Source organism: Anthonomus grandis, chromosome 3, assembly GCF_022605725.1.
Source record: "Anthonomus grandis grandis chromosome 3, icAntGran1.3, whole genome shotgun sequence".
NCBI lineage: Eukaryota > Metazoa > Arthropoda > Insecta > Coleoptera > Curculionidae > Anthonomus > Anthonomus grandis.
The window spans coordinates 21,294,133-21,582,490 of NC_065548.1; the positions used below are offsets into that span (position 1 = coordinate 21,294,133).

Consider the following 288,358-nt stretch of genomic DNA (forward strand, 5'->3'; position numbering starts at 1 on the left):
GGCCGAAAGTTTCAAACGAAAAGCATTTTTTATAGCAAACGTCAGCAATACTACTTTTCTTCATTAAATACTAAAAGCCAAGTCAAGTCAATTGTCAATAATTTCCGGCTGACTCTTATATTAAGTTATAAATATTAATGTTATTTCCGATCAAAAAATTAATAGAGCTCATACTTGGTTGTGTAGAGATATCGCGGATTTGGTTACGTTCATAATAACCAAAACTAAACGAAATAGAATATTGGATATTTCTCTACTGAATATTAGCCATGACTTAAGTTAATAGAAATCATTAGGGAAACGTCAAATCACGTACAATTATACTCGGCTTTTTTGAATTTGTCAGCTTTTAGTGATTGCCAGATACCAGAATTTTGCCTTTATTATTGGGTACCAAAACTTACGTCTTACGTATGCTTTCCTAACGACCCACTTTTTCAACTCAATGCAAGATATAAATGGCGACATCGTGGTATTATAGAAATGTCATAACTGCAATAGTTATTTCTGTTAGGCTTTTAGTTAGAGGGATTTCATATATTATCCCACTTGGGCTGATTTATCAATATAATATATAACGACGAATCGACGTCAAGTTTTGTAAAAATCAACTATTTTATATAACTTATCTGAATTGGGCTATGTGTATAACTACATATATATAACTCTTATATTTCGTGCAACTTGTATCATATTAATTTAAATACTCACGTGGTATGAACATATTATAAAACGGTAAAAAATTATAATATATGTCCGATAAAAAAAGTATTAAAAGGAGACTCTGAGAGGAAACCGTTGACCGTGATCGCGCGTGTCCGACTTGATGAAAGTTGCGTCCAAAGAGGTTGGCGCCAGTGGCCGCCAACGCACGAAATCCGCCGCTATAGAGTGGTATTACCAACAGAACCTTGGTATATTGTTTAGATTTTTCTTTACTCAATGAAATGAAGTGACAATAAACTTTGTTAATTACTGATTGGGAAATTATTAAAAGTTTGGTAATAGCGAAGTTATAATTAATATGTGGGTGGTTATACATGAGGTGGTAAATAGTAGGAACTATAGTCTAGTAAAAATAAAGAAATTCAAGTTTCAAGTCGTATGATTTGGTTCAGTTTTTATATATTTTTGTGTGTCATTAATGATGATGTAAACATTATATTTGATCACGTTGCTTTAAATAGATAGAGTCTTTATTATTATACAAATGCAGGGCTTGTTAAATTTATCAGTACCATCTAATGTTATGTAACATAAACGATACTTAGATAATTATTCGGTTGCCTTGATCCTGGCAGATTATTCATAATTAGTTGATAATCTCAAGCTTTTGACGACCAAAACAGATTAACAGGTACAGGTTGGCTGCAGGGTCCAGCTCGTCTGGATACCTGGCCACGCAGGCCATGCAGGTAATGAGGAAGCGGACTCTCTTGCCAGATTGGGATCCGCGAATGTGCCGATGGGGCCGGAACCCATAGTTGGTATCGCCAAATGCGTTGCGGTCGCGTCAATGAAGGGTCTGCTGGACAAGTGGACCCACCGAAGATGGACTGACTCGGGGAGTGTCCAGCACTCACGCGCGCCAGGTTCAAATACTTGGGTAACACTTTTAGTGTACCGAGTGACTTTAAGTCCTTCAGACCAGAGAGCCTTATCGGTTTCTCTAAGGCCGTTGGGCTCTGTTAAACCCCGGTGGGGCATGACGGGTCCATCAGGAGACCTATATGCACAACTGCCTTGGCAGCCCACTGTTCGACAATTCAATTCACAATTCAATAGATTAACTAACCACCTATTTAATGGTTTATTTTAATAGGATGGCTGAAATAGTAAAAAAAGACCATTAGCAAATTGGCAAAAGCATTTTCTTTTTAAAAGTAAGCTTTTTCTTTACCACGTCGTAATTTCCCTTATTCGTAGTTTACTAAATAGATTTTTTTTAAAAATATTACCCTTATTACTTTGCAAATTGAGCTTTTTTATCAGCTTTTTGATTTTACTTCATGTTCGATGTCTCAACATCCAAAATTCTAACTTCGGACATATTTTACCACCCACTAGACATTAGAGTAATTTACAATTTTATTAAAGGCATTTAAAGCTATTAACATTATTACCTGGCATTTATAAAGCTGGCAGATAAAATTGTAGTTTTTTTTTAAGTTTTATATATTTTAAGTTCTTGCCAAAATTTTTTCCATTTTATCATCCTATAGGCATTTAAAACCATTTTAGTTTTTTGGTCTGGTATTAAGTTTTTTTTAAATTTGTTCAAGGCTTTTTGTGCAGCATCTAGCTGCTAGAGCACTTGCACTACACAGAGTTACTTAGCATTTAGTCTAGTTTGTTCCACCTCAGGCTAGATCTCAATTTATGTGCTTATTTCCCTCGTTTTCGGAGCATTTTTGATAGGTTGGGTTTGCGTTTTTTACTTTTCTTCCATTTACAAAATACGTTCACATTAATTTTTATAACCATTGGTCCGAAGATAAAGATGATGTCTATTGAATTAAAGTGTAAATCATAGAGAAACATGAGCAAAAAGTGTGCGAGTAATTGACTTGGCAAGGATGTACGGGCATAGCGCATTAATGATATGTACTATGCTTAAAAAGAAGAAAAAAAAACTTCAAGAAGAAGAAAAGTCCACATACTTCCGAACGAATAAGCGGTTCGAATATCAAGACAGCTAAAACTTACATCGAAACCATTTCCGAACTGATTGAAGGATACATCTCCCAGCAAGTCTTTAACCGTGACGAGAGAAGGCTTTTCTGGAAAAGGATGCCGAATAGGACTTACATAACGACCGAGGAGAAGATGATGATAGGTTACAAACCCATGAAGGATAGATTTACTGAATAGGCGACTGTAAGATCAAGCCTCTGCTAGTATATCATTCGAAAAATCCTAGAACCTTCAAGTTTTAAAAAAACTGCAAGTTATGTCAAGACCAAATCGGAAGGCGTGAGTCACCAGGAAATTCTTTGCGAAGTGGATAAACCTGGTGTTTGGCCCTGCTGTTAAAAATATCCATAGGGAAATAATCTACCTATGCAAACCCTTCTCATCCTTGACAATGCTCCTGCTTACCCACCAAATATCAAAGAGGATTTACTCGAAGAGTTTAAGTTTATAATAGTATCTTACCTACCACTCAACAGCACTACTATCCTGCAGCCCATGGATCAGCAGATGATTTTAAATTTTATGATCTTATATACCAACAGAAACCTTATCCTTGGAGAATTTTGGAACGACCACTTCACTTAATTAAGCTTTACGTTTTTCAGCTACTTGGAAACATTTAAATATTATTCTTGATATTTGAGCCAACACAAACATCATCATCGATGTGCTACAGAATAAACTAAATTACGCCGACAGAAAGGGCCTATGAATGTCAAAAATTACCTGGACCAATAAGTTGCTAATCTATAGATCGTGCAATTTCTCAAGCCGATCATCTTTGCTGTTAAGATAACAGGAAGTACGTGTATAACTGACCAAGTAAAAATCCAAACGTGGCTGAAAAATCGCTGCATAAATAGCTAGACTAAAACATTCGAAATTCATCAAGCCATATGTGAAATAGACGACTCAATACCGCATAAGCTTCGAGAGCTGCAGGTAACAGTAACGAGTAAGATTTTATGGTAAAGCCGCTACATGAAATACGACTGGAATCCAATGGAGTACCACTATCGTCAATGAGGTTAAATGGGAGTACGTTGACACAGCAGCCTTGAACTACTAGTTCACCTCAGGGCAGCTTCTTCATATATTTCAACAAGAACTTATCTAAAATTTGTTCTAAATATGAGAAGCAATAGAGTGTCACAAATAAAATGTATGAATGTAAAACATCAAATCGGTCTGACAACCTTCAGCATATTACAGGAGGTTATCAGACTTAATAGAATACTCCATTAATACATAGCAAGAAAACTTGACATTTGCCAATGGATAAAGTAAATTATTATGAATATTTAATATTGGATATTTGACCCTTCTAGATATATTCCGAAGTTTTGATCCAGTTTTTATATTTTCCAACAAACAAAAATAATTTTTCACGGCTTCTAGGCATTTTAATATATTTAGATATCCCAAATCATCATCATCATCATCGGCTTTACTTGCCAGTGAGTTACTAGCAAAGACACATTTTGTTAGTACACAACCGGATATTTTAATCTCGTGGCTAAAGTACCATCGGGGATCCGGCAGTACGAATAGCAAACCCAATTGGCTGGAAGATACTTTGGTCTTTTAATTTTCTGAAATTCCACTTTTAATTTCCTTTATCGTCCTTCTTCAAAGATCCGAGAACCCTCCTTCACGTGCTGACACCATAAAAAATGGTTGAGGGCCATTGTTTCGCAGTGAGAGTTGTGAATTTGACATTTTTCAGATAATTGTTGAGTATATCATAAAAACGTTATATTTGTGTACTATGACTTCCTTGTTCTTTTATTTGGCAGTAGAAAAATTTTTTTGGCATTGGTGTATCCGGCATGCGGACTACGTGGTACTGCTGCAATTTTATTTCCAATATCCATTTAAATGACGTTGGTGATATTTCTCAAGGACTTTACTTTATTATGTCTACTTTATTATGTCTTCTATAGGTTGTCACTAAGACCATAGTTATCGAAATTATTTTCAGCAATCAGCAAATCGCACAACTCAGTTGATGTTCAGCATCATAATTTGCGTAGACATGACCGAAGTACCGAGGTTCTGTAGGATTTGGCTATTAATAGTTATCATGGGAGTGTTCTCTTACCGTGATATTTGCGAATGTTATAATTTCTATCCCAGGAGGTAATCGCCTTTAAACGAGTTTGATAACAATACCCATAAAGAGTGAGAAAAGTGTTGGTGCTATTATGCGGATCTTCTTGACCCTTGCTGTAATCTAAAAGACCTCCCTGCAGATATCTCGATAGGATTAAGATTTTCCAAGAAGTTTCAACTATGAGTTTATTACGATGTGGTTTTATCTGATTTTTCTAAGTTTCTAGTTTTTCTAGAATTTGTAGCAATTGCTTTGATGCAGTTAAAGTTATAATTATTTCATCCACATATAATTTTAGTCCTTTCTTAGTTAATTTTCAATTTGTTCCTTATAAATCACTTTTTTATCCTAGCGTTTTCCCAGTATTCTTTTTATTTTTCAGTTACTTTAACTACTACTTTTACTACTTACTTTTATTTTAGGTCTGGTATCATATTTTTTTTGAGTAAGGGAGAAAACAATGCATTTACTGGTTTAATGCAAATAAAGTTTTAGCTAAGATAAATGTAATATTTTTGTATGTCAGCCAATAAAAGAGATATATTTTTTTTTATATATGATTCAGTAACACACTTTTGAGTTTTTAGTAGTTTAAGGGTACAGTTTTTTATTGTTTTTTTGTACAAGGTGTCTCAAATCCGAGGTTTACATAATTTAATGCTTATTAAAATTCCGTTTCATAAAAACTCAAAATAAGTCTGGAGATAACCAGAAATCACTAAGATATAAAAGACTTATTTTTGGTGCCCACTTTTTTGGTGGTAATACGACGTTTCGTCTTTTTTTCTTACTCATGATGAATTATACCAAATGTCAAAGAAAATTAATTTTTATTTCTTTTAAGTATAGTTTATTTCTTTTATTTCTTTTAAATATATCATTGGAAAAGAGCACGTTTCTTTATCGCTCGTATTGCTAACAATACCAATTAACAATGTTTTATTTCATACCCCCGTACAATAATAATTTACACTTCTATCAGCATCGTTACCGGCGCAAAAAAGCCATCAATGGACAATTTGTTGAATGAATTGTGTAATTCGATCCCGGCCTACACGTAGATACATATAGATTTATAGACACGTTGTTATATACCCCAGACTTATTAAGTTTTATTTATGCAATTTACGGCATATTCGCCTAAAATTATTACAGTATATTTTTATCTTGGCGCACCTTTCCCTTCTTTTCCCCCCGTGCAGGTCCGCCCACGTATGGTTTTCATTCATAAAACCTACGCGCTGACCTTATTTTCAAACTTTTACTACAACAATATTACGCTTATTAACGAAATTCAAAACTTGCATTTAATGTGATACGTATATTTACGTACTTTTATGGTGCTTCTGGGAGATTTTCATTTTAATGAGTTTGAACTTTGAACATGAAAAATTGTAGTGAGTAGTTTAACTTACTTTTTTGCTCTCTCAGCTTTTGTCAAACGTTGGTAACTCGTTATCGCCATCGCCAAACAAGAAATTTGTAATAAAACTCTTTTATAAGCAAGTGTAATATTACTGTTGGTCTCATTGGCTAAATATTGTTGAGTGTTATATTATTATAAACTTATTGTTGAGTGTAATATTATTAATAAACTTTTTGCTTAACTCTGAACCTGATACTGCTACTAATTTTTCTTTAAAGGAATATCTTTACACTCTAATTTCCCCAACAATTATTGAAGCCTTTTGTTTTTTTTCTAAATCTTAAAAGACAGATATGTTTTATTAGTTTTTATAAGTAGTCAAAAAACCCATTAAAATTTATAGAGTGTGTCTTTTCAGTCAGCCATTCTCAAATTGAAAGAACTCGTCCATTATCTCAAAGGGACCTACGTAAGTAGAGAAAAAATAGTCTCGGTCTCAAAACATCCTTTATAAATTAATTTAGTTAAAAATCTGGCTTATGTCGATATGACAAACAGAATGACTTTCTTAAAAATTAATTATTTAGGCAAGTTGGTTGTTTTGCTTTGTCTCATTTAAAATTAGTAAATAAAAGTCCATATTTATGTCAATTGACCGATGTTTCGGCAAATTGTGTTCTTTTTCATAAATCCAGGAGGTTTAATTTCCACACACAGTTAAAATATTTTTAGAATACTCTTTTGTACATCAGAAACATGAGAAGTGATTTGCGTGCTCTATCCTTCTTTAAATTAGTGGTTAGTGAAGTATCATTAGTAATATAAAATAGGCAATCACTTTCTGTTAACTTTACTTTGCTATTAAAAATAACTAGAAAGGAAATAGAAAAATCTGCTAGTCTTGAAATAAGAAACCTTTTTAAAGTCAACCAAAAGTTATCATGCCAGAAGTGGGTGATTTTTAAATAATTTTACTTGGAAATAGATGTAAGGCGATCATAAAATGTAGTCCTATTCCTCCATGGCTAGATAGATCAGGGAAAATAATATACCAACAGAATATTAAGATAATTATCTTTCTGTAGCTAAACTTACGGGAAAAATACAAAAAAATATAATAAATACTATGGGGTAACAAACTATAAGGTGCAAATTTAAAATTTTTGAAGCAAATTAAGTAAAAAATTACAAAATTAAATCAGGCAGAATATTAAAATAGAAAAAATATAAAATATACTGAAACATATAATAGATATATAAAAATGAAATTCATCTAATATTTATGTATATATATATATATATATATATATATATATATATATATATATATATATACAATATTTGTTTTTTTATTCATCTTTCTTATTAATTTTAATTTAATTCGGTTTTGATATCGACTCTGTAAAAGTTGCAGATACTTAGAATATTATGTACATGCTTTATGTAAGCAAGCTATCACCTACATAATAATAATAAATATCACATCATATCGTCCAAATAGAATAAGTTTGATTAGCAATTCCAATAACATTCTTGAGATATGACATTTGGGTATTCATCAACTACAAATAAGCTAGTAGAATATCATAAGATTTCAAATAATTTTTTTTCAAAAATCATAGAATTTAGAACATTACTAATATATATTTTTGTGTTTGCTAGGATATCTTATACTTGAGTAAACTGTAAATCAATTGCAGGGGAAGGAATATAACCTCCAAAATTTAAATTTTTTAATTAACCAGCAAAAAAATCAGGAAAATTTAAAACAGAAATCAAAAGAGTTTTTAAACATTAGAGTTGTGATGTAACATTCTAACGTTATATTTATGTCGTCTGACCTCTTGGTCACCATTCTACCTTTCTATCTTCCATCGCACATAAAATAAATTTCGAGAGACCGGAAACATTTATCATCTCGTTGTATACATTCACCCAAAAAAAGAAGAACTAAAACGCAAGATTATGAAAATCACCTTTTTGGCCTTGATTGTTTTAGCTCTTCGTCGTTGTGTGCCATACCTAAACCGGAATTTTGCTCGTTTTTTCCTCATGAATGAACCTCCAGCCTTTTATTAATGTTTGTTTCACGAGCTCGAATTGGTATACCAGGTGTTTGCCTTTTATGTTTTTGAATAAATTGTAATAATTTAGCCAAGTTATTTTATGTGATTGCCATGCTGTTTTTCATTAATTTTTTACTTTAAATTAAAAAACTTCTTTACGTGTTCACATAATCAGTTTAAAAATAAATCAAAACTTTTAAGGTTAATGGCGAAATGTCGCGTTAATTTGCAGTAGATTAATGAATTAAGAGATCGGCCCACGGGCTTTACCAGTTGTGTATTAAAATACTGAAGGCCAACAGCAATATTGTAAACAATTATTTGTTAATGAAATATTTAAGTAAGCTAATAATGAATGGATAATTTTTCTTTGTGTAAGTTACAGCATTCATTATAATTCCGTATTTTAAACCCACGAGATGTTGAATGAAAAACCCCGGAAAACAACAAGTTTCGTAATATTTTAATGGTTAGAAATATCAATTTGCTAATACTATATATATGTAGAATCAAAATGTAATGTATTGAGAAAATTTTCTAATTTTTTACTCTGGGAGCAAAGTAAATTAAAAATCTTAATAGAAAATATATTGGCTTATGGATCGATTATTATGTATAAATGCCAGGCAGTCCTTATTTGTCATATTTTTACTAATATCTGACTTTAACTCTGTATTTTAAGGGCAAATAGAAATGTTTTGAATTTAATAGAATCGCATACACACTGAGGACTGAGGCACTCGAAATATTTATTGAACTTTTAGCATCACTAAAAGGGCGCTATGATTAGGCCAATTCCTGATAACGCACATCGTATCGCCTAAATTGAATAATTTAAATTTTATTGGGAATAATCTTAAAATTCTTAAAATGTTAAGTACTGATGTTTTTTAATTAGTCCAGGAATGTTTTTTTTTAAATATATCATACACACATTCAGAAAACCTGGTGCCATTTTATTGTACTGGGGTAGACAAAGGTTAAGAGAGAACAATATGGGATAAAGCATTTCTTTGAAATTTATGTAATTTATTTTGGCACTTGCTGGTATCTTAGGTATCAATCATTGCCAGATCTACAAACTTAAATATCAGCAATTTGACAAATTTAGTGATCCCAAATTTCCACAAATTTTCAGAAAGAGAGCATGAAAGTCCTTTGATATATCTATAATAATAACCAAATATTAACATAGAATAGGTAATCGGAATAGAACGTTTGTATGATAATAGAAATTTCCAAATTGCTAAACAGGTTCCTGGATTGTACACTTTGGAACGCTTATAGTAAATTATTAAGTTTTCATAATTATTCAATGAATGCTTATGTAATATTTTTTGCTGCAAATATAATATAAATCGAAAGTTTGTAACAAAGCAATTAAAATTTTAAATGATTTTATACCATAAAAATTAGAATTTAAAACTGACATAAGGGCTGGTCCAAAACCTAATTTACACAGTTGGAAAAGAACTAAGAAAGGTTTGTATATTTATATAATTATCTCTTTTCTGTATATATAACCTTAGTAATTAATTAAGCATTTTTAAAATAAATAATAGAGTTTTAGCACTTAGCACACCGGTTCGCTAGTCATCTTCAGAAAAAGATTAAAACTAATAGGTATGCCTAAAAATTCAAATAAAAGGTTAGCGAAGCACTTGTAGAGATTTAAATCAAAGGTTTAATCGCAAAACAATGTTAATTTAAATTTCACAACTAAGGTTCCAGTCATATGGGGATTTTCACTTTATGATTAATAAAGTATTCTTAATTAAACCTTTAAGTCATAAATTTGTAGAAAATCTATGGAAAACGCCATAGATCAATGAACGAATTTATCAGTATCCATTAATGTTGCAAATTTTATGGAATATATAAAGCAATTTGTATAAGCGATTCAGTTGTAAAAAAAAAAACTGGAAATACTACGAACATAACATACATAACACTGTAATTTTGTTTGTTAACTATCTGGAAAAATGATTTAAAGGCCATGTACAAAATGGCAAAAAGAAGATATCAAAACTAATTTTTTTAATGCAGGATATTTTATACAGGTTCTTAAATAGTAAAAATATAATTCCCAAACTTATATATTGTATATTGGAGATGTGGTCATGCATGAAGTGCATTAGATCTTACAGTGACAGTAGAAGTCTCAAAATATTGGGAATACCCGGCTGGCTAAAGATTCATTGGTTTGGCGTGATATAAGTTGCTTTTAGGAATGTTTTTTATTTGCAATGTTGCCCCTTGTACAAAATCTTTGCTTTAGTCCAATGTTTATAACCATTGAATCAAGCGTCTTCTGCTATTCCAGATCTTGAAATATCTCCTTTTTGGATCGACTTTCAATATTTTTTTGTCATGACTTCTACTGGTCGCTTTTTCTCATCTATGTATGATAAAAACGTATCTGATAACTGATTTAAAGGAACCTTAAGCACTTATATTTGGTGTATTTCTTTTGACTATTATTATACACTAAAATAAACAACAAAATAACTAAATGTGACTAATGCAGACAAAATAGACAAAAAATCCACTTTTCGTACGTCTTAATTTTTTATATTCAGAGTTTTCTAAATAAATATTACATAAAACGAAACTTTTTTTTTTAATTATAACAAATGTCTAGAACTCACTTGATGATTGCATATTATTATTCAAAGTTATTATTTTAAATTTTTCTTTGGTTTTTACTTTTCAGCTGTATTTATCATTTTCATTCATTCTCAATTATTTTATACTAGTATAGATTCCTCATTATAATTTTATGTCTCTTTCCTGTATTTGAAGCCATTTTGTAATTTCTCTTGGTTGTTAAAAAACTTCTATTAAGCATTTAAAGTCATTTTCTAATTTATTCTAGGCCTTAAGGTGGGTTAATTTTTTATGCAATATATTCTTATCTGTCGGGCATTTTGAGCCATTTGTGATCATTTTTCGCTCTTTTTTTAAGATTGATGAAATTATGATTTAGTACTTCCATATTTAAAGCTATTTCTATTTTAGAATGAGCAATTTTCCTTTTTCTGCATTTTCTCTCCCTCTCTCTTTTATTTTCACAATTACTGCCTTAAATAGATCAGGTAACCTGAAAGTGTAACCATTGTCTTAAGTATTTTAACTAGGATATTTTTTCTTGGATTATGACGTAGAATTTCATACTTTTCAGATGATTGATATTGCACTTTTTTTGCAGTCACTTCATACAGCATCTTCATGCTTCATTCCTAGTAATTTTTCTCATTTCGTGGACAAAACAGGTAGCGTCCATGTTTAGAAAAGCATGTTTTGTCCATGAAATCCATAACTTCCTACAAATATAATTTAATATCTGGAAAACTTCTAGTTTTCGCTCGCAATGTACGTTAAAATACAAATTCCTAAACAGTTTCATCTCAATTCAGAATTTAGTAAATTTATAAGAATACATGTTGTAATAAAATCTGAACTAAGATCAAATGGCTGATATAAATTTGATATAATAGTAGAAACATTTTACAAATGAAGAAACAATATTTTTAAAATTTTTAACTTTAACAGATTTTGTCTAACAAAATGTAAGGATTAATTCGTATATAATGGGCAATAAATTTTAATTAAAACTCCCAAATTAGAATAATCTTCGTTCTTGCGTCGCTTGTTACAAACCATTTTCTCTCCTTTTCAGAAATACAGTGACAGGGCACACATGCTAATAACACTTAAGAACCGGTATTTTTCTAACAGGCCATCTAACCATCAATGGTAATAGCCAAGACTTTTTGACAGATACGACTCTTTGGCACGCGTTTTACTTAATTGACGACGCGGTTCTACCTTATCTCCAGTAATCTTCACCATAAGAGGGATTTTTCGTTAATTAAACAGCGACTAAAATATTTTTAATTCCTTAACTGTGCTTGGCATCGAGGTTGTTGGACTTTTTAGGGGCCTTTTATAAGAAGATTAGTTACATATCTATGAAGAACAACGTGTTTCTGGAATGACAAAAATCATTCTTTTTTTTGTTAACTACTAGCAGGTATGTTTTCTTTCATTGAATAAAATTATTTATATGAAAAATTTTTATGAGTAGTTGCCTTATGCCAAGTAAGCTTTTCCATTAAAAGTACAAGAATACCTTATACATAAAAAGGGCACGTAACTGTAGTTTGGTAAAAAAGGATATTCAAGATGTAGCAAGAATATCGCAAAGTATGTTTAATCCTAATTTTAGAAAAGCGTATATACAAACTACACAAATTATATAGTATATAAATAGTATATTCTAAGTGTAGAATTTTGAAATTGGCACATGTTAGTGCTTTTTTATGACTATCGATTTAGTGTTGTTTTAAGTTTCTTTTAAATTCAGATTTGTTTGCACAGTTCAATTTTTCGGTGCCAGGTACCTTAATTCGGATTTTAAAGCTTTACTGTTTGATAGCACCACCGGACATTTAATAAAATGTTTTACTTTTTCATTTCCGGTGACCTTAAATCATGTTTTGAAATATGACTTTTAGATTGCGCCACATATACTCGTTCCGAAACAATGGATAACTACATTTTGTTTAATCAGTTCGACGATGAGAATCTTCATTCTCGCACTGATTACGAAGTGAAGCTATTCTTATCAAAATTCCCTATCAAAAACGATACCGAAATCGAACAAAAAGGCTGTCTGAAATCCTAACTGAGATGCTAACTAAAATGCAATCCAGTGGTAAATCAATTTAAATTAAATTCAATCAAAAATTTTATAAAAAGCAAAAGCCCTAATTTTATTTAAAATGTAATTTAACAATACTAGACAAAATAAATTTAACAATGAACAAAAAATGTATTTAAGGCATTAAGCCGAAAAAAAAAATTACGTAGATTAAGTAGGATTTGGAAATCATTTGTTTTTTTAAGGATTTGCTTAAATGCCTAATGGTCAGTGTAGTCTTCAGCAATTAGGAAATAAAATTGAAGTAGAAGTGCAGTAATTATAGAAAGATGATAATATTTTTTACTGTTGTATAATATTGACCGCTGAACTATTGAACTTTTAGGTCTAATTAAAAAAAAATCATTTACTTCTTCATCTGGTTCTTGTCTGCGGGTAAACAATATTTACAGTATGTCAACTTTTAAAAATTAATGACGAAGTCTTTAGTATGAATGTAAGGAGAATAAAGGGTTAATAGATTTAACTAAATTATTGCTGCAATCACTTAAATTTAAAAATGGGTTATTGGGGATAGGTTCTATTTACAGATGGGTCTAGATTTAGAATGAACCACATTGATGCACGTATGCATGTTTGATTCCATTTTGTAACAAGGAATACCCAGAATTCATTTTATAAAATTCCAGTGGGAGAGTCCATATAATCAGGTAGTTACCGAATTTATTCAGGAGTAAAATATTGAGATTTTAGCATGTTCAATAAATTCTCCGAATCTAGATGCTTTGGAATGGAGTCGACAAGCTCTTCCAAAATTTGAAGCAATAAGTTTTTATCCAGATTATTAATAAATTAATTGAATATATGCACCATATGCCCAGGCTCTATTTCCATTTCACCTTTCCTATACATTTGCACTTTGGTAGAAATAACTCACATCTAAGTAATATTTCTTATTTTCACCTGATAATTTCACAGGAAGTTAAAGCATTTTAAGAGTGTTTACTGGTATTTTGTATATAACGGATATTTTATCCAAAAAAAAGTTATGGGATTGGAGTCCGGTTACGTGACAGCCCATTCTCCCGTCCAAATAATCCATCTGTTTTAAATGCGCTTAATATGTTATCCGCTTACTTGAATTGAAAAATGTGATGCAGCGCCATTTTGCAGTTTTTTGAATCGGCATATCTTTAAAGGTACAATACGATGCTAGAAAGCCGATTGGGGAAAAAATCCAATTAAAAGCAATATCAGACACTGAGAAGAAAAAAGTAATATTGTTTTTCTATAATATTATGTCTCATAGAGTGAGTTTATATATCTGCAAAAACTTGTTGCGTAACATTTTTTCGTAAGAATTAGTCATTCTAAGCCCCGTAGAAATGCCACTAGTGCAAATTAAAAAACTTCTTAACATGAAAAAATATATATACAAAATCACATGAACTCAATGGTAACAAAATCTTCAACAATGAGGTAAGGCATTTTCAGAATGCTTCTCCTAATCAAATTATCGAAGTCCTAACGAGGGCAGTCCTGATTGGAGAAGTATAAACACCTAGGAGTGAGCCGCAATAAGCCTATGATCGCAGTGGAGGAATACAAGATGCCCCACTCACAACAAACCTAACAAAGTCTATAAATTTTAACTTTAAAAATATATATAATTTTTGCTTAGAGGATTGCCAGAAAAGTGAAGATAATAGAGAAATAGAGATACAGAGAAATAGTTATATTAAAGGAGCATTTTATATTAGCAAAAGCTGCAACATTATTTAGTATAGTAATAATTTAGTATCATGGAAGATGGGGAATGACCAGCCAATAGATATTGTGTGCATTGCTTAGTTTTCCACTATGAGATATATGGACTTGATAGATGCCAAATATACATTATGATTTTTTTTGGTTCAAAATTTACCTACACTCCTTATGAGAGATTATAAGTTGACTTGAGTTTGTAAGTTATGAGTTTTGTAAGTTTTAAATGTTTTTGTAAATAGTAAATACCTGTGAATTGTCAACTAGGAAAATGTAACTCCAATGCTAGTTTAGTGGCTAGACGCTACGCCCAGACATTCCCAAACCGATTTCATCCCAAAAGAAAATATTTGGTGTGACGGGGAGAAACACTCGAAAAAACTAAAAAAAAACGATTTTATATTTCTCATTTTGACTCCCTGTATATTGAATACCGAACACCCAATTAAAAAATGGCATAACGAAAGTCGCATTATTTTGGTCCACCCTATATGTGGCCGGCGGATTTCCTTTTTCCGGATACCTTGTATATAAAGTAGTATAGTAATATATGTATAAAGTAGTAGGCGTAAAAGAAGAAAGCAAAAAGGAACACAGGATAAATGCAGGATGAACAGGGACACACTTCACGTTCAAGGGTCTCTCAAAACGACTTTAATTTAATACTCAGAGAAAAGAAAATCCACGGTTTATACGAAAGGGATTTTCATATTTTTACTATCATCGCAGTCTAAGTAACTCGAGTTAAAATTGTGTCAACAAAATATAATATATTATGTGATTCAAGCTTTGAGATATATTTTAGTTCCTAGTACTTCTGGTAAAAATCTAATACTATTACTTTGCCTTAAATCATAATGTATTTACAAATTAAAAGAAGAAATTTTAATTCAAACTGTATAAAAAAATTTTTCATCTTATTTAAAATGTTTAAATCAAAACACTGACACAGTAATTAAAAACTTATTAGACTAAAAGAAATTTTACATAACAAATAAAAAAAAGACAAATACAACTAAAAAAATCACAAAATATTGTTTTGCCGCATTAAACAGTAACCTGGATCATCTTAATTCCTTTTTATTCGCCAGTACGCTAGTATCACATGATTCCGATTTTGGGTTTGGTGATCATATTATATCATACTAAGAGAAGAAAGTTCACTTTACTGGAAGGTTTTTTCCAATATGTATAAAAAGCACTCTAATATACAGCGTGACCGGCGATGTAAGGATCAGACATGTAAGAGTCGAAAATGTCTTATGAACACGGGTCCGCAAATGCTTCCTTACCAAGACATGATTTTTTAAAATTTAATAGTTATTGTGCCGAAAACTACAATGCTATAATAATTATCTCTAGTATCAAGTGCTTTCAACATCAATTAGGCTGAGTGCCATGGATACCTGTTTTTTTTTTGTTTTTATGAATACTTCTTTCATTTTCTACTCTGTTATAAGAAGACACAGACATGCTGTTAGCATATAAATATTGTAAGTGCTAGAGAAGCAGTGCTTGAATACCGCCTGAGCAACCAGTCCATGCTCTGCAGCTCTAATCTGGGACCTCGTATGCAGTTTTATTATTGGCTCATTGCATGTCGTAATTTGGTTAATAACATTTTGTGTCATGATCGGTGCCGATGATTTCCGTTTTTCGATTAATGTTTGGTGTGGTTTGTTAGAAAGAACATCGGTTAGTCGGCTCTTATATGTTTGACGGTGGTTTGATATCTGCAATTTACCCTCAATTCCTACGAGAAGAACTGCTGTGTTGTTAGAGGATATTCCGGTTCAAAGAAAAGAACAAATGTGGTCAGCATGAGGATGATCCGCCTTACAGTAGCAGAAAGGTGACTAAATAACTAAATAGCACTTTTTCTGGATGTTGGATTAGACGCGGGGACGCAGTTTCCTGACCCGCCATTCACCGGATTTAAATCCTTTGCACTATTACTTCTAGAAACATATGAATAATTTAGTGTACATCGAGAAATCACATACCAGAGCGAAACTGCCTCGTAAGATTAATAATATTTTAATTTATAACCAACGTTTTAGTGGGAAAGTTATTTTTACAGTAGTGTTAGTTTTCTTTAAAATTAAATTAAATTATTTTTCGACATTATTATAGTTTTCCACACAATAACACTATTAAATTAAAAAAAAATCGCCCCAATATGTAAAAAAACACGCAGGCACACCACAAGACAGTTATGCATGAAGAACGGTTCAAGCATTCAATTAAAAGTTCAGAAAGTTAAACAATATATCATACAAAGTTCTAAAGGTTCTTAAGTTGCTATAACGTAAAGATTACTATAAGGTTATAGTGTTCACATATATATTCCCTTAAACTCGGGCGGGCTCTTAGCTTTTAAACACTTGATCCCTTTTATGAAATCTGTATTTGATATACTTTTGAAGACACACTAGTTAAACAAACTGGTAAAAAGAAATACGGGCGAATTTAATTGCTTGAATTGAGCCGTTGTAGCAGAGTCGAGTCGTAGATGCGATCGACATGGGAAGTTGCTTATGAAATATCCTTATTGCCCATTACACCATAAATATCCCATTTTCCAAACTTGTTTCCAATGCAGATCCAAGAGTTGCAGTACAAATTTCAGAGTTCAAGAGTTCAGTCGCTCATGCCGAGATGTAGTGCATCAGTTGTAGTCGCGGTCGACATGCTCACGAAATACTTCTGTTACCTATATGCTCCCTAAAGATGAATATGAATATATTATCTTGGTGACCAATTGCAGATCCAATAGTTGAGTTGCAGTAAAGCCAAGTTGTAGTCATAAAGGTAAGTCAAATAGAAAAAGTTGTTCGCAGATTATCTCTACGTCCAATATCTCAAGACGGGTTTCTCTCTTTGCCTACATATTTGGCGACCAATATCAGGTTCATAAAGCCTAATAATATCCCAAGAAGAGACTCTCTCTCTTTACAGTATTAGTGAAGTAAAGGTCTATAAATGCCTTTTTATTCTAAAACTAAGTTCAAAATCTAACCTTACAAACAAAAATGTCCAAAGTGTTGAGTAAGGATGAATTACTTAACTCATTGTTAATAAACTAAAGTATCGTCGTACATACTACTTGTAAGAAGGGAATGAAGCTGTTCACAAGAGAAGATGATTGTAAATATGGTTAGAATAACCATCCATAAAGACAGCAAAAACAAGCTATATTTTACATCTGCCAAACACAAGTTTGTTTCATTTATCGTTCTAATACCGGTTCAGTCTGTAGTGTTTCGATCTATGTAAAATATTCTGATATAGTGCACTAGTGTCTCTCTCTACCCTTATAATTATCTAAAGGGATTAGCTGCAAACAGAGTTAATAATTGAAACACACTGTAGAGCAGATATGACTCGAATAACGAATTCAGGGTTGTCATAAACCCCAGAGGGACCCTTAGGAAGAGGAAGTCAATTTATTGTTAAATGACAAACGGAATTTTCTATAGAAAAGTAACCAAAAAATATGACACTATATAATAAAATATGTATGTTTTGGAAACTTAAATCAGATGTTTAAAAAGTTTTCTTAAATAAGAATGTATATATAAAGTCATCAGAATCAATCCAGTAATCACTTTAGTCACAGGCTTAGCATAAAATAAAAATTTCATACTAATGCATTAATTTCATACTATACATTACATATTTCATATAATACAGAATAAGATGCTGTACCTTAAGGGTATTAATCCTTTAGTAATTTTAAGATAAAAAGTTTAAATAAAGCTGTATGTCCTAAGCCCTTTAACTTTTGAGCTAGAGGGCGTGAAAATCTTAGGAAAAAAACGTTTTTTCATCATAACTTTAATAACTTCCTAGATATGTTTATGACGTTTAGTACACACTCTCTGAGTATCAACCTTCAAGTTTAACTAGTGACGGCCGTACAGGAACAAAGACTTAATATTTTTGAAAAATATAATGTGCGCCACTGCTTTTCCAAAAAATAAAACTATTTTTATAATCCCTATTTGATTTGATGACTTTTGATTTGATGACAATTTATTAGTAAAAAAAATTAAATTAATTTATTCTAAAAAAAATATGTAGGTACCTACATTATTTTACTATTAAATTACAAGAGCTATATGTAAATCAAAAAGGAAAATATTATAGATTTAGCTGGTGAAAGTGGCCATTACAACACTTTAACACTCTGAGGTTTTTTTAATACTCTGTAGCTCAAAAGTTAAGGAGTTTAGTTCAGTTTTATTTTAACTTTTTTTCTTAAAATCGCCTAAGGATTAATATCTTTAAGAATCAGCATCTTATTCTGTAGCACCCTGTATACATATGTATAAGTGAGAATAAATATTCAAAAAATATCTGAAAAATCAATTATAAGCAATTCCACAAGCACCTAATGGAATCATAGATAGAAGTATACATTATTTTAAATAAACATATTTAATATAGAGAGAGATTTATACTCGAAGTAATAAAAGTAAATCTAGAATAAATATTGATTTTAACTTCGTTCCAATTAATAGAAAATAATCTTGAAAAACCTTTGATTCATCTGAAGGAATTTTCCCTTTAGGAGTTTTTTTTTAATTTTGTCTAACGATGTTCTCCTTAAGCCCAAGATAAAAAGGGAAAATATTTATGCAGTACGTTATTCCTTATAGCAAATTAAACTGAATTTATCATGAATCAGAAAGAAAAAACTTTTCAAATGTCAAAAGTCATCGTTTTCGACAAGAAAACCATGAATAAATAAAAAAATATATTTTCCAACAAAGATTTTTTTCTTTTAATTTAGAAAGTCGTTACAAAAATTCAAATAAAATATGAGATTATTTAAGAGAATATTTGAGATGAGATTAGTATTAACCTTAAAATATGTCAAGTATATGCGTAAGATCATTTGTCTCGCTAAAATTACCTAGAATATTTTTTGAACCTAGAAAATATTACAAGATATATGTTTAAAAATAAAATATTTACTTTTATACAAATGTGTCTTATAATATTTAAAAATTTTTAAAGACATTATAAGTGTATGATAAGATTATTTGAGTCAAAAAATGTACAAATGTAGTGCTCATTTCACAGAGATTGATTTCAGTATAGCTATATAATGAAAAGTTGAATAATACTGATTGACATGAAGGTGAAAAGAGTATTCTAAAAATATGTGAGAAGGCTTATAATAATAAGCATATTGAGACACATATTGGCACGATAAATTAGTTTGGTGTGAAGAAATTGAAGGTTTGCCCCTTAACTTCCATTACAAAATTAAAATTCCGCCCAAAACACATGCACAGAAATTATATCAGCATTTGCTAAGGATATTTTCAAAGGTTACATACAAGTGTTACATAAAAGTAAATTTTACATTACAAATCAAAGACTGGTATTCTTACTGAGTACCCTAAGAAAAATATTTAATAAAATTTAAAAAGTTTTAATACACAATATGGATTTGAAGAAGTAAAATTAAAAGAGAAGTAGAAAAAGTATAATTTGATTTGGTAACGGTTATCAGTTACTAAGTCAGGCTTACAATTAACTTTTAAATATTAATGCCATTTGGTTCTTCTTTAACTTCAATGCGCTTGCAAAGCTGTACTTTCTGATCAATCAATACATATTAAAATTTGAAATAAAATAAAGTATTTAGGTTTAAATTAAAAATGACATAATCAAATTCGATATGTTGTAAATAAATTAAGATTATAACATATTTTCAGTTGGCCTATTTAAAAATCCTTTCTTACAAATATTTACATTTTCTTTTATAGTTTCCTTGACCGCAACGACGAGTTTCAAATTTGGACACTGTGTAGATATGATACAGAATGGTTCGTTTAAGCTTAAAATTAATTTGAAAGAATACATCCAATATCAAATAAATCTTCAATTTGAACCAGACATTATCAAAGTTTCGAGATAGATAAAATTTTAAAAAAGCCTTAAAACTTAATAAAACGGCACGTTAATTATAATAATGAGCACATCAGTTGGACATCTCTCTCGCCCTCTCTTAAGCAGACAACTTTAAACTTTTAAACTGATACCTCTTCGGTTCCTCCCCCCTGCCCTTCCTTCACTCCGGGGTGGTATACTTGAGTCCAAGTCGTGACAACCAGAAAAGACAAGCGAATTTAATTGTTCCCATCTTCGGATTTGCTAACTCGATGCGATGTGACGTTGATGAGAAATTATAAAGTTAATCGGCTTTCGGCGCTTTTGGTCTTCACATTTGTACGACGCGCCGGGAGAAGGTTTAAAACAAAAGGCGAAATTAGTACCCTAACAACTGACAAACTGTGACGTTAAAACGGCGCAACGATGAACCGCAAGACGATAGTGGTTGATGTATTATTTTTCTTACGACCAAGTAGGAAAGGAATAAAAAAAATTGTTTTGTAGCTATAAAATAAGGGCCTAATAACACACTTGTGATTTTTTACAAATTAACAGAACAATGACTATGCAGAGTATATGGCGAGTTAGTATGGGGATCTAAGTTACCGCAAAACTACCAGCAAATATGCGGTTTTTTAATCTTAAAATTTTGATGACCATTAAGCTAATTTGAGCTTAGTAATCTTGAGCTTTCATTGGCTAGGGCAAACGGCCTTACTATGATGTACATCTAATCGAGAGCTTCTACCATTTCTGCACCAAACACCGCATTTTCCTCGTCTTCAGCTCTAACATGATGCTTTATTAAAAGTTCATAAATCTTGGGTAGTTACTAGTTGTTCGCCTGCCATTTAAGAAAAACGCATGATGTCTTAGACTGGGCTTTCGCAAATTTATCAAACGATGATATAGACTGAAAAACAAGATGTTTTACTCTTCTCCAATAGTAAGAATCTAAAACGGTCAAGTCAGGTGATCTGTCTGTCTAGGGAAACAAGCTTTTACTTCCTATCCATGAATCTGTGTATATACCGCATTTAGGTGTTCTCACACATCTATTGCGAAATACGTTGGATTGCGCCTAAGTTCCAGATTTACATTTTCTAATATTGGCAATGTGTTTCTGAGCAACTCTAAGAAGACGTTACCCATTAGTGCCTGGTCATAGAAATATGGTCCTAAAATTGTGCCAACTTTTATCATACGTTTACAATCCAGTGTCCTTCCTTGATGCTAAACTTCTTGCATCCAATGGATCAATAATGCATCCCCCGGGGAGGGCCGGGGTAGAATAGCCCTCCGGTACGCTCTGCCTGTCGTAAAAGGCGACTAAAAGAGCAACCCCTTTGGTGGTAGATGTTGTCCACTTGCATCGCCCGGTTCAATACCACCACATAGGACTTAGGTGGCGTGAAGTGGTTCCATGGAACTCACGTTTCGCCGCCATGTCGATGTGTCCGGTTTCCAAAGGGGAAATGGAGAAGAAAAGTAAATGCATGATATCGCCCTCACGACCAAAACTTTCCGGAGGTAATTCGCCTTCCATTCGGATTTCCGGGCGGAGGCTGGTCGGGGGGGTCCATCAGGCGGATCAAAAAGCCTAAAAATCAATTTCTGCAACATCAGAGACCTAAACACCAATATTAATGCAGTACACCAACACCTGCAATCAAATAAGCCTCACATTCTGGCATTGGCAGAAACAAAGGTGAAACCTTCAACAACAAATGTTCACCTCATTTATCCTGGATACGACCTACACACCCGATTTCGACTAAACTTTGGATTGGCAGTATTTGTCAAGAATGATTTGAGTTGCCAGCGGGAGGAAACGCTTGAACCTGCGGACTTCGATGTCATGTGGTTCAAAATAATAGCCAGTGGTGCCACGAAATTTATCTGCTGTATCTACAGACCACCAAGCGACACCCAATATAGACGGCTCTTTTTGAACCTGGTTGATTGCATTAACATTTGCAGAATTTTATCGCTCATTCCCTTGGAAAGAAGTCTGCTTTAGAACCAATAACATCTCAGAATGTGCAAACCAAATTACAGAGACGATCTTGGCAGGAATGGAAGCTTATATCCCTTTTTCTACTAAATGCGGATCAAACAACAAGCAATGGTTCAACCTGAATTGCAAAAAGGCAGTAAACACTAAAAACGCAGCATATCGTAAATGGCGTCAACACCCTTCCATCGAAAATCGGAGGAACTTTTTAGCCTCCAGAAATAGCTGCAAGCGAATTATTGATGAATGCAAAGAGAGTCACAACAACAGGATCAAAAACAAACTGCTAAACTGCCCAAATGGAACAAGATCCTTCTGGTCGGTATCGAAAGCCGTTAGTCAAGGATTTGCTAAGTTGGCCTTGCCAGCCCTAACAGCAGATGATGGTTCTATCGCGGTAACAGCAAGGGAAAAAGCCAACTTGCTGGGTAAACTCTTCGCGTCCAATTCTACTCTGCACTCGCAAGGCAAAACACCGCCATATTTGCCAAAGGTGAATTCATCGATCGGAGAAATTTCGTTTCCCCAACGAATTATAAATAAAATTATTAAAAGCGTAGACACCAACAAAGCTACTGGACCCGATGGAATTCCAGCCCTAATACTAAAACGTTGTGCAGACGAATTGACTCCTCCCTTATGTAGACTGTTCACGGCATCGTATAAGCAGGGCCAATTTCCAACAAGCTGGAAAACTGCTCGAGTGCAAGCTGTACCCAAAAAGGGTAAGAAGACGATGCCCTATAATTACCGCCCGATTGCAATAGTTCCAGTAATATCGAAGATTATGGAGAAAGCAGTCAACCAACAACTGTTAAGATACCTGGAATCATCTGGACTAATCAGCGATTATCAATACGGCTACCGAAAGCTTAGATCCACCGGCGATCTTCTGACCTACGTCACACACTTGTGGACGGAGGCCATGGATAAGCACGGCGAGTCCCGCTCAGTCGCTCTTGACATTTCCAAGGCATTTGACAGAGTGTGGCATGAGGGACTACTAACCAAGCTCTCCTCAATCGGCATACAAAACTCATTATTGAATTGGATCAAAAGTTTTCTTGAACAACGAACAATCTAAGTAGCCGTCGATGGATACCTCTCTGACAAATTTAACATTAACGCTGGAGTCCCTCAAGGATGCATTCTATCCCCCACCCTTTTCTTGGTATATATCAACGATTTGCTAGGAACCACTGTCAATCCAATCTACAGCTTTGCGGATGATAGCACACTTATTTCCACATTTAAGTCCGCCAAACCAACGACAACCGCAAGTTCTCAGAATCTTAGGCAGCAACAAGTAGCTTCAACCAACAACGATATTAGAGCAATCTTGGAGTGGGGCGATAACAATTTGGTCAATTTTAACGCTAAAAAAACGCAGGCTGCAGTATTTACGATGAAGACTAACCTTGGTGACCCGGAGCTGGTTATGGCAGGGAAAACATTACCAATGAAATCATCTTTACATCTTTCTTCTAGGAGTCGAGGTCGCCAACAGTGTGTCTTGGCATGACCACGTTGCCGAGGTCGCCAGGGCGGCTTCCAAAAAACTCGGAGTGCTTTTCAAAACGAAAAAACTGTATACACCAGAACAGCTGCTGACTCTTTATAAGGCTCAAATACGCCCTTCCCTCGAGTATTGCTCGCATGTCTGGAGCTCTGCACCCAAGCATAGTTTAAACCTGCTGGATTCTATACAGAAGAGAGCTATTCGTCTTATCGACAAACCAGAACTGACAAAGAGTCTGGATAGTCTGGAGCACAGGAGAAAGGTGGCTGATCTCTGTTTATTCTACGGTTATTATCACGGTAAGTGCTCCTCTGAGCTGGCAGGCCTGATTCCACCCAGGGCTGTTCCGGCAAGAAGGACGCGTCTAGCAGTTGCGGCTCATCAACATCAAGTCCACCTGCCTACCCCAAGGACGTCGCTGTATCGGGACTCATTCATCTGGAGAACATCTTCTTTGTGGAACGGGCTTCCACCTCACATATTTCCCGACGCATACAACCTACAGCGATTCAAGATAAATGCCCACAAATATCTTCGCGCAAGCACCACTCCAAGAGTGACATAGGACTTTCCTCTTGTGCATGTGTTTACCATAAAAAAAAAATATTATCGCAATCCATCCCATCATTGCTATTAAAAGCAACCTTGTCTGAATTTTGGATAGAAATTGAGGATTTTCGTTAACCCTGACCAAAAACCAATGGCAATAATCAACTCCCCTATCGAAATCCATATCCGTCAAGGCTTGGTGCAAAACGATATGATAAGGATGTAGTCTGAGAGTAAAACAAATTTGCATCAATATGAAAAGCACATATTTGGTTAACTTCTAAATTCTTTAAGGATCATTTTTAAATAAATACAACAAAAATATACCGACCTAAACTCTTTTAAAATGTTTGAACTGATGTGATTCGGGTTACGAATAACTCCAAAGACAAAGTTCTTGTGCTAACGTGAGGATAAAATTATAAACTTGTTGTTCTTGCTCTGTTCAATTGATGGCTCTGCTACAAGGCAATTTGCCAGCACGATTTGGAGATTCGGGAAAACGGTCGGGTATGTACCCTGTTTCCCGAATTGTCACTTTCACTATATTAAATTATCAATCACAATCGAAACTTTTCAATGCACGATGTCGCCTCCCCCACGATGCATCCAGCCTGGTTACCGGCGTGAATAGGATCAGCTACCACCGGCAAGGGGTTGGGAAGGGTCTGGGAAAGGGATTTAAAGGATAAGAAGGACGAACAACCACGTGTTGACTGGGTGAAGGATGACGCGGAAGTGAAAAAAAAAATTATAATTATAAAATATGCTAGAACATCGCTTATATTTTCTTAGGTTAGGGTACATTAATACTTCTAGTAGCACGTAGACGTTTCACTAAGCGCAAATTGCTGCCTTTTAAACATTAAAAGTATACAGCTCACAAATTAACAGCTTATGTTTGAATCAAATTAAATTACATTCAAAATGCATCAAAGTGATCGTTTTGACGTTTCAACTTAATATTACGTTACAAAAAAATTTTGTTTCTAAAGCCTGCTTCTTACAATCCCGATACAGCTGCAAGACTCTAGTTATTATTAATATAAGTCAGTTGATATCCACTTCGGCCATTACCGAAGTGTTTTAACTATCTAAATACTTTTCTGGTGTGTCCTCTAATGACGTTGCAATGTGCCAAATATTGAAAATTTTCTTGCGCATATTTTTCCTATAGTAGATCGATTTGATGGTTCACGGAGAAAGCCCTGTATAAATAAATGTATAAAAAACGCCAAATCGCGGATTTTCAGAAAAAATTGAATTTTAAGTTTTTTGAAGTAGGTGCTACGTCCTCTACCGGCTGACCAATGAACTTAAAAATATTTTACAGCATTTTTTGGGATACTTTTTTTAAAATTTCTTTTTTGAAGGTTTTACGATTATTAGTTTATGAGATACAGCCGCTTACATCGCTTAAGTAACAACCCGATACAAACATAAAATGGTTTAGTGGTGTCCTCTATACGGTGATGTTAAAACTAAAACTGGCTACTTTAGCTTCATTACAGTTTTCTTCTATTCGGTACAAATTAATTTTTTAACTAGAATTCAAAAAATATGCAAATAAGAAAATATACTAATGTTGATCTATACTTCCCATAACAAAAATAATAAAAAAATACAACAGGAAAAAATCACAAGGCAAACAATAAAATATTAATTAAAATATAATTATTTTTAAGGCGGACTCAAGCATATCTACCGTTATGTCTGTCAAAGTCAAAATAGTAATCAGAATATAAATGTAGTTAAAACTATGGATCGCTTGAAAGACGCGACAATGCTTGGTGGTGGTAAATAATCGCATGCCAGTGGTTATAAAATATGCTTAACGGTCTCAAATAATTCTTTGAATTTATCTTCTTTCAATGTTTTTTTAGTTGTAATTGATGAACTAGTGACTGAAAAAATACAGCGTATTTATTTATACACTTTCAAGGACAGAAAACTAACATAGACTGTTGGGAATCAATCACTAACCCCAATTATTATCACTAATAGTCGTGGACTTTATTAAATCAAAATTACAAGACTGTAAACCATAAAATTATAAATAGAAAAAATAAACTGAATTGTTCTTGGTAACATCTCTCGTCTGTCTCTTCAGGTTGACTACGACGTTCGGCTCTCGCGTCCGGTTGCGCGGGGCGAAGAAAGCGCAGTTGCCACTGTGACCAAAAAATATATGCACGTTCGACATTTAAAGTTCAAACATACCGCCCCCCTTGAAACACGGTGATTAGACGGTTTCAAAAAATTTCAAAGTTCAGAGCACCCAAAATCGCGAAAATAGTCTTTACACAAAATGGCGATTAAGAGCTACTCAACTAGGGCACTCATTGAATGTCAATGGGAAGTGGACACACATTAGCAAAAGACCTTTTATAAGTTCCCTTTGCAGTCTTCACATCAATTACGCGCACTTCACCGTCCTTGCCAGGATGGATGCCGATAATTCTTCCAATGCTCCATTGATATGGAGGCGCGTTGTCGTCCTTCAATAAAACCATCATGCCGTTTCGCAGGCTGCTTGATGCTTGAGATTTTTTCCACTTCATTCTCTGCTGCAGGCTGCACAAATACTCGGATCGCCATCTGGACCAGAAGTGCTGGATCATCTGCTGTAGCCTGTGGTATTGCGAGGGTCGGTTGGTTTGCATCAAGGAGACATCGGTTTGTGGCAGACTCGTTAATACATCCCCGATGATAAAGTGAGAAGGGGTAAGGGGTTGTAGATCGTTAGGGTCATTTGAAAGGGCAGTTAAAGGACGCGAGTTAAGGATTGCTTCGACCTGAACAATCACTGTGTATAATTGCTCAAACGTTAAATGAGCATCGCCCAAAATTCTTTTTAAGTGATATTTGGCCGATTTCACACAAGCCTCCCATAGGCCACCAAAATGGGGTGATCTTGGAGGTATAAAAACCCATTTAATGTTGTGCTCGTTAAAATAGTGGCGAATGCCTTCTAAATCTTGGTTTTGAATAAATGTACAGATTTTGCGCAACTCATTATCCGCTGCTTTAAAATTGCTACCATTATCCGAGTGTATCTCAGCGGGAACACCCCTTCTGGATACGAACCGCTTTAAAGAGTTTAAAAACGCGTCAAGGGACATATCGCTCACTAACTCGAGATGTGCCGCTCTAGTCGCAAAGCAGACAAATACGCACAAATATGCCTTAACAATAGTTCTTGATCTTGCCTTTCCATCCTTTATTAGAAAAGGACCGGCAAAATCCACGCCGCAAATGGAAAACAGTCTATTTATTGTTACTCGCGACAAGGGGTAAATCGGACATTTTAGGTATTACAAATCGTGGTTTTGCCTTAAAGCAAATTAGACATTTTCGTATGACACCCTTTATAGAATAAATCCAAAATTGAGATCTTAAACTTATTAATACAGCCTGTGGACCAGCGTGCATTAATCGTTTATGCTCATTTTCTATAATTAATTTAGAAAGAGGATTTTTATTATCTAAGATATAACGGTGCTTGTGATCGACTGACAAGCTTGAATTTCTTAATCTGCCTCCAACTCTAAGCAAGTCAGAATCGAGAAAAGGACTCAAAGAGCCCAATCTACTACTTCGAGCAATTGAATTCCTTTTAAGTGCTTGAATGTCACTATAGAAGTCCTGCATTTGCGCAATGTAGATTAAAGTCTTTAGGGATTCTTGAAGTTCCTCCACTGAAAGTGGACCAGTAAGGCCTTCTAACTTATTTTTGGAACAATTATTAATGAATCGCTTACAGTAAGCTACAACATGCTTTAATTTGCTTAAAGAGGAAAATTGATGGAGAATGCTGAAATCATTAAAGGTGTTCAGAAAATTCAAAGTAGTACTAGCTTTTTAGTTCAAGGTTTTCCTTTGGCATGTTAACGTCAATATAGGTTGCATGAGTCCAATTAGATGGCCTGGACTGCAGCCACGTAGGACCAAACCACCAGAGACTAGCATCGACTAATTCGTCTGGGTACATGCCGCGTGATATTATATCAGCGGGGTTTTCAAATGATCTGACGTGATTCCAGTCATCGGGATTAGTCAGAGTAATAATCTCTGAGACACGATTTGAAACAAATGTTTTTAAATTGCTTGGTTCTATGCGAAGCCAATTGAGGACAATAGTTGAATCGGTCCACAAAAATATCCCTTTGATGGAAATGTTACTCAGAGAATGTAGAATTTTTTCTGCCAACTGGGCTGCTACAACTGCGCCGCATAGTTCCAGTCTTGGCAATGAAACGACTTTTAGAGGGGCTATTCGTGACTTAGCGGTAAGGAGATGTGAAGAGTAGTTGCCGTGGGCATCCTCTGAAACCAAATATGCACAAGCCCCGTAAGCCAGCTGAGAAGCGTCGCAAAACATGTGCAAGGTGACGTCAATTGCATTCCTTTTTAAAGAATGCCTCGGTATAGATATATCGTTTAAGTTCACAAGTCGATTGTAAAACTGCATGAACACAGAAAATAGTTGAGGTGGAACTACTTCATCCCATTCTAATTTCTGCTTCCACAATTCCTGCAGGATCAGTTTGGCTCTCATAGTGATGGGGCCTAAAAGACCTAAGGGATCAAAAATTCGAGATAAAACTCCTAGAATAAAGCGTTTTGTTACTCTATTTTCGATTTTTGAGGAAAAATTGACTTGGTATTTCAAAATATCGCTATTAGGGTCCCAAAAAATACCAAGAGTTTTAAGGGTTTTATCGTTACTAATAAAGAAGTTAGGCAGATTGTCAATGCTATTTTTCGAAGTTTCCAAAATTTCTTTGTCATTAGAAGCCCATTTTCTAAGAATAAATCCTGCACTTTCCAGAATTTGAAAAATCTCGTTTTTTATTCGAATAGCTTCAGATCTAGTAGAAGTTCCTGAGATTAGGTCATCTACGTAAAAATCTCTAAGTATAATCTTACACGCGTCAGGAAATTTATCCATATTCTCATAGGCTAAATGTAAAGATGTAAACACCTGATGGTAAGAAATGATGCCGGAGCAGTGCCGTATGTCACGGTGTTAAGAGTGTAGGTTTGGAGCTCTTTCTCGTGACTAAAACGCCAGAGAATTTGTTGAATATTGCGATCTTTGTTTGATACCTCAACCATGCGATACATTTTTTCAATGTCGCTGGTTATTACATAGTTGTGTACTCGAAAACGTAAAATTATGGACAGGAGATCTTCCTGAATCGTAGGGCCAACCTTTAGGATATCGTTTAAAGACACCCCTGAAGTGGTTTTTGCGGAAGCGTCGAATACCACACGATACTTTGTCGTTTGGCTTGTTTCTTTCAAGACACAATGGTGCGGAAGAAAATAAACAATTTCATTGGGATTCGATTCATTTTTTAAAGACATATGACCCAAGGAGATATACTCTATCATAAAAGAGAAATATTGCTCGCGCAATAGCGAGTTTTTATTGAGCCTTTTTTCAAGTCCATAAAAGCGTTTAATGGCAGTTTCCTTTGAGTCTCCCAGAATTGATACATCTTGCTTAAATTGTAAACTCACAACAAAGCGTCCAGTTTCGTCACGCATAAAGGTATTGCAAAAGTGTTCTTCGCATTCGGACTCTTCGCGGGAATACCTTGTGATTTTGTTCGAACAGTTCCCAGAACTTTTCGAGTTGATTTTCAATGTTTTTGTTGGAGACATTTAAATTGCAACTGGTAGATAAAGAATTAACCGAAAGGAGGGAGTTAGTTGTAATTAAAGGCAATGGTCCAGAAACAATCCAGCCTAGATGGGTTTTCTGTAGGATTGGCATATTTTCGCCTAGTCTGATTTGGCCAACACATAATAGGGAGTAAAAAATGCCAGCACCTAACAAAAGCTCGATGGGACCATGCTTATCAAAATTGACATCGGCCAATTTAATATCTTGGGGAATAGATAGGACATTATTTTTGATAGAAATGCTCGGCAAGTTTTCAGTGATCTTTTTTATCACCAAAAAATTAAGATTAGCTGTATAACCGTTGTACACCGATTTTATAGTCGCTGTCAAAGAATGCTTTATATTAATTAGATTTTGACTTATGCCACTGACAGGTAAATTTATTTTGTTTAGCTTCAAGTCTAACTTGTTGGCTAAGTCATAGGTTATGTAGTTGCTTTGCGAGCCAGAATCCAATAAAACACGACATAAAATGGACTCGCCAGCTTGGTTAAAAATACAGACATTGGCTGTGGATAGTAAGACGTGTGAAAATATTTTTCTCGATACGCCAGTCACGATTGAGTCGCTTATAGGTTGCGAATCGCACAATATGGGATCACTAGAGTTTTCAATCGATAAATTGGATTGAGGCACACCAGAAGAGGTTTGTGGCCCAACGTGGTGGGATTCGAAATGTAGCAGGGTGTGATGCCTTTTATTACATTTTCTGCAACTTGACGAACGGCACTCACTCGAAATATGATTGTTTCTTAAGCAATTAAGGCAAAGATGGAGTTTTTTAACTTGGTTTAATCGATTTTGTGGGGAAAGGTCAAGAAAATCTTTGCATTGATTAAGCCAATGCGTGCCTTTACAATAAAAGCATTTGGCCCCTGAGGCATTGGAAACGTGCGAGAAAACCCTTTGCTTAGGCGTAGAACTTGGTGCGGAACATTTCGAGCTATCATGCACAAGTGTTTCCAACATTTGACATTTCCTGTTCAAAAAATCAACAAGTTCTTGAAAATTTGGTAAATTTGGGTCCTTTATGGAACACTCCCACTCTCTTCTGGTGTTGTTGTCGAGTTTAGAATTGATTAAATATATTAAGATTGAATCCCACTTGCTTACGGGTTGTCCGAGAGCTTCAAGGGATCGTACATTTTTTAGCACTGAATCTAGAATATTACGCAATCCATCTTTGGACTCACGGTTTAATGATTGGATGTCAAAAATAGCCTTGATGTGGCTGTTGATAATAATTCGTTGATTCTGATACCTATCACAGAGAAGTTTCCAAGCAATAGAGTAGTTTTGATCACTTATTTGTATTGATTGAATGGTTTGTAAGGCTTCGCCCTTAAGGGAAGATTGTAAGTAATAAAATTTTTGGGTCGGTGCTAGGGTTTTATTGTCATGGATAAGTGTTTTAAACGTGTCAAAAAATTGTAAAAATCGATCAAAGGAACCATCGAATACTGGGAGATTAATAGCGGGTAAACGAACGGCCTGAATGTCTGGTGAGATGTTGGGTTAGACATTCATCATAGTCATAGAGCGTAACCGATTCTACCTTCTCAAGACGAGTAGATAAATCATTTAGGTCATGTTCGGGCTTAAAACTATTTAAATAATTAGAAAATCGCGTAAGCTTTCCCTTTAGATTTTTCGCTTTGATTTTAAAAAGTTTAACGGGATCCTCTGTCATTGTGTATAAATTGTCGGTAAAAATAGAAAAGAAAAGATCAATCAAAAAACATTAGAGTATTAATACATAATAAATATGTCAATAGATTAATAGATACTTACCATATACCTATTCGGCCACAAAACATCTAGTAACTCTTAGCATCAATATAGTAAAACACAGGTAAATATCTTTATTTAGGGTTTAGGGTAAACAAAACACCGCATGAAATAGGTAAATCGATTTATTAGTTTCGGTTCAATAGCTATAAGCAATAAATAAACAACATCTGTGATACAACGAACCACTTACAACGTCAGTCGCATTAATTCATTAATACCTGTACGAGCCTTTAGTAATTTGTATCCATTTATACGCCCATCCCTAGTAATCAGCTGCTTAGAGCGAATATTTGGTTGGTTCTTAGGTGTCGTTATAAATGGCGCACTCATCTAATAATTTTACACACACACACAAAAAATAAGAATATCGGCTTTAGATTTTCACTTTACCGCTGTTTAGTTGGGTAAAATAAAAAAAAGATATAGTTTTTCACTAGTTCACTCAACAAAAAATCGCGAACGCGCTCAGTACGGTAGCAAGTTTAAAGCATAAAAATATAGGATATTGTATAACTCCAAACAATATTAGAGTCCAAGAAAAATCGATAGAATTCGTAAAATCGGTTGAGCAGCAAAATTCGATAATAAATTCGATAGCATAAAAACAGTATCGATATTTGACAAAAGTAAAATACAAGGATCGGTAAACTATCGCAACTCGGTAAATAGGGCCTAGGGCATTCGAAAATCAAACAAAATATCGATCTAAAGTGTTAAATTAATATCGATTTAGAGGATCTACGCATAAATAAGTAGTCGCTTGGCAAGATTCAAAAAACATTCGAGACTAGAGCAGCAAAAAAAAATGTATTTAAACAAATCCCATTCAAGTGCTCTACGTTTAGCTTGTGTAAAAATATCGATTTGATAAGGAATGCAATAATGAATAAATTACTAGATAAATATCGATCAAGAATCGGTAGGTAAACCCTAAATACGAAACAGACAAGAGTAAAAATAGCAATACAAAGTGATTGTTAGCGGTTTTAGCAGGCAAAAAAGGAAAATATTGGTGAAAAGGAACAAACTCACCAAATTGCGCTGTTTGATCTCGAGTCTCGGACTCTCGGCTGGTCGTTTATGCTGCAAGATGGCTACCTAACGACGCTCCAATTTCCGCTTGAAAAAATGCCTTCTTTTTCTTGTATGCGGCGACGAAGGACCATAAAATTGTTGGGAATCAATCACTAACCCCAATTATTATCACTAATAGTCGTGGACTTTATTAAATCAAAATTACAAGACTGTAAACCATAAAATTATAAATAGAAAAAATAAACTGAATTGTTCTGTTCTTGGTAACATCTCTCGTCTGTCTCCATAGATAAACAGTTTATAGGGGTTTATAGAGGTTTATAGGGGTTGTCTGTCTCTTCAGGTTGACGACGACGTTCGGTTCTCGCGTCCGGTTGCGAGGGGCGAAGAAAGCGCAGTTGCCACTGTGACCAAAAAATATATGCACGTTCGACATTTAAAGTTCAAACATAGCCAACTAGAAAATACTACTTATACTTCTTCTGCCTCAGTTTGAATTCAGGAGAGGCATTGGCACTCGTGAAGGTTAGCTTACACATTCTGCCTCAAAAAAGCATGGACCCGCAAAAAAGGCGATGCATATTAGAAATTATTTATTGACTTGGAAAAGGCATTCGACAGAGTTCCACATACAGGCGTCCTAAACTCCCTTGTCAATATGGGAATCGATGAAAGAGATATCCAATGAGTAATGAACCTTTATTGGCATCAAAAAGCAAAAATAAGAACAGAAAATATTACATCTGCAGAAATAAAGACAAAATGCCAACCCAAATATTTAATTTTTGAGGATATTTGTAAATGGATTGTTTCCTATGTAAAAGAGAAGAATATTTAACTAAAAATAAAATATTGTAAATTGAAATTGAAAGAACTCGATCATTATCTCAAAGAGACCTACGTAAGTAGAGACAAAACAAAAACAAGTCTCGGTCTCAAAATATGAGAATGATAATATGAATATGTATATCTTAAGACCGTGACTTTATAGGGTTTTTATGTGTAAAACATTTTCATTTACTTTTTCCATTGGGGTTTCATAAAATTCCATAGAAGTTTCATAGAAGGTATTTGCATTTATGTGAATCTTAAAGATAAAAATTTCAGGCATTTCTCAATACTTGAAGTCACATATAAAACTATTTTTTCGCAAGAAATCGGGTTATTTTTAAATGTAATTCAAAACAAATCCTTATATTGTAGTGCCGAATTTCCTCACAAAACTATTTAAAAATGTGAATTTTTTCGTAAGCAGTATATACAGCCATAATAAGTTAAGTAAGAAAAAAATGGCGCTTTCAAATTTAACAGTGCAGCGTGCATCACAAGGCGAAATAAGGCATCCCGAAATTGTTATTGTTAGTCTGTACAATATAAAAACAGCAAATACCTATACTGAGTGGTGCGTCGCCGAGCGGAACATAGAAAATCCCATGTAAATTTTAAGGGGGTCAATTATTGGCTTCCCTGTATTTTACAGAAAAAATGTAAGATAGCTTTTTGAAGAGACCAATCTGGCAAAACCTCGTGCAAAGTTTCAAAAAATTTTAATAAGCGAATCTTGAATTATTCAATTAAATGTAATTGCAGAATTACCAAATTTTCGGTTCAGGTAAAACCAGACACCAGCAAATAATTTGTTATAAGGGTTTGTCAAATCTGACGTACAGCCGAATACAAGAAATGTTTTTTTTTCGTTTTATCAATCTCACCACCATACATTTAAAGTAAGACACGTTAACATTACTTTTTTATCTCAACTTTTATTTAATTAATAATTTATTAATATATCGATGAAGTTAAACCAATAACAATTATTATTATCGATAATTAAAAAAATAATTTTATCATTTATCAACTTAGAATTTAATTAAACCAATAGCATAGTATCTGAAATATTTTCAATTTATTTTCCCATCAAGCCTATCTGGTCCAGTGGTCCATTTCAACTATTAGCCAGCTATTGTTAGTAAATTCGAGTCCAAAGACATTGCAATAAATAATTGTAAATGTTTAACTCAGAAGATCGAAAATAGATCTAAAAAAAGAGAGAATAGAACTCTTAATATTTTACTAAGTGTGGAAAAATAAAATAAAATAAAATACAATAACTGTTTTATAATGTTTTATAATAAATAAAATAATGGAGAATTACATAAAAACATCAATTAATCAAATGTTCAAACAACCTCCCCCCCCCCACTAACAGCTAAACAATATCTTAACCGATCATAAAATTCATTTCTAACGTTACTAAGTTGATATTGGGAAATTTTATTACATTCTAACAAAATAGCGTTTTGTAATTGGTTTAGATTCTCAAATTTTACACTTTTACAAATGACCCCACAAAAAGAAGTCATTCGGTGAAAGATCAGGTGACCTGGCTGGCCAAAGTATCCGGTACCGTGGACCAATAATATTGCCGTTAAAAGCATTATGGGCCGGGCAACCATCCATTTGGTACCAGATCACTTGATCTTCCTGAACAACTTCTTCCAAGGCGGGTCCAATTTGATTTTGAAATAAGTCCAAATAGGTTTCAGCTGTTATAGTCCATAAAAGAGGATCCAATGATATGGTGTCCGATAATTCCCACAAATACATTTGTTTTTTGGGGATATTGTGTCCGAGTATGAACAAAGCGATGTTAATTTTCTTGGCTCCAATACCGGCAATTCTGAACATTTGGTTCATTGTTGAGGGTAACTGTACATTCATCGGTAAAACAAATATTTCTTAAAAAATGCCTATCATTATTTGCTCTTTCCATCATTTCAAAACAAAATGCCATTCTTCGCTCTTCATCTCCTTGCTGCAGCTCTTGATGTTTTTCGAATTTATACGAATAATATTTGTGTTTTTTTAAAGTGCGCAATACCGTTGTAGGATGTGCCTCTTGCCCAAGAACCCTCATATTAGCCATCTTGTTTTCCTCCGCACTCAGTAGAATATTAAGATCTCTGTTCTCTCTTTCTTTGACTCTATTTTCGATATCCCGAGTTGAACATTTACAATTATTTATTACGGTACCTTTGGACTCGAACTTATTGACAATACGTTTAATAGTTGAAATGGACGGAATGGGCTTGGTAGGGAAATAAACTGAAAACATTTCAGATACTGCTCTAAAACTGTTTTCCGCATAATGCCAATTTGGTCTATCGGTAATTACCGTTCCTAAATGGTATTAACCAAACACTTCCAAGTGGTGATAGTTATAACCCTATTGGGTTACGTGACGTCACCAATTAGCCCTTTATGCGTCATCAATTTGGAACTGTAATTACCCACGTCCGGAGCTGTTTTCTAAACGTAGAATTTTAAACATATTGGGATAAGTGGGAAAACCGGAAAAAATAAAAACAAGGCACCAATTATTTCACGTTATTTCAATTTTCCTCCTAAAACCCAAAAAGTATTATTAATTTTTTTGCAAGTAATACTTGTATGTGCTGACTGCTAGGTACATCTTACAAAATGGACAAGCATCCTGAGCAAGCGAGTTATGAACGACAGGATAATACACTCCAGTCTGATATACATACCGCAAATAATATTACTAAATGGAAGTTTTTAAATAAGAAATTAAAATGAGCTATGAGAACAACACCTGCGGCACCACTAAATATTCTTCTTGGGCTACCGGATCTTCAAGTCTGGATTGAGAGGGAGGCCATGGCGGCGCATAAGAGGATGAAGGATAGCGGAGAGTGTCGCAATATTCACGTAGGACAAGGCCATATGACGATTGCTCTCAGGATGTATAAAAACATTCTGAAATCCAGATGCACTACAGAAAGTGGCAAACTAAGGTTAAAGAAGGGGTTTCAAGTCGAAATCCCGACAAGGGAAGAATGATCGGCGAACCAAATTAAAGAGCCAAGTAGTTTCCAGACCTGGTACACAAATAGATCATGAATGAATAGCACCAATTCAGCCGGAGCCGGAGTGTAAAGGATAGAAACGAACACAGGGGAATTCTTCCCGCTAGGGAAACACCACAGTTTTCCAAGCGGAGGTGTTTGCTATATTCGAAGTAGCAAACAAAGGAGAGGCATTGGAAGGTAACGGGGGGATTTGCATCTACTCCGATAGTCAAGCTGCCCTCAAGGCGATTCAGAAACCCAGGATCAGCTCAGCGCTAGTCCAGGAAGGCAGACGCATTGGAAAGGCTTGCAGCACACAGGGGATACTGAGGTGGGTCCCAGGACACCCAGGTGTCGAGGGCAATGAGCGGGCCGACGAACTGGCAAGACAAGGTTCCGTTAACCCCTTTGTAGGCCCCGAACCTTGTCTCGGTCCTAGCAAAAAACAAATCTTCCAGGCATCTCCCAGGCGCATTAATTCCAAGCAGACACAATAAAAAACACAAAAAACAACACAGACAAAGGTTATGTTATAAAGGGACTGTACAAGATCAACTAAGGGCTTAACCGTGGTTAAAACCTATAGACCGCTTGTAATTGGTTATAAATTGGTTCTGTCTCTTAGGGCCGGTATTATAAAAATGAACGTCAACCCCCGGTTGGCCAACCAACGGTTGAAATCTAACCGGCGGTTCAGAACTCTTCCGTATTATAAACGAATTTTAGGCTTACCTTGGCTAACCTTCGGTTGTACTTTTTTTTTTAAAGTGTTGCCAGATTTATGCAATAATTTAAGCCAATAGCAGTAGTTTATTTTTGATATTGAATAATATGACAATTGTATTATTTCGCGGGTATTTTTGATTTTATTGATATAAAATATTTGGGTGGTTTATAAGTAAATAATTAATATGAGTGGTAAAGAAAAAAGAACCGTTTATACCGATTTGGACTGCCATACTTTAGTAAATTTGGTAATTAAGTTTAAGAATATAGTAGAAAGTAAGAAAACTGGTGCTGTAATCTGGAGGCAAAAGGTAACCACAATTTTTAATATAAAGGATTGGAATGACTATTTATATTAATTTTAGGTTTCTTCTTGGGAAAAAATTACTGAGTGCTACTTATTTAAACCATAATGTTATCTATAATAGTAATAAGGCCCTTTATCGTACTTTTCATGAGAATAATATTAATCTGTGTGGGATTTTGGAGTCTAATCACGCCAGTAACTTTGGTTCAGACTTGGCATCATTATTACATGCACATATTTTCAAATATTTTAAAATAAATATTTCATCGAATAAATTGTCTTTGAATCATCAAATTAATGAGTCTGAACTAGTTACTGATCGTGAGTTGGATTCTTCTTTTTTATAGACGTGTCCACGAAAGTAAATCTCATTCATGTTCATATTCTACTAGTAAAATTTAAATTAGCTCTTCGAAAAACTTAAGTATCTTTATTCTTAATATACAATCCCTAAGAAACAAGATGGATGAGCTTCATCTTTTGCTGGACACATGTAATTTTCCTGATATTGTACTTCTGACTGAGCACTGGTTGAGGCCTAGTGAATGTTTTTTAATATCTGATTATCTTCCTATATCAAATTTTTGTCGTCAACAATCTATACATGGAGGAACCATGATCTTGGCTAGGCAAACAATTGAAACGATGTTTTGTAATATTGATAAGTATGATAATCTTCTGTTAGAGAATGTTTTTAAATTCTCTCTTTCTTTTTGTAAGCGTTTTAATTTATATATTCTTTGTGTTTATAGGCCACCTACAGGAGATATTGTTATGTTTCTGGACAAACTTGATTCTATTTTATCCCAGTTGTCCCTACACTCTAAGGTTATATTGGCTGGTGACTTTAATATCAACTACACTGATGAAACCTTGCCACGTACTTCTCTTTTAAGTATTTTAAATTCTTACGACTTGAAAATGCACGTTCTTTCTCCCACACGAATAACTTCTTCATCTGCAACTACAATTGACTATTTCTGTACAAATTTTGTTGACGTTTTATGCACAGTACTCCCATCTGGTATTTCCGACCATGAAGCTATTCTTGCTAAAATGCCATATAATACTGTATCATCTTCATCTCATTATATGGGAAGAATTTTTAGCAGGAGAAATTTCAATGCTTTTTCTGCTGCTACAGCTTCGGTAAATTGGAATGCACTTGAAACGGCTTCTGACCCACTTACTTTATTTTTTCAAGTTCTGTGTGATAAGATCAATCAGTGCTTTCCTAAAATGAGGCTTAAAACTAAGAAACGAGAACCATGGGTTACAAGAGGCCTTAGAATTTCTGCTAAAAACCTCCGTTTTTTAACTAAATTGTGCAAATATACCACAAATGAAAATATCCTTGTATATCATCAGAAATACCGTAGTCTGTACAGAAAGACAATTAAAGCAGCAAAATCTAATTATTATAGGGATCGCTTAAATATGTCATCAAATAGGCAAAGAGAGTGTTGGTCGATAATTAATGATTTTAGACATTGCCATAGAAAAGTATCGGAACCGGAGTTAACGACTATTATTGTGATATACCTAATATCTTGCTCAAGGGCATTCGTAGTAACATTGATCCCTTACACTATCTTCAACAAGTGTCGGTTGAGCATTCATTTTTCTTTCATCCTGTCGAACTTACCGAAGTAAAAAATGAAATCAAACGCCTAAAAAACCATAAATCATCTGGAGCTGATGGGATATCTTCGAGGTTGTTACTCTTTTTGCCTGATTCAGCCTTAAATGCTTTAGTTTCTGCCATAAACAATTCTTTACATAATGGCATTTTTCCTTCATGTTTAAAAGAGGCAGTGGTTATCCCTCTTCATAAGGGTGGAGAGTTGGATCAGCCTTGTAATTTCCGTCCCATTTCTATTTTGTCTACCCTCTCTAAGATAGTTGAAAAACTTGCAAAAAGCAGAATTTTGTCCTTTTTACATCATAATGGCATTTTGTCTGCAAATCAGTTTGGATTTCAAGCCGGTAAAGGGACTCATGATGCTGTTTTTAGCTTTTTGGAGAGCGTCTATGTGTCCTTGAATTCTGGAGAGTCATCGGCGGCAGTGTTTTGTGATCTATCCAAAGCATTTGACTGTGTGGATCATGGAATACTGTTATCTAAGCTCGATAAATATGGTTTTAGAGGCGTAGCATTGCGATGGCTTGAGTCCTATCTATCAAATCGTACTCAGAAGGTTTCAGTGTCTGGGCGTTTGTCTGCTTCTAGATCCCTAAAATGCGGCGTTCCCCAGGGTTCAGTGTTGGGACCACTGTTATTTTTACTGTATGTGGATGACTTGAGTTCATTGAAACTGCAGGGCAAGGTGGTTCAGTTTGCTGATGATACCACCATACTATGGAGCCATAAAAATTCTGACTATATTAAGACTTGTATCCTTGAAGACCTTCAGATTTTATCAGGGTGGTGTGCTTCCAACAGGCTCGTGTTTAATGTAAGAAAGACGTCTATTATGGGGTTTAAGTGCGATGTTCAGGGTCTGATGTTTGACGAAAATTCCCTCTTGCAGAATAAAGAGTGCTGCAAGTTCCTAGGAATTACCATTGATGGTCGCCTTCGGTTTGAAGATCATATTTTACATTTAGCTGGGAAATTATCTTCTAGATGTTTCGCAGTAAGAATGGCAAAACAAGAGCTGGGAGGGGTGGTTGCACGTTCAGTGTACTTTTCACTTATTGAATCTCATATTCGGTATGGCTTGCCTTTTTGGGGTTTAACCAATAAGGGGCTACTTAACATTATCTTTGTTATTCAAAAAAAAGCAGTTAGATACCTGTGTTCTGCTAAGTTAAGAGATTCTTGCAAATCCCTCTTCATTTCTGAAAAAATCCTAACTCTTTTTTCACTCTTTATCTTAGAAACAGCTGCTCTTATTCACAAAATTCCCAAACTACCCTCTGACACTGGCCATTTGACTCGTCGTGTAAATGATGTTCCCCTACCTATTCCTACGTCTTCCCTTACCAAAAACTCATTAATTTACATAAGTAAAAAAATTTACAATCATGTTCCTCTGTGTGTTAGACATATATCGGATATTAAGAAATTTAAAAGAGAATTAAAGTCGCTTTTATTGTCTAAGGCATATTATAACCTGGATGACTTTTTTAATGATAGGTTTTAACCTTGGACATGTTGGAAAGTTTTCTTTTTTTCCTTTTTTCTTTTAATTAAGTATGTTCAAAAAGTTTTGTCTTTTTGTGTTTAATTTTGTTCATTGTTTTGTCAATTTTTGAAATTGTATTTGTGTTTTGTTTTTTTAGCTTGTAGGATGCTTGTATACAAGATTATTCTTACGTAATATAGCACATTTTCTTTCTTTCTTTATATAATACATCTTCAATGAAGCCTAGAACACAAGAGGAAATAAGGTGCAAATTTGATGATTTGAAAAAAGATGTTCATAAATATGAAAGTCGAACAAGGCAAAGCCTTATGAAGACAGGTGGTGGTTCTCAAGAAACAGAAATTAAGGCAATATTAAAATTGCTGTATGAGAAAATCATTAGTATTATAGGTTTGTCGGTTAAGGGCTTAGATGCATCTGAATTAGCCGATCAACCTTATTTTAAATTCGTTGTCACTCCACCGGGTGAAATGATCCACACGTACTCTAAAGGTTCGTGGAGCTCTTACAGCTTGATTTTGGTTTTCATCACTACTACTAGGTAATTCGTCCTCATCACTGCTAGATTCCAAAAGAAATCTACTTTTTTCAGGTGAAGATCAAGATGACATGTTTACATACAAGCAAAATTAATTTTAATAGTGTCCTTAAGAGAAAAATAAATAAGAATTTTTAACTTTTCTATCCCTTGCCTTGCACCAAAATAAACACTTCACTTAACTGTTGGTTTATAATTTCAGACGGTGGTTCGGGATGCTGTTGAGCGAACAATATATTTATATATTAACTTTTATTTATAATAATATATATATTTATCAAAATATACAAAAATATATTGGGTCCAATATTTTTTAAGAATTGTAAAACCACAAGTGGGTTTTGTTCAAATTCCATCCAAAAGAATAATGTTTTAAGAACAACGTACATGTACACAATACAGTGCCAGAGGATACACATGTAAACAAATAAACCGATTGACCGCAATATTAAAACATCCCATCTAAGCATCTAAGCGATAGCCTTAACCGTGACGTCATTTGACATTCTTGACAGTAACCGTCGGTTCTTACCGCACTAACGGTTGGACAGGCTAATAGTACAACCAGTTATAGCTGAAAATATTGGGATAGTACATTTTAGTATATTTTGGCAAATATATATAATATTATAGTACTTTTTGTTTGTTTATACAATCCGTTTTCGAATTTTTTTATTTGTCAGCTGTCAACCCCTATAATTTTCAACCTAAGCAGGGTTACTGGCGGTTAAACCGATGACGTCATTTGATGTCTCTCGGCAATACCAAATTTCGCTTGTATGAAGCGGTATTTACTTTTGGTTTTAACCACCCCTCGCTTGGACAGGCTATAAATGTCGCTTGTTTGAAGCGGTATTTACTTTTGGTAAGAACCTACGGTTACTGTCAAAATGTGAAATGACGTCACGGTTAAGGCTATCGCTTCGATGGGGATGTTTTAATATTGCGGTCGATCTATTTATTTGTTTACATGTATATTCTGTGGCGCTCTATTGTGTACATGAATGTTGTTTTTAAAACTTCATTATTTTTTTGGATGGAGTTTAAACAAAACTCTCTTGTGGTTTTAAAGTTCTTAAAAAATATTGGGCTTATACATGTTTATATATTTTGGCATATATATAAAATATTATAGTAGTTTTTGTTTGTTTATACAATCCGTTTTCAAATTTTTTTATTTGTCAGCTGTCAACCCCTATAATTTTCAACCTAAGCAGGGTTACTGGCGGTTAAACCGATGACGTCATTTGATGTCTCTCGGTAAATACCAAATTTCGTTTGTATGAAGCGGTATTTACTTTTGGTTTTAACCACCCCTCGCTTGGACAGGCTATAAATGTTGCTTGTTTGAAGCGGTATTTACTTTTGGTTTTAACCACCTCTCGCTTGGACAGGTATTATCCATTGAGACATATTTTAGCGAGTAAGCGGCTATGAGCGTCTTTAAGACATCTCATTCGAGCGATCAAGTCATGACGTAACCGTATAAGGCGCTTTAAGCGTTTATTAACGGTCTTCCGAGACCGCTAATAAACTCGATATATCAAAGTCAAAGGGAAGCTATACAAAAAATAATAAACAATAAATATTGATATCAATTTTTTGATATTTTTTAAAGTCGAGAAGCATTATATTTCTTAGTATTAGTTTAGTATAGACAGTTAAGACTTCCAAACCAAATAAAAATGCAGAAAAGAATAAATTATCAAAAGAGCGAATAGAGTGAGGTTGCACGGATATATTTTTAAATTGATTTTTGATTAGTTTGTGTTTATTTCTGTGGAAAAAAAATATGAGTGAGCTTGTGCTTACGCCAGTAACTTTTTTGTTTATTGTATTTCCTCTGGGGAAATGTCTGCCATTTATAAACGTTGTTAGGGCGAAATTAATTTGTATTTTATTACAATCTAGGTCTGATCCTAAAAATGTATGAGATCGGACTCAAAACGTTTTAAAAACTTAGGCTAAGCGCGCACTAGCGATTTATTATCGCATATAAAATGAAGCATTAACAGTTTAATGAACATGCACGCATTCTGCGACAAAATAATCACTGCGACTAAAAAATAGAATCAGTCCTATTTTAGCAGCGATGCGACTATCGCTGTTTTGAATGAAGCATACCGACTCGTAGGGACGTGCACGCCTTGCGGTTATTTAGCAGTACGATTTTCGTTGGATTGGAACCATCCCTGTTTTCAGTTGTGATTAGTAGTACATATATAATATATTTAATTTTGGGTGTGAAATATTTGATATTATTAAAAAATCATGTCTGACAGTGAAGAAACGACCCACATTATTCTTGATACTGAGAGTATCAAGAATGTTATTATATACAATTATTGTGGAAGTGGAAAAAAGACCAGCGCTGTATAATTAAGAACTGAAAGACTACAGCGATAGAACTACGAAAGAGAAATTATGGACAGAAGTATGCGCAAATGTAATATCAAAATGGCATAAACTATCAGGTGCAGAAAGAAAAGACAGAGGTAGGTAGATTATATTTTTATTACTTTAAATAATACAAATTTTAAAAAATGTGCATTAAATGTCATATTGCCAAGCAACTGAACCTTGCGGAGAGGTAAAATAATTTGCAAAATAGTCTTGTACTTGTATGCCTGATGTATTAGCTCTTGTTCCAGCAGGCCGAATGGACTGTAAAAGGCATTCGTATGATTCATCGTGAAATTTTATACTATCGTGTTTTCTTACAAAATTATGTAAAACGCAGCACGCTTTAATGATTTCGTCAGAAAATTCTATTCCGACATCTAAGGGACGATGGAAAATTCGCCACTTATTGCTTATAATTCCAAATGTACATTCTACCATCCACCGAGCACGGGTTAATCGATAGTTATAAACTCGTTGTTTTGGTGTGAGGTTTCTTCGAGGATATGGTTTGGAAATCTGTTGTGTTAAAGCGAATGCCTCATCCCCGACAATGACAAAAGGCATACACTTTCCTTTTTCATCGTGAGGTAATGTTTGTGGGTTAGGAATGTTTAATTGGTTAATTATTAGTCTTTGGCCAAAATTCGAATTTTTAAATATATTGGAATCACTGTGTCCACCATAGGATCCCACATCTATTGAAATGAAACAATAATCGGCATCAACCACGGCAAGAAGTACTGTTGAGAAAAAATTCTTATAATTGTAAAATTCTGAGCCTGGTTGTCTCTGGTTGCTTCATTCTTATATGTTTACCGTCAACGGCCCCGATATAATTCGGAAAATTAGTACGGTAATAAAATTCCTTGTAAATAGTTATCCAGTCCTCTTCAGATTTTTCGGACATGTAAAAAGGTTGCAAAACTTCCCATAATTGATGACAGGTATCTTTAACAATTTCTCGAACTGTTGTAGCTCCTAACAGGAATTCGAAATACAAAGAGTTAAAGCTATTTTCGGTTGCCAGATACCTAAAATAAAACGTATATAATTAGTTACAATTTTTTTTTTGTTGCAGGGAAAGAAGTTCAAAAAAAGTGGAAGAATCTGAAAGACTGTTTTGAAATACATCTACTTCGACGCATTGCTATTTTCCTCACCAACAACCCAGGACAACAAGTGGCAATGTAGGACCTCCAGGCGGTAAGGACGAACTGTTAGACCATAATAAAGGACCCAGAAACGATGATGGAGAGCTTTCAAACGATTATGGAGGTCCCAGGAACAACAACGAGGAGACTCCACGTTCTTTACCCTCTGCAAAACATGCACAGAGGACACTGGTCTTTCTAGCAAATCTTCTCATCAAATATCCACATATGAGGCTTCGTTATTAGAGATTTTAAAGAACAAACAAACGGAGGAAGTTTCAGAGGATAAAAACTTTGCTCTTATGTTAATTCCTATGTTGGCCAAACTAAACGACGAGCAAAAACATTTTGCCAAAATTGAAATACTAAATGTGATGAGAAATGCAAAATTCTATACACAGCCTGGGCCATCAACACAAACTAACTTCCATCAGTATTTCCATCCAGGCCCACATAATATGCAGCATCAAACCTCTGTACGTTTGCCAGCACTTTCGCCTCAATTTTCCAATACAACATCTGTAAGTTTGCCAGCAAGTTCGCCTCAGTTTTCCAGTCCGATAAAAACTCTTCCCTGCAGATCTACTATTCGGAATTTTCGAATAATTTTGAGTCATCAAGAGAATATGATAGCGAATTATATGACTTGTATTCATAATGTATTAATAAGCTAAAAGGAATAAATTACTTTGCGATTGTTCTTATTTACCTTAATGTTACTGCTAGTCGCTCTTCAGGTGGTATTGCCTGCCTCCATGAAGTATTTTTATACGTTATATTTGGCCCTATTAATTGAAGCAGTGTACTAAAACTGTTCAAACTTAGCCGATAATATTGAAAAAATCTTTTGGGATGCTCTACCAAACTGGAATGTATTTTTAAAATTGTCCTTTAATTAACCTTTGACTAACAATAGGATGCACCCAGTACTTTTTTTTACGTTGTTTTCTGGCGTTATTATGCAACAGCAGAGCTACTACACAAGTTCATTCGAAAATCCATTTCGAAAATACACTAATATTGCGATTTATTAGTCGCTGTGCGCGCTCAAATTTTTTGTATTCGAAAATATTTGCGATTGCGACTAGAAGTCGCACGACAATAAATCGCCAGTGCGCGCTTAGCCTTAGACGAATGGGTGTTTTCATGGTTTAGGTCAGTCTTCAAAACGAATGCAATACCGATATAAGGTATAGTTATATGGCCATTTATGCCTATGTATATTTTTATTCATTCTCTTTCGCTTCATCCAGCTTGTTCAGCATTTATTTTATATATATACCAGTTGCTTTGCAGGCGCAAATTAGTCATTAAACGGTAGTCTTTAAGCAAACTTCATGTTAGTTTGTAAGTTGCTTTAATTGTATTCTTCTTTTTAATTAAACGTATTGTTTTTAAAAAAGGAAGTTTCAATTAATAAAATAAAAGTGGCGCAGTCGGTAGGATCCTTTAAGAGCGAAAAAGTTGATCCATTTCGAGTAACACGAAAATTGAGTACGCGAATACTCAGTGAGTACGTGAGTGCTAGTGTCAGTGCTAAGTGATAGTTATCAGTGCTTACTAGTATCTTATAGTCAGTAGTACTAGATACTTAGTGTATGTGATAGCATCCGATCGATTGAGTTCAACGCTCGTCTGTTTCAACAGTTAAAGAAGGATCTAGAACATCTCAGGCAACAAGACTACATTTTTGGCTCCTGGCAGATCATCTCAATTATTGGTTCGCCATTGTGAGAGGCCAGTAGGACAATTTGGCGTATGCTAGTGTCCACTACAACCATCTACGGCAGCAGCAGCAGACGGTTGATACAAGAACGAAACTGAGAAACTTTCAATTGTAAGTGTTTACAGAATTGTTTCTTATAGATGTACCTCTTGTTAATTAAGATTGAAACACATGTTTTATAAATGAAAAAATTTAATGATCGGTTAAGTGATATAACTTATCCAAGAGTTAGTCGTCGTAGTACTGAAACTACAATTTTTGAAAACGATTCTAGCAATTTAGGTTTAGAACAACAATACGCTGAAATTTCTGCGAATAGCTTAGTAACCCTAGGTCTTGTAAATAACGAAAATTTTGCAGAAAGTTCCACTGTAAATAATTTAGATTTTAATTTGAAATCAGATAATAACAATATGGCTGATGCTTTGCGATCCACTGTAACCCTTTTGAAAACGTTTGACGGTACGCCATCGCGGTTAGATACTTTCATTAACCAAATTAACTTATTTCACACAAGATATTACAATGCAGATCCATCGCAACAGGAATATGTTATTTTAGCCATTAAGAGTAAAATCATAGGAGAAGCGGAAGACTTTTTACTTACTAGAAGCGATTTGAATTCGTGGGATGAAATTAAATTAGCCTTACAACAAAAATTTAGTGACCCTATAACTAGAGCAAATCTACAACAACAATTGATTTTCCTTACTAGAAAGAATGAGTCAAGAAATGACTACATTCAAAGATTAAAAGCTTTAGTAAATAAAATTAATAATAAAATTTGTTCAGAAATAAATAATATAGAAGCCAGAACTATACTTATAAATCAAAACGAGCTAACAGCAACTCAAAATCTTCTTGCTAATATCTCTAGTGAATTAAGAACATTATTGATAGTGCAAAACCCTCAAACTCTAGATCAGGCAATTGACATAATTACTAATTATGAAATATTAATCAGTCAGAACCATTTTAAAAATAACTATTTACAAAATCACAACCCACACAAACAAAATACACAAAAACCTTTAAATCAACCTCAAAATAATATACAAAGAACACAACACAATCACAATCAAAATAAACATTACCCGAGTCAGATTCCAAAACCTCAGAATCAATATAGTAATTATAGACCATTTAATCCCAATTATAGACAACAGAATCAAAACTTTGTTAGACCCCAAGGTCCACAAAATCAAAATTTCTCTCAAAGAAACCCTCAACAAAATAAAAATCAATTTCCACAACCAATGTCAGGTATACAATATACCTCAGCTAAATCTCAATTTCCAAAACCTATGTCCGGAGTGAGTGTTCAACCAAGAAAAATTCCTCAACCTCAAATGAGACACGATTTAGCTCATCTTGAAAATACTGATTTAAATTTCCCTTACCCTCAAGATGATTACTCAATTAATCATGATAACCCTAATTTTTCTGATTTTTGTGACTATGAGCAAGAATATGAAAACCTCGATAATAATCAATTACAATCTTATGAAGAAGATTTAACAGATCAATTCGAAAATTTTCATATCCAAGCCTCGGAAAAACAAAACCATGCCTAACATTAAATAGCTTTCAAGTAAATAGACTACCCTTTATAGAAATCAAGAACCCTGATTTTAAGATTCGTTTATTAATAGATACAGGCTCACATGCTTCACTACTTAGACCCTCCATAGTAGAAATGTTTTTCCCAGAAACCATAAGACCTTATATTAGCACCCTGCAAACATGTACAGGTTCGCAAAAAGCTAAATATAAAGCTCTTATACCCTTATTCGCAAGCTTTGCTATTTCAGAACCCATCGAATTTATTCTATACTCTTTTCATGATTACTTTGACGGAATTTTAGGTATAAAAGATCTTCGTAAATTAAATCTAAATATCGATCTACAAAATCAAACCCTATACAATGATTATTTAACTATTCCATTTAAGTATAGACAGGATTTTGAAAAATTTATTGTCGAAATACCACCAGAGACTATACAAAAAACCCCGATTAAGACAAATTTACCTGAAGATACAACATGGTTTGTTCCATATTACTTTGACGGTGAAATTGAAATTCAACCCACTCTTGTTACAATTAAAGAAAGTTCCTATACTGTAGATATTTATAATCGTTCGAACAGATACATAGCTTTAGAAGGAAATTTAGATAATGGATTTCCAATTGAACCAATTGAACTTAACAACTTTGAAATCTTTAATATACAAATTGGCGAAAATTCTAGTCAATCTAAATGTACAGAACCATTAGATTTAAAAACCTTGTTACGTCATGAACACCTAAATAAAGAGGAACGAGAACAACTCTTTAAATTAATTAACAAATATAGTAGCATTTTACATAAACCTGGAGACATATTAACGTTCTCTAGTCAAGTTAAACACGTTATAAACACCAAAGATGAAATTCCAGTATATACAAAAAATTACAGGTATCCCTATATTCATAAAGAGGAAATAAACAAACAAATAGAACAAATGTTAGACAGCGGAATAATTCAACCATCTAATTCGCCATGGAGTTCACCAGTATGGATAGTACCGAAGAAGTTAGATGCAACAGGACAAAAGAAATGGAGAATGGTAATTGACTATAGAAAAGTAAATGAGAAGACGATCAGTGACAGATATCCAATACCTAACATCACTGATATATTAGACAAATTAGGAAAATGCAACTACTTTACCACATTAGACCTTGCTAGCGGCTTCCATCAAATAGAAATGGACCCTAAAAGCATCCCAAAAACTGCATTCAATGTCGAACATGGACATTATGAGTACACACGCATGCCATTCGGATTAAGAAATGCACCTGCTACATTCCAGCGTACAATGGACAACATATTACGTGGTTTATTAGGAAAAATATGTTTAGTTTACATGGATGATATTATAATTTTCTCTACCAGTTTACAAGAACATATGAATTCCTTAAAATTAGTATTTGAAAGACTTATGTCGCACAACATGAAAATACAACTAGATAAGTCAGAATTCCTACAAAAAACAGTCGAATTCTTAGGACATATAGTAACAGCGGAAGGTGTTAAACCTAACCCTCGCAAAATAGAAGCTGTTAAAAACTTTAAAATACCAAATACACCAAAAGAAATCAAATCCTTCTTAGGTCTCATTGGATATTATAGGAAATTCATAAAAGACTTCGCAAAAATTACAAAACCACTGACAAACTGCTTAAAGAAAAACGCAAAAATAGTCCACGATAAGGCATTTCGTACATCTTTTGAATTATGCAAAAACATTTTAACAAACGATCCAATATTGCAGTACCCCGATTTTAATAAACCTTTCATCTTGACAACCGACGCATCAGAATATGCAATAGGAGCAATTTTATCTCAAGGATCAATCGGATCAGATTTACCTATCTCTTATGCAAGTAGAACGCTAAACACAGCAGAATGTAATTATAGCACAATAGAGAAAGAATTATTGGCAATTGTATGGGCAACAAAATACTTCCGTCCATATTTATTTGGTCGAAAATTTACCATCGTGACAGATCATAAACCACTGCAGTGGCTATTTTCGATTAAGGAACCAAATTCAAAATTGGTAAGATGGCGATTAAAACTCCAAGAATACGAATATACCATCCAATATAAAAAAGGAAAACACAACGTCAATGCCGATGCACTTTCTAGACCACCAAGAGAAATTCATCCTATGGAAATAAGAAAACCATCACCCACGCATATGTCAGCAACTTGTGAAGATAACGAAGATTACGACCAATATACATGGCACGATAAGATAAAACATTTCTTTGATACACAAGAAAACTTATTCGAAAAACCAAAGAAAAAGAAAGAAAAAAAGAAAATAAATATAATCTCTAATGTTTTATTAAGACCAGCTGATCAACCAAAGGTTAATGAACTACCTAACCTACCACAACAAGAATCACCAAAACCTACTACAAGTAAAAAGGAATTAGTAGATATACCAGGAAAAGATAATTCAGAAACAGACACAGCTAGTTCATTGGAAAAATTGACATTAGAACAACTAGAAAAGGATAAATACAAGAAAGACAACTCAGAAACAGATACGGTGCACACGTCACAAGAAGACCCAATCTTAGGAGCACCATATGTAAATAAATCGATAAATACATTTAAAAACCAAATTATTTTTAAATGGACAACTAAAGAAAAGCCATACATACAGAAAGATCGATTATTTGAAACAAAAAAGAGATTTATAATTTTTATAAATAACAACCCTATAACTAATGAAATACAAATCCTATTCAGAGACAACTTACCACCCGATACTTATTGTTTGTTTTTTCAAAACAAAGAATTAGAGCCAGTTGTCATAAGAATATTTCAGGAAACGTTTAAGCATAACGCGTATAAGTTATTAATTTCAAACACCCTATTAGAAGACATTTTAACCCCTGATGAACAAAAGGAAGTTATCGAGAGATACCACACGACGAAAACTTCACATCGAGGAATTACGGAAAATATTAAAAATATCAAACAACGATATTATTGGCCAAGCTTAGAGCGTGATGTAATTAATTTTGTAAATACATGTGAAACTTGTCAAAAGACAAAATATGATCGACATCCATATAAAGTAATTTATAAGCCTACACCAACAGGATCAAAACCTCTTGAACATATTTACATGGATATTTATTCCATATCTGGACAAAAATATTTAACCCTAATCGATAATTTCTCTAAATTCGCAACAGCATATCCTATAAACGAAACCTCTATAGAGATATGTCAATGTTTAATAAAATACTTTTCACATCACGGAACGCCCTGTAAAATAACAACAGATAACGGAACATCCTTTAAGAGTAATTTAATTCAAGATTTATGTAAGACTTATCGAATCGAACTACATTTCACCACCCCTTATAACCCCAACTCGAATTCACCTGTTGAAAGATTCCACTCAACCCTTCAGGAAAGCCTTATTGCTCTTAGAAATGATCATAGAAGTAAAACTATACAAGAATTAGTAGATATAGCAATATTAAATTATAATAATAGCATCCACTCTTCACACGAGTATACTCCGTTTCAAATTCTTAAAGGAAACTTGAACTATCAGTTAAATTTCGAAAAAGATATTAACCAAATGCAAACTGATTACGTATATGAACTTGCCGAAATTTTCAAAGAATTAAATGAAAACATTAATTCAAAATTAAATGCTAAAAAGGCAAATGTTCTATCTAAATTAAACAAGAAACGCGAAAATGACCCAGAAATTCCCGAAGCTACTAATCAATTAATAGGTACCCCGCGGAAATTACCTCAGAAGTTACAACCAAAATATAAAATAACCAAATTTAAAGGTCAAAGACATCCTAAAAATATTAAACGACGTTCGTAATTATTTTTCAGGAACGGAAATGAGGATTGTAATAATCTTATTACTTCCACTACTAATCGGAATAGACGCTCAATATAAAATAGAAGAATTAACCAATCCCTTGCTGCCAGTCTATCAAGGAAATAGTTATATAGTTACCAATTACCATCATGTATACTATCATGTAAATTTAACTAATATGAAGGATTGCCTAGATATAACAAAATCCACCCTATTACAAATCAATAAGACCCTTGGCAATATTAGCGTAACATCACCCTATTATTCCCTATATAAACTACTCTTAACCAGAACAAATAACTTATTCGATCAAATAAAGTCGATTGAATTATTTATTGAACATTATACCACACCCCAAACGAGATTTAAAAGAGGATTATTTAATATTATTGGAAAAGCTCAAAAGTTCTTGTTTGGAACCCTAGACGATGATGATGCAGAACGTTATAATAAATATATTAAAACCCTGCAAGACAATCAAAATATCTTACACCATGATATTTCTTTAACCCAGACCATTGTTAAAAATTTAACCAAAGATATAGACTTGCAGCTGAGTAATATTAAAAACAATCAACAAAAGTTAATGACCCAGGTCAATGATTTGAAACAGCTAACACAATCCGCCACCATAACATCTTATTTTATTCTCTTACTCGACAATGTAAAAAATAATATTCGCATATTATATGAAACGTACAACAATGTACAAACCGCGATAACCTTCGCCGAAATTAACATCATGCACCATAGCATTTTTAAATATCAGCAGTTAAATGACATTATTATGAAACTTGACCCAAAAACCAGAATTCCTTTTGATAATATTATCAAATATTATGAAGTCGCACATGCGGATGTAACCATAAAAAACGACCTAATCATATTTTACGTAGGGATCCCTTTGATATCTAATAATCCCTATATGTTTTATCACATTTATTCAATCCCCATTAATAGGCAAATAGTAAAAATTAACAACCCCTATCTATTAAGATCAAGTAATGATTTTTACAACGTGAAAGAAAGTTGTTATAAAATAGAAGACATGTTTTTATGCCAAAATTACCTATTGAGTCAGAATGAACCTTGTATCATTCAAACTATTAACTTGACAAGCCATTGCCCTATGATACCTGTTAAATACACAGATACATCTGCTACACAATTAAGTGATAATTCTATCATAGTAATTCCAGCTCTAGAACAAAACATTTACCTTACATGTCCAAATCAACACAGCATTGAAACACTTAATAAACCATCCCTTATTATTCCTTCGGAATGCAATGTAAAAATTAAAGACAAGGTTTATGATTCACAAGAACCAGAAACTATTAGTCTAAGACTTAAATTGCCTTCAATAACTATTGACGATCAATTAGTACAAAATATTGAACCTCTAGAACAGAAATCAATCTTGAAAACATAAAAGAAGATTTAGAGAACGCTCAGCGATTATCTGTACACCCTCTGAAAGATTTCGATATTGTAAATTCAGGACTATCAATCACATTATTGATAATTATAATTATTATAATTATTCTTGTAGCATGTATGTATTATTACTATTGTAGGAAACATAGGAATAATGTAAAAATGGACATAGAATTAACATCCCTCAAAAACCAACCCCGGTTTTCTGAGACCTAAAGAGGGGAGGAGTTATATGGCCATTTATGCCTATGTATATTTTTATTCATTCTCTTTCGCTTCATCCAGCTTGTTCAGCATTTATTTTATATATATACCAGTTGCTTTGCAGGCGCAAATTAGTCATTAAACGGTAGTCTTTAAGCAAACTTCATGTTAGTTTGTAAGTTGCTTTAATTGTATTCTTCTTTTTAATTAAACGTATTGTTTTTAAAAAAGGAAGTTTCAATTAATAAAATAAAAGTGTATATAGGTAATATTTACTAATATTTAGACTCTGACAGCTGTTAGACATGACGTCATTCGAGCGCAACCATATGATGACGTAACGTTAAGATATCGTAAGGCAACCGAGTGAGGCGCTTACTCGCTAAAATATGGCTCGATGTCGAATGTCATTCTTGTCATACAGTTGACTTTATGACGTAGCGATGCCATATTTACAAAATCTAAAAATATAAACAAGAAAATCTTGGTTACAATTCCAGAAAATTAAGAAAATGAACGAGAACGACGCCAGGACCGTATGGGTTGGAAACTTAGCTGATCAAGTAAACGAGGAACTTCTTTACGAATTATTTTTGCAAGCCGGGCCCATAGAACGGGTGAAGATTCCTACTGATCGAGGCAGACAATCAAACTTTGGTTTTGTAACGTTTAAGCATGAAGCATCCGTTCCTTACACCCTGGAACTGTTAAAGGGTGTACAATTGTTTGAAAGGGTGTTAAACATAAAGCCGAGAAATGGAGGAGTACAATATAAGCATCAAAGTCCTGTGGTGCAAAGGAGCATTTCATTCCCGAATGACCGGAATCAACATGGAAGGTATGTGCTATTTAACTCAGTTTAGTTCTCTTGAGGCTTGCTCCATTTGCTAGGAACTTATTTATCCAATCAACAAAGTAAATTATATCAAATAATAATTAAAATGTAAAGTAAAAGGACATAAAATTAAAACTACCTATATCTACCTCAAGGAGACTACATTCCAATCTCCTTGATCTGTCCACATTTGTTAATGGCACAATACAAAAGGAGTTGATTTAATATAACCAAAAATATTATGTTTTCTTGTAACTATCCAATAATTTCGTAATCGCAGTAGTTGATTTATCAGGTTTAGGATTCAATAAATAAGTTCAAATGCATTTAAATTGGTCAATGTTTTACCAAATATATTGGCTTCTTTAGGGCCCTAAAATACAATATATATTCTTTAAATTAAAAATGCTACAAATTAAACAAAAGATACAAAGTATAATCAGTTTTAATTTAAAATTATGAGACATAGTAATAGTTTTTTTTAATCCTATTATTAGCCACTTTTACAACATAATTCTATGCCTCTATATGTATTATGTACTAATCTAATGTAAATGTTGCATACTGCAGTGTTGAAGTTTATTTGCCAAATGTTACTGTTAAGTTTTGTTTTTATATAAATATGGTTTTTAAGTTTTAATCAAGACATTCTTATATGTATATGAGAATCTAGAACCAAAATCCGCTAACTCCAAATTTTCAAATTTTTATGCCTAGTCTAGCTATTATTCTTATTTAAAAGTTAGAGCAATGGACTTAGTGGTTTTTGAAAATAATAAAGCATATATAGCAGGTTTTGACCTCGAGTAATAACTAATAATGCAATTAAATGTTTGTATTTAGATATTTTTAAAATGGTTGTAAACAAAAACACAAACATTAATATTTTCTTGTTGTGTTTAAATTTATAATTCAAGGTTCATTTAAATACTTAAATAATTTAAAAATTGACTTTATTTAGTTAACACATTGACTGCCGGGCATATATCAGAACTTGGGTCAGGTGTGCCGGGAGTGTTTTATTAATTTTGTTTTCTAATAAGTAGATTTTAGATCCAAATATAGTAGCAAGAGACACTTTTTTTTGTATTTGACCTTGTTTAGAAGCATGTATAATATGTATACACGCGGCGCAGTATTATTTTTTATCAATCTGCGCAGTGTGTGTAAATACTATACACAACCGCTAAAATTTATACATATGCCTGTTCAGGTAAACCACCAATATGTGTTGAATGTTTTTTTGTAATTCATAAAGCCAAATGAAAGTAATAAAGGGGTTTTCTATATTTTTATCAATTATGCCACTTTTTCCACAATGTTTTAAATATTTGGTGTATTTTTCCATTAGTTTAGAAGTCATTTTTAGTTATCACCTTATATTTTTTTTTAATAAAACGTTTTCCGATTTACTTGTTTTCCTAACCTAAAATGCGGTATTTTCTTACTAAAAAACAAAGAAAATCCTATCCAACTTAGCCCTGCATTATTGGGCACTTTTTTGCAATACAAAATTTAAAACAGCTATATTTTCAAAAAATAGAAAAATATTTTCACACCAATCACATTATATGTTAGTCCTACGCCGGACAAATAAATAACCCATAAGAAATACACGTAATGTGTGCGTAAATCGTGTATACGCGGCCTGCAGTCATCAATAGAACTATGTATATATATTATACACATGGCGTCAGTGACACACACGCTGTGTATAATATATATACACATGGCAGTCAATGTGTTAATGTATTAAAAAAAGCAATAAAAAATAATAATAAATAATAATATCTAGGTCTTAGGTTAAACTTTGAAAAAAAACATTTTTATTTTAATTATTGTAGATCACAAAAAAATATAACAAAAATACATAAATAGTTTTTTTCTTATAAATTAAAATAAAATAGGATAGTTTATCCGCCATACTAAATTCATAGAGAAGGGTCTCAATGAATAGTTCACAGGCATCATTATTTTCATCTTTAATGTCTTCTAAATTATTTTCTCACAATGCCACTCTTATTAACAGATTAGGTTCGTCTATGTATCATCTAGTACCTCATCTTCATTTAGGTACTTGTGCCTTTGGGTGCTTTAATGTAAAACTATCTGATGATGATTGGATGGATAATGATTGGATGAAATGGAGTTGGTGGGTTTTGATAATAACCTCTTGTTGGATTTAGCGGATTTTGAAATTAAGTACACATTTTAATATGCAATGTAGGGGGATTTAGTGGGATCTGATAAGAATGGATTTTACAGATTGGTTCTAAAGAAAATTTAGTATGGGATGCATTTAATATTCCAATTTTATTAAAAAAAGGAGTAAGCAGGTTTTGATTTTAGACCCCTATGTAGACTTAGATTTAATTTAGCTTTGTTCTAGACATTTTTTTTTGTTTTTATTAATAAAAATAATACAAAAATCAAATGAGGCACAATTCAGAACTGTGAACCTAGTACCTAATGAACCTAACAAAAATGACATATAGGTGTATAAGAAAATACATGCATATTATTATTTATTATAAGAGAGAGATATCAACACAAACAACACTCGACTTACTTTTAGGAACTGCAGTGGGCTACTTAATCACATGAAATGTCCAATTTAAATACATTTGGACTTTTATTTATTGATCTGTAAACCTCATGAATCAAGCACTTAAAAAACATGTTATAAGATAGTATTTAAGTTTTATAAGGTACTTATGTGTTCACAAAAATTTTGTTGTGTTAGAGTCCATAAAATGAGAGAATATGCCGGTGACGTAAAATGCGCACAAACCCACTTTAAACCAAAAAATCAATAAAGGGGAGGCCCCATATTTCCCTGATTAGGTTTACTTGACCGTGAATACATCCATCTCTCTCTTTCACATCTGCTAGAATTCTACGCTTAACGATAGCCAGCTTAGATGCGCGAAGTCTGACGTCACCGGCATATTCTCTCATTTTATGGACTCTAAATGATTTATTATTTATACAACTAATAAGCTGGTTAATAAGCAAATTTAATCATAAATGTTTTATTGAAGAAACATAATAACAAATTTACAGAAATTCAAAACAAAATTCAACAAAATCAGTACAAATAAAGAGTATTAAAATATTCTTCCTTTAATTATCAAAAAGCAATTATAAATTCGTCACAATTATTATTAGAAAACAAATAATATTTATCTCAGAATGGAAGACTTATTAAATAATGTCAAAATATTGGTACACCTTGAGAACTGAAAAAATACAATTTGTTCAACTACAAAGTAGAATCCTTTCATAAGGTTTGTATCCAAGTTATTGCTGGTATTTTTAGGTATGATGATTAGAAAGCTTTTAGCACATGTTTATAAACTTAGTAATAAAGTATATTTAGACTATATACAGATGTACAAAAATCGGGAATACATAAAGGATTAACATTAACTTTAACTTCATCATTATAAGAAATTAAAAAAAAAAAATCAACAGTACTTCATGTTATGATTTGTTGTCTTAAAATCAGACAGTTTTTAATAAAATATTGAAGCTAAAAAAATGTGGACACTTGGTGTCCTGTATATATAATATGGTTTGTAAACTGCATCCTGATTATATTTTTTTTATTGGACAAATCCCATAAATAAATAATTTTAGGTTTGATGATTACAACATGGCTCCAAGACCTCATCCTAATGCCCACCTATCTCACACAAGTTTTGATGATCTCATAGGCCAGGGTCACATGCTAAATGTAAACTTTGACTATACAAATGGTCCAAAATACTTTAGGGGTGAGGAAAATGATAGAAGAGATTTTGGCAGACATGGGGATGACCATCATAATAGAGATAGGAGGCATGGGAGAAACCAAGGCAGACATCAGCATAAAAAAAATGACAGGAGAAATAATAACTATGGAAGGAATAGAGACAAAAGGAATCACAGTAATTATTAAGTTAGTCCATTATTTAATGGATTGTAAAAATTTGTAAAAAAATTAGCAGTTTAGACAACTGCTTCCATTATTGATTCTGGATTTTATAAAATTTAAACCAATTACCATAGCAAATGGGTATTGTATAGAAAAACAAAATATAAAGAGCTTTCTTAATAGTTTTAATCTTAATAGTCTTTCTTAATTTTATCCGATGGGGTGATACTATAACATGATTTTAAATACATTTAAATTTACTAGCATAGAACATCTTGAAGTTAGAATTTTTAAAATATACATATATATTTTGAGAAACATTCTGTTAAAATTATAGTCCAACTGCCCTCATTTTTTAAAGGACAAACAAAAATATCTTAAAGAGAAGAAAATATAGACACGATAAAAGAAAATTTAAGAAATTACCATTGACAAGGCAGGAATGCATTTAATTTTAAGGATGCCGAAATTTTATAGTAACAAACGAATTCCAAAAAAAGATTGATATCTGAAATTCATATTAAATAATATAACTAACATTCAAAATTTAAACTAAGCATATTATAAAATGCTTAATTTAATTGCTACATTAAAATAATATTCTGTTGAACCTGTATGCCTGCAGACCTATAAGTCACTTACTTTAGAATTAGTAAGTGACTTATAGGTCTGCAGATATCTGCTTTAGATATCTATCAAATCCTAAAGTTTTAAATACCAAAAAAACAACAACTGAACCTATAAAAGTTATAGATCAACCAAATTAGTTTGCTTTCATTTGCTGCTGCACTTTCAATTAGTACATATACACGCCTTGTTTAAATTAATAATTGTTATCAATGTATTTTTCTGTGAACCTAAATGTCCTCTATTAATGTTACTTCAATGAAGCACTATAATTTTAAATAGAAGTACATAAAAATAAATTAAACATACGAAAATTATTTAATCTAATTTTATGTTTAGATATTTTTGTATATATGGTAAGAAATATATTTTTTTTAAAATGATTCCCTTCCATGTCTAAAAAAATAAAGACATTAACTTGATCTTTGTTGCCGTTTTATATTAAAAACAAGTACTAATTATTACGCTATTATCTCAACATGTGTATGTACAAATACATTATAAGATGACGTCAACTAGTAAACAAGCGAAAGACGACGCTTCTGATAAAATTGCTCTTGACTGTTGCAAAAAAAGGTATTCTAGTGTTATATTGTGTGTAAAGTATGGTGCTTTATTTCACAGTTCATGTGCAAAAAGAGATTGGGATGGAAAAGTCTCTTTCATAGATAAAACTCGAGTGATTTGTTGTGGAGACGATGCGGACGAGAGTGAGGCTACCAGAGAAAATCCTGACAAATTAAGTGAAAAAACAAATATTGTAAAATATCTCCAAAGATTAGTAGATGAGCTTACTGACGAGAATAGTATATTACAAGAAAATGCCAACTTATGGAAGGAAAAATTCTTGGGTGCAACAAAAAAGCCTTAATAGGAACAGAAGTTCCCGCTCGGAAAAAGGTAAACAAACACCTCGCTGCCTCCCGCCCCCTTCCAGCACTTTGTTGCTACACACTCCAGCTACCCAGCGATCCCAACGGCAGTGACCGATGCTTATGCAGAAACTACAGAGGTCAAGGAGGATGAGCCGTTAACAGACACTGGCCCAAGTGCGAATCAACTGCCGCCGCCGATGCTCGTCGAAAGTGGCCAAACGGTGCTGTCGCAGCGCTTCTCATCGGCAAAGATTCAGCCTAAGGCGCAATTCACACAGAACGGGCGTATGGCGGTGGCGTGGGACTGGGATGGAGCTGGAATGGAGCGGACGTGGCGCGCACAATTCACATAGAAAGGGATTCAATGTGATTCTTGTCATTTATTTGTTACGTACATGACTGTGTGTAAAGTTACAATGCTTTCGGATGACGAAGATGATCAAGATATGTTGAACCTTGTAAATTTAGCTAACAGTCAAAGGCAAAGGAGTTACTGAATACATCCCTTGTGGTTAGATAAGGAAAAAACTGGTGGTTCGTTTAATGTTATGCGTGAGCTTAATATGTACCCTGAATGTTTTCAAAGTTTCTATCGAATGTCTGTTCAATGTTTTTATAAAATACTAACTTTAGTAAGGGTTAATATTGAGAAGAAATCTACAAATTGGAGAGAACTTGTCAGTCTAGAGGAAAGATTGTTAATAACGCTGAGGTAAGTTGAAGAAAATATATTTAAGTGAATTTATTTCTGTTTAATCTAAAACAAAAAAAATAACGATAATGTTAGCTTAATATTAATTATTGTAATATATAAATTTACTCAAATGAAATTCATCCGTGTTTCTGTGCGGTACTGAATCTAGATTTCTATTTACCGAATCTTCAATCCAAGATTGAGGACTATCGATTGAGATAGTAGAGGCTTTAGGAATGGTTGAGGATAGTATTTGCTCGGCTAAATTCAAAATTCCAATTTTGAAACGCCCCTTCTGAACAGAATTCATGGACTTAAAAACGCCAGGTCTGGGTCAGGAGGATCGATTGTGGCATTCGTTTTCGTGCTGTTTTGGATATCCAGCAATTGTTGCTGTTTTTCAAAGTACTGGTAAGCTTGCTGGTTGACCTCATTAATAGCGGTTGAAGCTGCCAACTTCTTTTTTTTCTAAAATCGTCTTCTTTCTGTAGTAGTGTTTTAGGTGCTCTTATTTCTATCGGTTGATCATCGATAGACGTACTGGAAGATAGTACAGGTGACCGAGAGGAACGACTGGATAGAATGTTATAAGGTGAGAGTACATTAGCATTGGAGTTGTCTTTAGAATCATTAGATTGTGACCCCGTTTCAGCTGCGTATTGGCTCGATGATGCGTCGGCAGACTCTTGATCCACGTTGCCTTTGCTCTTACAAGACTTCAAGAAAGGATCCAAAAAGGAGAGATGTGGGACCAAATAATATTCTTTGATTCGTTTTGTTCCTTGTCCTGCTTTTGTTTTTAATTTGGCTTTATATTTTGAGTAGCTTCCTCGTATGTTTTTCCAGCGGTCTTTACACTCGGTTACTGAAATAAAAGTACAATTTGTAATGTAAACCCGAGTTTAAACATCTTTTGTTAACAAACACGTACATATACTTACCATTTTCACTGAATTTATTTGATATTTTTTCCTATGCTTGATCTTGTGCACTTCTATTGCAATAATCCGACCTTCTATAGTCGTATAGAACTGCATATTGTTGCACGTCTTCACAGAACTCGGTATTAAATAAATAATCATCCCGCATTTTACCAAATAGACGAAAAGAAGCAATATAAATCGTTGTTTGGTATATGGTATTCACCACTAGTGTAGGCCACTCGTGGCGTCGAAGTGACCTGGTGGTGGCGTGACTTATCACGCCTATGCCACGCCATTTCTATCTGTATTGCCCCATAAGCGAACCTGCAAGTGGCACATGCGTCTACCACGCCACCCCCAGACGCCCGTTCTGTGTGAATTGCGCCTAAGACGGGAACAGAAACAGAAGAAGATGCATATGTTGCTGTTGATGTAGGTAATATAAACAAAAACAATGACTGGCAGACAGTACTTAATAGAAAAAAGGGGAACTGAAAAATGCTGCTACTGTGAGAAGATAATAACTAAGAGGGACAAGTACTGTGCCTTATTTAAGTTGGCCGTACCATTGGAGGACCGACCTCAATACCTGCGTGCTGAATCCTGGCCCGATGGTGCATCTGTAAACCATTTTCTGAACCTACAAAGCCGAGGGAGGGTGTTCAAAAATCCCCAACAAGTTAAGGGTTTTACATGTTAATGTTAGGGCCCTAAGGAAGAAAGTGGATGAGTTGGAGTTATTCATAGCTGATAAAGACATCGATGTTCTATGTTTAACAGAGCATTGGTTAAACAAAGAGATATTTGATAAATATCCAGGGATATAAACTGGCAGCATATTCAACTAGATCTCACTCTATTGCTGGTGGTACATGTAATTTTGTTAAAACTATGTCTGAGTTTTCTATTTTAAATTGTCTTAGTGCCTAATAATTCCTTTTACTAAGCTAATAAATCTTTGTTTTAAACAGAGTACTTTTCTAGAAGTTCTCAAAGTGGCAATTGTACCAATTTTTAAGATGACCCTTTATTGCCAGAAAATTACAGGCCAATATCACTCTTGCCTATAATATCTAAAATAGTAGAAAAGTGCATGGCCATTAAAATTGTTGGGTTTTTTGAGACCAATAGTTTCTTCTCCTGGTGCCAGTTTGGGTTTAGAGAGCATAGGAATACTGTCCAGGGTATCCTACATCTTGTCTCCGATATAATAGAGCCATTTAATAATTTTCAGTACAATTCAGTCTTGCTGTGTGATCTAAGCAAGGCCTTTGACTGTGTCGATCATGGCATCCTTCTTCAAAAACTTTAATACTATAAATTCCATCATAATAGTAAAAAACTCGTCCAGTCATATCTTCAATGTAGATCTCAGGTGGTGAGGGTCGCGGGTGTGATGTCAACAAGGAGGGTTATGAGCATTGGAGTGCCACAAGGATCAGTTCTGGGGCTCATCCTTTTCTTAATATATATAAATTACCTTCCTGAAGGGGAAGCTCTTGCAAAATTCACTCTCTTTGCTGATAACACAACTGCTTCTTATGCTGCAGATTCATATGAGGAATCACTACTTGGATCTATGGCGGCACAGGCGAGGGCTGAAGATTGGTTTTGCGCAAACAGACTGCTTTTAAATAGTGATAAGACACATCGGGTTACATTCCCTATAAGAAATCTGTCAAATGTAGAATGCATCAGAGGTGAGTTTTCTGGGAGTCATTTTGGACCCAAAGCTCCAATGGGGTGAGCATATTGATGGTCTTGCGAGGAAACTCAACAGGGGCCTGTATGTGCTTAGAAATCTCTGCAATTGTATATCTGCTGATATGTTAATAATAGCATACTTTGCCACTTTTCATTCCCATCTTTCATATGCAATTCTTGCCTGGGGCCATGCAGCAGAGGTAAGGAGGATTTTTGCCTTGCAGAGAACGGCGGTTAGAGTGATATCTGGTTTAGGATACAGGGATGATTGCATAAATATTTATGTTAGTCTTGGTCTCTTGACTGTTCCTTGTTTGTATGTGCTAGAGTGTCTGCTGTATGTTAAACAATGTGAGAGTCAGTTTCAAGCTCACAGGGATGTCCATGACTACAACACTCATTCAAGGAACAATTTGGTACCTGCCTATTGGCGTCTGGGGAGGTGTCAGGATGGTCCAGGGTACTGGGCTATTAAGTTTTTTAATGTATTACCAAATATCATTAGGGTTTTACCAATTAAAGATTTTAAGCAAAGGGTGAAGCATTATCTAATAAACAATGCATTCTATTCTTTTGACGAGTATCTTAATTCAGATTTTTACATGTTGTAAGTGCCATTATTCTTAATCTTTTGGTTTCTTTTGTTTTTAGTCCTTTTGTTTTAGTATGTATCTTACGGGAAAAATATTGTTTGTAATTGTTTTAACGAACCCTTTTAAGTAGTTTCTTTTCAATTAATATTATTTTATCTTTTTTGACGCATGTAAACTGTATATGTGATAACATGAATCAATTATTGAGTATTGAGTACATATAAATGTATATCGGTATAATGTTACCTAGTATTTCAGGGTACTGAATAAGCAAATACATTTTTCTAAACGTCGGCTATTAATAAAACTACTGTTGATTTTTTTTCTATAGAGAGTATTAGATAAAAGTTGATCATCTTAGAATAAGTTGAAGTCACCCCTTTCTGCCATAATTATATTATCATAAAAAATAACTTGCCATACCAATATAATAATAATTATATATTTTCACGGCATTTTAAACTGTAAAGGCAGCTTTAAACTGTAAAGGGACAAACCTATTGCTCATTTTTTATGACATTGGCTTTAACAAATTTCTTGACAAGTGTGGGTTGTACAGGGTGGCTCATTGAAAACCGTCCAGTAAAGTTTACGGCTTTGAATTTAAAAAAATTCTCGGACCCATAATCTTTTGTTTTAAAGGAGACATACAGATAAATTTAACACCTTAGCGGAGGTGGCATTCACCTCTATGTTGTCAAATGGCAAGGGGTCAAATATGATAGATATTTTTAAGGACATTATTTTTCTTTAAATTTGAATTTTAAGAATTTACGTTATTTGCTATTTTTAGGTCTGTACTTTGTGCGGGCTAGGCTAAACCTCCCTTAATTTTTAAAGGATGATTATTGAATATTTCAATTCCGTCATATATGATTGAATCCTTAATCAAAGAAATTTTAGGATAACTCCCAAATTATCATTGCCAGATCGCGATTCCATGTTCTATGTTATTATTAACTTTACCTTTATTTGTACTATTCCTTATGGACCAGGTTCACTCTCATTAAATTAAAAATTTCAATGTTAAAATGTTTTCATAAATAAAGATAGGCCTGCAGTACCTTCCAGGGCCAACCGCACATAAGTATCTTATGTTTTTAGATGACAAATATTGCCTGTATTAATTGGTTGCCAATAAATACCCAGAATCGTACCCTATACCTTAACTGGAAATTGAACATTTAAAATTCAATATATTGGTATTTCCAACATAGAATATTAAACTGTTGCTATTGCATCACTCATGATAGAATGTATTCGTTAATATGTTGGTATATATCCGTTCCTAACTATAAAACTGAGATATCATTAAAAAATAGAGTAAATGATCTATCAATGTTAATGTAAGCCAGCTCCGCCAATATATAAAAGAGGTAAAAACGGTCCGGAATTAATCACCAAGCCTTGGGAAACTCCATGTCCAATGCTCTGGCCCGCCGATAGATCACCTAATCCGTTATAAATTGTTGCCGATCAGACAAATATGTTTGTAGACAGTTTAAACTGACCCCTCTAAAACAATAAATGTGGAAAGTAGCAATAGCTTCGATCCACAAAGTCAAAAGCCTTGGAGAAATTACAGTATACTGCTGCAGCTACCTCCATTATTCAAACTGATGAATTGTTTTTCCAAGTAGTTAAATATTGCATCGCAAGTATTTTTATTAGTTTGTTTTTTAGTTAATTTATAATTTTGAAGAAGATCCAGCATTCTTTTTCTACTACTTTTACAAAATTGGGAGAAGTAGAATAGGACTATAACAAGATGGATCTTCCGTATTACCTTCTTTAAATAGGGGTCTCCCCAAAGCTGTCTTTAAGTTCTTTGGGAAAATGCCTTTGTCAACAGATTTTTTTTAGCAGTAGGTAGAACCTTAAATTGCACACCATCGGGCTCGACAGATATTGTTAAGACCTTTATAGAACTATTATCAATATCTGACATTTCGTATCACGAATGAAAAAAGCTGAATAGATCTGGTACAGAAATATTTTTTAAATAAATGATAGGATCAGCAGCGGGTGTGATTTGGTCCGGATAATAATCATTGAAATAATTAATATTAATATCATAGCCCGAATTACTATTGATAACTCTCAAGTTATTAATTGTATGCCGAACCTGTTTGAAAATGTTCAGCCTAAAATCTTTAGATTGGATCAGGCAAAAGGCCTAATAAATTATAGTAGTTCTGCTTGAACTTTTTTTTGTCTTCTATAGATAATTTTTGTGTCTTAAAATAGATACAGATAAATGTTGTAGGTAACACTTTCTGACAGTGTGTGAACATCTTTTACTTTTAGAGGGTACCTTTTATCCCTTGGTTACCCACGGCTTTTTTATTTTTAGGTTTAGCCGATTTTAAAGGATTTTTTAATATACAAACCAATCTATTATTAAACTGTTCCAGAGGATCCGAAGTTACTATTCCCAATCTGTTGTTGACAATTACATTAACGAATCAATTGAAATTTCTATTGTTATTATGTTACGGTTAATGTAATAAAGTGGTTATTATGTATATTCTCCTGCTAATATATATAACCATATTCAAATTTACCACCAAAAACAGTGGTATCTATTACTTTCACTGGTTACATATATACCAAAGGTTATTGGGTTGTGTTGGAAACGACCAGTTCATGTAGCTAATTTATACTAATCCAAACGAATTTATTACATTCGCCAAACTTGCCGGCTATTATGTTAATATTCACCGGTTATTGTATACAATATCCGGATTAATTTACATTAGCCGTAACATATATATTCTTCAAAAACTGGAACTAGGCGTGTATATGCATAGAAGATAGAAATAATAAAGTTTTTTCTTATATATGAGTGGAAATTCAAATTTACCTTCTATCAACAAATTATCAAATTTAGCAGACAGAATTAACAACATTTTAATAATCACACAATTTTTTTTACTACAAACCGATTTTGATGTAAAGAAATGATACCTACATTTCAATTAATAATCTATTTCAAAATTCGCGGCATATCAATTGCACATGAAAAACGCTATTGTAGGCACATTTTTGTATAAACAGCTAGAAATTGCCACTATAACTATATAACAAAGAAAAAGTGCTCTGATTAGGTATGTATATTTGGTACACACCTTTTCATCATTAAGGAGCATTTTTGACGTGAAAGATTTTTAAAAGTTTTTACCCGTGCGTTCGTACCGCGTTTGAACTGGTAATTTTTGGAAAAAAGATGGTACGCCAAAGATTTTTGTAAAAATTTAAACTATTTTTGAAATCCTCTTTTACTTGGAGCAAATTTGGTTTCTGTTCAGATATACTTTCGCTAAACGTCAAAAAATAAAAACCAAAAACATTTTTTTTCTTCAGCACGTACATCGAGACTGTTTTTGATATTTGTAGATATCAAAGCGTTTTTATTATTCATTAAGGTGTGAATTAAAATACGCGATGCACAAAAATAGTAAATGGTAAGTTTTACAAACAGTGAGTTAGCTGACAGATGCAAATGCATATGAAGATGATCGCGTAATAACGATCCGAAAACAATTTCTAGGATTCATAGATGTCTTTATGAGACCGGAACTTTAAAATTAGACCACAGTGCTAAAAGATTCTTTCAAATAATAGGAACTGGAAGAAGGAATTTTATATGAATTTCAGAGTTTCGAAACTAGCACGAGGCAAATCACGACATTATTTAATGGTTTAAATGTACTTATTTGAAAAATTCTGATTGAAAATTTGTTATACCCATATCAGTTAAAGAGTCCAAGCATTAGTCGTCGAGATTTCCTTATTTAACAGGAGCATTCTTTTTACTGATAAAGCTAATTTTTCTGGAAACTCAATAAGAAATTTTCAACATAACCATTTGTGGGCGCATTATAAAACTCTTACGCCATTGTTCAATCAAATCATCAAAAACAGATAAAACATAAACAACAAATTAAATTTTTGTTTTTTCAATTAATGATTATGTGATACGTCCATTTTTTCATCAAAACATTCTATATCAGACCTACGTAAAGATCATTGGTAAAAGTAAATCATAAATTTTTGTCCAAAAAAAAAGTGTTTTCACATAGTAGACGCCTAAATTTTAACAAAATACCGAAAACGAATGGTAAAATGAATGGTACAAAATAACAACTAATAAAAAAATTTGGTAAAAATTCGAAAATAACAATAGCATAACGGACCAAAAATACGGAATGAATTTCGAATTAACCAACTTCTATCCGTGTTGTCCTTCACATAATATATCTTCACAACATATATTTCACAGGGGGGCTCTGTTAGCACTGTTCTGTTTGCTCACGACACAACTTACTATCAAAGTTATCACCCTTCAAATATCATTAATTTAGATCTCCAGACCCCGGAGAATAACCTCTTTCAATGGTTCTTGGCAAATCGTCTTCCTCTCAATAGTTCAAAGTCACAAACACTTAATTTTACTTTGCGGCACAATACATTGACTGAGCATCTTTGACATCAGCAAGTTTGTTGGTGTTCACCTTGATCCAGGATTGACTTGGGAACAACATATAGTCAAACTGTCTAGTAAACTGTCCAGTTTGTTATTCCTCTTTAGAAATCTAGCGGGAATTACTTCCTTGCAGGTCTTACTTACAGCATATCATAGTAGTTTTCACTCACAGCTAACTTATGCCATACTGACATGGGGTCATTCCTGCCATATAGATAAAGTATTTGGGCTGCAGAGAAAGTGTATTCGTATTGTGACTGGTCAGGGTTACCGAGATGACTGTAGGGAATCTTTTCGGAAGCTTAAAATATTAACTTTGCCGTCCGTGTACATTATGCAGTGCCTGTTGCGTGTTCACCAAAATCTGGATCACTATAGAACCCACCTACATTTTCATAATTATAAAACTAGGAACTGTAATGAGCTAGTGCCTGAGTTTAGCCGGCTTGAGAGATCAAGAAATGGAACCAGATACTTTGCACCAAAATTTTATAATTGTCTTCCAACAAACATTAAATCTCTTAGCCTTCCGCAGTTTAAAAAACAAATAATAATGCATCTTTTGAGGGGTGCATTCTACTCATTTGAGGAGTACTTCTCATCCCAATTTTAATTTTAATCTTATGTGTTAATATTGTCTTAATAAGAATGTATGTTAAGTGTTTCAAGTTTAGTGCAAATTGGGCAAAACTTGTTAATTTGTATTTTATCTTTTATCCTTATTTGTAAGTAAGTGACTTGACTTGTAATAATGCATTGTATGTATATATTATTATTAATAAAAATACTACTACTACTACTACATAAGTACGTGAAACCTCATGAGCCTCTTATTGGCTGATAGCAATCACGTGGTCCCAACGGATCCGTAATTACGTATCAATGTGGATTCAGGCTTAGGCTCAAACAATGCCAACGGCGCATGAATGTCAAAATTGTCAAATTTAAATTGTCCCTATAAAAAATTGTTGATGTTTGTTTACATTCAACATTTATGAAGTTTTTTCAATATATTTTATGGTAATCAATAAACCCCGGGTAAATGGTTAGTTTTTGGTATAAAAATACTTAACACAAATTCTAAAAAAAAAATATTTTTCGGTTTAAATCAGCAAAATCATATTAAATGTAACAGGAAGTTCTTGTGATGATTATTTTATTCTGTTTTTTGATTTTGAAGATTTTTTACAGTGATTATGAGTGAAACTGATGACACAGATGATTTATTATTGATTCCACCTGATTTATTTTTAGTGCAATCTGAACCTGAGCCACCTTATTACAGAATTGTTGATAGCCTTATTACACAGGTTAGTGCACTATAATAATAGTCTTAGCCTTTAATCTAATATTTAGAACTTATTACTTATTAGAAAAAATCATATTAAATATACTAGGTATTCAGAGCAGTTTAGAAGCACAAAGTCATATTTAAAATAATTGCTTAAAAAGTTGAAATTTTACAATATGTATTTTTTTACATTCTTTTATACATTTTATCTATTTATGCATTTTTATATTAAAATTTCTCTGTAATGCTAATATCTAGGTACTTAGGAAAATTATTTAATAATTATATTGCTTGACTGAGCTAATGCCATGATTTACACTATAAAATGTAAAGAAAAGATGCATCACTAAACTTGGGGTATAGAGGCTTTTACTGAGAAATAGACTTAATGAAACTTTAATAAAAATTTTAACTTTTACGAAATGTGTGAATAATTATCACAAAACTATTGCTTACTCTTTATTAGTTGTTTTAGTAAAATTTTTTATAGTCAATAGCATGTATTATTGTTAAAATCATAATTTGTCACTAAAATTATTGTATATCTGGGCCTTGGTTCTAAAAGGGCCAAAGTAATTTTTTTTAGATTTGGGCTTAAGTGCATTTTTGAAATCAGCACAGACCAGATTATTACATATAATAAGGGCCAAAGTCTATCTTTCACAGGAAAAAAATTACAAATCCGCTAAAGGCCAATGTCAACATTTCAATTTTATACTCTTTTTTCAATAAAAGGGCCAATGTGAACATAGGCCCCAGAAATCCAATATTATATAACTTCTTATAAGGCCAATATTGATATAAATAATTATGTACAGTGATTGTTGTCCTGGACAAAACACAAACATTTTAATTTCTGCTATGCTGCTAATGATTGTTGAAGAATATTTTAAACAAGAAGGAAGGCATGTCAGCATATATCACAAATTTCTTATTCCGGGACATATTCATATGGAAGCCGCCCAAATTCATGCCATTGAAAAGGGTAGAAAAAATACCACAGTAAAAATAGAAATTCCTAAAGACTGGACCAATTTAATTTGTTTAGTGCCTAGGAAACCCTCAATTTTTGTGCATGAGATGGCTCAGGAAGAATTCTTAAATTTTAAGTCACTTATTTCGGGAAAGTTTCAGCACAAAAAAGTTAATACTTTGGGAAACCCTGTTGTTTGGGCTAAAATAAGAGTCATTCACTATTCTACCGAAAATCCTGGTCTGCTGATATACAAAACCACTTTTGATGAAGACAAGCCATATCAAACTTTAAATTTATTAAGAAAACTGTAATTCCGAAAATGCAATAAAACTTTTCCCTATTAATAAAAAACCGTTAGGCATTCCAAAAAATAAAGTAAAACATTTGAGGGACTTATTACCATTTATTGATAAAAACAGTCAGCCATACTATCTGCAGTTTCTCAATGGAAACTTCTTCTGAGATTGCAATTGATAATCTTAGTGAAAGTGAAGATGATGAAGATTCGCTTTAGGTGCCTATATTTTTATCAAAATGTATGTGCAACAACTTTTACGAAGTTTTTTCTTGTGTTATTAGTTTAATTTATCATTTATTAAAAAAAGGCCAATGTCAATTTTTTTTGAAAAATAAATTTTTTTTATACATTTTTAAGATTTTTTTTTTAAAACCAAAATCCTCTATACCCAAATCAAGCTTAAGAAAAATATAGAAACCTATCTATGTTGTAAAAACCAAACCTAATGCGACCTCATTACCTTTAAAGTCAATTTGTCAAAAATTGCGATTTATGACTTTGGCCCTTTTAGAACCAAGCCCCAGATATGTGTATATATATCTCTATGTTTTAATGACTCTTTTCCTTATCCCATTATACAGTACTTCAAACAAGTTTAAAAACTTCTAAAAAAACTGAAAAAATTGAAAATAATCAATGCAATATGATATGAGAAAAAAAACTTATTTTGAAAATGGTATATTAATATTTAACATCTTGTATAATAATAATAATAATAATAAATGTCTTTTATTTAACAAACAAATAATTTACAGCTATGAATATGATGTTCATATTCATTTCTATAGGGATATAAGAGAGGGAAAGTCTTGCTGTGGCTACTCTTACTTAACGTACCTAATCCCTCATAAGTAAAAATAAAATAATATCATGCAATTTATTAGTGAACAGCTCTTTAAATGTACGCTCATATGGTAGTTAAGGAAAGTTACTTTCTGAATCATTATAATGATATACTGTGCAACAGTTAAACCACTAACCAAAACTCTTTATTTAATTCTCTCATTATTTGAGAGATATCACAATTGTGTGATTAGATTATTTGTTGAAAATTGATATCACATCACATAAGTTTGGAAACAAAAAAAAAATTTTAAATATATATTTTTTTTATATTTAATAGCAAAAGTTTTTGCCTTTACATCTACATCTATTTTGCAGAGAGTCCACTAATTTCGCAGATTTTTCCACAGAAAGTGTCTCTCATTACAATTGCATTTCATTAAATAAATTCCTTCTTTATTTTTGATATTATTCGACCTGATCTATTTGATCTTGGGTTTTCTATTAGGTTGGGATCAGGTGACCATGTGACCAGGTGGCGATTTCATAACATTCACATTATTTTTTTGAAACCTTTCATTCATTTATTTTATTTATTTATTTATTTAGTTAATCAATACACGGGATCAACCCCATTACAAAAAATATAAATCTAGTCATAATAATCTTTCAACATCTGAACAATTAACAATGCAAAATTAGCTAAGAAGAAACAAAATATATTATTATCAATGACAATGATCAAATGTACTTCAAATTACTAATCATAAACCAAAATAATTTCAAAAAACAAAATCCTACCAATTCTTAATAAGACTTCTAAAATGGAATAAGGAAATTTCCAAAACTTCAATTCCAGTAAAGTTTCCTAGCCTCAAGGTTCTTTCGACAGGCGAGTGCATAGCATAGTTGGTAAGATGATGAGGCAAAGAAAACAATCGATTTACCCTCAGATTAGGGTGTGGAATATTAAATTAAATTTTATTAAGTAGTTTGGGACAATTCACAAAGTCATTCAAAATTTTATAAATAAACATTTGTTTATTCATTTGTTTAATCAATACACAGGATCAACCCCATTACAAAAAATATATATATTTCTGAAAAAGAAATAAAAGTTAAACTACCTAACCACTAATTACTAATTAACAATAATTATCAGAGTTAATCTTAATACCACCTTAATTAAACTGTTTTACAAGTAGTAATAATAATCTCTCAAAATCTGAACAATTAACAATGCGAAATTAGCTAAGAAAAAACAAAATAAATTATTATTAATGGAAATGTCAATAACATTAAATCGTTCTCAGTGCGTCTCTTAAGTAAACTTCGCATATTCAGCAAGTTCATTGCTTCATCATAACAATGGTCATTAGGAATTGGAATGTGAAAGTTTATAAAGGCAGAATCGTAAAAAATTATTTTCAACTCTCTCCAGTGCCATACAACTATTCATGTAAAAAGGAGACCAAATTATTGATCCATACTCCAACAAAGAGACAACAAGTGTTATGTACAACCTTTTGCAAGTCTTAACCGACAGATCTTTAAAATTGTGCAGGACAAAACAAAGGACCTTAGATGCTTTAGTTATAATAGTATTCACATGGGTATTAATTGTTCATCAAAAAAGATACCAAGGTCCTTTTAGTGTACCTAAGATTAATATTATTATCAATAGCATAGGAGGAAATTACCTGTTTGTTTCTTTTGTAGAAACTAATGCAACAGCTTGTCTGATGGTTAGAACCTTTGGTGTGATGCTCAAATTATGAGACAGTTTTACCACTAACCAAAACTCTTTATTTTTAATCTCGACACGTGTTTTGCTAACAATGTTAGCATCTTCGGGGAAGAATAAAACTGAGTGACTGAGCTTCGGGAGGAAATTAAAACGAGTTTTAATCTTCTCCCGCAGATGTTAACATCGTTAGCGAAACACGTGTCGAGATTAAAAATAAAGAGTTTTTGTTAGTGGTGAAATTGTCTCGTAATTTTATGTAACTGCATTTACCCACATTCAAAGCCAAACCATTACCAACACACCATTCACACAATCTATTCAGATCATCTTGCAAGAGAACCATGGCTTGTTCTGTACTGATCATCTTATAAAATTTTAAATCGTCGGCAAACAACAAAAAATTACTATTTTCAAAGCAAACCAAAATATCATTAATGAAAATATTGAACAATAGAGGAGAACAATGACCACCCTGTGAAACCCCAGAGGTCACGCTGATAAGGTGTGACCTATCATCACCAATTTGTATCTGCTGAAATCTGTCAAAAAGAAAACTCGCAAACCAGGCCGCCTAACAATCTGAAAAGCGAAAAAGTCTTAATTTTTTTAGTAATAAGCTGTGGTTGACACTGTCAAATGCCTTGGAAAAGTCTGTATATATTACATCCACTTGTTCACCCCTCTCCAAAGCATTCAACAGAGCACCCTAATACAACAACAAATTTGTAATAGCGGACTTGCCACAACTGAAGCCATGAACTTAACAGTTAACGAAGTTCTTTGCAATAAAAATTAATTTGGTCATAAATAAGACTCTCCAGAAGTTTTAGAATGGCAGACTCTACACACACACTCCTGTAATTGATCATTTCATTAGCAGCACCGCATTATAGGAGTAACAAAACTAAGTTTCCACTGGGATGGACAAAATGTCAGGTCTAATGACATACTGAATAAAATAAAGAGGGGATAAGAGAGGGCACATACATATTTTCTCAACAAATATTTGGGTATACCATTGGGGCCAGCACTAAGTCTAAGGGGTAATCGAAAGATCTTATAAAAAATTAATCCAACAGATAATTTAGGATTATTAGAGGCATATTTTCATCATATTTGGCAGCATATAACATCTTAAGATATACAAATAAACATGTTAATCGATTATCTGATATATGTTAACAATTGGACCTAGCCTCGATCTGGAAAACAATCCGCTATCATAATTTCATCTTCTCCATGTTTGACGCCTGGCAACTGGTACTTTGATCACATCGTTTTCTGACAGGGCGTCTTACAAATTTAATCATGTCACTACCAAAAAGCAAAATTGTTATTACTAGATAACACCATATTTCATTATTCAGTGCTACAAGAAAATTGCTGTCTTATAGGAAATTTGATGTGTATTTGTCAATTTGTTGGAGAAATTAAGGGTTTCTTAACAGGGCGATGTCTTCTTCTCAAAATACCTAAAAGCATTCTCAAAACACAACTTAACTCACACCATAAATGATATTGAACTACTTAGTAGTAAAGAATTTTTTCATGTATACAGAATATACATATTTTGTTGATAAATGTTTCAAAACTTTTATGTTCTGTATATCAAGCAGGAAGTCCTTATGCCATAAATAAAAATAAACAACTATTTATACTACAAAATACCATATGAAATATGAAGGAGTAAAATAATGTAATAAACAATGTTTTCCAACTAAAATAATTGTTCATTTAACCTCTGCAGTTGGTAGATGATTAGTTTCACCTTTCATAGTGAAAACCATTATTAACATGCTGAGACTGGAGTAGTGCAAGCTTGAAAGAAAGAGTTTAATGGATAAGATGCAGTCGAATCTGATTCAGTTCATTATTGTGCTTTTTGAAGATAAGTATATATAATGGCATAGAATGAAAAATATAAACTCTGTGAATGATTGGTGTACGGCAAATCATTTTAACATAAATCTAAATAAAATGCAAACATGATTTTCACAATAATATAAACTGACTCTCTAGACAATCCAGAGGAGAGCACTGCGAGTCATTGCTAGAGCTGTCTATACAGATTATAAAACCTGTGTTTCGCCACTTTGGGATACTTACCATTCCATCACAATATATCTTTGAATCAGTTCTATATGCTTTCGAAAATAAGAGTCAATATAGAACTGTTGAGGAGACCCAAAATCACCTCACAAGAAGAGGTACTAATCTTTGTGATTAAGAACCTCTTGGAATGCAACACTCCACTATACACCTCTCTTTACAAACAGATTACTCCTAGAAGACTCTTGTGAAAAGATTTTTAATTGTTAAGTGTTTTTATAGTGTGTGAGAATTTGTAACTTCTGATGTTGTTTTTAATGATTTGAAATTGTAACAATAATTTTTTTGTTTTTCTAAATTTTATACCAATTGTGTGTTTAACATAAACTTTTGAACTGTGTCTGAATTATCTTATATTAAATTTATCTTATGCCAATGCAAGATTTATATTCCCTATTGGTTATTGTAAAAACTATGTTTTTTGTACAGTAATATATTAATTTCATTTCACTTTGTTTTAAATATCCGGTTCTTTACAACCTTTAGTGCATGTGCTGAAGAAACTTTTTTGCACACCACAAACATTGGTCCAACAAATGCACTAATAATATGTGTCAACTTGGACTTGTTGCCAAGTCATTATACTTACCAGCTATTACAAATGAATAAAAAAATATATACAACATCTGCCAGTGTGTAGTCCTTTAATATATAGAAAAATATAAACAGAAAATATACTGACTCTACCAATTGTTCTTACTACAATGCATTGCTCATATTACATCAATACTTAATGTTTTATCAACGCCAAATAAAAATGTTTTTATTTATTATCTATTTCTTTTATAGGTTTCCAACCTTCAAGAACGAATTGAGGGCATAGAATCTATGTCTGATGTCAGCTTAGTAGGTAGTTACATAGACCTTCCATTTGTAGAGACTGAAAACAATTTAAGAATGCTTAGATCAAAAAATAGCACTCCTAGGAGGTATTACAGCCAAGATGACCTTTACCAACCAAGCAGCACTCAAAGTACTCCACAGAAGATGCAAGAAAGAATCCAGATTAATTCATTACCAAATACTCCAAGCATCAATAGATATAGTCCAAAGAAAAGTAATATTAAATTCAGTTCTCCTCAACAAAATTGTGAGTACAAAAACCTATTAATTGCCCATATTTTAAAGTCAACCATTTGGATGTTGTAAATAGTAGAATTACAAATGTCCATTAAATTAAGGCATAGTGGGTCATTCTGATATTAAACATATCTTTATATATAAATATTTTCTGTATTTTTTTGGGCTTGAAAATGCCCATTTTGTCCTAATTTATCCAACAGTATTATCACTTCTCACTAGATGCCAAAGGTTGATTTTAAAAGAGGGACAACAAATATTTTAGTTTATCATTTTAATACATATTTCTTCATATCAGGTCAGTTATCTAAAAAACAAAGTGAAGAAGTTGAAGTTCTTCATGAAATAGATACTTTTATATCAAATGTTAAAACAATCCAGAGAAATGCGGTGAGAAACTTACAAAAAGACTTTGGCAATATAGGATCTAGAAAAGACCCAACTGTTAGTGATAGAACCACTTCACAATCTTGTGACAAAGATGTGAGGGAGACATTGGCACAACTTGATAGACAATCAGAACGATTAGTTGAAAATGGGGAACCATTTCGGAATGAACTTGTTGAAGATAGAATTGAAAAAGTAGCTGCTTGGCAATGTGGGAATAATGTTAATAGTGTACCTGATTATGGAGCAGGTGAATTGTTTTTACTTTATTTTTGATATTTTAATGAAACCATTTTTTAAATGTTATATCTAATTTTTTATACTATATTTTTAACAGGATGGATTCAGTATACACGTTCGGCGGTTGAAAAATTTCGAATATGATTTTTGCGTAATGTGTAAGAAGGAGACGGAGTAGAGCGAGAACACTCTTGGCTGGATCATGTTTACAATTTATTTCAACCTTTGGTACGAAGACGGATACAGTAATAAAATAAAAATGGTTTTCACTGTTGATCAAAAGATTAATATCATTAAATGGTATTGTCATGCGGATAGTGCAGAAGAAGTTGTCGGCCGTTTTATATTTGCATATCCTGATCAACAAGTCCCTACTGCTAAAACAATTTATAATATCTGGCATAAGTTTGAGCAGTCGGGATGTGTAAATCGGTGTGCAAAATGTTCTAGTGGCGATCAGGAACCTCGTCGAACACCTGACGCTAGGATTGAAAAGGAGGTCAAAGTGTGTGCTTTTGTGGAAGTAAGTGAACCTTGTTCTAGCTCCCAAATTTCTGAAGAACTTGATATTCCAAGTCGTACATTGCGTGATATTTTGAAAAGAAATAAGTACAAAGCCTATAAAAATTAAAAACACTTAAGAAATTTTTCCAGAAGATCAAATAAAACGCTTGGAGTTTTGTGAAACCTTAAAAGAAAAAGTTGATCAAAATGACGACTTCACAAGTAATATTTTATTTACAGACGAGTCATCTTTTTCTCTTCTAGGTCGACATAATTCTTCAGTCGTGAAATATTGGTCTCGGGAAAATCTACATTTGAGTGTACCATTACGAACTCAATACCCGCAAAAGGTAAATGTTTGGGCCGGTATTTTAGCCAATCACATTGTAGAGCCTTTTTTATTGATGGTACCTTAAACTCTGAGAGATATTTACTTTTATTGCAACAAGATATTATACCCGCTGTACGAAACTCGGATGTTAATTTTGAGGAAATTTGGTTTCAACAAGACGGATGTCCCTCTCACAACGCTAGACAAGTGCAGGACTATTTAACAAACACTTTTCCTGAACGGCTTATTTCCACAAGAGGTACCATACCATGGCCTCCGCGATCTCCAGATCTGACGCCTTGCGACTAGTTGTTATGGGGCTATTTGACGGAAATTCTTTACCAACACCGACATGAAAGAGCCGTTAATTTGGACGAATTGCGACTTAGAATTATTAATATTTCTAGGTCCATTACACCTGAAATGTTATCCAATATACGTAGAGAATTTTACAACAGGTTGGGAATTCTGTGAAGCCCAACAAGGAGGTGTATTTAAACACCTTATTAAATAATCCATTTAATTAGAATTATTATTTTGTTTAATAGTTATTTTTCATTTTATTTTAGAATATTGTATTTAGTTTTCACCAAAAGTTTTTAAGATTTGAGCATATTAAAGTTATTTTTTTGACTTGCGATTATGAGCACGTTAAAAAACAATATAAATTTTTATCTTTCGTGTGCGCATAAAATTCCAATACTTGATTCGAGGCTAACCTACCCGTCTCTAAGCGCTTGCTAAACATCACTGCGAGCAAGCCGAAATTAAATTCACATTGCGAGCGGTACGGAGAATCGGCGTCGCTATCGGTGGGAGGTTACCGATGCAGTCGTTCTCTGTCTACTCTCTATCTATTAGGTCTAATACATTAAAACTCAATCCTTAAGATTCAACTCGCCAAACGTGTATATTTCAACTAAAATTAATAAAAATATCTTTTTTTTTTAAATACAAATAGTGAGTCATCAAAAGTTTAAGAATTTTCTGCAAAAAGTTGTAAAATTCCAGCAAACTTTATTTATAGGTTTATACACCAGCTGTAATTGTTTTTAAAATGTTAGTGCTTCAAGAACCTCGACTTATCATAAGATGTTTAACTTTTTCATCTTTTACTGTTCGCCTCATAATTCAAACTAAATAATAATTGCTCTTTTTATTAGTTTTATAGATCCGACGCGTTTTAATAGGACTCATAATTTGGCGATTAATAATTTTTAAATTGTTACGGATTTCCTATGGATTCAATAAATAAGCACATTTGAACACTAAACTTTTATTCACTATTTTACTTACAATCAGTTACTATTTTTAATCACTTATTGATTATTTATTGTACTCAAATCACAGATGTAATAGAATATAAATCAATTAGAATAATCCGGCCAAGACAGGGCCGTAGTAAGGCAACAATATTTTAACAATATTTTAATTATAAAGCTTTTTAGGTGTAAGAGATCTTCTATATAAAACTGATCAGCCCAAAAATTTGCCAATCAAGCCAAGTTATAAACAAAGCCATCAACCATCAAGTTCAGTTAGCACTGACTTAAACACTCTCACTAATACTACATTGGATAAATCTACTGATAGTAGTTCAGAGTCTACACAACTTACGGCCTACAATAAATTTAAAAGGCAAGAAGAAGAGTTTAATAATAAAATAAACAAGTTGAGAAACACACACATTGATACAAAACTTCAAGATCATTATGACAATGCACTTAGGGTACATACAAATAATATTGTAAAAGAGACTAGATACTTCATTTTGAATTTTGTTTATAGCAAAACTGTCCGGAATCTGGCGATAAACCTGATAAACAAAGTAATGCGATCAGTATATTAAATATGCATAAAAAACTTACAGAAAATGATGCTTTAAAACCTGCCATACCAAAAAAGAGGTTGTATACCTATTTATTTACTTTACTTATATTTAATGCTATTTGTTTTAGAGGGAAAAATACTTTAAATGATAATTTAAATTTAGGGTTATTAAATTTGGCTGATATTTGGGGAACGCACATTGTCGAAAGTCCTGGAAAGGTCTCCCAGAAATTACAAGAAGAAAGGATGAGAAGACAGGTAGTTGTTCATTTTATCTTCAAAATCAATTATTGCCATTTTTTTCCCTTTTTAGCACTGTGAGCAATTGATTCAAGAACTTCAAAACAGAAACTTGGAACTGCAGCAGAAACTGGTAGTTGCTGTAAAAGTGGATGAAACGAAAAACGACACCATTAGACAATTTAAGGAGACTTTGGATAACATTTCTGATAAATTCGAAAAACTAAATGAAGAAAAAGCCTCTTGGGATAGAGAAGTTGCTCGATTAAAAAGCCAATTTTCTGTTGAGCTTGAATCGGCAAACCAGGTACTATAATAATATATAATTTCTTTATTTATTATTTTTATTCGCTTTTTTAGAAAGCTACTTATTACGAAAAAGAGGCATCTAAATCATTGAATATTGCTCATGCCAACCAAGATAAAATAGCCTCACTGGAAAAAAGATGTTCTGAATTGCAACAGGAATTAACCAAAATTGAACAAAAATTTGGAGACGTTCAGGACAGTTATAATAAGGAGTTTGAGAGGAATAAGCAGTTAGCGGATATTATTAGTCAGAAGGAGTTGGAATTAAGAGAGGTAATAATATAAAAGATTATCAACATCTCTTAAATTTGATTAAATAGTAAAAAATGTGTCAGAAAAGAATATATTAAAAAGGCTTGGATGATCTCAATAATAAAATTCTTGTAGTTGAGATGCAAGCTTTTAAATAATACTTAAAAATTGAATTAAAACGCCTTTAACTTTTAACAAAAATTTTATGTAATTTAAATGATATTTAACTTGCAAGAGTGATTGTGTACACGTAGATCTAATGAAATGCGTGAAAAGATTTGTATAACAAGTATATTTTTTTATGACCTAATGTTTACGGGTCAAAATTCAACAGAAATTTCTCTTTCCAAAGGTGTCAAAACGTAAAATATTATTTAAACAAAGGTACTTCCCAATTTAAAGTTAACAAAATTTATATAATGTAAAAGTTCAAACATAGAAAACAATAACCATCAGTTAAAAGACTATATATAAAGAGACAGAACGGTTAATAAAATTATCTGTTTAAAATGGAATAAAAATGAGTCGTTTTTTTCATGTTGTTCATTTTATGCACTGATCCATTCAGTATGCAAGAATGCCAATAAAACCGATAAAAAGCGTCACCTTACGAGCTTTTTTCATATATTTATTAGCATTTACTTAAAATTTTTTGCTTTTTATGGTGCGTCTTGTTTCTCCTTATTTCTTGTTATTTTTCTTATTGTTTTTTTTCTGCGTCTGTCTTTCAATTCTAAAATTTATCAAAGGCACTTTTAAATAGTAAAGCAATATCTCTTCTAAAAAATCAACATAGATGAACTAGTAGGTCAGGGTAGTAGTAGGTAAATTTTAAACTGCATTTTCTTATAATGAGATAATTGTTTTAATAAAAAAACGTATAGTGTCCAGAAAATCTTGGTATCTTGTCTCCTAGCAGCAACTTTAGGATAATCTTAAAAGCCAAAAATAATAGATCCAGAACTACTTAATTTTCTAAGCCATTAACCCTATATGTCTTATTTGCTTCCTGATACTTATGGTGCACCTGCAGTATTGGTTTTTCCTGGTACTCGTTAGCGCAGTCGGTAGGATGGATGGTCTCTATGAAATGGTCTACTTGTTATATTTTAAGCAAAATGCATAATTTATTTGCCAGTGGAAATCATTGCAAATCTTTAACGATAATCTGATGAATGGTATTCATTATTTGGAATTGTTGTTTTTTTAACCTATAGGAATGGATGGTAAATAAACAAAGTAATCTGTCTGAGGAGCCAACGTGGGCTTGCAAATTTCATGATTAAAGTGAATGAAGTATATTTAGTCTCCTGTGCGAAGGAAGAAAACTTCTTCTTAGTTCAGCTTGTGTATTTAAGCACTTATCATTAGAGGACATCTCCTTATTGATCTCTATTTCTTCCAAGAAATCCAAACGCATAAAATTCATACTCTTGACATTGACCAGCATTTTTGAATCTTTCTTAGAATCAAATTTATGTTTAGAGAATTTTATATGGTCTCCAAATGGGGATTTTTTAGGTGTTCATCAACCCTAATATTTAATAATCTACAAGTTCCCCCAACATACGATGTTTCGCATTTAACACATTTTAACTTGTATGCACCACTTTTATTTAATTTATTAACTTTGTTTTTAGAATTTACTAAAATATTACTTAAATTATTATTTATTTTGTGAGAGAATTTTATACTAGGGACATGGTCTTTAATTGCTACAGAAATATTTTTATTGAGAATATTATTTAAAAATGGGATACAAATATATTTTGTAACTGTTTCTTGTGTTAAATAGACACTTTTTCTGATATTTCTTGTTCTAACTTTTCTAATATTTTTATTAATAAAGTCTGGGTTATAACCATTATTGTAAGCAATTTGTTTGATAATGTTGACTTCTGCGTTGTTTTAGTTAATTTGTGGATAAACGAGTTGAAAATTGCCATGCTGAAAAGGACGATTGGAGTAACAATTAATTGTTTGGTCTGTCTACGTTGGCTTTCTTAAAATACTAAAAGCTACATGATTAACTCTCCTACGAACAGTGAGGTCTAAAAAGTTTAAAGTTTTATTTCCAATTTCTAGAGTGAATCTGATATTAGGATGAATAAAATTTTAATAAATAACATTTTTGAAATAAATCATTTGTCATGTTTGTGTCGCCATCTAATATTAAAAAACAATCATCAGTGTTTCTTATATAAAATTGAATTTCCTTATTTTAGAATATGTAATTACTTTCTAAATCATTGATAAAGACATTTGCAAGGAAAGGAGATAAACAGCTTCCCATGGCAAGGCCTTTGGGTTGTTGGTAAAAAGTTTTATTGAAAGTAAAGAACTCCTGAGCTAGGCATAAATTCAATAAAGATAAAACTTGGCTGACGGTATTATCAGAAACCCACTTGGATTTTAAAATATTACCTACTAGGACGACTGTTTCTTTTTTTTGGGATAGATGTAAACAAATTACAAAAATCCAGTGAGACCATTATAGAGTCAGATGATATAGGAATATCTTAAGTTGGTTTATTAGTTTAGTTCTATTGTATATTTTAATGCAAAATGGGAATTAAACTGCGTTAAAGATTGTATAAGGTTAAGAAGAAATTTTAATAATGGACACTGGAGAAAAAAGTGACTATCGGTCGGATAGGTATGTTTGGTATTTGAATTTTGGGTAACTCGTGTAATCTTAGCATAGAGGTGTTACTAAAAATTAAAGTTTTAGGTGCATTAAATTTTTCAAAAAAAACCTTTGTAAGGAAACAGGTTTTGATTTTGTTAATATTTTTTTAAGAGGTTGTTTTCAATTTTTATAAAATAACTTTCCGACAGAAAATTTTGAACTTTGTGAACATAATCGTCGCCATTCATTCACCAAACACCTCTCCCCCTTGTCTGCTTTTAAAATTAGTAAGCTTTTATTCCCAATTTTTTCTTTAATGTTTTTCAGAGTAAGATTAAACCTTTTTTGTTGTTTGGAACGCAATAAATATTTCTGGTTCCTTAAAAATGTATGCATCCGTTTGATAATTTTAGTGAAGTTCTTCAGGTAGGACAGGCTAGGTATGATGGCTATTTATTAGCCGAAGGCGCTTTGCTGTTGGTTCATAGAAAATACCGGGTGACACAGAAAAAAGGAAACACTTAATAACTTTTTTACTTTTTAAGATAAACTGAAATTTGGTAAATCGATAAGAGCATCTTTTAACATATTCTATTATTTTACATCACTTCCGGTTTAAAAGGAAGTGACACTTTCTTATTTTAAATGGGACACTTGGAATATTATTACGTATTTCGATAAAAAATAATATTGTGAAAAAAATGATACTGTATTTTATATTTTTTGTTTTATACTCATACAAGAAATATTTTTTTTAAATTTTAAAATAGGGGTCATGAATACGTTGAAAGTTTTAATTTTTAATCAAGTAATCACGAAAAAATAGTTTTCATTGCATTTTATGCCTTAAATCTTTTACACGCCTATTTAAAATGTTAAACCATTAATTTTGGCATTTACTTTATTTTTTTAAATAGCACATTATTATTTGAAGAAATGTTGATGAACAAAAAAGTTCATTAGACAAGAACGTGGTCGTTTCGAACAATACATGTAAAAAGTTTTATATTAAAATAATTTATAAACCTCAATTTTTTTCTGTTTGTTTACTGTTTGTGTGTACCTATGTTATGTTGAATACAATATGTAGTATTAAGATGAAAAACATATTGCATTAAAAAATTTGTTCTTTCATTCTCAAATAGTAATACGACGCTTGACAAAATTTGATGTGTTATGACAGTTGAAAAAAACAGACAGGCGTGTCATTACAATGCTTTATTTTTGTGAATTAGTTTGTTTCTTCTTATGGGCTTATTTATCAACCGATTTAAAAAATAATCATATCAAATTATTGGGAAAAAAACCGTATTTCAAAAGTGGTTGTTCCCAATAATGTGCTATTCAAGAAAAGCCAATGCAAAAAAATGGCATAAATGCCAAAAATAATAGTTTAGACATTTTAAATAGGCGTAAGTAATAAAAGATTTAAGTCATAAAATGCAATAAAAACTATTTACCGTGATTACTTGATTAAAAATTAAAACTGTCAACGCATTCATTGCACCCTATGTTAAAATTAAAAAAAAAAAAAATTTTATATGAATATAAAACAAAAAGTAGAAAATAGAAGTCATTGTTTTCAGAGATTTTCTATCGAAATAAATTTTCTATCTATCGAAATTTATTTTATCGAAATAAATTTCTATAAGTTGTTGTCACTTCCTGTTAAACCGGAAGTGATAGAAAACAATAGAATATGCCAAAAAAAAACTCTTATAACTGAGGAGCAGACTTGCAAAATGCGGTTTGTCTAAAATTGTAATTTTTCAGGAAACATCAAAAACTGGTGCTACGAATCGGTCTTACTTACCGAGTTAGGACTTTTACCAAAAAATTAGGAAAATTTAGGATAAGTAAATACTAGAATGGCAGACTAAAAAAAGCCAAAGTAACTTTGGTATTTTAGAAAAACATATGGACAAAATGCTATTTGCATGTCTATAGTGGACAAAATGCCTTTTGATTGTCATTTGGAAAAATCTTTTTGGGTAAAATTACCACCAAAAAATGAAGAACCATTTTCTTTAAACAGTATTTTAATTTTTTAACAAACTCAAATGAAATTAACATCTTCCGTATCGTTACAGTCACAGTCCTCACTTTCTTCAACATTGGTTTCAACCTCACACTGGCCTTCTAAAATTGGAACTAACCATTCCAATTCTGGATACTGATTCCAGTTTTCTCCAGATAATAATGCCAATAATTTTTTTAAACTATCTACTTTTTTCCCTTTATTTTATGACCCAAACCTAATTCCTGTAATTCTCTTTGATCGAATCTTGCTCGTGGTTTTAGGAGTGATTAAAACTTTTTTGTCTCATCTGAATTGCGATATAGTAACTCAGTTTTCAGCAAAATATTATGGGTGGAACTTTTTTTCTTTAACGAAAGTCTTCGACAAGAATGAATGCCAGTCACTTTTTTCAGATGCAGCAAAAGTTTTTTTATGTCAAGTAAATGCCAGTCAGTTCCAAGTTTTTGTACACCACCCACTTTGGTGTAGATATCCCAATATTGATCTGGAGTTTTTATAATACTATGAGACCTTAAGTTTTTTTCAATGCGTCCAAAGATACGATCGGCGGGGAGATAAGAGTGACCTCTAATTGGAAATATAACTTCTATGTTCCTAATCTGCTTACATGAAAACGTTTGAAGCCAAAACATTAAAGCATGCACAGCATGATTATTTTTATTTTGTCCTCCACACCCATCTGCAAAAAAACGGATTTTTGTCGCATTGTCTGGAAATGTAAGTTTTTTCAAAAAACCGATAACAGCAGAAGATATCTCAGTCGCCCTCTACCTGCTTGGTGCTCCATCCACGTATAGAATACTGAGTCTTTGCAATTAAGTTTAGTAATTCAAAAAGAGTGTATTAACAGCTGTTGGGCGTAACATGCCTCCTGAATAGGGACCTTGGGTAATACCTAAACTTGTTACAGATCAAAGCAATATGAAATTGTATTGGGATCTTCAACTTTCAATAATTTATGAAATTGTGATGCACCGAATTTATGCACTTTTAGTTCAGTAGATAACTTTTGTTTTTGTGTAGCAATTCGAGACATACCAATTTTGGTTTGTGTTCTAACGCAGTAGCTACAGACTTCACTAGCGGGACTACCGAATCCTATATTAAAGTATTTACTAAACACCCGGCTGAAATATTTGTAATTTACTTTCAGATTATTTGGTGCTTTTTTGTTATATAATTGCCAAAGTATAGAAATGTTGTATTCTGATGATACATAAATTCGTCGAGACTTTTCTGCCATAGTGGCTTTCCTTTCCTTGTAACTGACTAATAAAAGACCTTACAGCATTCAGTTTATCCACAAACTTAAAAGTGCGTCTATCGCCTCCCCCTTTTTCTGTTAAAACTGTTTCCCCACTTTGCACTTTCCTGCAAATGGTATTCACCCTCCTCTGACCAACATTGTAAATAGCCATTATAAACTTCTGACAAACCTGCATTTTTTGTTGCCTAACGAAAACCTAAAAAAAATTTGGTGAAACATTCAAACTAAAAAAATATTTAATTTTAATAGGTAAAAAAAATTCAAATCCATATTTTTTTTTAATAAAAATAAATGTATACTACAGCGTGGGTATTTGAGCACTTTTAGTTTAACTTACGCAATATTTTACTGCAAAAGAGTGAGGTTTTCCATCAGCCTTGCGACACCTTTTTCGTCTAGGTATATCTAAAGTAATGTAACTGGCTAAAACTCCATCTTGAACGGTTTTATTGGATTTTCTATAAAAAAAAGTTTAATTACATCTTCTCGGCTCACTTGCTGACATTTTAAATTTGAATTATTTTTATGGTTGCAAGCTATATCAAATTGCTCTAAATCGGGATCATGGTTTGAATACCTTAAAATAGTATAAAGTCGTAACAAAAAGAAATAAGTATTAAAAAATGTCTTTCCCTAGTTGTTAAATTAATTTGTCGCTTTCGGCTACCCCGGTCACTATCATCAACAATGTGCTCACCATTTACAGACTCCATTGTGATTTAAACTTCACGAAAAAGTTATGAAACAAACACAAAATACTTGTACATAAACTAAAACCACACCGACAGAAATTAGGTTATGAAACAAACATGTTTACATCTGGACCAAACGCGATTTGTTTGTCTTGTGGACAAAATACTTTTTGTTTGTCTAAAGGTGATGGACTAAATGCATTTTGCATGTCTAGGGGATTTTCGCAATATATTTTAAATGGTACAAAATTCGATTTGAACGTCCAAAGTGATGTGAAATGATAGAAATTCGGTTAAATAATGTTGCGCCACCTTTAGTTCAAAATGTGAAAATTTGGGCAAACTGCGTTTTGCAACTTTGCTCCTCAACTATTCTATCGATATATCAAATGTCATTTGTTTATCTTGAAAAGTAAAAAAGTTATTCAGTGTTCCCTTTTTTCTGTGTCACCCGGTATATACATGTTATAGAAATCTGTTCTCGCATTTTATTAGAAGATAAATATATTAAGATTTACAGTAGAAGATAAAATTAAGTGACTTCAAAGAAAATCTTGCAGTTTTATATGTTATTTATTTTTTATATGTTTGCTAGTCTAACGCCCCCGATTTCCCTATTTTCAACAAATTTTAAAGATAAAGCTTAAAATGTGGGCGTTTATTTAGAAATTTAGCTGTCTCTCGTAACATTACATTCGGAGTTATCAATAACGTATCGAAAAATGTTTTACAGAATACGGAATAAGAGAAATCATAAAAGATAAGTCAGTGAAATGAAAGGAAGATTGCTTTATTTGCTTGATAAAATCGCATTCTAATTATTTTCTCTTGGCTTTTTTGAAAAAAATTGAAATTTTTTCTAACTTTCGATTTCCCTTTAATTGTTATAATTATTATAAGTTTCGGTTTGCAGCAACAAAAACCAGTAACTCAGAGATAAACAGAGATTAAATCGAGTAAAATAGTAAATTACGCATTGTTTTACGGCCTCTATTACTAATTTACATCCCGAAAGACGTTTCCTTACATTGAAAAAATTGTTCATTGTTCTGCCGCTTTACGTCAGAATCCTGTATCTACAGAACATATGCTTTTAAATAATAATAACAAAAGAAAACAGTTAATGTGTCATAACTTTTGAACTAAACGTTGTAAATAAAGGTTTTCGATGCATAATAAAAAAATAACATAGTTCTTGGATGAAACCAAAAAAGTGCCTATCAACATAATAATGTCCTTAACGTCTTGGATTTTTGGTGTGTAAGTGTAGGATGGTATAATGTAGATATTTTTCTGAATTGGCGCGCAGTTTCTTTCCATCCAGAACCATTATTCAATATAAAAACTTAAATTTTTATATTCGCTATTGGCGTCCATGGCTTTAAATTAAACATTTTAAAAAAAGAATAGTGTACATCACTGGTTTTTCTTGTAATTCTTTACATTTTCAGGAAATTGATCATGAAGTAATTATTATTACTTTTTTTTGTTACATGCAGATTTTGCCCTAAGCATGTAACATGGGATTTCATATAAATTCGGGCAAAAGTTTATGGGTTTTGGTATCGGCTTGAAAGGGTTGAGTGATTTACAGTTTTATAAATGGAATTTGGGGTTTGATAGTAATGCAATTTCTTTTTTTTTAAGGCTTTTGGGGTTTGATTATTTTTAGGAATGTATTTACCTACCCTATCCTGTCAGCACACCTCTGCGGAGTTAGTCGTATTATGTTTCCTTAGTCCCTATTCATATACCTGGTGTTGGGAACTTTCTGACCTTTGATTTGTTTGTCAAGAGTTTCTATGAGGCCGGTATATGTCTGGGGTATGGAGGGACTTCTAGAGGGTGCTGTTGTGCCACAGATTGCGCTATGAGTGGAGTAAATAAGACCTTTTAGATGGTGATCCGTTAGTATAGGAAAACTTACAAATACTTTCTTCTATAGCGGAATCATGTTGGGCAAGGTATCCTAATTGATTTGAAATTGGCCTCCCCAGTTTTGCTTGCTATATTTCCCTTCAATTCTTCAAGTTAAGTTTTAGTAAATAAACGTGTCTTGACATCTGGTTTCTAACCCTACTAGCCGATTGACAGTGACTGTGATTGACAGTAATGACTATTGACACACTTGTTGTTGTGGAGGTTTGGCAGCATTGCTGTTTCCCATTAAAGTTTGGTTTCCATTTGGCGGATGACGGAGCGTCATAAATCAGGCAGAGCGACGTAAGAGGAAAATTGGAATTTCGTAGCCCCGTTGGGAAAATTTTGTTAGTTTTCCATGTTTTAGTATTCGAGCAGTATCATTTTGCTGTGGTATTGCGGAATTTCTATTTTGATAGAGTGAGGCTCCGCGAAGTTTGCACCAAGAGGCAGGGTCAGATTGTGTCGAAGAGAGAGAGTGACAAGTTCACTGCCAGTGGCACCTGTCACTGTCTGGTCAGTTGTCAGTTCCTTGTTCAGCCTGTAGCCATCCCGTTATCAGAAAGAACAGTCGACATTTTGTGATTTTAAGGAAATTTTAAGTTCATCTTGCCGGGAATTCGGTTGAATGGAAAAATATTCCTCCCAAGTTTTGGGGTTTAATTTGATGAACGTCTAGTGGGAAGTTGTAGCCGAGAGGATTTCGGATTGACCTGATATTTTTGGATTTGGTCGGCTGCTCCCACACCATTTATGGGATTTTGAAATTTTCTAACCACAAAACGAGACGCTAGGCCTCGCTCACCACCTTAGGTATGTAGCAACATGTTGGTAATTGCCATAGAATTGATTGTGTGTTTATTTTACTGATTTTTTTGTCCTCTATTTTAGAGGCCTCTCCTTTTTCTCATTATCTCCCCTATTCTCTGGTCTCTTCCTATTCTCTGGTTTCTTCTGGTCATCCCAATACTGTTGGAGACCGGCTGAAGTGAGCCTCAACACAGCCTGGACTGAGCATTGTACTGTGGCTCTGCGATTTTGGATTGGAACTTGCCTGAAATCGACTTGCCCATGTGGTCGTTACCCTGGTTGTAGCTGACTGGTTCCAGAGCTGTCGAGTTAAGCTACCTTAGCCAAAATACACAAGAGATTAGAGGACACGCAAGTTTTTGCACATTTTATTTTATTTTTCTCTATTGAACGGTTGATTTAGGGTTGGGGGTTGATTTATTAATTTGAATTTTATGGGTTTATTTTCTTTTATGTAAAACAAAAACGTTAAGGGGTTCTTGCTAAGTCTATTAACATTAACCTGAGGGTCTTCATTTGAGTCGAGCATCGACATAATTGGTTTTGACATTGAGCCTGGATCACCTTGTAAGGGATCGGCTACTTGCTACAAATAACATATTAGTCATAATGTTGGTTGTTGGTTAATAGGTTTTATTGCACCAACATACCATTAATAGGCTTTCAAATTCGAACCTTACTATTTAAAAGTTTTATTTAGATTAATGTGACTTGACTAGAGTTTGTAAACGGTATTTAGGGCCAGTGAGGTATTGTGAATTAGGCTCCAAACATATACTTCTTGTAAACAACACGTGATCACGTTTTGGATTTACCCCTTAAACAGTAGTTCAGTGCGGATTTGTTTTTTTTTCTTACTAATTCCTCGCCTTAAGCATACCTCAAGTAACTCTTAATTCTTTTATCAATTTTTTTTATTTACTTAAAATTACTACAGTATTACATTTTGAATAATTATCTAAATTTAAATATCTCAGTGGAATTTAATTTTTTTTATATAAATGGAAGTGACTATGTAAATTCTTGGATGATTATAACAATCTGGTGGAACTATGGATTGTTATTTGAGTTTTTCCCAAATTATTTTCAGCTTTTAGGGTCTAGGTACAAGCATAAATATAGGTCATCATTTTCTTGATTAAGGGGGGCTTATATTACCTATTTAATTATTAAAAATTAAATGAGGAGTTTAAAAATAATTTTTTTTTAAGAGAAGGCCGTGGCATAGTACTTTTTTCTCAAAAAATATTTAGTGCACAACCCATAATATGGACGCTCCATAATAAAATTACTCACTAATTGATTTAGACCAAAATACTAAATTAATTATTGCTTAAAATAGTGGCTATTTTATGCATGGGGTGTAATTTTATTTAAATATAAGTAAAAACTACGTGGTCTTTGTTATGTACGAACAAGAAATGAACGATCATGTTCTATTTTTGATAATACAATGTTAAAAAATGTAGATATGAAGTTCTACATTTTTTCTAATTTAGGACGGCAGTGTACTATCAAGATTTGGTGATCGTTAATTTTTGGCATGTTTTAGAGCAAAACTATATTAAACAATGCTAAAGAAGAAGTGACTCAAAGCAGAAAAGCTGTAGAATTATGCCAAATCGAGTTTACTTCAGTAAAAAAAGAGTGTGCCAACTTGGAGGCTGATCTTCGCGAGAGTACAAATACTATTATTAACCTAACAGAGCAGAAGAAAAAACTTGGAGCAGAAATACAAATGTACAAAGTCAACGAGGTATATTGTTATATTGTAAATGAAATATAGTAGAAAAATAAAAATCTTTTCTAGAAAAAGTTAACAGAGGACTTGGAGCAAGCTAGGCAAAAAGTCGAAAATACCAAACTAGAGTTGCGAAACTTCTACCAAGGACAATTAGAACTTATTGTGGAAAATAAAAGAAAGGAGATGCAAAGTCAGTTGGATAAAGAAAGACAAAACTGTTTGGAGGAGATTAAGAAAAAGGAACTGTCAATGGCGAAAACGGCGGCCAATCATATTAAAGAAATATCTGACAAGTAAGCAGTTTTATCTCTATGGTAATGGTGTGTTATTTTATTTCTATTATATTTAGGTGTGGATTAGAGATCAAACTATTAGAACAAAAGCATCAAGAAGAAATCAGGCTCTATCAAATGCAGCTCTCTCATGCCAACAAAGAATTGGAAACTCTTCAAAACAAATTGGCACATTTACCCGAAAAGCGGGCAGAAATTGCCAAACAATTACAGAAAGTAATGGAATCTCAGTGGAACGAGGCTCTAAAAATGATCAGTAGTAGTCCCTCTCCACTTAGCAATGACAATGGCGTAAGTATCGCGGAAACAGCAATTAATGTGATGCCCGTTTAACAAAACTTAATCTCAGGTAATACTGGAAATTTGGGCAGCAAGGAAACTCAAATAAATTTGTCCCATTGTCTCAATAAATATCGAAACGTTGCTCTAAACTGAGGTTTTTTGCCGCACAAATTACCACTATTACCCAAACTTATATCATGAAAACTTTCTGTTAATCGATATTTTAATCTCAATTTGTTATAGGCACTTTCAAATATGTTTTCGAGTAAAGCTTACTCGAATAAACCTCACAAAGTTTTAAGAAAGGAATTGGACCATGACTTTGACGTCATGTCTGACTACGATGAAACTCCTGTGTCAAGCCGAGGGCCGAAACAGACTGAGAGTGATATACAAAAATATATTAACATGGTAAGTTTGAGTTTTCTAAATTTGCATTTGTAACTTTTGCATTTTTTCCCAATAAATACCCAAATTTCACTCTTATTCAGTAACACATTATGTTTATTTAATGAATTCCAAGCATCTGTGTTAACTGAGAGAAAAAAATACTTTGAAACGTGAACAATATTTTTAGAGTCGAAATAACATACTTGTTTGGTGCTTGAAAAAATACTTTTAAAAATACGTCTTGTTACTGCCCTTTATTTTATGTTTTATGTGGATTTTTTATTTCTCAAAATTAGAGCCTCTATTGTGAAAGAGTACAGCTATAGTTCAGTTCAGAGATTTATTAAAATCTTTGATGTGCCGCGAATAGTCCGTGTGCCGGTGTTGCTTGTATTATCACATGACATGCATGTTTAAATCGCAAAATTTTATGTGGAAAGAGTCATAAAGTAATATTCTAAGCGATATTTAATCATTTGATTAAATAAATAAATGTTTTAAGTATTTTTTTAAGAATTTATAAATTTGATTCGTAAAATTTGACTACATGCGCCCAGGTACTATTTTGTTAGACGTCTGACCTCAGTCACAGCCGTGCACTCAAGCGTGAAAAGTTGCACAGGTCCGGCCTTAAAATTTATTATTTAAAACCTTATTATTCGGGATTTTTGGGTTTAGTTTTATTAAGTTAGAAATTCAGGATAGTTAATAGCAAGATAATATTTAATTTAACTATAAGATTTAAGTACGTAAAATGAGTACCCAAAAATTTTTAATTGAAAAAATGTAATTTAATAAGTTTAATTTTTAGCGCCATCAGTGGGGTGTTTATAACAAGTGATGAGAGAATAGGTGGTACGAATAACTTAGGCCCATTTATTCTGTTGATTAAGGCATTAAAGATTTACTTTTTGACACAAAAGGGTAAAATGTTATGGTTTGTCTTCAAATTTTATATATTTTCTTTTTTCGGTATTGAGATTTATTTTTACTTGGTGGTGATTATTAATGGGGATTTTGGCTGCCATATTCAATGTCCTTTATTATTGTTTTTTTTTTAATAATACATATGGATATTATTATATTAAAATACTCATGAAAACCCCTATCTCTATAGTAAGTAAGTATACTGGATCCTAAAACTACAGTGAGGATACTAAATACTTTAATAAATTTTATAAAACCACTCTTTTGAATCTGGCCCAAAGAGTTAATACAATTTTCTAAATTCTGTTTTTTTGCCTTTGTTCTTTAGCAGTTTCTTCCATTAAGGAAGGAAACAGTTTCTCTGTTGCCACTATGGATTCCAACTTCATCTCGCACATCAGCATATGGATATTAAAGCATTACATTATATATACTTTATTGTGTTGCTGAAGGACAACCAGGGGTAATAAGCTGAAAAAAACAAAACTTTAAACTTGTTTAATTAATAAAAATAAGATTTTCTTACTATGGCAAAAAGGGACTTCTTCCCAGAGAATGGAAATCATACATCAATCATAAATGTATCAAACCATGTTTCGGCTAAATAATATATGGATCTTTCTTCCTCCCAACATTTTTAAATTTTCTTCAAATATTCTACACACTACCGGACAATTCCATTACAGCAGCTCTTTTTTTAACCATCTTAAGCTTAAATCCAAGTTTTATCAGGTATCTCCGCAAGGTTGAGACTGAGAAATGTTTGTCCCTTGCCGATAAGGTGTCCTTAACCATCTCTATGGTCAGAAATACAAAAACCTAATTGTTTTTGTATTTCGAATACACAACTTTCCTTAGCAATTTGGCAATATCCGTGTCAAGTCCCTTTGATTGTCCTGCATGTTTCCTCTTTATTCTGTCTTTAATCCCTTTTTTACAGGCATATTGTACTATAGGGAACCCCTGTTAAAAACGCTGTTTTTTGCAAAGCACTACAATCATTTGTGAACTGAGGATCATTCCTTAGATTGTTATAGACATTTAGATAAATTTGTTTGGCGTCTGTACTTAAACAATTACGTTTTAAAAGTGACTAAATTTTCCCCTGTAGCTTCTATTTCCCTTGCTTCTTTTTGCTTCCTCAACACTAGAATGAACTATCAGAACTATGTAAGTCTAAATCACTGTCCGGATCACTCTTATTGTTTTCATCACAAATGTTATTGTCTTTCTTGTGCACCCACGGTCTCCATAAGCCCGCACAAACACTTTCCCCTTCATTTGCCAAATTTTCCTGCCTATTTTCCCAGGGTCGGAATATTTTAAGGTCTTTAGGTATAATACCAAAACAAATCCGCAAATACTAATATAAAAAAATACTTCCTCACAGTAAAAACTGCAAAAAATTTAGACGAATACAGGCCAAATTCTAAATTCTCCACATTCATAAACGTGTAAAAAAAAGCAAAACCGGCAAAACCTATCAAATAATAATAACCTCCACATGACCCCCCATGAAGGTGATAGGCCCATCCAACAACTATTTTAAAGGCGATAGACCCATCCTTAAAGATCTCTTTAAAAACAGGTCAAAAGTAATACAAAAACAGCTTAAAATTTATTTGGGTACGGCCCCGTAATTCTCAAAATCAGTGGGACAGAAAGAGATACACAATAACTTGCTCAGCCTAAAGTAGGAATCGCACTAGGTTTGGCTAAAAAGAGGTGACAAGTCTGTGAGTGCTGGAAGTGTTTAAAATATTTTGTAAGATGCTTGGATTTTATGGCGGTCAATTTTTTGATATTATTTTCTTGTGATATTATTTTCTTTCTAAAAATGGACATTTTTGAAAGAAAATAAAAAAATAGATAAAACATGGGGTTTTACGTATATTTAACATGATTTTATAGATAGACAATATAAAATATTGCCATTTAAACATGTATATCATGCGACAATAAATACGACATAGGCACATGGACTAGTTAGTGCGGCATCTGCGACACATCAAAGATTCTAATAGATCTCTGAACTGGACTTGAAACAAATTTTGGATTAAGACTTACTCTCTTGTTGCTTAACATCTGCTCTTGCAACTAACTGTGTATGTTTATCACGAACTTCTACGTTTTGAGTGCATCGACCGTTCTTTAAATCGAGTTCCTTCACATTGAATTGGACACTATTGTGAAATGGCATTTACACTAGCCAATGAAGAGTAGGTCGACATTATCTTCACGTGTGGACGAGCTGACGATTATGGAGCATATTGGAGTTTACCAAACTTAAACTTCTGTGGAGTACAATTATAAAAACCTAATTCAAATAAAATGATCTTAATTTTTTTTTAAATAAAAATCTCACTCTAAAAAATAATCAAAATATGTCGAACAGGGCTTTAATTCAGTGACATCTCGTGAAGGGCGTGCTATATTAATTTAGACTTTATTTTCTTTGTCTTGCGAATTGTGCAAGTAATTTGAAATATCATTAAGGGATATAGTGCGTACTTAAGCGGTTGATTTGTTCGCTAGAGGCTAATGTCTGTCTAAATTTATTTCTAAGATGATCAATTTTGGTGTTAAAAGTTCAAAAGCAGTATTAAATATTAGCAGTTTTTTTTTTTAATTTAGGGTACCCATTTTGTAGTATGCATTGTTAGCAAGATACCCCAAACAGTTCAGAAGATTGCCAGTTTTTACTCTATACATATTCGCGTATTGTAAAATGATTGTAATAAATATAAATATACCTATAAATGTTTCGCATTATTTTCTAAAACGTCGAAATGTTAGTGCAATATGAATGTCGTATTTAAAAAAATTAAGATGTCCAAAATTTTCTTAGTTTTACAATGTTTTTTCAAATTAGAAATTAATCTTTATCTAAAATTTTTATTTTTATTAAAAACATAATAATTTACTATACAGGGTGTCCAGTTTATGTACAAAAAAATATTGGAAACTGTTAAAGATACAGGGTGAACTAAACGAGGAAAAAGATATGCAGTCAAGTCCCTATAAATAATCTCCCATCTACTTCTTTGAACTCGGAATAGTGCCCAACAGAAAAACGAAAGTTGGCTTCGGCCTCATTCGACATAGCAGGCCCAGATTATTTTTTACTTTATTTTCAAATTCAAGCTCATTTCTTACCCCCATTTTGAAAATTTTGGTATTGTATATTTTATAATAAACAAGATATAACAAATTTTATAAAACGCGGTTTTTTATTTTTTTCCTTTTATATTCATTGCTATTCCGAGTTCAAAGAAGTAGATGAGATTATTTATAGGCACTTGATTCAGCAACCTTTTCCTCTTTTGGTCCAGCCTGTATCTTTAACAGTTTAACAAAATATAATTTTAACGCAAGAAAGTTAAATATTTATTAATTATTTTGCAGCTACTTGATAAACCTCCCGGACAGCCTCTGGCTGGCTCTGAAAACCCTGGAGTTGCACAAAACCAGGAAAGAGCCAGCTGGCATCCTGGCGTAAGTATGTAAACATTTTCTATTTACAAAAAAAACATTTGGTTAGAATGTTTTAAATAGAGTGATTATTGAGAAAAAAATCCATAACATACATCCAAGTAGAAAAGACATTTAAGTATACCTTCCAAATAATCTTTTACTGTTTTTTTTATTAATGACACTATCATCAAAACGCCTTTTTTTTAAATTGGATCATTTCAAGTATTAAAAAGATAGCATTGGCAGGACCAAACATTTGGCGGTACTAGATTTTGAGACCGTCAAATGTTAGATGTTGAGATCGATTCTAGACGAAAATATGAAATTAGAGTATCAATCTCTACTATTTTAATACTTTATTTTCTTATTAGGGCTATTTTTCATATTTGCACCTATACTTACGGTGATTACCAGAGTATAGGAAAAAGAGCCTTTAAAAGAAAAGTTGATTCTCTTTGAATATCTTTAAGTCTGTTTAAACAATTTTTAAATAAGGTCGAACTAATACTACTGTTTTTTCTATTTTATTATTCACTATAGAATATATAGAATATCTACCAAAAAAAGAAATATCGGAAGATTTTTTTTTCTCATAATTTTTACACCAAATATATTGACATTCAAATCTTTGATCAAACTTCACCTCTCCAAATGGTCGTCCACTGTTTAAAACATTTTTAAAATTCACTTATCGGGACGTTCTTTAGTCTTTTTAGTGATTTTTCTTTAATCTCCTCCACAGTGACGAAACGCTTTCATTTTATGTTTCTTTTGAATTTAGAAATCCGGTAAGAAGGGCAACCGAATTTAGTCAAAAGCTGCTACAGATAAGGCCGTGTGGATCGACTCCTTGTCATGAAGTGAGAACCAGGCGTAGGTGGGCTGGGATGTGCTCCCTTTTACTATATTCCAGGGATCACAGAATTCGTTCGTTTTCCTTCCTTCTTGACGTTAACAAGCGTTCTGATTAGTCCGGGTTGGTTTTTAATTATAATTTATCCATTTTTAAAACGTCAAAAACCAATCGTAGACTCCGGTTTTACTTAGGGCAGCTTCCCATAAGCAGTATTGTTCTGCGTCCAATTTCCTCAAGACGAAACAAAATTTTTTAGACGAGCGTTGCTCTCGACAATTCTGCGACCACTTTACATATTTTACTGTGGAGATGTCTAAAAGAAAAAGTTTTTATTGATATTCCCTTATGAAATACAGGGTGAGGCGGGATGAACGTGCCAAACTCCAACTTAGTATTGTACTCGTGAAAATAAATATTAAAAACTAATATATGTAGCGCGTAATTAAAATGTTTTAAGTATACCGCTTCTTATCACAAATGCTTTAGCTACCGATTGTTGGGTTAGTTTTGTTGTTCTGACCTGTGTTAGTATCAGTGTTGGTGTGTTTAACGCGTTTATTTTCGAGTTTGTACGATTAAAGTAGTATAAAATATATCTATTCCAATTTAGAATATACAAATATGTAAACAAAAACCTCTCGCAGCTAAAGTAGAATGTGTTTAGAGGTTAATGGTGGTATTTTTGAACATTTGTTAAAACAGCGCCATAATTAAGACCATGTCAATGTAGGAAATTTTATTCGTTTGTATAATTACAGCTTATTTTGAAAACAAATGAGAATGGCATAAGAACATATGGGTTTTTTAAAATTATTTTCACCTGTACAAATTGCACAATACTTACCTGGAGTTTAGTGTGTTCCTCCCGACCCTGTATATTATGGTCTCTACAGATTTGATTTCGAATGCGACTCAGAAAAAAACTATTTAAAGAGTATTATGCTATTGTAATAAATTCTTATTGGAAAGTTAAAGACTTCTCGTTTTAATAAAAAGTATCCAAGAGTCCATTGAAAAAAAGTAAACTTGGTCTTATTTTTCGCTGTGCAAACGGCGAAGAGGATAATCATTTTTTGTTGCAAAAGTCACCCTATAAAAGAAAAAAATGTTAACCTTTTTCACAACCGAAATTAAATGGCTTAAAATCCAAAATCAATGTTTTTTGCAATATACAGGGTGTTTTTTTAATATTGCGACAAAATTGAGGGTGCTTGGACGAAATCAATCAACATCTGTCTTAAACGCCTTAGATTTTTATGAATTTTAGAGACATTGAAACAAGTTGAAAGAAAAAACTTACTTTTTTCGATAAATCTTGATACACCTCTAGGTATTTTTCTGAAAATTGGTACGCACTTTTCAAGCGTATAATCAGTAGTATTTTTCCCATACACAATTTTTATATTCGCCGTTGGTGTTCATGCGAACTTTGAACTAAATATTTTTGTTAAATAAAAGGGTATATGTAGTAAATAACAATAGTAAGGATATAATAATGTGTAGTAAAGAAAATAAGAATGCGAAAAATAAGATTTTAAAAGTATACCATTTTGCTATGGGTAGAAGTAACGACCTAATATTCTAGGACTATAAAGCATTCAGTGGGAGCTTTTAAACGATGTATCGCATGACCTCCTTTTCTATTTAATTTTATTTTTCAAAATGACGTATCGCCGCCATTTTGAAGTTTTCCAAAATGAGCTAGGGACCAAAAAGTAGTATTTAAGTTGCTAATGATGTGTGCAAAATTTCAAATTTATATATAAACGCATTCAAACGATAAAAGGAGGGGGAGAACAATTAAGAGCCGCGCTGTATAGGCCTTTGACGCCATTGAGGTTTGTTGGCTTTCTTCGATAGGATTTCCTTGTGTGACTGGAATATAACTACACTGTCCGACTCTGCGCAAAATGTTAACACACTTTTATGTACATATGCAATATCTACCTTACTCCACTAGATTAAAAGATTTTTTAATTTGACTTATGAGAATACTTTTGTATGTTATCAAGATATGATTTTTTTCTAATATTTATGGTAACACCTATGGCTATAGATGCAAATAAAACAAAAATAAGCCTGTATGCACCAATAATTGATGAATATATCACAAAGTTTCATTGCCCTAAAAATTCTTATTATAATTCATTTCTAGGACCTCGAAAGAACAAATAAATACGAATCATCTACTACTCTTAAGGCAGGAACAAGGGACCCGAAATTTGACAAACCTCCTTGGAAGTGATTAATGCCAAATAGTTATTTGTAAGAATCAATATTTTTATTTATATTTTTACATTTTTAAAGCAATAAAAGTTTTTTTTAGTTTTTTCTTTATTGACTGACAGAAATATCCATAAATTAAAACACTCGTTTTATTTTTTGGTCTTTTATTGAATGCAAAAAGTTGTGTTATTCAACACAGCAGATAAATAAGAACAAAAATGTGTTTTTCAACAAATTCCTAAGAGCACCTGACAAATCTTACTTTACGTAAATGTAAATATTTAAACCGTTACATTATTTACATCAATAAGTCTTACATTTAAAATGAAAAAAATAACCAGTATCAAGTGTTACCTTTTCAGCACTGCAAACTAGAACAAACCTTAAAAATATATATAAATAAAATACATTATATATCTTTAAAACTAAAAACTTACGATTCGAGTAGGCGCAACTTGTGAAAAACTAGAAAGTTAGTCGCGATTTTCCCCTTGTACGTACAATTTCGATTCACTAAAAACACTGAGCAGTCTTGTAATTAATTAATGGACGAATTTACGACACGAGTATAAAAATTTTCTCCGCACTAAAATTTAAATAAAATCAATCTGTTCATCTCTACCGAATTAACTTAAAAGGTGCTAAAAAATAAAAACAAAATTAAGTAATGCCGCTTTGCAATAACACACAGCAAGAGATGAACCCCCTAAACTATCACACAAAACCTCCTAAAATGCGCAAGAAAAAAACTTAATAAGGGTGTCCTAAATTCGCCCCACGATGTAGAAAAATGGCGATTCACAGAACCAAGACAGTCCGTTGTCTCATCTAGGGACGGGCAGATGACCACCCTGTTTTATTTTCACTACTCCGGGAAATTTGTACACGTTAATCTTGGTAGCTGACCGAGAAACAAAATCAAGGAAATTAAATAGTCTTCTTCAGTATATATATCGTTTCCGTATTTGCGCGCCGCCGGGAACAAGTGCTTTTTTTGGTGCAATGGTACAAACATTATTTTAAATTAATTATAATTAATTCAATTTCAATTATAACTTTTAGTTAATCTATTATTTTTTTTTTAACATACTTTTCTCTATTTCAAAGTAATCGGAAAAATCAGAGAGCAGGGTGTTTGCAGCATAGTTGGGTCAAATCACGTATGTCGCATTTTTTTATTTCATAATTGGAGATAACTCAGAATTTTGAATTAAACACAAAAAGTTTTAGGCAGTGCAGAAAAAAGAAGACACGTCCAACCGTTTTTAAGGTTTAGGTTCTTCTTATATGGCAAGTCTTATTTTTATATCAGATTTGAAAAATACGCAAAATCTTACGAAGAAATTGTTTTCAAGTCACAAACTCAAAAGTTGTTGGGCAGAGGTCGTTAACATATTTTTCAAAAAGCCGCGACCTCAATACCGTTTTTAAGGACAAAGTGATTTATGTATATCCGTTATGTTTATACCGGATTCGAAATGAATCCAAAATTTCACTTTTGTCTCACGGTCTCAATGTTTGAGACAAAACTTGTCAGGAACGGAAATTGATAACCTAAACGCAGCCATTTTAATGATAATAGTAATAATAATAAACACTTTTATTTGAATTTAAAACCTTTTTACCACTTTAACTACAAAAAACAAAAGACTCCACAAGAATTGTTTTTTATATAATGCATTATTTAGAAATTCCTACCGTGCGTCATATGAACATTTAAGTGTTAAGATTGAAAAAAACCTTTTTTGAAGAGTATCTTTCTAAAAATCAAACCTCAAATATCACGAAAAATTACTAGGTAAAGAGGTTGCAAACAATGTGTTGCAATGTTTTCGAGAATAAATATATTGAAAGGTCGAGTTAAGTTAAACTAGTAATCATGTCTGGGATAGTTTAATATAAAGGGGACTTTATACAAAGTGCGATGCTCTGGAACTACCCCGTCCCAGAAAACTTATGACCAAAGTATTTTTACTGTTTTTAACCTCCTGTCAGAGCTAATCATACGCGTTCGCAAATTTAATCTTTATGTAATCTTGATACACAATTATGTTTATATAAAATTTTGCGTACCATTCAAATTCGGTATAATAAATTTACCATATAAAAAATCACCTTGAAAACGGCTTTAAGGTCAAAGTAGTTAGACCCATGCTTGGATCTTCTTTGCCTTCGAATTTTTTGTCTAAAACTGACTTTCCTATTATCTCTAAAATTTAAAAAATCGATTAAATAATAAAAACATTATTAAATGAGGTAGTTAGGAGAAAGGGGAAATACTCTAAGTAATCAATAAACAAATTCGCTTTGCCCATCTTAGACTTTTTTACTACGTGAAATCTAAAGTTCAGGGTAAGAAATAATGAACAAATCATTATATAAGAAATAATGATTTGTTAGCAGACGAAAGTACCTTTTAGTGTAAAAAAAGGTCGTAAGGTCGTACACTGTGCAACTTTGTTACAATTTAGTTGACTCTGTACACTTATCGTTCATTAAGTCTTAGCGGGCATACAATTGAATGTGATCTACCTTGTTAGATTTTTTTGCCTTTAACATAAGTCGTACAAAGAAATGTATAAAATAACAAATGAAGATTATTAAACTTTCTACAATTTACCTTCTGGGAGCGAAGCTATATAACAACGGGAGACAATCAGGGCAAAAAAAAATCATGAGTCAAAAGAAAACCAATTATTTGACGCCCTCTAAGTTTCTTCCCATTGTACAGCTTCATTTCCGTAAAGTTAATTGTAGAGCATTTACTTATCATTTTTTGCTTTGTAAATTTTACTGTATTGCTTGTCTCGGTAAATCAAATACAGAATATCATAAAAAACGTCAAGAGAGCAGACACATTTTCGTTTTTTTGGCATAGACCACAAACGGCCAAAAAAACCAACGGCTGCAGGATTTGTTCAAACTTACACACCTTTTTGATGACTACTAATTTATTATTTTGATACATTCGTTATATCTGCCTTGAAAAATAAATAACATATGCGTCAGGCTCTTAACCCAAAACTAAGGCAGTTCTATTCCTATTTTTTTTGATAGTGTGAAAAGATACATTTAACTTAGATGCCACAGAACAAATATAAGCTAGATACATTCACGTACACACTTGCTAAGCTAGTCAAATTAGTAATAAATCAATTTAAAACCATCTTTATACCAATTTGCACCAACTAAACGAGCACCCGTTCCCTTACCTGCTTCAACGGACGCGCATTTTTTGATAAAACTAGTAGAAGTTTAATGATCCAGTGTGGTAGGAGATGGTCTGGCTGGTTCTAGGCAGACGTGCCGTTGACCAGGGGTTCATTGGGTCGGTCGTTGCGTCGCGGTGGTCTGTTGGTTCGGGGTTTTCCATTGCCGTTGGGTGGGGGAGCCGATGCGCCATTTTGCTTGGGGTAACCGTTATTGATTGGCGGCAGGTCTACCGGAGGGTCCGTATGATTGGGTACTGCAACAAAGAATGGTTTTAAGTTGAAATTTGGTAGAGAACGACGGTTTCCTTTTTATGGAAAACGACTTTTGCACTGTTATGTATCGAGGAATGGAATGGACTTATGTTGGCCCATTTTAGCGGCAGCACGCTTTTCTGAGCAGCACCACATTCGTAAATTAGTGTTATTTAAAATCCTCTGTTTTTCTAGGGGAAAGCGGAACAATGAAGCACAGTGAGTTGGAAAAAACAGGACACCATAACAAGAAAGGAAAAATACAGATTGGGCATAGAGTTCAATACTGCACAAGCATCAACTTCATCTCCCGAGAAGAATTCTTTAACAAAGACTACCATTAACTCAATTAGCCTTGTCACATGTAAAGGGGCCATTACAAGTATACCAACAGAATCTCAAAAGATGACCTGAAATTAAGTCAACGAAAGCAAACCTGTTCACTCGATATTCTTCAGGCTCGAAGATTAAATAAAAGATCTGAAAAGCAGGGTAAAGTGGAATACATCGCAACACAATCGATAGTGTTAATCTTCACATGAAAAACAAATATATAGAGCGAAAGTAAATATATGCTGGTCCAGTTCTTTTATGCCGAAATTGCGGAAGATATGGACATGTTAAAAATATATGCAGAAGTAGGGAAAGATGCGGCAAATGTGTAGAAAAACATGAAAAAGAGGAATGTACAGTAGAGTCTGATCTGTGTACTGTCACTTCCATGACACCATCTACCCACAGATAAGGACTTAAAATTCAGCAGCTCATGGCATTTTAAAACCTAACATTTTACGGAGCCAGAAATAGAGTACCTAAGAAATATGACATTGCCAACAGAAAACAACAAAAAACCAACAATCCAAAAAAAAAACAAAATATTTAACGAATTAAATACAAATACAGCCAAGAAAACTACCCAAAACTGATTGATTGCCAACATCCGGAAAACCTGATACTGCACCAAAACAATTGGAAATTTTAAACAAATTAATCAATTAACCAATTTAATCTTAAATAAATACTTTAATTACCGATTACTAAAAAGCGGTTATAAAGAAATAGATGCAACAACAAAAAATATAGAAATGGAGTGAAGAAAACTGAGTTCAATTCCAAGTCCATCCACAAATGAGGAAAACTATTACACACCAACATAACCAATAGAAAACAAAGACTGTAATTTACAATGGAACGCATAATTCTGGAACTAAAAATATTATAATGGAATATTAACAGCCTTCAAACAAAACAAAAAAAAAATATAATAAATGAAAAAATCGAACGAACGAAACACACCTAAAACAAACTGATCATATTAAAATAAAAAACCACACAATACTAAGACAAGATAGAGCAGACGGATAAGAAGAATAAGAGAATACTCCTTAATTTATACTGCCCACCCAACATGACTAATAATTAAGAAACCTGAGAAGAAATCCGTAACAAAAAAATGTAAGTCCTCATTTCAGGAGACTTTAAAGAACAAAGTCATCACAGAAACGCCAAAGTGTAAGAGACTTAAATGAAGCCCTAAATAAATGGTAATATTAAGTGATTCAAGAAACAATATAAATTTTTTAAAGTACCACAATATCCAACCATTTATACTTGCTTGAATGGCAAACTATAATAACAGCTTAATGCACGACGTATATGTACACCTAGAGGCACGGGCTTGGGCGCCCGTAGTATATATAGTATTTTTCTCTATAGTATTTCTCCTTTAAATAGAATTGCGCGTGAATGTAATATTAAACACCACAGTGAAGCAAATAAAGATTTTAAACTATGCCATGTACTCTAGAAAATACAAAAATGCATCCTATTTGTATATTAACATATAATATTCCGATTTCAATCAATTTTTAAAATTAAAATTATTTAAAGGTATGTTAAGTTAGTTATTAGTCTAGATAATTTTTTTTTGGCGAAAATTCGAATGAGATAGTTTTAGAGAGCTCTGTGTTTTAATTTATTTATGTTGGCCTTTTGTGGAAGAAAGAATTCGATTGAAAATTTCAATAACTCCGTTTATGATACCAGTAGGTCTTTATTAAAAAGCATTTAAATTTTTTTTTTATGGATTATACCTCGAAATTGTACTTGTGTTGTTGTTTTGTACAGTTTTGCATGTATTTATTTTGTTTGTATTATATTTATTTATTTTTTTTATTTTGTGTGTTTTGTTTTATTAGCTTTGTCTTTAAAATTTTGTAATTTTTTGACATTAAAGCATATGATTGATTGATTGATTGTAATAACTGTTCACAAAAGTAAAATCTAAAAACTTTCAGGAAAGATTTCGAGTTTATTTTGAATGCGTTAGAATATAATTGCCCATGTAAACACAAAAAAAGACTGATTTTAGGCCGATTACTCTCCACCTTAATAAGAGTGAATTTTAATTTAGTAAAAATAAAATTAAAAAATACGATTTTTACATTGCAGTGACCTCTCTTTGGATTCATTGCTTCAGGGTATTTTAAAAACGTTTTTGTATGTTCCAAAAATTTTAGTTTTAATAAAGACGCTCACTAAATTTATCAATATTTAAAAGTATGGTGACAAAGAACACACGGTGTGCTTTTTTAATTAAAAAAAAGTAGTCTTAAATCAAGAAATATTCAACATAAATTTACAAAACTTTCCAGTTGTGAAGATTTTGCAATTAAAAAACAAAACACACTGCGGCATTAGCATCGTACAGAAAGCTTGGATGAAATTGTAATTATTGATAAAAAAATTGTATTAATAATAAGTAATAAGTATGCAAAAAAGTTATTACAATTTTTTATACTTTTCATTTCTTGTACGGATGGCGCCACTCAATACAATTTTATAGAATAATGCACTTCTCCAATCATTTCATACGATATCTTAAGAGTTTTCCTTTCTTGAAAAATACGAAAATAGATATTTTAGTAAATCCTATATAGTCAAGATCTCTATTACCGTTTTTAAGAAATAACGAATCAGTTAATTAGTAGTAGTATTAAAGTTTATTAGAAATCTTCAACTTATTTATATTCTAAATTTTACTCCTGTCTTGATATGCCGTAGAAATGAGACATTTAAGAGAACAAAAATGGAACTTAAGATAGTAAGACTTGAAGGGACTCCAGACACTGAAAGCCAGGATTAAAAGCATGCATCTTATAAAAGTGAATTTATGTTTGAAAATATATTCGATTATCATTATTATTATAACTATTAAAAGCCTTGTAATAGTACCTAGTATACCTACAATATCATACAATGTTTAAAAAGCATCTAATCAATAAGATGTCTCAGAAAGTTTTAAAAAAATATGAGAAGACATGTTTTCAATAATCCTAGTATTAAATTTTAATACAAAATGGCAGCCTAGTAACCAATACGTGTTTTTGTCTTCTCTCAATTCTGCACATAGAAGAACACCTCGAAAAGTGTACTCAAAAATTAAGTAAACATCGATAGTTATTCAGTTGAACCACATGAGTTGAAACGAGACGAGTTCACTAATTGTGTTTTGGAGAAAATCTCATTTGAAGCTTGATGGACTCAAATCACAAAGTAGTTTTTGGCGTACCCCTATGAAGTAGTAACATTGAAATCAACGATTATTCCAATAAAATTAATAATGAGAGAGATATGAGTTATATCTCATGCAAAATCGCAACCCAAACCTGTCATACCTGTAGTACGATCATCATTGGCAACATCGTATACTGGTTCGTATGGTTCCCTGGAGCCATCCATTGGTTCTCTCTGGTAACCACCCCTGCCTCCTCTTCTACGGCGTCGTCCGGCGGCCGGTCTCCCTCTTCCGCTTTCTGACCACGACCTCTCTTGACTAGAGACTGACTCTATCGTACGATAGATAGATGGTAATATTTGGCAATGAGCATATTTCTTTACGACAAAAAAAGTAAAAAACGATACTTAAAAGTTATAGTTTAAAATTATTATATAGGCAAAGTCCTGCGAATGGAAGTTATTAAATTAATTAAAAAAAAAACTGAATAAAAAAATTAAAATGCAAAAGTTATCATTTAAATGTAATCACCTCTGTCTGCACTAGAAACATCTTGAGTATCCATGACTGTCTCTTCTTCGTCGTGGTTTCTACGACGATCATCTCTTCTACCGTCTCCCCGTCGGCCTCTACCGCCGCGCCTATTCATTCCGTCCCTCGAGTAGTCCCAACGATCTGGCCCTCCTCGTTCTTCTATATCGGGCGTTTGGTGACGAGAACCTGTAGAAAATTGAAAAATTATTTATACTTCGTACACTTAGTCCAGAGGTTTTTTTTTATTAATGTGTATACTTTCTTTAATGTTATTACTTACCTTTCTACCGTCAATCAATAAATGAAAATATATTATAATACTAGAATTATAAAAATTATTTTACGCTTTTAAAGTAATAGATTTGCACCTATACTGGGTTACTAGTACTAGAAGAAAAAAAAACGCACAAGGGGAGGGGGGGGGGGGGTGGCCAGGCTGAATTTGACGGTGTGTCACTCGATATCGTTCTTTATCGAGCCCGTGTTAAGTAAAGCAAAAGTTTAAAATTTCAAATTGGAATCGTCTGTCACTGCTTTTTGGTCATCTGTGAGAAACGACTCCATGCCTTGAATACCTTTGTAAACATTTGCATAGCGATATTCAAATACCAATTTTGTTAGAGTTTGTGCGTGTTTCCAAGGCAGTGTCGAAAAAAAGTGATTCATATCAACAACTAACTTTGTCGTACAAAAACTGCTACTCTGATATCGGCGCCAACATATGTCCGTGAAAAAGCAATGAAATTTAAAACAAGGCAAATATTTTATGAAATATATGTAAGACGTAATCGAGAAGTTGAAACTGGAGGCAACAAAGAAGAACCGGCGCATGTTGACCTTTTTCATGCAGACAAATAGTTCATATGGTGAATAAAGTCCTCAAAAAGGTTAAGTTTTTGTACAAAATTAATAACAAACATTTTTTATTAGCATTTCTAAAACATTTTTCACAGAGCTTTCAAATGAACATAAAACATACTTTTTATGTTCATTTGTTAAAATACTGTTATGTTTTTACCTTTCTACCATAAAAAGAAGTTCAGCACTGAAATTCGGTATATTTACGAACAAAAATAATTTATCAAACTCCTGTTTTCACTAATAAACTGCACAAATAAAATGTATAATATATAATATTCTTGAAAATATTTAAAAATTATAAATGATTATTATAAAATGTGTGAATTTCTAGCATTCTTTGCGTTGTTAGGTTAACATACAGTCAAAACTTTTTTATGTATGTATTATCACGAAAACTGGCTTAAAATCAAATCGTGATGATGCATTTCATGCAACTATGCATATTAATTGCATAGTGTGCATATTAAGTGCATAACACGAAATTGGTGACGAAAACTACAAAAAAAAACTGAGGCTATAAACTAGTTATGATTTTTGCTATGCTAATTTTTTTTAAAATAAGAAGTGTGCAATTAAAGTTAATCTTGAAAATATCTTGTCGAACTTGCATTGTCTTATTTATTTAATGTAACACGACGTTTCGGTTGGTAAGCATCTCCAACCGTTATCAAGTGTAAACTGACAGCAAACTACTATTTAATACTGTACTGTCAGTTTACACTTGATAACGGTTGGAGATACTTACCAACCGAAACGTCGTGTTACATTAAATAAATAAGACAATGCAAGTTCGACAAGATGTTTTCACTGTACCATTGTCTACCACCTTCAAAAATAAAGTTAATCTTAGAATTACAATAAATCATGTACAGGGTGTTTCCCCATATATTGCCTGGCCCTCTTTAGTGGTTAGTTGAAATGTAAACAAAGAATGTATACAAAACTTTTGGGGTTTAACTTTTTAAAGTTTGGAGCCCGATATTTCCAAAATGGTTTAATTTAAAGTTGTTAAACCATATATATATTTGAAATCGGAAAATTCCTCTCTTTTTAACTACGAAGTCATATAAGAAACAACTAACCATCTGTCCAAATTTGACATTTCTAAAAGAGGAAAAAAATTTTACATAGAATTCAAAATTTTTGTATAAAACTTCAAAAGTTTTGTATATTTTTTTTTTCCGAATTTCCAACTTCATAGAGAGGGGGTCAATATATGGGAACAGACCCTGAACATAGGAAAACTAAAGGTACAAGTTTTAAGTAAGGATTCTACACATCAGATTAAATTTATGCATGAGATATTAGAATTATACATTTTTTAGCAGAATCATAAAGCAATTTGTGATTTTCGCACTAAAAATTTTAGTAATTTCTTAGTACCAATTGTTAGAAAATTTTTATCAACAAAATTCAAAAATCAGCGCATTATTAAGTAGACTTTTTGTAATTCTCAAATGAACGCAACTAGTTGCTGCTTGTTTATATCTATATTTAACGCAATTAATGGTAATGATAAAAACAACAATAATGATAATCATAAGAATAACAAAAAATTAAAAATGATAATAATGGAACATCAATATAAAAATGTTATAACAATAAAATAGAACAAGATAAATCGATCCAATGAAAAGGCGAAGAATTATTAATTTTATGGTAATCTTTTCGGTACAGATTCCCACGAAAAAGACTGGCGATCAAACTGCGATACTTAATTAGCAAATCAGATTGTGCAGTTTTACTACAGCTTCAACTTCTTCTTCAACATCTGAAATTCATTCTAAAAAAGTGCAACCAACACCAGCTCAAGATCTACTATAGAACAAACAAAATATACTTCAAGGGATGCATGTCTTTACCATGATATGAACACGAAAGAAATCCGAAACTTGACATCAGAAGAAGAGAAAAGAAACTTAAAAATATAAGTTGATGGTGTTGAACGATCAAGAGAATTTCGAATAAGAGAAAAACTAAAAAAAAATAAAGTATACTCAAGCGGATCGATCTTTTCTAAAGGCTCAAGCCAACCACCTATTGCTGAGAAGTATAAAGCTTTAATGGAAACTATAGTTAACCTCGCGATGCATGGAAGTGCTGCAGATGAGCGACGTCGATCTGATATAAAAAGAAGCTGCTTTTATACATTGGATAAGTTGACCAAAAAACTGGGATTTAACATCTCACGAAGTGGCGTCTACTTGCATTATAACTTCTTACTCAGCTACCGAAGGAAAGCGCCACGTCCGAACAGTTCCTGTGAAACTCATTGATAAATTTTGCACTTCTATAGTAAATCTAGTATCAGTCTGGTATCATCTGGCAGTACTCTTTCCCAAGATTATAAGTCCTGAATCCCTCTGGGATTACCGACTGTAAAAAATCAGTATCGATACTTATACATATGGAGTATCGAGTTGTCGAAGTGCCATAAGCTAGTAGCATCGGTTTATGCTGGAATTTGCATCGAAAAATAAGGCTATGACCAGGAAAAAACTGTTAGCTACAGTGGTTCAACATTCAAAGCAGTCCGAAGCGGTTAACCCCCACATCAACAGCTAACTCACATGCATTTGATTTGGAACGACTTTTTGAGGTACCATCAGTCTCATAGTTTTTAAAAGTAACACAGATGTAGGATTATTAAAGGAAAAGGACATTTATCACTAAATATAAGAAATGCTACTACACACAAAGTGTATTGTCAACATCAACAAATCGTCTTTTAACAACATCGACACTTTAATGAAAAGCAAGGATGTCTTTGAAAGTTATTTTTTGGTCAAATGACTCAAATCGTTAACGAATAGTATATAATAATATGTTCAATTACTGAAATATTTACTAGGATTAGATTTTGTAATATTTTTTTATATTTGTTAACTAACGTACTTTATTCTAAAATATGTTAGGGGAAGACGGAGGATCAAAAATCCCTAAAAAGTACGTTACGTAACAGTTGAATGCGACCTAATATAATTTATATAAAATTTCAGAACTAATGCGAGAAATATAAAATTCAGCGCTTATTCCAAACATTTAACAGAAAATTCTTAGTTTATAGGACTTTCTTACAAATGAAGCAACATTTTCGACGACACATCAACAATGACAATCTAATCTGTCAGCTAATAGCACTGCTTTAAGCCCACCAGAAACTACTTCTAAAAAATAACATTTATTTTAACAGATCTCAAAACGAATGTATTATTTATTTTTGAAATCAGAACAAAAACATTTTTCGTTATGGATAAAAATATAGAAAGTGTCCCAAAAAAAAAGTAAAAAAAAAATGTTTGAAAAAAGTTAACTTGCTATTGTTCTTCGATTTCACTATACGCATATGTTTTTTTTTACCAAAGGAGAAGCCAATCAACTTATAAAAGTCTTTTCTAATATTGATGGTAACCCCTTTAGGTATAGGTGCAAATATAACAAACACTCATGTACTTTTCTCCTTTGCTTTTTCGACCCTTCTAAACCAAAAAACACGTTTCGTCCCGACAAAGTAAAACTATTTCTTAACTAACTAGGGAAAAGATAAAGAATGTTTGGGAGCCAAATTAAAGAAATCATATGATCTAAGCTTTTTTCTTTTGCTCTGCTTTCAGTACGCTTAACTTTTTTATTACACCCTTTAACTTATTTCACGTAACTTCTATGGTAATGATTAAAAAAATGTTAGTATCTGTTAGCGTTAGCTTAATGCCGCAATAAAAATGTTAAATAATGAGGTTAAAACACAAACTGGCAAACATTGGAGATGTGGCAACCCTTCGCTAAAGCACAAATCCATCGGTAACTCATTACAAATCCATAAATGCATGCAAACTTAACAAATATATAAAAAAAAAAGAAACAATAAATTATTGAAAGGGTACCCCAAGTCCAATGTCGTCCAATCAACGCAATAAAACAACGTGAACTCGGTTTTTTAATCAATTTTATATTTCTAAAAAGTCTTTCACAACTTAAAGATACGACACATTTGAGAGCCAGTCTTTTAGCCTAATTCTTGCGAATTGCTTTATATTCGAAATCGCCGTGTTATTGTGTTGCTTTTTCATTTAAGGATATTCTCTGAGTTAGTTGATTACAGATCTCTTCTGTAAGGGTTGTTACGTTAATAATTGAGCAAATATTAATTTTTTAACTAATAAATCATCTAAATTAGAGATAGTATGTCTTTGGTATTAACTTTTTTTTAACAAAGGCAAACTTTTTTAGAAAATATCCTTGGGTATGTTGATTAGCAAGCTCACAACTAGCATATCTTTAACACTGCCTAAAGGTTAGGCAAACTGTGAAACGTGTAAAAATAATGGCAACATCAATTATGTAGAATGCATTTAATTTTAAAAAAAATTAAAATAATCACAAATCGCTCAACCTTACAGAAAAGTAGTGTTAAAGATTCACAACCTGTGACGGGACATGGCCTGGTTACGTACCCTTCCAGCAAGTTTTTCGTATATTTTATTAATGTATTTTATAATGAGAGTTACTTATATAAAGCCTCTTGGGGTTTCACTAACTCTGTTAATGAACAAAACGCGCTTTAACAACATATACACATTTATAATACTTACAGCTTGACAAAAATTAATATCCCATAATGGTGATAGAGAATCGGTACAAAAATAGTTAAATTAACTACATAATAAAACTAACCTAATAAAGTTTGTTGTTAAAGCGCGACTTACCTACATATTTCACGATAAAGATATAGGAGATGCAGATGTCTTGCTCATAACTTCTTGTTTTAAAAGAACGAGCCTAAAAACTGTTATAAGAAATCAAGGAAATGTACAATATTATTTTAAATAAATGCCTTAAGATACTAAAAGACAATATGGTATCTATTGTCCATCATGTTTTAAAATTGTGTAAAATATTTCTTCTTACCTGTTAATGGAAACAACTCTATTAAATCAAGAAGCATTCAATTTAATTCAATTTAATGAATTCAATATTAAAAAAAAACTCATTTGGTAAAATTGAAAAGATTTCCACAAAAAGTCCTATTTAAAAATAAGATGTGACAATGACTTTACATAAAATATTCCTCTTCAAATAAAATAGCATAAAAAGAACCTCATAACCCCCAAATGTCTCACTAATTATTTAAATCAGTAGAGTGAAATTTAAATATTAAAAAAACAATATTAATTCTGGGAGGTACATATACGTCAGGATGGATTTTTCTTCTGTTTAAAATTATTGAAAAAAAAAAAACAGCACGTCAGAGCCTTAGATTTTAAAATATTCACGAAAACAATTTATACAGATTTTCTTACTACACCCATTGGACAGTAAACTTCTTTAGCCATACAAGACTCATTGAAATCATGAACTATTAGTTTACTGACACCCATATTCAGATAAAATAATACCAATAGGATTCTGCAGTAAAAGAATTTAAAAAAAAAAACTGTTTTTCAAACTCGATGCATATTTTGTTATTGTATTTTAAACATTACATTTTAAGCATCACAAAAATATGGAGTATTTCCTCTAAGACATATTACCTGATGCCCCCCTTACATAAATAATGATGAATTCAAGGAATAAATGAAGATATATCATGCCAACAACTCTTTTGCAGAATTGCTTTTATTAACTGTCAGAATCGAATTCTAAATATTGTACTTTCGCTTTTTTCTTTAAAAAAATCTTCAAAGATTTTTTACAAAACTTAAAAGACTTCTGCATCTCCCTGTACAAAAAGCCATGAAAAGTCGACATTATTTTTCTTTTATATCGGTTAAAAGCTCCCAGTAATTTGTGCTGCAAAGTCAAGTAATTACTTCACATCTGAATCTAAATCTCTAATATTGTGCTCTGATTTAAAATTTACTATATGAATAAATTGCACGCTTGGTCCGCAGATTGATTTTGCAGCACAATTTCCCGTAGCAACTAAGTAAAATAGTATATTATATGCTACACTTAATACAGCAATTAAATCAAAAAGACCAAAACGATATTAATACAGGTTTTTGTCGGAAACCTGGTTTTCCGACTAATTCAGAAAGAATCAAATAAACTGAAACCAAATGACACTTTTTTAGAAAGTTCAACTGTTTAGACTAAACATTATTTTTTTTATCATCAAATTAATGTATAAATGGCATAAACCGACAAAAAAATTCTCAGTCATTTGTTTTCAATTTATTTTTAATATAGTCTATACATTTTTTAAAAAAATAACTAAGTGTTGATACTAATATTTGCCTGGAATATAACGTCTTTTACTATTTAAACAACGCAAAATTCCAAAACAAATAAGTACCCACCACACGCTATGAAAATACTAAATATGTGAAAATTACTGACCAGTAAATCCCTTGCAATAATTTATGGATTTGTAATGGTTACAATTTAGATTAGACGCACAAAGAGGAGGGGTTAATACATTTGTTTTTAAAATAAGTCAGCCATTTCCAAGCTGGTTTAGCAAGCTGGTCAGCTTTAAAAGCAAGTTATATGTTAATAAAAGCAAAAGACAAAGTACGTGAAAAGGTAACCCTTGTAATATTTACAACTTCTACTATAGTAGTTGTATTATTTAAACCGTCCCTTTTTGATCGCACAGTTTATATTATAGTAAAAGCAAATTGTTTTATAAGAATTACACGAATTGTTTCATAAATTATATATTTGAAACTAAAAGAAAGTTTAATTTTCCTTGTAAAAAAGATAATTTTTTAGCAAATCTATTAAAATATCAATTAGGGTTACAAGATTTATTGGACAATGTTTTTTTTGGTTCAGAACCTTATTTATTTGAGATTTACGATTACAAAGCCATAGTGATGGCCAAAAAAAAACAACATACAATAATAATAAAAAATGGAAACTAATTTTTTATTATTATTGTAAATCTACAGCGTTGTAAAGAATCCCTAATAAAATAAAAACATGCTCCTTAGCATCATTTAGAGAATTTTCCATAAATATTTTAAAATTATGCATCAATTTAAGCATCGTTACTCTAAACATCTAGTAATTTATCATTGAATATTTCAGTTTAAATATTAAATGCGTCGAATTTAAATAGTTTTAGTTGAGTAAATTGAGTTACACAGAGCAGGAAAAAACAAAATGAAACAATTTTAAATCCCTCATGGTTTAACTGACAAGCGTAAACTTCAAATATTTGGAAGAGATAGCAGAAAGTATCCAAGGAAGCCAAAAGGTCCAAGATATGGTCCATGTCAAATAAGAAATGCTTCTTATACGTATAGCATCTAGATAATGACCTGAAGCACAATTTTTTTTTGTACAAGATTCAACTGATAAAAACTATGTTCCTCTAGTTGAGTAACCTTCCCCCAGTTACCGGATCTGAATCCCATCGAGAATCTGAGACCATTTAGATGTAAAATTTATAACATTATTTAAAATACTCGAAACCGGATGAAAGAGTTTCTAGCAATTTCGTGGATTTAATTCCAAATTCAATTAAATTCCAATAATTAGTCCATAGAGCTATGATATAAAATCTTAATTTTTTGTTAATAACTCAATTTTACTTTTAGTTTCCATACTTGTTTCAAATGTAAAAAAAATAATTATCATTATAAATTACATTTCCTCTAACATTCTTTTATTTTTCCATTTTACTACAATAAAGAAAATTTAAGTTTCCATAGCTTTGGCTAACACTGTGTAAAAATTCGCATTTTTTAAGGAACATGAATTTAATTCCTCTTTCCAAAGTTTTTAATTTTTTTATAATCACTTTTGATCCTAGCTGAATAACACATTTTCCCTGCTTAGACATCGTCTGTGATCGAATTTAAGGCTATTGGAATTGAACTGTTTTAATTCTTATATTTCTAGTTTTATTTTCTAACGCCTTAAAATATGAAATTTTCAAAAACTTTAAGTGAATATTTTGCCGAAAACTAAAATTACTAATAATTTTCGTTTAACTCTTTATATGTACTAGCTAAAATTGACAATATTATGTTGCCAAATCCTTGATTTTCTTTAATATACCAAAGCCATATAGGTTATCAAAGACATATTTAAGGCCTATCAAAAAATTTCCGCAAAAAATAGCGTCCAAAATATTCCTGCATTTAAATTTAAACAGATGTTAACTGGGTAATATTATGAAATTTGTCCCTTATTCCTAGATATATCTTTCAATAAAGAAAAATTAATTTCAAGGCCTCACAAATATGTAATTGAAAGTTAAAGACTAGCTTACATGTGTTTCATTGCACTGCTCATCATCAGATGGCTTAAAATCACAACAACTTAGCTATGTGCAAATTATTGCGTAAAAACAGTTAAGTAAACAAAACACGTATTATGTAACCTTTAACTTTTAATTACATTTATAATTACACCTTAACTTGGAGGTTTGTTTATTGTAACTTAGTAATTTATAAAACAATTTTTTGCTAATATGTTGCTATACGCTCCCAAGTGTTTCAAACATTTCCAAAATGAACTTGCTTACTAAAACGCTGTGCGATCAAAAAATGGGTAACGTCTAACAAAAATAGAGAGTGCAATTTTTAATTATTGGCAACGCCCGGGTATGCTGAAAATCCTAATTCAAACAAAAAGTTTACATCCCTTGAAAAATGCACAAAAATTCCTCGTAAATGGTAAATTGTGTGCGTAAATGGTTTTAAACAGTTTCCCACTATATGATATTGATTAAATAGTGACATCTAAAATACGTGAAAACCAATTCTTAGTAAGTTAACTTGGCACAATTTTATGGCAACACATAATTTAGATTCCCATGTGTTCAAATATTTTTCGATGTAGTGCGTGCCAGCATTATTTTTAAAAAAAAGTGAAACTATCCGTGTCATATCCAATACTATTATAAGGCACATAGTAGACTTGTATTAATTTACTATTCCTATACCTAAATGGACAAGAAACAGAAAAAACCACCAAACTAAAGATTTATAAGTTTATGCTTTTATTATCACTATACTACCTTATTTACGATGGAATGATAACAAAAATATTCACATTAAAAAGTTTACTATCGAGCAAAAAAAAAAAACCGTTTCACTGTCAAAACCATTACGCATGCAATAAAAAGTTCATCAGAGACACGTTAAAAAATGAGTCATCGGCCGGGTCAGTCTATATAAAAGTCGTTTGGAAAATTACACAGTTTGTGTGGCTGTGGTACGGAAAAGCGTAGGTCAAAATTGCTCTGGGGGCTTTATAAAAAATAAGAGCTCAACTGCTTAAAGTAATAAAAATAAACTTAACATCTGAAATTCAAAGAGCTTAAACAAACTATATTGACTATTTTTTATTGTGATTAGATTCACTGATAATGTTAAAGCTCATAAAAGTCGCTATTAATGCTAATAACGACGCCTTCCTTACTAAATTTGAGGATGAGGATTTTGAATGTTTATCATTTTCAAAGTACGAATTGCTGATAGAAAGTTTTTGTGTTCATTTCCTAAATAGTAGAGTACTGAAATGTAAAATATTAATTCCTGTGCCAATCAAAAACGTTTCCAGTTTTGTATTTGGAGTAAAAATTAAATATTATTAAGCAGTGTGTAATAGTTTTTCAGTTTATCTCAAAAAAGCAGGTAAATATATGAAAAAACACTTTTATTACTATTAAGCAGGCCGCACACCTACGATACAAATGTTGCGCCACAAATGCTTTTCCACAAATATATCGGACAGTATTTAACGCGCGCGTGTTATTTAATTTGGATCCACACACCTAAGATGCATTTGCTACCAAACAGCATTTGAAGCCACACCGCATTTGTGTTTACTCCCCGGATAATCAACCTGTCCGATATTTGTTGCGGCGTGTCGTGTCACGTTTTGAAATAAAAATGAAGGACGATAATACACAAATCATTTTATTTATTCAGGAAGTAGAGAAATCTTATATGACCACACTTTGCAGGTAACATTCTATAGTAAGCTTGAAATTCATCATCATGATTTAATAATTGCTTTAATACTTCAAAATTTCCCTTTTTGGAACAACCATTATTATAGAGATGAACCCAGTAACGACGTTTCCTTCGGTTTTGACTTAATAATTGCCACATCATAAAATCATCGTCATCAGAAGGCAGCGACATGGCTACAAATGCGGAACAGAACTAAGCCCTGATGTGTGTGCTTGTGCCGCATTTGTGGCAAATGTACAAAATGTTGAATGAAATTATGTCGAAAGACAAATGTGGCGCCACATTTGTAACTTAGGTGTGCGGCCGGCTTTAGTATATGTGGATCCAAAAGATATATTAAGCTATGCAGTTGTCATTTTGTATGTGTGTAAGAATCGGAAATTTTTAGCAACATTTTGAATTATATAGATTAATACATCACCTGAATCATGCCCACAAATAAATAGACAAATAAATAGTCAGAGTACGAAAAAAGGGGAGACAAATCTCAAAAGAATATACAGGGTGAGTCATTAATGTTGCACGAAAAGAGCGTATTCCTTGGGTCAAAATATTGAAAAAGCTTCCTATAAACCTATGACCGAAAATGCTTTCCTGCCGAGATCCAACGCCCTGTGTTGCAATTTTATTTTTATTTTCAATTTTTCTAAATAATTTTAAAGTAAACGAGAATAATACCTTAGAAAATCTCCCTATACCTAATTTCATACGGTTATTCTCGTTTATTTTCAAATTATTCGGAAAAATTTGAAATGAAACTAAAATTTCAACGCCCTGTATCTCCACAGGGAAGCATTTTCCGACATAGGTTTATAGAAAGTGTTTTCATTATTTTGACCCAAGGAATACGCCCTTAAATTTTCGTGCAATATTAATGACTCACCATGTATATATATTGACATATTAATAAATTGAATACCGCTTTCCGTTTGACTGGAAACGGTATCAACTTTTTTTTTTATTTCAATAATAAAATTTAAAAACTGAGTTTAATTTGACCCCACATCCAATTAACTTAGCAAGAAGAATAAAAGATTTTTGGGTCACAAAATACAACAATTTATATTTGATAACTGTATAAAAAATCTTACGTCCGCTATAACCGGAAATAAATTTTAAACCGATAGTTTAAAAGCAGTGCCTCAAAAACATTCAATACAAACTAGTACAGTACAAGCCACTTAATATTAATAATTTCACTTTAATTATAAATGATTATTATTAAAACTTTTCTTAAATCTTAAGTACTTTCAAGATATTTGCCATTAAAGCAAATACAGAAGACATAGGTGTCACATTAATACACAGTGTCCTTAATAAAAGTATTTAAGTAAAAAAAAACTGGAGAATTATTTTTACGCTATATAGCAAAGTAACCCTTGGCAATCCCACATCAATTACAATTTTACATTAAATTACTCCACATGGATCACCTGAGATTTACTCGCTAAAATATTCCATAAAACAAGTTGCAAAATGTGTGAAAGAGTACTATCATTGCATTTAAAAAGAATAGGTGACTGCCAGCACAAAGGTATGTTTTTGCTTGTGCGTCGGACTGCAGCAGCAGGTGACAACCTACAGATTGAATACGTTTTATCATAACCCTTTTTGTGTATGCATCTCAGCAGTACTGCTAGATGTCCAGTGTCGGCCACTGTGCCCTTGATTTTCTTTTCGTTTTAATTTTTTTCATTGCAATTTATTATATTGTCTGTTGTTGTTTTGAAGCGTGCATGTGAATATTTGAGGTACATTCTATTCTTTAACCATTCATTATATTATTTTTCCGTAAAGAAACTTAATTAATATTAATACTTGTACAATGAACTATTTTAGGTACAGAAGCAAAATATTTTAGGTTAGTTTGGGATGCAGTGGTCCCTACTAATTTGTAGTAATTCTAGCCAGCGTACCCCAGTTAATATTTTTATAATATTATGATGCAGTAGCAAATAATAAACAAGTTCCGCAGAGTTGGCACACAAAAATGAATCTGCCGGCCCGGATTGGTTTTACACTTTTAGGAAACGAAATCCCATTATTACATTACGTAAAATAATAATAAAATCGTAGTTCATAAATGGTAAGATACTTTGTTAAAACTGTATGGAAAATATCCTACTTTAGATGCCAGTCAAATTTATAATGTTAACGAAACTGCTTTAACGGCTGTGTAAGGATCAACTAAAGTTATTGCACAGAAGGGTCAACGACAAGTAGCTCAAGTGACTTCTGCCGAACGAGGCGTTCTAGTTAGTATGTGTGAAACAATCATTGCTCGTGGATATTGTGTACCACCAACACTATTAGTGCTTCTAAAAATACATTTTCGAGATATGGTCAAGAATGCGTCAATAATAACAGTGGGTGCAGCCTCACCCAATGGATGGACCACTTCAAAACTGTTTGTACCTTAGTTACAGCATTTAATAAACATGTCAAACCCTCGAAGAAAGATCCGATATTACTAATCACAAATAACCACGAAAGATACTTATCCTATATAGTGATTTCCTTAACTAAAAAATCAGGAATAACTTATATATATGCTGCTACCGCACACACGCCATAAATTAAAGCGCTTATAGATAAATGTGTATATGGACGGCTGGCTACAAATCCCGGAAAGCGTATCAGTATATACGAAATACTCAAACTTCTTTTACACAAAAAAAATGCATATCTGGTTTTGCTAGTACAGGAATATTTTCCCTGAACAAGTTTGTATATGGAGATGCTGAATATGTAGCAGAAAAAGTAACAGATAAGCCAGAAAAATCAAAGGACAAAACTTCATACATAGAACTCGATGAGACAGTGCGACCAAAAACCCTGTTAAATCAGGAGATCCCGTGAATTATCAGAATTAGCAGATAGCGATGCTTCTGACGGAGAGATTTTGCAGTCAGATGAAGACATTGTGGAACTGGATGAAAATTTGAAAAATATTCTTATTATTTAGCTTTGTGTTAGTTCGGTTTGCAACAAAAAAGGCAATTGCTTCTATGTGGGTCAAGTCGAAGGTATTAGATACGACGAATATAAAGTACATTTCTTAAGGAAGAAAGGTAAAGAGTTTGTTTTTCTCTAAGCGGAAGACAAGGCAACACTACCAGTGTTTGATATTGCTGCGAATTTTACCAGCCCCTTTAAATTATGGTGGTACTTCTAGATTATGTACTTATAAGTTCGGTATTGACTTTATTGGTTACAATATAATGTAATCTTTCCTGAATATAGTAAGTTTTAGCCCATAAGAAATTCTTTGTGAGTAGCCAGTGTGCCCTAATGGTCATGGCCACTCTACCACCCCTGGTGTGGGGTACAGTGGCTAAAAATCAAGGCTGATGAGAATGTTTAATTCTTTTTTTAAGAATTGCGTTTTGGTCTAAAATATATTGTTGTATTATTAGTACACATTAGGTTCTTTATTTCCCTTACAGAAATAATCAAAGACCTCAAATTGGATAGAAAATATGACAACAATAAGTAAAATGTGGCCACTGTGACCCGGTCTCCCTATGTCTCTTCTAGAAAAACTATGAACAAATGTTTTTCAGTCATCATGCCAGATAGAAGTGTAGTACGTAACTACAAAAATTCCTTAGGTAGTGGAGGCATTGGGTAATATGGCCCACAGCCACTAAAACCTGATTTTTTTAAATTTAAGTTTGGTATCCTTGTTGCTGCAAACTAGTGCCAGTATCCCCTCCATTACATATTTTCATATTTAGCAAGCACACACAGAGCAGAGGGACAGTTTTAGTCAAATCGTCGATGCGTACGGGAAATAAGTTACATTTTCCGCCAACACATTTCGACTTTCCAGCAATAAGAATTACCGTAGGATAAATCCGATTATCGCTTTATGTAAGTAATGGTATTTTCCCTATGTTTTTATTGAAAAGTTGTTATAATTTGCTTTAGGGACTTTTTGGAATATTGTGACACTTTTTATATCAAAATTGTTTTTATGGCCTATTACAAAGTGGGCATATATGGCCCGGGCTATAAAACCCGCATTGGGCCATAAGACCCGTATTATGAAATAATACTGCATTTTTGAGAGTTAGATATCAATTTTACAAGGATATATTAGAATCCAAAGATGAGCAAAATTTGCAAAAATATAAGAAATCAATGAGATACCGACAACTTGAGCATTAGATACTTTACGAGCTGGTGAATCACAAAGAAGTGTATCCACAAGATTCAGAATTCCAAAAAGGACCTTACAAAGATATCTTACGAATAGAGAGGAGCAAAAATATTTAGATCGGCCAAGAATGTTTAGTCGCGATCAAGAATTGGATTTTGTTGCAAGAATAAAGCGATACTGCGAAGTTCGTCTGCCACTAACTCCAACTTTGGTTCGTCATCAAGTCTACAGATTTTGCGAAAATAACGGAGTTGCCGACAACTTTAATATGAAGAAGCAAACCGCAGTAGTAAGTAAGAGAAAGGCTCAGACAATGAATCGCGTGCAGAAATTAAAGAAAGAAATAGTATCGGATATCTTCAGAAACTAAGTGCAGTTATGGATAAGCTGGATTTAAAAAATAAACCTCAAAATATCTACAACATGGAAGAAAAAGGATGTCGATTAACAATTCACCACCAACAAAGTGTTTTAGCACAAAAAAGGGCAAAACGCATTCATATGGTGGCGCCGGAACACGCCAAAGGTGTAAGGGTCGTTACTTGTTGTATCGCAATGGGTAATTCAATCCCACTCATGATTATTTTTAAGGGTAAAAGATTAAATCAAGAGCTGATCGATAATTTACCACACGGTTCGCTAGTTAAAATGGCACCCAAGGGGTGCCTGACCACAGAATATTGTAATAATTTCCTGAATCATTTATCCCAATTTAATTTCATCAATCCTCAATTTAATTTATGAAGCCATCTTCATTATACCATAGCAGATACCGCAGAATCCCTAAACATCAACCTTTCGTGTTTACCTTCTAACACGACCCACGAGTTACAACCGCTTGTTTCGTTCCTTTGAGGCGCATTGGGATAAAGAGTTCCTACGTTATTCGGATCTGCATCCTGAGAGAACCCTTAATAAAATTCAATTTAGCATCATTTTCTCTTCAATATATTCAAAATTCATTTCATGAATTATTACCAACACCTGCTGATAAAGAGGAACGCAAAGTGGTTCGCCGAAAAGCCATAAATTACAAGGCACAACTTGATTACTAAAAGCTTGTTTGGTGAAAGTAGTTGTACCAATCAGTTACACAAGGAGTTTCTGTACGAACGTCGCAATTTCAAAATAAAAGCTGGTATTGCGTTGCTTGTGATAAGGATGAAAAGGGATATTTTTGCATTGGATGTAAAACCTGATACCACGAAGATTGCCTCGGCATTGAACATGATGATTCGGATGATTTGTGTCCAGATTGCACCTCATACAATATTTAAAGTTTTAAATATTGTATGAGGTTTTGTTTTCTTTTCGTATTTTTTAATAAATGATTTTTTTGTCACGTGTTACTAAAAAGTTGCAGACATATAGGTCTTTCATTTACCGTAAATTTATATTTTCTTTTTATTTTGGGCCATATATGCCTTCACTACCTTACGCAAGGCAGCAAATTAAAAGGCCGCTGCAGCTGGCGGATGCTGTCCGACACAACGAGACCTAAGCGAAACCAAACCTTAACATCGATTTAAACCTTTTGACTTTGAAACTATGTTTTTTTTATTCAGTAAAAGCTCATATTAAATGTAAATCCCCAAGCACTTTAAACCAAAACATCACTTGACCAAATCGCAAATCCGTTACCAGAGCACACATTAAACCAGACAAACGATGTCTCGCTTAATGTGCAGGAGGGCGTCGTGTCCCACCCGCAGCTGTGCAAGCACAGGTTGCTTGGCCATAACGCAGTCGCGCCGCCCCTGATGCGGCAACTCCACGGAAACGCATCATTTGCGATCGCCCGCCGAATCTACCGCCACCCTACCCCGGGAACTACCCCTTGGAATGCGACCGTTCGACGTGTGCCAATTACCGCCGCCACCTCTGGGCATCATCCCCCCCTTATTATGATTTCTACCTTGTCTCCCATCAATATTATTCAATTGATCTGATTGCGTACCCTGACCGTAGCGATAGCCTCCTCTCGAACCGCCGCCCCTGCCTCTGCCGCCACCTCGTCCGCCCCTCGGACCGCCGCCTCCCGGTCCCCGACCGTCAATGTCTGAGCTGTAGCCTCGGTCGGAACGACGGCCGCTCATCGAAAGGGACTGCATCGAGCCAAGGTTGGACCCGTGGTGATGTATACTGCGCAGTTGCTGATCAATCTCTAGTTTTTCTTGACGCAGCTGTTCCACTTCCTGAAAAAAATTGAAATTTGTAAAAAAACAATAGAGAACTCGGCGTAGAGCATTAGAAGCTTCACCGATAATGAAAACCCTAAATTGCGTCACAACGGCAGTATAGTTTAAAGGTTTTCAATTGTACCGGATGTACAACTAAGAGAGGTCGCGGGCCATATCTCAGTAACTAGTCATCGCACAGCGTAGGGAAAAAAATATTTCTTATAAAAGCGGCAAAGAGAAATCGCTGGAAATTATTTAACAGTTCGTACGATGACCGCTAGGGGGCGTAATACAACAATGAAATAGAAAAAATTGGTTTTACTGAAAATATTCAAAGTGAATCCTAGAGAAGAATAATGCCATTTTAAAGTATGATAAATTCTAAAAATTTTTTATTTCAAACTTTTTTTCTAATCTACCAAATAATAGGTGGAGGAAGGGTTGAATATTTATATCTAAAATTGTTGATAACTTTTGATTGGCCTAACGAATTTTAACGAGGTTGCTTGGCTTTTATGTGGTATAATTACTTAGCCGACTTAGTTATTTTGTTGAACGCTGGAGCGCGATTTGTTTTTTGTAATTTGAACTTTCTCAGCGGTTTTCTGGCAAATATTAACTACAGTGATGTAATTTTTTTCATTTAGGCCAAAAGAGCTTGAAAAAATATGAAAAACAAAAAGCGCATATTGCAACTTAATATATTATTTTATTCCGAAATTATTAATTAACATTTTTTTTAACAATGAAATGCGCAAAGCTTTGAGCAAGCTCAAAGATTCAAGATTCGCTTATTAAAATTTTTTGAAACTTTGCATGAGGGTTTGCCAAATTGGTCTCTTCAAAAAGTTATCTTACATTTTTTCTGTAAAATATACAGGGAAGCCAATAATTGACCCCCTTAAAATTTACATGGGTTTTCCTATGTTCCGCTCGGCGACGCACCACCCGGTGTATAATGGGAGCATGTATATTTTTGGCACAATATAAAAAATACTTTTTTGACATTTTCCAAGTTTTACATTTTGTGTTATGGCTTCTTTATTACAGTTTGACCTAGTGTTAAATATATGAGTTGAAAAACTTACAAATGATTTGTCTCTTAATATGTATCTAATTTTTAACATATAGTTGATTTAACTTTAATACATTAGCTTCACAGAAAAGAGCAGTAGATGAGTACAGTTTTGGTTTTCTTAAAATAACTTATATTATATATATCTGGGTAATTACTAAAGGTTTTATAATTGTTTATTTGTTGCTCCCCATAAAGCAATGCAATAATTTAATATAATTTCTACAAGAGATGAATAAACTAACCTTAGTAAATGACAGTCCATAAACTGCCTTAGTTGGTAGAACTTATAAATATGCTTTCCGCCGACACATTCTATATGCGCCAACCAATTAAGATTTGAGTCAATAACTAGTCCGAGATGTTTCATTTCTGTTGTTTTTTAAATTTTTAAGTCAATACCACACAGAGATATGGTCAACGGCATCCTCGCGAATTCAAAAAAAAATCTATTACTTTCTGTGCAATTAGTACTTAATCTATTCCTGTACCATTAGATACTTCAGATTACAGTTATATCAGTTAGCAATGAATAGTATAATAATAGCCATAACAATAAGATTTACAATTTCCTTTCAGTATCCTTCATATGCGTGTATTAGAGAGCATCAAAAGCTTTTTATCCAAACTGAGAAGAAGTACTACTACTTGATACAACCAACTGTACTGCAATGCTAAGCTAATGTTTTAATGGTATTTGCCATTACTCTTTGGACTTTTAAGTACTCCTTAACCTTCAAGTAGTCACGACCAAAGCAATGCCATAGCATTAATGTGAAACATTAAGTTATATGAAATTAATGTCAACAAATTTATGTTTAATTTTCAATGGGTTAAGTTTGTATTTTTATAACTGTTGATCATTATATACAGTTATATATCTTTTACTCTCATAGGTTTGATCATTTTATTTTTTTTAACAGAGTTAATAGGTCCCTATGTCTTGTAAAATAAAGGTATGTTTTGATGATAAATAAATTATACAAAAATTACAATTATTTTAATTATATTTTCTAAAATCAGATCCTTCATCAGATTTATTAAAATATAAGTTAAATGTATTTTTAAGTGTTATTTAATCTCATGTAAAAAACTATTCTCTAAATCTTTGTATAAAATCAAATAATAATGAATAAAAGTCAAGTGAAACTAAAATACTGGCAAGTATTTTATGAATACCTTTCATTATATCATTCAGGACAGTTGCTAAAGGCGAAGCTGTAACCTATTGTCTGTAAAATATGCATAATTTTCATTATAAGGAACTTTTTCCAATACTTTGGATAATATGTTGGAAAGGATAGTATACGTGTAATTCTTAAATCAGAGAAATTCAAGGGGTTATTAATTGTAGAAAGAGTGATTCCAATTGCTGTTTTCCACAGGGTAGGTATGTCAATAGTTTTAATTATAGAGCTAATGAAATGATATTATCATCTATACGACACTTTTTGAACTTGAATTTTTAAATTTATTGAATATATGCCCACATCATTTATTTTATTGGAATTAGTAACAATATTGTTTTGACGCAGGTAAAGCGGGCTATGACAAAAACTGGAAAAGCACTGTATAATTATGAAAATCAAGGTCTTTTACTTTTAAATTTAGTTGAACAAGTCTCTAAAATATTCATAAACATATAAACACCTGCAATAAATATACATATTATTATATATGTTTATTTTATATTTTAATTCAACATTTATACATTTCAAGGAATATGGTATGTGCCATACGATTTCTTCTGTTCCAGGCATTTCAGATTTCTTAATCAGAAATTACGGAATACAAATACATAAATTTATATGCATGCATTGAAATGCATCACATTTGAAACAAGATTTTCATTTTATTTTGTGGAGAAAAGAGTTCCTTCTTCAACAGTACCTTCCTTATTAAAAATTCTAGGCTCACTACATAATTTAAATTAAAAATGAGCCGTTCATGCTGACATTCTCAATACCAGAAAAATTTTATACAAAGAATTATTTATTCATAAACCAAATAAACGACAACATCAAGTAAACACCGGGCGCCGCCTGACTGATTCTCGCGTTACAAAGACCCTAGACATTTAGATTTCTTACCTTAAGATGTGCTAAGTGATATTGAAGCAGAACCTTTGCATTAGATATGCTTTCAACAGTCCCCACAAAGACAAAGGGTATCTGCCCTTCCTCTCTAGGGATTGTAGGCTGCGGCTCATTATCTCCTTCAATTTTCACACGAACCTGAAAAAACAGCAATATGATAATAACTAAAATTTTAATTAAATTTAAAACAATTGCTAATATAAAGTATTTAACGAAAGAAACTTACCACACCACTTTTATCAACAATTTCTTGAATAATTCTACCATTTTTCCCAATAACCTTTCCTACTAAAGCCCTAGGCACTTGCAATGATTCTTCACTATATTCCAACATGGACCTTCATTCAATAGGACAAACGTTAAAATAAATACACAAAAAAAAAACAACTAAGACATACCTAGCCTTCTTAACTGCCTCATCTGTTTCACCATAAATCTTAAATGTACAAGAATTTTCTTCCAATTCAATGTTTGTAATGCCTTCAACCTTTCTTGCCTGCTGGATATTAACACCATGAGCCCCAATTGCTAGTCCCATAAGATCTTCTTTAACATGAAACTCATCGGAATAGCTAAAACACCATTTTTAGGGTTGAAAAAACTGCGAAAGATTCAATAGAAATAACTGCTTACCCTCCAATGGTCGCTAACTTAGTGCTCTCCAATTGCCTGGCAGCCTCTTCAGTTCTTTTCATCAACAGCACTTTTTGAGACAAGCTCCTAAAGTGCATGTCTTGCACAAGTGCGGCCCTCTTACGACTAGATTCGGAGCTAGAAATCACCGTCAGTACTCCCTTTTCACTGTTGTAAAAGATGCGGCCAGCGCCTATTGCTTTTGCAAACTCCTTGTGGGTGTCTTTTTTGCAACTATAAAGTTTGTTAATTTTTAAAAAAACCACTTTTGCACCTGTGGAATGTGCACGACTTACTAGTCTTTTACATCATCTGGAACCTCAATTTCGAATTTAAAGAACATTGACTTATCAATAGGTGGATTATTATTTTTGAGCCTAAGTCGATCAACGCTAACGATTTCCGTGTAGGTGGTTTCCCAACCAAGGTATTCCAACACATAGAAATCTCCCTTCATCATCTAAATTAAAGAAAGAAAGTAATACACAATTAAATATTGAATGTAATACTTTTGGAAAACATCCTATTTTATTGCAGGGCAAATTATCACATTATTTACATATTTATAAATAAGGTTAATGAAATTAATGAATAGAAATTTTATTAAAAAAATTTTTTTTTGATATGATCTCACGATTATACTACAATATTATAGCCCTAAGCCTTATTTATTTTTCATTAATACTTGGTTTGCAATACAATAATTTGTTAATAAAATACTATAAGAATAATCAGATTCACTTGATAATTTTAACTGTTGTAATTATGAATTTTATACCTTAATTCTTGCCTTCCACCAGCCATTTCCTTCTTGATTGTTTGACCTAGAGAAGACCTCAACCTCCAAATTCTCAGTGAATTCAACCTTGGCATCACTTGGAGCGGGGGGAAGCCTAACTTGTTCATAAGGGAACTTTGAATCAGGTTGCCACCTACAACATTATTTATTAGCGCATTATTGTTTAAGCCTTTTCACATTATTTAAATAGGATACAATATTATAAATGAGACAAATTAAAATTTCACTTATTTTTTGAGGAATTAATGTTAAATATATTCCATTTTTCTCATGAGAAGTTGTTGGACCAGTTGTGAAAATTAAATGGTCCAATGGTCGATGAAATTTTTCCTACTTTTATCACTCATTTCATTGTTTACACAATAAAATTAAATATAGAGACCTTTATAAAAAATCAATTATCATTATTCAATTATAATATATAATATATATAATTATAATATATTATTACTTTAGCCTCCAATCAAAAGGTTTCATCTGCCCATCATATAAATTTTTATAACAAACTTTAATTATTATCTATATTTTGTTAACAGTTTATTTCAGACCTTTAAATGATTACAAAATAACTGGCATCAAGGCCTTAACAGTAATTCCTGTATACCAAAACACGTCAATTTAGATATACAGGGGGACATATAATTTTGTATGTGACAAAGTTCTGTCAATCACCTCCAACTAACCTCACTTTGATATGTCAAATGGGAACCCCCATCATTGTAAGCAGTCTATATAAAATGTCTATTCAACAGTGCCAAATAAAATTAAATCGGTTGATATACCTGCAAATAATTTCAAAAAATATCTGGGAAAAATGGATATTTTATTGACCTCAAAACTTTTGTATTTCAAATGGCTACCCTAAGTGTGATAATTTCAATATAAAATTATCACACTTAGGGTAGTCATTTGATAGGGTAGTCTTTTAATATCATTTTAAAGGGCATACAATCTCATATCTAACCAAACCAAAAAAAAAAAACAAATTTGGTGATGTGTAAGAGAATAGTAAGCAAACGCCAACTATTTTCCATTTTACATTGCCAAAAAAATTAATACAAGTTGAAGAGATTTAATAATAAACAGTTCAGTTTGGTATTGGGATACTAAATGAAAATAATTTGTATTTCCCACAAGATTCACTCCTCCCCACTATACTCTAACAGTTTGAGAGTGGCTTAATGAAGAGTTTCCAGGGATGTCGATTGGCAGGTGTGGTGTAACTGGATGGCCCGCACGGTCGCCAGACTTAACACCACTAGATTTTTTCCTTTGAGGGTATTTAAAAAGCAAAGTTAATAAAACCCCACCTGAAAATATTTATGATTTAAATGATTTTTCAAATTACTCGCGAATATAGATCTATTAGCGGACAAGCACTTGGCCAATGTTCGTGAGGAATATCAAAACAGACTTTATTATTGTCTCGCGTATAACGGAGAACATTTTGAGCATTTAATCAAATAAATTCTGTGAACTGATTAAATTGCTTATTTCTTAAACACCTTTTTACACCCTTACTATTTATAAGTCTATAAACCTACATTTTTATACACTGTTGGGTGATAGATTTTATGCCCTTTAAAATGATGTATTATAGTTATTACACTATAGGATAGCCATTTGACATACCAAAGTATGACGTCGCTAAAATATTGATTATTAGCAGACATTTTAGCTCACTATTCGCTGTAATATCTAGATTGGCGTTTTTCTTTTTAAGAAGTTTTTAAGGGGAGGTTTGTTTTGAAATGAAAGCACTATACATATTTGATATAGTATTATAGATATTTATTTTCAGTTTTATCTAGTTTTTTAGTTTATGGTACTTTTTGAGTACAGGCAAAATCAATAGATTTACTAAATAGAATGAAATAAAAACCATGTATCCTTCATTAAACAAAAAGGGATTCACCAAATGGATTACCAGATGGGGATTCACTTGATGACAACCTGTACTAGGCTTTATCTAAAAAGTTTGTAAACATTAAAAACAGAACTATATTCAATATTTTATTTATAAATGAAAATGTAATGTGAAGTTCAAAAAAGATCTGTTTTTAAACTGCTTTAAAAATTGGAAATTCTAATGGCTAATGCAGTCTCCATGTTGCATGTAACCTAGGGTGTTGCCCAGAATGCTAAACTTAAACTTAAAAGAAAGTATATAAAATGTTTTGGAAAAACTGTGAAATTAGTAGCACCAAAAAACTTTTTTTAATGCATAATTTTTATATCTTAATTTATCTAATAATAATGAATTTGATGTTCACATGAGCAAAAAGTGTTCCAAGTTGCATACACAAGTATAATAAACAATATACAGAGTGTTACATAATTCGGCACAAATACTTTGACAGCGTATTGTTGGAGTTAAAATAAGACTTTTTTTCTCTAAACATGTGTTAAAACATATTACACAGAACCCCTTAGAGCTACAGCACACCCAAATTGCTTGAAGATAATCAATTATTTGGAACACTGACTACTATTATGCGTCAAATCTCGTCAGTTATGTGTTTATAAAGATGTGTTTATAAAGTTCTCTGTAAAAAGTAATTTTATCAGAAATGTAATTAGTAGTTTTAATTAGTTACTTAAACTTTTAATTTAACAATTTTTTTAATGATAAACTTAGTACCTAGTTTTAATGGTTCATTTTTAATTGTACATATTCAACATATTTGTATGAAGGTGATCCCGCCCTTTATACAATAAAGCATTTTTTAAGTTGAACTACTTGCAGACCTAAGACAAAAAACACAGCAAATCAATCTTATATGTATATACCAATATTATTTATTTTTTAAGGTTAGATGCTTTACCAGATAATAGGAATCATCAGGCCTAATAATAAAAATTGAAATATAAATATTTTTCAAAAATAACCATAATTAAAATTCCTTAGTTAAAATTCAAATGTATCTTTATTCGTAAAAAATTGTAAAAGCTTCAAGAATTGCATTACCCATTATTTCTTGGTGAAAACAAAATACATAAAATTTAAGGCTCTGCTAATTAGCATTACCTGATATGATTGCAAACATAAAGAGCCAAAAAATATCATTATACTAAAAAAACACTATTAAATCCTTAAAAATAAGAACATAACAAAATTATTGCTAAAAAAATAAAATATATTATCCTTTATGAATTGGATCTAGTGTTATATACTTTGTGTTGAATATTAAGTGCATTACAAGCTCAATAAACTGTGGTGCATCCAATTCTGATCAAGTTTAAATTTTGGTCTATGTAAATCCACAGTATTTTGTGTTTCCATAGTCAAGTCAAAAAAAGCTTTATTATCTAAGATTAAATCCTTAAAAATAATAACATAACAAAATTATTGCTAAAAAAATAAAATATATTATCCTTTATGAATTGGATCTAGTGTTATATACTTTGTGTTGAATATTAAGTGCATTACAAGCTCAATAAACTGTGGTGCATCCAATTCTGATCAAGTTTAAATTTTGGTCTATGTAAATCCACAGTATTTTGTGTTTCCATAGTCAAGTCAAAAAAAGCTTTATTATCTAAGATTTTTACATCTAGTCAACAAAGCTGCAATAAAATGGTATATTGTATAATATACCTAAGAATATAAAATACTTCTCATTCATATACACAAATAAAAAACCTATTTTGCCCCTAGAATACTGTTATACATAAAGCTGATACACTGATAAACTAAAAAGAACAAAAATACTATTAAGCAACAATAGCTACACAGTTTTAGTAATTATCAGCCAGAAATCAAGTGAAATCAAACTGAAAGTATTCTGTCAGTAAAAAATGCACCGAATAATAAAACTTTTTTCACTCCCTGCCTAAATTTACAGCAAGAATCAAGACTTTTCATGTTTAGGGCAGGTGGTTGAAGATTTTCTTTCCCATACCCCAAAATGGATTCTTTGTTAACTGAGATATCGGGAGAGGTAAAGGAATATTACCCAAATTTGAATACCTAGTGCTGTAAGTATGTAAGAGATAAGCAGCACAAAGATTCTAAACTTATGATTGAAGGTAGAATTAAAATACCATAAGAAATAAACAATATATAGCCAAGACGGAATTATTAAAAGGACTTTCCTCCTCTGAGAACCTTGAGATTATATGGAAGATTGTGAATTGTTGGGAAGAAGATCTAAGGAAATTTCTTATCCTTCTAAATGATAACATATCACTCTTATCTATTAAAGAGATTAATTACATAAGGCAAAACCAATCTAAGGCTGAATTAAATATGTTATCCCTTTCCAACAGGATTGTGTGAACACAAACTTGTCTTCAGAAATAAATCAAAACTTAATCAGTAGAACTAATTCTATGAAATACCTTGGTTATAGTTGGATATAGTTCATGAAAAATTAAATTAGGGGAGTGGCTTTGAGGTGGTTGAAGTCATACCTGACTGGTTACACCCAGAGGGTGGTTGCATCTGGATTTTCTTTGGGGATAGCACACCTTAAATGTGGTGTACCTCAAGGGTCAGTGTTAGGTCCTATTTTATTTTTATTATAAATTAATGACTTAAGCTCTCTACCACTGCATAGACACGCATTTGTTTGTTCCTTTAGTTTATTTTGCCTTACTAGACTCTCATATCTGGTATGGGTTGCCATTTTGATTTGTGCTCCAAAGGACTCCTTAACAACATTTTTACTATTCAGAAAAAAGCATTAAGGTATCTGTGTGGTGTTGGTCTGAGAGTCTCTTGTAAACCTCTTTTTGTAGCTGAAAGAATTTTAACAGTTTTCGTCCTCTTTATATTGAAAACTGCTACACTCATACATATGCAATAAACCAGATAATTACAGGCCTATATCTCTTTTACCAATTGTGTCCAAGATTTTAGAGAGGTGTCTAGCTGAACAGATTGTGGACTTCTTTGAAAGAAACAACTTATTTAACAAATGTCAATTTGGTTTTCGTAAAGACAAAAGTACAGTTCTGGGCGTCTTGGATTTGGTTTCAGATATTCTTGAAGGTTTTCAAAATTTTCAATATGACACAGTTCTTTGCTGCGACCTGAGTAAAGCTTTTGATTGCGTCGACCATGGGATCCTTCTTGGAAAGCTCAAAGCCTATAATTTTAATCCATCAAGCATTCAACTTATGAAATCTTACCTTGAGGGCAGGTATCAGTCTGTGAGTTTTGCTGGGGTGGCGTCGGCAATAGGCGATATTACAATGGGTGTGCCTCAGGGGTCAATTCTGGGACCCATTCTTTTTTTAATATATATCAATGATCTTCCATTAATTAGTGAATATGCAAAATTTACCCTCTTTGCCGATGACACCACAGTATCCTTTCGGGCTGACGCTCTAAGTGCTTCCCTGGAGGGATCCCTGGTGGCGCGGGAAGGAGTTGAAAGCTGGTTCTGCAGCAATCGGCTTCTCATGAACTCAGATAAGACACTTAAAATCATTTTCTCTATGAGGGAACTTGGGCAGGTGGAGTCTGCTGACACAGCTAAATTCCTAGGAGTCACACTAGACCAACGTTTACATTGGGGTCATCACATCAACCAACTGACTTTAAAGCTAAACAAAGCTGCCTATCTAATAAGAGGGCTCAGTGATAGGGTCTCAGCAGCAGTTCTGAGAACTGCATACTTTGGTGTTTTCCATTCACACTTGTCATATAGTATTCTAGCCTGGGGACATGCATCTGATACCAAACGTGTGTTCGGTATACAGAGAAGGGTGATAAGGGTACTAGCTGGTCTTGCATATAGGGAGGACTGCAAGGCAGCCTTTAAACAACTTGGCATTCTCACCCTGCCCTCAGTGTACATTTTGGAAAACCTTCTGTACGTTAAACGTAATACTCAGTCTTTTACTACTCACCAAGATATACATGGCTATAATACTCGCCATAGAACTGACTTTGTACCTCCTTACTGCCGTCTGGGAAGGTGTCGGGATGGACCGGGCTTTTGGGGAATAAAATTATTTAATGCTCTTCCCTCTGAAATAAAATACTTACCTCTAAACAGTTTTAAAACAAAAATCAAAAAAGTTTTATTAGTGAATGCTTTTTATTCATTAGAGGAGTTTTTAAACCACATATTTTAAGGTGATTTTACTGTGTTTTTATAACATCATTTATTGTTTTAGTTATAGTCGAATTTTAATTTAATGTTCTTAGTGTTAGTACTGTTAAGTAGTCTGTTTTGACTTTACCTATGTATTTTTTGACTTGTGTAAAATTTATATTACTGGCATCAATAAAAATTATGATTATGATTATGATTATAAGTCCGTTAGTCGACCATCCTGCACCATAATACTCATCAAGTAAACAACTTATCTCTTCCAATCCCCACCTCCTCACTTACGAGAAACTCTCTTATATTTATCAGTCGTAAAATATTTAATCATGTTCCTTTAGGGGGCAACTAAAGAAATTAATCTTACTAAAAGCTTACTTCAGCATTGAAGAGTATTTTAATGATTTTAATATTTAAAATTAATTGTGTAAATATGTGTAATAATGTATCTGTTGATTAGTTTTTTTTAAAATCTTGTTTTATGTTAGTTCTTGCCTTTTCTTTTCTTCTTTTTTTAGTTTTTTCTTTGATGATATGAAATTTGCTCCTATGTACAATCAAAATGGATTCTGTATCCTGTTTTAAGTTTAACCATATAACTACAAGTATTGTAAAGTCTAGGATTAGGAAGCTGCTCTTTAGCACAAGTTTGTAAACTTAGTAAATAAAGTATATTTTGACTTTGACCTAATAACAATAGTTTTACCGACGGTTTCCCACTTTCGGTTACATAATTTTTATACATTTAAAAAAAAAAGAAAAAGAGTATAAACAGAAAATACAATATTTAAATTATAGTATTATAGTGAAAGCATTTGACAAAGTGAGTTATGAAATATTCTGAAAGGCATATAAAAAGTCAGTATTTTTACAGTGGTTATTGGCTAGTCTACACAGTCTAGTTACTGGACTATTCATACCATAATTAGTTGTGTGGTATTTAACCGAGAACAATTTTGGATCACAAGTATATCTTTGAGGCACATTAAGAATGATAATATCTAACAATTCAGAACAATTAAATACATTGTTAACAATTTTATATAAAGTGGACAGATTAAGTACTAGGTACATGACAATCTTTCAAAGCAACATGTCTAAGGAATTTTCTTTGAATTTTGCCCAATAATTCAATGTATATCTTATATTGTGGTGACCAAACTGGACTAGCATATTCTAATATAGATCACACATAGAAGCAATAAAGGGCTCAAAAACATTGATTGTCATTTAAATCCTTTAAAGTTCAACTAATAAAACCCAATAGCTTCACAGGTTTACTCCGACTAAAATTTATATGGTAATCAAATCTAAGACCACCATCAATATACACACTGAGATCTTTAATTTCATTAACTCTACACAAGATATTGTTATTAAAGCCATAGTAAAATAAATAATTATAATGCATATAGAGTCTCAAATCTTACAATACTGGGGGGTACTTGTGGTCAATGAACATAGAAAAAATCAAAACCTACAAAACCAATAAAATATCTCTTACAGCTTAATCAATACAAACAAGTATATAAAATATTAAAACATTGAAATTTAATGTAGAATTAATTCCAACCCAGCATACCTATATATGAACATAACATATAACACAAGAACTAAAAATAAATTGTAAAAAGGTATTAAATAATCCATTAACTGAGACCATAGAAGCCAGTGGCGGCTGCTCATTAGGTTTGCGCAACCCCCAAAAAAAAAGACTAAAAAAAACGAAACATATTTTTATTTATATTATAGCATCTTTTGTAAATTGCAATCAAGTATTAATTTAAAACTTTACCAAAACACCCTTAAAAAAAGAATCATTTCCTATATTACATCGCGTCGCATCGAGATTGCTGACGGACGGTCGGCGGTGTGCACACAAACTGCAAACCACACGATTATACATACATTGTATTACGGCGTATTGTAAGTTGCCTACGTCGGAGGAGGCGGCTATAATGTTTCTCATAAGGTGCGTGTGGTTGCAAGAATAGTGCAAACCTTGTTTATTTTACCGACAAATTTAATAAAATCCGATCATTGATTCAGTTTATGGCGCGGTACGTTGTTGTGTTTTTATGTGTTGAATTAATTTACTGTTTTGTAAACATAATTTATATAAATAAATTTTAATTTAAAGCTTTAGTGGTAAAAATGAATTCGGTGCAAAGTTTAATTGCAGAGCCGTTCTGTAGCCGATCATTAAATGATAAGGCTGAGATAAAAAGACTTGGCAGGCCTACTCCGCCTTTAAAAATAGAACAATCTGTGTCTAGCAAAAAAAGGACTTTTATGAGAACGTTTAATCCTGACTTGTACAATAAACATACGTGGCTTTGTGGGTGTCCAATAAAAAATGCTTTGTTTTGTTTTCCTTGTTTATTGTTTGGAGGCGAAGTTTCTTGGACAAAAGTAGGTTTTACTGATCTTAATCACTCAGGAGACCGCATTAAAAAACATTCATTATCGGCAACACATATGAAGAATGTCGTACAATATTCACTTTTTGGAAGTGTCAATGTAGCAGCCCAATTAAGTGGTGCATATCGTAGAAATATTGACCTGCATAACGAACAGGTAAAACAAAATCGATATATTTTAAACATTATTATTAATTGTGTACGTTTTTGTGGAGCTTTCGAACTCGCGTTAAGAGGACATGATGAGTCTATGTCATCTTCTAATCCTGGGGTTTTCCGAGGCTTGATTGATTTTAGTGCTGAATTAGACGGTGCTCTAAAACAACATTTACAAAAAGCATCAGTATTTAAAGGTACATCGAAGAAAATCCAAAATGAGATTTTGCAAACAATGTTTAATGTATGTCAAGAAGAGATTTGTAAGGAAATAAAACAAGCAGATTTTTTGTCCATAATAGCCGATGAAACTAGTGACGTATCAAATATATTTCAAATGGCAATTGTCTTTCGGTACATCGTAAACGGTAAGCCAGTTGAACGTTTTTGGGATTTTTTGGTGCCTTGTGATCATGACGCCAAAACTTTATCTTCGGTTATTCTGGCAGAGCTTGACAAACATGTTAAAGATAACAAAACCAAACTCATTGCACAAACATACGATGGTGCATCAGTTATGAGCGGGTCGTCTAACGGGGTGCAAGCAATAATTAAAAAATCTTATGAACATGCTGCGTGCGTGCATTGCTATGCACATCAACTTAATTTAATAATGTTAAATGCTGCTTCTGCAAACAAAAACGTTCGAATTTTCTTTGCCAATTTACAAGGAATTTGTTCATTTTTTTCCAATAGTCCTCAGAGATCGTTAGTACTGGACCAGATTGTGAAAAAACGCTTACCACGCTCAGCCCCGACCAGGTGGAATTTTAATTCTAGAGTCGTTTGTACTGTATTTGAATACAAAGATGGCATTTTAGAGACAATGAAACAAATTTTAAATGAAAGCAGAAATATTAGCACCACAAACCAGGCATCAGGGTATGTGAAAATTCTTCAAAGTAGAAATTTTGTTTTTTGGCTCAATCTATTTTATAAGATAATGCCTCATGTGGATATTTTATTTAGTAAATTTCAATCGAGGCAAATTGACGCTGCTCTTGCAAATACCTACATATTATCTTTTGAAAATAAATTAATGGAAATTAGAAATAATATCACGGACGCTATTGAGCCATCTCTATCGGAGCCATCCACGTCCAAACGACGGAGGCTGGATGACTCTACAGAATTTTGTCGAGAAGCAAAAGAAGTATGTGACATTATTATTTGTCAAGGAAAGGAGCGATTCAGTTTTACCGGACACTTAGTCGCCGCTAGTCTTTTTTTTTCGGAGCAGTATAACCAATATAGTATTAATTTTCCTGAAATAAAATTTAAAGAAACAATAAAGTGTTACCCATTTTTTATAGAACAAAAGCTCCGAACAGAACTAAAAGTTATTTATGAAACACAGGAATTTAGATCAATCTCGGGACTACTTGTGCTGTTTGACTATATTTCTCAGAATGGTGAGCTTAGTGAAACATTTAGTGAAACTATTAAGCTTTTAAAAATTTTAATTACCATTCCAATGGCTTCAGCTGAAGCAGAACGGTGTTTTTCTACTCTCAAAAGGATAAAAACATTTCTACGAAACACCATGAGCCAAGAAAGACTTTCTGCTTTGGCAATGCTTTCCAAAGAAAGGGATCTTATCGAAAGCATTCCTGATTTCAATCAAAGAGTAATTGATAAATTTGCCGAGTCTAAAGAACGTCGGATGGATTTTCTTTTTAAATAATTTATAATTACGACATACGCTTTTTATCTATTTTTAGGGTATTATGTCATTAAAGTTTTTTTTCTTTCGTTTGTGTTTTTTTTATTTAATTATTGCACTATATTAAAAGTTCCAGTTTTTTTGCTTATTTTGGCCGTTTAAAAGTGGGTATGACACCGAAAAAAGCCTCCGCCAAAGCGCTAGCGATAATCTTTTTAGTCTTTCATTCGCGATCACCGACGGCCCCCTACAGTTGCAACCCCCAGATTTGTAAAGCACGAGCCGCCACTGATAGAAGCATACATTTCACCAAAATAAAAAAGATTTTAATGAATTTGTCAAAAAAGTTAAAACTTAGGTCAATTGATGTCACATGATAAATTGTGTTTTTATCGGAAAAACATTTAAACAACAGATTTAATAATCCATTTGTCTTCAGATTTTATCAGGGAATGCTTCGAACAGACTTGTGTTTAACGTGGATGAGACTTTTATTATGGGGTTTAAGTGTGACTTCCAGGGCATGATGTTTAGTGAAGAGTCACCCTTGCAAAACAAAGAAACTGCTAGTTCCTTGTTATTACCATTGATAGTCACCTTCGACTTGAAGATCATATCCTAAATCTGACAACAAAATTATCCTCTTGATGTTTTGCAGTAAGATATGAGTTGGGAGGAGTGATTGCATGTTCAGTGTATTTTTCTCTCATTTCATTATGGCATGCCTTTTTGGGGTTTAAACAACAATGGGTTGGTGAACATTATATTTATGATTAAAAAAAAGCAGTTGGATACCTACATTCTGCTGGATTAAGAGATTCTTGTAACCTCCACTTCATATATCAAAAAATCTTAACTAATTCTCCTTTTTATCTTGAAAACAGCTATTCTTATTCATTAATCAACATAGATGTTAAAAAGTTCAAAGTCAAGTTAATATCACTTTTATTAACTAAGGCATATTGCAGCCTTGATGAATTTTTCAATAATACCTTTTGACCTGTGCTCTAACATTTAACATTTTCATATTTTATAATACCCTTTGTTTTATTCTATTATTGTTTAATGTACTTCCTCTAACTTCTATTTTTGTCAGCAGTTTTACTCATTTTTAAGTCTGTTTCTTAATATTTGATGTTTTTGAAAAATTTTACAGTTTGGAGTTATGGATTTGTTTTTTCTGTAAATTTGTAATTTTTAGGATGCTTGTGCACAAGATTATTTTTGCCTTACATAATATAGCAGATTTTCATACTTTCTTTTGAACCAGTGACTTTGCTGAATAGGGACATACACAGTAGTAACTGGCCTTACTACTTTGTGATAATAAATTTTACATAATATATTGAAGTTGTATCAGATTTATTTTTTTTGTGATTTATTAAGAATAAATATAAAATTGAGAGATTTTTATTTTTGATTAGTACCTATAATTTAGTAATTATTTCTTATTGCCTTATTACTATTGAATATTTGTACAAACTGAATAATTCAATAAATAAAAAAAGGCTGTAAAGAGCCTTTGGCAGGTCGAGAAGAATGTGCATGTCATTTGCTCTATTACTTATTACTATTTAGCTTTATTTCTTTATGTGTATGAATTAGATTATCATATATACACACTCAGTTCAAAATCAGATTTATGTTTATTTACTTTTTAAATGTTCCTGTATTTGCTTAACGTAACATAATTTAGTAATTATTTCTTATCTATTACTATATATATGGTATTTTTGTATGTACTGTTTAATTCAATAAATAAAAAGAAGACTGTAAAGAGTCTTTGGCAAGTTGAGAAGAATGCCCATGTCATTTGCTCTATTACTTATCACTGTTTAACTTCATATCTTCATGAGTATAAATTAGATTATCATATAGGTAAACACACCCAGTTCTAAATCAGATTTATTAAATTTATTAACTTTTGAAATTTCCTTGTATTAAATTTGCTTAACATTACCAATATAAGATCCAATCATATATAAAAATAGGGGATATTTTGATTTGAATGAGCTTGACTTGATTAAGAAGTTTCAATTAAATTCTAAAGTTAATTTAATTGAAAGGATCCTCTTCCAGAAGTCTTAACTAAACTTAAGTAAAAAGTATATTACTGCAAAAAAAAGTTGTCAATCAATGTCATTGGATCTTGTCTTTGTACATATATAAAAATGTCTATAATGTAATATTTCAAGTGATATTTTAAATGGGTGTTTTGAGAGATTCTAGGAATTACTGATAAAATACAAAAAAGATTACAGGGATAAAAGTTATGTTGACTCATCACTTAAAATATCAACATAGCTATAATATTTATTATTCTTGACAAACTATAGATAATATAAAGGTTGACTTACTCATCTTCGAAGTGTACCAACACTTTGTCATCAAATACATCGAGAATGAAGCCCTGAAAACCAAAAGAAGCTATAAAAGGGGCACAGTACAATTTTGTAATTGGATACTTTTTGAGAACATAACCTAGTGCGAACTCCGGGAAATAAATACTTTTTACTTTATACTTGAAAAAGAATTACAATCAAAGGCTCTGAATTAGCGAATAAAGTTATTAAAATGGTATTCGGAGAGACACATGGACTAATATCACGCCCTGTCAAACGGCCATGGCGTCAAAAGAACCGCGCTCGTTCGCTGAGGATTTGCAAAAATCCGGTCGGAAAAAAGTATACAATTCGCTACTCGAGAGAGAACTTGAATCGCAAAACTATGCAAAACCGTTTGAGCAACGTTTTCCGGCCTTTATTAAAATACTTTGAGCAATACTGACCTTATACAGGGCTCCATTTTCGCCGACAACTTCTACTGCTAAATCCTCCATGTTGATTTCGTTCTTGGATGAGGAAACAGCCTTGAGCTGAAATCGAGTTGCACTAGTGCCGCTCTGCGGAAAAACGAAGATGACAGACTGGAACAGACAGGTCCGGCCTAAGACGGATTTTACTTCTCTGTAAAAGGATATAATCAAAGAAAAATGAGTGACGAAGTTTTATAATAATTTTATCGGGCCGCATTTATTACAGAAATTTTCAGTAGTTCTAATTTTCTTAACCCATAAGTGCCACGGCCGGGGTCAAATTTGACCTTCCGCTAGCTTAATGTCAAGTTTCGCAATTGAAATATAGATGGTGCGCTGTGTGAGTTCTGCTAATTTTCGACCGGCGGGTAATTTATCGATCCCCGAAAATTTCGTTCTTTATTTTAGGCGAATAACCAAAACATTTTGGTTTTTACCAATTTACGATTGGTATTTACCAAAACACTTAGGTGCTGTTGGTTTTTTAAAAAGTGACGTTATCAATCTATTGTCAAAGTGGTCACCAACATTAGCAGTAAATACCCAACTGCCTACTAGTTTTTCATTTTTGGTTAAATGGTTATTTGAAATGCCAAAACATCCTTAAAAAAATAATAAAAATAAAGAGTGAATTTATAAACGTTGTACTCCATTAGCCGAAGTTCTGTTGAAGGCACTTTATTAGAAGGGATATATTTCTCCTTCAAAGTAAGAATTATTTCTTGCATTTTGGAATAAAGTGACTGCCGTAAATATTTTAAAACCAACACGAAATTTTCATTAAAAAAATCGACAGCCAGTAAACACATAAGTCTTATTCTTGTATTATTAATATCAGTATTACAAAAAGAGTTGATCATCATGGATAATCAAATTATTGTAACAAAAAATACTTCTAAAACAAAATATAGATCCTAAATAATGTCCAAATAAACGAAATTAGAAATTATAGGAACTACAAACACAAGAAATAAATACAAGAGATTAGGAAATATGATTATTTATAAAGGAATATTATGTAAGAAATGAGAATGCAGTACACAAAATGAAGGTGTTTTTGTTTATTATTTACTATTTATAATCAATAAACACTGGTTAAACCAAAACGTTTACACGAAAACAAGTTGTGACGTCAATGTGTAGTTGTTTCGCGTGTAAAAATCAAGTATAACCGCGGTAATTACCAATAAATTGTGGTTATCCGCCTAAAATCGGTTATAGTTCTTCGTTCTTCGGTATACTTTTCAGAATTCACCATTAACTTACAGGTTGAATTAACCGGTAACTCAAAAATTTTTTGGTGGAATTTTTTTTCTAGATCTCAGGTTGCCGTTCGGTTACTTAAACATTTGGAAACGCTCCGGTTGAATTTCTTAAAATTTGTTCGACCCCAGTAAGGGTTCCAGTTTTTGTTGCAATAAGTTCCTGGCTTTTACAGTCGGCACCACAAACAAAATAGAAAAAAAATGTATTGAAGTTGTATGTTATCCTTCTACTATTCTCACTCGACCATCCAAATAAACTTCCATATTAAAATATATGAGTGTTCTGTATAGTTTTAAGTGTGTGTTCCCACTATGGAAAACTCCTAGGCTTAACAATTAGCACTGATGATGGCTCCGAAAGCGCTCTGCTAAGCTTTTAAAAATAAACTGATCTGAATACATCTAATTTGATTAATTTGTATTATCCTTCGAGCAACACAGCCACTTCCCTCTTCTTCCCATTAATTATTAATTATTGTAGCTAAAAAATGATCAGAAAATTTTTTTTTGGAAATAGACTCGAAATAGGCATGGAAAGTCGTATTGCAAAAAATACGGAGAATTATGTAGAGAATAAAAAAAAATTAAGGTATTACATTTACGAAATTAAAGCTGCTGTTTTTATATAAAGGGCAATAACCAACGCTGAACATATTTTAGATCGATAAACCAAGGTCTGTGATTGCAATAACCAAATATTCAGAAGCATTATGTCCCGTTTTCCATATTCTTTATTTTTTTTCTTTTTTGTTTTCATGTTTTCTATAAACGGTTCACGATCGTATGATTATTGACTAATGTATATGTATATCTTTCAAGCAAGGGTGTACGAACACTGGGGATCAAAAAATAAAGAAAGACAACATAAAGGGGTAGAAAAGGCTCACTGAGCAGCTCTAATATTACAAATACATTCCAGGAATTATAGAAATATACACTTTGAATATTTAGCCCTACTGTAATTAATAATTACATAAGTACAGACATGTCCTGTAAGATGCAAGGATATTTTTGATATCCGAAGAAAAACAAGTGTCATCAAAATAAGAATTTTTGAAATGTCCCACCGAAGTATCTCAAAAATTTCTTTAATGACTGTTTCCAATACTTTCAGATTTTACTGAAATCTACATTATTAAATAAAATAAATTAAAATGTAACATGCAAATAATTTCATCTTTTTGATTTGCCTTTGATTTTATATAGGCTAAAGTTAAATAAAAATACTCTCCTTGAAAAGTGTTGATAGAAATATTTTTATCAACATTGTTCATAAACTACAAAATGATAAACGTATATTTTTGTCGAGATGTTACGACTAATCTATAAACTACAAGAAAAAAAAATCTTTTTAGTTATGCAGCTATAACTTGGAAAATCATTTGTAACAGTATTAAATTAAATCTGTAATTTTAACGACTTTGATTTTGTATTTATCAATGGTTCCATAATTATACTTTAAATGTCCGTACTCAGATCTTTTTTTAGTTCATGGAGTAGCAGTGGCGAAGCGTGAACTTTTCTTTCGGGTAGACAAACAATAAAAATTGTTAATTAGAAAAAAATGTGTATTCAATATTTTTCACTTTAATGAAATAGAGAATGAAAGCACATTAAAAATATTAACTCAAAAAGAAAAATATGTAGTGATATAAAAAAGAAAAAAAATATGACTACTAGCATAAAAAGATAGATAGATAAAAATAAATACTACTTACAAAAAAAACACAACTAAAATACAATTGCCAATATCAAACAGTCGTTCATAAATAACCCCTAAAATATCCATTAAAAAAATCTTTTCTATACACCCAATAATAAAAATACTAATTATTAAATTACAATAGCACGCGCCCGCGCCAAATGCAGATTCATCAAAAAACAAAACTGAAGATGTATTGCGGCCGACCAGATCAAGCGTGTCCATAAACAATAACCCAGAGCATAATAAAATAGCTGGTCGACTTCGATAGACAAAAGCTCAAATGTCTTTCCCGCGAGTAAATTTTGCATACGTAATAGGCTAAATACTGATGCGGCTGGACCTCTGTCACCTGTTTGATGCGTATATGGTTCGATTAGATGCTCCAAATTTCGGAAGACAAATATCAATGTGTCTTCCTGGGGCTCGTATACATTAATTGGGTGTCAGCCCTGCATTTTTATTTTAATTGGTGCGTCAGGCGGGGCGCGCCTTAGATATTATAGATAGATAGATATTATAGCCGTTTAGATACTATATAATAATAGTAAGGAGAGCGACTACAGTCTGTGTTATTTTTTTTTTTTAATTTGAATTTAACAATTACATGAAATAATTACGTAATAAATTAACGAGAAATAACTGGATAATTTTGGATAGACAGTGTCTACCTTGTCTACTCGTACGCTTCGCCACTGTGGAGTAGTTCTATAAACTAAATTCTTTATAATTAACAAATAAATTCAAAAATTAGAATCATTTGGTACTTTTTTCAATTCCTTCAAATTATTGCCTTTGCTTTTCTTTGCTAATGTTTATTCTTTTCAAATATTTATAACCGTAAATTTGCTTTTACGTTTTAAATAAGAGCAAATCTACTGAAATAATCTATTTTCCAAAAATAATTTTTTAAGCAGATAAGTTTTATGTTGCCACTTTCAAAAATAAATTGTATTTAAGATATACAAAACTGTTATGAAATCCATTTGAATTTTCAAATTATTCGCCTTATTAGGGTTTTTTTATATGATCTGATATATTCTTGAAATAAATATTATAAAACCTAAAACATAAATCTAGTTTTTAAATATTCTCATAAAGGGTTTTTATTTCATTGCTAAAAAATAAATAATAAACAAAAAAGTTTAATGATCGGACTTATCAGTTATTCACAAAGCAATTTTTAAATTATCTGAATACCTCTCTGTACGTCCATCTGCGTCGGGAGTGCCAATCCCTATTTTATCGGCAACACAAAATTTGACAATTGTGACAGCTAAAATTAAATGTCTAGTGTTTTAGTAAATAAACTTTTTTTATTATCATTCCTTATTATTTAAATCAATTTATGTAAGGCAAAACCACAAAATTTTAAGTTTGATTCTCTGGAGTAAATATGTCACATTTGCACACCCATAATGTCTAGCAGTAGCGATTCAGAGGAATTTTATGACGCAGAAGATATTACATCCAGCCAAAGCTCTAGGTATTTTAATTACACAAAAATTAAGTCACTTTTAGGGATATTATGAAGTACTTACGACCGAAATTGCTGTAATGATCGCTTCAGAATGCACCAAACTTTTTGAAGAAATCTGCCACACTTGACAACTATTTTGAATTTTGCAAAACCCATGGTAACAAAGTCAAACTTATTCGGGTATCTTGATTTAGGTCCTATAAAGCTACATCTTCATAGTTCATAAAAAACGCGTTTTATTAACTTAAGGGATTAATTAGCTAATAATTGGTGAACTTTTCAAGCTTTTGAATGTATGGCTGTAATTCTATTACTGGTCTTTTCATTTCTGTAATATTATCTCGCCCTATTTTCAATTCAAATTTGTAGGTAACAATGGGTCACAATAGTAGGACAATAGAGTAATTAGATTAAATATAAATAAGACTGATGTATCATAAACGTAAGTAATTGGTCCCTTACAAACCCTAAAGAAAATATTTTTCAATGACCTTAGTAACAATAATTTGTAGTTTTTTTTTCCAGATGACTTATCCAGATATACTTTCTCATAGGAACCTTTTAGCATTGCCTGTTAATTAACAAACCTAGGGAACCCTTTTGAAATTGAACAAATGTTTTATATTAAGATTTTATCAAATTCAAAACCCAATAGCTTTTAAATACATTTTATACAACAGAGTTTTGGTCAACATTGATCAGATCAAGGATTTTGATGTTATTTTTGATCATAATATTTGATCACTTTGGTTTACATATACATAGTAAATGTAGTAAATGTATGGTTTTTTTGCACATACACCAAAAGATTTTAGTGATGTTTAGTGGTTTAAATTATTTTATTGCTTTTTGGTGAGATCTTTATCCAAAATAATAAACTTTGAATTAAATATTCCTTGGGCGAAAATGATTATGTATCTTAAAAACCTCACTCAATGTTTCTTAGCCCTGTAACAAAAAACGAACTTATTGAACATATATCTTGTGAATGAATGTTTGTCTAGAAACCGGAAAAGTACCAAATTGCTTTAAAATATCGATTGTGACTCCTATATTAAAATCCGGCAATGCCACTGCTGTAAAAAATTACAGGCCAGAGAGCTTAATCACAAATTTTTCTAAAATATTAGAAAAGTGTATTAAGAAAAGGTTGGTTGAGTTTCTGGCTGCTAACCATGTCCTTTCACCACAACAATATGGTTTTCTTGAGGGTTCTAGTACCAATGATGCAATGATGACTTTGACATCTGAAATTGTTAAAAATTTAAATCTGGGCAAAAAAAGTATTGCAGTATTTCTTGACTTGGCTAAAGCATTTGACACTGTTTCTCATGAAAGACTTCTTAATGTGCTTGATTGTTATGGAGTTAGAGGAACAGCGCTACAACTTTTAAAAAGCTATCTTTCAGACAGATATCAGAGGGTTCAAAGCAATAACACACTAAGTAGTGAATTGAGAATAGAAATGGGTGTGCCGCAAGGCACTGTTCTGGGCCCCATTCTTTTCTTAGTTTACATTAATTCCATGTTAAAAATAAATATAGATGGAATATCAATTTCATATGCCGATGATACTGCATTAATTTTCAGTGGAAATACTTGGCCAGAGACTCAACAAAAAGCAATTAATGGGTTCAGGGTAATTAAAAGCTGGCTCTGTGTGAATAAATTGTCATTAAATCTTACTAAGACTAATTATATAGCCTTTTCATTAACTGAAGCTAATAGACCTCCATTCTCAACTATATTAGTAGATAATGATAAAATTAATGAAGTTTCAAAAACCAAATATCTTGGGATAGTAATTGATAAGTACCTAAAATGGGGTCCTCATATTGATTATGTGACGAATAGGATCAGAAATCTGCTACATAAATTTTTTCTTCTCAGAGATATATTTAACAAAAACCTTTTACAAACAATTTATAAAAATCTGATAGAAGCTGTGATTCATTATGGCATATTAGTATGGGGTGGGTTGTACAACATTTATTTAAATAAGCTTAACATAATCCAAAAATCGATTCTAAAAATAATGTATAAAAAGCCTAGGAGATACCCATCCCACTTACTTTTCACTGAAGAAATTCAAATTGTAAGATGTATTTATATTCAACAGTTTCCATGTATATCCACAAAAATCAAAATAAATGAACATATTATTATATCAATCATATGCATAACACATGTGGTAGAGCAGATCAATTAATTGAAATACCTTTAAGTCGAAACAACATCAATTTCAAATTTATTACTTGGCTTGGGCCAAAAATTTACAACATTTTACCAAAGCAAATTAAAGACATAACACATATAACCTTATTTAAGAGAAAAGTAAAATCATGTCTATCAGTATTATGAAGAAAAATTTAAAAGTATGCTAAATTAAATTAAGATGCAATGAATGTGTAATGTAAATTGATAATATGTGAACTAATTTAAAATTTATATATATATATTTTTTTTAATCTTCTTAACTATAATAAATTATTTATTTTGTATTTAGCACACACAGGTGTTTGTACACCTAGGTGCTACTAAGAAATTTGTTATTTTTTACCATAGCATTTATATTATAAAACAAATTATGTATTAATTAAATGATAATAAATGTGGAAGGATTACAGGATTACAGATTACATTACCTCCTCCTCCTCTTCTAAAAAAAAAAAACTTACTTAGACCTAAAACTTTAGAAAACAGAATTATATTTTATTTTAGACTCTACAATGTTGTTTAGAATTATAGGAAATCAAGATTGTAATGAATTGAATTAGTTTTGATTTATTTTCCACATACATTCACTCTCCACATTCTATATTTTTTTAATGGAATATTTATTAAGAAATAAACTTGATTTAAATGTGTAAAGCTCCTTACTTTTAAATAAATTAATAGATTAACAAAAGATAGAAGTCTGTGTCTTGTATGATTCTTTAACTTACTAACTATTGTAATGATGCTAAATATAGTAAGACATTTGAATGTATCATCATAATCATGTCACTTTTTAACTTTATTTGCATTTCTACATAAAATTAAAAAAAAAAAAGCTGAGTTGCACCCAACTGGTCTAAACCTACTGCATCCAAAGACATACAACAAAACAAATTAAATTAAAGTGTGAACCTATCAGTATTTGGTTCAATGACTCATAACTCCTGCGAACCTATCAAAATTATTTTAATAGAGGTTCTGATCTTTTTATTAAACATTTTTATCCGGTTTATATGTAAGATGTAATGTCATTGAGTATAAATGTCATTCATTATAAAATTTAGGAGCTAAATAATACAAATTTTAAATATATGGTTTTCAAGGTGTTAGATACTACTGAATGTTTGTTTATATTTGTTCTGGTGAAATAATGATGGTTTACACATTTTGAAATTTTTTTATTTCTGTGAAAGTATGAACAGCCACTGTGTACACACAGACATTCAATTTTGCATATTTCTGCATTATATAATAGTTTTGTCGGGCATATGTTTCTCTTAACCATAATTTTCACAATACAGTTTTCTATGGTTGCTAACACTTTCAAGTTTATTTGGTAAGAGCCTCCCTAAATAGTTAATCCATACCCGCGTAAAGACTCCACCAGGGATTTATAAAGTAATGTCAGGAGTTATTGTCAGCAAATAAACTTTTGATATTCGACAACATATCTTGTTTGGTAGATGCGATACATGATCTGTCCATTTGAAATGTTGATCTATAATGACTTCCAAATATTTAGTTTTGGATATTCCTAAAATTGAATTATTATAAGTATAATTTTATCTAAGTCAGGTCTGTTTGTAATTATAATGAAAATTTTTTTGACAGACTCAAAGATACTTTGTAGGAGCTCAACCATCTCTTGGCAATACAAAATTCTTTGATAGCTTTTTCTTTTATATTAATCCATAATATATTTGTGAGGAAATTGTAGTAAGAAATTATTTAAGGCCATATTTATAGTATGTGTTCCAGAAATTTGTGTAAAGCTAATATGAATGTTTGGCAGTAAGCAATTATTTATAGAACTTTTGAGTGCTAACCATATAATAGTCTATAGAGAAATAAATTTCCCAAAAATATGGAAAATAGTCCCTTAATGGTATTAAAAGAATGTTATATTTATAAATAGCTTTATTAATTCCTGCTACACTTCACAAAGTTAATTTCAGTTATTGTTTTTTTTTTTGTGGTAGATAAGTTTGGTTTTGTGTGTTTGCAACACCACTTGTTTATGGAGTCCTTTGGATTTAATTATGCTTATTTTAAACTATTATAATAAATACTGTATTCTTATTGTCTCTATTTTATTTTTGTTTTTTATAATGTTTAGTTAGTACGTTTTAGCTTCCTCTCTGTTTACTATAATAAAACTTATTTTAAATTTTAATGTAAATAGGACAGACCAAACTAAAGCTACTAAATACTAATATCAGGAAGCAATAATACATACTTAGCTTACACACTCTTAGTAAGCTTTAACTTAAAGTCAATCTTAGTTCTAATGATTGATAAGAATATCCGATACAACATCAATATATAATTGAATTACATGACAAATAAATAAAAACATATATAACAAAATATTAATTGATAGATTATAATAGAATGGAGAATAATCAACTCAAAGTATTTGTTGAGATTGTTCAGACATTGTTTAATCAAAAGCAAGTTTGGTTTTAAAGTGATTTTGTGAGTTAAGTTCAGAGGCAAACACATACCTATATTGTGGTTGGCTCATATTTAACTAAAACATGTCAAAGAATGTAAATTGCTGATATTTGCTGAAGAGTATGAAGTTATTTGTTATGATTTGTGCAATTTTATATCAATATTGAAGCTTCACTTTTATATGTTTATAGTACTATGATAATATATGTGAATTATTTAAATTGTTTTTTTTTTACTTTGGTAATCAGATATATCGTTTGGGCAATAAAACATTCTTTATTTACCTACTACTACCCTATTAGTTTCATAAGTGTGACATTAAATATTCCTTTCTTATTTTTAAGAAACAAGCCAAGAAAAACATCAGCAGAAAGTCTTACTAAAAGGTCCAGTTCAGTCCCGAATTTTCTATCAGAACGAGACAACACTGGAGATACTAATTTAAATAAGTTTGAAAATACCAAAAGCTTTGAAGAGAGAAATGATAATGCCTTTATTGAACCCAAACCTAAGCTTCAGCCTGCTGGTAGTAGAAAAAAGTTTAAAGGTAATTATGTCTAACCTCATAGAATTTAAACATTATAAATTCAATTTCTGAGATTCATATAATTCCTAGTTGTAATAATTAGTGATAATGCAATATTTTAAAATTTAAAATATCCATCTACTTTTAAGTAAATTTTGATCTTAGAACTTAGAGAAAAACTGCAAAACGAGGATGAAGAAGGTTGTGGAAATGTCACTCCACCTCAAAGCCAAACCTCTTCTGTTGAAGGAGTGTTTGCTGCAGCCAGTAAAACATCTCATCCATTTCGTGTAATTGAACAAGATACCATAAGTTTACAGAGTTTCAATTCTGTAGGAAGGATAAGAGCCTTAACTAATACTACTGGTATTATTACACATTTAGCACTTCTTTCTGGAAGTTAAATTAAAACATTTCTAGATTCCCGAAAAACAATGTCAGTGTCTGCACTCTCTTCAAGTTCATTAGACTCAGAATCAACACAAAGCTCAAAAAAATATCCTAGCACTTATGCTTTATCATCTGCAGGTAACATTTTAAGTTTCATTCATGTATAGTCTTTTAAGACTATTCTTACATAAGTTCGGTGTGTGTTTCTCTTGACGTATCTTATGGCTTTTATTCCTATTTAATCAGGTACAGCAAAACACACGGACTCTGACAAATCATCTCCAGCCCCGCTTCAAGAACCCGATGTGATAGCCAGTACCAAAGTATCATCTGCTTTACAACAAAAACACAATGTTGCGCAATCTGGTGTTGGTAATGTGCCTGTGGCACCACCTAGACGAAAGAAGAAATCTAGAATTAACGATACACTTGCTTTAACTGTAAGACCTTCCTCATATGAGCCTTAGCCAAATTTTATAAACTTTTTTCTTATATTTAGAAGTCTGCTTCCACTGCTACTTTTTCTGTTCCCAAAGGAATGGTTAGCCCGGTCAGTACGATCGAATCACTGACTAGAGAAATTGAAAGGTTACCCTCAATATCATCTGTCAAATCATATAAATCTGAAAGAATGATCCAGCATCACTCTGATGACTCTAGAAGCTCTACATTGAGAAGTGGGCATTCTTTGGATATTAATCAGGTAAGTGCACTACTGTAGAGATTCGATATAAGAATTAGATAATTATTAGATGACTTTGGTTTTGGAATTTTATTATACTGCTGTAGTTATTAAATGATTATTGGTTTTCTTTGTTCTTTAGGAGTATCACAGTTCTTGTGAAGAATTAGGCAAAGAAACGGTATGCTTATCTTATGTGTCTTACCAAATTTAGATAGATCCTAGAATAGGATGTTAGACATGTTATTCATTTGTATTTTTGCTGTACCACAGTAATTCAAATATTTACGTTATTAACTTTTGTAGTTTGTGGATTTTTTTGGTGTAATGTTTTTTTTACCGTTTTCCTATGCACTAACCTATTGTGTTTTAAACATTGCAAATTTATTTTAATAATATATTTATGTAGAGGTAGGTACATACATATAGTGTAGCACGTTTTGAGAAACACTGACATCCATCGCAAATCCATTAGTTGTGCTGCAAATGTTTAAAGAATTTTTGTGAATGAAATAGCACTTTAAAAATTTAATAATATTCTTACATATACAAATTATATACAGATAAAACCAAAATCGCAAAGTACTAGAGAGAACAAGCAGAGAAACGGACAAATGGGCACCTCCCTCACCGATCCACTAAAAGCGGGGACTCCAAAGGAAGGAAAAAAGAGAAAGAGCGGTGTAAGACTTGAAGAGGCTCTTTCTTAATTCCTAGAATCCATTTACATAGTTTGGGAGGGTACCCAAACTGTCCTTAATGAATCATTAAGTCCACCGAAACCCCAGCAATCTGGCTGGAATGCAAAGGAGAGAATTGGTAGAAGAAAGCTAGAAATCGGGTATTCTGACTTAAAAAAATAAACGGACAAGTAGTCGAAAAGCTTAACAGCTTAGAAGCTAATTTAGAAGCGCTACCAAGTGAAAACTCGAATTTCAAAAGCCAAATCTCTGACCTGGGTCTCAGGCTTGAGCGAGCAGATCAGATGAGATAAGTTATTAGACTCTCTGATAACTTACAATAAAAACCAAACTGTGCAGCTGGAGGTGCTGCAAAGACAAGCTCTAAACAAAAATAAACCAGAACAGCCACGCAAAAGACCGAGGGAGGAGAGTGGTGCTCTTTCGCACCCACAGGGCGAGGAAGGACTGCCTTTCGAACCGGCTAGCCTTGAAATCTGTGCATCCCCAGACGCACACAAAGCGCTTTTTCCCAAAAGCCTGCAAGATCACAGAAATTTAACCAGACTCTTCAGGGAAAGAATGATGGACTTCCAATCTTTTTTCATTGAGGAGGACAGAGAATTAAACTTAATCCTTAGGGGCTTTCGAGTGTAATTTCAAAATAGATGAAATCAGGGAGAAACTAGAGACGATGGGCGTTGAACCAAAGGAGATGGAGTGCTTTAACACAGGTCTTGGGAGAAGAAGAAAAACAGACCTGACTAGATTTCTGGTCCCCAAATATCAGTTATAACAAGTAAGTGGAAGGTATTTACAAAATGAGATGCTCGTAAACATCAGGGTCCGAGTGGAGAGCTTGAAATATATACGATAGATCATATCCATTAAATAGAAAGAGAAAGAAAGAAAGAAAGAAAATGTGCTATATTACGTAAGAATAATCTTGTGTACAAGCATCCTACAAGCTAAAAAAACAAAACACAAATACAATTTCAAAAATTGACAAAATTAAACACAAGAAGACAAAACTTGTTGAACATACTTAAATTAAAGATAACTAAATAAAACAATCAATTACTAAATAAAGGTAAACTTGTTGACAAAACTAGAGAAGAAAAAAGGAAAAAAAGAAAACTTTCCAACATGTCCAAGGTTAAAACCTATCATTAAAAAAGTCATCCAGGTTATAATATGCCTTAGCCAATAAAAGCGACTTTAATTCTCTTTTAAATTTCTTAACATCCGATATATGTCTAACACACAGAGGAACATGATTGTAAATTTTTTTACTTATGTAAATTAATGAGTTTTTGGTAAGGGAAGACGTAGGAATAGGTAGGGGAACATCATTTACACGACGAGTCAAATGGCCAGTGTCAGAGGGTAGTTTGGGAATTTTGTGAATAAGAGCAGCTGTTTCTAAGATAAAGAGTGAAAAAAGTGTTAGGATTTTTTCAGAAATGAAGAGGGGTTTGCAAGAATCTCTTAACTTAGCAGAACACAGGTATCTAACTGCTTTTTTTTGAATAACAAAGATAATGTTAAGTAGCCCCTTATTGGTTAAGCCCCAAAAAGGCAAGCCATACCGAATATGAGATTCAATAAGTGAAAAGTACACTGAACGTGCAACCACCCCTCCCAGCTCTTGTTTTGCCATTCTTACTGCGAAACATCCAGAAGATAATTTCCCAGCTAAATGTAAAATATGATCTTCAAACCGAAGGCGACCATCAATGGTAATTCCTAGGAACTTGCAGCACTCTTTATTCTGCAAGAGGGAATTTTCGTCAAACATCAGCCCCTGAACATCGCACTTAAACCCCATAATAGACGTCTTTCTTACATTAAACACGAGCCTGTTGGAAGCACACCACCCTGATAGAATCTGAAGGTCTTCAAGGATACAAGTCTTAATATAATCAGAATTTTTATGGCTCCATAGTATGGTGGTATCATCAGCAAACTGAACCACCTTGCCCTGCAGTTTCAATGAACTCAAGTCATCCACATACAGTAAAAATAACAGTGTTCCCAACGCCGCATTTTAGGGATCTAGAAGCAGACAAACGCCCAGACACTGTAACCTTCTGAGTACGATTTGATAGATAGGACTCAAGCCATCGCAACGCTACGCCTCTAAAACCATATTTATCGAGCTTAGATAACAGTATTCCATGATCCACACAGTCAAATGCCTTGGATAGATCACAAAACACTGCCGCCGATGACTCTCCAGAATTCAAGGACACATAGACGCTCTCCAAAAAGCTAAAAACAGCATCATGAGTCCCTTTACCGGCTTGAAATCCGAACTGATTTGCAGACAAAATGCCATTATGATGTAAAAAGGACAAAATTCTGCTTTTTGCAAGTTTTTCAACTATCTTAGAGAGGGTAGACAAAATAGAAATGGGACGGAAATTACAAGGCTGATCCAAATCTCCACCCTTATGAAGAGGGATAACCACTGCCTCTTTTAAACATGAAGGAAAAATGCCAATATGTAAAGAATTGTTTATGGCAGAAACTAAAGCATTTAAGGCTGAATCAGGCAAAAAGAGTAACAACCTCGAAGATATCCCATCAGCTCCAGATGATTTATGGTTTTTTAGGCGTTTGATTTAATTTTTTACTTCGGTAAGTTTGACAGGATGAAAGAAAAATGAATGCTCAACCGACACTTGTTGAAGATAGTGTAAGGGATCAATGTTACTACGAATGCCCTTGAGCAAGATATTAGGTATATCACAATAATAGTCGTTTAAAATGTCAGGTCTTAACTCTGGTTCCGATACTTTTCTATGGCAATGTCTAAAATCATTAATAATCGACCAACACTCTCTTTGCCTATTTGATGACATATTTAAGTGATCCCTATAATAATTAGATTTTGCTGCTTTAATTGTCTTTCTGTACAGACTACGGTATTTCTGATGATATACAAGGATATTTTCATTTGTGGTATATTTGCACAATTTAGTCAAAAAACGGAGGTTTTTAGCAGAAATTCTAAGGCCTCTTGTAACCCATGGTTTTCTTTTCTTAGTTTTAAGCCTCATTTTAGGAAAGCACTGATTGATCTTATCACACAGAACTTGAAAAAATAAAGTAAGTGGGTCAGAAGCCGTTTCAAGTGCATTCCAATTTACCAAAGCTGTAGCAGCAGAAAAAGCATTGAAATTTCTCCTGCTGAAAATTCTTCCCATATAATGAGATGAAGATGATACAGTATTATATGGCATTTTAGCAAGAATAGCTTCATGGTCGGAAATACCAGATGGGAGTACTGTGCATAAAACGTCATCAAAATTTGTACAGAAACAGTCAATTGTAGTTGCAGATGAAGAAGTTATTCGTGTGGGAGAAAGGACCTTGACTGTCAACCAACCACTCGGCAAGCTAATTGCGCTGTCCTAAAAATCCAAACTTTATAAATATAAAGAACAGAAAAACCAAAAGTTTTACGGATATTACAAAAATAACGGCAGACCAGGCGCCTCGGATAAAGAAGTAGGTTTGCCTATCCAAAATAATCAAAGCAACAATATCCTATATCTGCTTAGTTTCAATAACTTAAAAATAAACACCAATCTGGCGTTTACACTACACCTGGGAACTAGTTGAAGGGTCTCTCTCCAGGGACATGTTCCATCGGGTTTAGTTCTTCATATTATTATTATTCTTTTTTAAAAAGATAAAAAACAATAACAAAGTGATTAAACTCAGACACCGTTCACTCCTAGGTCAGACCTATTTGCGTGGGTTCAAAAACACATCGGGTAGGAGGAGGCTTGCTCTTGGGCTCTCGACCAGTGCTTGACCTATATTATAAATAAAACCAGCAGACCGAGAATAAAAACATAAGCGCTTAAATCTCGTTAGAGCACCATGTGTTGCTAGACCGGAAGATATCTTTGCAGGATATGATGATATGGTAATCTTGTCCATATCCAACTTGAATGGTTAAAAAGTATCTATTTTTTAAGTCCTTTTTAAGCTATACCTATATATACTCTCTGCATTTTTTGACTTGATTAACAAATATTTCCACTTGTAGAGTTTCATAATGAAGGGCTTCTAAAAGGAAATTAAAATCAACACAATTTAAATTACGTATAAGTCCATTTGTCGATGGCATTGCTTTTTCATCTTTACTCTCTTGTATAATTTTTTCCAATCATTAAAGAAACATTTGCATACTACAATTGATTTTATTTATAAATCGGAGTCTAACGACCTAACCTTTTAATTTTAACTTTTTCTTCAAAAAACGGTGGTATGTATTGTTATTATTTACATTTAACATAAACAATAAGCCCAACCGAAACGACGACACGAGATCCGCAATGAAAATAAACGATTTAGGCACTGCTGAACTCCGAAAGGATGCAAACACTTTGAGACCTCAGCAGGTGCATGACGGTACCCGTTGTCAGGGTAGCCGCAGATCTACTCGCCGATCTATTGGCCGAAATGCTTTGTGTCACCTCACATCGGGTTGCATTCGAGTCGAGACCCTGTGGAAGTAAAGTTTAGCTACCACCAACGTCCACTCATTATTTTACTCTTGCAAAAATACTCAAAATTTCCGACTTTTCGATAAATCTCGATGTACACGGACGGGACTGCCGGTTTAGGCTTGGATGTGAGGTTAAATATGTAGGCTACGAAGGAAGTAATAGCGTGTTTAACCTTTTTATTTTCAGTGAACCTAATATATTTTATTTTATTAAAAAAAGGAGGATTCGTGTCGCTCTGACCCCACTGTTAAAATGTCGTTTTAAACTTAAAATTTTTCTCTCTTTCTGAATCTGAGGGACTTATACTTTCTAAATTAATTTTCCTATATAAGGTATTTTCATTAAACGTTTATTTCACCGAAAAAAAAACTTTAAAATAGATATTTGGCAGTTTTTCTAATTCTCTTTCTGAATCCGGCTTTCCATTTAAGAAAATGACCTCGAATTTCAAATCACCTTGAAATGACTCCCAGGTCATATTTAAGATCACCTTTTTTTCCCATTGAACCCATCAACTTTTGTAGAGGTCATTTTTGATATCACTCGTTCTTACAGATTTTACATTAATGTATTTTTTTTAAGTTTTTACATTAATACAATTTTTACTTTTCTTTGCGAAACAGTCTCAGTTAATATCTAGGAAAAAGTTGTATGTCAATTTTTTAAAATCAGTATTGGTCTTCTAATTATGATATAAGAAAAAAAAAAGCATAAAAGGACATTTTTATTACGGAACTTGCACTTCTTGATAATCTACTTACTGAGAAATTTGTTATATACAGAAAAGCACAAAGCAGAGTATTAAAAAAAGAATAATAATTTGGCAATAGTATAAAAAAATTGCACACGTCACTGCAGTCACTGGTTTCCCGTAAAACGTATAGTATATCCATATAAGAGTCTTAAAGGGAACCAACTCTTTAATTTATGGATTTCTAAGGAGTACTTATCTTTCATTAAAACCCTTATTTTGTCATTTTTTTATCTAGGGTGTGCAGAATTTAAAACTGAATTCTATAATAATCCCTAATCATAATTTCTATGTTATAATGCTCAATACCCATTATAAAATTCTGTGGTCTGGAAAACAATACTACGAAACTCTAAAAGTCGATATTCTTGTAACCTTTGTCCTAATATTCTTCTCAACCTTAAAATTCAATGCTCATCAATATATACTTCATTCAATATATATCTTATATTTGACAGCCACAAACATTCCAGAAAGAACCATTGAAAACTTTCTGGAATAAATTCCGTAGAATTTATTCCAGAAAGTTTTCAAAGATAAACGGAGCCAGTACTAAATGGCCATTCATCACCACGAAGATAGTTATACAATATTAATTTTGAACATTATTAATTATTAGTAATCCTTAATAATAAATTTGAATTTTAAATAATTTTGATCTTATGGTGTAAATTGAGACTTAAAAGAAAAAAACATTTTTTTTTAAATATTTCTGTCTCTACATGCAAGCATTTTTAATTTTCTAAATTCGAGAAAAACACAAGGATAAAAAACCCTAAATAAGCTCTTTTTGTAGTTAATACTATATAACAAAACGAGCCTCATGATTCTTCAAAATTTTCTTCGCCAATCTTTACTGGCCGAATACTTCTTTTTCATGTCATAGTATTTCAAAAGAATAAAGTAAATTACATTAATTATAAGTTTCTAAATATGAAACGTAATTAAGTGAGAAATTAAAGCCTTTAAATATTCAATACTCAATAAGTTTAATTCATAAAGTGTATTGAGCCTATTAATTAAAAATTTATTCTAAGAAGAAATAATTTTTTAACATTAATCAATTTATTTCTATACCTCTTGTCTGTCTCCAGGTATATAATTATAAGTTTTATTATATTAAAAAGTAATTAGTTAATGTTAAAGGGTGTAGTCAATAATATTTCAACCATATAATTAATGCAGGTATAAACAGAAACTGGCTAGTTTTGAAAGTAAAGATCATTAGGCAAATTGTAGTTTTACCAGTCAAAATAATGCACTGAAGAAAGAAGGTTTCATTTATTTAATTTTGTTTGTACCGCACTTATTGTTTAAAAAATATATAATACGTTGTGATAAGAAAAAAAAATTTTTTAGGCCATCAAAGGCCAGTTTGTGGTGAAACCGATGGACACAGAAAGCATAAAGGCGCAAGGTACCGGGTATATTTGCTCAATGAAGCCGTTGGTCGAGCATACTAATTCAGGGCCGGACCGGTGAGTAAAAACTACGTTTTTCTGTTATTTCTTATAATGTAATTTAATGATTTATCGAAAATATTAAGTTTCTTGTATCTTCTAAATATATTAAATTAAAGCCTTAAATTGTAAATAAAACAGGGTAATAAAATAAACAAAGTAACTGTAAAAAATATAATATAGGTTAACAGCCCCTACTGAAGAGAGTTCTAGCAGCAGTAGCAGGACTTCAAATAGAAGTAGCTTGGGCCACTACAGCTTAGGACCACATAGGTAATAACACTTCTTTGCTAAATATCGAAGATTTTAGAAAGAGTTTGATAAAGTTTTGAGGAGTTATACCTAACATCAAAATATTTGCTGTCATTACAATATGTCACACAATTATTTAAGCAGTTTAATTGAATTTAATATATGAGTTTTTTTTTATTGCAAGAAACTCAAATCTGGTCATGGTTTGATTGTAACTTTGGTTGTTTGAACACCACCTACATGTGTTAAATTAAAAATAATTATTTAAGATGTAATCAAATAATACACCATCAAACTAAGAAAAGGACCAACAACAAGAATTAATAACACATAATAACCACACATAAATGCTTAAGCTTTATTGTTCAATTATCATTCCTATTATAACTCATATACTTATTACAATAAATAATGAGTGTAAATTTCCTAGGCAGTAAGAAATCCGCCATGATGTTAACATTAGAAAAGTAAGTGATTCTAAAAATTACTTAGATTTAAGACCAATTAGTTTGTTAAGCGTTGTTTCAAAAAAGTAATTTACCCTCAAATCCTTAACTTTCTGCAAATAAAATTTTTTACCAACATGAATCTATTATAAGTAAAGCATTGAAGGGCATTATGGATGAAAATATGCACTGTTATATTACAGAGTGTAAGTTACATCAATTTGCTCATGATAGACAATTATTATATTCCTTTAAAAAAAAAAACTGTTTGAAACCTGAAAGGGTAATAAATCAATGCCTAGATGGTATTTATACTTACCCAAACAAAAATTGACTTAAATTGAATCCAAAAAAATTTGTGCTACTCTTTTTCGTAGCAGCAAAGATTATCTTAAGTGTAATATAAACATTAAAATGTCGAATGAAAAAACGCCGGTGGAAAATGAATTTAAAAATCTGAGTATCCTTGACAGCAATTTAAGATTTGGGTCGCATGCTGCTAAAGTATGTCAAAAATCTTTCTTTTCATTGCAAAATTTGTACAAAATCAAACATTTTATAAATTCTAAGCTTAAGAAAATTCTGTGTGAAACTCTGGTACTTCCTCAAATGAACTACAGCAACTATGTTTACAGGCCATATATTGATTATAAGCCCAAATTTAATTTGCAAAAAATACAGAACTCGTGTCCACGTTTGATTTTTGGTTTCAGAATCGGAGATAACATAAGTCACGAAATTAAAGAAGTACACTGGTTTGACGTTGAAAAGAGACAAATGTTGCATTTTGCCTACTTCTTGAATAAAGGTTTAACAACAAACACGTCTCAGTATTTATTGGAGAAGTTTACACAGAAAACATCAGTTTATAAATTTAATTCAAGGCACAAGAATTAAATGCAAATATCGAAGCATTAAACCAGTCTTTTTAAATGTTGTTTCAGCTACCAGGCCAGCAAACTTTTTAATCATATGGTCTATCAAAGGAAACTTCAAGAAGAAATATAAAGACTATTTATTTTCTGTCTCATATTAATTGTATTCACTTTTTTTTCAATGTGTTAGTGAGCTGAAAAATCCTATTTAGTGAATAATTTTATTGTTATGTATTGATTTCAGTGACGTGCTGATTTTTTTTGCTTTCTCTCTTTTTTCCACTTTTGTATTTAACTTGTCAGTTACCTTAAAATACATAAGGAAATTTAATTTATATTTAAAGATAGAGTTAAAAAGAAAGTCATGTTGATTTATTTAAATACCGATCAAAGGAGTATTTTTGCCAGAATTAATGTAAAGGAGTGACACAGCAAAAAGTTCAATGTGCGACACAATTAAAAGTTACAAAAGACAGTTATTCAAGAGACTTTGTGTGTTTATAAAGAAGGTGAAGTAAAACGCAAATTTCAGCCATCTGCCTTCTTGTAAATAATATTGACTCTTCCCTGGTATAACCATCATCCTGAAGAATTTCCTCGCCGTTTAGTTTCCGTATTCCAAAGACTATAACATGGAAATCACACTACAGATAATTATTCCAATGCTGAATGAACAAGAGCCAGAGCACAGTGGAAGGATTATACCATTTAAAATGTAATGAGTACTTAGTGGTGTCCTAGATCTAGTAAATGTAGTCTTGAAGCATTCTTATATATATGCCGTTGCACAAATGGTAAATTCTATCCAGGTCTTCCTGGAGATCCTGTGTATCATCAGCAATAAATCATATACAGGATCTTTACACAGAAAACTGATGTCATCTGTCAACCTCAGGAATTTACCTAATACAGAGAACTAATCCACAATGAGCCTTAAGATATTCCTGAGGCTACCTCATGTTTCAGATACTGCTTTGACTGTAATCGATCTGTAATAAAGTTGTACTGCCAATGCAAAAGTGGGCCTCTAACGCCCAGCTCTCATTTATTACATAGTACAACGTGATTGACTTTAGTGAATGCCTTTGAAAAGTCTAAATATACTAGGCCTCTTCATGCTGTCACTGATAAATATCTTTCCAATAAAATTCCAGACTCTTACTGAAGTCCTACATTTTTGCAATATCTGTCTGTGGCCATACAGCTTTAAAATTTGACTTCCTTTATAACAAACTTCTATAAAAGTTTAATAAAATTTGTTAAACAATAATTCTATTAAAAAAAAGACTAAAAAGTTATGCCTAAAGATAATCGCAAGTTTTCGTTTGGCTTTTTTTTATTTTGTTGATGGTAAACTAATACATTTTAGAAATATTGATCTAAAATTTTGTAATGAGATAAAAAAATTATAACTTATTCACGACCTACGGAAATTCCGGTAAAAGCATAATTACCTCAATTAATAAAATGCTGTGATTTATCTACTAGAATCATCTTTCATTAAACTAACTGTTAAAACTAGTTTCAGGAATAGGCAAATTGAGGTCTATCGCAATATTTTAATGTAAGATATACTTCCTAAATTTTGGCAGCACTATTATACAAGACTCTGTACAAAATATTTTAAAAAAATTTCTCCAATAGAGGCACTCATCAAAGCTCTAGTCGACACACGTCCAAAGATAGAAGAAGATCGGCAGGTGATGAGAATTTGTTGTGCGGTGGTCATATGAAAGTTCGAACCCATACAGATTCCGGAAAACAACTTTCGGATTTAGAGATTTTAGAACAAGTTACAGTATTAAATTTAGACACAGGTAAAATTCTCAATTTTTATTACTTCTTAATTTGGGTTTGAATTAAGCGGCTTTTTAAATTGTAGTGATTTGAAGGCTTTCTTGTATAATTTTGTGTTGATGTTATAATTATTATAAATCGAGGCTTTTATATTTTTACAGGATGTTTTATAACGATTCTGACGTAATAAGGAAGGATGTTTCTCACTAAATTTTAAGGCAACAATAATATGTGAAAGTTGTTCTATTCTCGACAATATTCACCTTTTTCCAGTAAATTTAATTTAGAAAATAGAATATCTTAGTAAGATATAATAACTGCTTTAGTTTAAAACGGAAAATCTATAACTCCAAAATAAAAAAGGTTTCCTTACAATATATAAATAAACATTATATATAATAACATAGATGTTATATACAGATATGATCATTCTAACTTCGCCTATAGGAATTATATATCGCGGTAGGTCTGGCAACGTTGTGACAACATACTCGAAGCAGCGGACCCCGCCGAAGCCCGAAACCTTTCAGTATTCTTAAGGCATTCAAATGGGGATGCACTGCTCTGTGGCAAATATAAAAATAAAATTTTGTTTCGTTTGAGTCTTTGCTGCTGCCTGTCCTAACAGCAAAAAATAAACTAAAAACCGACTGCAATAATGTTGTAAACATAAATTAACTAAATATTGGACAGGAAATAAAAAAATTAATTCAAAATAAAGCAAAAAATTAAGTTAATATGATAATATTAAATAAAAATTAAAATTACCTTATGTCAGGATCAAAAAGGCCACCCTGTTTAGCAGTGCAGTACGTCAATCAATCATAAAACGACCTTCTCGTTTTCGATAACATTTCAATGTTATCGAGATACTATTAAATGCTTGCCTAATTTTAACACAAGGCTCTTCTAAATTAGTAGCCCGTTCATTTTCGTGCCTATAAATTTGTTCTTTTAGGTATCCCCAAAGAAAAAAATCATTGGGGGCTAAATCGGGGCTTCTGGCGGGCCATTTAATAGTACTGTTTCAACTGATTGTTCGATTAGGAAAAGACGTTAAGAGAAATTGACGTACCACTAATTCGTTATGAGCGGGACAGCCATCGTGTTGAAACCAAACTTGTTCTAAATTGATATTGAGCCCTCGAATAGCAGGAAGAACTTCATACCTCAAAAGATTAAGGTATTTGTTGGCATTAAGGTTTCCATCGATAAAAAAAGGGCCCATAATTGAATCTCCTAAAATGCCAGCCCATACATTAACCTTTTTTAGGGTATCGTGTACATGTTGGTATGCTTATGTGCTTATTTTCTTATAGAGAAAGGGGACTCATCTGAAAACAAAATGTTACTAATAAACATTCCGTCCCGATTTGTCCTTTTCAACACTTAATGGCAAAATTCCATCCGTCTTTCATGGTCCTGTAGGAAAATTTCTTGGGTTTTTTGCAACTTATAGCACTTGTACTTATTTCTTTTTAAAATTCTTCTTACCCTTAAAGGCTCAATACCCCTTTCTTTGGCAATTGTTGTTCTATTGCAAGGAAAGTTCATTTCAGCAACAGCGCAAACATTACCCTCTCGAAGCTCCCTTTGTTCGCCTAGCGGTCTAACAACAGGTGGTTGCTCATTTGCGTAGCATTTCCTGCATTTTTGCAAGCACCCAAAGGTCTCAAACCTATGGATAATTTCAAAAATTGTGCTGCGTACGGGAATGGGCCGATTTTCGAACGTGAATGCAATTCTGCCTGATATTTCATCGACAGAACTGCCGGCATAATACTTAATACTTAATAATTTGCTTTTGCTCCTGAAGAGAACACATTTTAACAAGAAACTAGCGAGTGGTTTTAAATTTAATCTTTGCTGATTAAGCAGGAAGCTAGGAACAAAAATAACGTTAAACGTTTAAAATGCAATCTCATATTGGCGGTGCAGTGTAGTGGGGATAAGAATTGTCTCGTTTTTCGATGAACGAGCGGAGAGCCGTGCGGCAGAAATATCAGTGTTACCAAACGTATTAATTTGTAGCGTATTGGAAACGGCATGTATTGTGCCCTCTGTCTGTCTCATGCGGACTCCATATGTCCCCTCTCGCTTACGCTCATAGACTATTTCCTATAGGCGAGGTTTGAATGATTATATCTTTATACTGTATTGTATATACTTTTTATATTTATTACACCTTGTAAATAGTATGCTGAATGTAAAAAAAAATATTTTTGGTCAATTTGATGATTTTTTTATTGATTTTACTAAATTTCTTAAGTCTTTAAATTAGTATATTATTATATTCTTACTTTTCAAGCTCTTAAATGTTTGTGCTTTTTTAGGTATCCTTTTTTGATCTTTTTATTTAGTTGTATGTTTTATTTATTTTTTCAATAGTATATTTGGGATAAGGTTGAACAAAGAAAAAATCTTTTTTTTTTTAATTTTGAAAACGTACCATTATCCAAAAATCTTCTCAGATACATTTCAGTTTAAAAATGCTCCTTCCAACTCGTTCCTTCTTATGTTATTTTATCAGAAAAGTTAGTAAACGCCCTGTAAACAAGCAACATAAAAAAAGTCGGTTCTAACTTATTTTTCCTTTTTTTAAGAAACAGAAATCTTGCAGATGTTTGATCCCTTAACTGGTAAGACTTAAGTGTGTGAATTGCTTGCAACCATTTTTTTAACAAATTTCGTTGGTTTATTTGTTTGTTCACAAAAACTAGGATAGCCGCTCTGCAAATCAGCAATTTACAGTTTATTTGTCCATAGTGCATAAACATTATTTAATACAAGGATATTGCTTTCTTGCCATCTAACTTTTGTCCTTATAAGGTGAAAGAATTCCACTAAGCGTTGCTGAAGATAAACTTCCTCAGTGCATCAACCCGCTTTCTTTGCATATTATGAGATTGACATCGGAATATGTGAGTTCATCCAGTATGGAAAAAGAAAAGGAAAGTGACGAGGAAAGTGTCGATATTAAGAAAACGGACATTCCTATTGTGGATGATACTGAAGCTGGAGGTAATAATGTTAGCATCCTCGAAGAATGCATTTTTTATTAACTCTTTTTCAGTATGACTTTTCATTTCAGTATACTGCTTATTTTTTTAGGTATGAGAAAACGAACTGCGAAACTAAGGAGGTTAATAGGCACAAATGTTAAAAAGGCAATGGACAAAGCCAAAAGTATCGCCCAGGAAGTATCACATGCCAGGCACAAAGAAGACATAATTGATATAGTAGATAGTGTACATCCGGGGGAACAAAATTGCAAATTAAAAGTGCGTATTTTTTGACTGCTAGAAATTTAAATAATAAAGTCTTATTAAAATAAATGGTGGTTATTTTAGGCATCAAACTCCCATAAAGGACCCTTCGAATTCGAGAAAATCGAACACATTCAAGAGCTCAAAGACGATCAACACGAAGGTTCTATATGGTGTATGAAGTTTTCAAGTTGCGGAAGATTATTGGCCACCGCCGGTCAGGACAAGATTTTGAGGATTTGGGTTGTCAGAGATGCATATCCGTTCTTCCAGGTAAGAAAAGTGTTTTTCTTTTAATAACATTGATTTAGGATGGATGGGTGTGGTATACAGGAATTTTCAGAATGACATGCCGATTAAAAGAATTAAAAAGGTTTAAATAAACCTAGGTCCTAAACTTCTTACCTTTTTGACATTATAAGAAAACAAATTGATGTTGAGGTTTTAAGCAGTGGCGTTAAGTTTAAAATCTCCATTGATTTTAGGGCAAAATTTGATTTCTTTATTTTTTTTTTGCATTCTGATTAAATTATTAATACATATCTATTATTATCAGATATATATTTTGCTCAATCAAATAGATACCCACCAGGTATAGAAACCCTTGTTTAGGAGGATTCTTTTTCATTTTCACTAGTGGCTTTATATTTAATAATTGAATCGTACTAACATTTACATAGGTCGGGAAAAAAGTCTAAAAGAATACACGTGCGTGCTATCTAAAAATAAAATTATCTAAAATACGCTTCCGAGTTGCTCAGGGCTAATAGTTTTGTAGGAAATTACCAGATCAATTTGTAAAAGCTTCATGTCATCTAGCAATGGTCTAAGAAAGGAAAAAATAAAGAAAGAAAGAAATAAATAAAATGTGCTATATTAAGTAAGACAAAATTTTGTGCACAGCATCCTAAAAACTAAAAAATTACAAATTTATGGAGGAAGCAATACATTTCTAAACTATAAAGTTTTTGAAAACACATTATTAAAAAATAACAAAAAATGTTTAAAATAAGTAAAAATGCTGCCAAAAACAGAAGTTAAATGAAGTAAATTAAACAAAAAGTATTATAAGATATAAAAATATTATTAGAGCACAGATAACCACACATACAAAAGGTATCGTTAAAAAATTCGTCAAGGCTAGAACTTTTTAATACCTAATATTTGTCTAATGCGTAGAAGAACACTATCTATCGCCGTTGACTCTCCAGAATTCAAGGACACAGATACTAAAAAGCTAAAAACAGCATCACGAGTCCCTTTACCAATTTGAAATCCAAATTGTTTTGCAGATAAAATGCTATTAAGTTAGTAAAAAAGATAAAATTCTGCTTTTTGCAAGTTTTTCAACTATTTTGGTGAAGTAAAATAGATAAAATAGAAATTGCACGGAAATGACAAGGCTCATCAAATCAAATCCCCACCCTTATGAAGAGAGGCCACTGTCTCTTTTAAACATGAAGGAAAAACGCCATTATGCCAGGAATTGTTTATGAAAACTATGGTCTTCAATGCTGAGTCAGGTAAACAGAGTAGTAGCTTTGATGGTATTCCGACAGCTCCAGGTGATTTATGGTCTTTTAAGCTTTTAATTGCATTCTCAACTTCGACGAGATCAACAGGATGAAAGGCAAAAGATTGTTGGTCTGACACTTGGTGAAAATAATGTCAGAGATCTACTACTATTCACATCCTTGAGAATGAAATGGGAAATATTACAATAATAATTGTTTAAAATATTTGGTCTCACCTCTGGTTCAGGTTTTTTTTTAATGAAAATGCCTAAAATCATTAATAATTGACCAACACTCTCTCTCTCTCTCTCTCTCTATATATATACAGTAGTGGCCAAAATTATAGCAACAAATCTGAATTTTACTAATATTTAATAATAACTATTATATGTATGTTTTAATCGTAAAAGTACGCCACTGGTTTAGATGGCCTCTTAATATTTAAACAAAATTTCTCATTCAAATAAAAAAAAGCCTACCTGTTTTTTTGCTGACAATAAATATTTGTAATTGCAAATATTTCACCTGGTCATAATTATAGCAACATTTGAAATTTAGTGCTCTTTCAATCTGTTGAAGTGCAATATTGAAACAATTTATATTGTGATTTCTTGGTAGTTATTAACTTATTTAAATAACAGTATGAGTCGTGGTAAAACCGTGTCTGTTGAAGTGAGGCAACTTATAATTAATCAGTATAAGTCAGGCATCAAACAGTCATCCATTGCAAAAAATTTTGCTCTTCACAGATCAGTTGTATCACGTATAGTGAGGGCTGGTAGTATCCAAAAAAAATTCGGGACGTCCCCGGAAAACTTCAAAAAAAAAGTGACAACATGATTGTTCGGATTTCCAGGCAAAACCCATTTTGTCCTCTTCAAAAATTAAAGGGCTTTTGGATGGCAGTGGGTGTTCCGATCTTAGTGAACGATCCATAAGGCGGCGTCTATTTGAAAATAAGTTGTTTGGACGCAGACCAGCAAAAAAGCCTCTTCTTTCCAAGAAGAACGTGAAGGCCCGACTTGAATTTGCTCGAGAACACCAGGGCTGGACTATTGATCAGTGGCGCAGAGTTATTTTTAGCGATGAATCAAAATTCAATTTATTTAAAAGTGATGATGCTGCATACGTTCGGCGTCCTGTAGGCAAAAGATTTAATCATCGGTACACTTCTCCTACAGTTAAGCATGGTGGTGGTTCAGTTTTAGTGTGGGGCTGTTTTTCGAGGTATGGTATGGGACCTCTTCACAGAATAGAAGGGATTATGGATCGATTTATGTACAAGGATATATTAAAGAATGTTATGTTACCCTATTCTGAAGAAAATATGCCGCTGTTATATCAATTTCAACATGACAATGATCCAAAACATTCTTCAAGGCTAATAAAAGAGTTACTCCATGATGAAAAAATTAATGTTATGAAGTGGCCCTCCCAATCTCCGGATTTAAATCCAATAGAAAATCTTTGGGAAATTGTGGATAACAGGTGTAGAACCAGGAATTTCAAAAATGCTGGAGAACTTTTCGAAGCTCTTCAGGATACTTGGTTGTCAGTCGATCATGATGTTATAAACAAACTTATTTTATCCATGCCAAAAAGATGCATTGCTGTTATAAGGGCTAAAGGGTACTATACTAAATACTGAAGAATATTATTGTATTTTAACCTTATTTTGACTTTGGAGAATAAATAAATTGATTTTTCTAAAATGTGTTGCTATAATTTTGTCCAACCCGTTTCCTAAAAAAAATTCCCATTTTTTATTTCTTTTATAAAGTAACAAAAAAATAAACATAAATAAAAAGCTTTGCAAAAAATACATCATAATATATACCAGTTTTTTTTCTAATCTACCACATCATATAATTTGAAGGAAAAATGTACTTGTTGCTATAATTATGGCACTACTGTATATGATGACACATTTAAGAGGTCATTATAATATTAAGCCTTTACTACTTTAATTGTCTTGCTCCATGAATATGTCTATTCAGCATATCGTATGAATAGAAATCTCTATTGTTTCAAATACGGTGCTAAAATTACGTCGCTATATCCGACCTTCGTTATATACGACCTGTTTTTTTTTCTAGCAAATTAATAAAAGATAGACTTTACGATAGCCAGAAGAAATAAAAGTGGCTATCCAATTTATTAACCACTAATTTACAAATTCACAACATTTAACAGATACATATGTATGTATGTAGTACCTACACCTTCTCCAGTTTTAAGACTTGAAATAATCTGTAATTTTACTCTGTTTCTTTGTTCGAGTATCATAATAGATGAATTCAATTTTTTTCTCTAAATTATTAACATGGTTTACCAATATTTCGTCCGATGACTAGTTATACAAAACAAACTTTTTAATAGTATTAGTGGCTTGAAGAGCTTCTGCTGCAGATGGAGGTTGAAATTCTTCCCCTTCTGAACCCTCATCTTCGCTTTCCTCTTTGTCCTGAGAGAAGGATAAGATGTCGTCTACAATTTGTTCTTCACTTAGATTGTCGCATACTTCCAAACTATTTTCTGCATGTAAGAACTCGGTCATGTCATCTTCATCAAAGCTATCATTTCTAACATCCTCACTTTCTACGAAGCCTCCATGTCTAAAACGGTAGGCAATTGTTTTTGATGAAACTCTATCCCATCCTTTAGCGATCATTGATACTGCATCTAAAAGGCTAATACAACACTCTTTGCCTTGTTCATCATTTTCTATGATTTTCATTAAGTGAAACTTTTTAAAATGCACTTTTAATAATCGAATTATCCCTTGGTCGATTGGCTGCAGAACAGAGGTAGTGTTTGCTGGCAAAAACTCGAGTTTTATGTTTTTTAAATTATCAACTTTCGGATGAGCGGGACAGTTGTCTACTAAAAGTAAAATTTTTTTTCTTGGTCTTCACCAACTTTGCAAAGCCAATTCACGAAGAATACTGACAAATAAATCAGAAGTCATCCAGGCCTTTTTATTGGACTTGTACACGACAGGTAATGTCTTGATATGTTTGAAACATCGTGGATTTCTCGACTTGCCGATCACAATAAGTTTAGGTTTATCCGATCCTGTCATATTGGTAGCAACTAAGACTGTAATTCGTTCCTTTGATAATTTTCCGCCGGTACAAGTTTCACCCTTGAATTTTAATGTCTTATCTGGGGTCAGTTTATAAAAAAGTCCTGTCTCGTCGGCATTATATATTTCGTCATCCTTATATCCTTTTCGTATTTCAGGCCAGACAGTTGTTAACCAGTTTTCACGTACTCCTTGAGGCACACTGGCAGCTTCGCCACTTATTTTTCCAAACACTATTTTATGTCTTTGACGAAAACGCTTAATCCAACTTTTAAGTCCAGTTTACCCATAATTCTTCCAAAATCATTTGCTTTTGCCTGTAATATTGGACCGCTTATGAAAGTTTCACAACTTCGCTGACTTTTGAACCACTTGAGTAAGGCTTGATCGATATCTGGGTGTTGAGATAACTTGAGTGTTTTCATGCCTAATAAATTTTCGTTGACCGCTTTTTTAATTTTATCCTTGTTCTACAAAATTGTGGATACACTTGAATCAAATTCAGTAGCTACAGTAGCATTACTTTCACCAGATTCAAGTCTTGCGATAATAAGACCTTTTTCTTCAATTGAAAGAACTTTTTCCTTTGACAGCGAAGCCATTGTACAATGTTTGTAATCACAAAAACACAATCAAAGCACATACGAAGGTAAAACAACAATAAAAAGCAACATCAACCCTTTGTAGAACTATTAATCCACGCTGGACTGGAATAAACTACGCACAATACGTTTACGTCTATCATGCAGATGCTCAGAAATAGGGTATTCCCGGAAAACAACTCCTGTATTTCACCACGGCGAGTCGTTACTCGTCGGTTGTCGCAGTAACCGGTCTAAAAAATCCAAATTCAGCGAAATGAAGTCGTTAAAAGCGACTTCGTCACTATAACCGACGACGCTATAGCCGGACTTTTTTACTATTGAATATATAGAAATCCAACCAAGATACGGGCGTTTGGTCGTTATATGCGACATTTCGTTATAAGCGACGTCGTTATTGGCGACTTTTACTGTAGTAGTAGATTGTAATGTGGCTAAAAATATATTCAAATTATTGAATTATGTCTATATTATAGGTGTAGAGTAAGTAAGACAGCATTTGGCAACATGTAACAAAAGGCGCGAAAGCAGCAAGACAAAGCCAGTGTCAGTACAGGTCTAGTATCCAGGCATTATCTTTAATCATTGCAAATAATATTTCTGTTCAAAGAACCTAATATTTTGCTTTTATTGATGTAGAGGTTTAGTCGAAAGATGGAATTGAGATGCCAAAGCCAAATACTATCACACTGATTTGCGGCTTTTGAAAAAATAATTTGTATTGATTTTTAAACTATTGTTCTTTTAAATTTTGCATATGAGATATCCTCACACAGAAGATCAATGGGATATAAGTCAGGAGCTTTGAGAAGCCACTTAAAGCCTGTAAGACAGATCTGTCATTGACATCTATGATGATAAAATCATTTGTTGGGATACATATACCGTACAATTATTCGTCCGACCTGTCAGAACGTTACCATCAGTGTACCCATAAGTAGCCATTTTAGCCACTTATGGCAACATTAAAACAATTTGGCTACTAACAAAGATTAGCCCAACAAACCTGATTTCGTGCTTGTCTTTCTTAAATTATCATTTTAAAATAACTTTCCTATAAAATAAAACTGACCTATCAATGAACAAGTGAGAGTTAAGCGGCCCACTCACGAGCGAGCATGTTCGTTAACATGCTCGTCAACGTGGTTGGTGACAACAAATTTGTTGGTGTGTGGCTAAGTTGCGCAACATGCTGCCAAGTTGCCGGTTTTTGGAAAATATCGAAAAACCGCAACGAGAGCCGAGCATGTTGCAACGTGTGTGCCGCTGTGTCAGGTTGCCGACGTCAGCGTGGTTAGTCGTACCCAGTATTGCGAAGAGGACACATTAAAAAAATGTCTTTCAGCGACAATAAAGAGTTCTGGAAAGAGTTTATAGAACTTTATGAATCCCTGCCTTGCTTGTGGAATATAAAAGACAAGCAATATTCAAACAAACATCTGAAAGAGGAGGGAATGCAGACAATGGTAGAAAAATGCAAGTCTATTTTTCCTGATGCGGATAAAGAATTTCAGTCAAATTTGCGCCAATCTGAGAACAATTATTTATACGTTAATCTAAGTATTATTGATACACGATATTTGTATAATGATTGTATTTTATATTAGAGCTTATATTTTATAAAATAACGAAATCGGCTTAATTCTACCAACAACCGTACAGCAGTGATTCTTATTCAAAAGTGGTCTCTAACACTTTTTACACTATAGGCTATAGTCAGCATATTATTATTACCAAGTCATTCTTACCAATACCATGCATTACCAAGTCAATATATAAAATATATAAATATCGGCATTGACTTAGCGACACAACGAACAGTCGATAATGATGTCATCCATCCGCTCGAATTGGTGCCTTTATGTTTCTGCTGATTTTACCTTTTTAACATAAGTTCACTCACGATTGCGTCCTGTGTAATAAAAAAAAATCGATTCTATGTTTTTAGAGCTATTATAATTCGCTTATATGTTAATGATATGGCCTTCTTACTTCCGATACGTCTTTATTGTGGCAAGAAACAATATTTTACGATGATTTAAATAAATGATCAATTTGTAAAATCGTAATATAATACTTTGCTTACATGCCCTTAAGACAAATTTATCTGATCAGAGAGCTCAAATAAATGCTATTATAAACAAAAAGGTTTTAAGGATCACCACCCAGTTGGGTCTTTTCAGTTTTTCTAGTGATATTCAGGAAACATCATTTGATTTTGTTAATAACAGCTAGCATAGTGTCAGTGAACATTTTTCTAGATTTTTACATAGTGAAAGCTTTTCTGCGTACTTTTCCAGAAATGCAATGCCAAAATGAGTCCCATAAAAATAAACAAAAAATTTATCTCTTTATAAAAATGTTATAAGCGAAAATAGATCCCAAGGACAGGATAAAAGCTCTCAAAAAACTATAAAAAATTATTAGTAAGCATAATTACAAGAATAAAAATACAAATAACAACTCTCACATTACCCCATAAATCCTGCATATGCATTTTAAATAAGTTTAAACTACACTAAGTATCACACTTAGGAATAATTTGCACATAAATTGGATATGACGTTTTTATTTGTGATGAAAATGTCTGTATTGGAATATTTAGAATTCAAAGATTAGGGATTCAGTCGTTTAAAGATTTTGGATTCTCAAAGGCTACTATAAGTATTCGGACAAAGCAGTTTTATTTATTTTAAAGCCAACAAATAACATAATTCCATTATCTTTACAAAAGATCATGTGTACACAGCGCATCTTAATGTTCAATCCCTAACTACTGGGTTTGATGATCTTGTTACTAATATTTATAAGTTTAACTTTTATTTATTTAGTGTATCAGAAATGTAGTTGACATCCCAACTCCAACATTTAAGATCATCATTTACAAATCAATGGGTATATATTATTAAGAAAAGATGGCTCGGAAGGTAAGGGAGGTGTTAGGATTTATATAAAAAAGTATATTAGATTTTAGAAAATATAACTCCACAAATGATTGTGAAATCATTGACGTGATTCAGCACAAAAAAAGCAAATATTTTTTGCTTTCATTTAACGCCCATCCTCCGATATAAATTTATTCATGGATAATTTCGGAGACCTTTTCAGTTTGTCAGTACTCTTTTATCATCACGTAATTTTCACAAGAGATCTGAACATTAATTTTCTAGAGCATAGTAACTCTAGATCAAGATTTTTCAGTTTACTTCTGTCGTTTAATTTAAATCAGCATATTGCTGACCCCGCTTGGATACATATTAATGCTGAAACCAAGACTCTTCTAAATGTAATTAAAAATCATATAGTAACTTTTTTCCCAAAGCGACTAAAGCAATACCAATCTTAGAATATTTGTCTGATGACTGCTTAGTTTACAGTATTTTACACCTAATTATTGAAGTAGAGGAAAAGTATTTGAAATATAATGACTCCCTTGGTGGTAATATGAACCTGGACAGGTGTTAACATGAAATTAGAATTATGTAACTCGCAACATTTTAAATTTAATTAATAAACATGCTCCTATTATTTAGAAAAAACTACTGAAATAAAAATAGACCAAAACTGATGATAGCATCGTAAAAAGAGAGATGCTGGTCGGTTACACATATAATATAGAATATAGGACAAAGCTTATAATAATTATGTTAAAGATAAAATAGACTAACGTCTACGATACTATCGAGAACTGCGCAATTATACCAAACACGCCGATATCAATGTCCCTTGTTGTTGTCAATATTGGCCTACCTTACGCATATCTTAACATTTTAAACTGACATATTTTATTACCTCGTTTTTCATCGGTCTTCTTTTCTCCCCTTTGCACACTCTCTGCCTTTTTTCTTTCTCCACTTTGCCCTTCTTACATATATATTTTTTTTTCTAACTTACACTTATATATGTCAGAATTATATTTAATTTAATTTTATATGTTAACTTGGTTCTAATATTTTATATTTGAACTATACTTAAAAATAATAAATTAAAAATAATATAGAGAAAAGGGCTACTTCAAAGCTTCTATTCAAACAAGTCGATGATACATACCATAATCGCGTGGTAGTCCATTTGTCATTGATTATTTGTCATCTCTTTCGCCTTATTATTGTGTTGTAACTATAACTCTGTATTTTAAGAACAAATAAAACAGTTTTTGAATTTCAATATTTTTTTTCCAAATCAAATTTTATTCAAATTTAAATATTCATACAATACATTTGAGTTCTTCATACATTGTTTTTTTTATCAAAAATTTTGTTTAATTGGCACCTAGAGGTTGATACCCCTGTATGTGCACTGAAATATGACTTATATACTATTTCCTAAAAATGTAAATGTATCATATATTTATTTAGTTTTCTGTGTGGAAGTGTAAAATTAAATCCTATTTTTCTACCCTATGACATAGGCGTTTCTTTTTTATGTTATAGGTACAAATATAATGTATGTATAAACAGTCTAAGTTGCAGGTGTCGCTGTTATACAATCATTTAGTTGGATATCGCCTATCTTTCCTAAAAATGATCTTTAATATGGAGTTTTGTATTACCCGTAATGGTTGTAAATTACTTTTGAATGTTCCTCTCCATACTACAAGGCCGTACTGCAGCAATGATTCTACCAGATATTTGTATACTAATTTGATCAGTTGATTGCAGAGAAATTCTCTAAGCAGACAAAATTTATCAATTAAGGTGCGAACTTATTCTGTGCGATATGATATAATGTTCTGTCCATTTTAAATGCTGATCAATAACTATTCCTAAATATTTAGTTTTCTTTACCTCTGGTATGAAACCGTTGTTTTCTACACTTGTCTGAATTTCAGTAAAATTCGGTCTACTTGTGCTTTTTAGGGCAAATGCAGTATAATTTGTTTTGGATAAATTTAGGGATAATTTAAAGGAGTCGAACCATTATTTTACAATACCAAAACTGCACAACACTCTTTGTTTTGCCTCTTCCCATGTCTTACCAGTAAAAACAAGCACCGCATCGTCATCATCGGATATAATTTTACCATTTATGTTTAAATTTAGCAAGCCATTGATATATGTAATGAAGAGAATAGGACCCAATATGGTGCCTTGTGGGACTCCAATTTTTATTTTCAGAATGTGACTAAGTACTTGATTTGGTTTTAGAAATTGATCTCTATGGGAAAGATAGCTTTTAAAATATACGCGTTTAATTATTTTATTATATTGTCGGCTTAATATTTAGTTCATTCTGTTGTAAGTTATTGACTGCTGCTTTTAATTGTATATACTTAATCAACAAAAATTTATATTTTGTAATTTTATATTTGCTAATAAAGCACTTGTTGAATTTGAATATGTGCAATTTTCATTTACTGACTATCTCTTTATGTTTTTAGGACATGCGGACGAAGTATAATGCAGAAAAAGTATCTCCTACGCCGTCTCAAGAATCGCTGGCCTCACATCATTCCACGGATCATTCAAACCTCGCAGCCCTGGAAGCTCTTACTCCGGAACAAGCCAGCCGTCTAGTTTTTATGCCAAAACCCTTTTGCACCTATTCTGGACACACGTCTGACTTGCTGGATGTCTCTTGGTCCAAAAACTATTTTATTTTATCGTCAAGTATGGATAAAACAGTCCGGTTATGGCACATTTCCCGGAAAGAATGTCTATGCTGTTTTCAACATATCGACTTTGTGACGGCCATAGTATTCCACCCTAGAGATGATAGATATTTTTTGAGCGGCTCTTTGGATGGGAAATTGAGATTATGGAATATACCTGATAAGAAGGTAATAATATAATAAATTTATCAAAAAAACAGACTCGTTGAATAATATCATTGAGATCGCAAATAATAATTTAGCGGTTTTGTTTAGTTCGAGTTATACTGTCTACTAAAAATTTTATAGATAGGTGGGTTAATTCTAAACATTTTTTCTTAAGGAGCTTGAGTCTTTTGGTGAAATTTAGGTGACTTCAAAAAATAATTTATTTAATAATCCAGTAATTTTCTAGTCGAAATAGTTAATTCGTTGGATTTTGGGATTGATAAATAAAAGTCAAGATTTATTTAAATTGGTCGCTGTTTCAAATATTTGATATATTTAACAATAGTTTTTATTTTGAAACACAATTTCGGCTTAGCGTAAAATAAATTTTGATCATACTTAAAAAAACTTAGAAATATACTTTGTCGGGATACTCCGTAAGTTGAAAAGCGGAAAAAATAAAGGTGGTGCTGGCCGACACGGATTTTTGGCTATTAATTTTTTTAGAGCAAGGGAACCAGAAAATCAAACGAAGCGTATTTAAATATATTACAAATCGGCATATACATAACAATAAATTACAGGTCGCACTTAAAATTTAAACTTAAACTGATTTTATAACTATGACTTATGCCTCTGGATATGAATTTGGTTATCATTCACATCTAAGCAACCTAAGTCACCTAAGATTTGTCGGGACTCATATCTATATACAGCGTGTCCGTCAGATATAATATTGAAAGGGCTGGTGGAGAAGCTCATAAACCAATCCAGTCTCAAATCAGAATCCAGAAAATCATAAAATGACCTAAGTGAAAAATCAATCATCGAGATATTGGGGCTTGATAAAATTCGTCAAAGTCGTAAATTTGTATCAGCTTTTCGATTGGCACAACTCAAAAAATATAGTTTTTAGATTCTGATTTCAGTTTTGCAACACTAAATAGCCATTTCACTGATCAAATACATACCAACAATAAACTACACCATCAAAACATTTAATAAGAAGTCTATTTTAAAAAAAGTATGACTAATGTATATATTTTTAATACATGAATTTTGACCGCTCATACTGAACAAGAAAAATTGTACGCTAATCCTGGCTAGTACTTTGAAAAGTTTACTTAATTAATCTACTTTTTAAAAGTACTGCTTGTTTTAGTAAACAGCTTACTGTTATCGTTTTATATTAACTTAATCTATCTTAGATCATTCTAAAAATAAAATTAATTAAATCATGTTTAAAAAAACTTTTTATCTAACTTAAAAAAATAAAAAATCAACAGTGATTTTTATCCCCATAGCCACAAATAACAAATATTTTTGTTGTTTTGGTTGTTTACAGTTCTCCGTCTACTCTGCATTTCATCGCTTTTGTATTATTTGTTATAACTTACAATTTTTGCTTGTATCCCTACTTGTCTGTCATCTTCTTGATTTGGATTTGTTCGTTTTGGAGATCAACTTGCTCTACTTTCAGAGTTTCATGTGAACTTTGTGTTGATTAAGCCGTTGGCCAAGTTTTAGGTGAAATTGAAAATGGTCAGACTACATTGCCACGACCTATCCAAATGAAGATGAACTGGAATACCCAAATCGGTGGTAAACGTATGGTACTAGGCGATTTCAACATCAGCCATATCACGTGCAACGGGTACAAAACCTGCTGCCTCGAGAATACGAATCACGTTTACGTTTTTGCTGCAAATTGTTGTAAAAAAATTAAGAGGATCCGAACTTTTTAGATAATATACTCTGGTCGGATGAAAGTATATTTAAAAAGGATGGGTGTTGAAGTTGCACAATTTACATTCTTATGCATTGAAAACTCCCCATCTCATTTGAGAATAAAGGTTCCAGTGCCGTTTTAAAGTATACCTGTGGGCCGGTAACCTGAATAGATGTGTAATTGATCGATTTGATTACCAGAAAATCTGAACTGGTAGGCTTATTTACATTTTTGTCAAAACGTCAAATCTTTTAAAAGATGTTTCCTGGGACCCCCCGCCGAATAATGTGGTTTCAAAATTATGACTGCCCAGCGTATTACTCGTATACCCGTTAAGTTTGTCGTTGCTTAAACCAGGCACGTATTCCAACAGATGGACCTTGTTTCAATTTTATGGCCTCCCAGGTCTCCAGACGTAAACCCCCTAGATTTTTTTTACTGCGGGTTGTATAAAAGAAGAGGTTTATGCAAGACCAATTAGTAATATTGCTGAATTACGTCAGAAAATAAATGACGCAGCCCAAGAAATTAGCGTTGCCAGGATTGCAAGATGGATAAAATGGTCATTTGTTTTGCGCTGTTTTATTTTTCTAACCTAAATAAATAATTTTTTTTGAAGATTATGTTTATCCTTAAAGAAAATAAAAGTAAACTGTTTATGAAATAAGTAGTTTTCAACAGTAGATTAAATGAGCAAACTTTCTACTATCCAGTTTAGCGTACACTTTTTTGTCCAGTATGAAATGTCAAAATTGAAGGATTGGAAATAAACAGAAAAAAAGTCAAACTTTAAAAGAGAAAAAATAAATGTTTTGACACGGCTGAATCGGAATCTAAAACATATGAATTTTTTAGTTGTGACAATAGAAAATGTCATCCAAGAGTACAAATTTCATGAAAGATCTAATATTTCGAAAACCATCGATTTTTTACTATTTTATCTTTAATATTTTATTTATTTTTTACTTTTTATTTATTATATGTTTAGTACTATTTATGGCAATAGGTAGAAAATGTTCAACTCTTTGTTGTTAAGAGTTATATTGGAGTTTGTAAGAACACCGGCGTAAAACCAAAAAAGCAAAACCAAATGATCCTTAATAATTAAAACAGAAATATTGTAATTTACACTTAGTTTAATTTTCTGGAAATTTTATTTGCATAATTAATTCATTTGCCGTGATAGTCGAAAACTTGTTGGGCTATGCGACAGACCTTTTGAAACACGGAAGTTTTTTTTTCTTATTCATTATTCAGCAAGTAATTTTTTAATTTCAGTCTACTATCTACCTAAAATAATATAATACCATATTTACTTTTTAAATATCTTTTTGAAATAATAATATTTCTGAAAATATACCATTTTAAAATTTCTTAAACCCTTTAATAGTTTATTTACGATATACGAAGTCAATACATTTGATTAGCTCTTTTTGTATTTGTCAAAAACGATTTTATGCATAAAGCTATTAAATTAACTAGTAATTCTGAAGGGATAAATGAATAACAAATATTTTTTAAACTTTATTTTGATAGATTCTTAAGTACCCTAAATTAATTATGTTTATTATTTATAAAACGAATTTTTAGGTAGCAGTATGGAATGAAGTTGAAGGTAACCCGAGGCTAATTACCGCTGCTAATTTTTGTCAGAATGGCAAATTTGCTGTTGTAGGAACATACGATGGTCGCTGTATTTTCTATAGGTAAGCCAGGTTCATTTACATCAAGTTAATTTTTAGTGAGATAGATAGAATATGTACCAACACGAAGCACTCCAAAGGAATATAAAATTTGTTTCTTTAAACTCACGTAGATTGCAAAATATAAATATTTAAAATGTTTTAATTTTTATAGGTTTTATGACATGAGATCCTCAAAGGAAGTCTAAAAATTCTTTGTATTGGTAAAGCACAATTTAAATTGTATTAACAATTTTGTAGTATTATTTTTATTTAATATTGAAATTTCATATCAAAAATAAAATACTACTACACTATATAGATAGTGTAGTAGTATTAGTTAGTATCCCCCCTGTATAGACGGGGGTTTTCAAAGTTTAGTCATATATTTTAACTTGCTTGCTTGCTTATAGGGCTCGTCAAAGGGAGTTGTTAAACTAAAAATAACCTATATAAAAGTTGTATAATAAAAGAGATAGTCATATTTTTTTATATTCTCGAATTCCTTGTAAAATCTTACCGTTTTTTGGTTTGGGCTCTTACTATTTATCAAAATTTCTGTTATGTCTTTTACTGTTTACGAATTTTTAGTTCGATCAGTAGTACCTATATCGGTCTATTAATAGTGCGTATTTCATTTTTCTGAATATTTTGTGCGGAAAATTAACCTATATTTTCGAAAACAATAAACTAGTGGATATCAATTTTTAATACTTACCTATGGAGAGTGCCGACAAAATTCAGCCGCAGCCTGCATGTTATATCCCGAAAAACGACTTTTGACGAGTCCTACAAGGTGTTAAAATAAATGAATCAACTTTGAAAACACCCTATTTAAGGTTTGCATATGGGATCTAACGCTCAAAGTAATTACTAAATTCAATAATCTATATTATATTTTTTAATGTTCACATGCAAAAAGAGTAAAATTTTTGAAGTACTGACTTGTGTCAAAAATAAAATACATCGACTGTATATAGCATATGGAATTTAACGTAGATTAATTGATAAATTTGTTGATCTAAATTATATTTTTGAATTAATTCGTGCAAAAAGAGTGGTTTGATATACATAAATACTGTGGAAAATCTAAATTTATGTTAGCTCTATGTATACTGAGAATACGGCGATATTCTCATCCGTATCTACGCACCTGATTTACTAAATAAATTGAGGAGAATTGTTTCCGAGGTTATACATAATTTCTTGGTATTCGGTTTTTTCTTTCCTGTAAGCGTAACTAAGGGTCTTCTGGCAGCACTTAAATTATTAGCCAAGTCAATATCATTGCTATAAACAACTATAGAAATCAAAAGATGTATATGTTGATGCTTGGTATAATTTTTCATATAAAGCAGTTAGCCGCTTTAGGAAAGGAATACAAAAACATCTACTTTTTTATTTTAATTGAAACCCTTTGGCTTATTTTTTTTTATTTAGCATTCTGTGGCTAATTCTAAGTTAAAAGATTCTGTAGTATTTTTGAGCACTAAAAGCCACATGCTAAACTAACATCTATAGGCAGTTTGAATATTTTTTAAACTGTATTGCTAAAATTTGTATTTTTCTTAAAAAAAAATATAAAAAGCTTTACATATTACAGCTAAAAAAATCTAAATCACTGCATTTATAAAAAAAAAACCTTTTCTGGAAATAGAACCGAGGCTGAGATTACTACAAGCCACAAGTTTAGTACTGAGTAACGAACCTTTTTCTACGTTTAAATGGTTTTTGAATTCCCTACAGAAAAGTCCTGAGCAATAAAAAATTTACATTGTTGCAGAAAAAAGATCTAATAGTTTTTGACATAATAAGGTTCAAAATTTTAAACTTTATTTAAAATACGAAAAGCAATTCTTTTAGTATCAAAACTGACATTTATCTATTCAAAAAAGACATTTAATGAAAAAAAAATATTTGGGGTATATATCGGGTATACGTTGACTTTTCAAGTACAATACAAAAATTGAAAAATATACGAGATCTACGAATTAAAATAATTAATCCATTGACTAGTTAATCCATTAATAATATCGTTGACACACCTGGAATATTTTTTCCATAAGAAATTATAGATATAAATTTGTGATTGGACAATATTGTATATGTTGGTGGTGGCTATAATTTGACATAATATATAAAGTAACTTATTAACTCTTTCCTATTTTAGTAGGATCGTCTCGTATAATTTTCAATATTTTCTCATGAAGTTTATTCCTTGGAGTACTTTCCTCTTTTTGTCTCCGTAATTTCTATTTCCTGAAATATTTGGTATTTCTGTTGTTATTCCATCAAACTCTTTTTATTTCTGTATAAATATTTTAGCTACCCCTTAGTAGTTTGCAATTAAGTTGTATCCACTCCTATTTGAATAATGCTTTAATTTGCCCTTCTTAAAAAACTGCATTTTCACAGCTTTTAATGAAAGTATCTAAGTACATATTATTGTATGTCAATTAATATAACAATATAACTTCCTTGAGATTGTTTTATATTTTTATTCATTTAAGTACGGATCAATTAAAATACCACACACAAATCCACGTAAGGTCATCCAGAGGGCGAAATGCTATCGGTAGAAAAGTTAGCGGTATAGAACCGATGCCTGGAGAAGACAAAATTTTAGTCACCTCCAACGACAGTAGGATAAGACTCTATGATTTAAGAGATCTAAACGTTTCGTGTAAATATAAAGGAAAAGGTATGTTATTACAATACTTAAAAACTTCACTGGAATTTATTAAACATTGGTTTGCTTTTAGGATATGTAAATATGAGCAGTCAAATCAAAGCCAGTTTCAGCCACGATGGGAAATACATAGTCAGCGGTTCCGAAAATCGGGATATTTACATCTGGAAGACGAATCATGATTATGCGAAGTTCTCGTCTGTCCGGCGGGACCGAAACGACTTTTGGGAAGCGATTAAAGCCCATAACGCTGTGGTGACTTGTGCTATATTCGCACCAAATCCAGAGGCCATTATCAAAATGATTGAAGAAAATCAAATTAAAAGTGATGATAGTAGTGAGGAAATTAATAAGGTAACTTTATTTGATACTTTTATAAGTTTTATTTATTTATGTATTATATAATGTGAGTCCTAAATAATTCGTTGCTCACCAACTCAGACAAAAATGGCAACAGTAACGAGATCGATTATATTTGAAAAGTTTTGCCCATATTAATGACTAACACAAGGCTTCCGGAGTTATGCGAAAGATAAATGAAATTTCGGAAAAACGTTTTATTTATTTCTGTATAATAAAAAACAAAAGCGTTTGTAAATAAAATACTAGATGCAAATAATTAATTTTAGGTGCAAGATCCGGTTGTGGAGCAACATACGAAAGGATGTGGCGGGTACGTCCTGGTATCAGCCGACTTCAATGGATGCATCAAAGTTTTTGTTAACAAAACTAAACCGAAACACAGTTCTCTGCCAGTTTCAGCCATGGCTTAGTAACTAATTATTATTTAGGTTTCACTTGTTTAGTATTACATTTTTAATGAAATATTTTTATATAAAAGATTGTTGGAGGGAGCCAAGTGAAATCTGTCTATTTGCATATCGACGTTTCTATTTATATTAAGTTCTAATGTTTTTATCCTTTTTTGTACTGGAAAAAATACACCTAAAATTAAATCAAGAATACAAAAACAATAGATGCTTTAAAAATAAAATAACTTTCTTTTCTTAATTATAAAATTTAAGTGCAAGTAAGTTTATTTAGGTAACATGTTAGGTAACATTTAATTCTTCTTATAAATATATTTTATTTGTTTAACGGTGTTTAACCAAAAACTACTTACTTTACACTTGAGTGATAAAAGTAATTAACAGAAAAATGTATTTATTTTGTATTTTCGTTTTAGTTTGTTTTACCTTTGCTGTTTTTTTTTCATGTAAAATAACTTAAGAAAATATCAAGTGATAAAACCAATCTGTACTTGCCCTGACTTAACGGGTTTTCATTTTTATTTCTCTTGGACCCATTCAATAAACTTTCATCTAAAATATTAATATTGAGTCACAAAACCTTAAGCCATAATAGTGGATAAACAAATTTTAGTCGGAACGTTGCTGCCCTTGCATTCACACCATCGCGTATTTTATATTTTGTTAATATCTCTTAAATATCGTTACTTTTTTGTGGCTGCTCAAATTTCCCGTTATACACACAGTTCCAACCATACATGATTTTTATAAAATATAATTTATAACCGAAATAAATCATATTATATTTTTTTTAGTTTTAAAAGATTTGTGTATACAACGTTTTATTATCGAAAAGGGCTCCATGAAAATCTGCGAATTTTACACTTATTACAAAAAAATAAATAAAAACAAGGTATATGAGTGTATTTGTTGTTAACGGACCGAATATATTGAATATTTATTCTATATTTTTATGTTTTGTGTCTGGCTTTATAATTATTAATTTTTATTGTGCTTTTTAAGTATTATTTTATTGTAGGCATCATTATTTTATTCTATTTTAACCAAAGTTATATTGATATTGTTAAAATAAATTATCAAATTAACAATTATTTTCTTTAATTCCTCTTCTTTCCCAGTCTTTTTAAAGTCGATGCGATTTTTAGTCCTATTATGTCACCATATAAGCTGCACCGTATTTTTCAGATAGCAAATCTGAAATATTCCTGAACAGACATATAATTCAGTTACCAGACTTGTCTTTTAGATATCAATTAGTTGAGATGATCTTATTATTTAATATATAATTTAACCCGTTATTATTTAACCCTTTCGCTCACTGTGTACACATTTGTGTACATTAGGATCTTACATGTGTAGGTTTTGTAGTCACCAGACGAGAGATCCTATACTCTTAAACACCAAAATAATACACTCGTTAACGGGTAACAATACTTTATTGTACCAGTCGTACAAGAAAACGGCTATATAGCTTAGACACGTGAAAGTCAACGACTTTTACAACCAGTCTCTGTCACGACTCAGGTGCAACCACGAACTTAAAAATATATAAGTTATATTTATAAGTTCGTGGGTGCAACCTAATCCGCCATAATGGATCGAATACATCCTGACAATTGACAGTGACAGCCTCACTACACTGTGAATCAGAGAAGTAGAATTACAAGGTAAATTTAATCGTACTTTTTTCTTTTTTATATTAGTAAATAGTTAAATATTATAGAATCCTCGTTTATAATGAGCCGAAATCGCCCGCTAACAGATAAAGAACTATTAGATTTAATAGAAGCCGGATTATCAGACATTGAAGGTCTCAGTGACGGCGAATTCAATGAAGATGATGGCTTTGATTTTGATCCTGAAGGTATATTACTTGGAACTAGTATATTATATAATGTGCGTAGCATATATACTTTTTATCTTGTACAATTACAAGCAATGAGTGATGAGGAGGAAGAGGCTGAACCTGTTCCCAGCACACCTGTAACTCAACAACGTGAAGAGACTGAGCAGCTAGAACAAGCAGAACCTAAACCTGTTACCAACATAATGGCAAAAACTCCACAAACGTCGAAGAAATCCAATATAGAAGACTATTTGGAAAACAATGGTCTTTCAAAGAAAAAGGATATATTCTGGCGAAAAAATGTGCAGTATATCACTCCACCGATAGAGTGGCACGTTAGTGAAGACGAACCTACTGGTTCATTCAGCTAGAAAGCCCAGCGTTTTTTTTCTGTAATTATATTGCAGATATTTTCCAACCCATGATGGAATATACAAATCTTTACGCTGTTCAGCAACAAACCCGCTTTGTTCCTACGACGGTTGAAGAACTAAAAACCTTTGTAGGAATACATATCATCATGGGTAATCTACATTACCCAAGAATTAAGTTATACTGGGACCATAAATTACAAATTCCACTGATTTCCAATAATATGACTGTTAACAGATTTTATAAATTGCGACAACATATTCACTTCGTAAATATTCACGAGAAACCGGACAACAGTGACAGATTTTGGAAGGTGCGTCCATTATATGATGCAATTAGGAGAAGATGCCTTTCCCTTCCATTCGAATCCAAATTGTGTGTGGACGAGCAAATGGTGCCGTTCAAAGGCAGTTTGAACGTCAAGCAATACGTCAAAAACAAACCCAAACCATGGGGAATTAAGAATTTTGCGCTATGTGGCAGCAGTGGCATCTTGTATGATTTTATAATATATCAAGGATCTACTACTGAACTTGACTCACAGCAACTTGATGTATTTGGTTCGGGTGCTGCAGTGGTACTAAAATTATCTGAACGAATCTCACACCCTAGGGTACAGTTATATTTTGACAACTATTTTTCAAATTATAACTTACTTCAGTACCTTAGAAATAGGCAAATATATACAACGTGCACAGCAAGAGCTGAAAGATTTAAAAATTCGCCATTTTCGTCCGATAAGGATATGAAAATAAAAGGTCGAGGTTGTTCCGAAGAAATTATTAGCGGGGATAATGGAAGAAAATATTAGCGGGGACGTCATAATGACAAAATGGTACGACAACCAGCCAGTTGTAATGGCATCAACTTATATGGGAGTTGGTGATAAAGACCAGTGCCGGCGATGGGATAAAAAAGGGAAGGACTATATTTACGTTTCAAGACCACGAGTAATAAATAACTACAACTCTAACATGGGGGGTGTTGAAAAGATGTATTTCCTTATTACCTTGTATCGGACATTTATTAGGTCTAAAAAGTGGACTCTGAGAATGTTTGCTCATGCCACAGATATGGCCTGCATAAACGGCTGATTTGAATATAAAGAAAAAGCTGCTAACTTGGGTGTGGCTAAGAATGATGTCCTAGATTTGCTTCACTTTAGAGCCTATATTGCTGAGGTTTTAATCTTGGCAGGAAAAACATCTACTAGGAAGAGGGGGCGACCAGCAGCTGATAGTCCGGGTCCTTCAACGCCCAAACCGTTAAAAGTAAGACCAGTGGCCGAAGTTCGTTTGGACAGACTAGACCATTTGCCATCCATTGATGAAAAAGACTTTGCATCTAGGTGTAAAGTACCAGGCTGTAAAGGACGGTCAAGAATTTTATGCCAAAAATGTAACGTTTTTGCCTTACAAAAAAAAGCAACTGTTTTGCAATATATCATACAAAGTATTTTTTGTTTTAATTTATCTTTTATACCATTGACTACCAATGTACACAAATATGTACATAAAAAAAACTAAAAACAAACAAAAAAATTAAAAAAACTGTCTACGTCAAAAATTTTCAAAAAAATTAAAGAGTTGATTGACAAAAAAATCAAATTTTTCTTTTAAAAAATGAAAATTTATGAGCGAAAGGGTTAAGACAATGGTGGTATTTGAAAATGGTATTTTTTTAAATTTTTTACTTTGCCTTTCCCATCAGTATGTAATAACTACCAGGTAAATAGTTATTCATTTCTTTATTTATTTAACAATGAAATAAACTGAATCAGATATTTAAATAATAAATACGATCAATGAACTACTACAAAACAAACAAAGAGTGCCATTGAGAGGTTTTATAACAGATATGTGTAAATAAATAGGTTGAGCAAATCTTGAATTGGTGCAGAAATGTACTAAATCTTTCTAATGGTATCTCAGATTGGGCCTAACTTATAATATTCAAGGAAAACTATTATATTTCATGTTTGAAGTTTCACCATAAATGGTGCTTTAAAATTATTACAATTTATGGTTTCAAATTAGAAGAATGACAGAGTCTAAAAGATATACCGACGTTTTCTTTTTGCTTATTATTGATTCACGATATTTAGACTGATTTCATTATCAATGGATTTTATTAATACCTAAACTTAATAATTAATATAAATTAAATGCCACAAATACTCTATATATCAAAGTTTTTTTTTAAATTCTTTGTTTATTCGTTGTAGAATTATGTCATTTTCTTTATATAGTCCTTTTTATAAATTAAAACAGTAAGATGATTGTATTTGTGTATCGTGGGTATGAATGAAAATTTCACCTATTTAATATTTAGTTCCAAAGATATATTTTGCTCTACTCTTATTAATTTAAAAGCAAGATGTAATTTTCTAATAATGTAAATTGCCTAGAATTAAAGAAGCTGAAGCAGAATACGCCGGTGACATCGTCGGGTAACGATTTCTAAATCATAGATGTAAGCATCATCAACTGTAAAAATGTACCTATCTCGAACAATATTGGCGACAGATATTAAACAACTCTTGCCATTCTTGATAAGTGCCTACTTGAAATTACATTTATATATAGGATTATATATATGCAAATATTATATATATATAGTATTAGTAGTTATCATTACTCAAGGTCTTAAAAAATTATACAATTTTTAAAACTTTTGTATTTTTATTAATAATATCTATTATTGCATCTAATAACATTAGAAGTTTCTACAATATTTTTTTAAAGCTATTAATTAATTCTTTTATTGCCTTAAATAGTGTAAAATGTAGATTTCCACTCATTTTCACGAATCACTGTTATTCCGAAAAGTGGATTTTCCGAAAAAAATCCATCTTGAATTATTCGGGGGCGTTAATGGAAATAGACCTTTTAGTAAAGTAGTTGCATTTATAAACCCGTACTTAATAATTCAACCCAACCGTAAAAACATTTTATTACTGGGTAAAATACTATTACTCGAGAAAAATAGTTGTTCGGGAGAAATAACACTTGGTAAAATGGTTTCGAGAAAAAGTATTCAGGAAAATGATCGTTCGAGGAATTGATTGTTTGGGAAATTAAAAGTTCGGTAATTCCATTGTTCGGCAAAATTGCTGCGGGACATACTATTCAGGAAAATGGGTGGGAACGACAATTATGTATTATATCTGATCTAGTTCAATACATTATTGTCCATATTATTGTAAATATACAATAATGTGAAAATTGTCAACAATTTTTTCTATAATTCACTTTCTAAAAAATAAAAGAATAACATACGTCAATGAAGCGGCCATATTTTACGTCCCGTCTTAATTATGCCCCGGAGGCGCAGGTACGGCCTATATCTAAGAAGTAGTTAGTACCTTGCACCTCGCATAAAATTGAGACTAGTGTTATTTAAATATTGTGGCAGAATGTTTATATGTTGAGATTTTATTATTTGAAAAGTATCGTCGATAAAATGGGTGTAAAAATCGAATGTTTAAAGTGACAAACAGAAACGACTGTTTTTCAAAGGCGAGGAGGGTCGGCAACAACGAGACATTGGGCAACATGGGCACCTGTAAATATTTTGGTGGAAAACCTTTAAAAGAAAAGACATATGGAGTACAAATAAAATTAACACATTCATTCAGAAAGTCACAGGAAATATTTGGATTGGCAGTATGAAAATATACGGACATATTTGCACATGGAAACAATGAATATTGAAAAAAAATGTTAGACCGAAAATGCATGGATTTTTTCTGGTACATGGATCTTTTGTCAACAAAAAATCATAAGATATCAAAACAAGTAGGTATATATAACAACTATTTAGTACCTATTAAAGCGACGTTTTGATGTCTGGTTTGCATCATGGTAAAACACATAAAATAATAAAATATAAATAAAAAATTTGTTGTAGGAATTTTTAAAAAAATCATTCTTTTCTCAAATTATTTTTTTTAGACATTTAACTTAGATAAGAAAAATTTTAGGAGATAAACACCATATTCAATAATGATTAATTACATTAAAGAGAAAAATATAAATATTGATAGTTGCTAATAGATTACGACTATAGCAAAATTAGAAAAAAACATCTCATTTTTTTAATAGACCTTGTTTGTGTGAATTTTTATAAGGACATATATTTTACAAGATTTTCAATTTTAAAAAAATCCCATTAGGACCAGTTGTCTCTAATTCTAGCACTCGACAGTAAACACAGATGCTTGGAAGTCATGGTATTTCATGGTAAAAAAACTTGCGCTTTGTTTCCGATTCCCGAACTGTGAAATTTGGAAAAAATGCAAAAGTTGTAATAAAAAATTTAAAAACAAATTTCAATTTATACATGTTTGGGTTAAAATGTTCGAAATTAGTTAAGCTATAATCCCCTTAAATGATTGCACCTATCTTCCACACTCCCTGTATAAAAAGTAACACTGTATAGTATAATAATTATATTATAAAATATTCCTATTAAATAAATTATTCTTTTCCCTTAAGAATATTAGTAGTCCTATCATGGAGAAACGCTCATATTGATTGTAAAATTAATAACTAATAATTAACTTCTCAGATGGTTAGCAAACATAGAAACTGCTAGAAAATTCACACACAAATATTGTGGTCTGAGGAGATTCTTAGGATATATCTTTTTATAATAAAAATATTTTGCTTTACTCTATAATTTGGCTTACCTACTTCGGTTTACGCCTGAGAGTAATGCCTAACCTTAAAGCATCGAATGAGGCTATTTAAATACAGGATTGCATTCCTAATAAGATTCAAGTTTTACAATTACTAATTTTATAGGGAAAAATGAACCATGTTACGAAATTAAGACACGGTATTTGGGAGCCTTGTTTCCTGGGAAGAATAGAATAGTCCCAGATGTAGCGCTCACTTTTTGGATTACTAATACCCCGTTTCAATATGCCTTAAAATAAGCAATTCCATCCTTATTTCCCCCTAGCAGTCTTACCACAAAATTGTGTCTAATATAATAAATAAAATCAACAATCAATTTATACCACAATTCTATTTATCCATAACAATATTTTTAGTTTTGTTAATTTTATCCTAATTACTTTAAACTAAACATCAAAAACTCCAAAATTTTATAACAAATACTTCAAATTAAAAAAAAAACAACAAATAATTCAACTTAAAGACTACTCGTATTTGTTCAAACACTTTTATCATCTTCCTTTTTGTTTGGACTCCCTGACCAGGACTTTTCAGCTTGTTCCCCGTCTTTTGGAAGTGACCAAGACTTACTTCTACTTCTTTTTTGTTGCTGTCGTTCTTTTAACAGCTGCCTTGGCGTTTTAAATTTCGAGGAGTCTATAGATTCGCGTGATCTGGAAGAAAATATGAATAAAGCTAGGTGGTTCGGATGCGAATTACCTATAAAGCAATAAAAACGACATCAGCGTCCGGCGTCTTTACTGGCCAAAGCCTGTCCGGCATCCCAGTATGGCATTCTACACCGCTGCTGAAGCTATTTATTACTAATTTACTTTATTACTATTAACGGTATTAACCAATTTACAAAATTTAAACATTAATTTTAATTTATCATTTTTTCATTTAATTTACAACAATTTTATCTATGTTGTCGATGCGTCCATCGACAACATAGATAAAATTGATTCGTAATCAATATGTCCAATAATTTTAAGATCCAAAATAACGCCAAGATCTTTTATCTCCGTTACTCTTTTTAACACAGTAGAACCAATGCTATGATTGAACAAAACTGGATTGTGTGACCTAGAAAAATAAATAGGAATTACACTTCGATAGATTCAAGTCATTCAGATTACCCATTCACAAATCCTGGACAAATCCTTTCGCAATAACTGATATTGACAAATGAATTTAATAACTAAAAACAATTTAAGATCATTAGCAAATCTGTCGTAAATATTGGAATGTCATTAATATACAGGTTCAAGAGCAACGGACCCAAATGAGATCTCTCAAGCAAATAACTCTAGCCAAGAAATCATATTTAAGCCAAAACCCCACAGTGGAAACTTTGCTAAATTATGCTTGCTTTAAGCAATTGCTATTAAGGGCAAAATTCACTCTATCAAACCCTTTTCAAAAGCACTCAAGAGACAGCCCCATACAAGAAATGAGGATGGTAACAGTAGAATACCCCTTTTGGCCTTTAAATTGCCAAGTTAGTTCTATTTACCATTTGTTACCATTGTTCTATTTACCCTTGTTACCATTTTATCTAAGAATTTGGTCGTTTTTAAAATATTCACGATAATTATCTGTAGAAATAAAATTTCTAAATAAGCAGCAGGAAATTTGCATTCTTAATAAAATAGGTATTTTAATAGTATTTTTTTGTAAAGTATCAACTTAGTATCGAGTTATGTAAATTTCGGAAAAAGGAGATTTTGTTCAAAAGATTTCTAAACGAAAATTACATATAAAATGCATTTCAGCAAGGACGAACTTGTTGACATGATATTTGTGTTGGGTGAATGTGAAAAGAATTGCCTTTTAGCCTCTCGAATGTTAAGAGCATCAATATGCATGTATCTGTAATACGCGCCTTATCAAAAATCTTTTAGACGTTTATTAGCGAGATTTGTAAATACAGGGAATGTTTGTTACCCAAAGGTAGAAGAAAGAATAGTAGTCATTACTAATCAGGAGCAAGAGTTAGATGTGTTATTAAGGGTAACCGAAGATAGTCACGCAAATATCGGAAGACAGTTGGAATAAGTGAAAGATCAGTGCAACGAATTTTAAAAATGATCAAGATAAACACCAAGCACTTTTTGATAGAGATATACAAAACCGACTTGAATTTTGTATTTGGAGCAGAAATAAATTACAAAACGTCCCCACGTCTTTCTAAAAAATTGATCAATAAATAGACATAACTTTCACTATTATTTATCCGAAAACCCTTATTTCATGCGGCCTACCAGCATAGGTGGTCATTAAATGTGTGAGGTGGAATTATTGGAAGCACTGTTATCGGTCTGTATTTTTTTAATGGTCACCTTAGTGGAGAAATGTATATTCAATTCTTACAAAAGGAACCTCCTAGATTACTTGCGAATGTTCCATTAATTACTAGAAACCGAATGTGGTTTCAATAGAACGGAGCTCCTACACATTTTTCTAGAAATGTCACTGAACATTTGAATGTGACATTTGGAGAAAAATGGATTGGAAGCAATGGACCTATTAACTGGCCAGCCAGATCGCCTGAATTAATAAAATTAGATTTGTTCTTATAGGGTTTTATAAAGGAAGTTGTTTATAGAAATTTACCTACAACGGCAGTAGACAAGCAGCAAAGAATATAAGATGCGTTTGCTCAAGTAACATTACAAATGTTTCATGAAGTAGAAAGAAGTTTTCAGAACACTTGATGTAATAATAATAAAATAATTAATATTTTTAATATGCTTGTGTAATATGACTAAAGAGAGCTAATATGTTTACATAATAAAAATAGTTCATTTATTAATTCTAATTACGACATGATGTATACGACAGCAAAAACCAAGTAATCCTCCATTCTTCTAGAATCCGAATTTAACCTAATATTGACATTACATTGAGATTTCTGATGTCAAGATAAAATTATGATGTAGTGATTTCTTAATTTTTCTTGTAAAAAAATTATTGCAGTCAAGCTGCGCATGACAAAGTAGCCATATTTAGCGCATATACTAAGTAGCCTAAGGGGGTCCAAAAATGAAATAAAAAGAATGGCACAACATTAAAAAAATGCTGCTTATATCGTCACATTTTTTTAAAGCACGCTGTATATTTCAAAATATTACCAGAGATGCGCTGTCATGTCTGGCAAAAAATTTTATGAAGTTAGAAAATTTTAACTTTTTTTTTTAGGTTTTATGGAAGACCGACGCATTGCTGCAGGACCCTTTATATTAAACGCAATCCTTCCAATGCTTGCTATTGGTCACAGGAAAATAAGCCCAGAAGCTTTAAAAATTTTACCCAAAAAAAATTTTATCCTTAAAAGCTAAATGTTTGAGCAAGTATTTAGGGATATGGCTCTTTTAATGACCAATTAATGTGATTTTGTAGACATTACAAAATATTACATATTTAGAGGAGTTAAGGGAAAAAATTATTGAGTGTATCAATTGTACTCTTTTGAGTGTAAAGACATGTAAAGACGAAAAGGTATTAATAATAGACTAACAAACTTTTTAGCTAAAGAAAAAAGTCTATTTGAAGTATATAATGAAAGGCTCATTTAATCTTTTTTAAATTGACTCTCGAAACAATTTGATTTCATTTAACTGTAACCAACATATCAAAAAAATATAATTGTGATAATTATCAAGTTAAACTAAGTATTACAATAAAAATTAAAATAATCATGAGTAAAAATTGAAGATTACATTATAATGACCAAATAAAATATATCGAACATCACATTTAATTAAAACAAGTTTCTGAGCCAGCCTACAAAAGGATCTACTTACAGATATGCATTTAAATATATTCTATAATTCTCTATTTCTATAATGAAAAACATGGTAAGTTACACATGAAATTATTTAAAGGGCATTTATGTCAAAGAATCGATCTTTTACTAAATGGTAATTAGTTTTTTTCCAGGCATTGCGTCGAAAAATCTTTGGATGTGTCGACTTTTGCAAAATTGTAATAAAAAACTGAATGGTTAAAGAATTTATTCACGAAATTATTTAATTTTCGTCAAAAATGTCACTTTTTCCCCGGGGTGGAATTGGAATTAATCATAAAGAGGAAAACAGATCATTCTTACAGTGCTAGCGGGAATTTTCAGATACTTCTGGGTAAAACTACATTCGTAGGATCTCTTCTGCACTCGAAATATCCAAGATTTTAGAAAGAAGAGCAGTGTATAACAAACTCAATTTTTTTAGCATTTAAATAAACTTTAACTTTAATTTTATCAGTTGAGCCTCAGCACTATCAGGCGCGTTTTATAAATAATTTGGGAGTTAAACTGCATAAGGAATTAATCACAATTCTAAAAACGCAAAAAATAGGCTCACCTTGACCGGCTTTTTCGTTTATTATCATTGGTTCCACGTTCACCTGATTTACTTCTCGATCGTTGACGCCGTCTCTCACTACTTTTACTTCTTGATCTTTTATTGTCTCTTGATTCTCGCTCCTTTGAACGGCTTCGAGATCGACTGCGGTCTCTGGACCGAGATCTATTTAAAAAAAGTTATTAAACCAAGTTAAGTAGTAGATAATCACAAGTTTAGAACCTCTAAAGAAAACACGCGTTGTTTGAGATGACGTGTTTATGCGCGTTTCATTTTTCATCAGTTTTTTTTCTAGGCTAGAATAATGAAAAAATTATATTTTATTATTCGATTCCTAATTTATGATTTTTAATTCATATTTGAAATATTATGCTTAGGTTTTCGGAATTAAAAAAGGTACAACATTAACTTGTATTTACAATAAAATATAGAGATGGCTAATAAAATAAGAGTGGTCAAAAGTAATTTATAAAAATGAAGTAAGTAATATTAGTAAGTAATATAATACACTTATATTTACTGATCTTTAAAGATTGGTTTACAATCTAGTAAGCGCCCTTTCTTCGAGGAGGTTATTTGCTAAACGGCCGGCCGGGTTGGCAGGTCTGTGCTGATTCAGTGATTCCTGCTTAAGATGAAGTATACAACAAGAGATGCTCGGAAAATTAAGAGAAATCACTGCATTTAGAATTTTGCAAAACCAACTGCAGTAAAAGTTTACCACATAACTGGAAAAACACTCTTTGTAGCGAGGGGCCAAAAATTAATTACTATAGGAAATATAAATGTGGAAATGTATTTAATGAAGAATTCAATTCAAGGAACACTTTGGGTACAGTAAAGCATGGTGATGATAACATTAAAGTATGAGGGTGGTTTGAAAGAGAAAAAGATCAAAGTAACATACTTAAGAATCTCAGAGACATGCTGCCTTACGCCAAAGATAGTATAGGTTTGCACTGGGTCTATCAACAAGAAAATAATCCAATAGTAAAGCAGTGGTTCGAGAGGAAAACTGTCTTAAGATGGACTTCACAGCTCCCTCCAGGATTTGAATGCGATTGAAAACCGTTAAAAAAAGGCAAAACAGAGCCACGCTGGCAAAAAATAGCAAATTAACAACTATTGTGGCACGAGATTCAAAGGACTTAGTTTCAATACATGTACTAACATGTTGACATCTAGTTGACTGTATACTAAGAGGATGTCAGCCAGTAGTACAGAATAAAGACTGTTCTACAAAGGCTTAGATTTAAGTTATTATATAGACTACGTTGATTTATATTATTAACCTCTTAGTTTTATTTAAAATAATTAATTAAAATGATTCACTTTTTTGAGGCATAAAATACTGATAAACCTAATAAAGGCATGAGCTGTAAGAAAGGTATTATAGATTTAGTCATCTCCAATTAGTTTTCCAGGATTTCCTAATTCGGTTCGAATTAATATTCTTAATAAGGTTCTTATAGCTCCATATCAAGCTTTAAATAAAATAAAGTGTTCGAATACCTTTATGATTTGTATAGTATAATCACTTATCCAGTAAAATAAAAGTAAATTTTAAAATAAACTTGAATTAAAAAGGAAAACATCCCTAAAGGGAATGTTTTCCATTTACTAAAATTAAATAAAAAATCAGTCTTATTATTATCACAATCGTCACTCACCGATACCAACTTTAACTTGTAAAATGCGTTTGCAATTTGAGTAGAGGGGCTTTTAAACAAAATTACAGAAATTAGGTCATTTTTCCTTTACCGAAGCTTTTGCAATAAAGGATCATAAAAATCATACACATTCATTAAAAGGACAATCATATGTTATGTAGTTTTTTATGAAACATAGTTTCCGGTCCGTTTTTGGAAGATCTAAGCCACTTTATGTATAGCTAATTAGCTTTTCTATCTTTATTATTGATTTTTCTATTAAGATGCTGTATTATGCCTACATTTTTGTCAATATAAACTCCTCCTGACTCAGGATTACGAGTACTACTTTAAATGAATATGATTGTTATTTGTAATTTCTGGATTTAAACCGAGTTTTAGTAGTGACTATCTTAGTTTAATATTTTATACTGTACCATCTATCATAATATATGATAATTTATTACATTCCTGTTTAGATGTGTTATCAGCCATTAAAATCAGATAAATTACTTTCACAAGGTCATTCTGATCTACTATTACAATAAATATATCTATCATGATCCATTCGTGAGTGATTTAAACAGTTTTTGAATTAAGAATATTTTTCAATTTAAATCATTTTTATTTAATAAATTCATCCATAAAACAATCATTTTTAATTAATAAATTAATCTCAAATAAACTTATAACGGGTTTTATCTAGTGAAAGGTTTAACATTTAAAAAAAATCTGTAATACCAAACTCAATTATTAAGAAAGAATCACTTACACTGATTGACTTTTGAGCCCTACATATCCTAATTTTGTATATTATTGTTTTTTTTAACTGTAACTAACTTGCTGTTTAAAAAAAGAGCATCGTAAGGATGACAATATAAATTGCTGAGTACTCGATATATAAATACGAAAACGGGCTTCTCTTTCTTATTTTCTACTGACCTTCATCCAACTACTCTCCAGCTGAAAATTTTCACAATTTTATCCATAACACAGCATTTCTTTCTGGTTCTCTTTAGATTGATCTAATTTTTTATTAGATTATTCTATCTTCTTTTTTAATATTTTTGTTTAAATATAAAATTATAATTTTTCATTTTCGGTAGCTTTATAAATGAGAGTGTTAGATCTTTTGACATTAAAGCTATTTTGATTTAATTTGAAATAAAATATTATGCGTCAAAATTTATTCTAAAAAACTTTCTTCTTTAAACAACCTTCTCAAAAAAAAGCTTTTTATTTATTTGTCCTAAAACTGTGATTATTCGCCTGAATCTCTTTGCTACTGCAAGAAGTACATGATGTTTATAGTTATAACATTGAAACTAAAAATATACCTGGATTTTCTTCTATGGCTTCTTGACCTGCTTCTACTATCTCGGCTGTGCCGTCTATCAGAATGTCTTCTCGATCTTGAACGAGTCCTACTCCTAGATCTTCTGGTCCTAGAATAACTCCTACTCTTTGATCGGCTATAAGTGCGTCGTCTACTTTTAGATCTGGAACGGGATCGGTATTTTTGAGATGAATTTCTTGGAGAATAACTGCGAGATCTGAAAAATTATAAAAAGCCGATGATAATCGTACTGCGTACACCTTAATAATTTGCGGACGCGCTTTTATCAAAAAATGTCCCAGATACTAGATCCATATTTTTCGCAGTTTAGATCAGTTTTCTCGGATATATAAATATAATTTAACGAAAGCAAAAACGATTAGTGGGTTGATTCTCTATGCAAAGACTGAGTTAATGTTGAGATCAGAAGTAATTAGGATGAATAGATGAAATGTGCGACAATACTAGAAAGTAGTAGGTACAGTAATGGCCAAAAGTAGATAGACAAATGGTTTTTTTAAAAAATCAAAGGAAATAAAAATTCTATAATAAAGATATTTAAGTATATTATGGGCAGCATAAACATGTATAAAAATAATAAAACATTCTTTAGAAACAATCACCTAATTTGGTAAATAATAAGAATAACTAAATATACGTTGGACAAAAGTAGATAGACAAATTTAAAAAATAACCAATACTCTTTTTTTTGGAAGTATTTTTTTTTAATTGCAAACTAAACCATACAATATTAGTATTTTGCAAAATACCCATTATTGTCTATTACAGCCTCACATCTACGTGGCATTGATTCAATAAGATTGTCTATGAGTTTAAAACCAATATTTCTGTTGTACCGGTTCGAATAATTCACCTTTATTTGAATAGTTTGTATCCCTAATACCACGATCTACAATTTCCCATAAATTTTCGATGGGATTAAGATCGGGTGACTGGGATGGCCATTTTAAAACTGGTATTTTTTCTTCTTCGAAAAATTGCTTCATAATTTTGGAGGAATGCTTCGGGTTATTATCTTGCTGGAATTGGAATCTCAATGGTAAATTTTCTTCCACATAGGGCAACATAACATCTCTGAGAATATCCCGGTACATAAACCTGTCCATTATGCCCTCTATGCGATGTAACGGGCCCATTCCATAACCTGAGAAGCAACCCCAAACCATCACTGATCCACCTCTATGCTTAACTGTGCGTTTTGTGTACTTGGGATTCAGACGCTGGCCAGAAGGATGTCTAACATATTGAATTCTATCGGAATTAAACAAATTAAACTTCGATTCGTCGCTCCAGCAAACACGTTTCCATTCATGCTTTGTCCAGTGTATATGCTGACGGGCAAATTCAAATCGGGCTAAGCGATTCTTTTTTGAAAGCAATGGTTTTTTTGCTGACCTACGTGCAAATAGATTCTCTTCTACCAACCTTCGTCTTACAGTCCTTGAGGACACATTACAAATCCCTAGAGCCTGTAATTCTATCTGAATTTGACGAGAAGTCATGAAAAGGTTATTCTGGCTAATTTGTTTCAATTTGCGTACAGCTAATAATATCCATTTTTTTTTTGGTAGACCAGATTTATTTTTTGGCTCTAATGATCCTGTCCTTTCATATCTTTTGATAATTGCCGAAACAGCTTTTCTTTTAACATCAAATCTACGAGCGATATGAATTTGAAGATCACCCGCGCGATATGTATTAATAATGCGTTGTCTTAAATCAAGAGAGAATCTAATTCCGCGTGGCATGTTGCACCTTGAGTTAAAGAGAAGCAATACTATACTAATTTTATTTTATAAATATCTAGACAAAAAATAATTCCAAAATTGTTTTTGTTCTCTCTACTTTTGACCAGCTATATTTATATTATTGCTTTATCTGATAGCAAGCAAAATATTTAACTGAAATTTATTGGTATCTTTTTATAGACCGCCTTACAAATAACAATAATTTAAAATCTAGGGGACCTGTGGGTAAATCTTCATGAAATTCATGAAAATAATACTTTGTCTATCTACTTTTGGCCACTACTGTATATCAGATTATTATCCAATTCTTCTGAACATAAAATTAAATTCTACAAAACTTTATTCTATAACATTTAACCATAAGTTGGATAAGAAGAAGTTTACCACCTTCTTGTGGAGACATGGGAGGGACGTATGACAAGATATTTTGGTCGGTAATAAGTATAACACAATTGCTAATAAAATAAACTTTTAGCAATTTATTCCAGTCTGAGTAGAAAAATAGACAGTGGAAAAAAGGGTATTTTTTCTTAACACTTTAAAAATCCTAAGAAACTTTGGCAGAATATAAAAGAACTCGCAAATAAAAATATAAATTGGCTAGTAGAATTAGGGTTTAAGCGAAAAAATTTAATAACTGTACACCTAGCAAATATTAAATAATTCATTTCAGTATAATTCTATTATAAATGGCTCAGTGGGAAGCAAGGATGAAATGACTGCTGAGTCGCTTAAGCGCGTGAAAGATTTAATACTGGAGTCTATCCCTCTATTTTTAAAACTTTACCTGTTACTCCTATTTACAAATCAGAAGACTGAGAAAAAAACTAATTATAAGCTTTTCAGGAAAATAAAATTTACTTTAAAACTCAATTTGGTTTCAGGCTTAGTACTGTCCATGTCGTTGCATAGTTTTAGCAATAAGTATAAGGCAATTTTTCTTGAATTTTCAAAGGCATTTGACACTGTTTCTTACGCTGTGGTTGTTGAGAGGAGGGAAGAAACTGCATACCAAGTGACCGTAGACTGCCCAGCACTCACGCGCGTTTGGTTCAAATATCTGGGTAATGATAACTCGGCTTGGGACATGACGGGTCTATCAGGAAGCTTAAATGCACAGCAGCGCTCTTGGCTGCCTATTATCCACCCAATTCAATTTACTGTCGTCTAAAATCGAGATCGAACTTGGACTGGTGCCTTTGACATAAGTTACTCTTAGCTTCTAGCTTCCAACCCAGAAAAAACTAAGTTTGTTACATTTAGAATGTTAAATAAGGGTTGATGATGATTGAACTAGATAGGAGATAAATTCCTGTCATGCGTACATAAGATATGTAGACTTATTACATACTTAAGACAAGTAGTGCCCTACCACTTCTCTTATTGTACAACATCACCCCTTGGGATGTTTCATGTAATTCAAAATAATCATTCATTATTCTCAAAGAGACTATTAGATATATGACCAGAGGAAGAGAAAGTATACTCAAAGTCTCACAAATCAAGTACATGTAAGTATATCACTATTAATTATTACCCGCAAACATATTTTCAAAGTATGATCTGAAACATAGATCTCATACTTTGTTTTATAGTCGATTGTATCCCAGTGGCTTATTATTTAAAGAGACCAATTTACCAAATTAAAAAAAACAACATCTTTATTATAAACAAATCTTGTCTATAAAGGTAAAAAGTGCCAACCATAGGTGTATTTTCATAACACCATGATAAACGAAATTTATGTATAACAGAAAGGAACAAAATACATAAATCTAAATCATAGCATCTTAAATTCCTAACAAATTGTGAAAAACTTTTTTCTTAAATATTATTTTTAAAAACAGGTACACTTGACTTTTTAAAACATGAAGCATGACTTAAATAATTTAGTTTTGTGTCTAAGTATACACAATTTATCTCCAAGGCGACAGAGCGTGTATTAGCTCTTCTTATAACAAGTGCGTGTAAGTAAAGAGGCTGCTTAGTTAATGTCAATTTGTGTATTGGACAACTTAAATGAACATAATGTTCGTTCAGCTATAGTGTATAGAAAAAACTCCTCAACATGACCACTAATGTGTTGCCCTATAGTAACTTTGTTTATATCACTAGCAGAGCAACTTCTGAATCCGATAGTAATTCTAAATTGTTAGAAATGGTACATACACTACATCAAGGTAATTAGGTATTGAAAGAACCAAGGGTTCGGAAATCAGTTTTTTAACAAAGCTTGGCAAGATATTCCGAAATTCATAAATTGATTTTAATTTCTAATATGCAGATGTTGTGAACATGAGTATTAAAGTTTAGTTTGGAATCCAAGATTATTAACTTCATAGGACCATTCGACTTTGATATTATCAACTGAAATGTGTGCTATAGAGAAATCAATATCACAACATGAGTAAAGAATTGCTTGGTTTGTTTTTTTGTGGATTAGTCAGCAATGATAATTCAATGGTCATATTTATTGGTATAAAACAAATTTTTGAATGTTCAAGATATGGTGTACCCAAATCTATTAGTTTAAAAAACACAAGGTTTACAAAATAATGTAATATAAACATTTAAAATATTTAAACACTAATGACTAATATAACTAACTAACTTGTAACTTGCCTCTGAAACATAAAACTGACTTACTTGTGCCTAACCCTATCGTCATGTTGACTTTGAGCATTTTTATTGTAATATCTGGCAGAATATGGTTCATAAATTTCTTGAGGGTAGGGACCTCTTGCTCCCGGTGGTCCTCCGCCTCTACCTCTTTGGCCACCTCTTCCTCTACCACGACCTATGATATATATAATAGGTCGTTATATAATATTAACAATATTGCTGAAAACATTTTTTTAAGTATATCGCGCACCTCTACCTCTAGGACCACCCCGGTACACAGCGTAAATATCTATATCTGGATAAATCGAAGGAGCTACATATGGATTATGAAACATCGGAGGATAAGGAAAACCGTATACTGAGGCAGGAGGGGGCCCGTGACCACCATCGAAGATCATATTTGCTGGGTGGCCCAGATGATTTCTCATGGGCATTTGCGGTCCTCGTCTTTCTCCTAATAAATAAGATTGCTAGGATTTGAGGTGAATCAGTTAAATGTCATTAATCTTACTCGGATCGCCATCTAAAGATGGTTCTGAATCGGAGGAATCAGAAAATCTTTTTGTTTTAACATCATTGGATAGAATACTTTTTAGCATCACTCGCCCTTTGACTGCGTTATGTAATTTCTCTTTCTGGTTCAGATAGTCGAGCTCTCTCATGTTTTTAAGTCTTTTTACCTAAAATGTAATATAAGTATATACTTGTAATTCTGTGTTTTTATAAGTCAAAGAAAAAGCATTAAAAGTAAAGTAGTTTAAAGTGTTAAAAAAAAATAATAAAATTTTATTTGAAGCATTTGACCTCCAATGAAAAAAATAAACATTTTGCATAAGATATCCTTTGATCGCATTATTGTAATGATTATTATCAATCAATCAAAAGAATTAAATATGCTTTATTGTCAAAAAATTTTAAAAATTTTGTAGACAAAGCTATACATAAAAAGCAAAACATACAAATATGGAAACCAAAATACAAGTACTAAATAAATATATAGAAAACTGGGTACAAAAGACATAAATGTACCTGGTCAAATTTCTTATACTAAATGTAAAAAGTAAGGGAGGAAAAGTAAAAGTAGGAAAGTAAATACAAATAGTAACAAGAAAGTAAAATAAAAAAAAAGTAACAAAAACAGTCAAAAACATTAATACAATGTTTAAAAAGTCATAAAAAATTTTATAGAAATTTAGCAATACAAAATATTGCTATTCTACATCGTAAAAAATTTAATAATTAGCCAGTGCATGCATGATACTCAAAAATTAATACAAAAAAAATCATCTACGGCATATAAAGCTCTCTCCAGTAAATATGATTTCAAAGCATCGCGAAAGGAAAAGATGTCAATGATTTAATTTCCAAAGGCAGATGATTGTGCATTTTAGCTCCGTAAAGAATAGGCCTTTTTATTAATTCTGACCTTGGGATTGGCACATAAAGATCATGCTCTGCGATTCGAAGTGGATAATTGCGAGATGGTCTAGGAATTTCTGATATATGCTTGCGAACCAAGCAAATAGATTCAAGATGGAAGAGTTAATATTTTAAATCTTTTAAACATTTCTTGGCAATGAGTTCGACTATCAAGTCCTAGTAGATAGCGAACCGTTCTCTTTTGTAGTTTAAAAATGCGCTCAAACTGAGTCACACAGCATGTGCCCCAGAATGGAAAGGCGTAACGAAAATGGGACTCAAAAAGGGCATACACTGTTCTTGATGACGAAAGATTTAATTCCCTGGAAACTGATCTTATGGCAAAACAAGCTGAACTTAATTTTTTTAGATAAAACATCGATATGTAATTCCCACTTCAAAGAGCTGTCAACAATAAGTCCCAAAAGTTTCACAGATGGTTGATTTGATTCATTTCACAAAGGGTTGGATAGTACCTTTATAAGATAAGACTTTAGTTTTTGAGATGTTTAAGCAGAGAAGATTCGAATCGCATCACGATTTAATGTTGATAAGGTCTTTAGCAATAGTTGCATGAAGTGCCGCAACATCCGGATTGCTCCATGTAAAGCTAGTATCATCGGCAAAGAGACAGATTTTGCCGCTAATGTTAAGATGGGCCATATCATTAATAAACAGCAGAAACAGAATTGGGTCCAGAACTGAACCTTGAGGTACCCCACATTCTATTGGTCTGCTAGAAGACATGGTCGTATCAACCTTAACAAGCTGACTTCTGTAGCTAAGATAGGACTTAAACCATTCAAGAGGCGTTCCTCTGAACCCATAGTGCTGTAATTTGTTTATCAAGATAGTATGGTTTACACAATCAAAAGTCTTGGAGAAATCACAGAAAATAGTTGCTGTTGAATGATGACTGTTTATACTAGAGTAAACACTGTTAAAAAGGGAGAACATACCATCATTAGTGCATTTATTACTCAAGAAGCCAAATTGATGGGAAGTTAGTATTTTATATTTAAACAGGATCTTCGATAATGTTGGAAGGAGAGCGATTGAAGCTTGCTCTTTATCTCCTTCTTTATGCAAGGGAATAATTATTGCAGTCTTAAGGCAGTTAGGATAGACCCCATTTTGAAATGATTTGTTAATTAGGTTTCTCAGATGGTTTAAGGTGTTATCAGGCGGATTTGAGACCATTTTTAGAGTAAGACCATCTGTACCAGATGATAATTTGTTTCTTATTTCATTTATTGTACTTTGAAGCTCTGTTATTAGTACAGGGGTAAAAAAGAAACTATGTAAGTTTTCATTAGAGAGATATAAAAGTGGATCATGAGAAGGGGGGATTTAGTAGTCATTAGGTTTTTAACCACGTTTACAAAGTAATCGATTCTCAGGTGAAGAGAGGATAGTGCTAGTCAAAGAAGGGTTATTTCTTAATTCGTTAACAATAGACCATGTTTCTTTAGCAATGTTACCAGAATTAGCCAGCCTGTTATTATAATAAATATCTTTTGCGGCTTTTATTGCTTTTCGATACAATTTCCTGTATAGCCTTACATAATTATGAAAAAATATGCTGTCCGAAAATTAAAAAATAACTGAAGGGATTTGTTTATATTGTTTAACAAGGCCTCGCTCTTACAACTTATAAAAAAAAGAATTCTTCAAACATTTAAATAATATAATAAATACAAGAGCAAATAGTAATAACCACCGTATATACGGTATTAAAATTCACGGTAAATTTTATAAAAAAATAGGTCAAAGGTGTAATAACTACGTAGGTAAAAAAAAACTTTTTACTATAATCCATTGGATTTAAAAAATAAAATTAACCAGGGTAATTTTAGGTTAAAGGCTAATAAATTGGATGTCCTTGCTTAATTATTGTTTTCTAATGAATCAGTTTTTATGCTTTCTTTGCCGTAAAAGTTTTAGCGAATTTTAAATGATTTGCTTAGATAGGTAATTTAAAATATATATCCACTTTAAACTTTTTTATGTACTATTTTAATTATGATTTTACTCTATGTAATGTCTAACTAAATAATAACATTAGCCAAATTAAAAGATTTAGTCAGTAAGTAGTATTTAAGTCGCACATGGGGGACTAAAATAGACTCGGGCTCTTTACCAGTCAAACTATGCTTTGGTTAAGCCCATGCTCTATTTACTCCCATTCAATAATATTCTTGCACAAAATTATGTTCAAATTAATTACCTTAACTTCTACCATATATTCAAACAGTAATTTTAAGTATTATATTTTGCTTATATGTATGTTGAATAAAAGATTATTGAACTGAATTGATTAAAGTTACAGTTTAAGAATTTAATTGATAAATTGGATCGGCTCTATGTGGAAAAAATACTAATACTTTTTTGACTTTACTAATACTTTTTGAAGATGTACATGCTTTGATGCCTATATATTGGCATCTGTGAAGTCTGTTAAGTCACTTTGTTCTAGATATCAATTGCCTTATTTTATTTATACTGACTTCTGTAAGTTATTTTTGTAATAATGACATAGATATTTTTTTATTTCGTCATTAAATTGACAAATTCTATTTTGAGTACAACTAGGAAACCAAGCAGAATTTATTTCAATATTTTTAAACTCGACATCGTCAGGATTAAATGTCCTGTGCCGTTTTACTTGTAGGCATGTACAAGAAAATGTTTCTTTGATCCTTTTGATCCTTTCCCTGTGAATAACCTTTTTTGGCAATAATAGAACAGTTATTTCACGTCTAGAAATACAAATTTCTTGAAAACGCTCTTCACTGGATATCTAAACTTATATAGCAAAGCTAGCATCAGATCATTTAAACAGGTTTTCAATGGGTTTTTTTATTTTCAAAGGTTTTTCGTATACAAACGAGTTTCCAGAGAAATCAGTAAAGCTCAAAAATTTATCAGACGTTAATTCTTTCAATAAAATATTTCGGTTTTCGTTTACACTCAACATTTTTTGGACCTATTGAAAATGTATTTTTTTGGGCTAAATGTGTGATTTTGATAAATGTGTGATCCTTTTTTTTAATGTAAAAATATATATAAAAAAACAACTCATCAAGCTTAAAAAGTATGCAAAGACCAAATATAAAAAGGCTGCCCACCTAGCCAACGTTGAAAGACGATGTGAAGGATTTAAGGGTGAACTATAAGAGATCTACCTTTAATGAAACAAAGAAGCTACAGAGTTTGAAAAAACAGGGAAGCTGTACAAAATACCCTCATTCTCTTACAATAAGAAAATACATAGGAGGAAAATTATATTGGCACGGATTATTCCGTAAAATTTAGATGGGATAAGAGCATAGGTCTCACCTAGATTTTCAATTGGAACTTAAACTGACGGTGAGAATTTGGCCCATTAGACCTGCCATCGAAAGGCCGTTAAACCAAATAGAAGAGATTACCAATGGTATAAACAGTATACCTAACTCAACAGTGTAAGTTTGACAGTGCTAGCCAGCGTAAACCTTAAATGTGTCCCTGAATAGATTTCGATTGTCCTTTTTGCATCCAAGTACAAAAATTATGTATTCTTATCTAAGTGCTATATCAGAATGCCAAGAATGACCCCCGAAGTGAGAATAAGAGTTGTAGTGAGGACAGGTTATTCAGAAGTAATTTGTACCAGTCAAGTCTAAGTGCACACCAAGAAACTTGGGTTCAATTGAACATTGTGGCTTTTCTTGAATTATTTAAGGATACATAAAGTATAGACCACAAACAATTGGAGCTGATTGTTTTCTGATTGAGATGGTCAATTTCGAAGGATTATAAATTATGTAAAAGGTTGGGTTATCAGCAAGTACTGGTTCCCTCATCTTTTATTATAATGGATAACAATAGGGACCTCAGTACTGATCCTTCAATATCCATTCCACAACTCCATACTTTAAAGTCTGTTTCCCTGAATCATATTGATTAAAATAAACTTACTGATCTGGATCTAATATAGATATAAATATGCGACTCAATACAATTAATGAGTCGCTCTTAAAAGTTGTACGAGAAGAACTTATAAATGCGTAAGACAATCAAAAGTCTAAAAAGGTTGAAAATGTGTCCAGATATTTTTCAAAGCCATATTTTTCTAAATAAAACTGGTGAGGGGCTGTAGTCTTTTCTAAATTCAAATTGGTTCATGGCTTATAAATGTTAGGTGCAAAATGTCAATTACTTTGATTTTTAAATCAGTCATAAGCTATTAATCACAGATATGGGACGATAATTGTTGCAGTCACGAATGCCCTTATTTTTGACAAAAAACACCACTTTTGAAGTTCTGCATCTGATCAAGATATCAAAAGTTCTGCCTTAAATTATTAATTTGTTAAGGCTTCGAAACTATAATGTTTCTTATGTTTGGATCTTTACGAATGCTAATTTTTATTTGTAGAGGAGCTGAATAGATCATTGAAACTCACTGCAAAGTTCCAGTACTATGAGTTTTATTAATTATTGCTCCAAAGTGTGTTGAGAGGATACAGAAGTTTGTTTAGGTCATTTTCAGTATTTAAACAAAAGTAAGTATTGACGTCTTTAGTAATTGGCGTTATCTTTGAATCAAAAGTAGTAAATATCTTAAATAAAAAGTAAAATGGGATCATTGAAATAATGACCTTAAAGCTCTGAAGATAGTAAGTAATTGGGATAAGTAAAAGAAAACTGATTGTGATGACATATTTTATTTATTGCTATGTTCAGTTTTACCAAAAGTTAATCTTATTTATATTATATATCTGCAATGCCTATTACTGTTACGATTGCAAAAGTCATTATTAAATGCTTAATATTTCTGTATTCACTCCAGTGCTTTAATATTGACTTTGAAGTGAGAAGACCCGCATAATAATGCTCTAAGCTGTATTTTTATCTTGATTTCTTCTCAGCCAAAAAAAAAAATAATCATACTGTTAACTTGAAAGTTTGTAAGGTTGTTATCAATTTCTAATTATATTCCTTACCTCATCACCCCTTGGATCAGGAATATTACCGTACCTCTGCATTTCTCCCTCATTTTTCTCCTAAAGAAAAGAACAACAATTAATTTATACTTTTAATATTTACAACGAAACTACATACTTTAACTCGTCTAAATAACTCTTCTACAATTCTAATGGCTTCAAGCTTCCTCTGTACTCTGATCAGCTTCTTTTCTTCCCTAGCGATCTTCTCGTTGATCTCATCAGATCCTGTAATCTCCAACTTTTTCATAATTTTAGCTTTTCGCTTTTCTTCTCGCATCCGTCGTCGAATTTCTTTTTGGGCCTTTAAATTCTCTTCCTTTTTTCTATAAATTATCACTTACCTCTCACAATGATTAAATCACTATTTCTTCATAAAGAGTTGTAAAAAAATGTTGTAGAATATTACTTTCAAGAAAATCAATGAATATAATAATACTCTTAATTGTTCAATATTATACAATATTTTTAATAAATCTCAATGTAGGCCATTTTCAATAACCAATAAATATAAATCTCATTATTGTGCTATTACATAAAGTAATACATTTTTATATTCTTGATGTCATTTTATAACTTTAAATCCCTTTAACTTTCTTACTATTTTATACTTATAACATAATTAGCTCTAAAATTATTAATAAAAAAATCAAGTTCTAGAGGTTTCACACAATTAATATGTCTGTAAACCATAGAACTTGCTAACCTTTCAGCCTCTTCTTGCTTCTTTTTTTCTTCTAGTTCTTGCTTATCCCTCTCCTCTTTTTCCATGACTTTCTTCACTAGCCTGTCTCTGACAATTTCCCTTCTTCTTATTGATGCATCACTACAATTAGTTATTTTATAAATAAAATGTATATTATTAAAGCGGGTTCATATTTAAAATTATGGTTTATTCAATATTAATACTACAAAAAGCAAAGTTCAACTCAAGTTAAATAATTTTTAAATACCACTATACTGGCTTTCTAATTAACTACATAATTTACATTGTCAAGTAATAAACTCTTACCTTAAGTGTTTAGTCTTATCAAAATCAACTCTAATTTCCACTTCCACTTCACCATCCTCTTCTTTATGGACCAATTTCTTATCGCGAAAAAAGTCCATGGCTTTGGTGAATCCAATATAATCCTTAAATTGCACGTAACCTTCAAACCAATCTAGCTTATCAAAGCTAGAGTATTTCAATCCAGAAATATGATCTTTCATTTTTTTCCGGTATGGGTCGCAGGTTGGTATGTCTACATAGCGAATGTTGCCGAATTTTTCAAATACTCGGTAGAAAATTTTTTCTGCAACAAGAATTAAAATATAGAATATAAAATAGGCAGTCATTCTATATATAAATGAAAGAAAGTCAGAACCTTCCATTTTTCCTGCACCATTAATGCAAATATTTTGTAGCAAACATAGATCTGAACTAGGCTTAAGGAGACAGAAACCATTGCCCAAAATGTATACAATAATATACCCTATAAAAAAGAGTGGCCACTTTAAGCAAAAATACAACTATGATAAAAATATTTGTTGTAATACTAAACAATGCCCATAAACTTCTAATTTTTTTAACAAACAGAAATGTTTAATGAATGAATGGCTGCAATAAAAATGCAGTTTTATTAGAATTATCTGTGGTGAGAAAATCTGTTGGTTATTGTCTTGGCTAATAAGAAAGTAATTATGTGTCTTGCGATAGAATAGAGTTTGCAAGAACAAATAAGAAACAAGCATCCAGCTTTAAAAAACAAACGCGTTGGACGACACGTTTTCGGATAAGGTAGATAGTTTTCATCTTTGAAACCTGTTCCGACTGCCATCGAGTTTTTTGACAAAACTCAAATAACTAGTAATTAGAGAGTTGAAGGAACTGGAAGAACATTTTTTAAAAGTTTTACTATGCTGCCTCTGGGTTAAACAAAACAAAAGTAATAGAGATTATTAGAAAGAGAAAAGAATTTAGTATTTGTGATGTCCATAAATTCTTTAATTTACTAGACCCAACCATTAGAGCTTTTTATCTCATTTCTTCTGAACAGCTCCACATAGATATTAATTTATGATTTCTGTCATTTTATATTAATCTTTCTTTTCCAGGTTGATATGCTATAGAAAAAATTTAATAATATAAAACTGCAAAACGATGTCGGGATGTGAACATGAAGATTGTTTTATTGGTTCTGGTGAATTTTTAAGGCCAAGCTTCTTTGCTAAACTTTTTTTATGGATTACAGCAACTGAGATTTCCATAAGTTTTTGAAAAGGCTTCTGTAACAGCACAGAATTGTCAAAAGTAACAGTAAAAATTCTGGATTTGGCAGCAATTTCATCTGCATGTGAAAGAAGCTTTAGCGCACACAGAGGCATTCATAATTATAAAGGAAAATATTTAAAAAAATAATAGAGCTGCCAAAGTTGTTCACACTAACCACCATTTAAAATTAAGTAATGCAGTCAACAGTAATTTAAAAATAAGTAATAACTATGAGGTAGTAGTTATTACTTAGGTGGGAGGACAGTGTCTGGCAGGTAGGCCTAAAAGTCCCTTTCCGCCAACACCTGAAACCCGATCATCATTGCTGACCACCCTCTCCAGTCTCCCTAAGTAGGTCCCTAATGAAGGAGAGCACCTACATAAATTGATATGCAATTTCCTCCACCAGGCCACACCTGGGGCACAGTGGGCTGGACAATGAACATGAGGTAAGTGAATGCTACTAATACTCCAAGGAGCCATCCAAATTAACAAGAAATGATGATAAATACATGGAGATAGATGGTGTCTCTGAGGTCGAGAGTGAGAAATTTGCATCAAATTATAGCTTAGATCAGTGTTACTCAAACTTTTTTTGTGACGGAACCCTTTTAAAAAACTAAACTTTTAACAAAAGCCTAAAGTTTAAACTAAAAGCAAAAGCAGTTATATGTGAATTAATATTTATTAATAATCATAGAAAAAGATAGATACACTTTAATACATGCATTCATTTATTATGACTGCTGAAGGAGCCCTACCAGAGGTTTCGTGGAGCACCGGGGCTCTGCAGAGCACACTTTTCACCGCTGACTTAGATGGCTTACTTGATCTGATATGTGAACATATCATATGTTCACATATCAGATCATATAGGAAATAATTTAGGTCATGTTTAAAAATATTAAGAAATATTCAATATACCTTTAAATATTATATCAAGAAATATTAAATATACCTTTACAAAAAGTGCCATGTACAAGATATTTTTGATTCTATTTTTGAATTCTATTGGTATACACACCTATTACTGATTAATGGCAAGGCTGTTTGCATGTTACAAAAGGAGGGATTATCCATCTAAGAATATTAAGTTTTAAACTTTTATTATCTTTTACACGTTTGATTTAAGATAACTTTTTTTTATATAGGTCATGTATTGAGAAGTTGATTTTTATACACTTTGAATATTAGAAATATTATTCAATATTGATTTAGTTACTAAATTAAACATACAACAGAGCATAAATAAACTAAAGAAAATCTTAGAAACATAACACTGCAAACTTTACTATACTAAATTCTTAGAGAGAAAGTTTAAGTTTAAACATAATGTGTACACTCAATTATATCTATTAAATTTATAGTTAAATGAAAACTGATATAATCTTCAACAATCCAATTAAAAATGCAATTAAAAAGTTTAATAATTTACTATTGCATTAAGTTTTAAAAAATTATAAAATACTTAAAAAACTATAGCTTGAAGATTTAAAAAAACTAAAGATTAATTTAACAATTGTGATTAAAACATTTTCTGAAATACTAATTTTTGTTTTCTTTGACTGAAATTGATTTGAAAATTTAGGTGTCTCAGTGGTTTGCCAGCTTCTTCTAATAAAACCACTTTTAGCAAAAGTCAGTCTTATTAGAATAGAACTTTTACTAAAATAACATAACAAAAAGGGTAATTCTGCAGTTTATCGGCTTTTGTCAAAATTGAGGGAAAATAATAAGGTTTTTTGCAATATGTGTAGATTTCAATATATATATTTTTCTCTTAGACAGGATGAGAGTGTTATCATGCACTAAGTCACTCACTATGAGATGTGATTAATCATTAGAATAACCGTATTCAATTAGTTTTTTTAGTGTGTTGGGCTTGATATTGTAGAATTACCACAAAAAGTACATCATAGCATACCTGAAGGAGTGACATCATCTTCATTCCTTAAATGGTAAGGAATAAACCATTTGGATGGCAGGTTAGACAGATGCATTGTGTCTGGACGTTCTCCAGGTTTCATTTCATCCATGTTTTTTGCCTCTGCAAAAAAGGCATCCCAAACCCTCCGGTTTGGATATTCTGATGGAGCTTCTGCAGCTTTCACTCTCATCATTTCAGCAAAATCCTTCAGCTTGATCATCTTGTTGTTCACTTTTGAAATTACGCGCTCAAGTTTAGATCTTTTTTCTACTTCGGCCACGAACCTTACAAACTCGACAGTAGTTTTTGTGACTTTGAGAACAGAAAACTCATCGGGTTTAATCAGCTCCTTTAATTTATCCATAATCTCCCAATGGGATACACTTTTTCCTAATTTTTTTACATTTGGAAGCTGTAGTGAAATGTTGAGTTTGGCGATGGGGCGCAAAAACAACTGCTGGGGAAGGTATAAGGGTTCCAGCTCCGACGTGTTGGGGCATTTCTGAAAAACATTCATAATTAGACCTTTCTTCTTGCCTTAAGGGTGCAAGCGAAAGTCTAGGTTATCAATGCTTTCCAGACTTCAGGGTTCCGACACCATGCGAGGTTTTTATTTAATAATTTGTAAGATATAATTTAATTTAAATTAAAAAAAAAAATCGGGTGATCCGAACAAATTTTTTGTTTTGACTTTTCCAAAATGACAGATGACAGTTGAGCGTTAAAGAAGCTCTGACCAAAGCTCTTCTCTTCTTCTTTTATTAGTCCAAGCTTTAGACAAAGTAAGATAGGGGACAAAGAAATTAATGTAAATATTAATTTATAGTTCAAATGAAAAAAAAGATTATATTTCAGTGCCTTCTGCATTTTTGCATAGTAACATTTCCACCTAATTTTTAAAAAGGAGTAGACTCTGTAGAATAAGGCAAACCCGGTTCAGCTCTCACCCAGCAATATAGAGTTTATAAAATGCAATATTTATAAGCTCCTAAAGTTAAAAAAAATCTAAACGAAAGACGAAAATTAAATAACACTGATATATCTTTTTTTTCACAATAGACATAGGTATAAAAGGTACAAACTAAATTAATATTGTAACGCAATTCATGAACACACTTCTTACTGAAATACTTTTATTAAGGCTCTAGACATAGTAAATATCTATAGCATAAAGTTTGGCATTATAAATCAGCCAACTGGAGACATTTAAAACCGTTCCTCTCTTCGTTTCCTGGAAACGATGTTTGTTTAAAAACCAATAATCCTTCAGCGAGTGCTAACGAGATTTCAAAAGTAATTTTGGCACGTATGGAAGCTTTTATTCGGACCACCTTCAAAAGCTCTTCAGACAGCAAACCATGATTTTTGATAAAAGTTGCTCCAAGGCAGTCAACAACAAAAATGCTGCTCATCGTAAATGGCGCCAAGACCCAAGCCCTGCAAATCGTTTTAACTTTGTTGTCTTGAGAAATTCGCGCAAGCACGACGATAGATATCTGCAAAGAAAAATAAAATGAGAACATAAAGAATAAACTTTTCAATTGCCAAAATAGGATCAAGATCTTGTGGTCAGTAGGAAAAGTAGTTGGCCAAAGTTTTGTAGATAATCGATTCCACCATGGATTAGGGAAGATGGTTCGATTATGATGACCATAATAGTATAAAAAAATGCGTGGAATCGTGCTGACACCACTGTTGTGTACACTATTTTCTCTTTTATACAAAAGAGGCCTGTACTCTGAAGACTGGAAACTTGCGCGAATTTAACCGATACGCATAAGAGGAAAATAGACGATGCTCATCAAATACCATCCGACTGCTTTAGTGTTGGCATTCACCAAAAGAACTTTGAAGCTGCTTGATTTCATCCAGAAGAAAGCCATAAGTCTTGTAGGAGATACAGAGGTAACTAAAACCTTGGACAGTTTGGCTCATAGAAGGAAGCTGGCGGACCATACTCTGTTTTATCGATAACATCACGTTAATTGATTTTTTGAACTGGTTCTTGTCAAAACCTACTCGACAGGCAGATGCGACATATGCATATAGAGTGCAATCAACTCCCAAAGTACCTCTTTTCCAAACATTACAACTTGCACAACAGAAATATTCACAGACACTTTCATAGCTCTGGCGCTATTCGTAATACTCGAGTACTGTAGAGTGAGCCCTTTTGTGCCAGTGTATTTGAAAAAAAAAATAGAGCCCTACAGTTATTCCAGGAATACACTCCTTTTATTAACATCGCTAAAACTTCCACCTGACTCGCAGTGACTGACGTTTAATTGTTTACAAAGTACCAACAAAACTGATTAAAATTCTTTATTGTTTTTGCCGATAGAGAAAAATAATTTCAAAAGAATACTGTAAATAACAGTTAAAGCAAACAAGTAAATAATTTCTAGGAAATTTAAACTTCCAGGTTTTACAATAAAATAATCTAAAAAACCTAAAATGGGGCCTAAATTGGGACTTCAAAATAGATTAACTACTAAAAACTAGACACTGAAAGGTGAAAATATTGAATTAAACATAAATAACCCAAATAAACTTCTTTAACTTCTGTCAACTTTATAACACTGTTCCTCTCCCAAATTTAATTATTTAATCAATCAACAACTCCAGGGTTAAAGATAGAGCCACCTGTATCATGATAAGGTGCTAGCCGGACGATGTTTACAATTATTAGCTTCGTTGTCGGATGCGCCTGGATCCGGTAACCACGTCGTTGATTCTGGTGACCATATGAAATGAACCTTCTCAATACTTCTGGGGATTTGGTGACTTGCCCTTCGTCCTCCGTGGTTTAAAACCACTAGAATTCGCCTTTATGTCATAAGGTGATTTCATTCTGTAACCTTATAGATGCAGTTTATCCCATGCTTGTCCATGGACCTTTCGCAAACGCACTTGCAGATGGTCGACGTACTCCTCAAGAATTTCAGTTCTGTTAAGCCTCCCAGTAATAATGTCTAAAGATAAACGAAGTTCATTAACGAAGACAAATTTGCCGTGTGTTTTTCAGTAGACTCACGGATAGCAGAACGATATGCCAATAGGATTGGTTGCATACAGGTTTCTCAGTTAGTTTGCTTAAAGTAAACCGCAATTCTCAAATAGGTTTCACATATGGGATTAAATCTTTCAACCATTCTATCAGGCTGAGGGTGTAGGAGGGTTAAGCGGGTCTTATTTATTCCGTGCAACTGGCATACTTGTTGGAATACTTGTGACTTAATTTTCCTTCCTTGGCCTATATCTTTCTGAAGATTCCCAATCGGTATAAATCTTAACTGGTTAATAATAACAAAAAGTAACTTTCTAAAATTCTAAATAGCCTACTCTTCTCAACGGCTAAAGCAAGTGAGGGATCGAAGACTTAGTGATGAATTATCATTTGCTTTAACTTAATGTATTGCTTATGATTTTTTCTTGCATTTTAATGCTTACAAAATGCCGTTAAAATGAAGAAATTTGCTAAAAATTCAAAATAACTTCCAAGCAATGATAAAAAATTCCTCCTTATAGGCTATAGAAATATATTCTATAATATGGTTTTAAAGAAGAGCTCTAAAAATCCTCCGAAGTCTGAGGAAAAGAATATTTTAAAAGAAAAAGCTGTAGTTTGGTAAAATCTTCTAAATAGTCGCACAAAACTGTAAAAACAAGATATTTAAAAAAAACAACACATTTATTTGTCTATAAATATATATTTAATCTCTAATTCAGTTAGTAAAATTTTGTTATTCATTTTCGTTTCATTAGAATCGGCTAAAATTTTCTAAAATAAGTTGGTAAAAAAGACGTTTTTTTTTAAAACGTATATTATCTTGAAAACGATACCTTTTCAGACTCATGTTCATAGGAATAATTTGTTATAGAAGTATTATTTAATCTCCTATTTATTTGTGTTTTTTTTCTACATTGATTATTTAGAATTACTTATTATAAAAATGTTTTAATTACTTTTTTTTTAATTTAGGTGAAAAAAAATATTCATTTTAGTTAATTTTTAATATTTGGTGAAGATGTAGCTTTTTATCATTTTATCTATATGGTGAATAGGTTTCTATACCACAGAATACAGTGTCACATTTTTTTTTGAATTTTGTCTTATATCTTCAAATACATGAAATTTCATGCTGGGCATCCTGAGCAACCCGCCTTATTCTTTCATATCTATAAAGTCTTTAATATGAATTTAAATTTAATCTATTTTTTATATATTTCTACCATGGGTTTTTATTACCGCAACAAGAAACATTTGACCATAGATGCATGGCCACCTTATGGTCAATCACCCTTTATGTGTAAAAATATCAACACCATCATTCATATCTATATTCAAATGAATCTTTACTGGGTTATCTTAAAATTCTCAATGCGTAAACTAATATTTAATGCAAAAAAATGAATTTATAACTAAGGTCATTTAACGTAAGGCACATATTAAAGTAATTTGTTTCTTATGCAATCAGAATTAAAAATGGTAAAAACATATATTGGCCTTGAATATATGAGGATTGTTTTATTCATACAATAAAAGTGTCATTTTTTATGGTTTTATTTAAGAGTTAAACTCGTGTCAGCTGTACAGCGGGGCTATAGATATCTTTTTTTGTGTACCTTACTGCAATTTTTCTCGCTCTTTAATTTTATTTTAATTAATAAATTTAAGCGAAATAGTTCGTTACTTATGATGCTTATACAGGGACCGCCTAAAGTTCCGCATACATTCGATAAAAATTAGAGACATGATTTTTTGAGAAAACGCTCGGACCCGTCGATTTTTATTTTAAGTTGCGCATTATTTCACATACATTTTTGTATACAGGGTGGAACAAAAAAAAGATATGACGTCATCGGTAATTTTTTTAAATGGAATGCTATATTTTTTATTGCATTTATGAAATATAGGCGAAATTCCAAGCAAGTTTTCTATAACACACCTTATCTCAAAACTCAACTGTTTCAGATTTATTTACATTTAACCAACAAGAAAGCAAGTAAGTACGTCTATTTACAAATTAAGATAAAATGGAGGATAAAATGTTATAAACTGTGAAAACTCTTATTAATGTATTAAGTGTTCAAACTGATCCCCATTTACTTCTTGGCAGAAAGCAAGACGGTATACAAACTCTTGTAAAACACTATTAAATATTTCGGGTGATATAGGTACGTCTAATTTCTATCTAATTCTAATTTTCAAATCTTCTACGTTGTTTGGCTTTTCAATATAAACTTTACTTTTCAGATACCCCCATAGAAGATAGTCGCAGGAATTTAGGTCTGGTGACCTGGCGGCCACTCTATTGGCGCTCTTCGTCCTATCCATCTTCCTGGGAACACTGTATCCAAGTAATTACGGACATCTCGAAAGAAATGTGGCGGTGCGCCGTCTTGCTGAAACCACAAATTATCTGTCGGGACAGCAGGACAGCAGGGTCTTGTTCGTCTGGGTATAGGGCAGCCAAAGCAGGGATAAGATCTTCTTGAAGAAAATTCAAATAGCGTTATCATGTTAAGTTTTCTTCGAAAAAGTATGGCTCTATTACTTTATTTTCCACGATACCAGCCCAAACATTAATAGATTTACGGTACTGTATTGCTCAGTTGCCCAGAGTGGATTTGACACTGACCAGTACCGACAATTTTGCCGATTTACGACACCGTTTAAATAAAAAGTTGCTTCATCCGAAAACAAAACTCGGAACACAAACTGACGGTTATTATTGCAATTGTTCATCATTTGCTCGCAAAATTGGTTTCTTCGATTAGGATCGTCCTCATTTAATTCGTGTATTAGTCTAATTTTATAAGGGTGGCATTCATTTGCTTTTAAGATGCGTCTTACTGACGTTCCGGCTGTATTATTATCAACTAAAATTTGTAAAGTTGCATTGTTTGGATTTTCTTCGACGGAGAGCAGAACGTTTAATTTTGTTTCTTCAGAAATTTTTGGACGACCTGATCTTGGCAAATCCCTAACATGACCTGAAGTTATGAATTTGTGCTCTATTCTACAAACTGTTGACTGAGAAATAGGATGGTTTGGATATTTGGCATTAAACAGTTCAGTACTTCTTATTGCGTGCGCACTCGATCCCCGTACCCTAGAATCATCAAAATTTCAATTCGTTGGGTTTTCGTTAAATTAGCCATAATTTATTCTGATAAAAACTATTAATTTTCGAACTGACAGTGACATTCGAAAATGGAGATTCTTTACAAGTGCAACCATGGAAATAGAAGCAATTGGCAGTGTTTATAACATTATTTTTATTGTCAATTTTACCTTAATTTGTAAATAGACGTACTTATTTGTTTTCTTGTTATTTAAATGTAAATATTTCGGAAACAGTTGAGTTTTGAGATAAGGTGTGTTATACGAAACTTGATTGGATTTTCGCCTATATTTCATAAATGCAGAAAAAAATATAGCATTCCTTTTAAAAAAATGACCGATTACGTCATATCTTTTTTTTTGTTACAAAAATTTATCAGAAATAATGCAAAACTTAAAATAAAAATCGACGGGTCCGAGCGTTTTCTCAAAAATATCATGTCTCTAATTTTTATCAAATTTATGCGAAACTTTAGGCGGTCACTGTATACTTTGTACGGTTGGCTGTATGCACATACCGATTAGGTATTTAAACTGCTAACAAAGAATATCTTATAGGATAATTGATATCATAGCAGGTGGGTAGTTACGAGATCTTAATTGCAACATGATAATAATAAATAGTGTAAATTTAATTTAACCAGAACTACTGGTTAAACATCTTATAGGGAAAGCAAGGACTTTTGAAACGATGTGATCGCGTGATGTTCCGCGATGCGTACCGCTGAAGTATACAAGTATATAAAAAAATGTAATAAGTACTTAGTAATGATAAATAATAATTTAAGACTCAAGATTTTTTTCTATTTGGCTGAGATTAGTGGTTAAGTTAATCTCTGATTCAATATGTTTGTCATTGGAGTATAGAGTGAGTAAAATCACAGTGGAAAATCGAAAGCTTTAAAAAAATTTTTTTTGCGATTAAAATATATAGGTAAAATTTTGGTAAGTATCAATAATTTGAACACCATTTAAAATCGAAATACTTTCAATAAAAACTGTTTTTTTCTTAAACTATGATAAAATATATGTATCACCTTTTTTCCTCTACCGCTAAGATGGTTAAATTGATTGAGATAAAATTGTTGCAAAAATAATAATAGCTCAGATCGTTTAGAATTGAGATCGCGTTCTACCAATGACTATTTAAATCCTATTTTGATATACTAAAAGATTTTGTTATTTAATTAGTTGTATAAAACTCTTTAACTCGTTATTGTATAAATAAAGAAACGTGGCTTACTAAAATAAAAGCAATAATAAAAAAAATAATTGAAATATTTTAGAAAGGATTTTGGGTGAAAAAAGAAAATTTTTTACTTAATAATCTAATTTATGAATAATTCTTTTTCAAAAAATTGTTGACCAATTTTCGGCAATATTTTTATTAAATAACACGAATATTCTTAAAAATGAGGATGATTAAGTATTCTAAGAAATAGTGCTCGGCCTTAAAATTTTAGTTAAATAAAGAGGATTGTTTATATTAATAGTTTTATATATATTAAAAACTTTAGGAACTAGAGGCAATATTCCAATTTTATTTCAGAAATATTTGGCAATTAAAAAATTCCCAAAGTTTTTATATTTTGGCTATCATTTCTGGTTTATGTGAATGTTCTAAAATCAAAAAGAAGGAATAGATCTGCTATTTTACAGAAAACTCAAGATATTTTCGATTTTGCTTTTTCTAGCTAAAAAATCCTACAAAAATGTACATAACAAAAAATGTAGAGAATTTAATTCTCTACAATTCACTCCATAGACGCGAAGCTGTACAAGCAACTGAAAAAACATTAGAGTAGTGAAAGTAACCAAAAATTAGTTTTTTAAATTTTTCTTCGTAAACTTTTTTTAAAAATCGGCAAAATTTTGGAAAATGTAGATGACAAGAAAACCTACAAAACTAATATTGAATATTTCTCCTATGACCCACCATTCTTGAGTTACAATGCATTGAATGTGGAAAATTATCCTTTACCTGTATAACTTACCTGAACGTGATATCCAGCGCTCTAATATTATAAATCATGTTCGCAAACATGCGAAAAACGTTAGATAAAAAATACGTCACTCTACTTTGTACAAGAGTTTTTTGATTTACAAGAAAACTCATCTGTAAGTCTAATATCTTTGTATAAAAATCCAAAGAGTCGAACTATTTGAAACTCACATTACATGGGCAGACGAGAAATATAAAGAGATATTGTTTTTAAAGTGCTCCAATATTTTTGAAGAACTAGGATTGTTGTGTAATAAATAAAATAGTTTTATGTGTATAACCAGTAGGAGTATATGGTATTGCAGTGGAACTTGATGGTAAATAAGGCCTGAACTATTTTTAAACGCACATTTAAAGTTAACAAAGCGAATAATCTGTGAATTGTACTTTGTACCTTAAAGCCAGTGATTAGAAGCGAAGCTATTCTGCGAATCAACCTTTAGCGCAGTTGCCGTTGCTAATTATTTTTATTTTTTCTTCCTTCTTTATTTAAATAAAATGACTCACTCGAAAAATTGTCGACTGTGCAATAAAGCATTCGGCAAAAAGTTAAAGTTGCAATGTGGAACATGTAATGGTTTTTTCCATCTTGCATGTGGTAACATATCGGAGTTAGAAGCCAGAATAATGAAGGAAAATAAGTCACCGTGGCATTGCAATGCTTGTACTACGGCAGCATGGCGTAAATCACTGGGTCAATCCTCACAGCCCATTAACTCGACTCGCAGAAATGTACAATATGATGATCTAAACAGACGATCATCTTCGCTACTTTTGCCGCATACTGACACTTCTACATCAGGAGCTGATAATGAACTGAAATTACTTATTCGAGAACTCCAGAACGAAATTAAGGAGATGAGGAAATCAATGGATTTTTTTAACGAAAAATATGAAGAGGAGTTGAAGCGCACCAATGTCTTGTCACATATGGTGTCTGAGGTTTCAAACGTGAACCAGATTCTTAAAATGGAGGTCCAAAAACTTAAATTCGTCTTAAATATTAATGAATCTGTGAAAATTAGAAAAAACATCTGCATTATTGGTCTTTTGACTTCTGTGAAAGCGGAGAACAAAGAGACCAAGATAGTGAAATTGCTATAAGTCTGTGTCCAGAGGTAAAAAAAGAGGACGTTGACAAAGTGTAACATATTCCTGTCCATAATGGAGTTAAGTCCATTATCTCTATGAAATCTGCAGATCTAAAGCAGCGCCTGCTACGTTCCAGGACATCTAAGGGAAAAATTACGGCACAAAATTCTGGCTTAGCGGAGACCACCTATCACAATCTACGACGAAGAGGAGCTTACTGAAGAGAGTTACTTACTTTATAAAAGAGCAAAGCAACAGTTAAAGGACACTTATAAGTATATATGGCATAGGGATGGTAGAATTTTGGTACGTAAATCCGATGGTGAAAAATATAAAGTAATCACGAGTGATACGGATATAGAGGAAATGATTGAATAAGGGATTTTTTTTCTTTTTTTTGTGTGTGTTTTTGTTTTTTTTTCTTTCCTCTTATCTAGCTATATTTGGCAGTTACTGTTTATACTAAAATCTAGATTATGAATGGCAAGTTAATAGTGGGACAAATTAATATTCGCTCCTTAGTACCAAAATTTAATAATTTTAAGGCATACGTTGTAGATCACAATCTTGATATTGTGGGAATATCAGAAACCTGGTTGACTGAACAAATTCCTGACGAAATTATTCAAATCCCGGCTTACAACTTAGTTAGGAGCGATCGAAGTACAAATAGAGGTGGAGGGGTAATGTTTTATCTAAGGGATTGTATTAATTTTGAAGTAGTTGATTGTATAAGTAAAAATCATGCAGAACAGTTATGGATAAAATACAAAATTAAACATAATATGTATATTTGTGGAGTTTGTTATAGGCCTCCTGGTAATAATCTTAATAATTTTCTTGATGAGTTTAAGGAAAACGTTTCTATGTTGTTAACAGAATGTGATAATTTTATATGTATTGGGGATTTTAATGCAAATATGGCAAGCCTATCCAACGATGTAAAGCGTTTCTCATCCATTTTACATTCCTTAAGTCTAAAGCAAATGGTCGAACAGCCTACCCACCATGGACCCTCGGGACAGACTCTGTTGGATTTGGTTATATGTTCAGGAGATAATTTAATCTGTTCGTTAAATGTTGATCAAAACTCTAACTTTTCCGATCATTTTTTTGTAAAATGTAAATTAGATGTTGATATTAAAAAATCTAAGCCATTTTCACGTACAGAGATTCTAAAAATTTTAATAAGCCAGAGTTTCTTAATAAACTACATACTATACAATTTATTATTTACCGGATATTAACTCGAAAGTCCACGCATTTACCACGATTCTAATTGAAATTTTTGATGTTTATGCTCCAAAAAGGACGGCTCGTATTACAAAAAAGAAAAGCCTATGGATTACCCCTAATCTAAATTTTTTAATGTCACTTCGAGATAAATGTTTAACCAAATATAAAAAAAAATAAAACTGCCGAAAATTTGGAAGCTTATAGGCAACTGAGGAATTACGTTTCTGATATAAATAAACGGGAACAAAAGGCTTGCCTTAATAGTCAGATTAGACAAAATGGTTCTAAAGAAAACTGGAAACTTATGAGGGATCTTAATGTTTATGTTTAATCTAAAAAGGTAGTTCCCATCGACCGTTGGTCAGTAAATGACATTAATAATTATTTTGTTAATATACCACAAATTAACCCAGACCCTCAGCTATTAAATTATTATCAGAACAATATTTTTATTCAGATTCAGAATTATTCCTGTAATTGTGCACTTAGTAAACTATGCGATAGAGACATCTTGCTTTCCAGATGATTGTAAGTGCTCGCTTGTTATTCATCTGCCTAAGATAAATAAACCTATGAAATTAAAAGATTTGCGCCCTGTAAGTATTTTTCCTACTCTATCAAAAATTTTAGAACGGGTCCTTAACGATCAAATCCGTGATTATGTCCAAGAAAATAGCATATTGCCCACAATACAGTCTGGATTTAGACCAGGCTACAGTTGTTCAACAGCGCTTTTGAAAGTTACGGACGATATAATTCATGGTATCGAGAACAATAATTTAACTGTCTTAATCCTGTTAGACTATTCAAAGGCGTTTGATAAAATAAATGACGATCTTCTACTAGCAATCTTAAAATATTTAGGTTTCACTGATTTCTCGATTAAACTAATTAAAAGTAATCTACAGGGTAGAAGCCAAAAAGTGAAGGTCAATGGCAAAGTCTCAGATTCTGAACAGTTGCTATTTGGGGTTCCACAAGGATCCATTTTAGGGCCCTTGCTTTTTATATTATATACTTCTCAGATGGTAAAGCATTTGCAATATTCTACCGTGCATTTATACGCTGATGACACACAGGTATATAAATCCTTTGGACCAGATCAAATTGTAGAAGCGGTTAATCAATTGAATCAAGATCTAGAGACACTCCTTACAGTTTCTAATAAACATTGTTTGGAACTAAACCCCTTGAAGTCCCAGGTTATGCATTTTGGTAGAGCTCGGTTAAAAAATTTACATTTGCATGATATTCAACTAACTTTAAATAATAATAGACTTAACTTTACGGACTGCACTAAGAACTTAGGTTTAATGGTGGATTCGAGTTTAAGGTTTAGTGAACATGTAAGTATGTGCATAAGGAAGGCTTTTTCAAACTTAAAACTGATTTTTAAAAACAGACACCTACTTACAGTTCCCTTCAAAAAACTGCTTTGCGATTCTTTGGTACTATCCCATTTCAATTTTGCAGATGTAATTTATTCACCATGTTTGTTGGCAAGAGATATATACCGAATCCAACTGATTCAATATCACTGTGTGAGGTTGATTGGAGGTTTACGTGGTGGGGAGCGAGAGGCATCGGCTAAATTGAGGGAGTTACAATGGCTTAGAATGGATGAGAGACGTATTTTCCACTCAGTCGTCTTACTTCAGAAGATAATTGCGAGAAAATGTCCTGATTATTTATATCGAAAAATAAAGTTTCGCTCTGAAATACATAGCTTAGATCTTCGTAATACAAGTGTCATTAAAATTCCATTTCACACAACTATTTCTTTTTTTTAAGATCTTTTAGTTATAACATAGCGAATCTTTATAACAAAATTCCGCGACACTTACATTTTTGCCATCAGTCCATTTTATCTTTTCTACTTCTAATTAATACCCAAACCAGCGTTGCCTAAAAATTTACTAATGATAATTTTTATATCATGCAAAAGATGAAAACATTTTAACCTCACAACGAAAAATTTCGATTTTGCTAGACAAAAATTTTTTTTTTTTATTTCGAATATTTGCTCATTGCTTGTAAGTAACATAAATAACAACATCAAAATTTTAAACTTCAAAACGCTGCATTTTTTAATTTATCACTAGAAATAGAATACTCATTTGACCAAAGTACAGTGGGTTTCATATAGGGTGTCCCAGCGAATACGAAACAGAGGTATTTTTGGTATGAAAAAAAAATTTTTTTACAAAAATCTCGAATACGTCGATTTTATTTTCGAGGGGGTGGGATCACCCCTAAAATCTTAAATAGAAAGAGGGGTCGTGTGATACCTTATTTTAAAGGTCTTTTAATTCTGAATATAACTGCCAAATTTGAAGTGGCTAAAATTTTTTATCCGGATATGACAGCTTGTCAAAATTGTAGAAACAGCGAAAATGAAAAAGGTATTTTGAACTCTGTTTTGGATAATATTTTTAAAAGAATAAGGAAGTCCTAATTTCAAAGGGGTCACTTATTAATTAAGAGGCCACCCTAATACCTGGAACCCTTTACGAGGGGTTGAAAGCACCCCTTAAATCTTAAATAGAAAAAGGGGTCGTGTCATTCCTTATTTTGAAGGCCTTTTTACTCTGAATTTAAATGGTGACTTCTGAGTGACTGACGGATATCTTGTGGATATAAAAATAGCAAGAAATACAATCTTTACTGCCAGTAAAAGTGGAGAGATAAGAAATACCTACCCTTTTCCTTTTGTGTCTTTTAAATAAAACAGGTTTATTTAAATTAGGTCAATTTATTAAATGTTCAAATTGTGCCCCGCCTACTTCCATGCAGGAATACAGGTTTTGCTCAAAACGATGCCTGACGTTTTGTAGAACTTCAGGTGTTATCATCTGACACTTATTTATAATTCTCTGGCGTAAGTCTTCTAGGGTGTCTGGTTGGGTAGCGTAAACTTTTGTTTTTAAATGCCCCCATAAAAAAAATCTAATGGGGTTAAATCGGGTGACCTAGCTGGCCATTCCATAAAAGGTCCTCTCCTTCCAATCCAACAATCAGGAAATATCTCATCAAGATATTGCCTCACACCAGCAGCATAATGTGGAGGCGCTCCGTCTTGTTGGAAAACGACTTGATCATCATCAGAATGATTTCCGCCTTCCATTATTTCTACAATTCTTGGATATACGGCATTTTCCAAGAGATCTCGGTACATTTCTCCATTCAAATTTCCGGGCAGAAAAAACGGACCAACAATGGAGCCGCCCAAGATTCCCGCCCAAACATTTAACTTCTCAGGGAACTGGGTATGAACTTCACGAAACTGGCCCGGATTTGCATTTGACCAGTAGCGGCAGTTATGACGATTTACGTTGCCATTAAGAAAAAAAGTACATTCATCTGAAAAGCAAATGTTGTAAATAAGACGCGGATTAACAGTTATCATATCACTAAGCGATTCACAAAATTGCACTAGTCTGTCAAAATCGTCCTCATTCAGTTCTTGCACCAGATGCATTTTGTAAGCATGGAATTTATTATGCTTAAGTATCCTATGAACACTACTTTTGCTTACTCCTGTACTCGTGGCCAATTTTCTGACACTTATTCCTGGCTCGGCATGAAGTTGACCTAGGACAGTTATTTGCATTGCTTCATTGACAACAACAGCATTTTGAACCTCGCTCTTTTTATTTAAGACCCTGCCAGATTCCCTAAATTTAGCAACTATTTCTAGAACGTATTTTCTGTTGACTCGTTTTTCTGGATGAAGGTCATTAAATTCTTGTACCGTTCTATTGGCGCAATTGTTATGCCGAAAGAAAAACTCTATCATCTCAACCCTCTCTGCAGTAGAATAAACCATTGCTAACAGTGTTTCAACACGTAAAAGACTGGGTAATAATTTAAAACTATTTAAATAAATGCTGCTTTATGAAAAAAGTACCAATGATATTTAGCAAGCTAAATAAATTCTTCAGATACTTGTGTTTGCATTTTATTTGGTATTTTGTTTTTATTTATGATATGCTGATAAGGTGTAATAACAATAATCCAATATAGATCCAATAAAAAAAATTGTAAGAAAGGGTTTCAGACATAAAGGTTTATTTAAAGCATTTTTTCCAGAATTTTATTTGGCTTTCATATCCAGAAGAAATCCATCAGTCACTCAGAAGTCACCATTTAAATTTAAAGTGAAAACGCTTTCAACATAAGGTATAACACGATCCCTCTTTCTGTTTAAGATTTAAGGGGTGCTTTTAACCCCTCGTAAAGGATTCCAGGTTTTAGGTGGCCTCTTAATTAATAAGTGACCCCTTCGAAAATAGGATTTCCTTGTTCTTTTAAAAATATTATCCAAAAAAGAGTCCATAATACCTTTTTTATTTTCGCTGTTTCCGCAATTTTGACAAGCTGTTTTATCCAGAGAAATAATTTTAGCCACTTCAAATGTGGCAGTTATATTCAGAATTAAAAGACCTTTAAAATAAGGTATCATACGACACCTCTTTCCATTTAGGATTTTAGGGGTGATTCCACCCCCTCGAAGGGGGTTGCTGGTATGAGGGTGCCTTGGTAAGGAAAAGTTGTCCCCCTCAAAAATAAAATCGACGTGTCCGAGATTTTTGAAAAAAAATTTTTTTTCATACCGAAAATAGCTTTGTTTCGTTTTCGCTGGGACACTCTGTATATGCCATGACGTTTCAATACATCGAAAATTAAAAAATCCGTGTTTACAGCAATATACAGGCAGAGTCGAGAGGAATGCATCAAACTCCAGGTAAGTATTATTGTACACGTGAAAATAATTTTAAAAATTCATATTTTCTGATCCGATTCTCATTTGTTTTTAAATTATAGCCTAATTAAAATGTTTTAAATAGTTTATCGCTTCTTGTCATAAATGCTCAAGGTACCGATTGTTGGTCGGTTTTTTGTTCCTATATTTGTCAGTGTATACGATTAGATTGATACAAAACGTCACACATCTATTTAAATTTAGAATATTATAGAATATGGTTTTTATTTACCGCTTTTGTAATGGAAATGTTATAGCTACTGTTCAAGAATACCGTCGACGATTGCCACACCGGTAAAATGTGTAGAAAAATATATTATCCGAGATTTTAACAAACTTTGGGAAACCGGAATTCTGTCCAGTATTACCATGATATCTGAACGAGGTACTCAAAAACGTTTAGATGAAGTAGAAAATATTCTGAATTTTTTAGAAGATGATGCATCGATTAACACAGTAATCAACGAGCTCCATATAGCGTATACAGCACCTACAACCGAAAGATTGTAGACACAATTTTGTGGTTGGATAAATAATAATCGTCCTGTTAGATCGCGAATAATTTTTACCGATGAAGCAACATTCACCCGTGATGGCATCAATAAAACTCACAACTCTCATGTTATGGCCAGACGGAAATCTACATGCAACAGTCGAAACTAATTTTCAGCATAATTTTTTGGAAAACGTGTGGTGTGGTATGGCCAATAGTTATTTAAATGGCCCACAGATTTTAGAAAATCGGCTCATAGAAGAGAACTACTTTTTTTGCGAAATGAGTTAAAAGCATTATTAGAGGAAGTTCCTTTAAACATCAGAACACAAATGTATTATCAGTACGATGGAGCTTCCGGACATTTCGCTCACCAGCTCAAGCAACATTTGGACGAAGAATTTCCAGGACTATGGATTGGCCGCGGTGTTCCTATTATTTGGCCTCCAAGATCTCCAGACTTCACACCACTGGACTATTGTTTGTGGGGCTGGTTTAAAAATGAGGTGTACAAAGTGAAAGTCACCGGAAGGCCCTAACTCGACGCATTAGAAATGCTACAGTGTTTGTCAAAAGCAGGCATCAATCATTTAGAAAAGTAACAACGGGCCTTCTCATACGAAGTAAAATTTGTTTAGAGGTCAATAGCGGTATTTTTGAATATTTGTTAAAACAGCACTATAATTAAAACCATGTTGGAATTTTCTTTTGTTTGTAATTACGTTATACATGTATTAAATATGCCGACAGCATTCATGTATAGTCTCATGAATTTAACTAAACACTTGTTATCATTTTATATTAGTAACACTTTTAATTACCTAGAAGCTTCTTCTGATAGAGGTCGGCAACAACACGGAGATTTCGCTCATACTTTCACACGGAGGTATATTAACAATTTTTATGCATCACTAGTTTCGTAATTTTCATTTTTTATTAGTGCTTCATATTTAACATCCCTTAGAATTTTATATGCTGTGTTATTAACTTGCACCAAGCCTACGCTTTTGGTGTATAACTTGGGCCACTAATACTCTTACCACATATAAAGCAATTATTCAGTATGAAAAGCGGAAAATCAACGTGTTCACGTCAAAACTAGCATCTCTGGAATCTCGCAAAGCAACACATCAGGTTTGAACCACTACATCTCAAGATCTGTACATCACAAAAAAGATATTCAATATTAGTTTTGTAATTTTTTTATGATCTATATTTTTTAAATCCCGTCGAGAGTAAAAACCATTTTTTAACGTCAAAAATATGAAAAAATTATTTTTTAGGTGAATTTGGCGCCCTCTAATTTTCTTTGAGTTAATTGTACAGCTTCACGTTGAGAGTGCATTGTAAGGAATTAAATTCTCTCCATTTTTCGAATCAAGTCCAAAAATATTTTTAGTCTTCCAAAAAACGGCAGGGGTGGGAGGGATTCCATTCATGATTTTAGGCTTTTCATATGAACCACAAACGATAATCAAAATATGAAAATTTCGGAAATTTTTTGAGAAATTTGCCTATTTTTCATTCAGATTTACTTCACGTCTAATGAGCGGCTACTCTAAATCACAAGTGCATCTATAATTCAGAGATATGTCATAAATTAATGATTTGCCAAAAAAATCATAACACTTCAAAACGAATTTTCAACTCTCATCAAACCAATAATAGTGAAATTGCTCTCCTAACTACAACATCAAACAAGTTACAGCAGATTTTGTTAAGCAACACTCTTAAATGTATTTGTTCAATTAAATGTCTTCGGTAAAAAAAATCAAATCATCAATGACAAAATACTCGTATCATTTAAACAAAATCAACAATCTAAAAACTTTGAAATTAACCTTAAAGAAAAAGTTGTTCATAAGAGAATTAGTGATTTGAAAAAGGGAATACCATATTATATTTAAATTTTGTATCAAAAATGTTAACAAAAAAACCTATTTTACAATAGTGGATTAATTTAACTTTATTATCTAACATGTTATGAAGAAATTACAAACTTATTGCAATTTCTTCATCCATTATTCGAAAATTAATTATCCGATATCTTTATAATGTCATTGAATAGCAATTTTTGCTATCAACCTTTATATTGCCTAATTACCAGCATACACACTAACGTGACGATAATATAAGGCAAACAGTGTTTTTTATGTAGCACGAAAAGAACCAAACTTAAAAGCAATTAGTTGCACACTGACGTCATACAAGACCTGGGAAATCCTTTTAGAACCGAGAAGATATGAAGTAGCCATAAAAAATTCGTGATGATCATCCTACACGGATCTTGTTTTTTAAATCTTTTTTATACCGTTAATTGAGTCGTTTATTAATATTATGGAGTTCGGTTACATACAATACTTATATGTATTATAGGTGTTTATTTTAAAAGTTCAACATATTTTAACATTTCATTTTCGTAATCTCTAAGTTAATGCTATGTAAAATTGAAAATCTGTCAATTTTATTATCAAAGGGTCCACCAAATAGAATTTTGAAATGAAAATAGGGGTCACGTAGCATATAATTTAAAACGGCGTTTGATCATCTTGTCAGTTGGTATCAGAACGAATTATTAATTTTGAAAAATTGGGTCCTTCATTTACTAACTAATATCTAATAAGATTTCTAAAATATATTTGCCTTCGAAATTTTTTTTACAAATTACAAAAAAATAATAATCTTTAAAAAAATCCTTCATAATTAAAAACAAGTATGTTAGATCTATAGAACTTATCATCTGTTCATTTTCAAGGACACTTAGAAATCCTTTTTTGGTTTACCGTTTAAAATCTTACGAAAATTGTTTAGTCAAAAAAAAGCACATATAAGAAGCTTTTACTAATGGAAGAAGGTCAAACTATGGTTTTCAAATATTTGTTGCAGAACCCACCAGTTCATGAAGAAGGGTAAGAGAAAAGGTAGGAATATGATCTAATACTAAAAAGGTGAGCATATAATCTTTGGCAAGATTAAACTCATAGTGGCAGAATTCTATTGGTCTTAATCAGCAAATTATCTTTTAAAAACTGAGCCTGTGACACAACTAGCAAGAACTGTAACTATAATAGAGAGTTTATAAAATAAAATAGTAAAGTTATAGAACAACTGCAAAAAAAATAAATTTTGTAGACTAGCAATAAAAAGATAAGAGAGCTGTTAAGCAACTTTAATGCCTATTAACTTATTAGCGTCATATAGACGAGAATTTTCAAGTGGGAAATATTTCCGTCAAAATTTGAAAGAAGAGATGGCTGGACTTTGGCGATTTCCATACCTTTATGAAGAGGACGAAACAGAAGAGACGTCTCAGTGAAGGTGAGTAGTAAAACGTCAAAGCATGCGGGAGGTGGGTTTATCGTAATGGGTTAAAAAATAAGAAATTCCGATTAACTTTTTAATCAATAATTAAACAGTTTTAGTTTTTTTTTTTAGTATCTCGGTTTCATTATACATATAATATGTTCTTTTAATATTGCGACGAAATTCGTTAAATTTAAGACATTTAGGAGATATGTTCATAATTGGTTTATTTGATCAAAGAAATATGTCCGTCAATTCGATCACAATATTAAAAAAAACTTTCTGTATCTGTATGAACTCTAAGAGGTTTCTCTTTCCTAAATGGACTTCTATTGTGGTGTGTAGTAGAGAAAGAGGTTTTTACTTTCGAGTTGCTAAAGGACTCTAATAAATATTTGTATTTGATGAAAATAAAAAGATGAAGAACAGCCAAGTGTTCATTGAGCAAAAGATTAGGTATGTAAAAATAGTCAAAAACAATTACTATTATTTTATACCCAGCTAGTGCTGACATGCCTTTATTGGTGCTTATTAAAATAATTATTAAAAAGAACTTGACAGGTCTAAATTTAGATGCTTGAAAGAATCGTTTTACCATCCTACCCGAAAAAACTGACTTTCCGATAAAGGCAATAAGTATACAGCATAAAGAAAAGGAAAACAGATCAAATAAATGACCCCCTAGACCACCAGATCTAGCACCCTTATTTATTTTTAATTACAAAAAAAATTCATGCGTTTTTCAGCGTCAAAGTCTGAAAAGGCGAAATACAGCCACAAACTGCTCACTCAATATTAGTAACGTTGATGCTTGGTGCTATATAAACTTTCAATTTTAACCATTTTATTTTAAAAGTTGTGAATTTTCATAAACAGTATGAACATATTCATATATATGGAGTGTTTTAAATAAACTAAAAACTAAATTGCTTACCTTTTTTTATGTTGATGCTATAAAGTTAGTAAAATTGGGAAAGTTTGTAGCTGATTAAAATGTTACAAAAGAAACATTTAAAGGTTTTTACATCGCAAAATATCAGGATAAACCTACTTTTACTACTACTACTACTTAATCCTATTAATTAGGGACACAAGGTATTTTGTCAGAAAAAAAGAAAATTTTTAATGTGTCATTTTTTCCCTTTGTATTAGTTAGTATCTCCAAAAATACATGTTTTCAATCAAAAATATAAATTAAATATAAATTTAGACAAATTCGTAATTAAACTGGACTTATTTTCTCTGGAACCACAGAGAATAAAAAAAAGGAGGTTTGGAATCTCACTAAAGATGTTTATACTAAATGAAAAACTGTACATTTTTGTTTAACATATTTTTTTAAGTTGCTATTTAATTAGTGAAAGGTAGCAAAAACGCTGTATATGCAAGGTATATATCCAACAAATAAAATCTTCATATTCCAATCAAATATACTGCCATTTATTATGTTAAACTAAAAAATAATTATTTCTTAAATTTGCTTAATTATATTTTACTAGAACTACGATTAATTTCTGGGATAAAAGGGGATTTAAGTTTTCAATTATTATTACTAATTTATCATTAGTCATTGATATATGATTAAACAGAAATTTTATATGTTCTTATGTTATGTCTTTCCTTAAATTTGCATATTGATGAAAATATTATTCAGTTATAATAATAATCGGAAAATTATAAAGAATGTTTTTGAGATTGACCGCAACTTGCGGCCAACATCGGGTAATTCCCTTTTATTTCTTTATTGAAAATTCCATTTTGTAACGTAATGTGGAAAAACTGCCTGCCGTGAAAAAGACATATAAACCAACAATTTCTGATCCAAAAACATAATTAACGGTTGTAATAATGCTGTTTTGTTCCAAATTACATATTAGAGATAAAAAATTAATGGAGATCTATTAGAAGATTTTTCTTTCCTAACTCTTTAGCAGGACGAAAATCAATCTAAAAGGAATTTATTGCTTACAGGGCCAAATCATTAAAAGATAAGATAATTTATATCTTTTAAAAAACAATGGTGGATCTAGGGGTAAATTTTGTAGGGATATCGAAATTTCTTTACCATATATATCGAAATTAGAACGATCAATCATTTTAATAGCAACGCACCGTCACATTACGATGTGCTCCTAAGTTGGTCAATGGTTCGACGATATCTTGAAGCCTCACTTTAATATCATCAAGCATGTTAAAAAGTGCCAGGCCAACTAACCTTTTTAGAAGCATTGGTGTTCTAAACCACCTTTTGATACGGCATAGGGATGAGAATGAGTGTTCATCGCATGTATTGATAACATACATTGTACAACAAATTCGGAGTAGAGCGTTAATCATTATAAAGTAGGGCGTAAATCATTAGATACACACCTTTGTCTTAACTTTCAAGAGTTTCGCAGTGTTTGGCAGCGTAAAGTTTATCTACGTTGCTTTGAGATTCCAATACTGTTGCCAGTAATTTATTTATTATTTGAGTCTCAAGTGGAATTTTTAGCATGGAATTTTTAGCGCCGTTCAAAAGATTACCAAATCTTTCTATTAGACTGTTGATGAAATGGGTTATGTTGTTCGGTGTCAGGATATATATAAATAAATAAAGGAATGCATAATAAGACTCTAAAATACTCTTTACAATCAAATATATTGTAGCTTTCTCGTCGTATTTCTTTACCACAAGCTTTTGATTTTTAAGTATAACTCGTTTGTTAAATTCGTGGACTCTGTGTCTATATACATTTGGTTGAATTTTTTCTTTGCTAATTTTTCCTTTGGCAGGTCAAAGCCTAATTGGCTTTGACTTTAAAGCATTAAAGGACAAATCAAAGATAAAGTTTCACATAGACAAAATAAGCCTATGAAAAAGTCAAATGACCTTACAGAAAAAATGAGAACCATTGTAAGATCTGCTGTATCTGTATCTTCAAACAACTTTCGCCAATGATAATGATAATGATTAACAAATCTACAAAGAACTATAATACAGCATCATGACTTTCGACCAATCTTGTTTGGAACAAATGCTTTAGTCTATGACCAAGAAATTAAGCTAATGCATTATTACAGTTAGGACATGTATTCTGGAAAATCTTGTCATCTTTTATCTAACATGAGAAACTTCTTTAAATGACAGAATATTAGATGTTATTATGAGGCTGCTGTTTAGTTTGTATTTTCCTTGTCTTTGGAAATAGTTTTCAAAGTAAATTTTAGAGATGGATGCCAATTTTAGACTCTGTGTGAAATTTAAAAAAAAACTCTAAAGTAAAATTTCGAATTTCTAAAGCAACCTACTTAAATACAATTCTATGCCATGCTCTGCATCTCTGCATGCTCTGCATCAATATTCAAAATAATTGTTAATATTAAGTTGAATAAAAGGCTTTTACCTTTTATTCCGCATTGGAATTTTGTGGTCGAGATTTTAGGGATCTGTGGGGAGTCATTTTCCGCATGTATCCCCGTAGACACCTGTTTAAAAACTATTCAACTTTTAATTAAATCATAGTTAGCATGTCTATAATCAAAATAATATAAATATACCAAGATCAGTACCTGAAGAATAATGCATAGCACTGCAATATAAAGAGCCGTCTAATGACCTAAGTAACATATAAAATATTTGTCAGTTATAAATGAATATTAATAATATATAAATTACTAAAGACTAATTTTGAGTCAACAATTAAATTCGTCAACCAAAAACCGTGGTCTAAAAACCAATTCGTTAATCTATGGTAATTCCATTACATTTACCCGAAATACCCAGAGAATCCGGTGGAAACTATGAATATCGTATTACAATAACAATCATATGATACACCTCTACCATATGATCCAAACGAGCGAAGATACCATCAAACGAAAATGAATGACGTACCGAAGGAATCCCCAAGAGCAAGAGTAAATTTAATCACTTGCAAGTTACCCACGCGTTCCCCTCTACCTGTTTTGTGTTATATACCTTTTAATGCAAAATCTTTTAGAATTTTCAGTTTGTTTTGAGATATGGGTATCTCGGGTTAATAAAGATTATATAGGAAAAAATTAGTTGGTATTTGTGGTGTTCTTGTGGACTATTTACTTGGAGATCTAGTTTTTTTGTATAAATAAACATTAGAAATTAGGTAAGATAAAACGTTTTATCTATTGGTATTTAAGAAATTAATTTAGTTTTATAAAAAAGTACCCTGTCTGATAAAAACTTTTTATTACATATCTAGTTTCATTTATATTTTTATTATAAAAATAAATACACAATTATAAAAATATAAATTTTAATTATAATGTTTAATAAATCCAGTTTTTTAACTGATAATATAAAAAATATATATATTGCCTTTAATAAGAAAAACTACTGTGATAAAAAACACTCAAAGAAGCAAGTTAAGTTACTGCTAGAAATATATAAAACATAAAAGATTATTTGTATATTGTGTCAACGTTTTGGCTGTTCAGTTGGGGTCCTCAGGATACAAATATGTTAATAAAATGTTTTTTTAAGATGTTGAAAATAAGTATAATGTCAATAATTTAGAACTGAAAATACATAAACATATTTAAAATTTGAAACACACATTAGATAAAGTACCTAATTTATTGCTGTTATACTTTTATTATAAAATGATATTTTTTTAAAACAAATAAATCAATTATAAATATTATTTAAATTGGTTTTATATATTATTTTACTTTTTATACTATTAAATATTTTTATTTTCTTCCTTCATAATTGTCTAAGATAATTTCTATTATTATTAAAAAAAAATAAATAAAAACATAGAAACTCACATCAAGTAAAATATTAATTTAATATTAAAATGAATAAAGTTGGATGAGATCCAACAGGTGCGTTTTTGCATTATTTTCGTTTATGAATTTTTAATTATATTCTGTGTTTACGTCCTACTATTTTTCTTTCAAATATCTGCAAAAAATACTTTTTGATATATTTAAAAGTAAATATCTTTGTTAAACAAGATAATAAGTTTTGAGATATTTCATCAACAATTAATCGCGTTAGCATTACCACAAATTCTGTTTTTATCGATTCACAAAAATATCCTCTCTCTCTCTTACCTATTTTCTTTTATTTACTTACTTATTAACTTTAGTTCCATGATAATGATTATATAAATTATCCACACATAAGCTTCAACCGATTTTTGATATCTTACCGTTTAATTTTCTGGTAAAGATTTCATCGGGTCATAAGTCTTCCTACAAATGAAAAAATCAAATTTAGATTTCCATTTTTCTCGATTAGTTAATCTCTACAAGCTCAGCAGCTTTAAAAAAAGAACTGAATAATTAGGTGACAAAGTAAACATCTTTAGGGGTTTATGTATTTATACCGTATACTTACTAAAATATATTATCATTGGTAATTGCATTTATTTGAATAAACCATAGTATTACACGAAAATCCTATAGATTTCATACCAACACGTTATATGCCACTAAAGTCTTAAATATTTATTAAGACTTGAAGTTAAATATTTTAAGTTAATTAAGTAATTACTTAGATTAATAGTTGAGAAGGTCAAAATTATTTATTAAAAAGTATTAATAATAAATGCAAAAGGGCTGTTAAATATCTAATAATAAAAAGCATTCTTTTATTTAGAAATAAATGTTATTTTTTAAATATAAGTCATTGCTTTTCCAAAAATATTTGACTGAAATTAAAATTTTCGTTTTCCTCATTATCAAAATATGATATTCATAGTTTTAGTTTCATCCAGTTCTCCTCTTCCAAATATTTGAAAAACACTTAAAAAAATTGTGAAACTTAACTTAACTGCATTCTTTTATTAAAAAAAATCCTAATTTAAGTCTGAGGGTATGACATTTTCCTGTTAAAGAGAAAAGTTAAATTTTTAATTATATAGCTTTTTTTTACTCTTCACTTTAATTTTATTTTACGACTTACGATTTTTGCTTTATTTTAAAACAACAGATTAGGAGATAAGAATTATTTATTCAACTGAATAAATCGTAGATAAAATATTTAAATCTTTTATAACCGAAATAAAAATGTTCATTTTAAACCCCTTAAATATATGGTTTAAATGTAAAATTTTGTTATATACTCATAAACCAAAGCACTAGTTTTCGTGATCACTGCTACATGCTTCAAAATACACAAATAATTGTAATTTATACTACAAATGACCTCTTTTTCGGCAAAAAAAATAAAAGCATGGGCAATTAACTCAACAATAAATATAAATTATCACATTGCAGGCAGGTACAATACACATTAAATAATTAAGCTTTGATTATTATTGCAAAACCCTGTTAAATTATGGAAAATGTGTTATTTTAATAGACCGCCATTAGGTCGATTCCTTGCTGACTAATTTGTTAATTTTTTTCGTCCTTTAACTATGAATCATTTGCTTCGGCGCGTTAATATTGACAATACATAAAGTGAGAAAAAATATCCAATCCATTCCTCTAAAAAAAATATCTTTAAAAAAAAGTGAAAATCCCGTACTGAATGGAATAAAGGCTTTTCTTAGAACTTACGGGAAATCCTTAAGATTGAAAATAATTAATTATTGTCCGGGAGCTAAAAATAAAACAATCATATTAGAATAAAAGCAAAAGTGATTTGTAATGACATCATTTCACGTGTAATTTTTTTAACAAGGTTGAATTTACCATGGCAAATTCTTTGTAATTATTAATTGAACTAAACGGTTATATGAGAAATTCTGCACAACATAAACAAAAAACTAATCAAGTTATTATATATAATGATGTATGAAGATTAATAGAAATTACACGTTGAGATAAGAGGAAAAAAGATTGAGGAAGGTCGACATCTTTCAGACAACCGACCTAATTTATTTAATTTTATACCAAAACGGATTGAGATTTAAGTAATTTCTTATATATTTTATTGCTGTATTTTTTTAATTACTATATTTTAAATTTTTTGAAATAAATTAGGAGATCTTTTTGGTTATGTAAATACGCAAATACGTATAAACTTGGGAAATTATTGTTAATGATAAATTTAAATTTAAACATTTAAGTAAAATATTTTTAGTTTCTGAGATAATTTTTTTTTTTCACAAAAATGTAATAACTTTATCAGGTGGAATTTTGTTTTCAAATTAAGAAGTAAACAAGTCCGGATGATGTTTATTATGTTTAGTAGTACCTACTTTGCTATCATCTATACAGTTGTCATCACATCTACAGCACATCTATACAGTTGTGGTCGTATTTCATTTTTTATTAAAATTATGCCGCATAATTTTTCAAATGAGGAACTAATGGACATGTTACTGGCATACGGGGAATCAAGACAAAACAGTGTGGCTGCAGCTAATCTTTATGCACAAAGGTTTCCTCATAGGTATCATCCGTCGCGTGAAGCTTTTTTGTGTGTGGTTTAGCGGGGTAGAGAAATTGGAAATTTGCGGCCGAGGCCAGGGCAACATAGTGGAGCCATTAGACCTAGACGCATTTTAAATCTGGAAAATTTGATTTTAGATATCATCGAACAGTGGCGAAGCGTACGAGTAGACAAGGTAGACACTGTCTATACAAAATTATCCAGTTATTTGTCATTCATTTATTACGTAATTATTTCATGTAATTGTTGAATTACAATTTAAAAAAAATTAACACAGAACGTAGTCGCTCCTTACTATTATTATATAGTATCTAAAGGGCTATAATATCTATTTATCTATAATATCTAAGGCGCGCCCCGCCTCACGCACCAATTAAAATAAAAATGCAGGGCTGACACCCAATTATTATATGCGAGCCCCAGAAAGACACATTGATATTTGTCTTCCGAAATTTAGAGCAATTAATCGAACCATATACGCATCAAGCAGGTGGCAGAGGTCCCGCCGCATCAGCATTCTGCCTATTACGTCCTATGCAAAATTTACTCGCGGGAAAGACATTCAAGCTTTTGTCTATCGAAGTCGACCAGCTATTTTATTATGCTGTTGAAGAGCATTATTGTTTATGGACACGCTTGATCTGGTCTGCGGTTTTTTTAGTGGTTATTTATGAACGACTGTTCGATATTGGCAATTGTATTTGAGTTGTGTTTTTATTTGTCTGTAATTAAATTTAAAATAATGGATATTATGGATTTATAAGTTATAGTTATACCTATGTTGTGTTTTTTTGTAAGCAGTATTTATTTTTATTTATCTATCTTTTTATGCTAGTAGTAATTATTTTTTTCTTTTTTATATTACTACATAATTTTTCTCTTTGAGTTAATATTTCATGCGCTTTCATTCTCTATTTCATTAAAATGAATAATATTGAATACACATTTTTTGCTAATTAACGATTTTTATTGTTTGTCTACCCGAAAAAAAAGTTCACGCTTCGCCACTTTCATCGAAGGAGCATCCTGACATAAGCACTAGAACAATTGCAACGCAATTTGGATTATCACCAGTCACAGTTTGGCGAATTTTAAGGCATGAATTACTGTATCCATTTCACGTCCAAAGGGTACAAGCTTTACTTCCAAGGGATCATGCGCCTCGAGTAAACTTTTGCGAGTGGTTGTTACATCAGCAGCAGTTAAACCCAAACTTTACCAGGAACATTTTAGCTACGGATGAAGCAATTTTCACACGCAATGGTATTCACAATTTTCGCAACACGCATTTTTGGGCAGTTGAAAATCCGCATGCCATTCGGCGAACAGACTTTTAACAACGATTTTCAGTAAATGTGTGGGCTAGAATTGTAAGCGGAATACTTACTGGCTCTTTCATTTTAAGTAATCGTCTAACTGGTGCTCTTTATTTACAATTCTTGCGACAAAATTTGTGTGACGGCATTAGGATCGAATGTGCCCCGAACGATGGATAGGCCGAGGTGGTCCAATTGGATGGCCTCCTCGATCACCCGACCTTAATCCGCTTGACTTTTATTTTTGGGGCCACCTAAAATCTCTGGTGTATGTAACCGAAGTTGACAATGAACAAGAATTAAGAAATCGGATATTTGCTGCCGCCGAGGAAATTCGACTACAACCTGGATTAGCTGCTGTCTGCAACTCTTGGATTAGGCGTGCTCAATTATGTATTGAAAGTCATGAAAATAACTTCGTTTAACACTTACTATAATAGTTAAATAAACATTTATTTTGGAGAATTTACGTTTTTTTTAAATTTTAATTAATCAGTCGTTTATCTCCGTAACTAAAACTATTTTACTAATTTTTTTTTCATTATTAGTCATTTTTTATTAACTAACCCAATCTAGTTTTAATAGCTAATACTGAACCAGTAATTACACCTTATATTTTACGGGTTAACTTTAAACATTTGAATGATAATATTAAAGTTATTAGCAAGTTTACATACGATCTATTATTCTAATAGCTTTTCTACTAGTTAAATCATTATAAATACTTAAAAATGACCTTTATTAAGTTGCAAAGCTAGTAAATATTTCTTAAAATACATCTTAAAAATTTTTAGTGATAGGCTAACCAGATATATCGGTAATTTATTATATATTTATATGATTCATCATGATGCTGCGTTATAAGAAAAAGATCTCTGAAACATGGCGCTGTACCGAGGTGAGATTGAAATTATTAAATCTATAATTCAAATTATGAACAGCATTACGAATAATTAGTCTCTTTAAGTTTTGTTCCGTTTATTTATTCCGTCCTTTTATTTAAAAATCCTGCAAAATACATAAGCCTGCGCATGTTCGTCTTTAGCCATCCAATATCCCGGTCCCAACCAGATACACTCAAATTAGGATTTAGTTTTGAATTATAATTCATTAAATTGATGCTCGTGTTGTAATCAAAAGATTAATAAAATTGCATATTGTCAGCAAACGCCTGCATCTTAGAACACTTGAGTTAATTAAAAATATCTGCAGCATAAATTTTAAAGCATATATTGTAAAGGCTCCAAAGTAGTACCTTGAGAGATACCGCAAGTAATAATTAGTTATTCAGACTTTATTTGATATTTATTTGACGACTATGTATATTTTCAAACACAAATAAAAATTTATTTAATATTAAAACCGTAGTATTTAAGGTTTGCACACAACAAATTATGGTTGATGGTGTCAAACAATTTAGAGAAATCCAATAAAACCAATAAGCTATGCCTATTTTTATTCAAGACACATATAAAGCCACATTGCGTGATCAATAATTAGACATCTGATTGTAAAGAATTAATTCAAAAATTTTAGAAACTTCAGGCAAAATACGTATAATACAAATATCATTAATTAATAGTTGCAGGAGCAGACATTTTGAGCTAAGATAAGATGTAAGTATCTTCTAAGTTAACCTTTGACTTTTCTTCATTTTAAATATATTAAATTTTCTTATGACATTATTGAAAAGTATATTAAATACAGGTGTAAAGGTTTGTGGACAAAAAATAGATCTCCGAACATTAACATAAATCTATTCAAACTTTTTATAAGCAGTTGGACATTTAAAAGTTCTTGCCTAATTTTTTTAAGCCTAAGTCGCTAAACATATTTTATTTTTAGAAAATCTTTCTAGAACATTTAATTTAAAATTGAAACGTGGTGATCCTACCTCAGATATTTTTTATCAAAACCGTTTTGGAAAGTAAAATTTCATTCTCTTTTGTCTGAATATTTGTAGAATATTTTATTTATTAAACATTTCAGATGTTTATTTATTACTGTATAAATACATCATTTAAATTTATTTAAAAAAAAATTTCTAATGGCCTAGATACTGGTATTTTTTCTACCCTTTATAATCTTTATTGCTACTAAATATTTTATAAAAAAAACTATTTTAATATCATAAAATATTGATAGAAGTTTTGTTCTCTCATATAAATAAATAGATATAAGCATATATTTCCAATTACAGGAAAATCCAAAGCTAATACTAAATATAAGACAAGTAATTAACTAACTTACGTAATTAAGCAGCTATTAAGTAATTAACACAATATAAAAAAGAAAGGAAACTTTTTTTATAAGAAAAACTAATGCTGTTGAACAAATGACGACTAAAAATGAAGTTAATTTATTCTCTCATTCTTATGTTCATTCTTAGTCATTTTTATGTTTTATCAAACTTAATAGCGTTTTAGTTAGATCATCATTTATAATTTAGCTGTTTTTAAGGAAAATATAAAATAGTTTAAATCTTCTGAAGGAACATCATTAACGAAACAGGATTTCTGTGGCTATCTAACTTTTGATACCTTAAGTTTTTTATGCTTTTTTTGATTTTTTTCCTTTAACAGTTTTACAAAAGCTACTTATTCAAACATTATTTTATTCAATAGATTCCATGAGTTTCTTGATTAAGTGTACATAATTTCGTACTACACACACTTCAAAGTTATATCACAAATTAGGATCCCTTACAATAGATCTTTAATTTTTCTTTCAAAATTGAAGACAATATGGCTGATTATCATTTTGTTTGTTCTGGTTATCTGAAGACGATAATTCTACAAGAAATATTAAAATTATTTATTTACCTAAATATATAATTATCTAATCATATCTACCTAAATATAATGAATTGAATATAATGAGGCAAACTTATTTACAAAACAACTTATCAATAAACAAAATCATTTAATTATTCATGAACCCAATTTTGCAAAAACGATTGATTACCAAACTTAATGTCCTTTTGCGTCATTCGGGGAGCATATTTTATTTGTAACCTTAAGAGAAGGACTTTTCTCACGTGAATAAATATCATCTTGATTTTCAAAAAAATATTTTTTAATTGCATCCGTTTTACGTAACTTTAAAGTTTTTTTTTATTGGTCAATTAAAATATTTCAGAGAGGCATGGCCATAATTAACATTATTACAGGATATGTATACAACTGGTTAAAAGAAAAAAAGTTAAATGTATTATGAAACGTATACGTTATAACATAAAATTTCTCAGTCCTTCCTTATAGCAACCTATAGATAAGAAATACACCATAGATAACATATAATCAAACCCTTTTATTATTTTAAAACCATATTTCTGTCTTATTCTATACTTTCATAATGATTATTTCTTTTTTAGATGCCATGGCATTCAAATGGTCAATTTTTCTGATGACATGCAACAGTGCGTTTATCCTTGCTTACACACACGTGAAAACGGGTAGGTAATAGTTTTTACGATAAATACACATAGATCCTGTTTATATATTTACTATACCTAAACCATATGACATAACGTAATATACCTAATTAAATATATATGTGACCTAGACAATGGTAAAATATTTGACCTTTTAACGATTTGGCTATTTTTAGCAAGTATACGCATAGTTTTTTTATTGATACTGCTATTATTGCATGTCTATTTAAACTAATGGAAATAAATAATTTATTTTATATAAGTATCCATGAAGAAGTGAAAAATAATCAATGTGTGAGGTTACTATTTCCAAGACTAAATAAAGAAATATTCTGAGTATATTGTTATAATATTTTAAGTATCTCATTTATTTCGCCTTTCGCTATTAATTCAGAATAATTAAAATGTGATAGCTATAACTCACATAGGGAATATTTGCGTAATAGTTCAAACGTATAAACTTCTATGCAACTCAGAACGAAAATCATATTTTAATTCATTCCCTTGATAATATTTCGTCAGTTCCATATTAATAAGATAACATTAAAATATTTTAAGTATGTATATCGGGTGGTAGATCTTTTTAAATTACTGCTAAGATCAGATATGTAGCTACGCAGTAGTTGGTATCTGGAATGAATACATGAAATGATTTTATTGACAATTGTATAGGCAACGAATTCCTTCACTAATCATTCACGCAATATTTGAAAATTTTTGAAGAAGTAAAAAATAGAAATATAGAAATCTTTTAAATGTTATGTTAATAAATATATGAAGAAACGTTAAAATACGTTAGTTATTCATTTATGACTTTTCTTTTACGACTTTAAAACTCAGCGTTTTAACATACAATTAGATCTTATGTCGTACAAAATTCAATGTTTTATTCACTATTTAAATAATATTAACCTTTGATCTACACCCATAATAATAAAAATAATAAATGCCTATTTATTCTTACCGATAATAAGATTTAATCACGAGGTCTTATTTGTCACAATAATGTTTGCGCAAATTACTAGGATTAGCGTGCTTAGCTGAAATTGTTTTTACTTTTCTTAAAAAGTGGTAAAAGACTAGTAGGATTTTTATTATTAGTAGTGCCAGGTTAGGATATCAAGATGCTCTATTCAGCTGTAGTTAAAAACTATATTTTATAATTGCTTTAATATTCTTATTAAGTATAAGGCATAAAGTACCAAATTACAGTTTTTATTAAATTTTTGCAAAAATGCAAATATCAAATTAATTTGTAATGTAATACAGGGTATCCTAAATAAAATTTGACAGTTTTGAAAATCACCAAATATAATTTCCTAATAATTGGGTACAAAAAAATTATAATTTGAAGCACTCACGGGTTGGGTGATATTAGTAGTCACTTAAGACACTTCACATGTATACATTATATAAATTATATAATAAGATATTTACTAATTTTTTAGTTATTGTAAAATTCATTTTATTTTTTATATAATTAATAAGTTTTTCAACAACTTACCATCCATAAGCCATTTATAGTTTTATTACTGTAATCATTATTTACAAATGAATATAAAGAGGCAGAGAATGTCATGGAATTATTAAGAAGGTCATAAAAAGTCTTTTAATAATTCCATAATTCTTAATGTCTTAAAGGGATATGTAACTTAATTTTAAATATTATAAGGAAAAAATTTATAGGAGTTTATTAATTTGTAAACATAAGCAACAAGAAGCCCTCCTCATAGTGGTAGTAGTAATGGTGGGGTGATAGTATCTAGCGGGTAGGACTAAAAGTCCCTTTTCACCAACCCCTGAAATCCTCCTAGTCTCCCTAAGCAGGTGACCCGTCTTATCGATAAAGGAGAGTAAGCGTTTCCAGTTAAGGTCCTTTAGTTCCTGGCAGGAAGGGCGAACCCGTAATTTCTCTCGTGATCCTAGCACGTCCTTCGCATTCTCCTATAAAATGATATGCCGCCACAACTATGGCACAGCGGGCTGGGCACTACGCCTAAGATATCCAGATATTGGTTGAGTCTACAGTGACCTGTTAGGACTCCAGTCAGGTCTGCTATAATCCCTCTATGCCGTGACAGCAGCCATGCTATTTTAGCTTTTGTTGGATTTGATTGCAGCTCTCTTTCCTGTCGATAATCGCTGTTTATACTTCAATTTTCTCTAGTGTTTTCCCATGCCCAGTTATCCAGGATATGGAAAATGTGTCTCTTACTTAGTCCAAGGCAGAGCTCGGGGCTGATCGCAAGAAGAGATGATGTGAGCTTGGCAAATTCGTAAGCTCGCTCATTGCTCTTCACAACGCTATATTTCAATACAGTCTTCGTCCTACCCAACGTGGCCACCACATTCCTGTACTCTTGAACCAGCTTGGAACTGATCTTGGCTGCTTGGATAGCCTTTAAGACAGACTGGCTGTACGAGTAAATGATTATTTTCGTTTCCGCATCCTCGTTAACTTCTTTTTGTACCTCCAGAATGGAGAATACCTCCGCTTAAAAGACTGTCGAATATCATCAAGCAAAAAAGCTTATCCTCGACCGGTGTCCCTACGATACACCCCAACTCTTGACAGCCATGTGTGGATAATTTTTGAGCCGTCTGCGTACCATATTTACAAATCTTTTCGAGATCGCTTATTATGTCGACTCTGAAGGAACCTTCTAGGTATACAGTATCCTGGTTTTGCATTGAGAGGCAGCAGAATTGGCATTTGCTTCTCCACTAGTTTGTTGAGGGATATATACCTTGCTATCACCGGCTGATGTTGCTATATAGAGCTATCCTTCATTCTTACATAGGATGCCAGCGCCTTCCTCTGAATCCACAGTGGACGTTCCGGCAAATCCAGGATGATGTTTAGCGCTTCATTTGGTGTGGTTCTCATCGCACCTGTAATGCCGAGAACGGCCAGACTTGCCAGTCTTTAAGCATTTAAAGCCTTGCTTGTTGCCATCCACCAAACCACCGAGCCGTTTATTGCTCTAGAACTGATCACAACAGTATATAAAACAGGTAAAAACACAAAGTCACGGTCTCATCAAATCCATATAATTTTTTAAATGCTACACGCTCCTATTATTTTTATATTCGCTTATTCGCTCCTATCGCATCGGCCTAAAAAATACATTAAGATATTTTTCACAAAAAGAATGCTTATAAAACTCATTACCTAGACCTACACAGATCACATTACAACTAACAACAAAAGAAAAGCTAGGTTAAGTTAACAATTCCCACCATAGATAAAAATATATGCTTAAAAAAATAAAAAAGTAAAAATGAAAAATGTCACCAGTGGGGAACGATCCAACAACCTTTAGATTTACAGGCGCGCGTCTTACCCATAGGCCACCAAGTAACATGATCAAAAATGGGAAACAATCCGAACTATACTAATATGTGTAAATATAAGTAAACAATCTTAACAATAAAAACTAAAAATATCTAAAATCGAAAAAGAAAAAAAGAAGAAAAGACTTTTTAAGAGAGGTTGTTATAAATGAGGTGAGGTTCAAACGTGAAAATATCGTTCACACACACAAGGACAGGGCTCTTCTTAGCTTTAGTTATTTCCATTTTTTCTAACAAGTCCAGTTTTTTGCCTCTTGAGCACTCATGCAAAATATCCGCTCCCTGAGTTAAAGAAAAACCATATGAGGAGGCCAATAATGATTTGCAAACGCCGACTTAGTTTCGATCATGTCAGTATCCCTATACCTGTCCACCAAACTTGTATGTTCCTTTATGCTGGTGGAAATTTTTCTCCCCGATTGCTCTATGTAAATGGCATTACAGTCATTACATCTTAATGAATATACCCCTGATTTTGAAAAGAAATCTGCCTTATCTATTGTACTAACTAGCTGACTTTTTAAACAGTTTGTAGTTTTAAAAGCAATTGTAAGATTTGTAGACTTGAAAAACTTTGCAAGCTGAAAAGAAATATTACCAAAAAATGACATTGATCTAAAAAGATTTTTGGGTTCGGGTGACTTTGTTAATGTAAACAAAGATCCTACTAGCTCTTTTTTCTCCAAGGTTAAACAAACCCTTGATAGGTGTAATCTGACTTTTTTCATACTAGGAAAGAAAAATTATACCCTATGAATCCCAGAAGTCCTCTCCTCTACAGCCTTTCTAAAATCCATAAACCCAATCTCCCTATTAGGCCAGTAGTATCGTTTGTAAACTCACCTTGTTACAACTTGTCAGCCTGGTTAAATACCACACTCAGAGATGTAACTGGTTTCAGAAGTACTTATTCCACAAAAAATTCAGTAGAGTTGACAAATTTTTTAAAAAATATCTGCATACCAGAGGGTTCAAAACTAATTTCTCTGGACGTTAAGAACTTATTTCCAAGCAGTCCACCTGGTGATTGCCTTGAGCTAGTCAGGTCCCTTTTGCTTAAGTCACCGCTTGACAGATTTATTGTTGATGATCTTTTAACACTTCTCAAGCTAGTACTTGATCAGAATTTTTTCGTTTTCAACAACAGGTTTTTTAGACAAGTTACTGGACTAGCAATGGGGTCTTGTCTCTCTCCTCTTCTCAGTGAGATTTTTATGCACCATTTGGAGAAAAGGATTGTCAATGGGAAGTTTGGTGCTTTTCTCACTGTATATAGGGATACGTGGACGATATTTTTGTGGTATGGAATGGAAATGATCTGGAATTGGCGGATTTCCTCATTTTTATAAACTCTCTTCACGCAAATATCTCGTTTACTATTGAAAAAGAAAGAGATGGAAAGTTACCTTTTCTTGATATTCTTATTTCAAAAAATACCAACAAACTTGAATTTGAGATCTACCGCAACCCCACCACTACGGCCAATGTCATCCAATACCCTCAAACAATACCTCCTCAAACTCCCCATATTCCTACAAATTTGCCTCTTTTAATTCCCTTTTCTATCGCCTTTTCAACATTCCCCTTTCTAGAGAAGCTTTCCTTGATGAACTAAATATAATTAAACATATTGCTTTTAATAATGGTTTTCCACTTGATATAATTAATCGCCTTTATTCTAAATTCTATAATAAATACAAACTTACTTACAACTTAATCCATCTTAATAATGAAAATAGCCATCTTTTTAGATCAATGTCATTTTTTGATAATATTTCTTTTCAGCTTGCAAAGTTTTTCAAGTCTACAAATCTTACAATTGCTTTTAAAACTACAAACAGTTTAAAAAGTCAGCTAGTTAGTACAATAGATAAGGCAGATTTCTTTTCAAAATCAGGGGTTTTGAAATATATTCATTAAGATGTAATGACTGTAATGCCATTTACATAGGGCAATCACGGAGAAAAATGTCCACCAGAATAAAGGAACATACAAGTTTGGTGGACAGGTATAAGGATACTGACATTATCGAAACTAAATCGGCGTTTGCAAATCATTTATTGGCCTGCTCACATGGTTTTTCTTTAACTCAGGGAGCGGATATTTTGCATGAGTGCTCAAGGCAAAAAACTGGACTTGTTAGAAAAAATGGAAATTACTAAAGCTAAGAAGAGCCCTGTCCTTGTGTGTGTGAACGATATTTTCACGTTTGAACCTCACCTCATTTATAACAACCTCTCTTAAAAAGTCTTTTCTTCTTTTTTTCTTTTTCGATTTTAGATATTTTTAGTTTTTATTGTTAAGATTGTTTACTTATATTCACACATATTAGTATAGTTCGGATTATTTCCCATTTTTGATCATGTTACTTGGTGGCCTATGGGTTAGACGCGCGCCTGTGAATCTAAAGGTTGCTGGATCGTTCCCCACTGGTGACATTTTACATTTTTACTTTTTTATTTTTTTAAGCATATATTTTTATCTATGGTGGGAATTGTTAACTTAACCTAGCTTTTCTTTTGTTGTTAGTTGTAATGTGATCTGTGTAGGTCTAGGTAATGAGTTTTATAAGCGTTCTTTTTGTGAAAAATATCTTAATGTATTTTTTAGGCCTGATGATGCTCCGATAGGAGCGAAACACGTGTAGCATTTAAAAAATTATATGGATTTGATGAGACCGTGACTTTGTGTTTTTACCTTTGTGTTGTTTTATTTTCGTTTGGTCTCATAGAGAAAAAATGGATGAAACGTTTCTACAACAGTATATAGCTAATGTAAGATGTTGGGCTTTATACTCCATTTCCTAACATGATGTTTACATCACATTAACTTGCTATCCAGGTATATGACTAAGTAAGACCTCTAGCTTCATTTGCAGAGATTTCTGGTATATTATTGGCGGGCTTAGTCTTGCAAGATCTTCTTTTCATGAAAAGCATGAGCTTTGTTTCGTCAGCATTGACAGAGAGGCCCATTTATACGTACCTTTGGATGCTGCTTCATGCGCTCTGCATGTAATTAGATACTTTTTCAATAAATTCCTCTACTGTTACAGTTTCTTCCTCTCTATCTGATCTGATAAAGCCGAATTGTAGCCGACGAAAGTTGCCGTCGCGGGCTTTTCTGGATAGCCGACCCCTAGACTCTCCACTACTCTACAGATAGAGAAGACTTTCCAGAGTCATCTTTCGGTTGACCTGCGGGTTTTGGCCGCTTATTGGGCCTTTCCTGTGGCATTTCCTTATGTGTTCCAAGGGCGTTTACTAGTGACATTCGATTAGAAAGTCAGTAGTATGTATGTGACATGAATGTATGCACCTCCATTAAATTCAGTCCAGTGTGCCTGATTCGTGGCAAAATGAAGTCGTTCAGGATAATGACATCAAAAAGCTCAGGACCTGTTAAAGATCTATGACTAGCAAGGTTGCTATATAGTTATAGACGCTAGTCCCCTTCTGTTACGTTGACTGAAGAGTCTATAGCCTAACTTCTATTCAATCCGTCCCAAGATCTATTTTTAATTTGGAACATATTATTTTAAATCCTTAATTTTTGCTATTTTAAACACAGGTAGTTAATATAGATTATAAAGATCGCCACAGATGAAACATAAAAATCCAGACATATAAAAAACTTTATATTTATTTAAAGGCCTTATTATAAAAAAAATAGTATTTTATAGCTAAATTTATATTTCCATATTGTATAAATTAATCTTCAAAAATTAATCACTATTTCTATTAATTAGAATCAGAAGATTATGAGTCTGCATTTATAATTAGTGACTCTACTGGAATTTTCTTTATTGCATCCATAGTCCACATTCGGTACTCTTCTTCAAAAACCTAACCTATTGCCCCTTTCCAATTTTTAGTGGTAACAATATTTAAAGCTTCGGCAAATACGGGTCTAAGATCAGAAAATTTAAATATAATATTTTTCTTTCCGATTTCATTTTTTATTTGAGCCCATATCAGCTCTATCGGATTAACAGAAATTGGTATTTCTGGTCGCTAAATATGCCGACATATTCTTTTTGCGTTATTGCACTTACATTATTATCTATTCTAATTTTTCTTCTTTACTGTAACCGATTCCGACAATGATGAAAAGGAAACCTGAAAACCAAAAATGTCAAATAATAACATTTCAACTGAAATTATAATATTTTTCAATGTAAAATTTTATAGTTTTAATTTCAGAAGAGAAGACCAATTTTTATCTTAATATAAAGTGTATTTCATTAAAGATTACCATAATTCATTTTTTTTTAACTTTATAATGTCCCTGTATTATATTTTATATTATTTCCTGGTGATTTACGATAGAAACTTTTTTAACTAGAGTAACATTTTTTATTAATTATTTATATAATTTCTCAGCTTCCGGTAATGAATCTTATTAACATAGTCATGCCGCTCTTAAACTGTGTAGGTATAAATAGTCACATGTGAGGTGCTGAAGAATTTTTATTGTTTGACATTCATACCTGCATATGTTGCTATGAACTGAGGCATCTTGAATAATATAATATGTCTTACATAGGATTGGAATGATCCAGCTTATGAATATTGATACAGCAATGTCTTACAGACTGCAACTCTTATCAGAAATATAATATTACACGGATTGTAGGTCAATAGTTAGATTCTAAGTTATAATTATACTACTAACATTAATATAAGACTTTAATATCGATTATTAGATTTAGACATTAATATCGATCAAAATTATTAAAAAATAAATTACTCATATATGAGCCTTTGGGAATACTTCGTGATATTCATGCTTCTAGATTTGAACTATGTGAGCTCTGCCTGTGAAAAATCCTAAATTTGTTTAATTGTTTATAAATATATATACCCATATTTCTAATGGTCAACCTTTTTGTATAATACGGAGCACTATGTTTATGATATATACATTAGCAAGCTTTAAAAAATAATAAACGTCAGAATATGATGCTTATTATTAACGATTTGAGATGTGAATTTTAATAATAAAAATATTTAAGAAAAAATAAGAAAAATAGAATAAATATTCGATTTTAACATCAAATAATATTTTTTGGACTTGACTCGTATATCTTTATGAAATAACTTATTTGATTAGTTCATTAGCACTAATGTAGTATTTAATCACTATTACTAATAATATATTTTTAGAAACCCATTAAAGGTATTTTATTATATTTAATTCTAATTATAATATTTCTTATTTACTCGCATAACAATAAGCCTTTATTTACCAAAATTAAATTGTAAAAGATATTAAATTCAAGTAGATATAATTTCCATTCAACGTCACGTCAAAATATTGTTTTATTAATTGTTTGTTTAAATACACTAGCTCATTAATATAACCAATATTTATATTTATTTATGCTAATTGAAGGGTGGTAACATTACCGACAGTGACTGAAAACAAGTCTTATTAAAATGTTTGCTGTATATATGTTTACAGATTTACAATACGAAGTTGGAGCTTCTTTGTATCTTCTAACTTCTTTTTCTTTCTTTCTCTTAAAGAAATTATTTGAAACACGAAGACTCTAGATTGTACTTATTGATCATATTATCTATACGAAAAAATTAATCTATAGATAAGAAAACATAAGATATTTCGTTGTTATTTATTTAGAGTATTTTTATTAGAGAATCATAGAAGAAAGAAAGACAAGTTTATAATTAACATATAAAGATGCTGGAGCTGTTGTTTGAATTAAACGTGCTATTTAAAACATAGAATGCTCTATGGCACCCATATGAACTGTTATATATATTGTAGGTGTTCCATATAAAAAATTTCCTGATCATAATCAAGATTTCACATACGAAATCTTCACATTTCTGTATATTTTTAATTTTGTTACGCCCACCTTACTTTTCTGACGCCCTGTATATGCATAACAATTTTCTATTCTCTCTTATTTTTTTATTGCAATCTCTCACGCCATAAGGTGGATTATGATAATGTAATATTGTATTTTATTTTTGGAGAAGTTGTCTAGTCTCCCTCTATAGGAATAAAAAAACTGGTTAATTGAGCTTAATCACGAAACATACCGATAAAACCGAATTATACGGTATCATTTTTAAAATTGGAATAATAACAAAGATATATTGTTCAATATGGACCAGTGATGTATAGATATGAAGATTATTAAAAAAGCCAAAATGACTATTTGGCAAAAATTATTGGCCAACCTTGGAAATGTTGACTTTCAGGAAAATAAATAAAAATAATTCTGTAGAATATTGTAAAATTTTTATAGTTATCCGAAAAAAATCTACAACTTGTGTAAAATCTAAATTACTAAAAAATTTTTTTTCACTTAGAATATCATACGTAAGTATTTAAAACATATGTACTTAACTAGAGTCACCACGTTTCAATTTGTTGCTAATTTAAGACGAGACTTTAACAATATTAATTAAAAATATAAAAAACTTACTATTATAGTAGCATCCAGTCAAATCACTGATATAGTATACCGGCCCGGCAACGAAGGTGCGAAAATCAATGTATTAAATCGCCTATCCTAAGTCTAAGTTCCAAATTAAAACTAGAATCTCAATGCTTTCACCAGGCCGGTATATAATTTATTTGTAATATTTTACTACTGTATTTATGTAAATTATTTAATATTTTTGTAGATGAACTGCACAAGAGTTTCAATCCTGCAACGAATGTAACCTCTACTGCAGGTCCACATCCGTGCTCCAGAAAATGTGTCTATGGAGAATCAATGGTATGCCAATACCATTTTAAAGTTGAAAATTATTACACGATGACTAAAGCTTGCCACGATTGTCCTATGAATCTGAGCCATTGCTATCAAAAGGATTGCATTCCTGGAGATGGATATGAAAGAGGAATAATAACTGTAAATAGGCAGATGCCTGGTCCTGCCATTGAGGTAAAAAAGTCTTATAATGAAGTTTTGTAATATAAGTCCATGAATCAAATTATTTAATCTTATATATGATGATATTTTTCTCGAAATTATTTATTTAGTTAATTTGGGTATGAAGTTAAAATGAACCTGCATTTTTTCAATATTAAAAAGTAAAAAACCACCTACGGCGAGTTTTCTCATAAATAAAGTTACTAAATCTAATGATGAAATATTACGAGTCTAAGCTTAAATTTAAATTTGAAAAATACAGCTTAGAGAAAATAAAGCAAAAATACTGTTTAAAATTTGAAATATGAAACATTCATGAGTTACAATATTTACCAATGTAATAAATTTCGTAAGTCATTAATTAATATAATTTAAGAAAAAAAAATATATATATATATATTTGAAATGCGAGTAAAACATTTCTTGATACAAATATGAAATATACTTAGGAATCATTTTATTAATTTTTATTTCAGGTATGCCAAAACGATCTCATCATTGTCGACGTCGAAAATTCATTAATGTCCGAAGGTACCACTATCCATTGGCATGGACAACATCAAAGAGATACTCCGTATATGGATGGAGTACCATACGTCACTCAGTGTCCCATTTTACCTAAGAATACTTTTCGGTATAGTTTTATCGCTAAGCAGGCAGGAACTCATTTCTGGCATTCACATCTAGGTAATGAATAAATGGTAAAGTTTTATAATAATTGTAAATTATGCCAAAGTAAGTATCTTGTGATTTCAGATTTTGAAAAATAACAGAATTCGCTTTTGTGGGAAAACTAACGCTATAATAATGATAATTCAAACAACTCTCATATTTTACGAACTTTTAAAACTATGAAAAAGGATACAGCCTTTAGAGATTAAGTTAAAGTTTCATTGTTTCAAAAATTTTAACAAATACCAAATTTAAAGTTCATATTAAAGCCTGGTATATCATATTTTATGTTATAACATAAAGTACAATTATGGGTACCGTGAAACTTAAAATTGTGACGAGCAATGTTGCCTAAGTCGATTCTGCGTGTGCGTAGTATTACTTGTCAAAAAGTTAGTCGAGTATTTAAATATTAATATACACGTTTGTTTATGTCAAATTTCAAAATTTTGAAGGATGACGGACCTGCCGACCAAACAGGCAGCAGAAAACGAATAACGGATGACTGTGGACTGCAGTAATGGTGTACCTTTTCAAAGAATTTAACGACTTGCTTCTTGCAAATTGCCAAAACTTTCATAAATTAGGTGTAATAATGATTTTTTTGATAATTTTAATTACACATATTAAAATTTTAATCTATAAAAAATATGGATAAATTATAAGTACAAATCAGTAGGGCTGCTAAGAGATTACCAACCACACAACACAGTTTCACAACATAATTTTTGCTGATTTAAAAATGTAATATTTATGCATTATTATAAGTAAATAGATTTGCAAATAACTATGAATTTTGAGAAACGATACTCTTAACTTCTTTTTAAATTGGTCTTTCTAATGAAGGTTTTTTCTTAATGAAGGAGGTAATAAATTGTAAATTTTTGGCATAAAATAAGTTATTGATCTTTGTGATGCAGATAGATGAAGTAAAATTTAGATTTAGTTTAACGTTTGGTCTAGTTTGATGTAAATGATTTACTTTAGTAAAAGATAATAATTTGTCTTTTGATAAATAAAATTAGACAAAAAAAATGTATAAATTTCGAAGATTTAGTCAGAACTTGCATACAACTAAAAAGTTGTTAAGGAACAGGGTAGTTTATTAAGTGCTACTTTTAATAAGATATTTTGACAAGTTTGTAGTACATTCAAGGTATTTTCATAGACACTGCCCCGAGCAATTAAATAATAACTAAGCAGCGACTTGACTAAAGTTTTATATACTTGAATAATCAGTTTAGTATTTATGGTATTTCTAGGTTGATTAATTTTGTAAAACATTCTCCTTACTTTGCTGCACAAAGCTAAGATCTAACCATTGTTGTCCTTCCAGAAGTTAAATCTTATACAATATGTCATGAATACTCACACTCTCCTGACTTTTCCCTAAAACTTATTAAATTCTTAGTTGTGGACCTAAGTCTTAATCATTAAAATACTAACTAAATTATACGATTCTTTTTAAATTTATTTAAACTATCAATTTCTGTTATGATAGTAAAAATAGATAAAATAATATGAAATGATGTTAGAGTCTGCTTATCTTTTGACCGATTTCAAATTAATCATTCACCTTTTAGTCATCTGCATCAATATAAGCTTATTTATAAAATTAATAAGCTCAAGGATGTAACATTCTCTAAAAGATTATAGGGAGGTAGTGAAATATAATTCGTATAATCAGTAAAAGATTCTTTTAAGTCCAATATTGCTTTGCTATTTCAGCTTATAAAGTTTATTTAGCTTATAAGTTAATACACAGAGGATCTAATCATAATAATCACAACACTTCTAGAATCCCTAGTACTTCTAGTAGAGTGAGTTTTAATAACATATGCATAAACATAGTTTGCAACATTCTTAGTTTTCTAAAAAGTAACACAATTCTATCTCTTATCTTATATCTGCGAATATTGGACATTTGGTTGAATGAATTTGTAATATTTTACTATTTTGTTACTTATTCTTACTAGTATAGAATATTGTTTAAGTTATTATTTAGTCACTATTATTATATTTGGTTATTTGAAATTATATTATTGATTGGAAATTATAATTTCCTGTAAGATAGTAAAACTTTGATCTGATTATTTTCTATATTGTCCTTGTTTATTTCCCATAACATCTCTAAGAGACAAACCCTATATTACGATACAATTAAAAAATAAATACATCATTTGATTAATATAATGGAGATTATTAGCTTTTCAATATATTTTTTGAAACTAACATCTATAGTAAAAAGAGTAATATAATATACAAAAAAAACAACAATTTTTTTAAGGTATGCAAAGAGTAGATGGCTGCTATGGCCCACTGATAGTGAGAATACCTGAAGACTACGACCCTCATGATCCTCTATATGACTTTGACCTTTCTTCTCATATCATGATGCTGATTGATTGGGAAAGGGTTACTGGCATGGAAAAGTTCCTTTACCACCATCACAGTATTGGAGATAATAAGCCAACAACGCTTTTGGTAAATGGCCATGGAAGATTTAAGGAGTTTGTGGATAGGGATAATAGTACTTACAATACACCCTTGGCACGATTTACTGTTGAACAGGTATACCAGATTATAGCAGATTTTAGAACCGGTTTATAAGATTATATTTTTAGGGATACAGATACCGATTTAGGGTAATAAATGCAGGATTTCTAAATTGTCCTATTGAAATATCTGTTGATAATCACAAAATTAAAGTAATCAGTACAGATGGTAGTGATATTAGTCCAATTGAAGGTGAGTACTAGTTATTGATGTTTTATCTGAAGCATTACATTATACTATACCGGGTGGCGCATAGAAAACGAAACAGAGCCAATTACGGGCAGTCCATTAACTTTAAAAAAAACGCTCGGACCCGTCGATTTTATTTTCGAGGGGGATACTTAATAATCACAAAATCACTTTCCCACCTACAACCCCCTAAGCGGGGGTGGCACTATTGTGGCAAGATTGGTGGCAAGATTTACAAGGCAGAATTGTAAATGAGTGTCTTCAAATCACGCCTGAAGTATTGCAGAAAGTGCGACAACGCTTTAAGCAAAATCTTTTTTATTGTATGGAGAATGGAGGTGGCCATTTTGAACATTTGTTATAAGCTAACACTTAAGCAAATTCTTTTTAAATCTATTTTTGCGATAATTTTTTGAATGACTAGACTTAAAGTCAAAATATTCTGTAACATGATAGAGCTATCTCATTTTTTGTCTCATTATTTAATAATACTTGATGCTTTTGTCCTACTGCCTGCCATTGTTTTTCTTAAAAGTACCTTAAGTAGTCTATGATAAAGTAAAAATATTGAAAATTACCTTTTAAGGTTTAAATGCGAAAATGTTAAAAAGTACTTACTTAAATTGCGTCAAACCAAGTACCCTTGTAAAGAGAATTAAAAGACCTTTCTAATGAGGTATCCCATTTAAGATTGTAGGGGTAGTGCCACCCCCGCTTAAGGGGTTGTAGGTGGGAAAGTGATTTTGTGATTATTAAGTGTCCCCTCTCGAAAATAAAATCGACGGGTCCAAGCGTTTTTTTTAATTGGCTCTGTTTCGTTTTCGATGCGCCACCCGGTATATGAGTTGATTTAAAAACTCATATTTTGATAAAATATTGCCTAAATAATTCAACACTGCTGCATTCTCTGTGAGTGTGTAATTCATCTAGGTATATATTTTGACAATTATTAACTTGTCTATGAAAGATTAAACGAAAACTATATTCAAGAGGAAGTTGTTAGATTAAATGTTAGATTAAAATTATTTATTTTCTCCAAACAATAAGGTTTCCTGAAATGATGGTCAAGATCCAAGTATTTTTGACTTTTTTTATTTTCTCGCATTTTAAACTTTTGTGTTAATTTTTTTTTCTGAAGATTTTTGTTTGTAAATTAGGCCGCCTCAAGCTATACTATCTAATTTCATACATGGTCTATAACATTTATATAATAAAATAAATTATTACAGTTGCCATCACCAACATCGACATTATATACCACTTTTTACACGAAAAGTCTACATTCTGTCGTTCAAGTTACAACATCATCTACTTACCTATTACTTATTTCACAGAATCGTATATATTAACTTTATTGCTGCGATTACGTAATAATAAAAGAAATATATGAGGGATCTTTATACCAGTGACACAGCACGTGACTTTTCCAGTTGAAAATGCAATATAATTACGAAACCAACAAGAGACTACGTGCTGACCTATAACATATATGTATATCTCCTGCTTACTGATGAAATTTATGCGTATGATTAGATGAGAAATTTAATTTAATGGCAAAGATATTACAGTTTAAATAATTTACATTTAAATAGGTAAATAAATCATATATATTTTGAAAATCCGATAATCTCGATAAAGTATAACTAGACCTTTGTTGAATTATAATGGCTCCTGAGTCAATGCATATTAATTAATCGACATCGATATGATTTGTTAATCCGCTTTATTTGTTTGAATACATTCATGCGTGAAGTGAGAGTGATGCATTAATTGCTTATATGCAGATCAATTGCTATATGGATGGGATATAAAATTATCTACCATGAATTATCATCCTAGATTTTAGGTCTGTATGCGTGATTGATAAATATTTTGCATTTTATCTTCATAAACTTAAAAAGTTTTGGTTCGAAAGGTTTTTTATTTCTATGCTTATTCAGAAGTTAATCTTGCAGCTCTTCTAGCATTGTCTAAGATACTTTTCTTTTAATTACTGAATGTTGTGCTAATGTTAGCATTTTACAGAGCAAATCATTTAATATTTTCGGAATTATTTTCCGTCAAATTTAGGGAAAACAATATTAATAATTAAATATATGATATTTTAATAATAATAACAAGGTTTAATGCTCTGAGAAATATTTTTTCAGTAAATATAATATAATTCTTTATTTTGACATTTTTGATATACAGAGTATCAATGTTAATAAAAAAAGTCTTTATATCGCTTGTCTCTTTTGAATATATGCGTGAACACAGCTTGCAAAAGTTTATTTCTAAACAATTTTAAAATACGTCAAAAATTAAGGCCCTGGCAAGTCAATTTTTTGATAACTTAAAATTTTTTGTAATTAATGCAGAATATAAATAAAATTTACTCAAATTTTCAACCCAACATTTCTAATAACGTTCAAGCAGAGATCTTACAACCTTTAGGTGCACACATGCCATTATCAGAAATTATTTGATCTAGAATCGAATTTTACCATTTATAATACTACTAATTGTAAATACCCTCACTTATCATGTTATTATATTTAAGGATAAAAAGCTCATATCTTTAAAAGAGCATTCTCCTGAATTTTTCCTTTTACTTTTATGAAAAAATTAAGACAAGCTTGATGGCAGGTATTGTAACGAATATGTAGAAAAAAAATATTTATGACAGTTATGCCGTCTTCAAACGAGTGTTGAGAGATCAGCTAGAAACCTTATATTTTCTGATTTTTGTGTCAAAACTCAATTACTCTTCTCTTAATAGTTGTAAGAAATATTTATTTAGTTCCTACTGCAAACAATTGGCGTCATATAACTTGCAAATAAAAAAATCAGAACACGGGATTATAGAAATTAAACAATTATTATTAACCCTTATGGTAAAGGTAAATGTACCCGGATACCTTTTCAGTTTTCAGATATGAATATCTTTTTAACTCACCTTCGATGGAGCTTGTACTTTTGTGACATTTCTTAATTGGGATTAAAGGTTTTTTTTTAAATTATTGTTAAAATTTGAAATTATTTTTTAGTTATTTTCAAAGTAAATAAGGTGTAAAAAATTTTCACCCATAGTTGACTGGATAATTACCCGGGTACCTATACTATGTTTATAATACTAATAAAATTTTTAAGAGTTAAATTCATATGTTTTATTATATATACAGTAATAAGAAGTCATAGAAAATTACAGTGAGGTACAAATTAACGTAACATAGCAAACAAACACTTAAAAACACTAAAAAACATTACTTATGAATTACAGTTTTGACAAATAGTTTGAGCCACTGAATGCTCATTACAAACTGATTTGGAGCACGATTTACAGGTTTTACGAGTTTTTCTCTATTTATGGGTTCGCTCTCGGCATATTTGGCAACTACTAACCACCTTTACACGTCCAGATGCATCTCGTTCACAAACTGCTTGTTCTCTAACTGGATTATCTAAAGGAACAGGAATTCTTCGGTGAAGTACCATTTCTATAGCCTGACGAGTAAAATAATTACCAACAACTTTTGGAATTTGGGATCTTATTTGGATACTTGACAAACACAGCTCATTACCAAGATCTTTTAAAAATCGCCGACGTTGATCAGTAGGTTTAAAGAAGGATTAGGTTCCTTGTATATACAATAAGAAGCTAAACTAACAACATCAATTATGTTGAAAAAAAATGCTAATGGCCAGCGATTTGTTCTACGTTTGACAGTATATTCACATAGCATTTGGTCCATAGTGTCAACACCGCCTTTAGTTTTGTTATAATAGCTGTTAATTCAGACTTTGCAACAGAAGTATTATCTACTTCGCCTGTTGTGTGCATAGATGATAAAAAAATCACTGCCTTGTTTTTTTTTTGGAACATAAGAGCACAATGTAGCATCTTTGTTGAATGCAAAAATGGTTGAATTTATGGCTCCATCTTTTTGTGCTTGCATATTGGAAGGTAAAAACGTTTTATTTTTTCTAACTGTTCCTACTAAAGTCATATTCCATGAATTTAAAGTACGAGCAAGTTGCAAACTTGTAAAAAAATTGTCTGTTGTGATATTTCTTCCTGATCCCTTATAATGTGCAACTAAGTCCAATACTGTTCTCTCACCAATATTTGCCTGACGTTCACCACCTGGTGGTTTTCCGGTATATAGCTGACCCTTTAGAGGATAGGAATTTATCGCATCACAAGCCCAAAAAACCTTTATTCCATATTTCGCTGGTTTCGAGGGAACGTACTGGATAAACTTAGTGTGTCCTCTATATAGAAATAATTATTCAGCTACTGTAATACACTCTGTTGGCCGATAATTTTTTGCCAAATTTGAATTCAGCATAATCCAGATATCTCGAATTGGAGCTGCTTTACCTGTCTTTGCACGTTCTATACGCGTATTCTGGTCATCAAACCGAATAAATCTTAGAAACATTTTGAAGCGATCACGAGGCATAGCTGCGTGAAACAAAGGGAGCGAATCCATCTTCCACATTTCAGAAATATGTTCTTTATTGAACCTATGTAAACCAGCAGTAATTAGAATTCCGAAAAATGCATCTAGTTCTACATCAGTAAATGGAATAAATACTTTTGGAGAAAATGTTTTCGGCGGCTTAGTTATTGCCAATAACCTTTGGTTATATTCCTCCGTAACTCTATTCCCTTTTTTATTGCTATATGTTAGAATCAGGGTACACAGTTCTGGGGATATAATAGTTTTGAAAATGTCTTTGGGCGTATATAAACGACTTAAGGCCGGTGCACCACTTTTTTCACGCAAAATATTTCGACCTACCGTTTGTCGTTGTGGTGTAGGTGAGGCATTCCACTGAGTGCCATCTTTACTAGTCCAATGGAATTGTGAAGCTAAATCTGGATAAACGTCATCATCATCATCATCATCATCAGACTTCGAATCTTCTAGCTCTACAACAGGATCGTTTTCAACATCAGAATCCTCGCCCTCTCCATCTGACACTTATGGAATATACTCCTCTTCATCAGAAGCAATAAATGGCTCTTCTTCTTCATCACTTAGGTGTTCTAAGGCTTCTTCTAATTCCGAATAGGTCAACCTATTATAATATTCCTATTATTATTTAATTTACCTCCTTTTGTACTCTTAACTTTGACATTTTACCTATTATGTAAAAATAATAAATATATTTGTTTTACCTTGTCTTCCGCCATCTTCCTCTTGCACTATCGCTTCGACTAGGACCGGCCTCACTATCCGACATTTTAACGTATAAAAAATACTTTAGATTTAACATAATTCAAACTCTACTCAAGTAGGTACAACGCGTTACTGATGAATATGAACTGATCTTGTGCAAAAACATAAACAGTCCGAGGCGCTAGAGATAGGGAAAAACCCACACAGATGTGCATGTTTATAGTTAAGGGTAGAAATTCACAGAAAAAGCCACGGCTCTATATAAAATACATAGTAGGTACCCGGGTACCCACGCCGTCCTTAGAAGGTGTTTTTTTCCAGGTCACATAAGGGTTAAATAGTACCCTAAAATAGGATCAAAAAATTCTTAACTTAGTAAGAAAATTAAGATTTTTTATATTTTAGATCAAGGATTAACACAAACTCTTAATATATAATATATGCGTACTATTCATTATGCATTTGGTGGGAGCCATTTAAAATAGGGAATAATAGGATGGAAAGTGGCAAATAAGTCTCATTATAATGTTTCAAAATAACCCAAAAAAGAATCTTAAAAATATTATGTAATAAACCTAAAATGTATAGCTTGGATGGTATTTTCAAAGAAGCACAAATATCTGATATAAGGCTATATATTATATATATATTTTAAACTTAAGTTGCCCGTTAATACAAGCTTACGTAAGACTGAACATAATTACAATATCCGAGCAAAGTTACAACTAGTGAACTTAGTTCCTACAATAAATAAGTCTTTATATTTATATTCCCTTTATATATAGTCTTTTAATTATTATATCTTAGGGACTCGACTATTTAATAAGCTACTGCTTGCTACTGCTTACTGCTGCTAACTTTGGTTGGAATTACTAAAAAAAGGAATTGAAATTGGAATTACTATAAAAATATTATCAGAATAATTCAATTCAGAGTAAAAAGCGTAGGGTGATAAAAATAAATATGAAAATAATTCTATTGGTTAATTAATTTTGGTTTAAATTATAGTAAAATTGGTTAAATAATTCTATCTATGAAAAAAAAGTTATGAAAATGAAGTAAAATGCCCCCCCCCACGCTTTTTACTTTGATTTGACTTATTCTGTTAATAATTTAAATTTTATTATAATTCTTATTTGAGGAAATGAATTATTATTGATTATCCAACTTTCTACAACTGTATTAAAAACTCTTTGTAATTAAAAAATATTTTCTACTTTTTAGTTCAATTAGCAATAAAAGCGTGTTTTTTTTTAGTTTTACTTGCCAAATTTTATTCCATAAAATAATTTCGAAAATTGCGCGTTTCTTTAGTTTTTTAAACTATAATTTAATTATAATTTCTACAGGGTGATTGACAACCGATGGTACCTACGTTAGCCGTATATGGAAAACCGAACGTAGCATTTTTCGGAAATTGGATATGTTAAGTTTCGAATTTATTTGTTCTATTGGTCTAAAATATTTTCAGCATTGCAATGTTGCCGCTTATATAGAAAAATGGCAATATCTTTGATTTTGTGAATCATAATGTTGCTTTTTTTTTAAATTAAATTTATTATAAAATATAATGGTAATACTATAACTGAAATTGTCACTATCATATTAAACCATTATGGCATTTTCATACCTAACCAAATGATTTAAATAATAAAAATTATATTATATTAAGTATTTAATATATAGGGTAAAGAATTGACTTTTTGTCATTTTGTAAATAATTCAAGCATAATAGTAATCTTATTCTTTACTTCCCTATTCATAAACTGTATATTATTTAGTTCTATATGTTGATTTTACCATTTTCTAAAATTACATTAAGCCATTGTTTTTAAGAAATAACTGCAATATGAAAATTTCTTTTAAAATCTCAAAAGAAGATATGACAAAAGATTCATATAAGTTTTTTTAATGGTTCTTGCAATACCTAAATATCTTTTTTTTATATAATAAATTATTATCTCTTTTATTTTTTTCAGCGGATTCATTGGTCACTTACGCCGGAGAAAGATTCGACTTTGTTTTGTCTGCTGACCAACCCAAAAGTTTATATTGGATTAGATTTAGGGGTCTTATGGACTGCGATGAACGTTTTCGCAGAGCTCATCAAATGGCCGTCCTGGAATATGCTGGATTTGAAAACGTTATCCCCAATATTGTTACTCAAGGTTTGTAATTTATTGATCTTATCATATTTATTACGACTAAGAATTAAAGAGCTTTATTTCCGGAATAAGAACTTCTTCTAATAATATTTTTCATTAAACTAGTTAAGTTCTCATATTTTTACTTTAAAAACCTGCGTTTCATATCATAACAATATTACTTTGTATCATCTTAGATTACCAAAGTTTATTGAACAAAAGCACTTACAATGCGGAAAAGGAGTCTAAACTTATAAATGATGTAAAGGACGCCTTATCGAGAGCAAAGTTAATAACAAACCGTGGATTTGCTGATGCTTATGCTACTTCTGATAAAGAGATATTGCCGGAGGGAGACCCGAACTATTTTAATTCAAAAAGAATTGGAAAGGTAAGTTTCAATTTCTTAACTTATCGTTTAAAGTTTAAAAGAAATTTAGGTTTTGCTGAGTAAAGTAAATATATTTTCAGAAGTCGAAAAGAAGTAAGTATTAGTGCTCAAATTTGTTTATTCTTAATTTTTTACTACATTTTATTATTACTTAATTGACCGGATCCTTTAAAGTATTATTATAATTTTTTGTGGGAATTATGTTTTTTTTTATATTCAAGATTTTGTTTCATGTGTATTCTGAAGCCTGCAAAATGTTTTTAATTATCTTAAATTAATACTATATTAAAAACTTATATTATTATAAATTTTATTGCAAAAAAAGTAAAACTTTAGTAGTTTTTCTATACATAAATAATCCTCATGGTTTGTTTTTTAATTGAATTAATTACTGTATTTATTTTTATTTGTTTTTTTTCAATAACGTATGATATTAGTACTTTATACTTATTTTTTTTTCAAAAATAACTCTGTCTTTAGTAATAAAATAAAGTAATGCGCTCTATATTTTTACAAGTCTTTTAAAATGACCTCAATATAGTTCGAAACTTACATATTATATCTACTTAAAAGATAAAAAAAAAGCAACTTGATATTTAAAAAAGCTTTCATTAAGCTCTATGCTAAATAAGTGTTTCAATTTGTCGATGTAAAATTCTTAAATGGTTAGCATTTATCAAGTAAAATCAAGCTAAGAAGGTCCCCTTTTATATACATAATCTTTAAACCATGAAACCCCTTAGTCTCATGTTCCTTTAAATCTAAAATATCCAATTTCGTAAAGTGAAAATGGTTTGTATATGAAAAATTTAGTCAAAATCTAATAACAGTTTAATTCTATTTTCTTTTTTAGCAAATTAATTCGTTGAATAAAGGCACAGAAGCAAGCAGCTGTCACGTTGCCATGCCCGACTTATCTTCATTGGAAAAATGGGACTACAGCCTAAAATTTAAACCGGATTATCAGATTTTTTTGGCTTATGATTTTTACAGACTGAATAACAAACATTTCCACGGCTATGGATATGAATTTAACAATGGTAAGTGGATGGGATCTCAAACCTGAATTTCTTTTATACTGAATTATTTAGTTTGCGTAATAGATCTGTATCGCCTTATTCCATTTCATGGAAAGTTGCTTAATAAAACAGATATGAATCTAGAACTTTTTAGCAGAAAGAGACTGAATTAAAATTAATAAAACAAATAAATTATTAATAAGCAAGACTATTCAACAACATTACACAAACCAACCAGGGACTCTTCTAATAACCATTATGTTAAATCAAAATCAAATGCTTTATTGTCAAAAAATTTACATTTTATCGACAAAGCTAAAGGAAAAAAATACAAATATAAACAAATAAACATAAAAAAATACTCAGACAAAATACACACAAAGTAAATAGGTACATAACAAAACAAAAATACCGTACAAATTATCAAATTGTACAATTTGGTCGAAATACATAAATAAAATAATTTTTATATACAAATATACACACAATTAAATGTATAAAATTGTCAAAAACCTTAGTCTCAAAAAAAACATAAAATGAAATAAAACATACAATAAAAAGCAGGCAAACATTTTGCAAATAAATAGGTAGCTAATAACGCCAGTGTGTGTGCTTTAAAAGGAAATATTAAAAAAGTCTTCTACTGTATATAGGGCTTTTTGCAGTAGTAAAGATTTTAGGGCATTGCGAAAACAACTAAAAGTAGTCATCGATTTTATGACGGAAGGCAGATGGTTGTGCATTTTTATTGCTGCATAAAGTATAGATTCCGACTGTGGAATTGGCAGATGAAGATTATGATCAACGTTCCTTAGTGAATAGCTGTGGGATGGTCTTTCTGGAATCTGCGACACATGTTTGCAGGCAGATTTTAAGACAGATAGATTCAAATATAAATAACGAGGGAAGAGTAAGGATCTAATATTTTATAAAATTTACTTGGCAGTGAGCTCTACTATCAAGTCCTAATAAGTAGCGAAGCGCTCTCTTTTGGAGTTTAAATATACGCTCAAATTGGGTCTTGCAGCATGTACCCCAGAATGGAAGGGCGTAACGAAGATGTGACTCAAAAAGAGCATAATCAACTGTTTTGGCCGTGAAAAAGCCTAATTCTCTTGAGATTGATCTTATGGCAAAACATGCCGAGCTTAGTTTTTCAGATAACGTATCTATGTGAAAATCCCATTTCAAACAGCCGTCCACAACAAGACCGAAGAACTTGACAGACTCAACAACTTCCAAACTGGTATTGTTTAGAATAAATGAAGTAATGGTCGTTTTATATGATAAGACTTTAGTTTTTGAGAGATTTAGGCATAAAAGATTGGAATCGCACCATGATTTAATGAAGACCAAGTCGTTGGAAATTTTTGTATGTAGTGTCATTGCATTTGGATTGCTCCAAGTGAAGCTAGTATCATCAGCAAAAAGACAGATTTTTCCGCTTATGTTTAGGCTTGCTAGGTGATTTATAAACAGCAGAAAGAGCATAGGACCCAAAACGGAACCTTGAGGTACCCCACATTCAATTGGTTTACAAGAAGATCTTGACGTATCGACCTTTACAAGTTGACTTCTGTTGCACAAATATGACTTAAACCATTGAAGGGATATACCTCTGAATCCATAGTGCTGCAATTTGTTAATTAAAATAATGTAGTTTACGCAATCGAAAGCCTTTGAAAAGTCACAGAAAATTGTTGCTGTTAAGTAATTTTTGTTGATATATGAATAAACGCTGTTAAGTAAGGAGAACATAGCATCGTTGTTGCATTTTTTGCTCAGAAATCTAAACTGATAAGGGGTTAAGATATTATATTTAAACAAAATTGACAAAAACCTTTTTTTAGCTAGGCGTTCTATGATCTTTGAGAGGGTTGGAAGAAGTGCAATTGGACGATAGTTTGAGGCTTGATCTTTACTCCTCCTTTATGTAATGGAATGATTATTGCAGTTTTAAGGCAGTTTGGAAAGACCCCAGTTTGAAATGACATGTTGATTAGGTCTACTAAATGGATTAGAGTACAATCAGGCATATTTGAAAACATTTTAAGAGTAAGCCCATCTGTACCAGCTGATGATTTGTTTTTTATTTCGTTAATTGAACTTTGAAGTTCTGTAAATGATACTGGCGTAAAAAAGAAATTGTGCAATGAAAAATGTTCATTAGAAAGATATGACAGAGGATCATCAGAAGGTGTTATGATGGCCATTAGATTTTTTGCCACGTTTACAAAGTAATTGTTTTGGTCCTCGGGTGATGTAGAGATAGTGCTAGTTGAGGTAGACTTATTTCTTAGTTCGTTAACAATAGACCATGTGTCTTTAGCTACATTGGCAGATTTTGCCAGCCTCCCACTGTAATAGATTTCTTTTGCAGCCTTAATTGTTTTAAGATAAATTTTCCTATACTGCTTGACGTAATTATGAAAAGCAATAGATTCTGAAAACTTTATCTTTATCTCCTCTTTTATGTAATGGAATGATTATTGCAGTTTTAAGGCAGTATGGAAAGACCCCATTTTGAAATGACATGTTGATTAGGTCTACTAAATGGATTAGAGTACAATCAGGCATATTTAAAAACATTTTAAGAGAAAGCCCATCTGTACCAGCTGATGATTTGTTTTTTATTTCGTTAATTGTACTTTGAAGTTCTGTAAATGATACTGGCGTAAAAAAGAAATTGTGCAAATTTTCATTAGAGAGATATGATAGAGGATCATCAGAAGGTGTTATGGTGACCATTAGATTTTTTGCCACGTTTACAAAGAATTGTTTAGGTCTTCGGGTGATGTAGAGATAGTGCTAGTTGAGGTAGACTTATTTCTTAACTTTATTAGGTAGGAAAGTAAGCGCATGTTTTTTGCCGATACACGAAGACCTTTGAAGGATCAGGGCTTTTGTTTTTTAGTTTTAATTGACCTTAGAGGAAAAGATATCCTTATTAACCTTATTAACCTTAAATCCCCTTGACAGTTCAGAAGAAATAAGTTAAGACGGTTTTAACTTATTCTGTGATATTTATTTTAATTTTAAATGGTATGTATTTATATTATAGTCCTTAAAGATTCGTGAAAATTTTTTTAAACTTCCTAAAAGGGTTTTGAGTTACGCTATTTAAGTTTCTACAAAAGTGTGTTTTATTATGCATATAGATTGGGGTCGTGACTTTTCAAATAAACAATATCATGAAACTGGTTATTTATTTATGATTTCGACCCAGTTGTAGATTCTTCTTTTATATCCAATAAACTAATGATATAGGCTAATATTCTAAAGGAGAGCACGTAAAAATAATAGTTTTTAGTTTTTGTCTTTTTTATGTTACGAAAAACAAGTTATTTCTCTATATTTTATATTTCACTGTTCATTTCCTTTGGGAAACATCTCCATTTGCGTTAAACGGTTAAGAAAATTTGAATTTTAAACCAGGGCTTGTCTTGATTTGCAATAGTTCTAATAAGACTACTTGACTACTTTGATTACTTGATGTTCTCCTACACTACTCCAAGAGAATCAAAGGTAATAGCAGCAAAAGAAAAAGCAAAAAGTTAATATAAACCCTATGTTGATATATAAGGTAGCTAAGATGAATTTCAGTAATCTCAATAAGAACATATACGCGTATTTCTGCGTACTGCCTTCTTTAGGACGAAAAGCTCCTGGAAAAAAATATTTACCACTTATTATTAAAGGTTCATGTAGAACTTCTAAAAAAGCACAGAATTTATCTTAAATTAAACATGTTACCTAATAGTTGAACCCTTGAAAAAGACGTAATAAATATGAAAACATTGAGGCAAACTGAAATTGTCATATTTGTAAATTAATTTATTATTAAAAAAAAATTAAATAATAATTTAAATAAAAATTACTTATCTTATATCGCGTTAAAAGCGAGAAATCTTTTATATATGAAATGTTTTATTATTCTATTTTACGCCGGTTCTACTGTATACATTCTTTGTTAATTCAATGATAAAATAAATAACTGCCAATATCCCTGCCTTATTATTAGTAATTTATATGTATTTCTAATTATTCTCTACAAAAGAAAATAAAACATGAAACGCTTACAAAAGTAACAAGTCTTTTATTTCATTCTCGCCCCCTTGTTGCCAATTATATTATATATTTATACAAACAAAAAATTAAAACCCTTTAAAGTTAAATTCACAAAAAAATATCTAATTATAAATGGTAATGAAGGAATAATTTTGCCTGGTAATTGTTTCATTTGTTTAAAGCTTATTGCCCTTGTTAAGGTAATTTATGAATACTGGCACAATACAATTATAAATTTAAGTGTTATTTAGACTTTTCAAAATTAAAATAAATTTACCTTTTTTAGTTACAAATCCTTCAGCTAATCAGCTATTTACTCCACAAATTAATCATATATCGATGGAAATGCCCACCTTTGCATTACTTCCCCAGAGAGACCAGATTGATAGTAACATGTTTTGCAATGAAAATACCATCAGAGATAAGGATTGTTCGGCAACATACTGCGAATGTCCCCATGCATACCAAGTAAGTTCTTATATAATGCAGGTACGAGTATATATCCCTTTTTAGAGACCTTTCCCAACTCAGCTTAACTTACCTAATCTTCGATAATTTTACGATGAAATTTTATTTTGAAAATCTGCTAAAGCTGACCCTTATTTTATCGAGGGATTTGTAAGTGTACTAAAAATGGTATTATATTATAAGCTTCCAGGACTAGCTTTTGTTCTTTGAAGACAGGCGTTCAATATTGACTGATTCTTCAATTTCAACTAATCTTGGTTCGTTTTATTTATTTTACAGTATATTTTAAATAGATACATCCCAAATTATTAAGCTCAGGAATGTTGGGATGTAGACAATTATTATCAATCATAAAAAATATATTACATAAATCTTTTATTTGCCATAATTATCAAAAACTGGGTGGTTCCATATTATTATCAGCGACTTACTCTTTTTTTTAGAATAGAAATATGTAGTAATGTATGTCCTTCTTATTTTACTAACTATTTCTTAACTTAACTATTTCTTTTTAACTTTATTAAAACTGCGAAACGTCGCGGTCTGCAGTCCCACTTTGTGCCGCCCTGTTAAGTTTGTATAATAAGCAGCACGGAGACGACCTGTCTACTATGTTAAGCAACTATGTCTACTTTAGCATCGATAAGTCGATATTTTTATATTAATTATTTCTAACGTGACAAAAAAAAACTTATTCTCTGTTTATTTTTTTTGAAAGAGGGAATCTGCAGTCATTACTCTTATTCACTGCAAGGACCAGATAATACCAAAATCACCTTACAACATACAATATGCAACCGCCATAGAACAATGAATGCCGATGAAATATTCTGTTCTAATGCCACCACTTCCTCCACTCTGGATTTCTATTAAGTCTATTACTTAAATATTAAATATCAAAACTAGCATCATACTTATTTGATTAGCTGAAGATATTTCAGTCATCGCAATCCATCTTCCTTTTTTTTTTGAAGTATTGGTTGTTTCTTTATTTGAATTATGAATTAAGATATTATTATCTCTTTATATCTTCTACCTACTTCTTCACTATTTTTCATATCTTTTTCTACACTTTAGAGTAGTAAAAGTGTAAATATGATCATTGAAAATATGATATACTGTGTTTTTTTTGGGTTTCTTCTTCTTTTCATGCCATCTTCAATAAAGTTTGGCAATCACATTAGTAAATGCGTATCTATCTTGTGCCATTCTAAGAACTTGCTGGAAGTTCAGGCCGGTCCAACTTCTGATCTTTCTCATCCAGACCCGTCACTTTCCTCCCAAACGCTTTTGTCCATATAACTTTTCCTCAATCAAGTTGGGTAACTCGTTTTGTTTTTATATCTGAGTAGGTGGCCTAGGTATGCTATTTTCCTTACTTCTATAATATGTAGTAGCTCTCGCTCTCCACCTATTTACTGAAGTACTTTATCGTTCGTAATTCTCTTCGTCCAAGGAATCCTCTCTATTTGACTATAGCACCAGAGTTCAAACGCCTTCAGTCGCTTTCAACGTTCATAATTCAACGCTTTACAATAGGATAGTCTCTTTCAATCCAGGAACACAAATATTTAAAACAATTTATCATTTCTAAGACTTCCCCATCGAATTTCAATAGAATTGGGATATTCTGTTTTTTACTAATTACCATTGTCTTTGTTTTCTTAATGATGATCCTCATTAATAATCTTCATTATGCCCTTTATTAAGAAAAAATCGCCTATGAAGGTCAGCCTGCTCTTTGAACGCTATCAAAACTATTTTCTGAAGCCCTACATTAAAGTCATTAATACTGTATCACCATATTTTGTATTATGCTGTTGGCGGATTCCCATTTTTTCCATCTCAATTATTTTTAAGTGCGGATTTAAACATATTCTCCGAAAAAACGATTAAAAGAACCGGTGACAATATGCAACCCTGTCGTAACTCTTTACAAATCTCTATAACCGCAGATGGAGGATATATTCTTCATTCTTATTTTTGCTAAATGATGCCAATAAAGATCAATTAGATATCGCTTCCATCGATTCCCACGTTGACAAGAAAGTTTAGGGAGCCTGTATGTAGAACTCGACACTTTTCAAAGTCAACAAAACATATAGTAGGCTCTTTTGCATTTCTGAGTCAAAATTTGAGAGCTTAATAGTGCTTTATAAGTGCACATGGCTCTCCTGAATCCAACCTGTTCTCTCGAGATTTTCTTTTCGCATTTTTCCCGAATTCGATTGTGGACAATTCTGATCTCTAGGATGTAGCTCATCAGACTAATCAATCTAAAGTCATTGCATTGACAAGGATTCGGTTTTTTAAAATTTTCTTGAATTTTACCAGAGTTATAAATTTGATTTAGTAGCTTTAGGAAGAGATCCAAATTTTCTTCATTAATTAACTTTAATTAACATAATAACTATTGTCAGGTCCTGAACTCTTATTGACTTGGTTAAAAGCACATTCAATTAATAGTAGAACCTTCATTATTATTCCTAATAGATAGCACTTCTAGTAGATGTATTTTACTTGTTGGTGGGTATTATCAAACAGTCTATATGATGCTTGTCACTTATTTGCTACAGATATGTCCCTTGTTTTTTTTTGTACAGATTGAAACCATCATGTTTTCGCTGTAAGTGTTCTAGTTCATCACGTCTTTCCCTCATCCAGTCATCTTTTGCTTCTCTCATATTACGCTAAATAATTGTATAAATGCGTCTATAGTCCGTTGGGTTTTTTTCTTTAATTTATCAATAATCAAAAAATTCATTAATTAGCTTATATTTCATATCTTGAAAAATTGTGGTCGTAAGGTTAGTGGTCGTTCTTATTCCGGTCTATAACGTCTTCTGATGGTGTTTCAAATGTTATGGAACCAGTGCCTGATAGAATATCATTTAATTATTAATGGGCATCGTCACTCGTAGAGTTTTGCGAATATCGAAATCTGCAAAGAAAAAAATGTCTGGTCTTGTCATTTTTTTGATCATCAATTTTTTTTTAAAGGAAACTCTTAACAAAATTAATTTTATCTGATATTGTGTTTTTATATTTTAATATAGATGAGGAAAATGTATATGATTTTTGAGGTACAAAATATTATTTAAAAAAAATCCCATTTGGTTGAAAGCCAAAAGTCATTCAACAAATTTTAATTTAGTCAGAGGTTTTTTTCCTTAGAACTTTTGTTAATTACTTTAATTTTGTTAGAACTTTAATTGCACAGTTAATATAAAAATTTGTTACTTTTAGATTCCTCTAAATTCAGTAGTTGAACTGGTAATAGTAGATGAAGGTTTTGCATTCGACGCAAACCATCCCCTGCACCTCCACGGATACAACTTTCGAGTTGTAGCCATGGAAAAAATCGGTTCTAATGTGACTGTGGAACAAGTTAAGCAACGTGATAGAAAAGGACTTATCAAAAGAAATTTAATTGATGCCCCTATAAAGGATACGGTTACTGTGCCAGATGGGGGCTATACTGTCATTCGATTCCAGGCTTCCAATCCAGGTAAGTTATATAAAATAAAATCAATAAAAAGATTTTATTAATAATAGTGTTTGAAATTGAGAAATTTAAAAAAAAATGTAGTAGGTAGTAAATGTAAAGTACGTTGCTAATAAAATTTTTTGAAAGTTAAAAAAATTTGTCGGTATAGTATTTTCTTTTAAAGATCTGATAATTTTTCTGGTCCAAGTAGGTGTTTCGTCAAACCTGTAAAATTATATATAAAATATTTTTTTATTAACTATTATTTGGTTATTATAAATTATATTATGAATTTTAGCAGTCTTTATAGTTTCTATTGCCCTACCTAATTTGATTTTTAATGCTTATCATACCCTATATACCAAGTCAATATATATCAATTTAATTAAAAAAAACTCATCTCAATATGCTACTAAATAGAAAAAAAATTTAAGCTCTTTAACAACTCATGTAATTGTGCAAATTAAATGCCTGCAAAATTACTAACGCAAACTCATAAAATCAAATTTTAAACAAAAACTATAATAACAAAATATCTATTATAACAAAATTAACTAACTTAATAAACATACTAAAGTAACTTAGGTATGGTAAACGCATAACAGAAACTTTTAGAACCATAATTGAATATTCTGAAACATTCGCTAGCGAGGCGTGTGGGGGTTTAAATTTTAATTACATTCGGATTTTTTTGGGATATCGCACGTGGCGTCCCATCCAATAGGTAAGTGTCGCCTAAAAGACTAATTTAGCCGTTTACTTTGTTTTTAGAAAATACGTATGTACGTTATTTGCATGCAAAAAATGTAAATTGCCAAAAGCCTATTAAGCTTCCAAGTATATTTTTAGTATTAATTCAATAAGAATAATATAGAATTGACCAAACTAAAAACTGATTATTTTATCAACGATATATATAGTCCCACCTTTTGTGTTACACTCAAATGACAAAACAGTTTTATTAATAATTCAACAATCTTCGTTCTATTTCTATGCTTTTTATTTTTTCCAAAAAAGTTGGTTAAAAAATTATGAAGCGCCAAATTCTTAATTATTTAAATAACAATAATCTAATTCCAGAATATCAGTCTGAGTTTCGTAAGGGCTATAGCTGTGTCACTGCGTTATCTCAAGTTACAGACGATATATTTCGGGGTTTGGATAAAAATTAGTTTAATTCTATTCTTACAACTATTTTAATTCTCTTAGATTTATTAAAGCATTTGACATGGTGAATTATGAGATACTCTTATCTTTATCACATTATCTAGGATTTTCTCAGTCGGCCTTATATCATATTTTCTTTCAAACCGCAAACAAAGAGTTCTGCTAAATGGAAAACTATCGGAGGCACTTGACGTTATTACTGACATACCGCATGGTAGTATTTTGGGTCCATTGCTACAATAGCTACAATATTGACATCGCAATTAACAAAAGAATTAAATAGATATAAAAATTACTGCTATGGAGATGATACTCAAAATTATTATTCATTTAAACCCAGTCATGTTCCTAAAGCTAATCTTAATATTAATAATATCTTTGCTGAAACTCAAAACTTACTTTTAAAAATTAATTCAGCCAATAAAGCTATTCTTTTTTGTAGTGACGCTCACCGGATTGAGATTGTAAATAACTTTAGACTTGAAATGAAACGATGTTATACAGTTTCAAAATTCAGCCAATAGTCTTGGGCTAATAATAGAATATTGACTAAAATTTAGGGAGCATGTTAGACATAAACTTAAAATTGGATACTCTGCTTTAAAAACTATTTACTCGCAAAAGAATTACTAATATTATTAATGTTAAAAAAATGCTTTGTGAAGCATTGGTTTTGTCACCTTTCAATTTCTGCGACACTATCTATGGTCTATATCTATGTCTTAACTGCTCAGATACCTATAGAGTACAAAAACTTTAGAATTCGGGCCTAAGACTTGTACGAGTATTTGGCGTAAGGAGAAGGGATCATATTTCTCATAAGCTAAAGGATGCGGACTGGTTAAATATATTCATTTACAAGTATTACATCTTATTTCTTATTTTATAAATTACTTAAGTGGAAATTATAAACTACTTAAATGTTTTTTAAACCGAATATAATTATGATAATTTAGAATATAGTCATCTTGTGTTAGCTCTTTGGTAACGTGCTTTTCACAGATTCACAAAAAAAATCTACTATCATGCCTTATATTATACTAACTTTTATTCCAGGTTACTGGCTCTTCCATTGTCATCTTGAATTTCATGCAGAAATTGGAATGGCTTTAGTCTTTATTGTTGGGGAAAACTATCAAATGCCGGCAGTACCTCAAGGTTTTCCTCAATGTGGCAATTATATACCCATGGTAAGTACAAGTTTAGTTATTTTAGTTTATTAGTTAGAAAAAATAGCAATGAATTTTTAATTTTTTGGTATTTTTATATTTCATTTTTGTTATTTTGTTTTAAATTGCTTTAAAAAAATCTTGTTCTTTGGATCAATGAAAAAATTTATATTAAATATTCAAATTAGTCTTATCAGTATGACAAATATAGATTTCTACTAAATCGAATAGAAACCTATTGATAGTGTGGATATTCTTAACTTACAGCTATTATTTTTATTCTCACTTTAACTCAATGTTTAACTTATGAAAGAAAAATTCAACTTTCATGGCTCCTGCAAAATTCCTCAATTTTTGCATCAAAGCAAGGAAATTTAGTTGATTTGCTTTTTACCAGTGAGTAGCATATGTCTTATTTTATTACGTATTGCTACTCTTGTTTTAATCGTGTAGTGTAAATTTTAATACTCATGAGAATACACACCGCCTTTCCCCATTAATTTATTTTAACGGATTAATTTCCAGTAATTTAAAAATCTGTTACCTGATCAGTCTGTATTCAAACTTTACACATGTCGAACTCAATATTTTATGAGGCAGCGAGGACGTAAAGTTCGTCCTTTCCTTTTAACCCTTGAACCGCTCAGTATATTTAAATAATGAATCCTAGTATATGAATAATTCTTTATATTTGAAGCTATAGATTACATGGTTTCGAATCCTATTTTAAGAGTAACAAAACGAGTTATGCATTACTTTGTCTTTTGATGTCTTACCTCTGATTTTATTAATTTATACTTTTTTTAAGAAGATATCTTTAGACCTATAGGTATTATCATCGCAGTGTTTAAAGATTGCATTTCAGTTTTCTTTGTTTAGTCTAAGAACCATATTTTTAACTTTAAACTAATACAAACTTTGATCTGGAATTAATCATCTAGTGGAGTTCTCGTGTTCGCTTCTTTGCTGTTAACTCGTGTGATTTGACCTTTATAGATTAGTGATCTATACTTAAAATTTCCATTGGGTTACCGTAACATTGCGGGCTTTTTAAAAAAATGACTTGTAACTAAAATTTATAACATGAAAATATTTTTTCTCTTTTTCAGGATTCTTTTCCAAATTTGCCACAAGCGAAACCTCTTTGCAGCAAAAATTCCTTTGTTAATAAGTTTGAAAAAGTCATTTTTGGAGAGTATTGTGAGGATGTCCCAGCAAGTAGTAGCGATGTTGTTAAGTCTAGCGAAATGCTGTTATTATTATCAGTTTTATTCAGTTTATTTGCTGTATCCTATTAACTCCATCTTTTTAAATTTTAGGATTAAATATAAATTATTTTAGAATAAGTTCTACCTCAAAGGAGTGTTTATTTATTATGTTATTATACTACACAACATAACATTTAAAGGACTCCAAATAAAATATAATGTTATTAATAATATGTGAAGTGGTGTTGTGAATTAAATTTTATACAATTTTTAATTAATTGATTAATGTGATATAAGGCTGTGAGGTTTAAACCGTATTTTGAATCAACAAACATAACAAATAAATTAAAAATAGGTTTTATACAGAATTAGGTTTTGTTTTATTTCCTTTAATACTTTCAATAGGAGGAATATATAGGTGGTAGCAATATAGTAATTAAAATGGATTTCACCAAATTACAGCGTGATGAAATCCGATCCTGAAAGTTTATGGAGAATTGGCAAAAAGAAAGGAAAAAGGTGAAGATGTGATAGTTAAATTTACCAATGGGGTTCCATCAATCTCTAAGAGAATTGTACGAGATCCAAAAAACGCGTAAGTGCTTCCTTGGTAATGTATTATTTTAACGCTGGGGGTATGAGGTCTAAGCTGAAGCATTTGAAGCAAACAATATCCGCATGCAGTTATGATGTAATTTCGTTGGCTGAAACATGGTTGTTTCCGGACATTTTGTCATCTGAATTGGAGTTTACGGCATATGAAGTATTTAGATGTGATAGAAGGATGAAGGATCAAGAAAGTGCTAAGAAGGATGGTGGGGGTGTTTTACTCGCTGTGAGAAAGGAGTTAAAACCGCGATTAATTAAATACTCTTGTTCATCGTTAGAGCAAATTTTTGTTTCTGTACAACTTAATCTTAAGAATATTATTTTTGGTGTGGTTTACCTCCGCCAAAATCTGATATGGGTCAATACAGTGCTTTCTGTGATACAGTACTGGAGATCTTTGAGGCCCATCCGAATTGCTTATTTAGTATTGCAGGAGACTTTAACCTACATGGCTGCACTTGGTTTAATGAAAATCAAAATCTTAAAGTTACCTTTTCGGATGGGTGTTCGAATGTCGCACCAACTTCACTGCTTGGACAGGTATTTAATTACTTAGATGGTAAGGAAATGTTTCAGCTTCCAAATCCAAAAGGCACATTTCTTGATCTTTATTTTTCTAATATTAATGGGTCTTTTGGATTGGCGGATGATTTTTTATTGCCGGTGACTAGCTCTCGACACACTCCGTATGAATGTATCTTTTCAGTACCATATATGTCAAGGTCTCTGAAATATTCAGTAAAGTTTTTTGACTTCAAAAATGCTGATTTTGTATCGCTAAATAATTTCCTTGCATCTATCGACTGGTTCTTTATAAGCAACACTTCTGATATATATATTTCCCTAAATAAGTTTTATGACCCTTTGTATGAAGGAATCAGCTATTTTATGCCTATTAAGTCCTATAATACTGGAAGCTTTCCTGTATGGTTTTCAAGAGAGTTAAGAAGCTTAGTTTTACGTAAGAGGATTGCTCATAAGAAGTTTAAGGAGTCTCAATTGCAAAGTGATTACTTGGTTTTCTCTGGGCTTCGGCAGTCATGCAGTGTGTTGAGCGGTCAGTGTTACCGCGATTCTATTTCTCGTACCGAGAATAATCTATTGTTAAATCCTAGGTTATTCTGGAAACATGCAAGCAATGTTAAAAAGTCAAATATTATTCGTAAACATATGTTTTTTAATGATGAAACTAGTGATGAGGGTGGTGATACTGTTAATTTATTTGCCAAATATTTGTCAAAAGTATATTCTGATAAAGCATTTCAAATACCTGAATATTACACGACAGGGCTTGTGGATCAATTCGATGTCAAATTTGTAGAGTTATCTTTAGTAGAGGTTTTTGACGAGATTCTTGGCTTACAGAGCAAGACTTCTGCGGGACCGGATGGCATACCCAGCTTGCTACTTCGTGAATGTGTATGTACTCTGTCGAAGCCTATTTGCACTTTATTCAATCTGTCTTTAAAGTCGGGAGTATTTCTTTCTTTTTGGAAGAATTCATATGTTACGCCGATATTTAAGTCTAGTAATACTAGTGATGTCAGTAATTATCGGGGAGTTTGTCTACAGTCAACCTTGCCTAAACTTTTGGATGCACTTGTAACCAAGCAATTGTCATGGCAATGTAAAAGCCTTATTATTAACAGTCAACATGGTTTTCAAAAAGGTCGTTCCACTGTTACTAACTTAATATGTTATGAAGATTATCTGTTTAATGCTTTTGGTAAAGGTTCACAAGTTGATGCTGTTTATACGGATTTTTCGAAGGCGTTCGACAGAGTTAATCATGCGCTTCTACTGGCAAAGCTCCAAGCTTTGGGTTTGGATCAAGTGTTATTTGTTGACTAAGGGACTATCTACTGGGTAGATCGCAATGTATACGGTTTAATAACTTCTTATCTAGCAGCTTCTCTGTGCCATCTGGCGTTCCTCAGGGGTCACATGTGGGTCCGCTGCTTTTTACAATCTTTGTTAATGATATTGGATTATTTGTAAGAAATTGTGATTTCTTATTATTCGCTGATGATTTAAAATTGTTTTTGTCTATTGATTCTAATGTTCAATGTCAATTGTTACAGGATGACTTACATAATCTCTATGAATGGTGCAACCTTAATGGTATAGATTTAAATGTTCCAAAGTGTTATTCAATAACTTTTGGAATAATTCGCAATCTTACATTATTTGATTATAGTATAGGTTCCACTATTTTAAAAAGGGTAACGGAAGTTAGGGATCTCGGAGTAATTTTTGATTCCAAGTTGACATTTTTGTCTCATGCTGAAAAGTTAGTTCAGAAAGTGTATAGAAATCTAGGATTTATAACTAGAGGCAGTCAAGACTTCTCATGCTCTGTCTATAAAGTTTTGTACTGTTCGTTAGTCCGTTCTGGTTTGGAGTATGCTAGTCCCGTATGGTCTCCATTTTATAAATCGTATATTGAAAATATAAAGTCCAAAATAAATTCTTAAGAAATTGTTCTTTTAAACTTAAGGTTCCATTAGCTAATGGTCATACTGATTACAAGACGGTCATGTCAGTTCTCTCTTTGGACTCACTTGATTTAAGGCGTAATAATTCAGACTTGTGTTTTTAAATTAATATCTGGCATGACTGATTGTGATTATCTTTTAAATAGGCTGAATTTTCGGGCGCAAAAATTGACTAGACAAAATATTTTAAGTTTCTTTGTGGTGTTTATTAATATATATTTTTTCTTGTGTTTATTGCAGATATTTTCAGTTTAATCATTTATGTTAGTTATTAATTATTTTTTAAACAATTCAGACAAAATTTCAGAACTTGGAATTGCTTCAAATATTTCATATATTTTTTTATAGCTTTCAGGTATTTAAAGCTATTCATTTAAGGCAAATAAACTGATATTTGGTTCTAATCATCGTTAATTACATATTCACTCATTTAACATCATTTTTCATTTTATTTTTCCTATTTGATATTTAAGTATTCCAGGTCTTTAAAATATTTTTTTCTTATAATTATTTTAAACTTTTAGAGTTGTTTTTTGTAAAATCATTCTTATTTTAACGTCTATCTTTCACAAATTCAAACAAAAAATCCTAAAACTGTATCCCTTTTGCATTAATATTTAACACCAGAAAGAGAAAATAAAAAATCAATATAATAAACGGCTTCTCGTATAATTTGCTCGAGTACACTCACACGTCATGAAAAAAAATAAAATGGCATGTTTATAATGGCCATATCGGATCACCCGGCATTAATCACGTTGGTACTTAAACGTCAAATTTATTTACTTAATGGAGTAGAGGGTCTTAATTATCTTTATATTTTGCTGATTAGACGTGATCGTGGATTATGGAGGGAAGAACACCGATGGGAAATTTTGGGCTTTATTCTATTGTAGACTAATACTTGCCAATATTTTTTGTAGATTTTCATGACATGATTAAACAAATAATATATTTTTTATCAGCTTCTAAAGATAAAAATGAAGCCGAATGCAAAAAGACTTATTGATGTTTCAAAGCCAAAAGATAAAAAAAACTTACCGGAACACGTAACTAAATTTGCATTTTTGATGCAATCCAAATGATATTGCACGTTTGTTAGTTGCTGTAAAATATAAAGATATACTATGGGGCGAGTGTATTTAAATTCAGATAAAAATGCTCCAGGGATACCGATATATGAAAAATTCGAAAGGCGTACATAAATCATTTTTGAGCTTAGATACTTACATATCTATGTTTAATTAATTATCATTGTGTATTCTTTAATAATATGATTATATTATTAAAAAAAATGAAACTATATCAGAAATCTGGCGTTTTAGGACTTTGCCCCACTACAAAGTCTTTAACTCATAGAAGATATATCTTCATACTGACCGTGGCAGTGGAAAAACTACAACTGTATAAGATTAGAGATTATTTTTGACTACTACCACCTAGGATCTTCTCGTTATATTCTATCATTTTCATCTAACCTATTTCACTCCTTCTAGTGTTATATTCGCATTCTTTATCACACTTTTATTTAAAAGTGATTTTATACAATTAAACCAACAATTTCTGTTTTTTCGAAGTAAGTAATACAGTATAATCTTTCGCAAAGCCTCGACTCCCAGTAGTATCTATACCTATACACCTATAACAAAATATATGCATTACAAGATAGTATAGCAAAGAACTAGCTTTATTTCATAATTACTGCTACAATATTGATTTATTTAATTATTTCGTAATTAGTAAGTACGTGTGGTGCCATCTAACAGCTATATTTTAAAGCTGAAATAAGGTCACTAGGTCTGAAAAGGTTAAAAAAATGTGGGTTTTATGTTTACCAGATATACTATAAAACATGATTTTATTTTAATGTCTTTTGAGATGGTTCTTGATACGTAGGCCTACAGCTGCGGCTTAAAAATACCTACGATAGTAAGTATATCTTAGAATCAAAACTACTATTAGTTGTCTTAGTTTTAAAATTAAGTAACTTTTTAAATAGTTAAATCCTTAGTCTCGACCTTTCATCAATTAAATTAGAACAAGTGTTGATTATCACGTCAGCTCTCAAGGAAATAATATTGGTTGTATGTGTAACTTATTAACCTCTTGAATAAAGCGGATCTATTCCTGTTCACTGTTATTTAAATAGTCTTACTCCATCAACAAATAGTACTAAAGGAGGATTTGGATCAGCATCGCACGTAGAGGCGCCAGATAAAGTTCCTCGCCAGCTTCTACTGTTTCGCCTAACAATCGATATAGTGGTATAGTGCCTGTTGAAACGTTGGTAGCTATATTATTTTAGCTATGGAAATGAGATATCTTGTGGTTTATGCAGCTTTTATTAAGTTATGCGAGGAAAAAAGCTGTTAGCCTTAAATAAACTGCTGTAGTAAATATCAATTAAGCTTGTTTACAAAACACTTTCATCTGCTAGCTACTTTCTACCCTAAAAACTTATAATTTCAACTTTTAAGAAAGATGTCGTTGCAGTTTTATCCGATAAAACCGGAATGAAAGGTCAATTCTATTATTTACAAAAGATCGTAAATCAATCAGCTGTAGGCTTTGAGCTTAACAGCGAATTAATAGAATCTAAACCAATTGATTTAAATAATATTCTTTTCCTAAGGGACAAGAAAGGACATTACTTCTAAAAATTTCAGAATAATTATTGCATTATTCTTGGATCATTAAGGAACAATCCAGCCCGTTTTTTCTTAATAATGTTTTATTGGCTGATAATTAGCACAGAAAATTATATATTAAAGAGTTTTATTGTCTTAACATATATGCAGGATTAACAAACCATAAAAAAAGTAAATTCTACCGAATATCATTATGTAAAAGAGCCCCACTTTCTTCCATCAAAAGCCCAAAAACAAACTTTATTTGTTTTTGGGCTGTATTAATCCAGAACCATTCCTATTTAGTTTCTAACTTTATTTATGTCAGAAGCTAAATGCTTTGAGTCTAGCAGTAATTTTTGCCAGAGTCTTATATTTGCTATTATTTAGCTTAGCGAACTCCAAATTACTACACTAATACCTACATATATGTCTTATGAATATTATTTCTTAAGATCTTAACTTGTAAGTATTGATAAGATTTAAATTGTTTTTTGATAAATTTGGGCAGAAGATCCACAGACAGAAAGAAAGAAAGAAAGAAAGAAAGAAAGAAAATGTGCTATATTACGTAAGAATAATCTTGTGTACAATCCTACAAGCTAAAAAAACAAAACAAAAATACAATTTCAAAAATTGACAAAGCAATGAACAAAATTAAACACAAGAAGACAAAACTTTTTGAACATACTTGAATTAAAGATAACTAAATAAAACGATCAATTACTAAATAAAGGTAAATTTGTTGACAAAACTAGAGAAGAAAAAAGGAAAAAAAACTTTCCAACATGTCCAAGGTTAAAATCTATCATTAAAAAAGTCATCCAGGTTATAATATGCCTTAGCCAATAAAAGCGTCTTTTATTCTCTTTTAAATTTCTTAACATCCGATATATGTCTAACACATAGAGGAACATGATTGTAAATTTTTTTACTTATGTAAATTGATGAGTGAGAGTAGTTAATGAGTTTTTGGTAAGAGAAGACGTAGGAATAGGTAGGGGAACATCATTTATATGACGAGTCAAATGGCCAGTGTCAGAGGGTAGTTTGGGAATTTTGTGAATAAGAGCAGCTGTTTCTAAGATAAAGAGTAAAAAAAGAGTTAGGATTTTTTCAGAAATGAAAAGGGGTTTGCAAGAATCTCTTAACTTAGCAGAACACAGGTATCTAACTGCTTTTTTTTGAATAACAAAGACAATGTTAAGTAGCCCCTTATTGGTTAAACCCCAAAAAGGCAAGCCATACCGAATATGAGATTCAATAAGTGAAAAGTACACTGAACATGCAACCACCCCTCCCAGCTCTTGTTTTGCCATTCTTACTGCAAAACATCCAGAAGATAATTTCCCAGCTAAATGTAAAATATGATCTTCAAACCGAAGGCGACCATCAATGGTAATTCCTAGGAACTTGCAGCACTCTTTATTCTGCAAGAGGGAATTTTTGTCAAACATCAGACCCTGAACATCGTCACAAACCCCATAATAGACGTCTTTCTTACATTAAACACGAACCTGTTGGAAGCACACCACCCTGATAAAATCTAAAGGTCTTCAAGGATACAAGTCTTAATATAATCAGAATTTTTATGGCTCCATAGTATGGTGGTATCATCAGCAAACTGAACCACCTTGCCCTGCAGTTTCAATGAACTCAAGTCATCCACATACAGTAAAAATAACAGTGGTCCCAACACTGAACCCTGGAGAACGCCGCATTTTAGGGATCTAGAAGCAGACAAACGCCCAGACACTGTAACCTTCTGAGTACAATTTAATAGATAGGACTCAAGCCATCGCAACGCTACGCCCCTAAAACCATATTTATTGAGCTTAGATAACAGTATTCCATGATTTACATATTCAAATGCTTTGGATAGATCACAAAACACTGCCGCCGATGACTCTCCAGAATTCAAGGACACATAGACGCTCTCCAAAAAGCTAAAAACAGCATCATGATGAGTCCCTTTACCGGCTTGAAATCCAAACTGATTTGCAGACAAAATGCCATTATGATGTAAAAAGGACAAAGTTCTGCTTTTTGCAAGTTTTTCAACTATCTTAGAGAGAGTAGACAAAATAGAAATGGGACGGAAGTTACAAGGCTGATCCAAATCTCCACCCTTATGAAGAGGGATAACCACTGCCTCTTTTAAACATAAAAGAAAAATGCTAATATGCAAAGAATTGTTTATGGCAGAAACTAAAGCATTTAAGGCTGAATTAGGCAAAAAGAGTAACAACCTCGAAGATATCTCATCAGCTCCAGATGATTTATGGTTTTTTAGGCGTTTGATTTCATTTTTTACTTCGGTAAGTTCGACAGGATGAAAGAAAAATGAATGCTCAACCGACACTTGTTGAAGATGCAAGGGATCAATGTTACTACGAATGCCCTTGAGCAAGATATTAGGTATATCACAATAATAGTCGTTTAAAATGTCAGGTCTTAACTCCGGTCCCGATACTTTTCTATGGCAATGTCTAAAATCATTAATAATCGACCAACACTCTCTTTGCCTATTTGATGACATATTTAAGCGATCCCTATAATAATTAGATTTTGCTGCTTTAATTGTCTTTCTATACAGACTACGGTATTTCTGATGATATACAAGGATATTTTCATTTGTGGTATATTTGCAACATTTAGTCAAAAAACGGA

The 288,358-nt window shown here is 31.8% G+C and overlaps 8 protein-coding genes and 1 long non-coding RNA gene across 18 annotated transcripts; 6 read left to right on the forward strand and 3 right to left on the reverse strand.

Moving 5' to 3' along the window:
* The first annotated feature begins 54,522 nt into the window (after positions 1–54,522).
* Positions 54,523–59,854, forward strand: LOC126734482 (RNA-binding protein 7). Its single transcript, XM_050438129.1, has 2 exons — positions 54,523–54,931; positions 58,568–59,854. Exons 1-2 carry the CDS (start codon positions 54,606–54,608, stop codon positions 58,866–58,868), a joined length of 627 nt encoding a protein of 208 aa, XP_050294086.1. The 5' UTR covers positions 54,523–54,605; the 3' UTR covers positions 58,869–59,854.
* A 9,834-nt stretch (positions 59,855–69,688) lies between these two features.
* LOC126734566 (rho-associated protein kinase 1) lies at positions 69,689–100,776 on the forward strand. 6 transcript variants are annotated; one of them, XM_050438252.1, is made up of 15 exons: positions 69,689–69,791; positions 70,001–70,056; positions 76,740–77,040; positions 77,329–77,667; positions 79,941–80,221; positions 80,281–80,399; positions 80,451–80,580; positions 80,636–80,869; positions 80,923–81,144; positions 92,035–92,238; positions 92,293–92,519; positions 92,576–92,810; positions 93,045–93,212; positions 97,524–97,613; positions 100,604–100,776. In XM_050438252.1, exons 1-15 carry the CDS (start codon positions 69,764–69,766, stop codon positions 100,691–100,693), a joined length of 2,724 nt encoding a protein of 907 aa, XP_050294209.1. In that variant the 5' UTR covers positions 69,689–69,763; the 3' UTR covers positions 100,694–100,776. The 6 variants fall into 6 exon arrangements, with proteins under 6 accessions (XP_050294209.1, XP_050294212.1, XP_050294210.1 ...); XM_050438255.1 differs by having other exon boundaries at positions 69,702–69,791; positions 76,828–77,040; XM_050438253.1 differs by lacking the exon at positions 69,689–69,791 and having other exon boundaries at positions 69,798–70,056; positions 97,524–97,617.
* Positions 85,972–89,991, reverse strand: LOC126734568 (uncharacterized). Its single transcript, XR_007660085.1, has 4 exons — positions 89,680–89,991; positions 89,437–89,620; positions 87,398–87,518; positions 85,972–87,256 (listed from the first exon to the last, which is right to left on the reverse strand). It is a non-coding gene; the product is annotated as an uncharacterized LOC126734568 (long non-coding RNA).
* Positions 100,777–100,821: 45 nt separating the features above from the next.
* On the reverse strand, positions 100,822–147,689 carry LOC126734567 (RNA-binding protein FXR1). The gene is made up of 13 exons (XM_050438257.1): positions 147,549–147,689; positions 143,014–143,191; positions 142,583–142,635; positions 129,907–130,060; positions 129,425–129,588; positions 129,129–129,362; positions 128,894–129,067; positions 128,722–128,833; positions 128,490–128,633; positions 125,102–125,339; positions 108,187–108,375; positions 107,816–107,986; positions 100,822–104,140 (listed from the first exon to the last, which is right to left on the reverse strand). Exons 1-13 carry the CDS (start codon positions 147,641–147,643, stop codon positions 103,968–103,970), a joined length of 2,079 nt encoding a protein of 692 aa, XP_050294214.1. The 5' UTR covers positions 147,644–147,689; the 3' UTR covers positions 100,822–103,967.
* On the forward strand, positions 147,274–186,723 carry LOC126734565 (WD repeat-containing protein 44). 4 transcript variants are annotated; one of them, XM_050438246.1, is made up of 19 exons: positions 147,274–147,493; positions 152,503–152,705; positions 152,850–153,050; positions 153,105–153,212; positions 153,321–153,514; positions 153,574–153,777; positions 153,899–153,937; positions 161,070–161,188; positions 161,354–161,443; positions 164,388–164,560; positions 167,144–167,179; positions 167,370–167,561; positions 167,652–167,821; positions 167,891–168,079; positions 178,388–178,786; positions 182,085–182,200; positions 184,687–184,877; positions 184,939–185,219; positions 185,495–186,723. In XM_050438246.1, the coding sequence occupies exons 1-19, from the start codon at positions 147,426–147,428 to the stop codon at positions 185,636–185,638; spliced, it is 3,117 nt and encodes a 1,038-aa protein (XP_050294203.1). In that variant the 5' UTR covers positions 147,274–147,425; the 3' UTR covers positions 185,639–186,723. The 4 variants fall into 4 exon arrangements, with proteins under 4 accessions (XP_050294203.1, XP_050294204.1, XP_050294205.1 ...); XM_050438247.1 differs by lacking the exon at positions 167,144–167,179; XM_050438248.1 differs by lacking the exon at positions 153,899–153,937.
* Positions 186,724–187,372: 649 nt separating this feature from the next.
* Positions 187,373–188,664, forward strand: LOC126734321 (piggyBac transposable element-derived protein 3-like). Its single transcript, XM_050437896.1, has 4 exons — positions 187,373–187,499; positions 187,572–187,838; positions 187,889–188,466; positions 188,515–188,664. Exons 1-4 carry the CDS (start codon positions 187,373–187,375, stop codon positions 188,662–188,664), a joined length of 1,122 nt encoding a protein of 373 aa, XP_050293853.1.
* Positions 188,665–192,865: 4,201 nt separating this feature from the next.
* On the reverse strand, positions 192,866–215,554 carry LOC126734280 (A-kinase anchor protein 17A). Of its 2 annotated transcripts, XM_050437830.1 has the most exons (12): positions 215,443–215,545; positions 214,858–215,362; positions 211,692–211,974; positions 211,386–211,505; positions 210,798–211,005; positions 210,680–210,739; positions 204,784–204,952; positions 204,523–204,726; positions 204,297–204,447; positions 199,883–200,098; positions 196,897–197,061; positions 192,866–193,206 (listed from the first exon to the last, which is right to left on the reverse strand). In XM_050437830.1, the coding sequence occupies exons 2-12, from the start codon at positions 215,222–215,224 to the stop codon at positions 193,032–193,034; spliced, it is 2,118 nt and encodes a 705-aa protein (XP_050293787.1). In that variant the 5' UTR covers positions 215,225–215,362; positions 215,443–215,545; the 3' UTR covers positions 192,866–193,031. The 2 variants fall into 2 exon arrangements, with proteins under 2 accessions (XP_050293787.1, XP_050293786.1); XM_050437829.1 differs by having other exon boundaries at positions 214,858–215,554.
* A 22,303-nt stretch (positions 215,555–237,857) lies between these two features.
* LOC126734191 (uncharacterized) lies at positions 237,858–280,325 on the forward strand. The gene is made up of 13 exons (XM_050437732.1): positions 237,858–237,999; positions 245,931–246,011; positions 256,001–256,263; positions 256,728–256,938; positions 259,211–259,494; positions 259,548–259,671; positions 266,816–267,004; positions 267,178–267,371; positions 268,225–268,411; positions 272,745–272,926; positions 276,173–276,434; positions 278,637–278,770; positions 279,859–280,325. The coding sequence occupies exons 2-13, from the start codon at positions 245,936–245,938 to the stop codon at positions 280,045–280,047; spliced, it is 2,295 nt and encodes a 764-aa protein (XP_050293689.1). The 5' UTR covers positions 237,858–237,999; positions 245,931–245,935; the 3' UTR covers positions 280,048–280,325.
* Positions 280,326–281,736: 1,411 nt separating this feature from the next.
* LOC126734630 (uncharacterized) lies at positions 281,737–282,417 on the forward strand. The gene has a single exon (XM_050438326.1). It carries the CDS (start codon positions 281,737–281,739, stop codon positions 282,415–282,417), a length of 681 nt encoding a protein of 226 aa, XP_050294283.1.
* The last annotated feature ends 5,941 nt before the right edge of the window (positions 282,418–288,358 follow it).

Coding starts and splice junctions, on each gene's coding strand:
- LOC126734482 (XM_050438129.1), top strand. CDS start 54,606: ATGAACGAGAACGACGCCAGGACCGTATGGGTTGGAAACTTAGCTGAT. Junction 54,932..58,567: donor GACCGGAATCAACATGGAAG/GTATGTGCTATT, acceptor AAATAATTTTAG/GTTTGATGATTACAACATGG.
- LOC126734566 (XM_050438251.1), top strand. CDS start 69,943: ATGAGTGAAACTGATGACACAGATGATTTATTATTGATTCCACCTGAT. Junction 80,870..80,922: donor AGCTTGAATCGGCAAACCAG/GTACTATAATAA, acceptor TCGCTTTTTTAG/AAAGCTACTTATTACGAAAA. Junction 97,614..100,603: donor GAGCCAGCTGGCATCCTGGC/GTAAGTATGTAA, acceptor ATTCATTTCTAG/GACCTCGAAAGAACAAATAA.
- LOC126734567 (XM_050438257.1), bottom strand. CDS start 147,643: ATGGGTTTTGCAAAATTCAAAATAGTTGTCAAGTGTGGCAGATTTCTT. Junction 142,636..143,013: donor AAAATGGAGCCCTGTATAAG/GTCAGTATTGCT, acceptor TTTGGTTTTCAG/GGCTTCATTCTCGATGTATT. Junction 104,141..107,815: donor CAATGATGATCGTACTACAG/GTATGACAGGTT, acceptor TCTTTGTTGCAG/TACCCAATCATACGGACCCT.
- LOC126734321 (XM_050437896.1), top strand. CDS start 187,373: ATGAGCCGAAATCGCCCGCTAACAGATAAAGAACTATTAGATTTAATA. Junction 187,839..187,888: donor TAGTGAAGACGAACCTACTG/GTTCATTCAGCT, acceptor ATTATATTGCAG/ATATTTTCCAACCCATGATG. Junction 188,467..188,514: donor AACGAATCTCACACCCTAGG/GTACAGTTATAT, acceptor AACTTACTTCAG/TACCTTAGAAATAGGCAAAT.
- LOC126734191 (XM_050437732.1), top strand. CDS start 245,936: ATGGCATTCAAATGGTCAATTTTTCTGATGACATGCAACAGTGCGTTT. Junction 259,672..266,815: donor TGATATTAGTCCAATTGAAG/GTGAGTACTAGT, acceptor TATTTTTTTCAG/CGGATTCATTGGTCACTTAC. Junction 267,372..268,224: donor ATTCAAAAAGAATTGGAAAG/GTAAGTTTCAAT, acceptor TTTCTTTTTTAG/CAAATTAATTCGTTGAATAA.
- LOC126734630 (XM_050438326.1), top strand. CDS start 281,737: ATGTTTTTTAATGATGAAACTAGTGATGAGGGTGGTGATACTGTTAAT.
- LOC126734280 (XM_050437829.1), bottom strand. CDS start 215,377: ATGAATGTTTTTCAGAAATGCCCCAACACGTCGGAGCTGGAACCCTTA. Junction 211,006..211,385: donor AAGCAAGAAGAGGCTGAAAG/GTTAGCAAGTTC, acceptor GATAATTTATAG/AAAAAAGGAAGAGAATTTAA. Junction 204,953..210,679: donor CTGATCCAAGGGGTGATGAG/GTAAGGAATATA, acceptor ATTACATTTTAG/GTAAAAAGACTTAAAAACAT.
- LOC126734565 (XM_050438246.1), top strand. CDS start 147,426: ATGTCTAGCAGTAGCGATTCAGAGGAATTTTATGACGCAGAAGATATT. Junction 153,938..161,069: donor AAGAATTAGGCAAAGAAACG/GTATGCTTATCT, acceptor AAAATTTTTTAG/GCCATCAAAGGCCAGTTTGT. Junction 167,562..167,651: donor GGATGATACTGAAGCTGGAG/GTAATAATGTTA, acceptor TTATTTTTTTAG/GTATGAGAAAACGAACTGCG.